Source organism: Typopeltis vanoorti, chromosome 25 (assembly GCF_054136105.1).
Source record: "Typopeltis vanoorti isolate ZY-2024b chromosome 25, IOZ_Tvanoo_1.0, whole genome shotgun sequence".
NCBI classification, from domain to species: domain Eukaryota; kingdom Metazoa; phylum Arthropoda; class Arachnida; order Uropygi; family Thelyphonidae; genus Typopeltis; species Typopeltis vanoorti.
This window is the reverse complement of record NC_143573.1, coordinates 48824363-49068155: the sequence shown is the minus strand read 5'-3', so window position 1 is coordinate 49068155 and position 243793 is coordinate 48824363. Positions and strand designations below refer to the sequence as shown.

The 243793-nt window shown below is 35.5% G+C and overlaps 2 protein-coding genes across 3 annotated transcripts; one reads left to right on the top strand and one right to left on the bottom strand.

Moving 5' to 3' along the window:
• Positions 1–18973: 18973 nt before the first annotated feature.
• Positions 18974–21329, bottom strand: LOC150092729 (FHF complex subunit HOOK interacting protein 2A-like). Its single transcript, XM_090414549.1, has one exon. The coding sequence runs from the start codon at positions 21264–21266 to the stop codon at positions 19110–19112; it is 2157 nt and encodes a 718-aa protein (XP_090270675.1). The 5' UTR covers positions 21267–21329; the 3' UTR covers positions 18974–19109.
• LOC150092728 (protein kinase C and casein kinase substrate in neurons protein 1-like) lies at positions 21234–235876 on the top strand. 2 transcript variants are annotated; one of them, XM_090414551.1, is made up of 9 exons: positions 21234–21346; positions 57732–57955; positions 86195–86394; positions 122222–122359; positions 134942–135168; positions 166690–166810; positions 191433–191605; positions 209331–209488; positions 234219–235876. In XM_090414551.1, exons 2-9 carry the CDS (start codon positions 57742–57744, stop codon positions 234329–234331), a joined length of 1344 nt encoding a protein of 447 aa, XP_090270677.1. In that variant the 5' UTR covers positions 21234–21346; positions 57732–57741; the 3' UTR covers positions 234332–235876. The 2 variants fall into 2 exon arrangements, with proteins under 2 accessions (XP_090270677.1, XP_090270676.1); XM_090414550.1 differs by lacking the exon at positions 21234–21346 and adding an exon at positions 21804–21966.
• The last annotated feature ends 7917 nt before the right edge of the window (positions 235877–243793 follow it).

The following is a 243793-nucleotide window of genomic DNA, read 5'->3' as shown; positions in this document are numbered from 1 at the left end:
TTTAGCACACTAGGGAGCACCTTTAGGACCGACTTCAGTTGCCTTTCTTCAGCCTCATTTGCTTGGTGTTAGTGCCTGCATGCGCATATCATTGTTTTGTGATCCCTGAAGATGGCAATGTAACATTGTCGAAATATAGGAAGGCATTGATTAAAGTTTTTAATTAATATTCTAGTAATGTTGTCATTTCCTGAAAATTTAAAAGCCAAAAAACTATGTGCAAAACTGTTCATTATGTTGAATTTTTTTTTTCTTGACAATTATTCATAAGACTATTACACTTTTTTTATATAATCTTTGTCAAGTAGCTTTAAAAAAAAATTCTACATATCTGAACCAAATTTTCAGTTTTGGAATGATCTGGGTTAAGATTTTTTTCTCTAGATCTTCCATGAACATGAATTAGAACCATCAGTTATAACCTAGTCTGTAACCTTCATTTTAGCTTACTAGTTTGTATTCCCTGAGGATGCCAATAAAAAAATTGGCGAAACATGTAGGAGGATAAAATAAGCTACCTGACAAAGATTATATAAAAAAAGTGTAATAGTCTTATGTGCAAAACTATTAGAACACTACTATATCTACATATGAACATACAATATTAATAAAAAATTGTCACCTAAATGGTTCAAGGAAAACACATTTGCATATATAATAACTAATTTTATTCCTATGGTATATATGAAACTTTACAGTACAGAGTTCTCTGGATAATCTGCTTATCAAATATACATGTATAATGATATTTATTAAGTTCCAGGATGCTGATCAAAACACTGAAACTAACAATATATGTTTAAAAAAATTCTCAACTAGACAAGGTACAATCCTCTCTTACACACATTACCTAAATAACTAACTCTCCATACGAATATCATAATTTTCTACAAGATTATATTTCTCTTAAATTGCATGCCAAAAATGGTACATATTCTTATAACTGAAAATCAATCATAATATTGAGCAGTTTACAAATTTCCTATTTAAGTTAGTACAAATCTGATGATAAATTTTTCTTTTACTTGGCACTGTTATTTTTTATAATATTTTATACCACATGAAATATTTTCAGCATAACACTATTATTTTATGGGAATAAGTATGATAACTGCTTATCATACTTATCCTCAAATACATTCACTGCCACTGCACTCATACTGTTAACTGTTACACTTACAAAAGGATAAAATAAAGTCATCAAAACCTATGGTAACCATAACCATACTCCTCAACTTCTAAGGATGAACCCTCCAGCATATTGTAAAAGACTTCATCCACCTATAAAAATTCCTTCGTCAACTTGTATTTCTCATATATCAGGTTCCTTTAATTTTTTATCTATTATTCCATAGACTACATATGACTGACCATGAAGTGGTTAACTGGGTGGTGGCCAGCTATAAGGGGGCTTCTGCAAGGAAAGAAAATATGTGGAACCACAAGGCTGGTGATTATGAAAAGTTTAACAGAGACATCTTTCAACTATAGAAAGGAATGAGTAGTTAGATGGAAAGGAGATCAGTGCTGCTTGAGTACTATTCAAGAACTATCAGGTGGTAGCAATGTCAAAATGCATTCCTAGGGTCAGAAGGTCAAATAAGGTAGGTGTGAAATGGTTGAATGAAGAGATTAAACATGCAAACTTGGTAAGAGTAGCAAAACTATACACACACACACACACATATACAGGGTGTTCGGGATAAATTTGACAGTTTCGTAAGGAAAAAGAAAATCTTCTTTGTATCTATTAAATTTAATGAATTGACAAAAAAACATTACAGGCAGAGTTAATTACAATACTATCAACAAGATTTACTCAAAATAACCACCATTAGCATCGATCACAGCTTCAATTCTGCTTCGGAACCTCGAACAAGCTGATGCTACAGTCTCCCTGGGAAGGGCCGCAAAAACTGTTTTAATTTTATCCATTAACTGGGCTTTTGTATTACTGGAAGTGCGATTGGTGTCTTTTTCAACTGCGCCCCATACAAAATAATCCATGGGGTTAAGGTCTGGGGAGTTTGGAGGCCAAACATTTGGACTGGTGAAGTCGTAGAAATTTTCAGACAACCATTTTTGACTTTTCCCAGAGGTGTGGCAAGGGGCCGAATCCTGCTGCCATACATACGGCCTACCATTGGCTACAGTTAGCAACTCCACGAACAAAGCCCGAATTCCAATGCCAGGGTTCTTCAACACCTGTTCCTGCAGATTTGCGAGGAATTCTGCTGTACGAACGCAATCAGATCGTCTGCTAGGGATCTTTCTTCTTGCTACATCCTCGTAGTCACCATTGCAAGTCTCTAGTTCATGCCTGATTGTTTTTACTGTATTCAGGGAGCATTGGGCAGCAGTCGTAATATCCTTATTTTGATGGCGGGCACGAATCATCATGATACAAGTTATTCTCTTCCATGATTCAGGTGGGTTCCAGCTATCCATCCTTTCTGACATCTTGTATATGAATGAAGAAGGGTCCAAACTTTTAAATGAAGAGAAGTGTGTGTTAATACATGTAACTTACGGAAAAATATAATTAATTATAAATATGTCAAATTTATCCCGAACACCCTGTATATATACAGCAGGTAACTAAAAAAAAAACAACTAGGGAGTTACTTTGACATGTAACCAGCAGAAGAGAATGATTATAGAAGGATCATATTGGTCAGTGAGAAATGGTAAGAGGATAACTGCTGTGGAGTATATAGTTAGGATATTAAATGAGTAGTTCATAAAGGTATTTCATCCTTGTGAATTCAGCAAGTGGAGTTTTAGGACAATGGAAGGGGAGGAGGAGTGAGTGACTGACTGTGAATGAACAAGAGGTATATGGGGAATTAAGCATGATGTCAATAAGACTGTTAGACTTGATGATATATCACTAAGTGTTTTAAGGAAATGTCCCAGGGAGATGACATCTGTCTTGGCATACTTGTTTAATGAGTCTTACACTGTGTCAAGTTCCAAAGGAGTAGAGGGAAGTCATGATTGTGTCACTTCATAAGGGAAGGGGGGGGGGAATAACAAGACACAAACTTCAATTTATAGGCCAATCTGTGTCTAGTGTTGTGGTAAAGTGTTGGAGAGGTTAGTGAGTACCAAGATTCAGAATTAGGTAGACAGCAGTGACATTCTTTTGATGGACAGCATGGGTTTGTTAAAGGAAGATCATGTTTTAGTAATTTGCTTACTTACTGCAATAAGGAGATAGTGCATTGGACATGGGTAATGAATGTACAGTTGCATACTTAAATTTTGGAAAGGCTTTTGATAGAATGCACATTATAAGTTGATAGTTAAAGTGGAACAGATGGAGAGGGGCTGGATAACAGATTAGTGAGTTGGACTGGAGAGTGGAAATCTGATATCAGATAGGTATCAGCAAGGTTCTGTATTGGAGAGCAATATCCGGAAGATAAAAGTCACAAGTGTCTTAAGGGTCCATTTCAGGGCCACTGTTATTTAACTTGCGTGCAGCGCCTAGTATTTTTCTTGTGTGTGCGATTAATGTTCAGCGCCTTTCCAAAAAAGTTTTTTTTTGAATAAAGTGTGAATAAAATGAACAGGAAATGAAAAACAAATGAAAACCGCTTTACAGTATAATGTTACCTATGGATTAGTCCTGCTTATACAAATTTTTTTTTTTACACGGAACTCAACAATTAATCATAAGTTGATTTATGATACATCAAAAAATAAAGAAGAACTATTTTAGGTATATTTTCATAAATTTTAATAAAAAATTACAGTGGTATAATAGGGTCCAGGATACAATTTCAGAATTTATTTGTTCGTTTCCGGGAAGATCTGAAGGGGCCCGAACAGAAGACGACGTACATTCATAATTATATGTACCATTCGTTGTTCGTTTAAACTCTTATCTCGTATTTTTTGGCATCTTTTAGATGCCTTTTCTTCTGCAGCACCTGTGTATATTGCACACGCCACCAGCCGGGCCTGCTTGTATGTTATTAATATTGGAGAATGTTTGACTGAAGATATTCAGTTGTTTGAAGATGATGGAAAGTTGGAAAGAACTATGAGACATAGAGCAGATGTCATGGCTTTGCAAGAGGACTTAAATAGACTGAGTGAATGGGCATGGAAGTATGACTGCAAGTTCAGTGTTGCAAAGTATCGGGTTTTAAAGTTTTGGAAACAAAGATGGGATGCAGAGCATACAATTGTGGGGATACATTAGAAAAGATGGAGGAAATTAAGAGATCTTGGAATGATGGGAAAAACGCCAACTTATGGTTCCACTGTCTAAGGCAAATGATTAAGCTACATATGGATTACTATGATTTTGTTGCCTGGTTTTCAAAAAGCAGAAGAGATATTGGAAAGGGTCCAAAGGTGGACTAAGGTGGATCCTGTAATGATGCGTATGAAGAAAGGTTGAGAAAATGCAATTTGCAGAGTTAGTGAATAAGAGGAGAAAGAATATGATAGAGACGTAAAGTTGGTAAGAGGTTTTTTTTTAATCAGATTAACATGGAAGAGGTTTTTATAGAATGATGCAGATAGGGGAAAGAACAAAAGGTCATCCCTGAAAGTTAAGGAAGGTGTGACCAAGGGAGCGAGATGCAGATTTTTTGCATCGAGAGTGGTGAATTGTTGGAATGATTACCTGAGAATGTGGTGACTGCAGAGAACATAAGTATATTTAAGGCACTGCACAATGAATCGTGCGAGTGATAGCAGGACCTTCCACAATGAGCTTTTGACTCTATGCAGGTCTGATGATTATATCTTGATTACTTGCTTCTGTACATTCCCTGCACTATCTTCATTTCCTCAGAAATCAGATCTGAGTGTTCTGGATATGATTGTATCAAGAACTTATTAGAGAGCCACAATGACCTCCTCATTTTTACAGGTTAGTATCCTTCATTCAGCAGTGGACAGAAAACGGCTGAAAAGAAGGAGTATCCTTCTCTGTATTGCTCTTATCCAGTGTATTCCCCACCTCCATCTATGCAATATAATCCTTGAATTTCAATTCCTTTACACCAGGGGTGAAAAACTGGTGGGCCGCGTGTGGCCCCTGATGCCGCAAGGAAAGATTTTAAAAAAAGGATCGCTTTTTATAATAAAACAGAAATACCGTATTTACTCGAATATAACTCGCCCTCGCATATGACTCACACCCCTGTACCCTGATTTTACTTTATGAAAAAGAAATTAAAAAGTTTTGCATGTACTGTACATCCACACGAAAATAAAGTTTAACCACTTTCACGTCGGAACAATAACTCGTTCCCCACAGTAAACAACATGCCTTCCTCAACTGCAATTAGAGACAACTGGTATAAAAACGGCATTAACTAATGAATCACATGTACCCTCCCACGTTAACCATGCTGTTTAGACTTAAGCAAAACCATATGTTTCACCAGCAAACACAGTATCTAACTAAAATCTATTGTTTTTAGTTAGATGTATGTGAGTGCCCCACTAACTCAAACACAAAGCTGCAATAAAATTCGTAAATGTGTTAAAACTAAGACATAGAGTGAATGTTGTTAAGACAGTTTCAGATATTATGGAATTTGGTTGAAGAGAATTAGTGTTTCAGCTCAAAAATGTCAGCTTGACTTTGTGTTTTGGTAACGCGATCTTTTGTTAATACCGCACCAATCATATCCACATCTTCATAGCTATTCCATCTCTATTGGCCTACTGCCTATTTCACGTTCTGCTTTCACTTCTCAGACATTCGTAAAGGATGTTCATTACGTATCTAAAATCATGAAAATTACTTAATTTTTACTTGGAATAATGGGAAAGAAGATGACGCTATTTGGATAGATGACTGACAATGCACACAAGGAAACCGCTCTCGAGGCAGAAGTAGCTATAATGAAGAGGAGATTCTTGGTAAGTCATCCCCATTTTCAGTTTTTTTTCTGAAAACTTTAGTTTCTAAAAATCCCCGAATATACCTCACACCATGATTTTTTAGCTTTAATTTTTTTTATGGGGGGGGGGAGTGCGAGTTATATTCGAGTAAATAAGGTATCAATTTATTCGTTTTCATACTACATTTATAGTTACAATATGGATGCACCAACCTGCTATAATATAATTGCAGTAATAAAAATTTATATCGCAATTTCAATGTTAGATCCGATCCTAATCAATCATAAACTATATAGTTACAATATGGATGCAACAATCTGCTATAATATAATTGCAATAATAAAAATTTATGTCGCAATTTCAATGTTAGATCCGATCCTAATCAATCGTAAACTATATTTATGCTTTCATTGTTAATTTACAGCACACTGCTGTTAGCATACTGAAAAAGTTGAATTCTATTGGCTACCAGCTGTTCATATGATGCGCAGCATACACACTCATGGGAATTCAGCTATGAGTTTATAATTGTCTGTTACAGTCAATCAATGATGTTTAAAGTCAATGCACCGAACACGATTCAACAACAACCTAGCAGTGAGAGAATCCCTTTTATTATTATTTATTATTTGCAATAGTATCGTGCACTGGTCTAGTTTTGTGCGTTTTTATTCAAACATTTTTAAAAATTGTTAATAATATTAATAATATATTTATTCACCGAGGCAATGCCGCTTTCCAAGTCAACAAGAAAAAGAAAAATTGCTGATGAGAGTAGAAAATTTCAAGAAAAAATAGGAATTAAATTATTTCTCTGCACTGAAACAAAGGAAAAAATTGGGTGCATTATTTGTAACGAAACAATTAGGTGTTGCCAAAGAATATAATATAAAAAGGCACTACAATAAAATTCACAAAGAACAATATTCACACTTTGAGGGTAAACTGAGAGAAGAAAAATTAAGAAATATGAAGAATTCGCTTCAAATTCAACAACAAGTATTTTCAAAAATATGAAAGATAATGAATCAGCAGTGAGAGGCAGTTATGAAATCAGCTATTTATTGGCGAAACATTCCAAACCTTTTAATGACAGTTCCTTGGTTAAGGAATGTATGATAAAAGCAGCCGAAAACGTATGTCCCAAATATGTGCAAGTATTTCGCGATATTTCTTTGTCCAAAAATACTGTGATCGAAAGAATAACCGAAATGGCAGATAATCTGCGTGACCAGTTGCAAGAAATATCTGCAAACGTACAGCTTTTCAATTGCACTTGATGAAAGTTTCAATATTCATGACGTGGCTCAAGTTGCTTTGTTTCTTCGGGCTTGCGACGACAATATGAATATTACTCAAGAGTTCTTGGAAATGATTCCAATCCATGGAACCACTACAGGGGAAGCCATTTTTTAAAAATACCAACTTCAACAGGCTCGTAGCAGTGACAACTGATGGTGCTCCAGCAATGACAGGCAAAAATAAAGGTTTTGTGTCAAGACTTGCAGCAAAGTTAAAGGAAATGCATCCAGACATTCCAAAACTTCAATCTTTCCACTGCATTATTCATCAGCAGGTCCTGTGCTTCAAAATGTTGGAAATGAGCAGCGTACTTAAGCCTGTGACAAATACCGTGAACTTCATCCGATCCAGAGGCCTCAATCACTGCCAGTTTGCACAATTTCTAAAAGACTTGGAGAGTGAATTTAAAGGGCTATCTTATTACACAGCGATTCGTTGGTTATCTTGTCATAAGGTTCTAAAAAGCTTTTTTTTTTACTTTTAGAGGAGATCAAATTGTTCCTAGAAATGAAAAATCATGATGTTGCATTTCTTAATGATCAGAATGGGTACAAGATCTGGCATTCTTAGTTGATATTACAGGACATTTGAATGTTAAAAATACCAAGCAATTTTAAACCTGGTTTTACTCCATTTCCCAAGTAAGCACACACCCAAACAAGTCAAGTTTGCGCCTGCAAATGATGCAAGTCTAGCTGATCCTACAGGTAGTGCAAGACCAAGGCAACTCGTGGTAAAGGTGGCATAAGCTCTGATCACTAATCTTAATATTTATCCTTAATGCCAAAACACATCTCCAAGAAGGGGATGTATAATGTTTTGTATTAAAGGCAAGGGGCCACTACCCAGACCGGTTTCGACCTTTATTGAGGTCTCATCAGTGGGAGCCAGGCTAGAAATACCAAGATTTAGTAATACAGAGCTTATAAGTATTTTACCAGAACAAGTTACCATAAGGTGTTTTAAGCTTATTAAATAAATATCTCTGGAGGAGATATAAATGTAGAAAGTATTTTACCTTGGGTATAATAAATGTTAAAAATACCAAGCAATTTTAAACCTGGGAAACCTACTTGGGAAATGGAGTAAAACCAGGTTTAAAATTGGTTGGTATTTTTAACATTTATTATACCCAAGGTAAAATACTTTCTACATTTATATCTCCTCCAGAGATTTTTATTTAATAAGGTTAAAACACCTTATGGTAACTTGTTCTGGTAAAATACTTATAAGCTCTGTATTACTAAATCTTGGTATTTCTAGCCTGGCTCCCACTGATGAGACCTCAACAACTAGGACCTAAAGGAGAGCTCCAGTTCCAGATCGAAGAGAAAGAGTGTTTTGGTGTTGCACTACCCAAAGGATCAGCTAGACAGCCTGTGCCTCCCAGTTGAAAAGAAGATCCAGTTCCAGCGGCCCGAATAGAGAGCTTCATGCTCAGGTTCTACCGTGGTACCCCAGCCTTGGTAAGACCTCTTTTTTCTTTATTTGTTGTTTTATCTATCCCTTCTGGTATCTTTTTCCTTGCCACGAGGAACGCCCAGTGTTCCTCGATTTTGCCCTCCTTTACATCCCCTTTCTACAGCCAGTAATTAGGAATTCCTTTAACAATGCCATTTTTTTTGCCCAGAACTAGGACGCTCGGTATCGAGGTCAAGCAGCCCGTAAATGAGCGGGCGTTAGTGAAAGCTCCGATAGAGACAGTAGGGGCGGTAAACATATACGGTTTCACACCGTACTCGACGGAGAGATTTCAAATTGTAGTCAAAAAACGACCAAACAAGAAGAAAATTATTAGAGGGTTTCCTTGTTTGGGACAAACAATCAAGCCTTTTTTAGTAGGAAGTCTACGCAGAACATTAAAAATAACCAGATTTCCCCTAGAATACCTGGAGAACGAAGCCGACATTAAGAAATTCTTTAGTCAATGGGGTGAAATTCATGATATCAAAGCGACCGAACACGCAGAATACAAAGGCTGGAAAACAGAAGTAGAAATCCAGATGGATATGAAAACAGATGTTCCCAACTTCATTAAGTTGGGCCAAACAAGGGTTATGGTCAACTACCCGAGTGTCAAAAGATTGTGCTTTCGATGTGACTCTGCTGAACACCTCGGGGCAGATTGCCCGAGAATACAATGTAGAAACTGCAAATCAACGAAGCATAAATTAGAAAGCTGCACAGAACCCTGTCTTAAATGTGGGGACTTGACCCACAAAGTTGACACATGCTCGCACAAGACGCATTCAGAAGTAATTGGAGAGACCATAACACCGGTCAGGGCTACACCCACGGGAAAACCTGAGGCATTACCAAGGAGCAATTTTCCGGAGCTCCGCCATCAGGCCGAAAAAGGGGCAACAGCGGAAAACATAACCTCCACAAAAACCTCAACGGGTAAGATACCCAAGGCAACCCGCCACATGCAGGACAAAACCGCCAACATCGAGATTGCAAACATCGAAACGCGCAGGAAAGAGGAAGAAGTTGTCACAACCAGCGCTCCAACAAAGCGCACAAGAGAAATTGAAACAGAGGAAAAGAAAAAAGCTAAACAAAGCAGCCTACTGTCATCGGAGGACGAATCAGATAACACCCAAATTACAGGCCAACGTGGAGCAACAGGCACAAAGCCCCTCGACGTAGATGCAACAAGGCCAGGAAACCCTCCCCGGTAACAAACGAACCTACAGAACCCCAAACACATAACCACAGAACGGACATTGCCAGCGACACAGATATGGAATATGAAGGCAACCTCGTTATTGATACGGATGCAAACAGCTCTGAAGAAGAACCAGATGTGGTTCACGTAGACCCACAAACAGATGAAAACCCCCCCTTCTTCTAAACACCAACATGGAATTTAAAATTGCCACTCTAAACACTAACGGTTTACGCAACCCTTTTGCGCAAAGCGCTGTTCTGGAAGCTAATTTTAACGCACAAAATTAATATCCTCCTGATCCAAGAAACCCATTTCTATAAGCATGAAAAAGCTCCTTCTTCTACGTTTTTTCTTTTGGTTTTGTTTCTGTGTATTCACACTTAGTCCACATAGGAGGGGGCAGAGAACCCGAGCAGCGAAGGCCTACAGCGAGGCGGTGCAGCTCCTTGTGGGCTGCATCACTCGGGCCGGGCTCTTCCCCCAACTCTTGGATCTCTGGTTGATAAAGTCCACCTCAATACGGATCCTGCTATCGCAGTTTTTTTTTTAATTATTTTTTATTTATTTTTTTCAGTTGTAAGGCATAGTTTAAGAATAATCTAAGTTCCAAATTTTAACAAACACTTTTCTTTATTTTTTAGGGGTTACGAGATGTCTCCAGACACCTAGATTAATGTAATCTAAAGTTATGTTTTTTTTTGTTTTTTTTTCAGGTAAAATGAAATGTAAATTTTAAGTCTTTTTTTTCGAACAGTTGTAAGGAGATTATGTTTTACAGACCTTTTAGCAACAACCTCTGGGTTATACTAAACAGGTTGACTGAGGCCTCTTTTTACCTCCTACTATCATACTCTACCTTTCTTTAACTTCCCCTATTACTACCTGCTGACCCTCAGCAATCTTTATACTCCAAAGGCCGATGATGAAAGACATGAACTCCCATTCTACCTCAATAAAGGTCGAAACCGGTCTGGGTAGTGGCCCCTTGCCTTTAATACAAAACATCATACATCCCCTTCTTGGAGATGTGTTTTGGCATTAAGGGTAAATATTAAGATTAGTGATCAGAGAAAAAAGACACAGACAATGAATATTTTCATTGTCTGTGTCTTTTTTATTAGAAACATTGAAAATATCAACTGCATTGTGAATGGAGAACCAATAGAACAACTAAAACATTTCAGCTACTTAGGCACAATTTTCAGCGAAGTTAGTGAATTAAATATGGAAATAGACAACAGAATCAACAAAGCTTAAATGGATCTGAGAGCTGGGTCAGAAGTAAAACACCTGACCAAAGACTAGAGACCATAGATATGAGAGTCCTGAGAAAGATTAAGGGCATGAAGAGATGGCATCAATGGCAATATCATATTAAAAATGAGGATATTAGGAAAGAACTTGACATTGTCAGCATCCAGGATTAACAGAGCTAATCTCAGGTGGTATGGTCACTTATACAGAATGGGAGAGGAAAGATTAGCAAAATAAGAGTTCTCTGCCAGGTTGGCAGGGAAAAGACCCAGAGGAAGACCAAGATATAGGTGGATTGATACAGAAAAAAGTGCCTTAGACGATAGAAATATAAGAACTGATAATGTTGGAGTCTTGACAGGTAACAAACTGATTTGGAGGAAAATTGTAGACAGGAAGTTAGTAATGAAGTAATTTTTCATGTAGTACTATTGTTGGATTCTGATTATGTAGATATTGGAGTAATTATTATTTGCTTCAGAATCCAACATGATCTTCCATCACAAAGGCTACATTTGTAAATAACATTTAATGTAAATAACTTAAATTATAATTTGATATCATGTAATTACCTTAATTATATCTAATATTAATTGTTTAATCAAAGATATATGTTAATAGTAATAAGATTCTGTATTAAATATTATTAAGCTATTTTATTTATTGTTATGTCAATATTATAAGAACTTATATTTGTAATTTAACTACGCATTTATTGAAATGCAAATATTCTATTTATTCTTGTTTGTGAAGGTTTAACGTTATGTAATAACTGAATGTAGTGGTATAACCTTATGTAACGTTAATGCAAATGTTTACGTTTATTGGTTGTCATGGAAACGCATGAAGTAAGCAAGCACGAGTGGAACAGAGCGTGAGCTTCGATAACTGGAGGAGAAAAAAAAAAAAAAACGATAAAAAAAGAAGTAGAGGAGTTTTGGATTTTGAAGCGGGAAGGAGGAAGGGTACAAGCAAGAGAGGTGAAGGTAAATAAAAGTTCTCAAGGGCAGAAATTCATGGAAACAGTAAGTGAGCAAAGATGAAGTGAATCTTATAGTTGGCTGAAAGCAAAATCAGCAGTGGTAATAAAAGGAAATTAATGCCGTAATCGGATAATTAGAGAACTGGACATTCAATGAAGAATTCTGAATAAATCCAGTCAGTCTAGAATTATGACTTATTTCTATACTACCATAAAAGGAATTGTACGGAGTTTAACTAGTTGATGAGTGATAAACAAGAATAATTAATGTACCCTATAGTTGTTGTCTGGAGTTATAAAGCGCGATTAATAATGTTTTAGTTATAACCTTGGAGAATTCTTGTGTGTTTTGCAAGTGTAATAAATATAATTTGAAAGTGTGCTCACAAAATATTGGAAGTACTGAAGATTATTTCTGGTAAGGACAGTCATATTAGTTTATTTCGGTGTATGAAGATTTAAGTATTAGTTCCGTTGCGCTGTTTCTAACATTAACTGTAGCATATCATCGAGGCTGAGAGTTGAAAATATAGTTACATTGAAATGATATCTACCGTGGTTAATGCCTGTTATGAGTTAATCATAGAGTGTAGCTGAGAGATACATGGAAACTGATTAAATAAGAAATTCTATTGTAATAAATTGAGTAAAGAAACTTTGTGATTCTGAAACTGTGAATTTGTATGTGAAAGTTTGGAAGATTGAATTAATATGAATGACTTGACCTGATGTACTAACTTGACTGAGTTGTCATATTTAGAAGTGGAATTCATGTATTTGTTATATAACCATATATTAAATGTTTTGTTTGTTAATTTAAATATTGTGTTTGCCTGAGTTCCTTTTTATTACACCGTTCATAAATATTCGAATCTTGCGGGAGCCCCGTGTGAAAATTAAATAATTCGGCCTATATAAATGAGGAGACTGCTAACTAATTAAGAATTGATCCCACTATTTTATATAGACTAATCTGAAAATAGGGTGGCGCAGTGTAAATATAAATTTCCCTACTTTTGGATCAGTGATCAATTTGCAATTAGTTGTTTTATTGATAAGAGTGATTTATAACAAGATGGCGGATTGGAAGAGAAGAAGAACGCCACAACACTATCATATCCTGCACACCCCCTAGAGGGTATATATATATATCAGGATTTTGATGATGATGACAACTCTGAAAAAATAATTCTGATTTGGGTTATGTGAGGCCGACGCATACATTATATAAGCTTGGATCTTGAATATTGCGACTGCATAATGCAGCTTAGCTGGGAATCCTGGCCTGAGATCGTGATGTGCAGCCAGAGTCAACCTTGTATTGAGCTATTGCATACATTGCAAAGACAGCAATTTTTTCATTGTGCCGGCCTCAGTTTGAGTGCGCTTCACCTCGTGCTTGAGTGTTTTATAAAAGGTATGTATTTTATTAATATTTTTTTAATATACTGTGGCCCTATGCCCTTTAATTTAAATATAATGCATTTTCTTTCACTGTATAAAAATACTAGATAGTAAATATATTTAAGCTGCAGTCTCAAATAATAATATATAAGCATAATGCAAGTTCAACAAATAATGATACTTTTTATTTACTCTATGTTAAAATTACTCTGATTGTTAAAATTGTTGTTAATAATAGATGCAGCTATAAAGCATATTTCCATTGATGTGTTCTTGCAGCGTAATTGTAATTAGATGTTCATTTTTCCCAACGTGGATTATTTTTAATTTCCAGAATATTACCCCACCAGCATGGAAAAGAAAAAGCATAAATCTGGATCACTGAAACGCAAAGAGCGACAAGAAGCAGAAAGGCAGGAATCATCCGAGTGATGCCGGTCTAATACAGATTTTATAATACCACAACCACCATCCACATCAATGTACAGTTCCGCAACAAATAATCAAGAAGCAAGAAACAGTACTCATGGTGTTGATGAAATGACTTGTGAGTTACAAGAACAAGAAAGAGCTACTTTGAATGTAGAGACAAATACCTTTACTCATCAATCCAGGCCCAGTACTACTTCTGGCTTCATTGTTCCGGTATCTTCACTACCTGTAGTTGCAACATCTGAATACATAGCTTCAACTAGTTACAGGGAATCAGATATACCTTCAGGCACAAATGACTTGGTTTCTGAAGCACATCCTATAAATGAACCTACACAAGAAAATGAAAGATCAACTGCTGGAATCTTCTAATATCCATCACAAGCAAATCTGAAACAGTTTTTTTGCTGAACATCCATTTCAGTCACTTGATGATCTGCCATTTGATGCTCGTTTGTATGAGAGGAAAAATATGAATGCCTCAATCCCTCAATCAATCAATTGAAAGATCAACTGCTGGAATCTTCTAATATCCATCACAAGCAAATCTGAAACAGTTTTTTTGCTGAACATCCATTTCAGTCACTTGATGATCTGCCATTTGATGCTCGTTTGTATGAGAGGAAAAATATGAATGCCTCAATCCCTCAATCAATCAATTGAAAGATCAACTGCTGGAATCTTCTAATACCCATCACAAGCAAATCTGAAACAGTTTTTTTGCTGAACATCCATTTCAGTCACTTGATGATCTGCCATTTGATGCTCGTTTGTATGAGAGGAAAAATATGAATGCCTCAATCCCAAGAAAATCCTAACATATAACAAAGAAAATAGGTGTTTATATTGTTCATACTGCTTGGCCTTTGAGTCTCCCAACACTTGTAATCCATCACCTTTTGTACGTGGCTTTAGTAACTACAGGCATATTAGCCAGAGCTTGGCTTTACACGAATTGACAACAACACATCAGAAATGTTCAGCAATTTATCAGTGTGGTTAATGCTGGCACCTAAGATGATTTTTTTGCATCTTCACTAATTAAAAAGAAAGAAGAAGTGTTGAAGCAGAGGAGTATTGTCATGAGGATTATAGATATCATAAAGATGTTAAGCAAGAAAGCAATTCCTTTTTGAGGTCAGAGAAATGAATTGGCCTACATTCTGGATAATGAGGTTCTGAATCATGGTAATTTTTTAGCTACAGTGCAGTTGATGCCAAAACATGACCCCATTATGGCAGTTCATGTTTCTGCAGTACAAAACAAGTCTATATGAAGAATCAAACGATTAGAATAACAAGGAAAGGCTCAAAGTAAAGGCCGTGGTGGACTTGTTACATACCTGAGTAAAACAACTATTAACATGTTAATCCAAATTATGGAGAATATGATAAAAGAAAGAATCAGTCGTGAAGTTGCTCAAGCAAAATTTTATTCTATTCAAGCTGATTCAACACAAGATAATTCATCCATCAATCAGTTTAGCATTATTATTCAGTATGTGCTTAAAGGTGTTATCTGTGAGCGACTCCTTTCAGTTGTGCCAAGTAATGATGGTACATGACAAGGACTTTTTGATCTATTGACTGAAACATTACAGCATTTTAAAATTAATCCCAAAAAATGTTTATCTGATAGTACAGATGGAGCTGCAAGCTACCATGGCCAGTATAATGGTTTACAAAGTAAAATTACTGATGTGGCTGATCAACATGTCATATATGGTGCTATGCCCATGTCTTGAATTTGGTGATAACTGAAACAACAAAATGTTGCGTGCCTGCAGTTTCTTTTTTCAATTTGCTCCAGAATTTAGCAAACTTTTGTAAAAACATCATACACGAGAATGGCTGTATAGATAGAAGTTGTTGGAAAACAGCTAGGACAAGAAAAAATGAAACGATTAAAGCTAATTGGTGAAACAAGATGGTCAGGAAAATCCAATGTAGCAACAACTATATTTGGATGTTTTGATGATGCTGCTGTCAGTATTTTTGTAAATCTATTCATGCTTATCAATGATACAAGATTCAGACAAGTGCAAAAACAAAACAAGAAGCAAATGTTTTACTTCGAAGTCTTCTAAAGTTTGAAACTATACTGACAGCATTTACTTACTTGTATATATTTGAAACTACAGCCGTTATTTACAGACAAGTGGTTTTGATATGTTTACTCCATGGAGTTTAACAGATTCAGCTACAACAAAGTTGAAGGAAACAGACAAAAACATTTGATAATGTTCACAGCAAGGCACTGGAATTTGTAAATAAATGTAATGACAAGATTTCACAGTAGAATATGGATGAAAATCAAACATAGGAAATTGACTTTTTGGAAACAGCATTGCCAGTTAAGAGGCAGAGAAAGAAGAAAAGAATGGCAGATGAGCTTATAGATAATGAAGGAAATTCCTCAGATTCTCTACCTGATTTTCGAGTAAACGTGTTTAACCTAATAATGGACCGCATTGTCCAGTCACTAGATTCATGCTTCGTACAACACAAAAAGTTGTATAAAGATTTATCCTGCTTGGACCCAGCAAAGTTTAAAACTATTGCAGAGAAGGGCCTTGAAGATGGAGCATTGGAAGGTATTATTAAGCTGTCACATAAATCAGCAAAGATCAAGTAATATTGGAATTGTTTTCTTTTGCTTCGAACTTTGATGTTAAAGCTATTGCTTAATGATGGTGAGAATATGGATTCCAGTTGCAACAAGTGTAAAATTTGTAGCACTTGCCCATTGGTACTAAAAATTCTGGCATCCAACAGACTTCATGACAAGGAATATAATCTTTATGAACTTTATAAAGTCATCTGCACACTATCAGTTACTCAAGTCCAATGTGAGAGGGCATTTTCAAAGCTAAAATCAGCTTTCATAAAGACAAGGCAAAGAAATTCACTGTCTGAGGAGAACTTGGAATCATACATGTTGCTATCCATTGAAAAGGAATTGTTAGATGAATTGGATGCAGAAGCAATTATTGACAGATTTGTAATCATCTTGTGAATTCAAACGATTGCTCTTAATATAGTAGTTTGCAGGAAATATGCTTTTGAACTACCTGCTAATGTGTAAAATGTTCAGTACAAGCAAACTATTTAAAAATATCCACCATTTATTTAAAAAAAATAAAATAAAATAAGAATTCAATTATAACAATCTGTAATACTGCCAGTAATATGTACAATATATGTACACTGTAATTACTAAAAAATATACATTTATTTTGCAAAAATTTCAATTATACCTTTTTTCCACTTATGTATTTTTTGAAAATTTTATTTATTTCTTATAAAAAGTAAATGATAGCCTTATAGTCGTGGGTGGGTCCCCTTTGTCTCCTGGCAACCAATATTTTTAGACCCAATCTGCCTCTGGTAGCCAGCATTCCTGATGAAGCACAGGATGAGTTCTAGATCTATGGAGCAATTCTTCAGCATGTAATTTGTTTTATGAAAAATTACTGAATCAGTGTGCTATGTATCAGTCATATCCAAATGTCATCATGCTTGTCTTTCAAGTTTTACTTCCATTTACCTCTACATATCTCTGCAAGAGTGGATTTTCAATGCTTCCTCATATCAAAGCAAAGGCAAGAAACAGACTGAATGTTGCGGATGACATGAGGTTGGCTTTAACAAACACTCATCCACAAATTTTGAAGCTGGTTGCCCAGATGCAAGTACAACAACTGCATTAAATGTTAAGTTGATTAAATATTAAGTTATAATTATATTCTGAAAAATCTATTTTTAATGTGTTTTCTTTACGCTATTAAAAATGCATTTTTATGCAAATATGGTGGGGGTTGCAGGTTACTTGGCTATTATAAAAGGGGATCACGATTCGAAAAAGATACAGTACAGTCACCTGAACTTGTGCAAATGGATTTTTGTAGCTATGTGGGTTATTTAAGTGAATTAATTTAGTGATCACAATTCTACAGGATATAGCTTAAAAAAAAAAAAGGGGGAGGGACATTAATATGAGAAATATTACATTAGCACGCATAATAAGTCTAAGACTGTAAACTTGCACACAACATTTTTTTTCATGTGCACATGGAGTGCCAAAAATTGCAGAGAACATTGATGTTACCACAATTCTTTTATTCTGGTATGCACACAACTTGAAGACTGCCACTAGTTAAATAAAATCCAGAATCATTACTCAAGTTTTACTATTAATATCAACTGTATTTCAAAAAAAAAAAAGTTTTAAGCACTAAACAAAATGACAATCTCTGCCTTCAATATGCAGCTATATAATAAAATAATTATACTAAAAAAAATCTTTCTGCTTATATATTATATATTCTTAAAATACATTTTTGAATATATATATACTGTATATATATTGGTAATATTTTTCTACTGATAAATTAACCAGACCTATTAAGAAAAGTGAGTATTAATGTAGGTGTTCAGAAGTGTAAGTGATCCCTTCAAAGGAAGCAAAATGGCATGTGCTAAAACTATGAGGATTTTTTTTTTTTTTTTTTTTTTTTAATTAATGTAATAATTATGGTAACTAAATATAGGTTTTAAAAGGTGGTCACTGGAAATGGGGAGGTCATGAATATATGAAGAATATAGCTGGAAACAAAGAAAAATTCACAAATCTTATTTGCAAACAATTATAGAAAAGTCTAATGTGCAAATAATGTAAAATCCTTTAAGAATTTTAAATATTAAAATGCTGAAAATGACAATCCTAAAGCTGTGCAAGCTAAGCACGGTCCTATGGATGCATTCAAGTTAAATAATTTGAATGTGGTATAGTATGAATTTATCTTTTAATAAAAAATAAACAAGTTTTCTTAACAACTACAGTGCATATCAGAAACAAAATTTGCTTATTTGAATTAAAGAATTTAAACAGCAGATGTTTTGGAGATGAAAATCTTGCAAACAAATATATTTCAGCTCAATAGGGAAAAATGCCAATTTATAATTCTTGGCTACATCCTGACAAAAATAAATGCTTCTGTCACACCACACGTTTTAAAAAATTATGACACAGTTTTCATAATAAATTGGTTTTAGACTAGGTTTATCTTCTTTTAATAGTTGACTATTAAGAGAGAATATGCATAAAAACATTCAACGAGATAATTACCTCAATCACAGATAGGTTTCATGAAAGTGACTTTTATAAATTGTTTATGATTATAACAGTAATTATTAAGAAGATGCATGATATTTAACAAATGCAATAGCAGCAAGTTCCTTGCAAAATTCCTCCACAACAATTAAAACTTCCAGAATACTGGCATTTTCACATGTGTCATAGTCTACACCCTCACTTAAAAGGGCTCTTCTAGTTAACTGGAGTTGTTTTTTGTGATTAGGAATACTTTGAATGGCTACTTGAATATCTTCCACAACTTTCAGCAGCACAGTAAACAGAGACCTTGTTTGTGGCATCAAAGGAAGTAGAGGATTCAGTAAATATTCATGAAGATAAGGATGGGGGAAAAGGGCTAGTCTGGATAATAGTGATGTTACCTGTAGATTTACTTCATATGGCTGTTGTAACATGTGTTCAACCTTATCAAATATCATATTAAGAAAATCACCTTCATAAAAATAATAACCTCTACTATCTGCTTCAGGCTGAGAATCAGAACTAGAATTATCATCTTGTATAGAATTTGGAAACAAGTTCAAAGCCTGCAGAGAATCATGTGCTCCATCCCACTGGTCACAAAGACTAATACATTCAAGAAATCTGGTATTTGCATCTTTCACATATACATCGTATCCTGATTCATCTTCTGCATTACATGACTTTATTTCATCAGGAAGTAAAAGAAGAAAACAATTAAGTATTCGATGAATGTGGGTAGGTGCAAAATATCTGCTTACTGGTGATGATCCTGGAGAAATATCTTCATCATCTAAATATTTTTCGGATTGCAAATAATCATTATTATAATCTTCCTCTTCTTCATCTGTATAGTTACAATAGCCATCTACAACTGTATTATCATAATAATTTCGACTAGCCAGACTGTTTAACACAAGATTCTGCAAAATATGCTCTGTAGGCTTTCTTAATAACTCTTCAAATAGTTGTAAGATAGCCATACTCAATTCTGAGCTGTGATTTCTGCATCGTTCTATTAATAAGTGTTTTAGGGTATGATGCACATGACCAGGAATTTCTAGTTCATCAGGCTTTCCCAAAAGAAATTCACCAAACACATTTATTATTTTGGATGAAGATACGTGACGTAGACAGCATGATACCAGGACCGTCATAAAGAGGGAATGTTCATCATTTTCATCATTTACAAGATCTTTATACATAACCTTGTCAAGGAATTCAACTTTCAAACAGGATGATAATTGTTCACTTATAGAAAGATGTGCACTAAGAGCAATGGTATTTATAAAATCAAGCCACCGAAGAAAACACAATAATTTCCTGTTTCCTGCTGATACGGGGCCATTACTTCCTATACTGACATCACTGTCCCATCTTGCAACAGCATCATCAATATCTGCTGGCTTCAAGGACTTTGGAAGTGAAATGTACAAATTGGCAAAACAGTTTATTATTGTATGACAAAAATCTGTATGCTGTAATATTGAGATGGCAGCTGAATCATTGGCTGTTGAGGTACACTCTATAAGGCAATTGCCTGCTCTTGTTGATATATTATTATCAGGACTTTTTAAAAGGGTAAGCAGTGATTTTATAAGGGGATATTCTACAACTACATTCTCTGCACTATGTATCTTTGGATACTCAGAAAGGCTCGAGTTTGATGTACTCAATGAATTTTTTCTTGATGTATCCCCACATGTAGTTAAAAAACAACTAACAAGTTGTGGATTTTCTTTCAATTTCAGACTTATGATTTCTAAAAAATTGACCTCTTCTTTCTCTGTTGGTGCTGCAAGTAATTCCCCACAAAGAGCAACAAATTTTTGAAGAGGATAATAAATACCAATATTTGGTAGTAAAGACTGTTGAGCCCTTTTTATTAGTCTAGTTACGAATATTAATAAATGGCGTTTAATACCTGGAGGAGTATCAGCTCTTGCAAGTATGCACATAGTACTCAAAATCTTCTGTTGAATAAAATATTCCATACAAGGTCCCATATAATTGGATTCTAATTCCTCCTCTTCTTCTTGTTCCAAAATAGAAGACATCTGCTGCAAATGACTTGGTATCGATGTCAATTCAACCGGAAGTTGACTAGACGAAGACTTTTCTGTATAAAAGTTGGTCACTGCTGTCCAGTGAAAGATAAAGTCATCTTGTAATGGTAATGGTGGAGCTAATGCATCCACCGCACTGTATAAAACAGAAGCAAGACGACTCAACATTTCATAAATTTTATTTATTTTCGAAAGTTTTTGACAGTTTTGCAGCCATAAGCATTTCGACACGCTGACAACTCATCTATGTAAGTATAATCATAACTTATACTTCAAAATGCTCTTCGTTCATTATATATTACCAACATTGAAGTATGGAAATGTTTTCATTGTTGGCATAAAAAAACTATATATAATATATATATTTTTTATGTTTCATCATGAATGACCACTTAGAATCACATTACCTTAATAATATACAATATGTGGTACCATATAATGAGTACTGCGTATGTTTGTGCATACTGACAACACTAAACTGCATTCTGAAATCGGATAAATCACTTACAACTGTTGATAATTTAAAGAATATTCTTTAAGATCACTTATCTGTAATTTGAAATAATAACATATCAACCACTAATTATTTCGTTCTTTAGATCTAAAAATACACAAAACCCTCAACATTATTCAACTTAAGATAAAAAGAGCCACACACGTATCCAACAAGAGGATGAGAACGGAACGAGAGTATTACACCAGCGCACCTATTTCATAATAACGAAGTCTAAAATGTGAGATATTTTTCTCCAAGTGGTGCTGGATTAGAATTTTATATTTTGTTGTGCCAATTAGTGTATGAGATAAGGACATGTGATTCAGCTAGCAGGCAGGAAAGGGCAAAGTATTATAGTAGGTGTTTTAACAAGTGAGTTTCAGAAAGTTATTCGCAGTTAGTCCATTTTCATAGTTAACAATTATGTTATAAATTCCCTCGAATATAGAAAGCAAACGTATTAAAAATGTCTGCACATGACTTAATATCCACTGTTGTGCAAATACTTGCAAGATGTTTGCTATCGGAACTTTGTGTATATATACATATATATTATTCAGAAGGCTGAAAAATAATTGATATAATTTTCGAAACCTGCATTATGTTATGGAAAATGAATATGTGCGATTTCCTTAGTGGGAATGTTTCGTATATTTCCAAAATAGTACCAGAAATCAGCTTTCAGCAATATCGATCGGTCTCCCGAATATCTAAAATTCCTAGGCATTAGTACAAATGATAGTCACTTGTTTTAATTCATTTTGGAAAAGTTGCAATGAAAACTATGTCAATGCAGTATGCTTTCTTGAAACTGTGCAGTTGCTTCGAGATTAAATTACATTTCTAGACTCATTGGTTTATTAACTGTTAATTCAGCTGATTTTTTTTTTTATCTGATGTAATGGAGAGAAAATGGGAAAGAGATCTAGGCAATTTTAAAAATGGCTTGCACACTCATTCTGCACAAATAACGATTATTTTTAAGTGAAGGGGGGAAAAAAAAAGAAAAGTTGTATGATATTTTCACAAGATTTTTTTTTCTTTTTGTCAAAAAAAACTGAACTAAATTGAAATGAACGTTTGCGAACTTAGTGACAATGCACTTAGGAGGAGGAAGAAAATAGTTCTAAATCCTATTACACGTAATATTGATGATAACACCCATTTATTATTGCCACTTCGGCGGATTTCTTTGTATTGAATTTTTATTGCTTATTGGTGGATATAGTATGCAGTGTCCCATCAATGTTTCCCAAACCTCAAATGTAAGGTCTTGAGGTTTGGAAAACATCGATGGGACACTGCATACTCTATTGGAGGAGTTATACTGGAAGAAGTAGGGGAGACGAGATGTGGGGTTGATGATTGATAGAAAACAGAAATTTAGGGGACATATTGCAAAGGTAACACAGAGGATTGCTGCTGCAATAATGAGGAGGACACTGACCTGCAGAGATAAAACAGTTATCTCTGCAGGTCAGTTGTATAAGACCCTGATCAGACCACACTTGGACTATTGTTCTCAGATTTGGTTCCCAGGATTTGAAGGGGATAAATTAACTAGGAAAAGGATACAAAGGCAGATAACAAAGATGGTTTCAGGACTGTACAATGATAGTTATGAGGATTGGCTGAGGGAATGTGAACTGCAGAGTTTGGTGGATAGAAGGAGAGGTGATATGATTGAGACTTTTAAACTGTTGAGAGGTGGTTACAGGGTTGACACTGGGGTGTTCTTTTGCTTGGTTGAACAGCGGGAAGGAGTGATGACAAGAGGCCATCCCTGGAAGTTACGAAAGGAAACTGTAAGCAAGAGGGTGAGGAGTGGTTTCTTTGCATGGAGGATGGTTGAACCATGGAATGCCTTGCCTGATGGAGTGGTGAGAGTGAGAACAGCCAATGAGTTCAAGGAGTGGTATGATAGACTTTGTGTTTCTTAGGAGGGGACCTCCCCTCGATGAGTCTTGATAGACTTTGTGTTTCTTAGGAAGGACCTCCCACAATGAGTCTTTTGACTCCATGGAGGCCTGAATAATAATAATAATAATAATAGTACAGAAATGTATTTTTGATAAAACAAAACTTTTTGAGAAAATTATGTAATTCAGTGTAAAAGTATGGAATTTCACTAGCAAGTTTATGAGATTAAATCTTTGACATGGGAATTGCCTTCAATTTCACAACTTAAAAGACAGTCAGCTTTTAATGCATTGGTTAGATTTCACTGTCCTGACAGCTGTTTTAAACGGTTGGTTCTCATCAGAGACCTGGCAGAAACCTAAGAGGACAAGAACCCTCATCAGTACCAGAGAACCTATCAAAAGTTCATTTATGAGGACTATAACTCTCTGACATTTTATTTATTATTTTGTGAAACCTCTAAGGAGTCCAAAGACTCATTGAGGGAGGTCACCCACTCCACAACTCTCCATGTCTACTACATAATTCACCAGCTACACTGAATCCCCAATACCATCATCATCTACTACCCACCACCACCACTACTATCTTTTGTCTGTAAATTGCATGTGTTCTCAAGGCTGATGTGTCTGTATGTGGGATGAAAAAATAGTTTCCAGGAGAAAAAATCTGCTACCTCCATATGAGATTGGCTAACTCACCTTCAATTGAAAAAAACCATATTCAGATTCCTCCAGTCACAATGGGAATCAGACTTAGGCCTTTTCCAATCAAAGGGTGCAACATACCACTGTTCTTCCATTTGCTATGGAGGTGCTCGATTGGACATTGGGTTGCTTGGATAATGATATGAAGGTTCGTGCCCTCTTAGGTTTTTGCTTGATTTCTGATGAGAACCAGTAGTTTGAAACAGCTGTCATGCCAGTGAAATCTGATCTAATAAAAAGTGACTGTATGAGCACTTGGGCAGAGTCCGTGTCCTTAGCAGCACAAACTAGGCAGTTCCTTTATTATTATTATGGGCGACTCCAAGGCATCCTTAGACTAATCGAGGGAGGCCCTAAACATCATGTCCATCACAACTATTCGACATTCACACAGTATCTATCATACTTTGCCTTGAACTCATTCACTGTCATAGCACCCACAACAGACTCTGGCAGCTTATTCCACTCATTCACCACTCTAAAAGTAAAAAACCCAGCTCTAACACCCTTACTAACCACACTCTTGCCCAGTTTCCATGGATGTCCCCTAGTCCTCCCACCACCAGTCCTGTTCTCAAAAATATCCTCTGAATTAATCCTATAGAAACCTTCAGCAATTTGAATGTCCCAATCATATCTCCCCCTTTCTGCCTATCAACCAATTTCTGCAACCCACAAATCTTCAACTTGTTCTCATAAGGTTCATTCCATAGACCTGCTATCATCTTTGTCACTCGTCTCTGGATCCTCTCAACCTCCTCCCCATCAAGAAGAAACCTAGGTGACCAAATCTGGGCACAGTAGTCGAGATGTGGTCTTATCAAGGCTCGATACAGAGGAACGATAACTTATCTCTGCTCGTCAAAGTATTCTTCAGCATCCAAGTGATTTGATGAGCTGATTTAGCCACTTTTGCAATGTGCCCCCTAAACTTCAATTCCCTATCCACCAACACTCCCAAGTCCCTGGCCTCATCAATCTCCTGGAGTACAGTTCCACCAATGTGATATACTGCTGCTAATCTTTTCACCCCAAAATGCATAACCTTACATTTTGCCACATTAAATTAACATCCATTCTCCTTAGCCCATACCTCCAATCTATCCAAATCATCCTGCAAAATTTTGACATCTTCTGCATTCACTATTGCCCTACCCAACTTTGCATCATCAACGAACAAATGAACCGTTCTTCTCATCGTTAATGAACAAATTGAACAATAGTGGTCCAAGAACAGAATCCTGCGGCACGCCACTAGTCACAGGCCGTCTTTTGGACTCTACCCCTGCGTAAACTACTCTCTAGTATCTTTCCATCAACCATCCTCCTATCCATCTCACCAACCCTATATTCCATTCCCATATGTTGCAGTTTATGGATTAGAATTCCATGTGGTATCCTGTCAAAGGCCTTAGACAGGTCCAGCAGTATCACTGTAAACCCATTACCCTTATCCAGTTTTGTCAGCCAACACTGTGTTATAAAACCTGAGCAAGTTACTGAGACATAGTCTGCCCTTCACAAAACCATGCTGTTCCCCCATACAGTATCTCAATCCATGCCTGTATTTTTCCCTTGACTACTTTCTCCAAGATGTTGACAACAACTCCTGATATGCTGATTGGTCAGTAATTTGCAACAGTAGACTTGGATCCTCCTTTATGCAGTGGAACTATTTTCCCCTCTTTCCGCCCCTTCGGGCTAAACCACACCCAAAACTTAGATTAAACAATATGGTCAAGTGCACTGACAATTCTTAAGCTGTGTCACGTAAGACCCGTGCTGGTATACCGTCCAATCCCACAGATGTATTCACATTAAGGTTCTGTAATAGACTATTCACCTCCACTTCATTCACCACAATTCCCCTATAAACTTTTTGTAATAGATTTCACGGTTTGATATGAACACAGATGGATAAGAAAATAACTATTTGTTAACTTAAAAGCTTATATCTCGCTGGTATTATATCCAGCATCTTCAGAGTACACAACACAAAGTTTGTTACAAATGCAAAACAACCACAATCCGGTGTAATAGTGGGGGGCTAGTAAAAGTAATTGCAGCGTGCAACACAAGACTAAAGTCCTAATATGGCGGCATCTAGGTTAAAAAAAAAAAAATTCAAAGTTTTGAAATAGTAGTCTAAATGATAGTCTTAGAAAGTTTGAAAAAATGAAATAAAATAAAGGTAATAAATATTAATTTGGTCTTAAGATGACTGTCTCCCAATTCTTTGGTAGACAGTCATCTTAAGACCAAATTAATATAATTAACCCAACTGTACATTTTGTTCCATTAGTCTCAATCTCACACCAAATAGCCTCAAACGAGCTCTTTTCACTATCCTATAATACAACTTCTATTCTTCTTGGCTACAGTTCATCAGCTGTCATCAATAACACTCCTCCTCCCATTTTATTCTCTCTGTCCCTCCTGAACACACTATACCCTACACATTCTATCCCACTAATTATATAATCTTCTGTCAGCCATGTTTCACTAATGCCAATAACCTGTGGCCAGGAAGAGCCAACCAAGGCCAAAAATTCTTCCTTCTTGTTCCTGATACTCCTGGTATTAGTATACATGAAATGCAGAGGTCCATTTGTCCCCCTCCCCATCTTGATGCGTTATACTAACTATCCCATTCTAATTTCTTGCCTTTCGTACTAGCTCGGGCACATTATACACATTCTTACACTCAACTGCCTCGCTGATGTCTGCATATCCACATCCTCCCCTCCTTAATAGTTCTAGTTTCCCTGATTTTGCACATCCACTCTCACTTCACTCAGCAACACTTTTTCCAGTGTTCGCACACCCAAATCCATTCAAATGTAAGCCATCCATCTTATACAAATCTTTTTGCCCATCAAACTCACTCCACACCACACCGTCTGCATAACCTGCGCCTAGTCATTTGCGATTATGGCCCTCCTCCTAAACTCTTCTCTGTCATACCACGGCAACAGACTGACTATCCTCACTCTGTCACTCTTTTCTTTCGCTACCTCTAATAATTCCTTCAAGTCCTCTCTCATAACAAATTTATCTCCTTTCAAATCATTTGTTCCCGCTACGACTATCATTTCTTTCACCCTCTGCTTTTGCGCTCTAATACTCTCACTTACAACCTTAATTTTTGCACCCGTAAGTACGATTTAGTCAAACTCTCATCTTTCACTTTCCTTCATTTCTGAAACACTCCCAATCATACACTTATTTTTCCTTTCATACACTTGCTTATTTCTGTTAGCCGCGGCGCTCGAGAAAGAGTTTTGCAGACGCTCGAACTGCTGCTTCACCCTATTTATTACTCCGCATAACCGTGCGATCTCACTCATTACAGTTAATTTCTCATTCATTTTTTTTATCATTCAAACCATTAATCTCTCTGTATAATTACTTTCGCTCTCTCTTTCATCACCGCTCTCATTGCTATCTTGTACAACATCACAATTTACAACATCATAATTTACAAACCACTATTTTCTCTCACATTCTGGCTTTCTTCTACAACAACAATCTCACGAACTGACACTTCAATTCCACACTTTCCTTACACTTTCGTCACAGTCTCCCACCACCATCATTATCTATTGAAACTCCAGCCTCTTTCGGGAAAGCATACAGCCTGCACACGTTACACTGGACGAATTCCCTTACATTAAAGTTTTTGAACAAAGACTGCGAAGTTTTGGATGGCATTGTTTTTCATCGCATTGGCGCCATGTGCCACACTATCAATCGTATCTTTAAACTACTAGTTCAAATAAAGCGGAAATCACACCAAAAACCACAGACACTCCAAGTTACCAAAAACAAACAATACTACATTAAGATTAAATCAATTGGCGATTTTTTCTCAAAATTATACTTATGTTTTCGGGAGCTCTCTGCAAACACTGAGCCAAAAGTATAATGAGCCAAATTTAGTGGTATAATGATAACAAATCAGAATCCTCATTATATATTATAGAATCCTGCCAAATTGAAGTCTTTTGGGCTTTACATTTTAGTACCTAAAGAAACATTATTAGGCCTTTTGCAAGAAGTCAGTCATTCTCCTCCTATTCTTTTAAACAAGAACAGCTGGTGAACTAACCTCTAATACAATCCATGCATTTAGAATAAATGATCTGGAGAAGTTGAACTGAGCTGATATGTATGTTACTGACATTGACCTGTAGTCATTATTAGATTAAGAATCATTTCCATTGGATTTTTTTGAGATTAATACCTATATGAGGAAATCATTTAAAACTAAATAGGCAAATGCATGTAACTGCATAAGAAAATGTTTAATGACGTTGATGGATTTACATTACATCAAATATTTCCTTCTGAAAATAAAAGATCACCGCCAATGAAACAGAGGGTGTTTGATTATTTTTAATCATGACCCAAGCATGCAAATAAGTCTTAATATTATGTCTGTTAACTATTAGTTCTTCTGATTTGACTGTTTTATGGAATGAAAAATCAACTGTTATCTACATATATAAGACCAGCAGGTATTTATTTCGTGTGAGGTTTCCGCTTTCCTCCCCTGTCCCTTAGGACAGGCTGAGCCCTCCTAATGAAGGATTGAGTATGTATTTTATGTGTGTAAATCCATGTGTGTTCATGAGGCTGGTTTGTCTGTTGTGAGGGGCGAAAAACCCGAATTTCCGGGTGAAGAAAAACCAATGAAACAAAGGTTGTTTGATTATTTTTAATCATCACCCAAGCAAGCAAATAAGTCTAATACTATGTCTGTTAACTACTAGTGTTCTTCTGATTTGACTGTTTTATGGAATGAAAAATCAGAGTTTCTGTGAAATAAAACACTGTTACCTACATATAATACTAGTAGTTATTTATTTCGTGTGAGGTTTCCACTTTCCTACCCTGTCCCTTAGGACAGGCTGAGCCCTCCTAATGAAGGATTGAGTATGTATTTTATGTGTGTAAATCCATGTGTGTTCATGAGGCTGGTTTGTCTGTTGTGAGGGGCGAAAAACCCGAATTTCCGGGTGAAGAAAAACCAATGAAACAAAGGTTGTTTGATTATTTTTAATCATCACCCAAGCAAGCAAATAAGTCTAATACTATGTCTGTTAACTACTAGTGTTCTTCTGATTTGACTGTTTTATGGAATGAAAAATCAGAGTTTCTGTGAAATAAAACACTGTTACCTACATATAATACTAGTAGTTATTTATTTCGTGTGAGGTTTCCACTTTCCTACCCTGTCCCTTAGGACAGGCTGAGCCCTCCTAATGAAGGATTGAGTATGTATTTTATGTGTGTAAATCCGTGTGTGTTCATGAGGCTGGTTTGCCTGTTGTGAGGGGCGAAAAACCCGAATTTCGGGGTGAAGAAAAACCCTCTACCTCCCCCCCCCCATATAACCATATGACCAGTTAACTCACCTTTGGTCAAAAGATATCGGATAAAGGTTCCTCACATCATGGATGGGAGCATCTTACCTGTCATTATGAGATAAGGCTCAGCTCCATCACTTTACTCAATACGAGTTGGACACGTGCTCAAATATAGACGTTTTCTTACCCTCAGTCGGAAAATGTTGATGTGCAAGAGTGAACATCAAGTTTTTTGTGAAACTGAAGAAATCTGTGACGGAAACTTTTCATTATTGACTGAGGCTTATGGTGAAGAGTGCATGTCTCGTGCATACGTTTTTGAATGGCAAAAATTATTTTTGGCAGGCAGAGAAAGCATGAAAGATTATGATCACCCAGGCCGCCCAAGCACAGAAATTACCAATGACAACATTAAAAAAGTTCAAATAGACAGAAGGTTGGGTATTTCAGCTGTAGCTGAAAAAGATTGTTTAAGAAATGTTTAATGCATTTTAACAGAAAAAATGAACATGAAAAGGTTTATGCAAAAATTGTTCCAAAAATGTTGTCAGATGAACAAAAAGAAAGTTGCAAGGAACTGTGTTTGGACCTTTTGCTATGCATTAAGAATGAACACAAGATTTGTTGAATTCTGTAATTACTTGTGATGAAACTTGGATATTTATGTATGATCTAGAAACCAAGCAACAATCAATGCACTGCATTGACTTCCACTGCATTGATTGTCGATGCAGTGGAAGTTAGCAATATCTCCAAGACCAAAAAAAAAAAGCACACATAAGTCATTTGAAGTTCAAGGCTGTGTTGATTGTTTTCTTAGATATCCAGGTACTGTAATTGCAGAGTGGGTTTCTAGTGGCGAGATGGTAAATCAGCAGTATTACTTTGAAGTCAAATTGTGCAAATGCATAAGAAGGAAATTACCAGAATTGTGGAGAAATGGTTGGATTTTGCACCAAGACAACGCGCCAGTCCACAACGCTTTGTCTGTGAAGCAGTTTTAGCTAATCACAACATCGCTGTGCTTGAGCACTTACCTTATTCGCCAGACCTAGCTCCCTGCAACTTCTACCTCTTCCTAAAGATCAAGTCTGTGTTCAAAGGAACCCATTGGTAGAAGATGTGAAAGCAAAAAATGATCTGCTGAATTGCTTTGAACATTGGCATCATAATCTGCTGTGTGTCAACTCAGAAGAGTGCTGTTTTGAAGTTGATCATAAGTGATTTTCTCAATTTGTTAAATAAAAAGAGATACAGGCAGTCTTGTTTTTTCTATGTCACATCTTGTATACCAACTGAGCTATGGAGACTCCAAGACCAGCAATTAACTTAATTGACAAACCGTTATAAAGATTAACTATATAATCACATATGTACTACAGTAAAAATTAATTTATTATGTAGATACAAGAAATCCTTTCAAAGATTCTTTGCATCAAAGATGGGATTCAGATTGAGCTTTTTGCAAGCAAAGAGCATGTCAATACCAACTGAGCTACAAAAAAATCACTGAATTAAGGCAGACTGAAAAGCAGAAATATATAATAGATTTTATCACCATGGTATATGTTGCAGTTAAAGAAAGAAACTAATATGTTCAGAATCTCCCAAACTTGTGGTATGGATATATAATCACTGAAGTTCAGTCAACATAGTAAGGCTTCATCTGTTTTTTTAAATAAGCATTCAAATTTAAAATAGCTTATATGGGTTAGACTATCTTTGACCAAATGAGTCTGTAAACAATGTCAACTCTATATGACATCAGCAAACTAACAATTTGTCAATGTGGAAAAAAGAAAAGCATTGGGAAGAGACTTCAGGGACATCTATATTACATAAGCTACTAGAAATCATACAAGTGTGGTCTTGCTCAGCATGGAGTCAATGCAGATCATAGAATTCTTTGGTCAAAGAGAGCTTAGAGCCTTTATTACATTAGCCTAGTTTCAGTTGAAACTGTTGTATCTACTTACCAAAAAAAAATTGGAAGATTATTATTCTCAGCAACTGTAAATAATGAATTTTTTTAAAAAATAGTATTACAGGTAACCCTCGTATAGCGCAGATGTTAGGTTCCATAGAAATGCTGCGTTATATAAATCGCATTATACGAGACTTAGATCACATAGAAAGAGTATGGTCAGGTTCCGAAATCGTTTTTTTTTTTTATTATTATATAAACAACAGTTGGAGAAGAGGTGCTTGGTATAACATCAGGAAAGGGACCGCCTGAGGATAAGGAGGCATGGTGGTGGAATGAGGAGGTGCAGTTGGAGATCAAGGAAACGAAAGAGGCAAAGAAAAAATGGGATATGACTGGAACTAGAGCCGACAAGGAGGCATATAGATTAGTGAAGAAAAATGCAAAGAGAGCTGTGGCAAGGGCGAAAGCGAGGGCAGTTGATGAGGTTTATGAAGAACTGGAGAGAAACGGTGGTGAAGCTCAGTTGTTGAGAATAGCGAAAGCCAGCGATTAGGCCTCGAAAGACATAACATCAGTCAAGCAGATTAAGGATGCCTCAGGAGTAGTATTACAAGAGGAGGACAAAATCAGAGAAAGATGGAAAGAATATTTCCGTAAACTACTAAATGAGGAGAATCCGAGAGAGAGGTGTGAGGATGGAGAGGCAAACGAGAGACCGGTGCAAGACATAAGTAGAGAGGAAGTGGATTGGATACTAAGAAAAATGAAGAATGGAAAGGCTGTGGGGGCAGACCAGATACCTGGGGAAGTGTGGAAAAGTTTGGGCAGTGAGGGCGTGGATATGTTATGGGATCTGATGAGGAAAATAGCCCAACAGGAAAAGATACCAGAGGAATGGAGGAAAAGTATTCTCGTCCCAATCTACAAAGGAAGAAGAGGATATGTTCAAGACTGTGGCAACTGTAGAGGGATCAAGCTGATGTCACACACATTGAAGATATGGGAAAGAGTAATTGAAGGAAGGATACAGCAGGAAATGAAAATTGGTGAGGAGCAGTTTGGATTTATGCCATTAAGAGGGACAATGGATGCGATATTTGCGCTAAGGCGATTGATGGAGAAATATAGAGAGATGCAAGTGGATCTGCACATGGTATTTATCGACCTCGAAAAGGCATACGACAGAGTGGCCAGGCAGGAGGTATGGAGGTGTATGAGGAAGAAGGGGGTGTCGGAGAAGTACGTGAGGTTGGTGAAGGAGATGTATGAGGGAACAGAAACTCAGGTCAGGTCTATTGTTGGCATGACAGAAGGGTTCCCCATTGTCGTAGGGCTACATCAAGGGTCAGCTCTGAGCCCCTACCTCTTTGACCTGGTCATGGATGTACTAGTGGAGGATGTCAAGAAGGAGGCACCATGGAGCATGCTTTTTGCCGACGACATTGTTCTATGCGAATCATCCCAAGAGAAGCTTGAAAATACCCTGGAAGAGTGGAGAAAGGTATTGGAGGAGAGAGGCATGAGAATTAACCGGGTGAAGACTAAATATATGTCAACGGGGAGTGACGAGGATATGGTCATACGACTCCAGGGTGAAAGGCTAATTTCAGGGAAGAAATTCAAGTACCTTGGGTCGGTTGTCGAGAGGAATGGTGACTTGGATGAGGACATACAGCACCGAATAACATGCAGTTGGATGAATTGAAGGAAGATGAGCGGGGTCCTGTGCAACAAGAGAGTGAGTTGTAAGAGGAAAGGAAAGCTGTATAAGATGGTGGTGAGGCTGGCGATGCTCCATGGTGCGGAGACGTGGCCTATAACCAAGGCACATCAGAGGAAGATGGAGGTAGCGGAGATGCGGTGGATGTTGAGATGGATGAGTGGTGTGACAAAGAAGGATGGGATAAGGAATGAATACATCAGAGGAACAGTTAAGGTGGGACCAATTGGCAAGAAGATACAAGAAAGTAGGCTGAGGTGGTTTGGACATGTAGAGAGGAAAGGTGAGGGAGTATGTTGGTAAACGAGTAGAGTATATGGAGGTGGAGGAAAAGAGGCAGGCCCAAGCTCAGGTGGAGGGATAAGGTGACTGAGGATCTTAGGGAGAAAGGATGGTGTTCGAAGGACACCCTGGACCAGAGAACTTGAAGAGGAAGGTTAAAGATCGGTGTGCCGACCCCATTTAACATGGGATAAGGTAGAGTGGAAGAAGAATAAACAACAATGACATATCCAACAAAAACAATATTTTTATTTAATTCAGGTAATTCATGTAAGTTAAGAAAACATAAACTGTGAGACAAATACGTGGTATAAAATTATAAAAATTACAAATTGTACATAAATTTCATTGCACATAATGCATAAATGTTTTAGACACAGTAAAATAAAGCGCATATTTTAATCGTCATCACTGTCTTCAGAAATAACATTTCGTAGATGTTCTTTAAGTGGCCGGAGGTTGTCACCACTTAAAATCTCTCGGACATCATTTGTATAATTCTCATTGCATACTTCGGCTGGTTTAGTCATCAAGAAGTCAGTAATAAGACGTTGCTTTCCACTATGCTGCAATTTTTTATTAAGTTCATAATATGGCGCTTAACAAATATCCAATTGTCTCGTGAATTTTCCCGAGGTTACCTGTATATTGTTAGTTGTATTTTAATTCGTCTGATGCTAACTCTGGCTGTGGCTTGTGCCATGAATAAAATCCGTTATTGTGTGCTCTGTCTTTTGAGCCTGCCTTATTTCACTCTCTCTTATTTTCAGACCAAAATGTGATATAATTTGAGTTAATTATTTATTATCATTAAACTTTTTTGCTGTTCATTTGTGTATACTGTTATTCACTGTCACACATACTTAAAAACTCATAAAACTAATTTGATTTTAAACAGAAGTTCCAACATCCAGTCAACATCCACTCTGGCACCTGAGGATTAAGAAGTATGTTAAACATAAGTTATTATTATTATTATTATTATTACGGGCAACTCCAGGGAGTCATTAGACTCATCGAGGGAGGCCCCAAATCATTTTCATCACAACTATTCGGCATTCATACAGTATCTATCATACCTCGCCTTAAACTCATTCACTGTCACAGCATCCACCACAGACTCAGGGAGCGCATTCCACTCATTCACTACTCTAAAAGTAAAGAACCCAGCTCTAACACCTTTACTAACCACACTTTTGCCCAGTTTCCATGGATGTCCCCTAGTCCTCCCACAACCAGCCCAGTTCTCAAAAATATCTTCTGAATTAATTTTATAGAAACCCTTCAGTAATTTGAATGTCTCAATCATATCTCCCCCTCCTCCGCCTATCAACCAATTTTTGCAACCCACAAATCCTCAACCTGTTCTCATACGGTTCATTCCACAGACCTGCTATCATCTTGGTCACTCGCCTCTGGATCCTCTCCACCTCCTCCCCATCAAGAAGAAACCTAGGTGACCAAATCTGAGCACAGTAGTCGAGATGAGGTCTTATCAAGGCTCGATACAGAGGAACAATAACCTGCTTGTCTCTGCTTGTCAACATATTCTTCAGCAACCAAGTGATTTGATGAGCTGATTTGGCCACTTTTGCAATGTGTCCCCTAAATTTCAATTCCTTATCCACCAACACTCCTAAATCTCGTGCCTCATCAATTTCCTGGAGCACGGTTCCACCAATGCAGTAAACTGCCTCCCATCTTTTCACCCCAAAATGCATAACCTTACATTTTGCCACATTAAATTGACATCCATTCTCCCTAGCCCAGACCTCCAATCTATCCAAATCATCCTGCAAAATTTTGACGTCATCTGCATTCACTATTGCCCTACCCAACTTCGCATCATCTGCAAACAAATGAACTCTTCCTCTCATATCCTTTCCTATATCATTTATGAACAAATTAAACAGCAGCGGTCCAAGAACAGATCCTTGTGGCACACCACTAGTCACAGGCCGTCTTGTGGACTCTACTCCTGAGTAAACCACTCTCTGATATCTCTCCGTCAACCACCCTCCTATCCATCTCACCAACCCTATGTCCATTCCCATATGCTGCAATTTACTGATTAGAATTCCATGTGGTATCCTGTCAAAGGCCTTAGCAAGGTCCAGCAGAATCACTGTAAACTCATTTCCCTTATCCAGTTCAGCCGTCACTGTGTTATAATACGTGAGCAAGTTACTGAGGCATGACCTACCCTTCACAAAACCATGCTGTCCCCGATACAGTATCCCATTTTCTTCTATCCAATCTTGTATTTTCCTCTTGACTATTTTCTCTAAGACCTTGATAATGATTCCTGTTATGCTGATTGGCCGGTAATTTTCAACAGCAGCCTTGGAACCACCTTTGTGCAGTGGAACTATTTTCCCCTCTTTCCACCCCCTTGGGACTGACCCAGTCCTGAGGCTCAAATTAAACATAATGGTCAAGGGCACTGACAATTCTTTGGCCGCTTCACGTACGACACGAGCTGGTATACCATCCAATCCCACAGATGTATTGACATTGAGGTTCTGTAATAGACTAGTTACCTCTACCTCATTCATCACAATTCCAGTATAAGCTGTTGGTTCCTCCATTTCCGCAAAGCCACCACCTGGATGATATACTCTTGCAAAGTGCTCGCTCAGTAATTCCACAACATCGACTGATTCAGTTACCTCCCTACCCTCAGCATTTTTTAAGATCATTCTACCATGAGCATTTTTCCTTTTACTTGCTACATATTGAAAAAACTGTTTGGGATTCTCTTTAGCCTGCATGGCCAATTTCCTTTCGTAATCTGCTTTTGCTTTTCTTACCACCCTTGTTACCATCCTGGCCTGAGCTTTATACTGTTCATGCACCTGATGGTCACCCTTCTCCTTAAATTCCCTCCACAATTGTTTCTTTTTTTGCAGTTCAAGCTTAATAGTGTTATTCATCCATTTAACCCCTACCCGATTTATTATTCGGACTCTTGGTATACAGTCAACCATTGCCTCCTGCAAACAGTTCTTAACCACCTCCCATGCACCATCAACATCCAGCCCTTGCAGTTTTACATGCCATGGCATTGAGCCAAGCACACACCTAAGCTTGTCATACTTACCAGCCCGGTAATTCCACATATACCCTGTCTTAATTGTAAATTCGACTCCTTTAGCCACCTCCCAAGTCATGACCTTATGGTCACTCTCACCAATTGGTGGCAACATGGTCATGTTCGTTACAGCTACATTCTCAGTTGCAATTACTAGGTCCAGCACTCTCTGCCCCCTGGTATTTTCCAATACATGTTGCCGTAGATAGTTGTCTCTTAATAACTGCATAAAATCCAATTCCTTCCTCCCATGTGCCCTCTCCTCTTTCCAGTCAATGTTACCATAATTGAAATCACCCATAATAATTACCCTCCTTCCATTCATTTCTTCTATTTGCTTATGCATACTATTCCCACCATCCACTCCATCACCCGGTCTATAGCAGCACCCAATTGTATATTTTGTTCTGCTAGATTGTATCTCACACCAAACAGCCTCAAATGTGCTTTTTTCCCCATCCTGCAGTTCAACTTCTATACTCCTTGGCTGAAGCTCATCAGCTATCATCAATAACACTCCTCCCCCCTTTTTATTCACCCTGTCACTCCTGAACACGCTATACCCATCGCATTCAATCCCACTAGCTTTATCATCTTCGTTCAGCCATGTTTCACTAATACCGACAACCTGTGGCCTGGAAGTGCCAACCATGGCCAAAAACTCTTCCTTCTTGTTCCTAATACTCCTGGCATTAGTGTACATGAATCGCAGAAGCCCATTTGTCCCATCCCTACTTTGATTCCTTATACTAATTATCCCATTCTGATTTGTTGTCCGTCGTACTCGCCCGGGCATAATATACTCATTCATACACTTAACTGCCCCCCCTAAAGTCTGCATATCTACTCCCCCCCCTCTTAATAAATCTAGTTTCCCTGAGTCTGTACATCCACTTCCACATCATTCATCAACACTCTTTCAAGTCTCCGTACACCAACTCCATTCAAATGTAACCCATCCATCTTATATAAGTCCTTTCGCCCATCGAACTCATTCCACACATCCACAAATTCCACACCACTCTCCATGCATAACCCACGCATAAAGTCATTGGCAATTATGGCCCTCCTTCTAAACACTTCGCTGTCATACCGCGGTAAGATACTCACCATCCTAACTCTCTCACTCTTCTCTTTTGCTACCTCAAACAACTCCCTCACATCCTCTATCATTTCCATTTTGTCCTCTTTCAAATCATTCGTTCCTGCCACTATTATCATCTCTTTCACCCTCTGTTTTTGCAGTCGAATAGATTCGCTGACGTCCTTTATGTTCGCACCCGGCTGGTACGACTTCGTTAAACTCTCAATTATTACGCCTCTTAATAGCGAATCCCCATACAGCACTCGCTTCTTCATTTTATTGACGTTTACGTACATTCTATTATTTGCCGTCACAGACTTCCGCCGGTTATTTGTCGGTACGTTCAACACACATTTTTGCATACGCTCCAGTTGTCGTTTGGCTCTGTGTATCGCGCCATTTAAACGGGCAATTTCGCTACTCGCATTTATCTCGCCATTTTCATTATCGATCAAATCATCCATTCCTTCGGTGTTTCTACCTTCATTTACACTTTCAGCGACGCTCTCACACATATCTGGCACTACCACGCAATTCTCTAGTACACCGCCATTTTCTACATTCTGACTACCGTTAACGATATCAGTCTCGATACACGAAACGCGCTTGAAGTCCTCATTCTCTTTACACTTTCTACACATATTACTCCACTATCACTTTCTAACCAGACTCCTACCGCTCTTCGCAAGGCATACATCTCACAGACAGCACATTGCATAAACCTCATCAAAACTCTTAAGCAAGCATGGCGACCTGGCCGCCATTTTTTTCTTTATCGGTGCCATGTGTACGCTATCTTTTCTTAAAAATAATAATTAAAATAACAGAAAACACGCAAAAATTGCACAGACACACCAAGAAACAAAAAGATATTCTTCTTTAATCCTTTATCCAAGTGTAAGAACAAAGCTTGCACGTGAAGTTTCTTCACAACTAGGCTACTTGTATATAGAAGCTGACTTTGCATTAATTGCTTTAGTATCCTATAATGCAAAACACATCCTTTCAAGTGTGTAATGCTATGCATTATGGGAAGGGCCAGTATTCAGACCAGTTTCTACCTTTATTCAGGTCTCATCAGTGGGAGTCAAACCGAGAAGAGATGCCAAAGTTGAAGTAATGCAGAAATGACTTCTGCATTGCACAATGATATGAAGTTAGATAAAGGGAGTCATTAATATAGCAGGTTGTGAATGGGATGTGGAGAAAGCACAGAGCCCCAGCATTGATACGGAAATCTGAAGAAAGGAGACTGATCTACTCGCAAAGAGTAGATGTTGTTTTTTTTAGAGTTGCAGTTAAAGCAACTAAGTGCAGTTTGGTCTCTGAGGAGAGTCAGCCAGTTCGAAACAGCTATCAGGCCAGTGAAACTGAAACAAATTATGTCTAATGCGTTATTGTATTATAGATGGGGGGGAGCTGAGACTAACATCACCAATCTTGATATCAGTTTTGATACTGCTTTCCTTCATATTGTGATCTATATAGATGATGAATAACAGTGGAGATAATATACATCCTTGTTGCACACTTGAGTTAATATCAAACTATCTCTCTGTACCTCCTTCAATACCACTCCTTTCCATCATATCTCCTCATGTCTTGGTTGTGCTCTTCTGTTTATGCTGTCATCTGTCCTGCCTGCAGATGTGTCTAAAGTTTGTTTCTTTGTAATTATCTGCATTAAATTCTTTACAATTTACTTTCTACAGCAATTTTCCAAAGACCAATGTTCTCAGAGTCATTGACCATTATGTATGTTTCAGATACTCTTTTGCATTATGGCTTACTACTTGACTTTTCCATATCTTAGCCATTACCTGTAGGCTTACTTTAACTTTACCTGAGATTTTTTTTTTTATAGTCTAAATCATGCATCATGTTGCTCTTAGTGATGCTCCTAATCTCTTTCAGCTCAAGTTTGGAAAGTGGATAATATAGTTCCATTACATAAAAGTGGTTATGAGACAGAAGGAGCAACTCACAGACCAACTAGCATCTGTAGAGTGGTTGTAACTTTGAAATGCATTTGACAGAATATTTGCATAGGAAAACAATTACATGAGATGAAGCAAGAAGGGTGCAATGTCCTGTTTTTTTTTTTTGTTGTTGTTGTTTTTGTTTTTTTTTTCCAATTGCAAAAGGGAGGCGCTAAGCACTTGATCAAAGACTACAGACCATACATATGAGTGCTGAGAAAAATCTGGCCAGTTTTTTTTTTTTTTTTTATGTTGGGCCCATACATGAGAGATTAGTTGGTTAACCTATAGTACATTAGTACCATATATAGGAAATGTGGAACTTGTTCACATGGGATTTGAAGGCCTATACATTGTATTCCTTGGAAATAAATGGGAGGGAAGACTGTTCCATAATACAGCAGCAGTAGGAATAAAGGAAGAGGAAAAACTTGTTCTATGAGTATGGAATTTGACTGAGAAAGGGTGTTTGGTGGTAGCTGGAGGGAGAGAGAGAGAGAGAGAGAGAGAGGTGGGGGGGGGATTATTGATGCTAGATCTGATGAACATTTACCATGGAAATATCTGTAGAAGATGCATGTAGTAAATACTAGATGCCTAGGCAAGAGTGGTTGGAGCAATGTGGTAAGAGATGAGTCGTTAATCAGTCTGACTGCTCTCTTCTGCACTGCATCAAGTATTTTTAGACAGCTCTTAGGGGCACCCTTCCAGATGTGTAGGCACTACTCGATGGATGGGCAGATTTGTGTGTGATCAATAGCTATTCAGGTGTAAAATGATGCCTTGAATGAAAGAGGAATCCTACTTTTTTGAATGTCGAGGAGGCAGTGGTTGCAATGTGTTTATTCCAAGAGAGTCTTGATGTCAAGGTAATCACAAGGAGAGAGATCTCATGTTGCTTAGAGATTTGGCTATTGTCAAAGGTTTGGCTGATATGGCGTTCTATTTTGTGGAAAATAAGGCAGAACTGTTTTTGTAGATGTTGAAATTCACAAGGTTATCCAAGTCCCATCAAGGACTGGTTTAGAAATCAGGATTTAGGCTTGTAGAGGTTGTTTCTCTTTGTTTTGTAGTGGTTTGTGTTGCAAGTTTGTCAAGTGAGGACGAGGAATGTAGTGTAGTGTTGTCAGCAAAACTGTGTATATTGGATCGTGGTCAGCTGAAGCAGATCAGGGTGGTACCCAGCATTAGTTGCATAGTTAGAAGATATGGAACCATTACTCTCACTCACTCACTCACTCACTCACTCACACACACACACACACACACACACACACACACACACACACACACACACACACGCACACACGCACACACACACAGTGTGCATTCAGTAAGAAAACTGGCAACCCAGTTACAGTAGTCACAGGACAGACCAAATGATGGAAGCTTACTTAATAAGCCTTAGAAATATCTAGTGGGATTCACCAAAATTTTCCATGGTGCTTATCCAGAGGTGTGTGTGACATAGGTGAGCATTCCCCCTGTTGAACAGCATTGACAGAATTCAAACCGGCAGTCATTTGTTAGTTGAGTACTTTCACAATAGCATAGGACTTGGCTATTGATGGCTCTCTCCATTTCCTTAGAGAGAAAACTGAGATGAGAGAGAGATTGGGCGATATTCCTAACTTATTCCCAAGAAAGATCTGTTTCCCTTCATGGTAATCACAAGGAGAGAGTTCTGGTTGGTCATGAGTTAATTTCCAGGGTGTAGGGTATTTGTGCTCCATAGTCAACTGAAGCATAAATATTCAGGACAATTGGAGGAATGTCATCACGGCCAGAGGACATTTTAGTATCTAATTTAGATATGATTTTTCTGATCACTTCCTGGTGAAAGGTCAGAGGAGGCAAGGCACCAGGTTTTGGGTGTTTGGAATGGTTAGGGGACATTTACCAAAATGTTTTATGCAAGCATTTGAGGAAAAGTATGATGCCAGGAGGTTGGCTTTCTATGTGGGGCAGTGATGTAACAGATCCATCTGGGTGCAGGAGTGATGGGAGCAGTGTTGGCAAAATTTTTTTTTGGCCACCTGCTTTTGCCAGAGACCAAAATGCATGGCTGCCATTTGGGCACGATGCAAATTTCCTGCTTTTGGCTGTTTGGAAATCAGTTTTTGATACATCGATGATTTTCTTGCAGCTTTTTTCAGACTTTGGTATAAGCAGTAGTGAGAGAAGGCAAAGTTCTTGATGACAGCCAGTTGCAGTATGCTTGGTTCTTCATTTGCACAGCCTTGGCACATCTTTTGGAGGACCAGGGCCTATTTAGGGGATGGGAATTTAGTATGGAGGGGATTGTGTGGTTCTATTCCAGAGAGGATTACTTCAGTTGTGTTCAGTGCCTATGCTTGCATTGGAAGATTGAAAGCAATAGTCCAGCCATGGGAATGGGGCATAGAAATATCAGATGTCATTCTACTTGGTGTTCTTATAATGCCAGACAACTCTTGGTTGAGAATGGTTGTTGCTTGGTGGGGGAAGAGATTAGCACAAGGTTGTGGTCTGAATTACCTAAGGAATTTACATTTAGTGCCATGTTTCACATCTATATGTGAAAGAGATGATTCCATTGAAATGAATTCTCTTGTTGCATTGATGTATGCTGATTTGATGGTACTGGCATATGGCTCCTGCACTTGCTGGTTTTGTAATCTTTAAGTATTGCACAAGTTTCTTCTGAATCAAAGGCTTTCTCATAATAAAACCAAGACATAATGGTAATTGATTGTCATGTATTCATTACACTGTTGGATAATCTGTTGTACAATTTGAATATGGTTCATTGTACTAAGGCTACTTCAAAAGCCAGCCTGTTCTTTAGGTTGTCCCCCCCCCCTCACACACACACACACACACACACATATATATATATATATATATATATATATATATATGTTCATCTTTTTTTTTGACTGACTAAAGTTAACTTCAGTTTACAAGTCTGTTATTATTTTTTAATTTGCTTTGAGTGCTACCACACCTGAAGAAGTCATTTTGATGAAACATGTTGTGTCCTCCGTTAAATTAACTTATCTGTTTTCTTGGTTTCAGTCAGTCAAAAAAGATTAGTGTATCTAATCACCGAGTCAATGTAACTAATGATCATATATATATATTTTACATTGAGTGTTATCAAAAGACTATTTTGAAGTACATTAGTGTCTATCTAAGTAAAGGTGAGCAATGTTTCTGCATCATTTATGGCTCCAAGAAATAGTCTTAATCTTCTCTTAAATATTGCTTGTGATTTTCATTTCCTCGAGCTCTTTGTGGAGTAAGAGAGTTGAAGATTCTTTGTACTAGGAAAGGTGAAATGGTGTTGCAGGATCATTTTTGTCTGAAGTATCTGGAAAAAGTAGACCATCTTATCTGAGGATATTGTGCTGGCCATTGAGAGACTAATCCAGTGTTTATTTCAATGTAAGATAAGTGTATTGTAAAGGTATATCTCCATGACATTGAGAGAGAGAGATTAGATTCTTTTTCTTAGGTGGCATCTTCATGTTGAAGGTTCTCAATTATGAAATTCCACATCATTATTTTCTGCCATTCTTTTGATGTTGGCATATAGTTTAGATTTCGTTCATTTTCCAGAACATTGTCTATCCATGTCCTCCTTCTCCTTGTTCTTTTTTTATTATTATTATTCATGTTAGAGGTTTAATGGAATACTAACAGCACTGAGAAAGGATTAAAACTAATTATAATACTTCCAATATTTCGTCTCCGTCACAGAGACATCTTCGGGGATTACAAAAACTTTTTGTAACAACACACACAAATACAATACAAAGTGAAACTAAAGTCCTATCTAGGTGGTGCGCCCTCTATATGGGCATTTGCAGGTGGCCTGGGATGAGGGATCTCTGATAATTAAAGTTTCCCAAAGCTTAATTAAAGCTACCCTTATCCGCTCCACTAAAGACCAGCTCCCTCCTCTTTCAGTGCCTGGTGTATATAGAGTACCTTGTTCCTGTAAACTTGTCTATTTCGGACAAACAGGCAGGTCAGCATCCATCCGGTTAGAAGAACACAGTTCTTACATCTGCAAACACGATTATGGTCAGTCTGGCCTTGCAGACCATGTTTTGGATACATCCCGCAGAATCTCCTGGAAAAAAAACTACCATGCTCCATCATAGTAAATTCAAAAAAGAAAGATTGTTCTTTTAATCTGCATCTGCACTCAGGAATCAACCTAATTTAAACAAATACGGTTGCATTAAACTTCCCAAAATTTGGGAAACTTTAATTATCAGAGATCCCTCTTTACATCCCAGGCGGCCACCTGCAAATGCCCATAGAGGGCGCACCACCTAGATAGGACTTTAGTTTCACTTTGTATTGTATTTGTGTGTGTGTTGTTACAAAAAGTTTTTGTAATCCCCGAAGATGTCTATGTGATAGAGACGAAATATTGGAAGTATTAAAATTAGTTTTAATCCTTTCTCAGTGCTGTTAATATTCCATTAAACCTCTAACATGAATTCTTCACAGCACTTAAGCCTCAACACACGTATTATTATTATTATTATTATTATTATTATTACATGACACCTCCAGGGAGTCCAAAGACTCATCGAGGGAGGGCATCTACTCTACAACTGTTTCCACCACTTATTCACTCCACCAACTGACCACAACTACCCCAATGGCATCTACTGCCGACTGCCACCACTTGTTTTCCCACAGACAATCACAAATTACCGTATTTGCTGGCATATAAGATGCACCCCTTTTTTTGTACACATTTTTTAGGAAAAAAACTTTGTCACTGAATATTATAATCAATTTATAGTATTTCAAATATAAAGTAATAAGTAGGTCTACCTTCAACAAATACCTAATCTAACTAGGAAAGAGTCCCATCTTTTAATGTTCTTCGTCAAAACCCAGAAATTCATCTCTGGAGCTGAATGAAGAGACACTTGAAACATCTTCTAAATCAGAATCTGAGTCCTCATACAACAAATTGTCCTCTGTACCATCCAGTGCATTACTAATTCCACACTTCTTAAATGATTTAACCACTGTCTCAGTTTTTGCAGCATCCCATGAAGCTTTGACCCACTCACAAACTTGCAAAATGCTAGGCCTCTTCCTTCGTCCTGATGGCGTGACCTCAAAATCTGAAGACTGCATCCAGCTGTTCTACTTCCCCTTCATAAATCTCTTAAATGGTTTATTAATACAGGCATCTAAAGGTTGAAGCTGACTAGTTAGACCTCCTGGAATTACAGCTAACTGAGTTTTTAACATCTTCTGTTCTGTGAGAATGAAACTGATCCCATACTAACAGGGCAGGCTTCTTCAACAGTCCTACAGGCCGTCTAGACCAAATTTTATCTATCCATAACTTTATTCCTCCTCCATTTATCAAGCCTTTTGCGTGAACATGTACAAACACTTCTTTAAGCAGTTTTTTTCTTTGGGTAGCGTCTTCCTTTTAAAAATCAATAGTGGCGGCAGTTTTATCACATCAGCACAGCTGGATAAAACAACCGTGTAGTGAGTTTTTTCATGCCCAGAAGTTTTAACAGTAACACTTTTTGTGCCCTTGGAATCTACAGTTTTGTTTGAGGGCACATCAAAAGTCAGCAGAACCTCATCCATGTATTCTATTTGTGCAAATTCAAAACTTTCTCGTTTACTTGCATCAATGACAAATCGATGAAATTCAATTTGTAGACACTGAAAGTCCCTCTTTTCTGTGGTCTAAAATCCAAGTATTCAGTTCTGTCTCAAATTCTGGCCATTTTGCAGTTCCACTTCATAGATTATGTTTATTGTGAGTTTCTTTTTTTTAGATCCTCTTCCTGATTCCATCAAGTTATCATTTTCTCAGTTGGGGGTAGCCGAAATGCCTCTCTGCAGTCCTGTTTCCATTTTTTTTTAGCATACGCAATCACACGTAGCTTGTATGCAATATTATAGCAATGCCGACATTTTTCAGCCATAATTTGCCAAGAAATTTAGAGAAAATTTAACGGCAGAAATTTATCACTGTTAACTCTTCTGTTCTGTGAGAATGAAACTGATCCCATACTAACAGGGCAGGCTTCTTCAACAGTCCTACAGGCCGTCTAGACCAAATTGCGACAATAATTGGAAAGTTTAAACAAACAGGAACACAGCTGTGATTGTCTATGACAGCGCATGGGCATCCACTGAACTCTACATAACTGGAATGCTCTCACACACTGCAAGGAAACAAGAAAGAAATCGCGTAACTCAGAACAGAGAAAATTTCCAGAAATGAAAGTAATAAAAAACTGAATATTGGCGTATAAGACACACCCTGTTTTTCAGACCTATTTTCGAAGAAAAAAAAGTGCATCTTATACGCCTGCAAATACGGTATATGTCTAGCCGTTCTCATCTTCCTGTTCATGATGTCTCTGACTAGTTGGTTCTTCACGTTCGTTGTTTGTAGCACCTCTACATTTGTTATTTTATCTCTCCATAGATCTTGAGGGCTCTTCTATATCACTACAACTTGAATACTTCTATTCTTCTGATTGTCCATTTATCCAATATCCAGTTTTCACATCCATAATTTAAGACTGACCACACATGTTTTGATTATTATTACTTTTGTTTTACTGTCAATATCATTTCTGAGGATGTATCCATTATTCTAGAAGGCTGCTTTTGCATTTTGGATTCTGGATTCATATTTCTTCTTTCCTTTTTTCAGTTTCTGTGAATACATCCGAGGTAATTGTATGTTATGATCTAACACTTCTAGTTTGCTTTTTATTATACTTCTTTTATTTATTATCATGTATTTGGTCTTTTTAAGGTTTAATTCTATTCCATACTCCTTTCCATTTTGGATTATCCTGGTTAGTATTTCTTCTAATCCTGTATTTGAATCAGCTGTGAACACAGTATCATTAGCATATCTTATATTATTTATGTATTTTCCATTGATCCTGATATAGATGTTAAATAGTATTGGGAAGATGACACATCACTGTCTTACTCCTCTTTTAATGTCCACAGTCTTATCTCCTTGCAAGCCAACTTTCTGTCCCCAGTGCAGTTGAGATTATTTTCGAGTCTTTTTTGTCAATATCATATTCTTTAAGGATTTCTAATAATTTATCATGTTTGACTCTGTCAAATGCCTTCTGCAAGTCTATAAATCATAGATGCTCCGATCTGCCTAATTCAATTATTCTTTCATGATGTTATTTATTGTGCCTTTTCCTTCCAAAACCGTTCTGTGTTTCACTAATTTAGTTCTTTTTTTCATGTATTAAATTTTTTATTATCTTCAGTATGATCTTAAATGTGTGCGAGATTAAAGTTCTATACACTTCACACCTACATGTGTTGTTGCTTTTTGGGATTGGGATGCAGACTGATTTCTTGAAATCCTCCAGTATCTTCCCTGTGTTGTATATATTCTTTATGTGTCTCAAACAATTATTTCCATCTTTTCCCAAGTTTTTAATTATTTCTGCTGGTATGTTATCATCTCTTGGTGTTGTTTTCCCATTTGGCAAAGCTATCTATTGCATTTTCTATTTCTTCAAGTAATTCTGGTCCTTCATTCCCTTCTTCAGTTTTAGGGATTTCTGATCTGCTTCTGCCATCGTATAGTTCTGCAATGTATTCTCCCCACCTATTATTAATATCTTCGGGCTTGACAATTTTTCCATCTTTTCCTTTGATTAATCAGCCTAGCTGGCCGAGTGGTTAGCATATCCGCTCTTCAGCCAAAAGGCTGCAGGTTTGAATCCTGCCGTGGGCATGGATGTTTGTGATTATCTTTGGAAATACTAGTGGTGGTCAGCGGCGGTGGTGTAGTTATGGTCAGTTGGTGTATTGAGTGGCAGAGGAAGAGTTGTAGAGCAAGTACCCTCCCTCAATGAGTCTTTGGACTCCCTGGAGGTGTTTAATAATAATAATAATCCTTTAATGTGATTTTTTTTTTACTGTTGAGTTCTTTCATTTTGTTATTTCTCTGTAATTTTATTTTCTTTGTCAAATTCTTCTATTTCTTTACATTTTTGATTGATCCATTTTTGTTTTACTCTTTTTCATCCATCTTTAATTTGCTTATCCAATTTCTTATATTCTTCTTTCTGTCCTTTTTTATTTTTTACCTTCCTTCTTTTCTCCATTAAGTCCAGTATTTCCTCTGTCATCCATGTTTTTTTCTGATTCTTTCTTTTTTTACTGATAACCTTTTTTGCTGTATTAACTATTAGTTCTTTAAATCTTTCCCAGTTAGGGTTTTCTTTGTTTTTCAGTTCTTTACTTATTTCATCTTGGAATGCTTCTTTATTTGCTTTTAAATTTTCTAGATTCCACTTCACTGTCTTCGTTTTCTTTATTTTCTTGAGTTTAATTTTAATTGTCATTAATAGTAATCTGTGGTCTGAGCCTCAGTCTGCTCCTGGCATTACTTTCACTTTCTTGACACCGTTTCTGTCCTGTTAATCAGAATGAATCTATTTGGTTTTTTGTGATTCCACCTGAAGCAGTCCAAGTGTGGCTTGTGCTTTCTTTTTGTTCAAAGAATGTGTTTCCAATTATTAGATTATTTTGGTTGCAAAAGTCTAGCAGTCTCTCCTCTGTTGTTGATTTGCCCTAGTCCATATGGTCCTATATGTTTGATTATCCTTGTCTTCCTGATCTTTGCACTCCAGTCGCTCATCACAATTCTAACCTTGTCTTTCCCTCCTAATTGCAGTATGGTTATTATCTCCCCATCCACAGATAAGAATTACATGCTGAATTCTTGAGTATACATTGTCCATAATACACTGCTTGGAAAGAAGTCAATGCACACCATAGTGTGAGGAACAAACAGCCATGGCACCCACCTTAATAAGATGTAGGACCTCCTTTCACTGCAGTGACTGCAGCATTCCTATAGGGCATACTTTCCACAAGTGTATGATAGTGATCAGTAGGAATTTTGGTCCATTCTTCCTGTAGGCATGTAATGAGGTCCTGGACTGTTGCAGCGTGGATATCCTTTGACCTCACCCAATGCTCCAGTGTTGAGATCAGGGCTCTGTGGTGGCATTCATATCCACAAACCATGCAGTTACAACAGCAGTCATATGACATGGTGCATTGTCTTGCTGAAAGAGACAATGGTCAATTCCGTAGAAACACCACAAAATAGGATGCATTTTTGTTGAGAATGTTCAGATACCTCTTGGAGTTCAATGTTCGTGACACACAAACAGAAATCAAAGACAAAACCAAGAAAAACAGGACCATACCATCACATTGCCACTTCAGAATTTCATAGTTGGGGTTACGCACACCTGTAAGAGATGTTTGCTGGGCATCCTCCACACCTGTCCATCTGCTCAGTAGAGCATGTAGACAATCTATACAGACTTAATAAATCAATTTCCAGATTATGCTTTAAGGTTAGCATGTCACCCGTCATCAGCATAGCCATTGTTCCATAACAGCTTTCCAAGCTTCCACATGCCACTGTACACAACACTCTTTGCACCACTGAAGATGGCGCTGCATGTTGGTTCAGGTAACGCGGGGCTTGCTTGTTTGGTCCTACCATTGAAACCCATGTTGTGAGTCTTGGTTCTGAATGTTTTTGCAGATTCATGTTCCAGTTGATTCCCGGAACTCTGCGTTCAGTGTGTGTGTGTGTGAGCCAATGATTGGCTTTTTTTACATATTATCCTTCTTAGCACCGTATGGTCACATTTGGTCATCCACTGCAGGTAGCACTTGCAGTTGACTCCCTGAACTTCCATTACAGCATGGTATCATTGACCTGGTATAGCCCAATTTGTCAACAATTTGCTGAACAGATAAGCTTGCAATATGCATTCTATCACAACACCAATTTTTAAACTTCATCAGTTCCTTGCTCACAACCATTTCACACAGACACAGTTGCACTTACTTGGGAGCATCATATTCCTACCTTCCAATTTATTCCATCTACAAACATGTGACTTGTTGCACGGCATGATGATACACCTTGCCCATAGGGAGTATCCATTGACTTCTTTCCAAGCATGTATTTATGAGATATTATGCATTCTATGCAGTGTGCACCTTAATTGCTTGGATATTGGTTTTCCATTTCAGATTATGATTTACATGTATGCCCAGATACTGGTAGGTGTAGACCTGAATAGTATTGCAACTACAATCACTTACGGGGATCCCAGGAAGTGAAATGTATTTAATTTCTGGTACCCTTCAATTCAGATAGGATAAATTTTGTTTTTCAAATGATCATTTTGATTTTGCTTTCACTAGACAATCTATGCAGACTTAATAAATCAATTTCCAGATTACACTTTAAGGTTAGCATGTCACCCATATCATCAGCATAGCCAATTAGGTTTCCTTTCAATTTCAGTGAACAGAGATTGTTTATATACTAATATAATAATAATGTACTAAAATACACTAATTAATCTAAGAAAACACAAAATAAATTTTAAAAGTCATGAATATTACAGGAACTTTGAATAAAATGCAACCACACTCAAAATAACCTCGAACCTGTATTGTCAGTAATACACAAATCACCAGGCTGGACCGAACATTTTTCTCCATCCCCTCCAAGCATAAATACATCTCTAACTATAAATTAAAGATGTCAAGAAATTATATTCTTGGTTTAATCTTTTATCCAAGTGTAAGTAAACAAAGTTTGCACCTGAAGTATTTTCAGGACAGGGCAACTCATGTATAGAGGCTGATGACTTCACATCACTTGCCTTAGTATCCCATAATGCAAAGCACATATCCCACTGATGAGACTTCATTAAAGGTCGAAACCGGTCTCAGTAGTGACTTCCCATAATGCATAGCATTATACATGTCTAAGGATATGTGCTTTGCATTATCGGATACTAAGGCAAGTCATGTTATGTCATTAGCCTCTATATATGAGTTGCCCTGTCCTGAAAATACTTTAGGTGCAAACTTTGCTTACACTTGGATAAAGGATTAAACCAAGAATATAATTTCTTGGCATCTTTAATTTATAATATAACCAAATGGGAAAACTTTCAACAGCTTCTCTAACTAGTTTTCTCAGCCTCAAAAATTAATTTTTATTTTGATCAAGAGAAATATATAAAAGCAATTTCAGCTGACGAACACTATAAATACCTAGGAATATTAGAAACCAATGATATTCTCCACTCAAAAGTTAAACAACAGAATACATCAAAATACATCAAAAGAGTTAGAAATATTCTGAAAACAAAACTAAATGGATTAAACAGAATTAGAGCAATGAATTCTTGGATTATCTGACACACAGCTGGCATAATAGATTGGACAAAAGACCTGGACAAACTGGACTGCAAAACTTGAAAAGTAATAACTATGCATCATGCATTACATCCACGAAGTGATGTTGATCAGTTGTACCTACCGAGGAGAATAGGTGAACAGGGTCTGCTGCAAGTGAGACAGACTGTGGAAGAAGAAGAAATTAGTTTAAGAAGTTACATAGACAATAGCTCTGAGCCAATGCTTCAAGCAATTACAAAAGAGGGCTTTCTAAAAGCAACAGGAAACAAATACGATCAATTACAAAAAGGAACAACAAAATAATCGATATGTGTGCTGGAAAAATAAACCCTTGCATGGACAATTTCTTCAAGATACTAAGGATAAAATTGACGTGCCGATGGCTACAATATGGATACATTAAAAAAGAAACAGAAGGATTTATTCTAGCAGCTCAAGAACAGGCATTACAAACTAATGTGATGAAAGCAAAAATTTTGAACATCAATAATAACAGCAAATGCAGATTATGTGATCAGAAAGATGAGACTGTAGAACATCTAATCAGTGCCTGCAGCAAAATACTCAAACTGACTATAAATACCGCCATGATCAAGTGGCCAAAATAATTCATTGGCATGTATGCAAAATATATGGCTTTCCTACTTCTGATAACTGGTGGCAGCATAAAATAGAGACAGTATTGGAAAATGAAATAGCAAAAATTCTCTGGGACTTTCGAATACAAACTGATTGGCATTTGGAACACAATAGACCTGACATCACAATTATCGAACATCAACAGGTTTGGATTAGTGATAACGCAGTACCCAGTGTTAACATTAACAACAAAGAACTGGAAAAAATTACTAAATATCGAGATCTGGCAATCGAAGTTGGCCGGCTGTGGCTTAAAACACAACAAAGTCATCCCAATTGTTATCAGTGCACTTGGTGCAACTTCAAAGAAGCTATCCAACTATTTACAGCAATTAAACATCAATGAAGTGACCCCATATGACCTACAAAAAACAGCATTACTTGGAACAGTCCATATTTTATGACGCTACCTGATGGACTATTCTTTGATTCTTGAGTAGAATCTGAATTGTTCTGTATCACCAGTAAAATTTTTGTTTATATGATATCTTGTTTTGACCGTGTATCAATTATGTGAATAAAATAATAATAATTATCATCATCAGCCATTGTCGATCCACTGCTGGATGAAGGCCTTTCCAAGATTACTCCAAAACTCTCTGTCCATGGCTCTCCTTTTCCATGTCACTCTTGCATATCTGATGATATCATCAATCCACCGTGATTTAGGTCGGCGTCATGGTCGTTTTTCCTCTCGTGGAATCCAATCCAGTACTTCTTTTGTCCATCGCTGATCTTGTCTTCGAGCAATATGCCCAGCCCATTGCCACTTCAGATGTTTCACTCTTCTTATGATGTCAGAGACTGTGGTTTGATTTCTTATCCGTGTATTCCTTTTGTGATCACAAAAGGAATACATGGATAAGTATGCTTGTGATACCAAGCATACTTCTTTCCGTACTAAATTGTGTTGTTCTTAATTTTTGAATTTCCTTTGCATTCAGTGTCCATGTTTCACAGCCATATGTCAGTATAGGAAGAATACACTGGTTAAAAACTTTTCTCTTCAGGCATAATGGTAGTTGGCTTTTGAATATTGAATGTAATTTTCCAAATGCTTTCCACCCAAGCATCATGTGCCTTTTAATTTCATCCAATATTTTGTTCCATTGATATCTGTTGTCCTAAGTATATGTAATGATCTACTTGTTTAATTTCCTCATTATTGATTTTTATTATTTCTGATTGGACATAGCTATTGAACATAACTTGAGCCTTCTTCAGGTTTATCTTTAGGCCTGCTGTTCTGCTAGCAATTTGGAACTCGTGAATACGCATCTGTAATCCATGTGCAGTTTAAGTAAAGATAACTATGTCATCTGCAAAGCATAAATGGCTTAAATATCTTCCATTTATCTTCAGACCCTCCCAATCAAGAAGTTTAAATATTTCTTCTGTTCATGACCACTTTTTGCCTATCCAGCTGCTAACTCTGTACAAATTCAAGATTCACCCATCCTTAGAATACTGCTCATATGTTTGAGGTTGTGCACTTAAAACCTACATAAAAATTCTTAATGCTGTATCAGTCAAACTTCTCTACAGAGGAGAGAAGTTTGACTGATACACGATTCCTTCCTCACTGACTCACTTTAGCCATTATCTCATAAGCTCATAAACTGTTTCAACTCTCTTTTCTGCAGATATTGCCAGGCAATCTTAATGCCCACAATTCCAGCTATTTCCTCTTTTCTGACACCACAGACAAGCTGGATAAACTGGAGATGCAGAAGTCCTATAAGCAGTGAACTAACAAATCATACATCTACCTATGTGATTTCTTCATAACTGTCTTAACTTTCCAAATGCTCTTGATCTCTTTTTAACCAGTTCTCCTTCCAAATACACTGTAAAGATACCTCTCCCTGTTGTTAACTTAGATCATAATTTTGTACAAGTCTCCTTTTGCACAGAACACCTTTCCTTTAACCACTCTTGACTTCATGTCCTTTGGCACTTCATAGGTAATAAGTGGGATTACCTCTGAAATTTTTACTCTTCCTTTCCCATGGTCTGACTATTGCTTCAACTTCTCTAACTGAAATCCTTGCTCCAAGTGAATCACAGAAATTATCCTCACTGAAATGAAGGCCTTAATTTCCCATTCTACCCAAAATTCTCCTTCACTTTCTAGTCATGGTTCAACAGAAAGTTTACCAAAACATTTAAAGAAAAAAAAAATTAGCTTCCTTCATATGACTTACATTAAGATCCTTAGCTTCACACTTTACCTATGCTAAAGCACAACACAGTAAATACACTCTTTCTTTTAAGGTCACACGGTGATAGCATTCATATTTACGAATTTAGGGACACAAAACACACGTTTCGAAATGATTATTTTACTAATTATTAATAAAATAACACTTGACGTTTCAACCCCTGTATTGAGGTCGTCATCATCATCAGGATACATGTGTATAGGGAACCAAGCTACATGTTCTTGCACTCTATAAAGGTAAATTAAATCTACGCTGTTAATTAATCTGTTTCTTAGCCTGACCTCTAGTAATAATTAAATAAGATAAAATGAAATAAAAAATAAAAATAAATAAATAAAAATTTTTAAAAAATTAAATAAATATATAGAATAAAATAAAAAAAATTAAATAATTAATAAATAAAAAACTACAATAAACTCTGCTAAACACCTCATGTACTAAGATTCTTCTGGATTTGTACAGTTCAGATTGTTATACTACGATTTTCTTCAGGACTTATACAGTTCAAGTTGCTATTGAATGTTAAAAAAAAAAAAATTCACTAAGTCTTCTTGTAGTGGGATTTTTCTTTGGCTTGTTCTGGTTGCTATAAAGGTTGCAAATGGGTCCTCCACATTCTTGGAATGTTAGGCCATCATTTTTGTTCAGATTTGGATTATGTTTGAGCATTTCACATGCTTCTTTAAATTTCCTCTTGAACCAGGTTTTGGTGTGGTGTAGGGACTTGGTATTTTTCCAATCAATTCTGTGGTATGTTTGGAGGGCGTGGTCAGAAAGGCCAATTTTTCCAAAATGGAGGTATTTAATGTGTCGTTTGTGTTCATCTTTCCTAATTGGAATGATTCGCCCTGTTTCCCCTATGTATGGTAAGTTATATGTGTATTGTATTTTGTATACCGCTGGGTGGGCTAGGCGTGGAAGAGGATCTTCGGAAGAACTGAGTAGGTGTCTTAATTTTGTCAAGGGTTTAAAGATGGTTTTGATGTATTTGTGTAGTGTTTGTTAGTGTTTAGAGCTCAAACTATTTGTTCAAATGAACAAGCTCTAAACCAGGAATATAAGATCATCAACCATACATTTATAAAAAATGGATACAATAAAAAAAAACTATTCACAAGATCCTCCACAAAGATACTAGTAAAAACAAAAAAGATTTCAAGAATGCTATTGCCACACCATATATTAGAGGCATTTTCAAAAAAATAGACAGAACACCACACAAATACAACATCAAAACCACCTTTAAACCCCTGACAAAATTAAGACACCTGCTCAGTTCTTCCAAAGATCCTCTTCCACACCTAGCCCACCCAGGGGTATACAAAATACAATGCACATGTAACCTACCATACATTGGGGGGAAACAGGGCGAACCATCCCAATTAGGAAGGACGAATACAAACGACACATTAAATACCTTCATTTTGGCAAAACCGGCCTTTCTGAACACGCACTCCAAACATACCACAGAATTGATTGAAAAAATACCAAGTCCTTACACCGCACCAAAACCTGGTTCGAGAGGAAATTTAAAGAAGCATGTGAAATGCTCACCCATAATCCAAATCTGAACAAAAATGATGGCATAACCATTACAAGTATGTGGAGGACCCATTTGCAACCTTTATAGCAACCAGATTTAATTTACCTTTATAGAGTGCAAGAGCATGTAGCTTGGTTCCCTATACACATGTATCCTTCTGATGATGACCTCAATACAGGGGTCGAAACTTCAAGTGTTATTTTATTAATAATTTGTAAAATAATAATTTCTACACATGTTTTGTGTCCCTAAATTCGTAAATATGAATATTAAATACACAATGGTCATCAGCATATCTTAATCTGACTTCATGAAGGGCAACAGCAGAAAACTTCCCTCCTGTCCAAATGGAAGTTGTACCTTCTGGTCTCTTGCTCAGGCAATTGGATGCAATGGCCTCACCAAGAGACCACTTCTATCTCTTTTTTCTCATCTGGATGGCACCACTATTATTGCATCCAAAGACAAAGCAGACCTCCTGGCATTACTTTTCCTCCAACTCCTGCATTGAGGACCAAGGAAAATCACCTTCCATCATACCAGAATCTGAGCACTGTATACCTCCTGTGAGTTTGTCAGCAAAAAAAGTGGAGATTAGCTAACGCCTGTTCTGTATAATCTCCATAATTTTTTGTACTTAGCTAGTACTTATTCCAGTGAATGGAAGCAATCATATATCTAGATTATTACAAAAAAAAAGGGGGGGGGGTGATAGAAGTGTATACTGTCAAATTACCAACCAGTCAACTTCACCTCCATCCTCTCCATAATAATGGAGTAAGTAATCACTAGTCAACTTCTCCACTACTTAGAGGCCCATCAATTAATCAACAACCACCAGTATAGATTCTGCTATTCAGGGCATGGCTGACCACTTAGCATACATCACCCACCACTTGATATGTACCATGGAAATGTTTGGAGAAATGTGTTGTTTACTCTTGATATTTCCAGTTTTTTCATCATATTTGGCATCAACACCTGCTAAACAAATTGCCACCTTTTGTAATTAGGTAGCTAGCTTTCTCTCTGGTCATTCACAGCATGTGGATGGCACACACACTCTCTCTCTCTCTCTCTAAGCTTCGCCACCAATGCAGGAGTTCCTCAACGCTCTGTTTTGGTATCCTACCCTCTTTCCCCTGTACACAAATGACCTTCTCTCAGTCGTTATTAGTATGCAGATCAATGTTTATGCAGATCATAAACATTGATCTGCATACTAATCCTTCAGTAGAGCAAGGACAATCTGACCCTCAATGCCACCAAAATGTAGTCTTGCCTTTTCTCTTGCAAAAGAGATCTCAGCTCACCTGTCCCTACCCTCATAATGCAGAAATCACCAGACAGGATCAGATAACCCTGCTTAGACTAACGTTTACTTCCAGCCTCTTGTGGCAATAAACACATCACATCGATAGGCCTCCTCGGCATCCAAAAAACAATGTAGGCATTCTCTTCCAGAAACTCGAGATGCAATTTACATCTACCCAGTTACTGATACTGTACAAATTTCAAATCCACACATCCTTATAGTACTGGTCACGTTTCGACTGGTTTACCCCCCCCCCCCTTCTAAAAATTCTCAGTCAGGTGAGTAATTCAACTCATGGTTGATCCATCCCTTATAAACTTGCTTCAGCCTGTATTGCTTCATAGGCTGAAGAATAGAGACACTTTTCAACATTGTGTCTATTCTACAGGTACTTCCACGTTCACTCTTCCACTGAACTAGCAGTACCCATCATTCCTCCACTTTGTTGAACCTGTTAAAACAAGAGCAACAACTGCTCAGCATCCCTTTTTATTGCAATTCAGACTCACTGAACCTGCTTCTCCTTTTTTATTCCATCTACCCCCCTGTTCTTATCTATGGAACAGTCTTCCTTGTGAAATATTCCCAAACAGCAGCAACCAAACTGTTCATGAAAAATGTCAGGGAACATCTTGAATTCTTGCCTGCACCCTATACATGATACTGTCTTCTATTTTATGTTTGTAATTTATATAAATTCATTCCTTCATATGTATTTTGATTCTTCATTATCATTATTATACTTTTTTGGTTCCATCATAAATTCAGTACTAAAAATCTTTGTAGTAACTACATTTCGAAGTTTCTACAAAATGGTGATTCTTTCTTAAGAATATTCAGGTATGTTTTTTTATTAGTATTCTTTCTAAAATAAATTTTAATCAGTAGTTTGACTTATTTGATTTATTAGCATTACAACTTTATTTCCACTAATCTTTGCTATTTCATATTAGTAGCAGCATTGTGTAATTTAAACAGAAAATTAAATACTGAGCTTTATTTAGGTTCATTAGCTATAAATCATTGAAAGAGCTTAACTTTGAAATATTTGGTTTTTAGAGTAGTCAGCATGTCACATCATAGTGATGATGCAATGCTCATAGCAACTAGTGATAGTTTTTGGGAACCTGGAAATTTTAAACGAACCACAAAACGTACCGAAGATGGCCATCGTTCATGTAATGATTTAATTCAGCTAATACAAGAAAGAAGTGACATAGAAAAGATCTATGCCAAAAGCCTAAGAAGTTGGTCTAGGAAGTGGAATGAATTTATAGAGAAAGGTATTCAAGGACTGAATTTATAATTTTTATCTTGAAATAAATCATTTTCAGTCAGTTGATATTGTGGAACATATTTCATATTATCAGAACCAAATTTAAACTTTTGTTTAAACTTATAGAGTTTTATTTAAATAGAATTAGAACCAAAGAAAGATGGCAAGTATTATAGTAGATTAGAATTGCTTATGAATATAAATGTGCTCATAATTCATCAAAATAATTAATGAAGTTTGTCACTTTTTATTACATTTACATGGATAAGCTTACATTCTTATTACCATACATTGCATGGCACATCTGCACAAAAATATTTCAATTCAAAGTTAATTTGATATTCTGCTTATGAAGTGGGAATTTCATTCTGCACCACTCTGCCCAGTAGTCACGTCAAGAAACATTACTGTTAAAGAAATATTTTTATATATGTATTCCTTTAATGTGTGCTAAAATAATTGTATTATAGATATTTATATTTCTGTAATTATTGATTTACAGGAAAAGAAATGAAAATACTTTATAAACATTTTAAGAATTGGATTTATCACTAAATTGCTTCTTTGTAAACATTCAAAATGTATGTTTAATATATCTTACATCTGTAATTCAATTAAGTAATTTATTTATTGCAAACATGTATTTAAATTTTAAATTCTTAAGATAATCCTGACTGCGTGCAGAAAAAAGAAATTTTGAATTCCAGTGTGCTTTTGTTGTCATCTGCTGAAACTGAAGCTGTGTCACTGAGCTTTCAAATCTTTATAGTACGAAAAGATATTGAAGTAACTATGACATAATTTGATTAAAAAACAAATGCATCAACATTTAGTTAACAATTTCAAGTCATATATTTTGATTTTGTCTGCTTGTAAATGCCTTTCACTGTCATGAGTTATTGAACCTCATATTGGAGGTTTAATGGAGTATTGTGACAGTGCTAGCAAAGGATTAAAAACTAATTTTCATGCTTACAATATTTCGTTTCAATCAATAATAAATCAGGATAAAAAAATCAGAACTCCCAGGTGGACACAGGAAGTTAAAGAGGCAGTGAGGGAAAAGAAGAAAGCATATCAAAAGTTCCTGTCAAATAAGTCAGCTTGTGCTCTTAGAGAATATAGAGACAAATGCAAGAATGCTAAACACTGTGTAAAACTAGCTAAACAAAAGTCATGGGAGGACTTTGGCAAGAACATAGAAAATAAATATCAAGAAAGTGGCAAAATATTCTGGAGTTTGTTGAAGCTTAGGAATGGAGGAAAGGGTGTTGTAAAAGGAGTTAGAGATGATAAAGGTGACATGAAAACTGGAGAAAAAGATATCCTTGAAGTATGGAGTAATTACTTTGAAAAACTGCTAAATGAAACAAGCAGTGATGACAGCACAGTGGTAAAAAACACTGACCAGGCATGCAGTCAGGAATACATATCCATACTTGAAGTAGAAAAAGCCATCAAAGGCTTGAAATGTGGAAAGGCAGCTGGAGTAGATGATATTCGACCAGAAATGCTGAAGTATAGTGGTATAAGAGTCTTACAGTGGCTGCACTGCATAGTTCAGAAAGCTTGGACAGAGGGATGAATTCCTGATGATTGGAGTAGAGCTCTCATAGTACCCATATATAAAAAGGGAAATAAAACTGAATGTGAGAATTACAGAGGCATTTCATTACTGAGTGTTCCTGGCAAGATCTATGCAAGTATACTTGAGAAACGGTTGAGAAGAATTGTGGAAGAAAAGTTTCGTGAAGAACAAGCTGGATTCAGGCCAAACAGAGGCTGTCAGGATCAGATCTTCACTTTACGACAAATAGTCGAGAAAGCATGGGTATATTTTTGTTGATTTGGAAAAGGCATATGACAAGGTGCCAAGAGAGAAGCTATTCAATACGCTACAGTTATATGGTGTCAATGGGGCATTATATCAAGCAATAACTTAGTCTTTATTTGAGTTGTAAGTCAGCAGTTAGAACTGAAGTAAGTACAGAAAGATGGTTTAATGTTAAATCTGGTGTGAGACAAGGATGTACATTATCCCATCTGTTATTCATTATCTATATGGATCACATTATGAAGGAAAGTGTTATTAAACATGGTATCAGAATTGGAGATGTTAATGTCAGCTCTTTGCTTTATGCAGATGATATTATACTTCTAAATAAATCCGCTACAAGTCCGCAAGATTCTCTGACTAAATTGAATAGCTGTTGTAACAGATATGGTATGAAGGTCAGCAATAAAAAGACAAAGACAATGAAAATAGGCAGAATCATTGAAAATGTCAACTGTGTTGTGAATGGACAACCTGTGGAACAAGTAAAACATTTCAGCTACTTAGGCACGATTTTTATTGAAGATGGTAAATTAAATATAGAAATAGACAACAGAATCAGCAAAGCTGGTATGGTGGGAAGTCAATTGAATAAATTCATATTGAATAAGAGAGAAATTAGTCAGAACACTAAATTAGCTGTATACAAGACAGTGTTCAAACCAGTTTTAACTTATGGATCTGAGAGCTGGGTCAGAAGTAAAACACTTGACCAAAGACTAGAGGCCGCAAATATCAGAGTCCTGAGAAAGATTATAGGCGTGAACAGATGGCATCAATGGCAGTATCATATTAAAAACGAGGATATTAGGCAAGAACTTGACATTGTCAGCATCCAGGAATGCTTTAGCAGAGCTAATCTCAGGTGGTATGGTCACCTAAACAGAATGGGCGAGGAAAGATTAGCAAAACAAGTGTTCTCTGCCAGGTTGGCAGCAAAACAACCCAGTGGAAGACCAAGATATAGGTGGATTGATATGGTACAAAGTGCCTTAGACGATAGAAATATAAGATCTGATAATGTTGGAGTCTTGGCAAGTAACAGACTGATTTGGAGGAAAATTGTAGATAGGAAGTTAGTAATGATATAATTTTTTCATGTAGTACTATCATATCCTGTACACCCCTTGTGGGTACATGGCAGGAATTTGATGATGATGATGAAATAGCACTTGTACCATGCACACAAAGACAACACGATACTTAATGAAACATGTGGGTGACTCTCAATTCCTATTTAGGTGGTGCACCCTCTATGGGCATTTGTAGGCCACTTAGGATGTAAACTAGGACCTCTAACAATTATTGTTTCACAAATTTTGTGTAGTTTTATGCATCTGTATTTGTTTAAATTAGGTTGGTTTCTGAGTGCCACTGCAGGTTTCAAAAACAATCTTTCCTTTTTAAATTTACAATGGTGGTGCATGGTGGTTTTCTTCCAGAAGATCCTGTGAGTTGTGTCAAATACATGGTCTTCAAAGCCTGATTTGCGTTCAACTGAACAGATAGTGGTTGATCTACCTGTCTGTCCAAAGTAAGCCAACTTGCAGGAACAGGGTACTTTATGTACTCCAGGTACTGAGAGAGGAGGAAGCTGATAAAAAGTTTAAAGTTTAGTACATATCTTACGTACCAAAATCTACATCATCGACGTATCGTAGCCAGATAGAAGGTTTGAGAGGAAGTTTAGTCTATGGCTTGTTTTTCAAAATTTTTCATGTAAAAATTGGTGAGAGGTGGGGAGGGGAACCGATAGCATTTCCCTGTAAAATTTAAATTTCCTTTTTTTACGTATTATCTACTCTCTTAATTATACTTATTGTACTTGTATCTAACACTTAATTTATTCTATAAGTATCAACATTCTCACTGGGCCGAACTTTAACTATAAGAACGATGCTAATGGTTTGGGGGACAAAAGGAATTCTAATGGCCAATACCAATTCCTTTGTCTCAACACTGGTTCTAATTCCTTTATCAGATTCAGGGAAAATTTATTTTTTCCGTTGCACCACCCTGAATCCTAGATTATCAAAGAGTGTAGAATCAAGGAACCAGAACTCAGTTTAGCATGCAATCGTACTTCACTATAAATTACTATTGCAGTCGTAGCCTATCTATAAATTAATCTCCTCGCTGCGGTCTGCATTTTATGAGAAAGTGCAATAGAGAAGAAAATCAAGCAAGTCATCAGTTAAACTTAAAAAGCAAAGCATTTAATTCAGTTGAAACATCTTACACATTATGGTTCTACACAGAATTAAGTAATCCGTTATTTCTAAGGAATAAGTATTAATTATTCAAATCTCTATCATAGTATGCACAACAAAGAGCCTCATACTTAGTTAACAAATTCTACTTGATAGATCCAACTCATTCTCCAATACTAAGGACATTTGTTAATTGAATTACTAAGATAATTCCACGTGCTCTCACACTATTTCATTTACAAAATTCTCAAGATTTCTTTATCATTAAAAGAAACAATCTCTAGGCTCCACGTGCACTCGCACTAATTCATTCACAAAGTTCTCATAATTACTCTATCATTAAAAGAAACAATCTCTAGAGTCCTTCCTAAAGTTATTCTTCTTATTACACATTTACTAAAAAAAAACAACATAGACTGTACGTTACCAACTGCTGGGGAATCGTTTGGCCACATCACATATCTCGTCTGGACAATCACTTTTGACTCCAAATTCATTCTGCTTTTTTTCTGAGTCATTCTTCAAGATTTTGAGCTGTACTTATCTCTGCTGCCTAAATTAGGTAGACATTGTTCTCTGGTGAACTGGTTTAACATCACAATGATATTTCTGTAAGCATCGGTGACTATCTTCTGCTGAGAGATTGCTGACCGGTAAACCTTCAGGAATTTCACAGCAGAAGATAGTCACCGATTACACAACAGCATAACCGCAGGAAGGCACGAGATCCTGAGCGAAAAGAGAGCGTTTCTAGGTGCTACACGACTTTTTAAGCACGCCACATGTTCACCTCTACGTCACCCATAACTCAGCGCCACACACAGAATTGTAGCGTAATCTACAGAGTGTGTGTGTGGGGGGGGAGACAGCGTGCCTACCAAAAGGGTGCACGTGTTTTAGATTCCAGCCACTTTTACTAAATCGGATTATCTGTTCTCCCAGCAATTTATAAGTACTTACACAAGAGCAGTAAGGGTAAAGCATTGAAGCACTTTACAATACTTTACATTATAACATAATTCGATGAAAAAGTCCTGTTTAGTAATATTTTAGTACATTACAACAATTTAGCATATCTGATATAGCAAAAAATGCAAGCCCATGTTAAGTCTATAGGAAACGTGAAATAATTTAATTTTAGTTTCATTCAGAACTTAACATCCCTCTGTCTGCTGTAAATTTCGTTTTTTCAAGAAAAATGACCTGAATTGAACCAGAAAAATAACAAGAATTGATGGCAAATTCTTTTTTTTTTTTTTTTTTTTTTTTTTTTTTTTTTTTTTTTTTTTTAAGAATAAAATTTACAGATAGAGAATTTTATACCCCGACCTCTCACCCCATATTGCAAATTTGTACGTGGAAAATTTTGAAAAACAAGCAATAGACTCAGCCACCCTCCCCCCCCCTCTCAAACTTTTTATCTGGTTAACATATGTAGATGATGTGTTCTCTGTTTGGCCTCATGGCCCAGACACATCAATCTCCTTCCTCAGTCACCTCAATAGTCTCATCCAAGATTCCAGTTTACGATGGAAAAGGAACATGACAATAGTTTACCCTTCTGAATGGTAACCTCTTCTTCACTGTATATAGAAAACCCACTCACACAAGTAGATATATTCACAAACTTTCTATAATCTTTGTTCCATTGGAACCTCTCTTTCAACTGAATTCAACTATATACACAACACCTTCCTAAATTTAGTTTAATCCTTTATCCAAGTGTGAGCAAACAAAGTTTGCACCTGAAAGTATCTTCAGGACTGGGGTAAGGTGGTACAACAAGATACTTTTAGGTGCAAACTTTGTTTGCTCACACTTGGATAAAGGATTAAACTAAATTTATTATACTCTAACCAAGTGAAAAATAAACTTTCAACAACACCTTCCTATCCAATGGCTACAGTGATTGCAGAATTGAAAAAAAGAATCAGTTTCTCACCCATTCCTCAGCCATTGCTTCAGGATTTCAGAAATGCCATCACAATCCCCTACGTCCATGGCACATTGTAAAAAATAGCCAGGTCTTTAAAACAATACAACCTGTACATATCTTTTAATCCCCACCAGAAACTTGCTACCCTTATCTGCTCTATCAAAGATCAGCTCCCTCCTCTCTCAGTACCTGGCGTATATAAAATACCATGTTCCTGCAAGTTGACTTGCTTCGGACCTATGAGTAGATCAGCCACTATCCGTTTAGATGAATGCAAACCTACAATCATGACTATGGTCAATCTGGCCTTGCAGACTATGTTTGGACAAAACTCACAGGATCTTCCGGAAGAAAACTATCGTGTCCACCATAGTAAATTTAAAAAGGAAAGAGTGTTTTTGGAACCTGCAGCAGCACTCAGAAACCAACCTAATTTAAACAAATACAGATGCATTAAAATTCACAAAATTTGGGAAATAATAATTGTCAGAGGTCCCGGTTTGCAGCCTACAAATGCCCATATAGGACACACTACCTAGATTTATTATTATTATTACGGGCAACTCAAAGGAGTCCATAGACTCATCGAGGTAGGCGCTAACATTGTGTCAAGAACAACTATTCGACATTCACACAGTATCTATCATACTTCGCCTTGAACTCATTTACAGTCATGGCACCCACAACAGACTCTGGCAGCTTATTCCACTCATTCACCACTCTCCAAGTAAAAAACCTAGCTTTAACACCCTTGCTAACCATACTCTTGCCCAGTTTCCATGTATGGCCCCCTAGTCCTCCCACCACCAGTCCTGTTCTCAAAAATATCTTCTGAATTAATCTTATAGTAATTTGAATGTCTCAATCATATCACCCCTTTTCCGCTTATCAACCAATTTCTGCAACCCACAAATCTTCAACCTGTTCTCATAAGGTTCATTCCATAGACCTGCTATCATCTTGGTCACTCGTCTCTCGATCCTCTCTACCTCCTCTCCATCCAGAAGAAACCCTGGTGCCCATATCTGGGCACAGTAGTCTAGATGGGGTCTTATCAAGGCTCAATACAGAGGAACAATAACCTGTTTGTCTCTGCTTGTTAAAGTATTTTTCAGCAATCAAGTGATTTGATGAGCTGATTTAGCCGCTTTTGCGATATGCCCCCTAAACTTCAACTCCCTATCCACCAACACTCCCAAATCCCTGGCTTCATCAATTTCCTGGAGTACAGTTCCACCAATGTGATATACTGCTGCTAATCTTTTCACCCCGAAATGCATAACCTTACATTTTGCCACATTAAATTAACATCCATTCTCCTTAGCCCAGTCCTCCAAACTATCCAAATCATCCTACAAAATTTTGACATCATGTGCACTCACTATTGCCCTACCCAACTTTGCATCATCAGCAAACAAATGAACCGTTCTTCTCAGATCCTTCCCTATATCGTTAATGAACAAATTGAACAGTAGTGGTCCAAGAACAGAACCCTGCGGCACACCACTAGTCACAGGTCGTCTTTTGGACTCTACTCCTGAATAAACCACTCTCTGATATCTCTCCATCAACCACCCTATATCCATCCCCATATGCTGCAGTTTACTGATTAGAATTCCATATGGTATCCTGTCAAAGGCCTTAGCAAAGTCCAGTAAAATCACTGTAAACCCATTACCCTTGTCCAGTTCAGCCGTCACTGTGTTATAAAACATGAGCAAGTTACTGAGTCATGATCTACCCTTCACAAAAACGATGCTGTCCTTCCCATACAGTATCCCATTTTCATCTATCCAATCCTGTATTTTCCTCTTGACTGTTTTCTCCAAGATCTTGACAACGACTCCTGATATGCTGATCGGTCGGTAATTTGCAACAGTAGTCTTGGATCCTCCTTTATGCAGTGGAACTTTTTTCCCCTCTTTCCACACCTTCGGGACTAAACTCAGACCCAAAACTCAGATTAAACAATATGGTCAAGGGCACTGACAATGCTTTAGCCGCTTCATGTATGACACAAGCTGGTATACCTTCCAATCCCACAGATGTATTGACATTGGGGTTTTGTAATAGACTATTCGCCTCCACTTCATTCACCACAATTCTCGCATAAGCTGTTGGTTCTTTCATTCCTGCAATGTCACCACCTGGATGATATGCGCTTGCAAAGTGCTCGGTCAGTAATTCCACTATATCAACTGATTCGGTTACCTCCCTACCATCGGCATTCTTTAAAATCATTTTGTCATACATTTTTTCTTTTACTTGCAACATATCGAAAAAACTGTTTGGATTCTCTTTAGCCTTTATGGCTAATGTTCTTTCATAATCCGCTTTTGCTTTTCTTACCACACTTTTACCCTTCTGGCCTGCGCTTTATACCGTTCATGTGCCTGCCGGTTACCTTTCTCCTTAAATTCCCTCCATAGTTGTTTCTTTTTTTGCAGCTCAAGCTTAATGGTGTTATTCATCCATTTAACCCCTACTTGATTTATTATTCGGACTCTAGGTATACAGTCAGCCATTGCCTCCTGCAAACAGTTCTTAACCGCCTCCCATGCACTATCAACATCCAGCTCTTGCAGTTTTACATGAAATGGCACTGAACCAATCAAACTCCTAAGCTTGTCATACTTACCAGCCCGATAATTCCACATGTATCCTGTCTTAATTGTAAATTCCACACCTTTAGCCATCTCCCAAGTCAAGACCTTATGTCACTCTCACCAATTGGTGGCAACGTGGTCATATTCGTTACAGCCAAATTCTCAGATGCAATTGCTAGGTCAAGTACTCCCTGACCCCTAGTATTTTCCATTATATGCTGTCACAGATAGTTATCCCTTAATAACCGCATAAAATCCAATTCCTTCCTCCCATGTGTCCTCTCCTCCTTCTAATCAGTGTTACCATAGTTGAAATCTCCCATAATAATTATCCTCCTTTCACTCATTTCTTCTATTTGCTTATGCATACTATCTCTTCCATCACCTGGTCTATAGCAGCACCCAATTGTATATTTTGTTCTGCTGGCCTCAATATCACACGAAATGGCCTCAGATGTGCTCTTTTCCCTATCCTGCAGTTCAGCTTCTATTCTCCTTGGCTGCAGCTCATCAGCTATCATCAATAACACTCCCCCCCCCCATTTTATTCTCCCTGCCACTTCTGAACACACTATACCCTTCACATTCAATCCCACTAGCTATATCATCTTCTGTCAACTATGTTTCACTAATGCCAATAACTTGTGGCCTGGAAGTGCCAACCAAGGCCAAAAATTCTTCCTTCTTGTTCTTAATACTTCTGGTATTAGTATACATGAATTGCAGAAGCCCATTTGTCTCTTCCCTATTTTGATGCATTATACTAACTATCCCATTCTGATTTATTGTCCTTCGTACTCATTTGGGCATATTACACCCATTCATACATTCAACTGTCTCCCTAAAGTCTGCATATCTACTTCCCTTCCCCCTTAATAACTCTAGTTTCCCTGATTCTGCACATCCACTTCATTCAACAACACCTTTTCAAGTCTCCGTACGCCAAATCCATTCAAATGCAAACCATCCATCTTATATAAATCCTTTTCCCCATCGAAAGGACCATAGTCATAGTATTGTGTTTTCTTTGTGTGCATGTTACAAGTGTTATTTGTACTCCCTGAAGATGTCTCAGTGATTGAAACGAAATATTGGAAGCATCATAGTTTTTAATCCTTTCCTAGTGCTGTCGATACTCCATTAGACCTCCAACATCGTGTCCTCCCAGCACTTAACTCACCACTCGTGAGGTGGGAAAATGTAATAAAAGTGGTAAGATGGGGTCCCACAGACCCACCCAAATAATGTAGTGTATTATAGAAATCCATATCAATATTAGATTATGTATTGTTTAAGTGTCCTTTAATTTTACAGAATAAAAATGCAGATCCACAAAATTAAATTTTTATTACCCAAAAATACTTAACTAAATGAACATTATTTTTCAACAAAAATATACTCTTCCTAGCTTATAATGAACAAACTAAATAAATCAGTATTTTTTAGGCACTTTGTGCTATTGGTTTACAAAAGGAACATATACATTATTAAGAAGGTAATACAATAATTAATATTTAGTCTTGAGATTCCAATGATATCACTAACTAAAAATTTTCATTTTCTGTAATTACACAGTTGGGGCAGCTTGGAATTATGTGATCGAGACACACATATTTTGAGCATTTTTGGCAACAATAACTTGTTTTTCTATCCCATTTTCGCAGACAAATTTGACATCTACCTTTTGCACTTCTTTTCTGTGGTGGTTTAGTCATGCTCGGTTTGAGAATGTCAGCCAGGTGCTTGATGCTATCACGCAGCGAAATCGGCACTCGAGGATTGCTGCTTCTTTTGTTTATGTAAGGTGTAATAAGTTGTTTATTTATTTATTTCAGAAAGGTCCTTTGTTTTATTGAAGAATTATTATTATTTTTATATATAATATGTGTTGATAGCTCCAACATTCAATAAGGAAAAAAACAAAGTCAAAGGCCAGCGACAACTTGGTCTACTTACATTGTATAATGCAAACATTCTGTCGACTACATCAACCCACCTTTGGTTTGGTTGTAAAACAGAATGATTTCCAGCTTAGATGTTCTCTCATCTACATTATCATCATAATGTAATGTGGAAATCATGACTTTTTTTTTTTTTTTTTTTTGGCACAAATCAAGCTATGGTGATATTGGGGTTGAAAACCAAAAATGGTAGTCATTAGGCTTCTTCGCTTGGTATTGATGAACTCAGGTGGAGTTTCTCTTTTATTTTTCTTGATAGTTAGCTTATGATCTTCTAACAGGGATTTCGCCAATGGGTAACTTGTGTACCAATTATCTAAATTTATATTGCGACCTGTTCCAGATATAGGTGCAGTCATCCTTGTTACAACTTCAGAAGGTGTGTTTGAAATCTTGTGTCTTCAGGTTGTGTGGCAACGTAAACTTCCAATTTAGAAGTATAAAAGGACTTGGCATCAACCAAAGTAAATACTTTCAGGCCATACTTTGCTGGTTTGCTTGGAATGTACTACCGGTAACTGCATCGTCCACGAAACGTTTAACTTTTCATTAATCGTTATGTTTAATCTTAAAGAATATACAGACTTGCATACTTCATTGAACTTATCAAAAATTTGTCATAACATCTTCGTTCGGTTCTAGTGCTTCGGTTGTCAAATCGTAGACATCTAAGAAGAAAACGGTAATGAACAAGTGATATGGTGCTTCTAAATAATTCAACACTGGTACCATCCGTTGCCCATAGATCATCAAGATTCTGGTGACTAGACTTATAAAAGTCCAAACACAGCCTTTATTTTACTCATATCAGTCATTTAAACACTATTTTTTGGTGTAATTTATTATATATATTTGTGTGTGTGTGTGTGTGTGTGTGTGTGTGTGTGTGTGTGTGTGTGTGTGTGTATTTTTTTTTTTTGGTGTAATTTATTGTGTGTGTGTGTGTGTGTGTGTGTGTGTGTGTGTGTGTGTGTGTGTGTGTATCCTGTACACCCCCTGATATATATCCTCAGGGGGTGTACAGGATATGATAGTACCACATGAAAAATTTACACCATTACTAACTTCCTATCTACAATTTTCCTCCAAACGTCTGTTAAATGTCAAGACTCCAATATTATCAGGACTTATATTTCTGTCTTCTAAGTCACTTTTTACTGTATCAGTCCACCTATATCTTGGTCTTCCTCTGGGTCTTTTTCCTGCCAACCTGCCAGAGAACTTGCTTTGCTAATCTTTCCTCTCCCATTCTGTTTAAATGACCATACCTCCTGAGATTAGCTCTGCTAATGCATTCCTGGATGCTGAAAATATCAAGTTCTGTCCTAATATCCTCGTTTTTAATATAATATTGCCATTGATGTCATCTGTTCATACCCCTAATCTTTCTCAGGACATTCATATCTATGGTCTTTGGTCAAGTGTTTTACTTCTAACCCAGCTCTCAGATCCATAAGTTAAAATTGGTTTAAGCACTATCTTCTATACAGCTAATTTAGTGTTTTGGCTAATTTCTCTCTTATTCCATATAAGTTTATTCAGTTGACTTCCTACCTTGCCAGCTTTGTTGATTCTGTTGTCTATTTCCATATTTAACTTACCATGTTCACTAAAAATCGTACTTAAGTAGATGAAATGTTTTACTTGTTCTATAAGTTGTCCATTCACAATGCAAATGATATTTTCAATGTTTCTGCCTATTTTCATTGTTTTTGTCTTTTTAATGCTGACCTTCATACCATATCTCTTACAACAGCTATTCAATTTAGTCAGAGAATCTTGCTGACTTGTAGCGGATTTATTTAGAAGTATAACATCATCCGCATAAAGCAAAGAGCTGACATTAACATCTCCAATTCTGATATCATGTTTAATACCACTTTCCTTCATAATGTGATCCATATAGATAATGAATAACAGCGGGGATAATGTACATCCTTGTCTCACACCAGATTTAACATTAAACCATCTTCCTGTACTTCCTTGAATTCTAACTGCTGACTTACAACTCAAATAAAGACTAAGTATTGCTTGATATAATGCCCCATTGACACCATATAACTGTAGCGTATTGAATAGCTTCTCTCTTGGCACCTTGTCATATGCCTTTTCCAAATCAACAAAACTTAAATACAGATCTTTGTTATATTCCCATGCTTTCTCGACTATTTGCCGTAAAGTGAAGATCTGATCCTGACAGCCTCTGTTTGGCCTGAATCCAGCTTGTTCTTCACCAAGCTTTTCTTCTACAATTCTTCTCAACCGTTTCTCAAGTATACTTGCATAGATCTTGCCTGGAACACTCAGTAATGAAATGCCTCTGTAATTCTCACATTCAGTTTTATTTCCATTTTTACATATGGGTACTGTGAGAGCTCTACTCCAATCATCGGAAATTCGTCCCTTTGTCCAGGCCTTCTGAACTATGCAGTGCGGCCATTGTGTGATTTTTATTCCTCCATACACGAGCATTTCTGTTCGAATATCATCTACTCCTGCTGCCTTTCCACTTTTCAGGCTTTTGATGTCTTTTTCTACTTGACATATGGATATGTATTCCTGACTGCATGCTTGGTCAGTGTTTTTTACAACTGTGTTGTCATCACTGCTTGTTTCATTTAGCAGTTTTACAAAGTAATACTCCATACTTCAAGGATATCTTTTTCTCCTGTTTTCATGTCACCTTTATCATCTCCAATTCCTTTTACAGCACTTTTTCCTCTATTTTTGAGCTTCTACAACAACCTCCAGAATATCTTGCCACTTTCTTGATATTTATTTTCTATGTTCTTGCCAATGTCCTCCCATGACTTTTGCTTAGCCAGTTTTACACAGTGTTTAGCTTACTTACATTTGTCTCTGTATTCTCTAAGAGCACAAGCTGACTTATTTGCCAGGAACTTTTCATATGCTTTCTTCTTTTCCTTCACAGCCTCTTGAGCTTCCTGTGTCCACCATTTTTCTATCCTTTCAAAAAACTGATTTTTTTTTATTCTATTTTATTTATTTATTTATTTTTATTTTTTTATTCACCAGAGGTCATGCCAGTAGAATAACTTGTGATCAAATCATTGTTTCTCTAGCTTACAGTTAATGATGTAACTCAGCTTGTTCTGTATACTTATGTACGCTCCAGATGATGATCTTGATGTGAAGATGTAAACGTCAGGATAATAAAAAAAGTTTTTTTAATACGGTCGTAAATTCCATAAAAATTTTTAAAATGAATGCTGATCACCGTGTAACCCTAAAAGACAGGTGTTTATCAGATTCACTGTTCTTGTGGCATCTGTTACGTAGGCTAGACAGGAAGGTCAGGAGAGATCCGCATGGCTGAACATATAAAAGATGTTGAAAAAAGAAGGGAACACAAATCATGCTTAGCATTCCACACAACTACTACTGGCCAAGTACTCCAGTAACAGACAAACATGTCATATGTTGATAAAAACTGTTTCACAAGAAAATTTAAAGAAGCTGCAAAAATGCTTAGAAAATCCCTATATACAAAATCAAGGCCTGATTTTACATAAAGTCTGGTCTGCCTTTATCAAAAATTTAACTACCTCGGATATAACACATTTGAGCCACAGAACGTGGCAACAACTAGCATTGTTCTAACAAGCATACAGTAACAAACGTATCATTTTGTATTCGGGTTCTCAATTAATGAACAGTTGTGAAGTCAAAAAAAAATCTAATTGACTATTTAATTTGGTTGTTGTGTTTAACTTTTATACACCATTACCCCTGATGATATAAGTCTTACGACAAACGAAACTTGTTGGGTTTTTTTACTCCTATTTTTTATCGTTTAATAAACATGTGGGCTCAATACCAAAAACTATCTCCAGATATTGTAGATATTTTTGCAGTGTCGCAGAGTTTATACCCCCTTCTGAGCTTCAAGATTTCATTACAAAGATCAGTGCTGTTGATCTTCGAATGTTATTTACTCTCGAAGTGAAAAAAAGACAATGACACTTCTTTTTTAGATCTCCTTATTCTTTGCCAACCAGATAGAAACCTTCAGTTTTGTGTATTTCAAAAGAAACTTACACCAGATTTTATATCCATGTTCAGCAACATCACCATTCTTGTTAAAAATCTGGAACCATTGTCTCTCATCCATTAGGCTCACTTTTTATGCTCTACTGAAGCACTGTTGATGTAAAAAATAAATTTTATCAAGACTATTTTCTTGTGTAATGGTTTCACTAAGCTCCTCCTTAACAAGGGCTTTCATGGTTGTGAAGTTTCTCAGTTGCTTGCCTTCCAAGAAGTTGACTGCATTGCCATTCTTTATATCAAGAATGGCTTTTTTGTGTGGTTAATAAACTTCCTTCTTTTTTTTTTAGGATCTGCAGAGGGTAAGCTTCCACCTCTAGCCTATCTCAGTGTTTATAAAATAGCTTTCACTTGTGGGTTAAACAAAATATAAACAAAGACAAAACAAAAATAATATATAATAAATGCATCGCCAAAATGCCAGCACAAATTGGACATTAGGATATTGATATAGTAATCTCCTATGTTTACACAGGACAAATGATCACAGTAATTAGAGAGGCTATGAAGAAGAAATTATTTGTAGAATTCAACTTGGTTGGATGCCCTTTGGAAAACACCATAAAGCACTTAAAAGGAAACATTCCAGTCTGCCTTAAAAGAAAAATATTGACAGCTGTATACTTCTTGTCATGACATATGAAAGTAATACTTGGACGTTGACTAAAAAAATTGATCAGCAAATTGAGGATTACCCAGAGGAAAATGGAAAGATCTTTACTTGATATTATCATTCTAGATAGAAAGGGCAATATTTGGGTCAGAGCTCAGACTAAGGCGAGGCACATTATATCAGCCATTGAGAGATCCAAATAGCAATGGGTAAGTCGTATTGCAAGGTGTAACACTCAAATGGACAAAGTTGATCTCTGAATGGTATCCCAGAGATCTTGAAAGAGAGAGCTACAGGAAGACCAAAGAGATTGGGAAGATGAGATTAAACAGGTGGGTGGAACTCAGTAACATAGAAATGTCACTGAATGGAGGACTTTGGGTGAGGTCTTCATCTAGCAATGGACAGAAGATGGTTGAAGAAGAAAAATCAACTGAAACATCTGTTATATCATTTTCTTCCATTCACTAAGCTATGTGACTTACACAACTTCAATAAAATTTGAATAAAGAGCAAATTTATCCATATTTTATTAATCTGTTTTCATATGAAACATTCCAGAATTGGAATAGTTGTTCCATGGCATTGTATTAATTTCATTTTTGTAAAATTTCATTTTTTAATAAGAATTACTTGTTTCTCTAGTCTGTCTTATTGGCATCTTCAGGATTCAAAACAAGTATATTGACAAGTCAGTACAATATAATAGCAAGTTTATTGTGTTAGGAGTAACTCCCATTCATAAATGAACAAATTTCAGAAGTAATATATTGTCCAAGTATACTGATATATTACAACAATATGAACCAATTTATGAAGCATTAACATGGGATGTAACTAGTAAGGAGATGATTGCATACATCTTATTGCATACAAGTTATAAAAAAAAAAAGTGCATTTCATAATAGCATTTATGTATAGTAACACCATTTATTAGCATAATAGTTGGACATAGAACAATTTATGACATACACTGCTCGTGAAAAGAGGGAGTAGCTATAGTATTCAACACTAAATATGAGGATAATCTCAAATGGCAGGCAATATCAAGTAGAGTGATATGGGCAAATATCAGAATGGGAAAATGGACCATGAGACTTATTTGTGCTTATGGTTGCCTAGAAAGTTCTACCAAGAAGGAAATGGAGGAATTTTTTGAGGCAGCTGTCTCAGTGGGAAAAAAAAAGCTGGTCCTTATTAGAGATCTAAACAGCAGAGTAGGAAATTATTACCAAACATATAGAAATGATTTTGGGAAATTTGGAGAAAAACGCAAAGCTAATAATAATGGTAAATGCCTGCAGGATGTCTTTTCAGGGCAGGGATTAGTTATTACTAACACCATATTTCAACATAAAAATGTGCATGAATTCATATGGAGAGAAGAGAAGATGCAAGAATAAGAGAAATCTCATTGACTATGTTATACTTGATAGTGATGCTTTCCCACTAGTTCAGGACACAAGAGTATACAGTGAATTTAAAATAGCAAATGATCACTAGTTTTGAGCAGAATAAAATTGAATTTCAAGGAGAGTGGCTAAGACAATTAAAATGATTCAAGGTTGAGCAGCCTTCAGAGATAAACTGTAGGCTGAAATAAACAAACAACATTGAAGAAAAAATGAAAGTTTGAAAACAAGAACCAAACCTTGGAGATTCAGTGGCAAATCCTGAAGAAAACATTGATTGATTCAGCCAGAGAGGCATGTTGTGAGGTTGTCTGTATGGAATAGAAAATCAGAACTCTATGGTAAATTTGGGAAGTTAAAGAGGCAGTAAGTCAACTTGTGCTCTTAGAGAATACACAGAAAAATGTAAGAAAGCAAAGCATTAGCTAAACAAGTCATGGAAAGACTTTGGTAAGAAGATAGAATATAATTATCAGAAAAGGTGGCAAATATTCTGGAGGCTATTGAAAAGCTTAGAAATGGAGAAAAGAGTACTGAAAGGAATCAGAGATGATAAAGGTGGCATGAAAACTGAAGATAAAGATACTCTAGATGTCTAGAGTAATTACTTTGAAGGACTGCTAAATGAAACAAGCAGCGTCAGCATGATGGTAGAAAACTATCAACAGGAATACATATCCATACTTGAAGTAGAAAAAGTAATCAAAAACCTGAAATGTGTAAAGGCAACTGGAGCATTTCTGTCTAAGAAATTAGACAGAAATGCTCAAATATAGAGGTATAAAAGTTTTAGTGGCTGCATTGCATAATTCAGAACGTATGATTAGAGGGTTGAATTCCAGATGATTGGAGCAGAGCTCTCATAGTATCCATCAATAAAAAAAAGGGAAATAAAACTGAATGTGATAATTATAGAGGTATTTTTCTATTGAGGGTTCCTGGTAAGATTTATGCAAGTATACTTGAGAAATGGCTAAGAATAATTGTGGATTTGACATAAAATCAGGTGTGTGACAAGGGGACACGTTATCTCCACTGTTATTCATTATTTATTTGTGTGGCTCGTTGGACTAGGTGCGAGAGGTCTCTGGTTCAAATCCCGGATGAGCTCCTGTTTCGAAAGTACTTTATTTTAACTAGCCTGGCTGGCCAAGTGGTTAGCGTATCCACTCTCCAGCCAAAAGGTTGTGGGTTCGAATCCCCCTGTGGGCATGGATGTTTGTCATTGTCTTTGGAAATACTAGTGGTGGTGGTGGTTAGCGGTAGATGGCGTTGATGGATTGAGTGGCGAAGACAGCTGTAGAGCAGGTGCCCTCTCTCGATGAGTCTTTGGAATCCCTGGAGGTGTCTAATAATAATAATATGAATCACATTATGAAGTGGTATTAAATCTGATATCAAAATTGGCAATATTAATCTGAACTCTTGCAGATGATGTTTTAAATAAATCCAGTACAAGTCTTCAAGATTCCCTGACTAAACTGAATAACTGTTGTAATAAATTTGATATGAAAATCAGCAATAAAAAGACACCAAACTATGAAAATAGACAGGGCCATAGAAAACTTTAGCTCTGTTCTCAATAGAGAATCTATAGAACAAGTAAAATATTTCAGCACAGTTTTTAGTGAAGATGGTAAATTAAATATGGAAATAGACAACAGAATTATTCAAGCTGGTATGGTAGGAAGTCAGCTGAATAAATTTATATGGAATTAAGAAAGAAATTAGTCAAAATACTAAATTAGCTGTATATAAGACTGTGTTCAAACTAATTTTAACTTATGGATCTGAGAACTGGGGAAAAGATGGCGTCAATGGCAGTATTACATTAAAAATGAGAATATTAGGAAAGAAGTATTAAATATAATCATGTTGTGCTATCATAGTATCCTGTACATTTTTCTTAAAGGTACATATTAGCAAAAGAAGTGTTCTTTGCCAGATTGCGAGAAATGACCAAGATGTAGATGAATAAATAAACACAGTAAAAGTGCCTTAAAAGATAGATATATATATAAGATCTGATAATATTGGAATCTTGACATATAACTAGATTAATTTGGAGGAAAATTGTTGATCAGAAGTTATTAATAGTGTAACTTTTTCATGTAATACTATCATAACTAACCTGTATACCCACTGAGGGTATATATCTGGAATTTATTGTTGTTGACTGCTTGGAAAGAAATCATTTGATATGACGGTGTGAAGAACAGCCAGCCATGGCTCCACCTTAATAAGATGTAGGACCTTTTTTTTTTTGTTACAGTGATTAAGGGAATGCTACAGGGCATGCTTTCCACAAGTGTATGATAATGATCAATGGGAATTTTAGACCATTCTTCCTTTAGGCATGTGATGAGGTCCTGGACTGTTCTGCAGCAGATGTCCTCACCCAATGTCAGTTCATTCCACAGATGTTCAGTAGGGTTGCCAGGACTCTGGATGCCAGTCAAGTTTGGTGACATTCTTGTCCAAAAACTGCACAGTTACATCAGCCTTATAACACTGTGCATTGTCTTGCTGAAAGAGACAATGATCAGTTCCACAGAAATGCTAGAAAGTAGGAAACATTGCATCGTACAGATACCTAATATTACAGATATTAGGTATCTGTATATCTGTACAATTAGATACATAATTGTTCAGATACCTCTCATAGTTCGGTGTTTGTGACACCCGAAACAGTGATCCAAGGCCAAACCAGGAAAAATAGAACTGCAAGATATTCTTGTAAGAGCCATTTACTGGCCATCTGACACAACTGTTCATCTGCTTGGTAGAGGGCATAACAGTATTCATTGCTCCATAACATAGCTTTCCAAGCTTCCACATCCCACTGTACACGATCTTTGCTGCTGTAACGAAGATGATGCTGCGTGTTAGTTTGGATAATGTGGGACATGCATATTGCGATCCTGTCATGGAAACCCATGTTGTGGACCTCAGTTCTGAATGTTTTTGTGCAGATTCATGTTCCAGTTTGATGTGGATCTCCACATTAAACATGTCGGCCAACAAATGGTGATTTTTACATGTTATCCTTCATAGCAGTCTATGGTCACATTTGTTGAGTGTGTGGTGGGTCTTCCAATGCAGGTAGCACTTGAAATTATTTAGGATAAATAACTACAAGTGCTAAATAACTCCCTGCACTTCAATCTTATTATGGTATCACTGATTGTTGACCTCAGATGGCCCAATTTGTCAACTATTTGCCGAACAGATTGGCCTACAACATGATATTCTATCACAATCTTTCCAGCTCCGTCATTACCCTTCTTGCAGCCATTTCACCTGGACACAGTTTCACTGACTTGAGAACATCATATTCCTGCAATATATACCAGATACAAACACAATTGGTTACATGGCATGATGCATCTTGCCCATGAGGCATCTGTTGACTTCTTTCCAAGCATTGTATGTAGAAATAGATAATTAGATAATTTTATTTTGCCATTAAAATGGTTCAGTTGAAACAACAAATTTTAAGCGATCCTAAATTCCCAAATGTTGGTAACTACCATCGAGCCATGGAGGAACTCTTAGTGTTGTTTTAAATAAAAACAGTCAAGTTATTATGTGACAGGGGAAAATATATATTTATTATTATTATTATTACAGATTTCTTTGCCAGTAAAAATAAAATTATAATGTAAAAATGTATCATCAGCTAGTCTTGAACCAAAACTGGTTTGACTACAAAAATTGCTTCACTGAAGCATATCCCTATGTCCAAACAAACATTAGTCTAAATACACTCTCTTATAATTTTTTTATATACACTAAAGTTCAAAATTGTTCAGCATTGAATTTTGTTTGTCAGGTTTTTCATTGTTTCTGTGAGAAATGTCTTTATCTGTGACAAATTTGTTATTCAAAGGATGTCATTGAGTTCTAGTGTTTGTGAAAAGTGCATCAAAAGTTATTCACACTTATACACATTAGCATTTAGGGATTATACTGTAGAACATATAATTGCTGCTAATATTGACCAAAATAACCAAAACCTTAACAACACAACAAATTTTAATAGTGATCCTTAAATACTAAATTTCATTCAATTCCATGTAGTTATTTTGTTAAATTTTTCCAATAAAACCATAATTGACCTACATGAATATTTTTCAGTGTGCTTCCTGTATTCTAAATTTTATTAAATGCTATGCATTTTAGCAGCATTTGGGGTACCTGAGAAACTTTTGCAAGGATTCCAAATTTCAATAAAAATGAAGAAGCCGAATTTTTGGAATAATTTGCATGTAGTTGGACAGACAAAAAAAAAATCTGATAGGTGTTTATGAATTTTATGAAATACACCTAAACCCAAAGTATGTTTCACTCAAGCCAAAAGCCCTTAGTCGCAACAATAAATCTTTTTTTTTTTTTTTTTTCGAACAAATTTTTTGAGTACTTTCTTCCCTCCCCCATCCCAATCAGTATAAAAATACTTTTACCTTTGAAAAGAATGATAAATATTATAATAGCATTTCTCAAGTTTTTATAAGCTAAAAGATTTACCAAGATTTTCAAAAGATAAAAGATGTGTTCATAATGTTAAAGATATAATCCACTCTCTTTGTATTTCAATTCAAGACATTAAAACCATATCCACATCTTTCTAAAACATCATAAATCTAAAAAGTAATAAGTCTTGACTTAGTCTTAAAGAATAAAGTGTAGATTCTTTGTTTTCAAATATTGAAATTATATATTTGAGAATACCAGTATGATATATAATCCACTCTCTTTGTATTTCAAGACATTAAAACCATATCCACATCTTTCTAAAACATCATAAATCTAAAAAAGTAATAAGTGTTGACTTATTCTTTAAGAATAAGACATTATTCAGCTAAAAACATTATTACATTTAATGATATCAGAAGCTTAAAGAAATTAATTTTATGTAACTCTTCATTTGTCTGAACAACACACTTATGCATTTAACTTAAATAGATTGTTTTGTATCAGAAATTGAAAAAAAAGGAAAAAAAAAGCATTCCACAAATAGATTATATGAAAGAATGGAATCCAGTGAAATGGAGTGGATGAGCCGATTTTCTTTCCTCTGAACATCATCAAGAATTTTTAGGGAGGTTCCAATCCCAAACATGAAGTTCTAAGGATGGATGATTATATTGTATAAGTAGCTGAGTAGGTAAAAAATAGCATCTGCAGCAGAAGAGAATGATGCCTAGTTTTTTAGAGGTGGAAAAAGCTAATGATGGGATGTGTTTATGCCAGTAGAGGTTGAAGGTAAATGACAGTCCAATGAGAGTGATGAACCTGTTTAGTGATTTGTGTATTATGGAGAGTGAGTGAATGTAATTCAGGGGAGGGTCCCTTTTGAAAGATGGCATGGAGTTCAGTGTTTAAGATATTGGTTGTAGATCTTGGCACTGATGTTTGAGCATTACATGGTTTGTTATTGGGAAAATTTGGAGAAAAGAGCAAAGCTAATAATAATGGCAAATACCTGTTGGATTTCTGCTCAGGACATGGACCGGTTATTACTAACACAATGTTCCAACATAAAAATGTGCACAAATTCACATAGAGAGAAGAGGCAAGGAATAAGAAGTCTCATTGACTATGTTATTGTTGATGATGATGTTTTCCCACTGGTGCAGGACACTAGATTGTACAGAGGATTTGAAATTGGAAGTGATCACCATTTAGTCTTCAGCAGAATAAAATTGAATGTCATATTGAAAAGAAGAACATGTAAGAAAGTTTTAAAGGGAATAAAAGTTGAACAGCTCTCAGATGTGTACTGCAGACTAAAATACACAAACATGATTGAAGAAAAAATGAAAGAGTTTGAGAACAGCAACCAAACCGTGGAGATGCAGTGGCAACCGTTGAAGAAAACATTGACTGATTCAGCCAGAGAGGCATGTGGTGAAGTTGTCTGCAAGGAGAGAAAAATCAGAACTCCATGATGGACACAGGAAGTTAAAGAGGCATTGAAGGAAAAGAAGAAAGCATATGAAAAGTTCCTGGCAAATAAGTCAGCTTGTGCTCTTAGAGAATACAGAGACAAATGTAAGAAAGCTAAACAGTGTGTAAAACTAGCTAAACAAAAGTCATGGGTAAGAACATAGGAGGACTTGGGTAAGAACATAGAAAATAAATATCAAGAAGGGCAAAATATTCTGGATGTTGTTGAAGAAGATCAGAAATGGAGGAAAAAGTGCTGTAAAATGAGTTAGAGATGATAAAGGTGACATGAAAACGGGAGGAAAGGATATCCTTGAAGTATGGAGTAATTACTTTGAAAAATTGCTAAATGAAACCAGCAGGGATAGCACAGTGGTAATAAAAAAAAATCACTTAACAGGCATACAGTCAGGAATGCATATCCACACTTGAAGTAGAAAAAGCCATCAAACACTTGAAATGTAGAAAGGCAGCAGGAGTAGATGATATTTGACCTGAAATGCTGAAGTATTGTGGTATTGTTGGATCCTACTTCGTCTTAATCTACACTCTGGATCCGACATGTTATTTACTACGATGTTCTTAACCTAAAAATAGTTGCTAGTTGGTTTCTAATTCAAATATAGAGAAAATTTATATTTAAAGACTGCGCCACTCTATATCTGAATTAGTTCAAGAATTGAAGAAAAATCAACCTTCAACTATCTCTCCTTAAAATATATACTGGCCGAGTATATTTGACTTACTTAATTTACCCACTTTAGTTCGAATATTTTATGAATGGTGCAGTAAAAGAGATTCAGGCAAAATACATCTTTTGATTAACAAAAACAAACATTTAATTTTAAAATCACAAATTTTACACCTAACTTCAAATCAGTAATTAAGATATTACAAACATTTTAACTCCTCAGGTAAATTCAATCATTCAACTCATACAATGTTAAAACTGTTATCTTTAGTACAGTCTTCTTGCAGTTCCTTAAGTTCCAAATACAATAAAATCGCACTAACACACCTCTTCACAAACAAATACTTTTAATTTTACACTTCAGCTAATTCTCACCAATAGTTACTGTTATTATAAGGAAATTCTAAGATGAAACTCGCACACTTCTCTGTATAGGACTATTAATGGTTGGAATATTCTTACCGACAATTTTCCTTCTTCATATACTTATGTGCGAACGCTCTTTGTAACTGTATACACTTTAATCAATTAACGGCACTCATTTAAAAAAAAATCTTCTTAGAAATAACTGGATTAATTAACGGCCACACTACGCACAATCAAACGTTCTTGCACAGATCAAACCGCTTGCACTACAATTGACATCACTTAACTAATTCAGTGTTCTACTAACAACTCTTGTACTAAGGTAACACACAATAATTCCTTAACTTGAAGTTTAATATGCACAGTTGCCTACTCCTTCGACATCAATTTAATCCTTTAGGTACCATAATTCTTAACACCGCTATCATTAAACTCAACTTTGTTGCCTCTAATTATTCTCTAGTTACTTCGTGCTATGCTTCAAGTTTCCGTGTGTCCTTGAAAGGTCGGCCCTGAAATTAAATCTCAACTCAAGTGTTGCTAGTCTATTTAATAGTCTCTCAGCCTTTTTTTCGTAGCTATAATTGTTGTTCTACAACTTATTAGCTAACCCTCTCGACTAGTAGACTTTATTTAGCTGCTTGAGTGACTTGCCGACTTGCTATTATCGCACTGTCATTTTCGAATGCCGAATGCTCCGATTCCAACCTAATGCCAATCTCTCTCTTATAAATCTCTAATGCTCTCCTTTTTCCAGCGTTCCTCGCTTTTTATATCCGTTTTTCCCACCTAAATTCTTCTCGTGATCTCTTTAACTAATTCCTTTTTAGTAAACTTTCAGCTTTCTCCCCACGTTCTGTTCCAAAAATGTGCTCGTTCACTTACATACGTTTCCATGACAACAAAACAAAATATAATAAAATTGAGCTATTACATAACGTTAAACTTTACAAACAGGAATAAATAGAGAATATTTACATTTCAAATAATGCGCAGTTAAATTATCAAATACAAGTTCTTATAATATTAACATAGTAATAAATAAAATAGCTTAATAATATTTAAAACAGTCTTTTCATTATTAATATATATATCTTTGAATAAATAATTAAATATTAGATAAAATTAAAGGTAGTTATATGAATATTAAATTATAAATAAATGATTTACATTAAATAATATTTACAAGTCTAGCCTATATGATGGAAGATCATGTTGGATTCTGAACCAAATAATAATTACTCTAATCTCTACATAATCAGAATCCAACAGTATAAAAGTTTTACAGTGGCTGCACTGCATGGTTCAGAATGCCTGGACAGTGGGACGAATTCCTGATGATTGGAGTAGAGCTCTCATAGTACCCATATATAAAAAGGAAAATAAAACTGAATGTGAGGATTACAGAGGTATATCCTTACTGTGAGTGTTTTTGGTGAGATTTATGCAAGTATACTAGAGAAACAGTTGAGAAGAATTGTGGAAGAAAAGCTTGTAGAAGAACAAGCTGGATTCAGGGCAAATAGAGGCTGTCAGGATCTGATCTTTACTTTACCACAAATAGTTGAGAAATCATGGGAACATAACAAAGATCTGTATTTAAGTTTTGTAGATCTGGAAAAGGAATATAACAAGGTGCCAAGAGAGAAGCTATTCAATATGCTACAGTTATGTGATGTCAATGGGGCATTATATCAAGCAATACTTAGTGTTTATTTGAGTTGTAAGTCAGCAGTTATAATTGAAGGTAGTACAGGAAAGTGGTTTAATGTTAAATCTGGTGTCAGACAAGGTTGTACATTATCCCCTCTGTTATTCATTATCTATATGGATCACATTATGAAGGAAAGTGGCATTAAATCTGAATTCAAAATTGGGGATGTTAATCTCAGCTCTTTGCTTTATGCGGAAGATGTTATACTTCTAAATAAATCCGCTTCTAGTCTGCAAGATTCCCTGACTAAAGTGAATAACTGTTATAACAGATATGGTATATGAAGGTCAGCATTAAAAAGACAATGAAAATAGCAGAAACATTGAAAATATCAACTGCATTGTGAATGGAGAACCTATAGAACAAGTAAAACATTTCAACCACTTAGGCACGATTTTTAGTGAAGATAGTAAATTAAATATGGAAATAGACAGCAGAATCAACAAAGCTCATATGGTAGGAAGTCAGTTGAATAAATTTATATGGAATAAGAGAGAAATTAGCTGTATATATGACAGTATTCAAGCCAATTTTAACTTATGGATCTGAGAGCTGGGTCAGAAGTAAAAGACTTGACCAAAGACTAGAGACTGCAGATATGAGAGTCCTAAGAAAGATTAAGAGCATGAACAGATGGCATTAATGGCAATATCATATTAAAAATGAAGATATTAGGAAAGAACTTGACATTGTCAACATCCAGGAATGCATTAGCAGAGCAAATCTCAGGTGGTATGGTCACTTAAGCAGAATGGGAGAGGAAAGATTAGTAAAACAAATGTTCTCTGCAAGGTTGGCAGGAAAAAGACCCATTGAAAGACCAAGATATAGGTGGATTGATACAGTTAAAAGTGCCTTAGAAGATAGAAATATAAGATCTGACAATGTTGCAGTCCTGACAGGTAACAGACTGATTTGGAGGAAAATTGTAGATAGGCAGTTAGTAATGATGTAATTTTTCATATAGTACTATCATATCCTGTACACCTCTTGAGGGTATATATCAGGAATTTGATGATTTGTTGAAAGAGCGGGATGAATGCATCGTGCTCTCATCAGCATAGCTATGGATAGGATTAGTAGTGACTGAGAGGAAATCGTTTATGTAAAGAAGATTGTAGCAAAAACTTCCACATCATGCCCAACTCTGTCAGTGGTTAGAAAAAGAGAGTTAGTTATGTATACTGGATTGCAATAGGTCATTGTTCATGGACAAGGAAAGGTGATGAGGTCAGATTGATTTTTGGAATTTGGATAGCAGTAAATATAGTACATGTATGTTTACATGTACATTATCCTAAACAAGTTATATTACATTAACACATACTGTCTGTCCAGTGTTTGGCTGTAATAATTCTTTTAATATTGAGAAGACTTTATATTAATTTCTGGTGCTTTTAAATTGGGCATTCTTTGGCAAGCAATATTGTATCTCAAAAATGCTGAGATGTCACCCTTGTGGTGAAACGAATCATGAAGTATGTAGTGTGGACAATGAATATCAGTATGTGATGGTAGGTACCATTTATGTTTGCATTTATGCATGTTGGTGAAGTGAATGTGAAAGCGAGTCGTTTTTTAACGATTCTGACATGTTTTGTGTGTTTGATCCTACTTGTCATTTCTCGAAGGAGCTTTAATTTGATCATAGTGACACTGTCATTGTTTGTCATATGTGTCATCATTGATTATGAGTTTGATGAAAGGATAAAATAGGGACAAGGAGTATTAGATGATTCACTTGGTCGTGACACCCATTTGGAGTGCAACCACTCTCCTTGCCATTGCATGGCCTCTATAGTGCCTTGCTCAAACCAGTAATTGAATTACTTCTCTAAGCATTACCTAGCAGAATGTAGTAGTGAGATTATTTGCCAACTGACCAGGAAACCTCCTGACTCTTTATGGACAGGTTTTGGGCTCATGTGTATCTGGCAGCTGTCCTATGACATCACCATTTTAATTCTGGACCTCTGCTCTGGAGGCCATGCATGGCATTTGCCAATTTGGCCTCCAGTAAACAGGTGATATTTCACTAGACGATTAAGGTTATCTTCCACTTTGTGTGTCTAGTTGGTATTTCTTCCAACTAGAAAAATATCTTTTTCAGCAGGAGTGCTTGCCCAGAGATGCTTTTGTAGAAACAGGCCACACACACACACCACAGGAAGGCAGGGGTTGGTTGACTTGAGAGGGAGAGTCTGTATATTGTACATCACCTGGCATTAGTGGCCATATCATCTCTAGTATTCTAAGCACTTGATGGTTAAAATATGGTGTTAAATGATTTTCATTGCCATGTTGCAAAATGCTTGGCTTATTAAGTCTTTATGAATAAGTTATTTGTGAACAAAATCATTTTGAAAAGTAAATTAAAACAAAGTTTTATTTACTAAAAATGTTATTAACAATGTGATTGCATTTTATTGATTATTTATAAAATTTGAAGTATAATTCTTTTGAGTCCCATACACGAAAGGGAAAGCCTGTCATATGTTTTAATGCTGCAGGTGGACCATGGTTTAGAGAATAGAATCCAATTCTCCTGCTTTAGAGACTAAACAGCAGGAGAATTTGATTCTCTAAACCGTGGATAAAGTAAAGGAAGAATTGCACAGTGGGATTTAATTCCACAGTCTTTTGGTCAGATTGTAGAGATGCTGTTAACTTGGCCAGCAGACTGTCTGGGATAATTCATACAAAGTTTTGCAACTCTGGATAGTCATGAATTAATGAAGGAAGTTATTTTTTTGCATTAATTTCCCTAGGATAAATGTGGAGAAATTATCCAGAAAATTTTTTTTTTGGTCAGGAATTGGATTGCCAAATTGTGATATGAATAAGAATTTAAGGCATTCTGAATATTTTATGAATTTTTTTTATTAGGTCCAGAATATGGAACTACAGAGGCTGCTTGGAAAGGGATATTGGTAGAAGCAGAACGTCAATGTGATATACATCTTAAAGTAAAGGAAGAATTGATAAATGACATTATTACAGATATAAAACAGTGGCAAAAAGAAAATTTTCATAAATCAGTAATGTATTTAAAGGAGAAAAAAGAAATGGATGATAGTTTTAAAAAAGTAAGTGTATTTGACGTGTTGTTTATGAAATTTAAGCACGAGATATACAATTATCATATTCCAAAGAAGCACAGTTATCTATATATAAGTATACTTTAATAATTGTTCCTTGTTATTAATTGCTTAATACTTGTGTATAATAGCAACTTACAAAATTGACTCATGTATTGTTTGTCATTGTGTTCTTTTTCAGAATTTCATTTGTTTCTGCATATTTCAGTTGGCCGAGTGGTTAGCATATCTGGTCTCCAGCCAAAAGGTTGCGGGTTCAAATCCCACTGTGGACATGAATGTGTGCGATTGTCTATGAAAATACTAGTGGTGGTGGACGGCAGATGGTGGTGTAGATGATGATGGTAGTTATAGTTGGTGGATCGAGTGGTGGAGACAGAGAGCTGTAGAGGAGGTGCTCTCCCTCGATGAGTCTTTCGGTTCCCTGGAGGTGTTACGTAATAATAATATTAAACTTTTTACTGTTTATATCTGCAATTGACAGAAATGCAATTGCAGTAGCTTGTTGAAAGAAACATACTAAAATCAAGTGGTTTAACTATTTGTTTCAGCAAGTAGTTAAACACTACTTGCTGAAACAAGTAGTGTTTAACTTGAAACTTGGTACCTACATTGTTTTTGTAAAACAGTAGGTGTCAGTACTCATTCTTTGCTAACAGGAAAAGTTGACAAGTAAAACGATATGCAAATAAATTTAAAAAATACTTACATTTTAATTTCATCATCATCATCAAATTCCTGCCATGTACTCCCAAAGGGTGTACAGGATATGATACACTGTCTTGTATACAGCTAATTTAGTGTTCCGACTAATTTCTCTCTTACTCCATGTGAATTTATTCAACTGACTTCCTACCATCTCAGCTTTGTTGATTCTGTTGTCTATTTCAATATTTAATTTACCATATTCACTAAAAATAGTACTTAAGTATCTGAAATGTTTGACTTGTTCTATAGGTCCTTCATTAACAATGCAGTTGATTTCAATGATTCTGCCTATTTTCATTGTCTTTGTCTTGTTATTGCTACCCTTCATACCATATCTATTACAACAGTTATTCAATTTAGTCAGGGAATCTTGCAGACTTTTAGTGGATTTATTTAGAAGTATAACATCTTCTGCATAAAGCAAAGAGCTGACATTAACATCTTTAATTTTGATATCAGGTTTAATATCACTTTCCGTCATAATGTGATCCATATAGATAATGAATAACAGAGGGGATAATGTACATCCTTGTCTCACACCAGATTTAACATTAAACCATCTTCCTGTACTTCTTTCAATTCTATCTGCTGACTTACAAATCAAATGAAGACTAAGTATTACTTGATATAATGCCCCATTGGCACCATATAACTGGAGCATATTGAATAGCTTCTCCCTTGGCACCTTGTCATATGCCTTTTCGAGATCTATAAAACTTAAACACAGATCTTTGTTTTACTTCCATGATTTCTTAGCTATCTGTCATAAAGTGAAAATCTGATCCTGAGAGCCTCTATTTTCCCTGAATCCAGCTTGTTCTTCACCAAGCTTTTCTTCCGCAATTCTTCTCAACATTTTCTCAAGTATACTTGCATAAATCTTACCAGGAACACTCAGTAGGGATATACCTCTGTAATTGTCACATTCAGTTTTATTTCGATTTTTATATATGGGTACTATGAGAGCTCTACTCCAATCATCAGTAATTCGTCCCTCTGTCCAGGCCTCCTGAACTATGCAGTGCAGCCACTGTACGACTTTTATACCTCCATACTTGAGCATTTCTGGTCGAATATAATCTATTCCTGCTTCCTTTCCACATTTCAAGCCTTTATTTGTTTAGCTAGTTTTACACAGTGTTTAGCTTTCTTACATTGGTCTCTGTATTCTCTAAGAGCACAAGCTGACTTATTTGCCAGGAACTTTTCATATGCTTTCTTCTTTTCCTTCTCTGCCTCTTTTACTTCCTGTGTCCACCATGGAGTTCTGATTTTTCTATCCTTGCAGACAACCTCACCACATGCCTCTTTGGCTGAATCAATCAAGGTTTTCTTCAAGGCTTGCCACTGAATGTCTAAAGTTTGGTTCCTGTTCTCAAACTCTTTCATTTTTTCTTGAATAATCTTTGTGTATTTTAGTCTACAGTTCACATCTGAGGGCTGCTCAACTTTTATTCGCTTTAAAATTTTCTTACATGTTATTCTTTTCAAAATGAAATTCAATTTTATCCTGTTCAAGACTAAATAGTGATCACTTCCAATTTCAAATCCTCTGTACACTCTGGTGTCCTGCATGAGGGAGAAAATATCATTATCACCAATAACATAGTCAATGAGACTTTTCTTATTCTCTTCTCTCCAGCTGAATTTGTGCACTTTTTTATGTTGGAACATGGTATTAGTAATAACCAGTCCATGTCCTGAGCAGAAATCCAACAGGTATTTGCCATTATTATTAGCTTTGCTCTTTTCTCTAAATTTTCTTAAAAAATATTTTTGTATGTCTGACAATCATTTCTGACTGCTATTTAGATCCCCAACAAGGACCAACGTTTCCTTTTTCATTGTGTCAGTTGCTTTCTCTAAGCCTCACAAAAATTCCTCTACTTCTACCTCAGTAGAATATTCTGTGGGACCATAGGCTCAAATAAGTCTCATTGTCCTGTTCCCCATTCTGATATTTGCCCACATCACTCTACTTGAGACTACCTGCCATTCAAGAAGATTAGTCTCATGTTTTGGGTTGTATACTATGGCTACTCCTTATTTTCCTTGATTGTCATTTCCTTAATATAACATTTTGTACTTATTGCTCAGAAAGATCTCACCAGTTTTTGTCTTTTTTGTTTCAGCCACCTCTATTATGTTGATCTGGTACTTATCTAATTCCTCAGCTAGTTCCATTTCTTTGCCATTCTGACTTCTTATGTTGATAGTACTGATCTTTAACTCTGGTGATGTTGAGTTGGGGTATGTTTTCAGATTTGTTCCAGTAGCTGACTTTTCGCTGTTTGCCCTGGTTCCCTGGTGAAAACAACAGGGGCCTTGTTTAACGGTCGACTCCCCAGCCGGCATGAAATTCTGTCATGTTGTACCATCATTTTGTATTTTGGTTTAGGCCAATAAGAATGCATTTTTGGTTGGCTAAATCCCAAATTGCCAACCTATCCTCGTTTGTTCAGAGTCTAGTTAGATACCTAACAGGGTGCACCACAAGAATTTGAGGATTGTACATTAGGTCAGAAGCCCTGTTCGGTTTTCCGCATTCCTTTAAAGGCTATGTGGAGATCTCTTCTCAGTTATACAGCTTTTAATTTCATAGTATGATAATGTTTTTGGAATAAAAAGAAAAAGTATATAATACAGAAAATTGATTAAGCATATAAAAAAATAAGTAAAATATATGTTATAATTTTAATAAAAATTTTATAAAGCAAATATAAAGTTTTATATAACAAATATCTATATCGTAGATGCAGTGAAAAACAGAAATTTCAAAATAACTAAGTTTATTTGAATAACAGGTCAGCATGTGAAAACATACTGAACATTACAAATTTCTAAATATACTGTATCCTTATGTCACACTTCACTGTTAATAAAGGTGCTGCTTTCCCATACTGTTGCTTATCATCCCAGAAAACACACTAATCTTAGAATTATCTTTTAACTGGAGTTGATATCATTTCTATCACCGCTGGTAAGAACAATTTTAATTGATTGAAACAACCTAAAACAACAACAATTTTAATTGATTGAAACTCTGATGAGAATCTAAGTACAGGAGAAACATTTAAGAGCTTCTCAGCTCAAGATGATTAGTTGATCTCTTATGAAAGCCAGTAAATGCACTTAATTAATACATAATGAACTTTACAAAGCATCTACAAGTATGACTTTAGTTTATTGTGAATCACATCCACAAAAAGGTTGTATAAAAGTTATTTGAGACATGTATAGCACAGAAAATGTTAATCAAAAAATTAACAAATATTTCATTTTACATCTTGTAACAGTTTTTTCATGGAACATGTACTACACATGTTTAAAACTTTCATGACTTTCAGTGTAAAAAATATATAGAATTTTATTCAAAAACTTCAGTATATTTCATCCATTGTTAGGTGAACATCATCATGGAGAAAGAGTTGTGAGTGTACTTTGTTTTGAACTACATTCAAAACTTGAAACAAGAATGAGTCATAAGGCAAGCTCATAGCAGCTTGTGTGTCAGCTACAGCTGAAGTATATGATTACACTATTAGAGTTCAAAGTAACAGTCATAAAAATTGTGTAGATAATAATTACTATTAATTGTTCATAATTTTTTAATAATTATTTAAAATTATTTTTTATCTACACATCTTTTACAGTTGTTCTTTTAAACTCTAATAGTGTGATCATATACTGGTGATCCAAAAGTCACAGAAAAAGTAAAAATTCAATAATTCGAAAAGTATAGACAGTAGTACGATGTGGTTTTCACAGAAATGCACAGAAAGACATGGGATTTTTTTTAATAACGAAACATTTTATTGCCAGAATAGTTACATTTGTCACCGACAGGTGGTGCTGTAGTTGTCCCGGAGCTGCTACCTGTCACTGTTTAAACCGTAAGGTATGTAAATTTCAAATGCAGTGAATACTGAAGTTAAACTTTCAGCATTTAACATTTATTACTTAAGTTAAATGTTCTATCAAGGTGAGGCATGTTATCGTTATGAGATAAAGCACGTTTAGTTAAGCTGTATTATACCTCAAGGGCAGAGACAGATCTGAAAGGCAATATTTATAGAACAGCAGTGAGGCCAGCTATGACATATGCTATAGAAACTGTGGGCCTGAGGAAAAATAACATCAGCAGGATGGAAGTAGCAGAGATGAGAATGCTTAGGTGGATGTGCGGTGTGACCAGAAAGGATCGTCTGAGAAATGACTATGTCATTTCTCAGACGATCAGTGACCCCACTTAAGTGGGAGAAGCTGCAGAAGAAGAAGTTAAGCTGTATTATCAGAACTCCGAATGTGCAATTGTGGCTTTGTGCACCTATCGTTCGATGTGGGGGTATTAGAAGTAGAAAGGGACCGATGTCTTGTTCCTCACTGATAGCTATGATGAAAAGGTTTGAGGACACTGGCAGTTTGGAAGCACATGCAAGAAGTGGGAGACCCAAAAAAACTATTGTAGTTGTGCACGAGGTTGAACACAAGACCGACACACAATCAGCAGCTTCTGCACATGGGGAATGCAGTGCGCATGAAATTTTGAAGACGAACTGGCATTTCGTACTGGACTGTGTGGCAATCACTCAGGATCATTCTCAAGAGGTATCCTTACAAAATCCAACATGTACAGGAACTGAAACTAACCGATTTTGAGAGACATCATGAATTTGCAAATTGGGCTTTTCAACATATGGAAAACAATGCGGACTGGCTGTCAAATGTCCTGTGGACTGACGAGGTGCACTTTTCGCTTAATGGAAGTGTAAATGCGCACAAGTGCCGCATCTGGGCAAGAGAGAACCCACACGTGATTGTGGAAACCCCTTTGCATCAGCCAAAGGTGACAGCATGGTGTGGGTTCACTGCGTCATTAATTATAGGCCCCTTTTTCTTTGAGGAAGTCCACAGCAGTACATTTCGAACTGTTTCTGTCACAGGCAAGCATTATGCAGCGCCTTTAAGAGACAGCATCATTCCCTCCTTGCAAGAGAGGCAAGCACTCCATAGTGTAACCTTCATGCAGGATAGAGCACCTCTGCACATCACAGGTCCTGTCCAGCACCTGCTGCGATCGACATTTGGCGATGACCATGTCCTCAGTCTTTCTTTCCCACACAAATGACCACCAAGATCTGCAGACCTTACACTTTGTGACTTTTGGTTATGGGGCTACTTGAAGTCGCAGGTGTACAGAGGTCAGCCGACATCATTGGCCATGTTGAAAGAAGCTGTTTGCCATCATGTGACAGGAATTACAGCTGAAACACTCTTCGATGCTGTGCAGGGTGTCGTGCCACGTCTGACGTCCATTCTCATGAACGACGGGCGTCACATTGAACATTTGTAATCCTAGCTGCGTTGCGAACAGTGCTGAACCACTGCACAAACTACTGATGCAAGTGAAGCGCCACCTGTCGGCAGCAAATGTAAGTATTCTGGTAATAAAATTTTTCATTATTAAAAAAATCCCTTATTTCTGTGCATTTCTGTGAAAAATGCATCGTTCTACAGTCTATACTTTTCGAATTATTGAATTTTTACTTTTTCTGTTACTTTTGGATCACCTGGTACTTCAGCTGTAACTGAGACATGAGCTTATATACGCATGCTTTGACTCATTCTTGCGATTTATGTTTTGAATGTAGTTACTGGTCTGTATCTTTGATGTCCGTGTAATGTTGGATGAAATATATATTAGAATTTTTAAATATATATGTGTAAGCCATATATATGTCTATATATATATGTGTAAGCCATGAGAGTTTTTAATATTTACATTTTGTGGGACATCTCCAATGTGCACTGATGACTTAGGTTTGGCTGATGTAATAGGAATTTGGCACTTTTTTTGAATAATAGTATTTATAAATATGAATATTTATGTAGCAGTTTGGTGTTATTTGAAAGGAATCCCATGTTTACGAATCAGTCTAGATTTATGAGGTGTTTAAAAAGTTGTTTGTGTGACTATGAATCTTCCTCTTTTGACCATAATAGGATATCCTACAGGAATGTGGAATTTAATGAATATGTAGCAGTGTGGGAGCATAGCTAATCTCAGATGGTATGATCATTTAAACAGAATGGGAGAAGAAAGGTTAGCAAACAGATGTTAAATGCCAAGATGATAAGAAGAAAAAAAAAGACCCAGAAGGAGGGACCAAGATCTAGGTGAATTGATACAATTAGAAGAGCATTAGAAGGCTGAAATATAAGAACTGACAATATTGAACACTGAAATATAACTGCCAATGCTGACAAAATTGTCAATATGAAGTTATTAATAATGTAAACTTTCATGTAGTGAATACTGAAATACCATGTTCCAACATAAAAATGTGCACAAATTCACATGGAGAGAAGAGGCAAGGAATAAGAATAATCTCATTGACTATGCTTTTGTTTGTAATAGAGTGTACAGAGGATTTGAAATTGGAAGTGATCATCATTTAGTCTTAAACAGGATAAAATTGAATTACATATTGAAAAGAATAACATGTAAGAAAGTTTTAAAACGAATAAAAGTTGACCAGCTCTCAGATGTAAACCGTAGACTAAAATATACAAACATGATTCAAGAAAAAATGATAGAGTTTGCAAACAGGAATTAAATGTTGAATATTCAGTGGCAAGCTCTGAAGAGAACATTGATTGATTCTGCCAGAGAGGTATGTGATGTTGTCTGCAAGGATAGAAAAATCAGAACTCCACGTGGATGCAGGAAGTTAAAGAGCCAGTGAAGGAAAAGAAGAAAGCATATCAAAGGTTCCTGGCAAATAAGTCAGCTTGTACTCTTAGAGAATACAGAGTCAAATCTAAGAAAGCTAAACATTGTGTAAAACTAGCTAAACAAAAGTCATGGGAAGATGTTGGTAAGATAGTGGTAAGACAGAATATCAAGAAGGTGGCAAGATATTCTGGAAGTTGTTGAAGAAGCTCAGAAATAGAGCAAAGAGTGTTGTAAAAGGAATTAGGGATGATAAAAGTGATATGAAAACTGGAGAAAAAGATATCCTTGAAGTATGGAGTAATTACTTCAAAAAGTTGCTAAATGAAACTAGCAGTGATGACAGCATGGTGATAAAAAAAACACTGACCAGGCATGCAATCAGGAATACATATCCATGCTTGAAGTAGAAAAAGCCATCAGAAGTCCAAAATGTGGAAAGGCAGCTGGAGTAGATGATATTAGACCAGAAATGCTCAAGTATGGAGGAATAAAAGTTTTACAGTGGCTATACTGCATAATTCAGAGGGCTTGGACAGAAGGACGAATTCCAGATGATTGGAGTAGAGCTCTCATGGTACCCATATATAAAAAGGAAAATAAAACTGATTGTGAGAATTACAGAGGTATTTCTCTACTGAGTGTTCCTGGTAAGATTTATGCCAGTATACTTGAGAAACGGTTGAGAAGGATTGTGTGGAAGAGAAGCTTGGTGAGGAACATGCTGGATTCAGGCCAAATAGAGACTGTCAGGATCAGATATTCACTTTACGACAAATAGTTGAAAAGTCATGGGAATATAACAAAGATCTGTATTTAAGTTTTGTAGATCTGGAAAAAGCATATGACAAGGTACCAAGAAAGAAGCTATTCAAAACATCGATCATTATATCAAGCAATACTTAGTCTTTATTTGATTTGTAAGTCAGCAGTTAGAATTGAAGGAAGTACAGGAAGATTGATTAATGTTAAATCTGGTGTCAGACAAGGCTATACAATATCACCTCTGTTATTCATTATCTATATGGATTAAATTATGAGGGAAAGTGCTATTAAACCTGATATCAAAATTGGAGATTTAATTTTGATATCAGGTTTAATTTAATTAAATTTGATTTAATTAAATAAAATTAAATAAAATTTAATTTTATTTAATTAAATTTTTATTTCATAAAAATTTAATTAAATTTTTAATTAAATTAAATTTTTTCATGTAGTACTATCATATCCTGTACACTCCTTGAGGGTACATGGCAGGAATTTGATGATGATGATGATATCTCCATCATCAAATTCCTGCCATGTACCCTCAAGGGGTGTACAGGATATGATAGTACTACATGAAAAAATTTACATCATTACTAACTTCCTATCTACAATTTTCCTCCAAATCAGTCTGTTACTTGTCAAGACTCCAACATTATCAGATCTTATATTTCTATTGTCTAAGGCACTTTGTACTGTATCAATCCCCTGTAAAATCATAACTATATCTTGGTCTTCCTCTGGGTCGTTTTGCTGCCAACCTGGCAGAGAACACTTCTTTTGCTAATCTTATCTTGCCCATTCTGTTTAAGTGACCATACCACCTGAGATTAGCTCTGCTAACTCATTCCTTGATGCTGACAATGTCAAGTTCTTTCCTAATATCCTCATTTTTAATATGATATTGCCATTGATGCCACCTGTTCATGCCTCTAATCTTTCTCAGGCCTCTCATATCTGCGGTCTCTAGTCTTTGGTCAAGTGTTTTACTTCTGACCCAGCTCTCAGATCCATAAGTTAAAACTGGTTTGAGCACTGTCTTGTATACATCTAATTTAGTGTTCCGACTAATTTTATCTCTTATTCCATATGAATTTATTCAATTGACTTCCTACCATACCAGCTTTGCTGATTCTGTTGTCTATTTCTATATTTAGTTTACCATCTTCAGTAAAAATTGTGCCTAAGTAGCTGAAATGTTTTACTTGTGCACAGGTTCTCCATTCACAACACAGTTGACATTTTCATCGATTCTACCTATTTTCATTGTCTGTCTTTTTATTGCTGACCTTCATACCATATCTATTACAACAGTTATTCAATTTGGTCAGAGAATCTTGCTGACATGTAGTGGATTTATTTAGAAGTATAACATCATCTGCATAAAGCAAAGAGCTGACATTAACAGCTCCAATTTTGATATCATGTTTAATACCACATTCCTTCATAATGTGATCCAAATAGATAGTGAATAACAGAGTGGATAATGTACACCCTTAACTGACACCAGATTTAACATTAAACCATCTTTCTGTACTTACTTCAGTTCTAACTGCTGACTTACAACTCAAATAAAGACTAAGTTATTGCTTGATATAATGCCCCATTGACACCATATAACTGTAGCATATTGAATAGCTTCTCTCTTGGCACCTTGTCATATGCCTTTTCCAAATCGACAAAACTTAAATATAGATCATTGTTATATTCCCATAATTTCTCCACTATTTGTCGTAAAGTGAAGATCTGATCTGGACAGCCTCTATTTGGCCTGAATCCAGCTTGTTCTTCACCAAGCTTTTCTTCCACAATTCTTCTCAACCGTTTCTCAAGTATACTTGCATATATCTTGCCAGGAACACTTTTTTCTTTTTTTTTTCTACTTCAAGTGTGGATATGTATTTCTGACTGCATGCCTGGTGAGTGTTTTTTACCACTGTGCTGTCATCACTGCTTGTTTCATTTAACAGTTTTTCAACGTAACTACTCCATACTTCAAGGATATCTTTTTCTCCCATTTTCATTTCATCTTCATTATCTCTAACACCTTTTACAGCACTCTTTCCTCCATTCCTAAGCTTATTCAACAACCTCCAGAATATTTTGCCACCTTCTTGATATTTATTTTCTATATTCTTGCCAAAGTACTCCCATGACTTTTCTTTAGCTAGTTTTACACAGTGTTTAGCATTCTTACATTTGTCTCTGTATTCTCTAAAAGCACAAGCTGACTTATTTGCCAGGAACTTTTGATGTGCTTTCTTCTTTTCTTTCACTGCCTCTTTAACTTCCTGTGTCAACTATGCAGTTCTAATTTTTCTATCCTTGCAGACAACTTCACCACATGCCTCTCTAGCTGAATCAATCATGGCTTTCTTCAAATCTTGCCACTGAATCTCCGAGGTTTGGTTCCTGTTCTCAAACTCTTTCATTTTTTCTTCAATAATCTTTGTGTATTGTAGTCTACATTTCACATCTGAGAGCTGCTCAACTTTTATTCGCGTTAAAACATTCTTACATGTTATTCTTTTCAATATGAAATTCAATTTTATCCCGCTCAAGATTAAATAGTGATCACTTTCAATTTCAAATCTTCAGTACACTCTGGTGTTCTGCACCAGGGAGAAAACATCACTATCAACAAAAGTCCCATAGTCAATGAGACTTTTCTTATTCCTTGCCTCTTCTCTCCATGTGAATTTGTGGACATTTTTGTGTTGGAACATGGTGTTAGTAATAACCAGTCCATGTCCTGAGCAGAAATTCAACAGGTATTTGCCATTATTATTAGCTTTGCTCTTTTCTCTAAATTTTCTTAAAAAATATTTTTGTATGTCTGACAATCACTTCCTACTCTGCTATTTAGATCCCCAACAAGAACCAACTTTTCCTTTTTCATTGTGTCAGTTGCTTTTTCTAAAACTTCCAAAAATTCCTCCACTTGTACCTTAGTAGAACCTTCTGTGTGACCATAGGCACAAATAAGTCTCATTGTCCAGTTTCCCCATTCTCATATTTGCCCACATTACTCTACTTGAGACTTCCTGCCATTCAAGAAGATTAGCCTCATATTTTGTGGTGAATGCTATGGCTACTCCTTCTTTTCCTTGATTGTCATTGGCTGAATATAGCATTTTGTATTTATTGCTCAGAAAGATCTCACCAGTTTTTGTCTTTTTTGTTTCAGTCACCCCTATTATGTTGATCTGATACTTATCTAATTCCTCAGCTAGCTCCATTTCTTTGCCATTCGGGCTTCTTATGTTGATAGTACCGATCTTTCAATCTGGTGATGTTAAGTTGGGGTGTGTTTTCAGATTTGTTCCAGTAGCTGACTTTTCGCTGTTTGCCCTGGTTCCCTGGCGAAAACAACGGGGGCCTTGTTTAACCAGGCAACGGCCCAGCCGCATGAAATTTTGTCATATTGTACCATCATTTTTTATTTTGGTTTAAACAATAAGAATACAATTTGGTCGGCTAATTCCCATATTGCCAGCCCATCCTCGTTCGTTCAGTATCCAGGTAGATACCCAATAGGGTGCACCACGAGAAGATGAGGATTGGGCATTAGGTCAGAAGCCCTGGACGGTTCTCCGCATTTCTTTAAAGGCTATGTGGGAGTCTCCTCTCAGTTATACAGCTTTGACCCTTAAGCGATACTATCATATCCTTTACACCCCTTGAGGGTAAATGTCAGGAATTTGATGATGATGACTTTCATGTAGTACTATCAATATCTTGCACCACTTGAGAGAACCTATCAGAAATAATTTGATAAAATAGCTAGTTTGCCTTTAGGAAATGGAGTAGTTGGTGGCTTTGGTTCATTTTTTTGAAGATGGCAATGAGTTAGCATTTCCTTAAAATTTTTGCTATACATTCAGTAATTCTTTTTATATAATGAATAGCAATTCTGTGGATTGCCTTTTCATCATTGGTATGCATGTTTCTTGTATGAGGATTTCTTTAGAGGACCAAATTTTATGTCCTGTAGTTACCAAAGATTTAATAATTCTGTATTTTTGAGAAGGGTGGTGTGTGCTGAAGAGTGATGTATATAGTGACCTGTAGACATTGGTTTGCTGTATACAGAAGTGGATGGCAAGACATCATTTTGATGTTTAATGAATAAATCCAAAAATTTTATGGCTCCTGATGATTCATTTTCTGAAGTAAATTTTATTCCATAGTGTAATGTATTAATTTTATGTAGGAAGGATAGAAATTTGTGAGAGAAATTCTGGAATTTTTCTCAAAAATTTTTGTTCTTTCATGTACTGCAGAGTTGGAAGAATTGGTAGGAATTCTTATGAAGTATTTTAAATGTTTAATAGCTAAGGTTTAAACTAGATACTTTTATCACCTTGTACAGTCATTTCTTATTTAGTATTGAATTATTTAAAAAAAAAAATTGTGCAGTGTGAAAAAATTTTACAAATCAGGATATTATTGAGGTAAAACCTACCTTTAGCAGCTAGAAGAACATTTTGTACTAATATACACAGTAAAAAATTCAACTACAGGCATGGGATTAGTAATCCTTATTTTTTTATAAGGATTACTATTTATAGGAATAAATAGATATTCTTATAATTTTTTATTTAATGAAACCTCTGGTGAATTCATCACTAAAAAACACACGCACTAACCACAGTGATTACTTTTAATATGTAAATATTTCATCCCAAGTAATTACAATACTAGGATGTTGAAAGTTTATTTTTCACTTGGTTAGACTATAATAAATTTAGTTTAATCCTTTATCCAAGTGTGAGCAAACAAAGTTTGCACCTGAAAGTATCTTCGGGACTGGGTTAAGGTGGTACAACACCAGGGCAACTCGTTGCAAAGGTGGAGCAAGCTACCAACACTCCTATCTCAGTATCTCCTATAATGCAAAACACATCTCCTTGTGGATATGTTTGAGGAGATGTATTTTGCATTATAGGACACATTCAGCACACAAGGAGATATGTCTAATATTAGACATATCCGCAAGGAGATGTGTTTTGCATTATAGGAGATACTGAGATAGGAGTGTTGGTAGCTTGCTCCACCTTTGCAACGAGTTGGCCTGGTGTTGTACCACCTTAACCCAGTCCCGAAGATACTTTCAGGCGCAAACTTTGTTTGCTCACACTTGGATAAAGGATTAAACTAAATTTATTATACAATACTAGGAATAACATACAGTTAGGCCGCATGATTACAATGGAATCTCAATATGCACACAGTAACGTGTTATAGAAGTAAATTAAAAATATAACTGAACAAAAAAAAAAAAATTAACATATATAAAGATTATTTTGCACAACTTTGTATGACCATTTCCCATACTTTAGGAATAGTAAGAATGTCGTTGCGGTTTAAATTTGGTCTGTGTAGTAGGGCTTCAGCACTTTCTTTATATAAATGTTCATGTTTATATAAAGATCTATGTAAGAGTTTCGACTTTTCCCAATGGATCCTATAGTTTGGATTTTCAACTCCGTGTTGAAGAGACCAGATTTCTGTGGTTTGAAAAGACGAATGTGGTCTTGATGTTCCGAGGTGCGTTTCTGAACAGATCTACCTGTCTGTCCAAAGTAAGACAATTTGCAGAAACATGGGATCTCATAAACTCCAGGTAACATCAGAGGTGAGAGTTTGTCCTTAGGTGAAGGTAACAAGTTATAGATATGGTTGATAGGTGTGTAAGTAGTGGCAAAATTGTATTTCTTCGTAATTTTTGAAAGACGTTCAGAGATGCCTTTGACGTAAGGTATGGGAATCCTATGGACTTCTTCTTATCTAGGTTAATGTGTGGGGAAGTGACTGATTGAGTTGTTTTAAGATTATATCCATTTAGTATGGCTGTATTTTTGATTATTTCTTGTTCTTGGCTTAGAGATTATTCAGAGCAACAGAATTTGTGTGCTCTGGAAATTACTGATTTAATGATGCCAAATTTCCGAGATGGATGATGAGCAGAAGAATTGTGAATGTAGTGACCTGAAAATGTAGGCTTGCAATAGACAGACGTGGTGATGGAACCATCTTCTTTTCTTTGAATGTGTAAATCCAGAAAGGAGATACCCTGTGGAGATTCTTTTTCTAGCATAAAGTTGATGCAAGGGTGAAGAAGGTTTAGTTTATCTAGAAACAGTTGTAATTCTGGTTCTTGATGATCCTAGACTGCAAAGAAGTCGTCGACATATTGTAGCCAAATTTTTGGTTTGAGTTCAAACCAAATATATCTTTATATATGTTAATTTTTTATTAATTTTTTTTTTTTTTTAGTTATATTTTTAATTTACTTCTATAACACATTACTGCACGCATATTGAGATTCCATTGTAATCATGCGCCCTAACTGTATGTTATTCCTAGTATTGTTTGAATTACTGTACTGATGATGTCCCAAGATACTTGGGATGAAATATTTACGTATTAAAAATTATCACTGTGGTTAGTACGTGTGTTTTTTAGTGATTCTTATAATTAGCCATAATGCAGCAGTATTGTGTATAATGACATCAGTTAAATGTACAATCTTTCCTTCCTCCAAAGGAAGGAAATATAAAATATATGTGGGAAAAACCCTTCAATAGGCTTCCATAACAATTTTGTTATGGAAGCCTATGTTAGGTTCCATAGAAATGCCGCGTTATATAAATCACGTTATACGAGACATAGATCACATAGAAAAAGTAGGGTTAGGTTCTAAAATCGTTTTTTTTTTAAATTATATAAACAACAATGACATATCCAACAAAAACAATATTTTTATTTAATTCAAGTAATTCATGTTAGTTAAGAAAACATAAACTATGACAAATATGTAGTATAAAATTCAAAAAATTACAAATTGTACATAAATTTTATTGCACGTAATGCATAAATGTTTTAGACACAATAAAATAAAGCATATATTTTAATCATCATTGCAGTCTTCAGACATAACATTTCGTAGATGTTCTTTAAGTGGCCGGAGGTCGTCACTACTTGAAATCTCTTGGACATCATTTGTATAATTCTCATTGCATACTTCGACTGATTTAGTCATCAAGAAGTCAGTAATAAAATTTTGCTTTCCACTATGTTGTAATTTTTTATTAACTTCATAATATGGCGCTAAACAAATATCCAATTATCTCGTGAATTTTCCTGAGCGCTCCATTGAGGGATCGTTATCCATAAAATAACTTCCTAACTTTCTTGCCAAGTCCAATCCTTCTGCTAATTTCTTTAACGGATTCATCACAATCAGAATCTTATGCAGAACTTTCCCTGTCATTTGGTTCAACGCCATCTATTAATTGTACCAGTTCCTCCTTTTTTAAATCTGTTTCTCCATCAGTTAATTCACTAATTTTGTTTTCAACCATATCGCAAAAGCCCTCTCCATCAAAAATGTGTGTGACATTTATTATATGACTTGGCTCGGCATCCACTGGAGGTACAAAATTTTGTTCCAGAATGGCTTCAGGCCATATTTTTTTCCAGTAAGCATTCATTATAGAGGGTTGTAATTCCTTAATAGACAGAGAAATAATTTTTACACAATTCAATATTGAAAACTCTTTCCACGCTTGAGGCAGTGTCATGTTTGGATTAGATTCCATTTTTTCCAAAATTAATTGAAATACTCGCTGAATATAATATGACTTAAATGTTGATATTATTCCTTGGTCGAGTGGTTGAATAAGTGAAGTAGTATTAGGTGGCAAAAAAGTTATTTTAATATTCGGATGGCTTAAATTTGTTGGGTGGCCTGCATTATCTAAAATTAGTAGAATTTTGAATTCCATATTCTTTTTCTTTGTGTAACTTTCTACATCGGGTACAAAACACTACTTGAAAAACCAATTTTCAAACATGCTAGCTGTAACCCATGCTTTTTTGTTGGCCCGCCAGTAAACAGGTAGGATGGACTTGTCGAGCCCTTTCATCGCACGAGGATTTGCAAATCGGTTAATAAACATTGGTTTTGTCATGTAATCACTTGATGCATTACTACAAAACAGTAGAGTAATTCTATCTTTGGAAACTCTGAATCCAGGAGCTGATCTTTCGTTTTTCAAAATATAGGTGCGTTTTGGCATTTTTTTCCAATATAACCCAGATTCATCCGCATTGAACACCTGGTCTGCACTGTAACCACCTTCTTTAATAATTTTTAAAAGTTCTGCTGGCTATTTCTGGGCAGCTTCAACCTCTGCTGATACTGATTCTCCCTGGATTTTAAGATTATACAAAGAAAATCGCTTTTTAAAGTTTCCTAACCAACTCTTACTTTCAGAAAATCCATGCTGAGAGATTTCTTCTGAAGAATCTTGATCAAGTTCTTTTAAATGTTTATAAACTTTGAGAGCTTTTTGCTTAATAAAGTGTCCATCCAAAGAAATTTTCTTTTGAGTGCAATCTTCTATCCAAACCATAAAGATTTCTCCATTTTTTCAATTAGAATATCGTGAACACGAGCAACGCGCTTTGCACTTACCGTTGACCCAGCAATAACACTTTCTCGGATTTTATGTTCATTTTGTTTGATTGTTCGAATTGTTGATTCATTTAAATTCAAAGTCCTTGCAACAACTCCTGGTTTTTCTCCAATTTTCAACCGATCCAAGATTTTAATTTTTTCTTCGAGAGAAATGAATTTCCTCTTCAATGTTGGTTTTTTCCCTTTTGTTGCAGTTTTAGTGACCATTACAATAAAAATAAACTTTTACATTTAAAAAAAAGCATTACATAAGTATGTAACTCACCAGAAAATAAACTGCTCTGCTTGAGAATAACAAACTTATGATTTTAAATGCGCTTTCCTGACAGAAAACGAAGACAATTTTCAACAATAGACATTTTATACAGTAAACCCTAGATGGCGAAACTATGGCAATCGTGCCAGAGGTGGCACGTCAACGATTTACAGGTGATATCCTTTTATACCCTTATAAATTATTTTTTTTTTTTTAATCGTTACAATACGTACAAACTGAATTTTGTTTTACACAAGACAGCAGCTATAAAGACATTTTGGTGCAGTATTAACGAATGATCGTGCGACCCAAAGACAAAAGCAACCGACAAGTGTTGAGTTGAAATGGTAATTCCCTTCAATCGAATTACATAACATCTGAAACTGTCATAACAACATTCACTATTAGTTTTAACACATTCACAACAGGGTGTCATTTATCGTTCCGATGGAACTTCTCATTACTGACTGACTCAACTCACACAAATGTTTCAACCCTTGGTTGAATTTTATGGCTTCTTGTTTGCGTTTGAGATGGCAGGCATACTCACACATTCATTATATGGCATGTTTCAATTCTTGGTAGTCTTTTATTTTAAGTTAGCCTTTGTGATCTGTCATAATGACATCGAGAATTTCAAATGCAATAAAAAAAAAACACTTATTTCATAATTGAAAAATTAGACAATAGTTTTTAGTTACAGCGTAGTTTCTGTGAGAAGGAGAGACATTATTTATTAGTTAGCGACTGCAAAAGCCATCTGTACAGTACCTTATTCAGCGATACGGACAGATACAAATTTAACGAAGATAAAATTTGATTTTTAAGTTCCGCGGTGAAAAATATGAAAAAAATAATAATAATAAATAAAAAAAAAAAAAAGGGTTATTAGAAATTGTAGACCGCGTTATATTGAAACCGCGTTGAACAAGGGATACCACAATTTGTAGACCGCGTTTTATAAGTACTGCGTTATACGAGGGTTACCTGTATATCGCAATGAAATAGTTCTACCTTCTCCCTTTGAGGATTAAGACATAAGATTTATTAATTTCATATAATGATTCCATTTATTACACAAATACTAACATTTATTTAATTTTGTCATTCATACTAAATTTTTTCCCCACAGGTCTTCCTTTAGTACAGTAATTTGATTTTTCAACCCCACCCCCTGTAAAAAAAAAAAAAGCTAAAGAGTAGAATGATTTTTAGGCTACTGTTACCAATTCCCCTTCTCCCATTTTCCTCTGAAATCATTATCTATGAATAATGCCATTTGCATTAAATGCAAATGGAATTATTCATATCGAACCGTTTATACCTCTTTACACATTCATTTGCACATCAGATATAGTTTTGCATCTCAGAAGTACAGAAAAGGATTAGAATGTCAGGCTTATTAATAAGATATGACAATGTTCAAGCCAGTTTTAACTTATGGATTTGATTAACTGAGTTAGAAGTAAAATGGTTGATTAAAGACTGGAGACTACGGATAATTCTGAGAAAAATTAGGAGAGTGAACTGGTAGAATCATATTAAAAATAAAAATATTAGGAAAAAATTTGTCATTCAGGAATGTGTGAGCTGAGCTAATCTGAGGTGATGTGGTCATTTAAACAGAAATGAAGAGGAATTATTAGCCAGGCAGGAAAAATACTCAGAGGAAGACCAAGATGTTGGTTGGTAGATGTAGTTAGAAGTGCCAGTATTGAAGTCCTGATAGATAAGACTAATCTGAAAGAAAATGGTTGGTAGGAAGTTAGCGATAACATAATTTTTTTTTTATATAGTATTGTCATAGGATCCTGTACACAAATTTCTGACAGATACTTGAGGGTACATGTCAGGAATTTGATGAGTGGGGAGAAGATTCATTTTTTGTATATCTTCATTTGGTTAGGGATAAAAATCAAAAGAACATTACATAATTTCTGGAATTTGGTTCAGCTGAACTAGTTTCTCAGAACTTCATCTGGATAGGCAATAGTTTTATATTTGACAGACAAAAAAATGTAAGCGAAGTTTCTAATGTTGAGTTCCATTACATTGTTTAGAATTGCAGCAGAGCAGCTAAGGTTAGAGCAGTGAGGCAAGTGCATTGTGTCTGTTAATTGCATGTATTCTTCTGATTTTTGGAACATTACTAAAACTTGGTTTCATTGGTATAAATCTAGTATTTACTGTATTATGGATCTTTTTATGTGGTGAATAGTACATTTCCAATTAGTCTTTGAATAAAAGTTTCTTTTCAGTATTCTTTCTTCTGTTATATTTTAACTAGAACTTTTGCTACTTGCATTTCATGAAAATCTCAAATGAAATATCTCATTTTGTTTAGTTACTGAAAAGAATACTGAAAAGTTTCTTTTCAGTATTCTTTCTTCTGTTATATTTTAACTAGAACTTTTGCTACTTGCATTTCATGAAAATCTCAAATGAAATATCTCATTTTGTTTAGTTAAACAGCTTATCTACTGTAAGTGCTTCAAAATCCCATCTTCAATATAATGTGTGTTCCTTTTTCATGCCTAGTTAACCAATTGGAAGATTTGAAAACATTGATGGTATTGTGAACTTCCTTCCTTATCTGAGAATGCAGATGGAGGAGAATGCATTGACTCTTGAATGTTTTAATTTTCCTGAAATTAAAAGTAATATTTTTCTGTTCATATTTGACATAGCCTTTCTTTCGGGGAACCTGTAACTTCTAGAGAGCACGTCCCCTGGGTGGCGGATAGGGGAGCCCACACTATATATATATATATGTGTGTGTGTGTGGTGGGGTGGTCTGAATATACTGAATAAGGATCATGGACCAACAGGACCATAAGGGGCAATCATCTTGATTGTAAGGGAAGTGGCACTCCCATGGTCCCCTAGCTGGATCTATCCTCTACTTTGAGGAAGATCCACTCACTTTAATCTTTCTTATAAGGCCTTATCAGCCAACTCTTCTTATTTTATGACCCTTATGCTATTAGAGTACTTAAGGGCCATGGGGTCTTTCCATTTCTGGCCTTATATCTATGTCCCCCTCTATAAACCTCTACTATAATTCTACTCGATTCTGTTATAATCTACTCTTTCCCCTTCAATATATCCTATTCCTCCTATGGGTTTAAATTTGGAAGAAGGCTAGTTCAGAAGCCTTAAGTAGCAGCCCTACCACTGGACTATCCATCGCCAGGCTAGTCATCTGGCATAGAGAACATTATTCTATTTTTAAGCCGAAAGAAAAATGTAATCGAAATGAATCTATGGAAAACAACCCTGGAATGGAAAAGGTAAAACGAAAATGGAAACAACAAAATATAATACATATAGCAAATTGGAACGTAAGGGGAACAACATATAAAGAAATAGAATTAGACTATATATTAAATGACAGAATTTTCAAATAGCAGTAATCACTGAAACAAAAAAGAAATTATAAGGAACTATGAGAACTGAAAATTTTCATGTGATATATAGTGGAATTGACAGAGACCAAAGAGCACAAGCAGCAGTTGTGATTTAGATTCATAACTCCGTTTCAAAACAGTTAAAACATTAAAAATTATGGAATGAAAGAATAATAGAAGCTAGAATAAAAATAGATAGAGGTTATTTAACAATAATTGGTTTATATACCCCTGAAGAAGGAAGAGAACAGGATAATATTGAATTTTATAATCAATTACAAAATATATATAATAAAATAAATAAAAATTATTATGTAATATTAGTAGGAGACTTAAATGCAAGAATAGGAAACAGGAAAATTAATAAGAATATAGGAATATATGGAGAACATACTCTAAACAGGAATGGTAAAAAATTGATGGACTTTGTAGTTTATAATAACCTGAAAATAATGAATTCTTTCTATAAACATAAAGACATACATAAATATACTTGGGCAGCAAGAGGATGGAAATCAATATTAGATTATTTTATCTTAAATGAAAAGACATCAAAGTTCTCTTTAGATGTTAGAGTTCACAGAGGATATGAAATAAGTAGTGACCACTTCCTTGTTAAACTAAAATTAAGATTACCACCTGAATGGCTACAAATAACAAAACAGAAAATTTAAAACATTTATTTATAAAACTAGATTATTAAATGACACAAATATACAATGGCTATATGAACAAAGAACTAACCAATGTTTAGATAAAATAAAACAAAATGTAGAAATAGAATGGTTTAATATAAAAATGATATTAAATTGCAAATGAAAGCTTAGGAAAGACCAAAAAAATCAATAATACAAGGAAAAACCTGAAGATTTGGGATGATACAATCAAAGAAATTATCAAAATGAAAAAAGAAGCTTATCATAAATGGTTAAGCAGTAAAAGATTAGAAGATGAAATAGAATATAAAAGAATAAGAGCCATAGCTAAAAGAGAAGTCAGAAAAAGACAGAGAATCATGGAACAAATTTGTTTCTAATTTAGAACATGATTTATATAAAATAAGACCCATTGTATAAGATTTTGAAACACTTAAATACAGATACTAAAGAAAACATAAAATTAAACACCAAATTGAAATTAGGAGAATTTCTATACAGAATTGTGGACAAATTAATCTTTTAAAAAGATAATTGGCAAACATTTAATGAAAAGGAAATAACTAAAGAAGAATTAGAAATCAGCTTGAAAGAAACAGAAAATCATCTGGAAAAGATAAGCTAGGTTCAGAACTATATAAATATGCAGGAACAAAGTTCAAAGAAAGACCCCTATTATTTTTAAATAATATCTATTCAACTGGTAACCCCCCAATAGAATGGAAAAAAAGCAATTTTGATTCCTATCTTTGAAAAAGGTAGTAGAGATGACCCTGAAAACTATAGAGGTATAAGTATACTAAATTCCTGTTACAAAATATATAGCAGAATTTTAAATAACAAACTAATAAAATATTCTGAAAACTTTTAGAAGTACAGAATGGATTTAGAAAAGGACGATCATGTATAGACTTGGCCCTGCCTAAAATTAATAATAGAGAAAAAAAGAGAATAAAATTTAGAAACACATATTGCATTTATTGACTTTGAAAAAGCATTTGACAAAGTTAAAAGAAGCATTTTATTTAACATATTAAAAGAAAGATAAATACCAAATAATATCCTATAAGCTATCATAAGTATATGAAAATAATCAAATACAAATGAGATTAAATCATGAGCTATCATATTCGAGAGAGATAAACCAAGGAGTCCGACAAGGATGTCCCCTCTCAGCAACTCTTTAATATTTACCTAAATGAAATAATAATAAAATGGAATAAAAATTTCCATCCAGGTATTAAACTTTCTCCTACTGTGAACTTGAACACTCTCCTTTTTGCCAGTGACCAAATAATAATTACATATTCCGAAGATAACTTACAGAAAGCTATTTTAAATCTAAATGAGATAGCCAAAGATTATGGAATGATAATATCAACAGAAAAATCAAAAACTATGGCCTTTAAAGGACAAGATCCAGTAAAAACTAAAATAGTAATAGATAACAAGATTTTAGAACAGGTGAATTCATTTAACTACCTAGGTTGTATGATTACATATGAAAAAAGATATAAACCTAAAAATTGCAAAATATTTAAAAATAACAATTGTAATTAACTCTATATTTAAACCAAACCTAGTTCATAAACAAACCAGACTAAAAGTATACAATACATTAACCTTACCAGTCCTGTTGTATGGAAGTGAAATCTGGAGAATAAAACAAGAAGACAAGCAAAGATTAATCACAGCCGAAATATAGTTTATGAGAAAAACTGCAACGTATACCCTATTTGTTCATAAAAGAAATGAAGAAATTATGAAAGAATTAAACCAGGAATCAGTAATAGAAAAAATTTTAAAAATATATATAAACATAAATGGATGGAACATGTTCAAAGAACGAAAACAAAAAGATTACCAAAACAAGCCTTAAAATACAAGCCATTAGGAAAAAGAAAACCAGGACATCCTCTTAAAAGATCCAACGATGATTTCTAAGGCCGGAACAGGCCATTGTAGACCTAAATCCTTGATAGGCCATAAATCCATGATGGTGATGATGATGATGACCCTTTTGGGGGGTGGTATAAGTATTTTGAACCAAAAGGCTTTTTCATGGTGTTACCCATATTTGCTATATTTACATAGATATCTATAAATAATACGTATAGATGTGTACATATTCTTATACATAGAATGTATAATTATATGTACTATAAAATTTTACAAAATTTGTATACAGTAAAACAGAACTTAAAAATTCAGTTGTGTGTTTCATGCACATCTTTAGTCACTTTAGTAAACTAGGAGTTTTAGTGCTAGTGCTTTAAATAATCAAAATTTGTAGACTGAAATCTAACAGTTTTAATTCAATAAAAAATAAAGCTTAAAGCTGTATGGAATTTTTATTTTGCAGAGTAATACATAGAAAGAAAGAAACTTCCCAAGAGTTTCATAGACAGTTATTTGAAGTAACTGAGTCATTATTTATGACGTCACTTCATCTTTTATATTTGTCATAAATGAAATTGCCAACTTTTGGTCAGTTTAATACATAAACAATGAATTGACCTTTGGTTACAAAAATAGTTGCCAAATACTAGTTATTATTTATCCTAAATTCTAACTCCAAGTTAAATTGATCACTTTGAAATACATTTAGTACTAAATGCTTTCCACACTAATTTTTATTAATGTTGATCAGGACAAAGTTTTCAAAGTTGCACTTGTCACTTTGGTGTTTCCAGAGCAAACAAAAGCAGTTACACATATATTCTGTATACAGTATATATACAGAAGATACAGTATGTATCTTCTTCTCTCCTTAACCTTAGTTTGGTATACTATAATAAATTTAGTTTAATCCTTTATCCAAGTGTAAGCAAACAAAGTTTTGGCCTGAAGTATCTTCAGAACTGAGGCAACTCGTGGTAAAGGGGACCAAGCTCTCATCGTTCCTTGTCTCAGTATCTCCCATAATGCAAAGCACATCTCCTTGCAGACATGTATAATGCTTTGCATTAAGGGAAGGGCTTCTACCCAGACCGGTTTCGACCTTTATTGAGGTCTCGTCAGTGGGAGCCAGCCCCAGAGGTGGTGATACTATGACAGAAGCAATGGAGAAGTCATATTTACCTGTACGAGTTGCCAAAAGGTGTACCACCTTATTATTGAATTACTCTGGATTTAGAGAAAGATGTTGGAAATTTTTTTTCCACTTGGTTAGACTATAATAAATTTAGTTTAATCCTTTATCCAAATGTAAGCAAACAAAGTTTGTGCCTGAAGTATCTTCAGGACTGAGGCCACTCGTGGTAAAGGTGGACCAAGCTCTCATCACTCCTTGTCTTGGTATCTCCCATAATGCAAAGCACATCTCCTTGCAGACATGTATAATGCTATGCATTAAGGGAAGGGCCACTACCCAGACTGGTTTTCCTGTTTAAGTGTGGAGTAACCTCTCCAAAAACTCGTGAGATCCCCTGGATCACCCAATAATGAGGGATCCACAGGATCAAAAATTCAGAAACTCAGCATCGTTCCCCTCAATAACAGGCTCCCTCACCACTGAGCAGAGCTGCTCATTTGAGTGGTAACAGTAACAGCCGTGCCTCAGTTAACTTCACAGGCTACAGCATTGCCATTCATTACCCCCCACCCCCCCACACACACACTCAGGCCTTGGGTGACAGCAACAGTCGAGCCTCAGTTAAAACTTCATGGGCCACAGCATTGCCATTCATCACCCAAGCTTCCAACCGGTTTCGACCTTTATTGAGGTCTCGTCAGTGGGAGTCAGACCCAGAAGTGGTGATACTAAGGCAGAAGCAATGGAGAAGTCATATATACGTATACAAGTTGCACCACCTTATTATTAAATTACTCTCGATTTAGAGACGGAAAAAACGAGTTGCCTCAGTCCTCAAGATGCTTCAGGTGCAAAGTTTGTTTGCTTACACTTGGATAAAGAATTAAACTAAATTTATTATAGTCTAACCAAGTGGGAAAAAAACTCCCAACATCTTTCTCTAAATCCAGAGAAATTTAATAATAAGGTGGTACACCTTTTGGAAACTCGTATAGGTAAATATGACTTCTCCATTGTTTTTGCCTTAGTATCACCACTTCTGGGTCTGGCTCTCACTGATGAGACCTCAATAAAGGTCGAAACCGGTCTGGGTAGTGGCCCTTCCCTTAATGCACAGCATTCATACATGTCTGCGAGGAGATGTGCTTTGCATTATGGGAGATACTGAGACAAGGAGTGATGAGAATTTGGTCCACCTTTACAACAAGTTGCCTCAGTCCTGAAAGATACTTCAGACGCAAACTTTTGTTTGCTTACACTTGGATAAAGGATTAAATTAAATTTATTATAATCTAACCAGGTGGGGAAAAAAAACTTCTAACATCTTTCTCTAAAGCTGGAGTAATTTAACAATAATGGTACACCTTTTGGCAACTCGTATAGGTAAATATGACTTCTCCATTGCTTCTGCCTTAGTATCAACAGTTCTGGGTCTGGCTCCCACTGACGAGACCTCAAAAGTCAAAACCGGTCTGGTTAGTGGCCCTTCCCTTAATGCATAGCATTATACTGCAAGGAGATGTGCTTTGCATTATGGTAGATACTGAGACAAGGAGCAATGAGAGCTTGGTCCACCTTTACCACGAGTTGCCTCAATTCTAAAGATACTTCAGGTGCAAATTTTGTTTGTTTACACTTGGATAAAGGTTAAACTAAATTTATTATAGTCTGGCCAGGTAGAGAAAAAAAAACTTCCAACAGTTTGGTATACTGATGCCATTTAACTAGGAAATAATAATAGATCAAGGTGGTTACCTTCCTGAAGTGGCTTGAAAAAGAAAGTTCCATGTTTGGTCTCTAGAGCAGGGTTTGTGGACTATGTAAAAATAAATAATAAAAATTACAAAAAAAAAAAAAAAACATGAAAGTGATAAGAAAAAAATATATCCCTAGAATGGCGATGGTATTAAAATATACTATAGGTTTACAAATAACCTTTCGTGGGTGGGCGCATATATATATATATATAAACTTCTGTAACCTGTGTTCTGGTGCAATATGACCTTTGATGGCTTTGCACCATAAAAATCAAAAATAACTAACCAACCAACCATCAAAAACCTGAAAAAATCTGAAAGGGAGTTAATATTTGAGGTAAGAGCGACAATGTTATATAATTATGCTAATGATGGGAATGGGCATTATAATGGAAATGATTATGAGGAGAGAAGATTTTGACTTTGTGTTCATCCAGTTTGTACCCATCAAACATTGCAAAGATGTTTGCATGTATAAAGCACTAGAGAAGAATACAGAACTGCAAGTTTTCCAACTATGTCATGCAGACAAGGATACAAAAGAGCATGGGTAGATTATTATGTCTGTACATGAATGCTAGGAATATCAGAAACAAAGGGGTAGAGTTTGTTGCCATGGTCATTATGTTAGGACCTAGATTGTAGTCATTAGTGAGACTTGGCTATCAGAATAGTAACTGGTATTGAGTGTAAAGGGTGCAGTATTTTTAGGAAGGATAGACAGGAAAGGAAGGGGTATGCTGCTAATAATATCAGATGACTTGAATACAGTTAGTGTTCAGCCCTATGATTGTAGTAACAGTATTTCATGTGACAGTGAGTTTCAAGCCATTTGATGTGAGGTGGAATCTAACAAGATCAGTTACATAGTGGGGTGTTGTTACAGACCTGGTAGATCTATAACAACACCCCCATATTGATTGGGTTGCAGTAAAATCAGTAAATTCCTTTTCATGAGAAGAATGAAAAGGAATTTATTGAGCTGTTGCAAGACAACTTCCTCAAGTAGCATGTGACAGAAGGTACTCGAAGTCAAAGAGTGTTAGATTTGATTATACAAGGGTGGTTCTTTAAAGTTCTCGGCCTTGACCATAGATGGCAACACTATCAGCAAGATTTTTTTTTTTTTCAAGTTGGTACATCTGTCATAAGCATCAATGTGAAATTGCAAGTCACTCTATCAAGTAGTTCTTTTTATACAGCTGTCTGAAGCAAAAGTGTTGTCTGTATCCCTTGAAATGGATAAAATTGAGTATTGTACGGTTATAAAATTCTTTGTAAAAGAAGGTTTAACGCCAAAAGAAATTCATTCGAAGTTCATAAAAGTTTATTCGCACTCTTCTTCTTTGTTTTAGACAATTAAGAAATGGGCTGCTGAGTTTAAGCGTGGCCATACCAGCCTTGAAGATGACCCACGTGAAGGACGTCCAAAAAGTGTAACAACACCAGAAATCATTAATCAAGTGCACGATATGGTATTGGATGACCAGTGAGTCAAAGCATGTGAAATTGCTGAGACTATAGGCATTTCAAAAGAACATGTAGGATATATTTTTCATGAAGAATTGCAAATAAAAAAGTTTTGTGCAAGATGGGTGCCGTGCTTGCTCACAGCAGATCAAAAACGCACTCGCATGAAAATGTCTGAACAGTGCTTGGAGCGTTTTAACAAGGATAAAACTGATTTTGTGCATTGATTTATTACTATGGATGAGACTTGGATTCCATTACACAACAGAATCCAAACATCAGTCAAACCAGTGGACAGAAGCTGGTTGTTCAGCGCCAAAGAAGACAAAGTCGGTTCCATCAGCAGGAAAGATCATGGCATTGGTGTTTTGGGATGCTGAAGGCATTTTGTTTATTAATTGTCTTGAAAAGAGTAAAAAAATGACCCAGAAATATTATTCCGATCTTTTAACCAGATTAGATAAAAAAATTCGTCAGAAATGAACCAGTTTGCAGAAGGAAAAAAAAAATCATCTTTTATCAGGACCATGCACTTGCCCACAAAGGTGTTTTGGCAATGGGAAAATTAAGGGATCTGCACTATGAATTGTTGGAGCATCCACCCTATTCCCCAGATTTTTCTCCCTCTGACTTCTATCTCTTCTCAAAACTAAAACTCTTCCTTGCTCGTCATCATTTTTCTTCGAATCAAGAGGTGATTGCAGCTGTAGAGAGGTATTTTGCAGATCTTACTGAGAATTACTACAGGTATGTGATAATGCTGCTGGATCATCGCTAGAATAAATGTATTAGTCTTAAGGGAGATTATGTTGAAAAATAAAAATAATTTTGAAATTATAAATTAGTGTTTTCATTGTTGGGCCGAGAAATTCTCAGCCACCCTTGTAGTGTCAAAGAGTTTTTCAGTTAAAGACATAACTATTCTGCCTCTGGTTGGTGACAGTGATCATGTGGTACTCACTTGGGAAGTGGCTAAGTTTACGAACGAATGTTCCATTCAGAAAAGATTACATTGCTGAACTACAAAGCAGGAAATTATGACCAACTGAGGAGTATACTAAGTTCAGCAATGGTATCGGGTTGCTGGATGGGAAGCATTTAAAAAATATTTAAATAATGAAATATCAGAATGTGTCCCAAGAGTTTGAAGAATAAATAGGGTAGGAGTCAAATGGATGCTTAATCTTATTAAGCAATAAGATTTGTAAGAAAAGGATGATGTGGAAGGAATACCATGTGCATAAGGATGCTGTCTGTTATGAAAATTATAACCAGCAGGCCTGTAGAGTCAGAACTGTTGTACGGAAAGCTAAGTCTGAGTATGAAAAGAAACTTGCTCTGCAAGCTAAAGATAACCCGTAAGAATTTTATCGATATTCTGCAAGTAAAAGAAAGAATGAACATGAAAGAATAACTCTTCTAAAGGCAGATGACGTGGGTTACAAGTGCAGAAGAGGTTGTTCAACTAATGAGTGCCCGTTTTGTTAAAAGTTACCAACCTGGTGTATGCAACATTGAGCTCACTGCTGCCTCTTTACTTCATACACTAGAAACTCTAGTATATGAAGACAATGTATTTGAGCTGTTGCACAAACTAAATTAGAGAAGAATTCAGCAATAGTGACTGATGAGATATCAGCATGGTTGCTAAAAGAGTATTCAGCTAAACTGGCTATTCCTTTGACCTGGCTATATAATTTGAGTCTCAGAACAGAGAATATTCTGCAGGAGTGGAAAGAATGTATGGTAATCCCATTGCACAAAGGTGGTGCAAAGACCAATGTATCCAACTATTGACCAATCTGCATTTCAGGAGTGGTGGTGAAGATTTTGGAAAAATTGGTTAGGGCTCACATTCAGAAATGGGTTGACAGTGAATCTCTACTTTGCAATGAGCAACATGGGTTTACTAAGGGAAGGTCATGTTTAGCAACTTGCTCACATTCTATAACAATGTTACCATTGAATTAGACAAGGGGAATGGATACACAATGATACTTTTGGATTTTGCTAAGGCTTTTGACAGAATATGGCATGGTAGACTGTTGCATAAATTGGAGAATATGGCTTTGGATTATAGAATATTAGCATGAATAGGAGGATGGCTGAATGACATATCAAAAAGTGGTATGTGAGGGATGTGGGTCTGCAAGATTTAAGGTAACCAGTGGTGTACCATAAGGATCAGTGCTTGTTTGACTGTTATACATCTGTACTTTTAATGACATTGGGAAGGATTTGACAGGTGACATACAACTATTTGCTGATGATGATGCAAAGATAGGTAGGGTAATCAGGAATGCTGCTGATATATAGCACTTGCAAAATGATTTGAATAGGCTGGAATTGTGGGCATTGGAAAATGGATATCAGTTCAACATCAGTAAACGTAAATTCGTGCACTTTGGCGTGATTAGATATCCAATGTTATATTATATTGGTAGGATTATACTAGAAGAAACTGACCAGGCTAGAAATCTTGGAGTGTTAGTAGATAGGAAGTTGAAGTTCTGGGGCCATGTAGCAAAAATTACAAATACAACTCAAAAGATAATTGCAATGCTGAAACAAAGTTTCACGTGTAAAAATAAGGATGTCATTTTGCCTCTTTACAAGGCCTTGATAAGACCCCATTTGAACTATTGTGTGCAGGTCTGGTTTCCTGGTTTTTTTTTTTTTGTGATTTTGATACAGTGGAGAGAGAGTGCAAAGGTGAGTGTTAGAAATGATATCAGATTTTGGAATACTAATTATGGAGACAGATTGAGAATTTGTAGACTGTAGACACTAGCAAAGAGGAGAAAGAGAGGTGATGTGATTGAGACTTAAAAACTTCTGAAAGGGTCATACAGGATTTCAGTTGATAGAATTTTTCATTTTATTGAAGGTGGGGAAAGGACAGGAGGGCATTCTTTGAAGCTGAGAATGAATGCTGCTAAGAAGTGGGGGGGGGGAGACTAGATTTTTCTCTCATAGAGTGGCGAGTTATTGGATTGGATTGTTATTGGATGTTGTGTATGCAAGCATTGTAAATTAATTCAAGAATAAGTATAATAGCTGGTGCATGTAATATGCGGCTTCCCTCAATGAGTCCCTGACTCCCTCTTAATAATAATTGACCTGAAATATTAAAATTGTGTAAGTCTTGCACTGCATTATGTTAAGCTTAGTCACAAGAACAATTCCTAGATGACCGGAGGAGCAAATTCTTCATACCAGTTTATAAAAATAAAAAAACCAGTAAACCAAATGTGAGAATTAGAGGAATTCACCACTACTTAGTGTTTCTAGAAAGATACACATGCAAGCATAGTGAAAAGGCTAAGAAATATTGAAGGTGAAAATTGGTGAAGAACAAGCTAGTTTTACACCAGATAGGGGTTGCCATGCCAGAACATTACCTTGCAAGAAATAGGAATTATATTCATGGGAACATAAATATTTCTATTTAACTTCTGTTGACTTCAAAAAGATATATTGTTTTATGTATCAGCCTGGCATGTAGTGGTTGCAGAATACATAATACTGCTTGGCTTGTGTCTGTGCAATGGCTATTATATGTTCATGCTAGGCATGGTGTTATATCCTGAATGAAGAACTTTATTAAAGAAATAATTCATTCAGGATTTAACAAGTCAGAAAAAAATCAGCTAAGAGAAAAAACTTGTACTGGAGCAGAAGAACTCAAGTACTAACTGTAAATGGAAATAGAATTACCTCCTTTTAGTAGAATTGTAATACCATGTAAAGAACTTAGTGTATAAATTAGTATTATATGAAACATCATGTATACAATGAATGGGTAAATCAGATGTAAACAATAGTCCAAAGGTCATGGGCAGGCCTGAGGCACTGGCAATCTAGGAAAGTGACACACATTTGTTTCCCGGAAGACCCTGCAAGAAATCTCGCGATGTACCAAAGTTGCCGTGGACAAAGAAAGTAGCGGGCGGGAAAAGATCGCAGAAAAAAAAAGTAAGAGGGCGCTATCATGGTAAGAACAGGGTGCAAAAAAAGGGGGGGGGGATGAAGGGAGAATAAAAAGAGAGTGCGCCCCTTTCTCAAGGCTTTTTTTGCCTGTTTTCCTGGATGATGATTTGACTTCTCTCGTGGACCGGTGGTTCCTGATGGTGTTTCTTGGCGATAGTTCGATGTCGGAGGGTGTGCCTTTCCCTTCGATGTCGGAATTTCGGCCGGTACACGAAAGCGTGAGAGGTCGCAATATCTGTCTTCGCTGAAAGTACCGACGGAATACTATCGCATACGTACATTATTAACTGGCAGCTAGAATTGAGGATGGCCTGAAACAGATCGAGAATAGACGAGGGAAACTGAGGACCATAAGGACCCACCACGTGGACGCAAGCTTATGGCAGATTCAAAAGGTAATTCAAACAAAGGACAGTTCCGACGGACCTGGAGACCCTACCCGAAGAAATGGTAATGTACAGATTTTGTTGTATAACTATCCAGTCGGAAAAAAGAAAAGATCGTTGCAGTGTATTAAATGAGTGTGGACAGTATTTAAGAACTTTAAGTGATTGTTTAGCAGTGGCTAATGTCCATAAGACAAATTGCTAGGAATGATTATAGATGATTGTGTCTAGTTTAATATGCAAGACTAACAAAGTGGGTAGAATATTGATTAGAAGAGTATAATATGTATATTATGTGTGTTTGTAGTGTATTGATCGAGTGTGGACAGTATGTAAGAATTTTAAGTGATTATTTGGCAGTGGCTAATATCCATAAGACAAATTGTTAGGATTGATTATAGATGATTGTGACTAGTTTAATATTCAAGACAAACATAGTAGGTAGAATATAGATTAGAAGTGTATAATGTATATATTATGTGTTTTTAGTCTTTAACTTAAGAGAAGGATTTATTGTTCATGCATTAGAGTATTAATCAGTTTGAAAAGGTCTGATTTAGCATGTCATTGAACTAATTGAAAGTGAGATTGGTCTAAGTGTATATTATGTCTTTAGATTCCAATAAATATGTTTTTCCCTTTTATACCTGAGATTTGCCTGTGATATGAACCAAAACTACCACTCACTACCACGCTAAGTTTAAACCTATAGTCTGGCTATGCTATTTAGATGGGTGTACTATTTTGCTTCATGGTCCAAACACTTTATATTCAGTTTTAGTGCATTTAAACATGTCTTAAAATACACTTCACATAGGTAGGAAAAAATAATAAGTAAAATAATTGTCTGTCCTTCTTAAACATTGATCATGCATCTTTCAAATGGTTCACCAAAACATACCAGAAAAAGAGAACCTACATAAACAGTTACACCTTTTTATATCCTCAGAACAATTGCATAGAGCCAAGGCCATCTATTCCAAATCTCAGTTATATTCTGCAAAACTGTTGTCTATGTCACACTTTAGTCATATATATAATATGACTAAAGTAAATATAATAAGTAAAATAATTGTCTGTCCTTCTTAAACATTGATCATGCATCTTTCAAATGGTTCACCAAAACATACTAGAAAAAGAGAACCTACATAACCAGTTACACTTTTTTATATCCTCAGAACAATTACATAGATTCAAGGCCATCTATTTCAAATCTGAATTATATTCTGCAAATCTATTTATGTCACACTTTAGTCAGTAGATATAACCTTTTAAGATACATACATGTGGTCTAGTAGTTAGGATACCTGGCTCTCACCCAGGCGGCATGGGAAATTATCACTTTTCTTATGTACCCAGATGGCTCAGTCGGTAGAGCATTAGGCTTTTAACCAACGAGTCCAGGGTTCAAGTCCCTGTTCGGGCGTTAGTTTTGCCAGCAAAGGTTGGTCGATTGGTAGAGCCTCTGCTACTAATGGCTCATGAAAAAGTTAAGTAAGTTTGAGCACAGTCAGTAGTTGGAAGGAGATCAATCGTTCAATGCTGTTGGCACATGCTCTCCCTCGATGAGTCTTCGGACTCTCTGGAGGGAGAGATAATAATACTAATATTATATATTATTATGTATAATACTAATACATAATAATAATACTTTCTATTCTGTCACATGCAAGTCATAACTGTCCTGTTCCCTATATCTGGAAACATAGCCAAAGAATTAAATAAATGTAATATCTGCATTGTATTCAAAAACCAAACCTCTCATTTTTTAAGGACAAACTCCATTTGTGTTATTTTAATGAAATAATTACAACACAATGCTAGATAATTAAACAACAGCTTTTATCATTTTAATATTTCATCTCAGTCGCAGAGACATCTTCAGGAATACAGTGTTAAAATTGTAATAACACATAAGAAACAATAAGTGGAAGAATATTGCAGTAAACCTGTACACACAGATAATAAGATTTAAGAACATAAATGCATTCACTGCTATCACTGTGGCAAGTTAGAACTAGCAAAGCATCCTGCAGAGAGGTTGTTACAAATCTTGAGACTATTGTTGGAGTCAGTGAAACACTCTCCAAACCTCAACAAGTATAACTGCATTTATGTACCAAAACTTTGTGAGATAGGCCAAAATTTTAAGACCCTTCCAAAATTGCACTTGTAAACTTCTTACTACCATAACAGAGGGTGCCAAAATAGAATTCTAATACAATTTTGAATTGTTTCTACTACCACTTGATTGTTAGTGCTTGTGTACTAATAATTTTTTTCGTGCTCTGAAAATGCTGGTTTGGCATCCATTATAATATTAGCAGCCTAATCTTTTTTTTAATGTTCTTATGGCATTGTGTTTTTCTTTCTAAACAGCAAGGTGAATATCTGATTATGTTCCGAAGATATTATTTAATTCTTGAATGTTAATGATAACCATTTCAGAATTATTAGTGAGGGGTTGCATTGAAAAGTTAAAGTTCTGAATTTGTTATTTTAATTTCAAGTAATGTTTAAAAACAGTTATTTTTATTTTTTTTTTTCACACAGAGTTTTTCCCTGTGTTTGCTTATACTGTAGTATAAGATAATTTTGTCTACCTCTTTTATGGACATATGGCATATAATTTCTTTTTAAAGAATAAGTTTACATCTAAAGATACTTTGTTTTCCTGATGGAATGTTTAAAATTTTCCCAGTCTACAATCTCTCTTGAATAATAAGGTTGTGTATGCAGAATATTAAAGGATGCAACTGTTCAGAATTGCTACTGAATTTTTTTTTAGGTATAGCTTCTTGAAATTCATTTATTATCTTGTTTCAAGCACATGTTAATTATTATTATATGTGTATGTGAAATTTTTTAACATTTAGTACATAAATTTGCACCTTGTATTCTGCTCATGTTGAATAATCTCACTATGCCATGTGATGCTTTTGTATATCCATATTGTTTTTTTGTCAGCCATGTAGGATATAGTAATAATGTGTTTACTAACTTTCAGTAGCATCAAAAAGTAAAAGTTCTGGATTCATTATATTAATTTTAAGCAATTTTTAAAACTGGGATCTTTATTATTTTATTTTATTTATTACAATATTGATAAATTAATAAATACTGATAAAGCACTAATAAATAGATACTTAAAACATATGATGATTGTAAATATTCATAAATTTTATTATGTGGTTTTTTTTTTTAAGATGCTAATGCCACTCTTGTAAGCCATGGGGTGTGTGGGAGGGGGGGGGAGTGACTGTTGCCCACAATACCTTCCTATCATGTGAAGGTGTTAAAAAGTTCAGCTAACAAATTTTGATACAAGTATTGAAAAATGTCACATTACTGGTGGTATAATTTTTATGAAGTTGTATGTTATGATTAAGTATTTTTGTTCGTTTAATTCTCTTGTCTAGACCAAATTTTGATTATTTTTATAAGTGTTAGTTGTTGCCATTATAAATGATTTCCATTATATTATATAGTATCTGCTCATTTTTACTAGGAAACTTACATATATAAGTAAAATTATATTGCTTTAAATGCAAGCAGATTCAGCTGTAAAATAAAAGGGGAAAATTTAATTTTATGAAGCATTTTCCACAAATGTATATTGTCAAATAAAAAGTATGTGTATGCATGAATACAGTATAAGAACAGGATGGATTAAGTCAGCTGGGGACCCCCTGGCAGTAAAATTTATGGGGAGGGCTCTCAAAAAAGTGTTTATGTATGTATATGCTACAAAGAGAACTAGGGCTTTGCTATAACAAAAAAAAATTAAACACACACATAATATATGATTTAATATTTTTTATTTCAAAACATTGCAATAAATTTTTCTTTGTAATAATATCAGGCATAAAATATATAAAAGTTAAAATTAAAACAAAATAAAATATTTTAAGAAAAAAGAAATATATTTAAGTTAGAGTAAAAAGTTAAATTTTTTCTCTAGCAAATTCCTCAATTATTTTCGAAGTATCGACGTTATTTAATACTTCTTGTTCCATATACAATAGAGCTCAGGACCCTGGCAGCCACCAGGTCCGTTATCCACTTGATCCATTTCTGTATAAGAATAAGTTTTTAAAAAATATAATTCAGTATTTTTTATGTTTTGTTTTATTATAGAAAACAAAAGTTTAGTAAATTTTGATTTCAGGCACAAAAACCATGGACCAAGCTCTTAGCAAAAGTGAACAAGTCAAAAAGTGATTATCATTTAGCTTGCAAAAGTGAAAAATCTGCAGTGAATCAAGAAAGGATTGCTTCGGGTGATACTTCTCTCTCTCCAGATCAGGTATTTATTATTGCTATTACTAGGCAGGCTCCTCTAGAGAGTTTAAGGATTCATTAAAGAAGTATGTGGGTATTACCATATGAAAATACCTTCATACCTACCACATGTAGGTATTATCATACATTAATACCTATAGTATCTCTTCTTGAATGCATTCACTAAAGATACACTCACAATATCCAATGGTAGCCCATTCCATACACTCATCCCAACCATGAAAAGAATCTGGAACTTGCACCCTTCCTCAGCCTCCACAGGATGACTGCAAGTTTTCTTTCATTCAATAGGATGCTACAAAATGGCACGTTATCTATATTGTATGATGCCTTACCCAACTTGCATATTTGTCATAATTTATTGCATTTTTCTGTTTCTCAGACTTTGAAGTTAACATATCTTCAGTCTATCCTGACATGCATAATTCCGTAGGCCCGAGCCGTCTCCTAAGATTTTCATAAATGTTGGCCCCATAGTTCAACATATATGCTTTCCACACAGAATTCTTCATATGGCTGGCCATCACCCAGATGATCACGCTGACCACCTGAAGGGAAATGCAACACCCCATTCACATCCTGTGAAATGATCAAATCTGTGACTCAGTCCCATTGTACCCTACCTCAAATACAGCCTAACATAGTTGTCTCTCTCAAGAACTCAAATTCATTTTTCTTATTTCCAGACATCATCTGAAAATAAGGAAAATCATCAATAAATATCATCTCCAAGTTGCCTATACATTTCTTCATCACCACTTGCACATTCCATGGCCTATAGCATTGGGCGACTAAGTATCTATTTCTATCAACCTCTGCCTAACACCATATTGCCTTAGAGCCTCTGCTACTTCCCCACTTCATTCCACACAAGGTGGAGATTAAAAGGATCAGAGGAATAGTGCTGTCATCAAAAGCATGCCTGCTCCCTTCTTGTCCTTTCCATCCTTATGAAAAACATTATACCTTTCCATTTCTATTCCAAACAGGATATCAGCTTCAACCAACCCTGTTTCTCTTCTCCAATAATTTTTTGGTGAATAAACTCAGTTAATGAAACAATTTCAACTACCTTATTTGTGATGATCCTGGCATTTGTAAATAAATACAGCAATTCAATTTGAGTTCTATAATCAATCCCACACGCTACCTTTGAGTTGTGCTTTTTCCCACAACTGCATCTGCCCAATCACATTTATCACCAGTTATCTCATATCTCTGGACCCCCCCTCTCCCCCATTTACTTTCATCTTACATTCCTGTTCTCTCACCCTCATCACTCACACTTCCATCCTCATACAGCTCTGCCAACATACCATTTGTGATTTTTTTCATTGTCTTAACTTGTCATTGTCATATATTGGCAGTACACTTGAACCTTTCTTACTATGCTTTTATCTTTCTTTAATAACCTCCTAATATCCATCCTCACACTCTCCTTCTGTCCAACTAAATCATTTGTTCCTGTAACCATCACCACCACCACCATTAGCTATTTTGCTTATTTACTTCTCATACCCAAAGCATTCATCCTGTTCATCTTTCCTCTTGGAAAATAGTGGGATCTCTATATATTGCTAGTCTCAACTCATTCATCACCTCTTTTTCTCTGCTTTCCTTCATTCCATCCTTTTCACTTTTCATTCCTACCCACCAAACATCTACTAATCTCATTGTGCATATTTTTCATCTCATTTCTCACCCTGATCAACTTTCTTCAAAATTTTGCATCCCAGCAATTGCATTCTCTTTTACTCCTGCAGTCTTGCTCACATCTGTTCTGTCATTCGTACTCCCTTGTTCTCACAATCTTGCTTGCTTTAGTTCCATCATTCATATTGTCTCTCACATCCAAATTATATTTGCTTTCATTTTGTCAGTCACTCTTGCATTTATTTATACCTCTCGGTTTATGAAGATATTGCATTTTCTATAGACCCCACATTTTCTCTTGTTCAGTCTCTACAAATACGTTCTCTACATTCCCCCATATATACATGCTGCACTTATGACAGCAAACCATTTCAAAGAATATGTGCCATTAATCACATTTGATTTTCACATGGTGCAACCATGATAATCTCATTCATTCTGTCATTTTGATGTTGTTTAATGCAAGCTACAAATTTTAGGGAAAACTATAACAACCCACATTGCTCCATAGCCACTACACAGTTTCGATAGGCTAAGCTATCGAAAATAAATGAAATTTTGCCAAAATACAAACTGTATTGCCTGGCACTCGTAAATTCTCTTTCTCTTGTCTTGCATACTTTCTCCTACCTCCATTCTGTATACCCATCATCAAAATCACACATTATGATAGATAGCCTTCCTTATATTCGCGAGGTTATCTGTATATGCAGTTCAATTCTCTTCATATGACCACCAAGATCTGTTCCTGGCTGTGCCTTTTGTTCTGTTAACCTCTGTCCACACCAAACAACTTTGAATCTGTTGTCTGTATTACTTATGCTACCACGACTGATTGGATTTAATTTTCTCGCAGTCATCAGAATTAATCCCCCACCCTTTCTGGCTTTCCTGAATACACTGTACCCATCATTCTAGTTCTGTATGGTTATTTTTTTCTGTCCACAGGGTCTACTGATTCCAATAACTTTTGTCCTTTTGCATTTTTGAATGGTATGAATGCATTTCTTTTAGCCCTGATGCTTCGAACCTTAATCAGACATGCATGTTAATCATCCACTAGGTTGATTAGGTATTCAAGTGCACCTTAAAATCTGACAGATTCAAATAAGCAGTCTCAGTTAATTTTTTTTAAACTAAATATCTAGTTTCTAATATTTAATATCTAAGACATTCCCTATCATAATGCTGTAGTGCTTTGTGTGTAAGTTACTAAACTAATCTTGCCATGAAGTCATCCTTGCTATACTATCATTTTCTCTCTTTCTCTGTTATCATCAAATTCCTAATAAATACGACATCAAAAGTTACGTCACTATTAACTTCCTATTGTTAATTTTCCTCCAATTTAATCTGTTATCTGTCAAGACTTCAATATTATCGGATCTTATATTTCTGTCTTCTAAGACAATTCTTACTGTATCACTAGATCTTAGTCTATCTCCGGATCATTTCCTTGCCATGCTGGCAAAAAAGACTTATTTTGCTAACCTTTTGTCTCCTATTCTGCTTAAGTGACCCTACCACCTGAGTTTAGATCTGCTCACATATTCCTGAATGCTAACTATGTCAACATCTTTCCCAATTCCTTGTTCTTCATTTCCCAATAACCTCATTTTGAATGATACTTCCATTGATACTATCTGTTCACTTCACTAATCTTTCTCACAATTTTCATATCCACAATCTCCAGTCTTTGATCAAGTGTTTTATTTCTAATCTAGCTCTCATATCCATATGTTAAAATTGGTTTGAACACTGTCTTCTATACAGCAAGTTTAGTGTTTTGACTAATTTCTGTTTATATAAATTTATTAATTTGATATTCTACCATACCATACATTTAATTTGCTATCTTCACTAAAATTGTGCCTAAATAGCTGAAATGTTTTACTGTTCTGTAGGTTCACCATTCAGGATACAGTTGATATTATCAATGTTTCTGCCTATTTTCATTGTCTTTGTATTTTTATTGCTGATTTTATTACAAGAGTTATTCAGTTCAGTCAGGGAATCATGCAGACTTGTACTACTAGATTATTCAGAAGTATAACATCATCTGGATAAAGTAAATAGATAAGATTAACATCACAAATTTTGATATCAGATTTAATACCACTTTCCTTTATAATGTGATCCATGTAGATAATGAATAGCAGTGGAGATAGTGCGCTTGTTTCATGTCTAATTTAACATAAAACTATCTTCCTAGATGAGTCTTTGACTCCATTAGGTCTTGGGATAATAATAATAATAATGTCCTTAAATTCTAATGACTGAATTACAACTCAAATAGAGACTATGTATTGCTGGATATAGCGTTCCACCTGGGCAGCTACATTCAGCATCTTGTGGTGATGCTGAATTCAACTTCTCCCACTTAGTAACTGCTGGGTTACCAGGATCCACATTCACCTGCATTTCCTCTAAATGTTCTAGTTTTCCTGACTCTGCACTTCTGAACTTTCACTGAACAATTTGTCAAGACTCCTGACCCCAAATCCACTCAAATGTAAGCGATCCACATTACGTAAATTCTTCTTTCCATCAAACTTATTCTATTCCATCCTACACAATGTGTGCACTTGCTGATTCTAGATCATAGCTCTCTTCCTTGGCTTGTCTCTGTAATACTTTGGAAATAGACTTATAACTTTTACTTTCTCACACTCATTCCTTATGGTAATTTCTTTTTTTTTTCTTTGCATTACTAGAAACTTCCATTTCTTATCACATGTAACACTTGTTGCTTGCAAATCATTTGTACTAGTCTAAATAAACATCTGTTTCATCTCTGTATGCTTGCAACATCATCAACACTCTCCTCAAGCAATCCCTATTTTCATACTTTCCCTCTTTCATACTCTACTTTCTCTCCTATTGTATCTCTCCCTCCTTTAGTTTCTGTTTCTTACCATTTGCAAGGCATTTTTCCAACCACTCAATGTTGCATATTTTTTCTGTGAGAACATGTAAGTGCGCTATATTTTCCATTACCATCTGATCATTCTCTTCATTTTCTGCCATTTCATTTTTGCAGTCACGCATGCCACATCAATCTTGCCATCATAATTACATTTTCATCCATTTCATCTGTGATCTCATCATTATCATTCTTCTTACTCTCCTCACACATCTGGTTGAGTGAGTTTGTCATAAGTGTTTCACTCTTGAAATACGACAAACCTACTCACCAATTTCTCATTCTATGAAGTGCATATATTTCACATACGCTGCCGCGAACATAATCATGCATGTTGCCATTGTTTTACGCATTGGTGCTATGTATAATATAGCTTCCAATAAAACAAAAATAAAAGTTTAAAAACTTCATAAAGAAACAACCACTCAAATATAATAATACAGAAAGAATGAGTCAGTTATTTCTACGTACTTTCAAAAAGAACTTATCATTCGCTCCAAAAATCACATTCTTTAATAGCTTTCACCTTCTAACAGACATGGAAAAAATGTTTCCTAGCATAATGAATACCTTAAAAAAAAAAAAAAAAAAAGGATTGCAGGTAGTTATTGGGCCAGTTAAGATGCAAAGGTTTTATGTGATCATCTGTTATTTACCTCATCATCATCATCCAATTCCTGCTATGTACCCTCAAGGGGTATACAGGATATGATAGTACTACATGAAAAAAATTACATCATTACTAACTTCCTATCTACAATTTTCCTCCAAATCAGTCTGTTACTTCTAAAGCCTCCAACATTATCAGAGCTTATATTTCTATCGTCTAAGGCACTTTGTACCGTATCAATCCATCTATATCTTGGTCTTCCTCTGGGTCGTTTTCCTGCCAACCTGGCTGAGAACACTTCTTTTGCTAATCTTTCCTCACCCATTCTGTTTAAGTGACCATAGCACCTAAGATTAGCTCTGCTAACACATTCCTGGATGCTGACAATGTCAAGTTCTTTACTAATATCCTCGTTTTTAATATGATATTGCCATTCATGTCATCTGTTCACGCCTCTAATCTTTCTCAGGACTCTCATATCTGCGGTCTCTAGTCTTTGATCAAGTGTTTTTCTTCTGACCCAGCTCTCAGATCCATAAGTTAAAACTGGTTTGAACACTGTCTTGTATACAGCTAATTTAGTGTTCTGACTAATTTCTCTCTTATTCCATATGAATTTATTCAGTTGACTTCCTACCATACCAGCTTTGTTGATTCTGTTGTCTATGTCCATATTTAATTTACGATCTTCACTAAAAATCGTGCCCAAGTAGCTGAAATGTTTTACTTGTTCCACAGGTTCTTCGTTCACAACGCAGTTGACATTTTCAGTGATTCTGCCTATTTTCATTGTCTTTGTCTTTTTATTGCTGACCTTCATACCATATCTATTACAACAGTTATTCATTTTAGTCAGGGAATCTTGCAGACTTGTAGCGGATTAATTTAGAAGTATAACATCGTCAGCATAAAGCAAAGAGCTGACATTAACATCCCCAATTCTGATATCATGTTTAATACCACTTTCCTTCATAATGTGATCCATATAGATAATGAATAAAAGAGGGGATCATGTACATCCTTGTCTCACACCAGATTTAACATTAAACCATCTTCCTGTAATTCCTTCAATTCTAACTGTTGACTTACAACTCAAATAAAGACTAAGTTATTGTTTGATATAATGTCCCATTGACACCATATAACTGTAGCATATTGAATAGCTTCTCTCTTGGCACCTTGTCATATGGCTTTTCCAGATCGACAAAACTTAAATACAGATCCTTGTTATATTCCCATGATTTCTCCACTATTTGTTGTAAAGTGAAGATCTGATCCGGACAGCCTCTATTTGGCCTGAATCCAGCTTGTTCTTCACCAAGCTTTTTCTTCCACAATTCTTCTCAACCGTTTCACAAATATGCTTGCATATATCTTACCAGGAACACTCAATACGAAAATACCTCTGTAATTCTGACATTCAGTTTTATTTCCCTTTTATATATGGGTACTATTAGAGCTCTACTTTAATCATTGGGAATTCGTCCCTTTGTCCAGGCTTTCTCAACTATGCAGTGCAGCCACTGTAAGACTTATACCACCATACTTCAGCATTTCTGGTCGAATATCATCTACTCCTGTATTTCAAGCCTTTGATGGTTATTTCTACTTCAAGTATGGATATGTATTCCTGACTGCATGCCTGGTCAGTGTTTTTTGCCACTGTGCTGTCATCACTGCTTGTTTCATTTAGCAGTTTTTTAAAGTAATTACTCCATACTTCAAGGATATCTTTTTCTCCTGTTTTCATGTCATCTTTATAATCTCTAACTCCTTTTACAGCACTCTTTTCTCCATTTCTAAGCTTCTTCAACAACCTCCAGAATATTTTGCCACCTTCTTAATATTTAATTTCTATATTCTTGCCAAAGTCCTCCCATGACTTTTGTTTAGCTAGTTTTACACAGTGTTCAGCATTCTTGCATTTGTCTCTGTATTCTCTAAGAGCACAAGCTGACTTATTTGCCAGGAACTTTTGATCTGCTTTCTTCTTTTCCTTCATTGCCTCTTTAACTTCCTGTGTTCACCATGGAGTTTTGATTTTTCTATCCTTTCAGACAACCTCAACATGCCTCTCTGGCTGAATCAATTGGTGTTTTCTTGAAGGCTTGCCACTGCATCTCCAAGGTTTGGTTGCTGTTCTCAAACTCTTTCATTTTTTCTTCAATAATCTTTGTGTATTTTAGTCTACAGTTCACATCTGAGAGCTGCTCAACTTTTATTCGCTTTAAAATTTTCTTTCATGTTATTCTTTTCAATACGAAATTCAATTTTATCCTGCTGAAGACTAAATAGTGATCACTTCCAATTTCAAATCCTCTCTACACTCTGGTGTCCTGCACCAGGGCGAAAACATCACTATCAACAATAACATAGTCAATGAGACTTTTCTTGTTCCTTGCCTCTTCTCTCCATGTAAATTTGTGCACATTTTTATGTTGGAACATGGTGTTAGTAATAACCAGTCCATGTCCTGAGTAGAAATCCAACAGGCATTTGCCATTATTATTAGCTTTGCTCTTTTCTCCAAATTTCCCCAAAATATTTTTGTATTATTATTATTATTATTATTGTTCTAGGCAACTCCAAGGAGTCGACAGACTCATCGAGGGAGGCCCTAACATGTCAAGAACAACTATTCGACATTGACACAGTATCTATCTTACCTTGTCTTGAACTCATTCACGGCACCCACAACAGACTCTGGAAGCTTATTCCACTCATTCACCACTCTCCAAGTAAAAAACCTAGCTCTAACACCCTTGTCAACCACGCTCTTGCCCAGCTTCCATGCATGGCCCCTAGTCCTCCCACCACCAGTCATATTTTCAAAAATATATTCTGGATCAATCTTATAGAAACCCTTCAGTAATTTGAATGTCTCAATCAGATCACCCCTCATTCATATGTTTCAGTCTCTTCAACCCACAAATCTTTAACCTATTCTCATAAGGTTCATTCCACAGACCTGCTATTATCTTGGTCACTCGTCTCTGGATCCTCTCCACTTCCTCCCCATCACGAAAAAACCCTGATGCCCATAACTGGGCACAGTAGTCCAGATGGGGGTCTTATCAAGGCTTGATACAGAGGATGAATAACTTGTTTGTCTCTGCATGTTAAAGTATTTTTCAGAAGTCAAGTGATTTGATGAGCTGATTTAGTCACTTTTGCAATGTGTCCCCCTAAACTTCAATTCCCTATCCACCAACACTCCCAAATCCCTGGCCTCATCAATCTCCTGGAGCGGTTCCACCAATGCGATATACTGCTGTTTTGCTGTTATTTTTTTCACCCCAAAGTGCATAACCTTACACTTTGCCACATTAAATTGACATCCATTTTTCCTAGCCCAGTCCTCCAAACTATCCAAATCATCCTCTAAAATTTTGACATCCTGTGCACTCACAATTGCTCTACCCAACTTTGCATCATCAGCAAATAAATGAACACTTCCTCTCAAATCCTTTCCTATATCATTGATGAACAAATTGAAAAGCAGTGGTTTAAGAACAGAGCCCTGTGGCACACCACTAATCACAAGCCGTCTTTTAGACTCCACTCCTGCATAAACCACTCTCTGGTATCTCTCCTTCAACCACCCTCCTATCCATCTCACCAACCCTATATCTATCCCCATCTGCTCCGGTTTACTGATTAGGGTTCCATGTGGTATCCTGTCAAAGGCCTTGGCAAGGTCCAGTAGTATCACTGTAAACCCATTACCCCTATCCAGTTCTGACATCACTGTGTTATAAAACGTGAGCATGTTACTGAGGCATGATCTACCCTTCACAAAACCATGTTGTCCCCCATACAATATCCCATTTTCATCTATCCAATCCTGTATTCTTTTCTTGACTAATTTCTCTAAGACCTTGACAATGATTCCTGATATGCTTATCTGTCGGTAATTTACAACAGCAGTCTTGGAACCACCTTTATGCAGTGGAACTATTTTCCCCTCTTTCCACCCCCTCGGGACTAACCCAGAGCCGAGACTCAAATTAAACAAAATGGTCAAGGGTACTGACAATTCTTTAGCTGCTTCTCGTACGACACGAGCTGGTATACCATCCAATCCCACGGATGTATTGACATTGAGGTTATGCAATAGACTACTCACCTCCACTTCATTCACCACAATTCCCATATAATCTACTGGTTTATTCGTTTCTGCGATGTCACCACCTGGGTGATATATACTTGCTCAAAGTGCTCACTCAGTAACTCAACTATATCAACTGATTCAGTTACCTCCCTACCATCGGCATTCTTTAAAATCATTCTGCCATGTACATTTTTCCTTTTACTTGCTACATATCTAAAGAACTGTTTAGGATTCTCTTTAGCCTACATGGCCAATGTTCTTTCGTAATTCTTTTTTGCTTTTCTTACCACACTTGTTACCCTTCTAGCCTGCGCTTTATATCTTTTTCCTTTTACTTGCTACATATTTAAAAAACTGTTTAGGATTCTCTTTAGCCTGCATGGCCAATGTTCTTTCATAATCCTTTTTTGCTTTTCTTACCACACTTGTTACCCTTCTAGTCTGCGCTTTATACCATTCATGTGCCTGCCGGTCACCTTTCTCCTTAAATTCCCTCCATAGTTGTTTCTTTTTTTGCAGCTCAAGCTTAATGGTGTTATTCATCCATTTAACCCCTACTTGATTTATTATTCGGACTCTAGGTATACAGTCAGCTATTGCTTCATGCAAACACTTCTTAACTGCCTCCCATGCACTATCAACTTCTAGTCCTTGTAGTTGTACATGCCATGGCACTGAACCAATCAAACTCCTAAGCTTGTCATACTTTCCAGCCCGATAATTCCACATGTACCCTGTCTTAATTGAAAATTCCACACCTTTAGCCACCTCCCAAGTCAAGACCCTATGATCACTCTCACCAATTGGTGGCAATGTGGTCATATTTATTACAGCCAAATCCTCAGATGTAATTACTAGGTCAAGCACTCTCTGACCCCTAGTATTTTCCATTACATGCTGTCGCAGATAGTTATCCCTTAATAACCACATAAATTCCAATTCCTTCCTCCCGTGTGTCCTCTCCTCACTCCAATCAATGCAACCATAGTTGAAATCTCCCATAATAATTATCCTCCTTCCACTCATTTCTTCTATTTGCTTGTGCATACTGTCACCACCATCTTTTCCATTACCTGGTCTATAGCAGCACCCAATTGTATATTTAGTTCTGCTAGCCACAATCTCACACCAAATGGCCTCAAATGTGCTCTTTTCTCTATCCTGCAATTCAACTTCTGTTCTCCTTGGCTGTAGCTCATCAGCTATCATCAACAATACTCCTCCCTCCATTTTATTCTCCCTGTCATTCCTGAACACACTATACCTATCACATTCAATCCCACTAGCTATATCATCTACAGTCAGCCATGATTCACTAATACCAATAACCTGTGGTCTGGAAGTGCCAACCATGGCCGAAAACTCTTCCTTCTTGTTCCTAATACTCCTAGCATTAGTGTACATGAATTTAACACCCCCATTAGCCCCAACTCTACATAACTATCCCACTCTGATTTGTTGTCCTTATTTGCTCGAGCATATTATATTCATTCATACATTCAACTGCCTCCCTAAGGACTGTATATCTACTCCCCCCCCTTAATAAATCTAGTTTCCCTGAATTTGCACATCCACTACATTCAGCAACACTTTCTCAAGTCTCCTTACACCGTAACCATTCAAATGCAAGCCATCCATCTTATACAGATCCTTTTGCCCATCAAACTCACTCCACACATCCACAAATTCCACACCACTCGTCATACATAACCCACGCATAAAGTCATTCGCAATTATGGCCCTCCTTTTAAACATTTCACTGTCATACCGTGACAAAAAACTAATCATTCTAACTCTCTCACTCTTTTCTTTTGCTACCTCAAACAATTCATTCAGGTCTTCTATCATTTCCATTTTATATCCTTTTAAATCATTTGTACCTGCCACAACAATCATTTCCTTCACCCTTTCCTTTTGCTCTCTAATAGACTCAGTTACATCCTTTATGGTCGCACCAGGTTGGTACGATTTTTTCAAATCCTCTACTAACACACCTCGTACTAACGAGTCTCCATACAGCACTCTATCCTTCATTTTGTTCATGTTCACACTCATACGCCTATTTTTCCTGTCATACTTTTTATTATTGGCTGGTTCATTCAGTCTACTTTTGCTCATACGCTCTAGCTGCTGTTTTGCTCTTTGTATTGCACCATTCAACAACGCGATCTCACTCATTGCATCTATCTCATCTTTTTTATTTTCTGTAAAACCATTAATACTATCATTCACACTCTCACAATTCTCTGGTACAACCTCGCCATTTCTTGTCATATCCCTATTTTCTTCATTCTGAAGTTTGACAAAAATATCATACTCACAATCCGAAATACACTTCAATTCCTCATTCTCCCTACATTTTCTACACACATTCACTCCTTTATTATCATCTAACCACACTCTGAACTCACTCCGCAAAGCGTACAGTTCACAGATAGTACACTGAATCATCTCCTTTACATTACCGTTCTTGAAAGAAGATGGCAAACCATCATTACTGGCTGCCATTTTCCTTCGTACTGGAGCCATACTTACTAGTAACGTATTTTATCAAATTATAAATTATAAACACCAAAAACACACAGACGTACTAAGATACGCAAAGCAAACAAAACTACGCAATATTAAAGTAAATTTATCAACGATAACTGAAAATAACGCTTATCTTATCAGGAGCTTTCACGAACGCTACACACTACGAATCCCTCTAGCGGTGACTTCCCGACATAGATTATGTTATAAAACACTTTAGTACACTAATTACACTAATAAAACTACAATAATATACTAAAATTGCACAATTAAATCTAACAAAATATTAATAAATCAACAAAAATCACAAATCTTTCAGGAGCTCTCCGACAGTACGTCCTTTCACCAACTAGCCTCGACACCAGCCTCAAAAGAGTATATGTGACAATCATTTCCGACTCTGCTATTTAGATCCCCAACAAGGACCAACTTTTCCTTTTTCATTGTGTCAGTTGCTTTCTCTAGAGCCTCAAAAAATTCCTCCACTTCTACCTTAGTAGAACCTTCTGTGGGACCATAGGCACAAATAAGTCTCATTGTCCAGTTCCCCATTCTCATATTTGCCCACATCACTCTACTTGAGACTGCCTGCTATTCAAGGAGATTAGCCTCGTATTTAGTGTTGAACTATGGCTACTCCTTCTTTTCCGTGATTGTTATTGTCTGAATATAACATTTTGTATTTATTTACCTTCCATACTTTATTATATTAGCTTTACTAATTAAAAAAGTTGTTAATATTTATTAATTTCTTTAGGTAAAAAAGATTCAGGATCGAGTTACCAAATGTAAAGAAGATGTACAAAGAACAAAAGAGCGTTATGAACAATCATTGCAAGAGATCAATGAGTATAATGCCAAATATATTGAAGATATGACTGTTGTTTTTGATAAGTGTCAAGAATTTGAGGAGAAGAGACTAGCCTTTATTAAGAAGATACTTTTTGATATACATGGAAGTCTGAACATATCATCTAATCCTGAGTAAGTTTTCTGTTCATTTTAGTAAATTTACAGATCATTAGCAATATCTTTCATGTATGGTAAAGGACGAGATTAGAATTCATTAAAATTTGTTGAGTTGATATTAATTAGTTAACTCTAATTGAGATGATTTTGTTTTTAATCCTTTTCTTGGTATTTTAAACCTAATCATATGATAAATAAACATGTTTTTCATTTGCTACTATATAGGGATGTTGAAGAATATGTTCTTACAATGACTACTTCATGAAGTATTTCCAGATTTTGAGAATAAGATCAGTATATATATATAATCATAAAATGTGTTGCTTTGTTGTAGTCAATGTATTCTGCCTTTGTCATTAGTGTTTCCCATATCACATAGTCTGTTCGTTAAAACTTGTCCTCAGTCGTACAGCAATATTGCCCTGCAATGAATGCCTGTACCATGTATGTATGTATGATGCCCAGAACAGTTACCAGCATGATGTAACAAAGTAGCAAGTCTATGAATAGGTGCTTATTACAGTATCTATGCTAATCAACTTACTGTTTTTTTTTTTTTAATTATGAAATATATCTTGTGTATGTATATGTCACTTCTTTGTTTTAAAGTTTTTCATTGTTGCTGTTATTGTGCTTTTAGACTTATGTTACTTCAATATTATTCTGTTTTTCCACATGCAGTATGTTCAACTCAAGGTAACAAAAAATTATAGTATTCCTTTATTTACTGCGTCTTCCTTCCTACTTTTGTTTGAGTATTTCTCTTTTCTCCTTCAGATTCATTTTTATCCTTTTGATTTGCAAATGTTGGTTGGGTGTTTTGTGTAAGGCTGGTTACCTTACCAAGTAAAAAATTTCTATTTCTATGCTGGAACTGGAAAATTCACCAGACAGAAACAACAGAAAACGACCAAGAAAGAATAATGGTAAACAGTTGGGAATCGTGAACATTTTAAAAGTAGCCACATGGAATTGAAGCATAAGAACAAAGGAATTAGAATTGGTAAAACAATTAAAAATATTAATATTGTCATGATAACAGAAACAAAAAAAGAAATTAAAGGGAACAAAATACATGGATGGTTTTACTATGCTATATAGTGGAGTGGACCAGCATATCAGAGCTTCTAGTGGGGTGGCATTTTAATATCGATAATAAATGGAAAAATAGAATACGAAAATTTGTAAATGATCAAATTATAACAGTTAAATTAAAAACAAATAGAAGCTACCTAAATATCGTAGGAGTATTAGCCCTTGAAGAAGGTCGGAAAGAGAATTCTGAAAAAAGGAGGAAAAAAACAGTTTTATGAGGAACTACAAAAACAGTTAAATAAATGTAATGAAAATGACTATATATTAATAGCAGGAGATCTTAATGCTAGAGTTGGAAATAATCCAATCCCAAATGTCTAATGTCTGAGGAAAATATGGAGACATTTGCATGAATAGCAATGCTCAAGAACTATTAGACTTCTGTTCTTCCAATAATTTTAAAATAACAAGTACTTTTTTTCAAAAAAAAAAAATAATATAAATAAATATACTTGGAATGGCAGAGGAACAAGATCTATAATTGATTATATCATTACTAATCCTAAACTAGCTCCATGTGTGAGAGATGTACATGTTTACAGAGGAAGTGAAATTTTTTCAGATCATTATTTAGTAGACTCTGAAATAGAAATACTAGATAAATGGAGAAAGGAAGTAAATAAGGAAAAACAAGAAATAGAACAAGTATACAAAGTATATCTATTACAAGAAGAAATTATTATAATGGTATATCAATTACGATTAACAGATTACCTAAAAGAAGCCCAAATCAGTGAAGATATAGAAGAAGAATGGAAAACTTTAATAAAGATAATCCATAAAGCAGCCTCTGAAGTACTTGGAAAGAAAAATGAATTATTAAAAAGAAAAACATTAAAAATCTGGAACACAGATATAGAAAATGCAATTAAAGAAAAACAAATGGCATACAATTCACTCCTTCAAAAGCATGCAAAAGAAATATGAAAAAACAAAAGAAATTTAAATAAAACCATAGTACAGAAAGTTCACCGAGATTCTTGGGACAGATTTATTAATAAAATAGAAGAAGACATACATGGAAGACAAGACATAGCCTACAAAATATTAAGGAAATTAAACAATGAAGAAAGATACAGCATAAATCAACATAATATAAGGGAAACAATAGATAGAACATTATAAGAATTTATGGTATGACCAAAATTTAATAAGAAAATAATAATGAAGAAATCAAAACTGATATAGAACCAATAACATTGGAAAAACTAAAAGATGCAATAAAGGTATCAAAAAATAGAAAATCCAATTGGATTAGATGGCATAAATACAGAGCTTTGAAAATGTGGCAGAGAATATTTACATTACAGATTCTCATCATCATCATCATCATCAAATTCCTGCCATGTACCCTCAAGCAGTGTACAGGATATGACAGTACTACATGAAAAAATTACATCATTACTAACTTCCTATCTACAATTTTCCTCCAAATCAGTCTGTTACTTGTCAAGACTCCAACATTATCAGATCTTATATTTCTATCGTCTAAGGCACTTTGTACCGTATCAATCCACCTATATCTTGGTCTTCCTCTGGGTCGTTTTCCTGCCAACCTGGCAGAGAACACTTGTTTTGCTAATCTTTCCTCTCCCATTCTATTTAAGTGACCATACCATCTGAGATTAGCTCTGCTAACGCATTCCTGGATGCTGACAATGTCAAGTTCTTTCCTAATATCCTCATTTTTAATATGATATTGCCATTGATGCCATCTGTTCACGCCTCTAATCTTTCTCAGGACTCTCATATCTGCGGTCTCTAGTCTTTGGTCAAGTGTTTTACTTCTGACCCAGCTCTCAGATCCATAAGTTAAAATTGGTTTGAACACAGTCTTGTATACAGCTAATTTAGTGTTCCGACTAATTTCTTTCTTATTCCATATGAATTTATTCAATTGACTTCCCACGATACCAGCTTTGCTGATTCTGTTGTCTATTTCTATATTTAGTTTACCATCTTCAGTAAAAATTGTGCCTAAGTAGCTGAAATGTTTTTCTTGTTCCACAGGTTCTCCATTCACAACACAGTTGACATTTTCAATGATTCTGCCTATTTTCATTGTCTTTGTCTTTTTATTGCTGACCTTCATACCATATCTATTACAACAGCTATTCAATTTAGTCAGAGAATCTTGCAGACTTGTAGCGGATTTATTTAGAAGTATAATATCATCCGCATAAAGCAAAGAGCTGACATTAACATCTCCAATTTTGATATCAGGTTTAATACCACATTCCTTCATAATGTGATCCATATAGATAATGAATAACAGAGGGAATAATGTACATCCTTGTCTCACACCAGATTTAACATTAAACCATCTTCCTGTACCTCCTTCAATTCTAACTGCTGACTCACAACTCAAATAAAGACTAAGTATTGCTTGATATAATGCCCCATTGACACCATATAACTGCAGCGTATTGAATAGCTTCTCTCTTGGCACCTTGTCATATGCCTTTTCCAAATCGACAAAACTTAAATACAGATCTTTGTTATATTCCCATGCTTTCTCGACTATTTGTCGTAAAGTGAAGATCTGATCCTGACAGCCTCTATTTGGCCTGAATCCAGCTTGTTCTTCACCAAGCTTTTCTTCCACAATTCTTCTCAACCGTATCTCAAGTATACTTGCATAGATCTTGCCAGGAACACTCAGTAGGGAAATACCTCTGTAATTCTCACATTCAGTTTTATTTCCCTTTTTATATATGGGTACTATGAGAGCTCTACTCCAATCATCGGGAATTCGTCCCTCTGTCCAGGCTTTCTGAACTATGCAGTGCAGCCACTGTAAGACTCTTATACCACCATACTTCAGCATTTCTGGTCGAATATCATCTACTCCTGCTGCCTTTCCACATTTCAAGCCTTTGATGGCTTTTTCTACTTCAAGTATGGATATGTATTCCTGACTGCATGCCTGGTCAGTGTTTTTTATCACTGTGCTGTCATCACTGCTTGTTTCATTTAGCAGTTTTTCAAAGTAATTACTCCATACTTCAAAGATATCTTTTTCTCCTGTTTTCATTTCACCTTTATCATCTCTAATTCCTTTTACAGCACTCTTTCCTCCATTCCTAAGCTTCTTCAACAACCTCCAGAATATTTTGCCACCTTCTTGATATTTATTTTCTATATTCTTGCCAAAGTCCTCCCATGACTTTTGTTTAGCTAGTTTTACACACTGTTTAGCTTTCTTACATTTGTCTCTGTATTCTGTAAGAGTAAAAGCTGACTTATTTGCCAGGAACTTTTGATATGCTTTCTTCTTTTCCTTCACTGCCTCTTTAACTTCCTGTGTCCACCAGGGAGTTCTGATTTTTTTATCTTTGCACACAACCTCACCACATGCCTCTCTGGCAGAATCAATCAATGTTTCCTTCAGAGTTTGCCACTGAATCTCCAAGGTTTGATTCCTGTTCTCAAACTCTTTCATTTTCTTTTCAATAATATTTCTGTATTTTAGTCTACAGTTTACATCTGAGAGCTGCTCAACTTTTATTCGCTTTAAAACTTTCTTACATGTTATTCTTTTCAATATGAAATTCAATTTTATCCTGCTCAAGACTAAATAGTGATCACTTCCAATTTCAAATCCTCTGTACACTCTGGTGTCCTGCACCAGGGAGAAAACATCACTATCAACAATAACATAGTCAATGAGACTTTTCTTATTCCTAGCCTCTTCTCTCCATGTGAATTTGTGCACATTTTTATGTTGGAACATGGTGTTAGTAATAACCAGTCCATGTCCTGAGCAGAAATCCAACAGATATTTGCCATTATTATTAGCTTTGCTCTTTTCTCCAAATTTTCCCAAAATATTTTTGTATGTCTCACAATCATTTCCTACTCTACTATTTAGATCCCCAACAAGGACCAACTTTTCCTTTTTCATTGTGTCAGTTGCTTTTTCTAAAGCCTCAAAAAATTCCTCCACTTCTACCTTAGTAGAACCTTCTGTGGGACCATAGGCACAAATAAGTCTCATTGTCCAGTTCCCCATTCTCATATTTGCCCACATTACTCTACTTGAGACTGACTGCCATTCAAGAAGATTAGCCTCGTATTTTGTGTTGAATACTATGGCTACTCCTTCTTTTCCTTGATTGTTATTGCCTGAATATAACATTTTGTATTTATTGCTCAGAAAGATCTCACCAGTTTTGGTCTTTTTTGTTTCAGTCACCCCTATTATGTCGATCTGGTACTTATCTAATTCCTCAGCTAGCTCCATTTCTTTGCCATTCAGGCTTCTTACGTTGATAGTACCGATCTTTAACTCTGGTGATGTTGAGTTGGGGTTTGTTTTCAGATTTGTTCCAGTAGCTGACTTTTCGCTGTTCGCCCTGGTTCCCTGGCAAAAACAACGGGGGCCTTGTTTAACCGGGCGACGCCCCAGCCGGCATGAAATTTTGTCATGTTGTACCATCATTTTTTATTTTGGTTTAACCAATAAGAATACAATTTGGTCAGCTAAATCCCAAATTGCCAGCTATCCTCGTTCGTTCAGTATCAAAGTAGATACCCAACAGGGTGCACCACGAGAAGGTGAGGATTGGACATTAGGTCAGAAGCCCTGGTCGGTTCTCCGCATTCCTTTAAAGGCTATGTGGAGGTCTCCTCTCAGTTATACAGCTTTGACCCTTAAGCACCCCATTATTACAGATTCTTAAAATGAATAAAGTACTGTTGGAGGAAATGTCAGGTTCCATCAGATTGGTTAAAAGCTAAGGTTATATTTATATTTAAGAAAGGAAACAGAGATGATTGTTGAAATTATAGAGGAATAAGTTTATTAAATACAGGTTACAAAATTTACAGTAAAATCCTGAATATATTGCAAACAATCTACTCTCAGAAGAACAAAATAGTTTCAGACATGGAAGATCATGTATACACAATATTTCTATACTAAAACAAATTATTGAAAAAAGACGAAAATTTAATTTTGAGGCTCATATGGTCTTTATAGATTACGAGAAAGGTTTTGATAAAATATACAAAGAAAAACTATGGAATATAATGAAAAAACAAGGATATCCATTACATTTAGTACAAGCCATACAAAGTTTATATAAAGATACAAAAATATTACAGTTGGGTAATAAATTAACAGTAGAGACTGAAGTTAATCAAGGATCATCCTTAGACAGGGATGTAGCTTATTTCCAATATATATATACAGGGTGTTCGGGATAAATTTGACAGTTTCGTAAGGAAAAAGAAAATCTTCTTTGTATCTATTAAATTTAATGAATTGACAAAAAAACATTACAGGCAGAGTTAATTACAATACTATCAACAAGATTTACTCAAAATAACCACCATTAGCATCGATCACAGCTTCAATTCTGCTTCGGAACCTCGAACAAGCTGATGCTACAGTCTCCCTGGGAAGGGCCGCAAAAACTGTTTTAATTTTATCCATTAACTGGGCTTTTGTATTACTGGAAGTGCGATTGGTGTCTTTTTCAACTGCGCCCCATACAAAATAATCCATGGGGTTAAGGTCTGGGGAGTTTGGAGGCCAAACATTTGGACTGGTGAAGTCGTAGAAATTTTCAGACAACCATTTTTGACTTTTCCCAGAGGTGTGGCAAGGGGCCGAATCCTGCTGCCATACATACGGCCTACCATTGGCTACCCTTGTTATCCAGGGCTTGACTACAGTTAGCAACTCCACGAACAAAGCCCGAATTCCAATGCCAGGGTTCTTCAACACCTGTTCCTGCAGATTTGCGAGGAATTCTGCTGTACGAACGCAATCAGATCGTCTGCTAGGGATCTTTCTTCTTGCTACATCCTCGTAGTCACCATTGCAAGTCTCTAGTTCATGCCTGATTGTTTTTACTGTATTCAGGGAGCATTGGGCAGCAGTCGTAATATCCTTATTTTGATGGCGGGCACGAATCATCATGATACAAGTTATTCTCTTCCATGATTCAGGTGGGTTCCAGCTATCCATCCTTTCTGACATCTTGTATATGAATGAAGAAGGGTCCAAACTTTTAAATGAAGAGAAGTGTGTGTTAATACATGTAACTTACGGAAAAATATAATTAATTATAAATATGTCAAATTTATCCTGAACACCCTGTATATATATATATATATCTACCCTATATATATAAAAGGATAAGCCGAAATTTAAAACGTTTTTTTGTCTCCTGCCCCCCCCCCCCCCCAGTATGTGTATGTATGTATATATATATATGTATATATATATATATATATATATATATATATTGTTAAATATTTAATGACTGAATGCTGCAGATTTTAAAATCAAAACTTTAATAGATCACATGACTAGTTTTGTTGGAAAGCCGACTTTGTGAGATGTAACACATAAAAATTTATAAAACAGAAAGACCATAAAAGCATTGCATTTCTAATACAACGGAACATGACAATTAATTGTAATTAAAGTTTAAATGGGAAATTGAGTTCTAGTTGAAGCGTCATGCACATGCGTGCATGTGAAATCGCATGTGCGCCAATATTGATTGGCAGGACTGTGAGATTCTGGCAAACTGTAACTTAGGTTGTTATTCATGTGGGATGCATCAAGAACTATTTCTTTCAATTCTAGAATTCGTCTCTCTAGTTCGTCTTAACGTCTCTGAATTGGTTGTTAAATCCCAGTGTATTTGATGCTGGAGACCTTCATCATTGGTGTTTGTAGAAAACAATATATGGCTGGACAGGGCACTGGCCCGAATTCTGCTGTAAGATAAGTCTCTTGTGTTCTTCTAAGCGTAGAAGGATTGATTTTTCAGTCTGACCATAATACGGTTTACTGCAATCACAAATAATTCTGTAGACACCAGGAAACCAAAGATTGTGATGTTTTTCTTTTGGGTGGCTTAAAATTGCCCAGAGTTTGGGTAAGGTTGTGGAAAAAGTCTTGATGTTGTATTTCTTTAAGATTTTTGCCAGTTTTGGGGAGAGAGAACTAATATAAGGTAAGGAGATGCAGACTTTAAAATTAGCCTTATCTTCATTTGTTGGTTGATGGTGACAGTGAAAAAGAAGTCTGTTTATACTTTTCTCAGAGTATCCATTTCGTTTGAAGGTTCTTTGGAGGTGTTTTAGTTCATTTTTAAGCTTTTGTTCGTCTGTTAACAAGGATCTGGTCTGTTGAGCAAGAGTAGAGATGATGCCAAATTTCTGTGGGGGATAGTGGTGAGAGTCCGCCTGTAAGTACCTATCGGTATGCATAGGTTTTCTAAAGATGGCGAATTCAACGTTTTTCAGTTGTCCTCGTTAATTTAATATCTAAAAAAGAAAGAGAACTGTCCACTTCTGTGTTCACTTCAAACTCGGCCATATTCCCAAATCAGGAAAACATCATCTATATATCATAGCCAAATCTTTGGTTTCAACGAAGCAGAAGAAATAGCCTTTTCTTCGAAATCTTCAAGAAAGATGTTCGCAAGCACCGTAGATAATGGACTACCCATGGCTAATCTGGTATTTTATTTGTAAATCATGCTTCCAAATTTAAAATAGCCCGAATTGACACAGCAATATACTAATGCGAAGATCTTTTTTGAAACCTTGTTTTTTAAAAGAGTAAGAACATCTTGGATATGTACATTAGTAAAGAGAGATACAACGTCAAAACTGACCATAATATCAGAGTTGTTGAGTTTGACATCTTTCATCTTGGATACAAAGTCTGCTGAGTTTTTAAGAAAGAAGAAGATTTACCTGTGAGGCATTTCAATGAAGAAGCGAGATACTTCAACAAGTTGTATGTAGGTGAGTCTATACCTTCGACTATAGGTCTTAAAGGAGTATCTTCCTTATGTATCTTCAGAAGACCATAGTCAGGGAATAAGTGGATGAAGTGAATGGAGAGAAAGGCGGATATTTCTTGATAATTCTGTAGTAGTTCTCGGAAGATTATTAGTGCGGTTGTGAAGCTCCCTAGTGGAGTCTCTATCAAGCTGAGAGTAAGTGTCTGAGTCTAATAACTCAAAGATTTTGTTGCGGTAGTCCATTTTATTAAGAATTACTGTAGCATTTCCTTTGTCAGCTTGGAGGATTATGATGTCTTGATTGTTTTAGGGCTTGTCGTTCACAGGGAAGAATGTTGTCTGCAGGAGGTTTGGGACTGTTAATTGCAAAAATGGATTCCATGCGAAGTGAATTCGCATCGTGGGTTGGGAGTAGAGAGGCAGCCTTTTCGATTTTTGTAAGGAAGAATTCTTTTGGAATGGATCTTGGAGAAAGAACAAAATTGAGGCCTCTAGAAAGGACATTTTCTTCTTGGCTCTGAGGTCATGGGAAGATTTATTAACAACCACTTTGTTATGAGTGAGAGAACGATTGGTAAAGGAGGATTGTTCCTGTAGACGTTTAAGAGAATTGAACTTGTTAATAAGTTTTAATTTGTTGATGTTTTGTGCTTCACTTGCCAAAAGGTTGCTAATCTTTTTAGTGTTGTTCCAGGAGACATTGGCAAAGGAGACTTCTAATCGACTTTCTAGCGAAGATTTTTTGGAAAACAAGGATGCCAAAGTACGTTTAGTATTACAGATCCTTTCAGAAAGGAGTTCTAATTTAGCTTTGCGGTAAATTCTTTGGGCCTGTTCTGTTTTAATGTTCTCTTTGAATTGAATAAATCTAGGAATAATGGAGTGGAACTTACAACGTTTTAAGAAAATCAGTCGGTTGATGAAAAGTCCAATACTCTTCACGGTCTTCTGGTATACTTTGATAAAATGTTGGGTATCCTCTTCATCAGGAATATAATTATTATTAGAATGCTGGTTTACTCGATTTGTTATCATATTGTTAAATATTTAATGATGAATGTTGACGATTTTAAAATCAAAACTTTAATAGCATAAATAATAACAAATATAATAAATAATAAATATATATACAACAGAAAGACCATAAAAGCATTGCATTTCTAATACAGCGGAACATGACAGTTAACTGTAATTAAAGTTTAAATTGGAAACTGAGTTTTAGTTGAAGCGTCACGCACATGTGTGCATGTGAAATCGCATGCGCCCCAATATTGAATGGCAGAACTGTGAGAGTCTGGGAAACTGTAACTTAGGTTGTAAAATTAAAAGTTGTTAGGCTTCAACTAGAACTTAGTCTCTCATTTAAACTTTAATTACAGGTAATTGTCATTTTCCATTGTATTAGAAATGCAATGCTTTTATGATCTTTCTGTTTTATATATTTTTATGTTGTTTTACACCTGACGAAGTCAGCTTTTCGACGAAACTACTTGTGTGATCTATTAAAGTTTAGATTTTAAAATCTTCGCCGTTCAGTCATTAAATATTTAACAATATGATAACAAACAGAGTAAATCAGCATTCTAATAATATATATATATTGATCAGATTATTAAAATATGGAAAACACAATAAAACAAGGTATCCAGTTAACCAGAAGAACTGTTATCAATACAATGCTGTATGCAGATGATCAGATTATATTATAAGACTATGAAGATGACCTTCAAAAGTCAATTTACAAATTAAAAAAAATAAGCGAACAATACAATCTAAAAATTTGACAAAAGAAAACAAAAGTCATGGCATTTAAAGGTCGGATCATGTTAGATCAAAAATAGTTTTAGAAAATAAAATGTTCTTTTCTATTCTTATTTCTAATATTTTCTTTAATTATTTAGACTGTATAATAATCTATCTGAATGATAAAGATATAGATGAAAAAATAAAGAAATTTCAGAAAAGAAATTTTCAAAAATTCTGAAAATTTTCTGAAAGAGGACACTGAATAATAATATAAAAAAAAAGATGAGAAACTCAACTGAAATTTTATGATGTAATGGCCACTCTTATATGGTTCAGAAACATGGATGGTTAAAAAGAAAGATGAAAGTAAAATACAAGCTGCAGAGATGAGATTTTTAAGAACAGTTAAAGGATGCACAAAAGTGGACCATATAAGAAACGAAGACATCAGGAAAGAATTAGATATATATAACATAAATGAAAAGATCAAAAAATATAGAGAGAAACGGAAAGAACATCTATCTAGGATGAAAAGATATTGGCTACCAAAAGAGATAGATAGATATAGACTAAAGGGAAAGAGAGAGAGGAAGACCAGTGAAGCCAGAACAGGAAAATGCTTAATCCTTGAAGAAAATAAGATTTGAAAATATAAACTTGTTTGTTCTGTTTGATTACTAATTTATTTTCCAAGGCATTCTTGACTGCATCAGCTGACTCTTCTGATGTTGAGTAGTTTTATTATGCTTTACACTTGCCTTCAAAAGAGTGGTCCATCTTTTTTCTAATGAGAGGACTCGTCTATGGTTTTTTAATTACTGCTAAGTTTCCTCCCTGAGCAACTCTTTTCATCCTACAAACAAACAAACGCAGTATGAAAACACATGCACTTGACAGAAAAAATTAATAATAATATATACACACACACACACACACTGTTGCCTTAATACTTTATACTTTCCTCATCCTTTCCCTTGTCATTTTTTTTAAAATACCTTTGATAATCACTGGGATCTTGTTCTGTTTAAATGATTATACTACCTTATAAGAAAGTTGCTAGCCAATAATGAAAAAAAGAAAATAAACTATTTTTTAAAGGTGTTATGTTCTGTCACTATTCCTAATCTTATTTTTAAGCATATAGTATATAGCAAGTTATACTCACCAAACTGAAAACAAATAGTTGTCAGATTTACTAGTTATCTATAGATTGTAGAAATCTAGACATGTTGAAAGAAAATAGATAAAAAACTAGTCTCAGGTCAATTTATATGTGGTTCCCACCCATGAACGGCTATTAATAAACCTATAGTACATTTATACCATGGGTGGGTAAGGACCCCCATTTTTATTAGTTTTATATATACAGAATGTGTGTGTGTATATATATATATATTTTTTTTTTTTTTTCTGTAATTATTTATTTTTACCTAGTTTCTTTAGTTTCACTTAATTTTTAGCTTTTAATCTTTTCAGATAAAATTGTTGAGTATTGTAAAAATAATCATAATTTTCAATTATGGATCTTAAAATTTTATTTTATGATATATATATTTTTTCCTGTTGAAACTCTTACAAGTTCATAATACCATACTATTAACATTTGCCATATTATACTTGACTTGAAATTATTGTTTTTATCAATTACCCAAATGCAAACAAACAAAATTTGCACATGAAGCATTTTCATGACAAGTCTTCTTATATAGGCTCAGTATTGACTCAGTTTCCAATAATGTAAAGCACACTTCCTTTTGAATGTGCATTTTACTATCCATTATGGAAAGGGTCACTCCGGAATGAAAATCTCATCAATGGAAGAACTAAACCCAGGGAGATACCAAGGAGATTAAATCAATGCAAAATCATATTTTCCATATACAAGTAGTAAAATTTTGTATCAACAATTATTAAAACTCTTAATCAGAGATAGTTGGAGAAGTTTTTTTTTTCACTTGGCTGCAAAGCATATCATATTTCATAAGCAAACAAAGTTTGTACATGAAGTATCTTTATGACAAGTCTGCTTGTGTATAGAGGTCACTCCCCAGACCAGTTTCAACCATTATTGAGATCTCATCAGTAAAGGTTAAAACTTGTGGCATAAATGTATGAAGTCAGTAGTCTCTATATACAAGTAAACTTGTCATGTAGATCTTGTTTGCTTATACTTGGGTAATGGATTAAAACAATATAATTTGTTGTGAAGTATGATATATACTTTGCAACCAAGTACAAAGGAAAGGCACTTGCCATGTGTCTTTTTAAAGATTGATATTTATATGTTTAAAAAATGAAAAAATGTTTAACATTAAATTGTACTTACTAGAGACCTGATATTTGTAGCATATGCTTCGCAAAGAGATTTGGAAGATTGACAGCTGGAATTTAGGAAAGTATCAGCATCCAAGTAACACATGGACTGGGAGAAAAATTAAGAATTGGCCCAGAGGATTTGTTTTTTAGGAAGTTCCAATAAGACTTTCTTATACATGTGTCCAGAAATGAATTGCTAATTAAAATGAAATGTAGCCAACAGATTAATTGTGTAATTAAATGGAATAGGCATTCTATTTCATCAATTCAGTAGACATTCTATTTTTTAAAATTCAAACAAAGTTTTTTTAATCTGCTGAATTTTGAACTTGTCAGTCAGCCACCTTCCTATCACTGTCACAAGTTTATTTTTTATGCATCTATTTGAGTGTGTATAAGAACCTCACATGTGGAATCCTATCAGATGTCTTCAAAAGACCCAGAGGTATATCATGGTCTGCTGTCATTCTAGATGTAGTTACTAATCAGCCTCTCCAAAACGTTGATGATTCTGTCAGAGATCCTGATTGGTCTATAATTTGCTACTTCAGTCCTAGCTCTACCCTCATATATTGGAATCATCTTACTTTTCTTCCACTCATCAGAAACCATGTGTTGAGACTCAAACAACAAGGTGTTCAGGCTACTATGACGTGATTAAGGTTACATTATTACTAATCTCCTGCCATCAGTTTTCCTGTAAATTAGTCTGTTACTTGTCGGCATTCCAGTATTTTTGTATCTAACATTTTGGTCCCAACTCAATATCAAAAGAGTTCAAAATCGGTTCTATTAACATAAGAAGCCTGATTAAAGATACCAAGAAATTATATACTTGGTTTAATTCTTTTCCAAGTGTAAGCAAATAACATTTGTGCCTGAAATATAATCAGGACTAAGGCAACTTGTATATAGAAGCTAATGACTTCAAATCACTGGCTTTAATATCCCATAATGCAAAGCATATATCCTTACAGGTATGTATAATGCTATGCATTATGGGAAGGGTCACTACCCAGACCAGTTTCGCCCTTTATTGAGGGTGGGAGCCATACCCATAGGTGATACTAAGACAATTGACATTTATGTCTTTAGGGGTGAAGCAAGATGCTTTTCATATTCCCCGCTATCTGTTGTGGTTACAGTGAGGGTAAAATTTATGAGCAGTTTGCTCGCCCTGAATGGGCATGGAGATTATGCATCGCTATAGGAGACTAATATAGCTTTTGGTCTTCTATATTTGAATATGTCTGTTGCCTCGTATGCTGCAGCTTGCTGAACCAAATCATTGGGGTGTGTGGACGTCTTTAGGAAAAACTTGGATGCTAAGGATTGTAGAAAAGAGAAAAATATAGGGAATATTTGTATCTCTATGAAGTTGATTGTTTCTAACATACCAAGGGGCGTTCAGAATCATTCTCAGGCACTTGTTCTGCACTTGTTGTATCTTGATAATGTTAGTATTAGAGGTGTGGCTCCAGGCTGGAGAGGCATAGGTGATTATAGGACGAATCGTCATCTGGTATAGTTACAATTTGATTCTGTTGCTGAGCTTACTATTTCTATTAATTAGCAGATAGATCTGAGCTATGCCTTTGTGCATGCAGACTTGATGTGTTGGTTGAAAGATAGCTTTTTGTCGAGAATTACACCCAGGTAATTTGTTTCTGTCTGCCAAGGAATTTTAGTATTGAATAGTAACACATCTCCTACAGGAGACATTGGCCTTTTTGAGAAAAGAACGGCTGAGCTTTTCAGGGGTTGACTTCCAATCTCCACTTGGAGAACAAACCCTCCAGCTTTAGAAGGTTTTCTTGAAGCTTTCTGGTAATGAAATGGGGTCTGAGAGATCAGGTTAGTATTGCCGTATCGTCTGCATACAGGGCCAAAATGGAAGTCATCGGATTGTGCGGGATGTCTGACATGTATACAGAAAATAACAATGGAGCCAGTAGAGATCCCTGCGGCACTCCGGCAAAGATATGGTGCTGGGACGATGTAGAACTGTTGATTTTAACTTGCATTGATCTATTCTGAAGATATGAATGGATTAGATGAACCATTTTTAGGAAGGTACCGGCTGAGGTAAGTTTGTGCAGGAGTCCAAAATGCCAGATTTTGTCAAATGCTTTGGATAGGTCTAGGAAAACAGCTCCTGTACACTGGCGCCAGTTGTAGCTGGTGGTGATGTATTCGACAATTCTCTGGATTTGCTGGATAGTACTATGGTGTTGCCGAAAACCAAATTGTTCTTTAGGGAGGATGTTTAGGTCATTTACTGAGGTTTGGAGTCGTGAGAGGATGACCTTCTCCGCAGCCTTACCCAGATTGGAGATGAGACTGATTGGACGATAATTTTGCTGATTTTTGTGGGTCTTTGCCTGGCTTATGTATAGGAATTACATCAGCCAGTTTCCAGGTGGAAGGAAAATAGTGAAATCTTAAAATTGCATTTATTATACTGGTCAAGTGCACTACAGCTTTTCGAGGCAGTAGCTTGATCACTCTATTTGAGATACCGTCTGGTCCAGGAGCTTTATTGTTCTTTAGTTTTTTAATAATATCATATATTTCAGCAGGTGATGTGGGTGCAATATGGTCTGCATTGGTATCTGGGAGTTTTAATACGTGTCTGACTTGTCTGTGGATTTTATATAAGTGATTGAAATCTAAGTTGTCCCGTGAAGGTTTGCACTGCTCCTCTAGATTTTTTACTATGGCTTCTGCCTTGTCTGCATCTGTGTGAACTAGACTCTGGTTAGAGATTATGGGGGGGATCTGTTTTTATTTCTGATGCTTCTCAGTAATCCCCAGATAGAGTGATCAATAGGTGAGATAGGGGCTAACTTTTCATCCCATACCTGGTTTCTATGAGTTTTAAGTGCATCTCTCACTGCCCTGTTCAATCTATTAAGGACTTTTGTCCTGAGGTGCGCGAGTGTTACGAAATCTCTTCCTAGCTCTGTTCGTCTCTCTGATCAGGTCCATTGTATCCTCAGGCAAACGACCAGGCTTGGGAATAGGTTTGTGGACAGTTGCAACCGTTATAGCAGACTTAATCTGTTGGGTGAGACTAGTCACTGTAGATTCCACATCTTCTGGTGTGCATATGTGAGGGACAGGTCCAATTTGATCCCTAAGTGCTTTAGACAATCTCTCCCACGATATGCCTGAATGAGAGGGAGGAGACAGGCATTCTTGTTCTCCCAATTGCAGTAGAATTGGATTGTGATCCTACGATAGCTCGTTTGGTGATTTAAGGCTGTACTGTAGTTGAATGTCTTACAGGATAGCTATATCCAGGATGTCAGCAGTGGCAGACGTACTGAGATGAGTTGGTTTGGTAGGTCCAGCCACAACAGCATAGTTTGATCCTGTGTAGCTGGAAAGGATGCGACCATTTTTATTGGTAGATTTACTGTTCCAAGCAGGATGTTTTGCATTGAAGTCTTCAGCGATGACGACCGGTCCTTTTACTCCAAGGATGGCATCCAGATCTGAGGTCAATAATGTCTTTAATGGAGGGTTGTAAGCAGAAAAAATTTTAAGGTTTCCAATTGAGTTTGTGAGGACATTAATTCCTGTGATTTCGAGGTTGGTGGTTGTGGGGTTGGTTATTGAATAGTGGTTAATATAGTTTTTGATAAGGGTGGCTGTACCTCCACCTCTATACCCAAGTCTGTCGTTTCTGTAAATCTGATACCCTCTGATTTTTAGCGTGTCAGCAGGCCTCAGGCGAGTTTCATTAATTAGAAATATATCTGGGTTGTATCTATTATTGAATTCCTGGATTTCTAACAGTTTATTTTTGATACCGTTGGCATTCCAAGCAATAATCCTAAGCGAATCTGGGTGATTTTTTTCCTCTCCATCAAAGAGTGCAGATAATATGGATTGGGTTTGCTATAAGAATCTTATTGTAACACTTAGTGATGGATTTGAGTTGCTGAAATCCTGCTGCATGTTTGCAAGAGAAGAGGTGATAATAGCTGATAGATTTGAATGTGGATTAGTCAGGTTCTGGGTTTGTACTATCTGTTTGGAGCGGGCCACATCAGCATTTGTTCTTGCTTGATGTTGAAGATTCATTTTCTTAAGGGGCTCAATTAATGATGGGCAAGCACCTGTTGTCATGTTCTCACTCTTGGAGGACTGAGGAGCCTGAGCTTCAGGAACTCTCGCACTAGATGATGAGGTAGATTGATTATTTGGATCATTCCATCTGTTTTTGGGGTGATGTATACACCCTCTATAATTAGCAGGATGAGGACCCCCACAATTAGTGCACTTAGCCGGGGTGGATTTTGGCTTGGCGCAGGTGTTTGTGGGGAGATTCTCGCTGCATTTTAGGCATCTAAACTGAGCTTTGTGTAGCTTCTGGGCATGGCCAAATTTTTGGCATCTGCAGCCACTGCCCAGAAGATGCTTTCTTTCTCAATGGTTCTGGGGTGATTTTGAGTCCACAGATTGATTTTAGATTGTATATGTCTTTGTAAATATTATGAATTTCTACTAAGACTAAAAGCATTGGCATCTTATTTGATCTAAACATTCTAGTGACCTTTATAGGAGGTAGATCCTGTAAGTTAAGGTCAGTAACTATTTCATCTGTGTCAATATCCTCGGAGACTCCTCGTAGGACCACTTTCAGATTTTTTCCGGAGGCAAGTGAGAATGTGTGATATTGTGTTGTGTTCCTCTTGTGTCCAGCTCCTTTGTAAGATTTCTATAATCAGCCACTGTGGCGGGCTGAATTTTTATGCCTTCGTCTACATTTTTAGCAGATCTATAACTTATTTGTAAGTTAGCCATGATGGTTCTTAGTGTTGTCCATCTCTGCTTTTCTCTTAGGATAATCGGTGGCACCTTTTCATTGGGGGAGGCAGAAGGATCTGAAATGGGAACATCCTCGTCCATACCAACATCATTTGTTGGCTCAGCAGCATTTTTCTCTTCTTACGAGCGTGGATTTCTCCTTGATCAGAAGGATTAGAGGTAGAGACAACTAGATTGAGTTTTTCCTCCATTTGAGGAGAGAGTCTTCATTTTCTTCAATGTTGACTTCGGGTGAAGAATATAAGTTTAAGTAGCTGGGCCAATCCCATTCAAACTTTTTGAGAAACTTTTTAATAAAAGTGAGTGCTAGCCTTTTATCAAGTGACTCGATAATGATGTCAGGGTCGATCATGCTAGCAGGCCATGTCAGCTTGAACTTCTTTTGGAGTTTATCAAAAAGTACAAGAGCCGGCTCTTTATCGAGCAAATCAGTGAATACGTCTAGGTCAGGTACGCTCATATCGTTTTAACTGTGTATGAGCGCTAATAAAAATCCTGCAGGTCTCAAGACCTGCCAGCAGAAATTTTGTAGACTATCCTGCAGCCGCAAAGGACTGCCAGCAATACCAAGCGTAGGCTAAATGAAGCAATAGCAATTAAATTGCATCTAAATCAAAGTCTTACCTTGATATTTCACAAAATGAAGAACGCTTTAATCGGCACGATCAGGCTGTATCAGCCATCATCACGCAAACTTACGGTATATCACTACTGTATATGGATCGACTCGATTCTGATCCATGATACTAAGGTTGAAGTAATGCAGAAGTCATATTTTCATATACGAATTGCCAAAAGGTGTTGCACATTATTATTAAAATTCTCTGGATTATAGATAGTTGATGGAAGTTTTTCCACTTAGTTACACTATAAATTAAAGATACCAAGAAATTATATACAAACATTTATTTCCAACAACTATCTCTAATCCAGAAAATTTTAATAATAAGGTGTGACATCTTTTGGCAACTCGTATATGAAAATATGACTTCTGCATTACTTCAACCTTAGTATCACCTCTGGATCTGGCTCCCACTGATGACACCTCAATAAAGGAAGAAACCGGTCTCTGGGTAGTGACCCTTCCCATAATGCATAGCATTATACATACCTGTAAGGATATGTGCTTTGCATTATGGGATACTAAGGTAAGTGAAGTGAAGTCGTTAGATTCATTATACGAGTTGCCCTAGTCCTGGTTATATTTCAGGTACAAATTTGCTTATGCTTGGAAAAGGATTAAACCAAGTATATAATTTCTTTGTATCTTTAAATTATAGTATAACCAAGTGGGAAAACTTCCAATAAGAAGCCTGAATGGCAAAGAAATTGAATTAGTTGAGGAATTGGATAAATACCAGATCGACATAATAGGGGTGGGGGAGTGACTGAAACAAAAAAGACAAAAACTGGTGAGATCTTTCTGAGCAATAAATACAAAATGTTATACTCAGGCAATGACAATCAAGGAAAAGAAGGAGTAACCATAGTTTTCAACACTATATATGGAGCTAACCTTCTTGAATGGCAGGCGATATCAAGTAGAGTGATGTGGGCAAATATCACATTGGGGAACTGGACAATGAGACTTATATATGCCTATTGTTCCACAGAAGTTTCTGCTAAGGTAGAAGTGGAGGAATTTTTTGAGGCTTTAGAGAAAGCAACTGACATAATGAAAAATGAAAAGTTGGTCCTTGTTGGGGATCTAAATAGCAGAGTAGGAAATGATTGTGAGACATACAAAAATGTTTTGGGAAAATTTGGAGAAAAGCAAAGCTATTAATAATAATGGCAAATACCTTTTGGATTTCTGCTCAGGACATGGACTGTTTATTACTAACACCATGTTCCAACATAAAAATGTGCACAAATTCACATGAAGAGTAGAGGCAAGGAATAAGAAAAGTCTCATTGACTATGTTGTTGTTGATAGTGATGTATTAACCCTCGTGCAGGACACCAGAGTGTGCAGAGGATTTGAAATTGGAAGTGATCACCATTTAGTCTTGAGCAGAATAAAATTGAATTTCACACTGAAAACAAAAACATGTAAGAAAGTTTTAAAGCAAATAAAAGTTCAGCAGATTTCAGATATGAACTGTAGACTAAAATACACAAACATTATTCAAGAAAAAATGAAAGAGTTTCAGAACAGGAACCAAACCTACGAAATTCATTGCCAAACCCTAAAGAAATCATTGATTGATTCAGCTAGAGAGGCATGTGGTGAGGTTGTCTGCAAGGATAGAAAAATCAGAACTTTGTGGTGGACACAGGAAGTTAAAGAGGCATTGAAGCAAAAAAAAAAAAGAAAGATTATCAAAAGTTCGTGACAAATTAGTCAGCTTGTTCTCTTAGAGAATACAGAGACAAATGTAAGAAAGCTAAACACAGTGTAAAGCTAGCTAAATAAAAGTCATGGGAAGACTTTGGTAAGAACATAGAAAATAAATATCAAGAAGGTGGCAATGTATTCTGGAGGTTGTTGAAGAGGCTCAGAAATGGAGGAAAGAGTGTTTAAAAGGAATTTAAGATGATAAAAGTGACATGGAAAACTGGAGAAAAAGATATCCTTGAAGTATGGAGTAATTCAAAAAATTGCTAAATGAAACAATCAGTGACAGCACAGTGGTAAAAAACACTGACCAGGCATGTAATCAGGAGTAGTATATATCCATACTTGAAGTAGAAGAAGCCATCAAAAGCCAGAAATGTGAAAAGGCAGCAGGAGTAGATGATATTCAACCAGAAATGCTCAAGTATGGAGGTGTAAAAGTCTTACAGTGACTGCACTGTATACTTCAGAAGGCCTGGACAGAGAGATGAATTCCAGAAGATTGGAGTAGAGCTCTCATACTACTCATATATATAAAAAAGGAAATAAAACTAAATGAGAGAATTACAGAGGTATTTCTCTACTGAGTGTTCCTGGTAAGATTTATGCAAGTATACTCGAGAAACAGTTGAGATGGATTGTGGAATGGAAGCTTGGTGAAGAACAAGCTGGATTCAGGCCAAATAGAGGCTGTCAGGATCAGATTTTAACTTTTTGACAAATAGTTGAGATGTCATGAGAATATATCAAAGATCTGTATTTAAGTTTTGTAGATCTGGAAAAACCATATGACAAATTGCCATGAGAGAGAGAGAGAGAAGCTATTCAAAATGCTGCAATTGTATGGTGTCAGTGGGGCATTATATCAAGCAATACTTAGCCGTTATTTGAGTTGTTAGTCAGCAGTTAGAATTGAAGGAAGTACAGGAAGATAGTTAAATCTGGTATCAGACAAGGATGTACATTATCCCCTCTTTTATTCATTATCTGTATGGATCACATTATGAAGGAAAGCAGTATTAAACCTGATATCAAAATTGGAGATGTTAATCTCAGCTCTTTGCTTTATGCAGATGTGTTATACTTCTAAATAAATCCGCTACACGTCTGCAAGATTCCTTGAATAAGTTGAATAACTGTTGTTATAGATATGGTGTGAAGGTCATAATAACAAGACAATGAAAATAGGCAGAAGCATTCAAAATATCAACTGTATTGTGAATGGACAACCCATAATAAAATATTTCAGCTTCTTAGGCATGGTTTTTAGGGAAGATGGTAAATTAAATATGGAAATAGACAACAGAATCAATAAATCTGGTATGGTAGGAAGTCAACTGAATAAATTTTTCTCTTATATGGAATAAGAGAAAAATTAGTCAAAACACTAAATTAGCTGAATACAACATAGTGTTTAAACCAATTTTAACTTATGAATCTGAGAGCTGGGTTAGAAATAAAACACTTGACCAAAGACTAGAGTCCACAGATATGAGAGTCCTGAGAAAGATGAGGGGCGTGAACAGATGTCATCAATGGCAATATCATATTAAAAACGAGGAAATTAGGAAAGAACTTGACATTGTTAGCATTCAGGAATGTGTTAGCATTGCTAATCTAAGGTGGTATGGTCATTTAAACAAAATGGGAGAGGAAAGATTAGCAGAACAGTTGTTTTCTTCCAGGTTGGTGGGATAAAGACCCAGTGGAAGACAAAGATATATGTGGATTGATTCGGTACAAAGTGCCTTAGACGATAGAAATATAAGATCTGATAATATTGAAGTCTTGACAGGTAACAGATTGATTTGGAGGAAAATTGTAGATAGAAAGTTAGTGATGATGTAAGTTTTCATGTAGTACTATCATATCCTGTACACCTCTTGAGGGTACATGTCAGAAATTTGATTATGACATTTTGGTCTTCCTGTAGGACTCTTTCCTGTCATCTTGGCATCAAATACCTCTTTTGCTAACCTTTTCTCTCCCATTCCGTTTAGGTAGCCATTCCATCTTAGATTAGCTTTGCTGATATATTCTTGAATGCTAATAATGTCAAGTTCATTCCTAATGTGTCTTCATTTTTAATATGATTCTGCCACTAATGTCATCTGTTCACTCTCCTAATTTTTCTCAAACCCTGATATCTGTGGTCTCTAGTCTTTGATCAAGAGCTTTATTTCTAACACAACTCTCAGATCCATAACTTAAAATTGGTTCGAACACTGTCTTGTATACTGCTAGTTTGGTGTTTTGGCTAATATTTCTTTTATTCCATATAAATTTATACCCACCATACCAGCTTTGCTTATTCTGTTGTCTATTTCCAGATTTAACCTGTCATCTTCACTAAAAATGGTGCTTAAATAGCTGAAATTTTCTATGCTACTGCCTGTTGTCATAGTTTTGGTATTTTTATTGCTGATTTTCATACCAAATTTGTTACAGCTATTATTCAATTTAGTTAGAGAATCCTGAGGGTGTATAAGAGACCATCATCTGCATAAAGCGAAGAGCTAAGTTTAATATTTTCGATTCTATATCAGGTTTAATGCCACTTGCTTTCATAATGCAATCCATATTAATGGTGAATGAGAGTGGAAATAGTATGCATCCTTACACCTGATTTTACAACAAACCATCTTCCTGCATTCCCTTCAATTCTGACTGCTGACTTACAATTCATATATAAACTATATATTATCTGTATAATGCTTCATTTATCCCATATAATTGTAGTTTCCTGAGAAGCTTTTCTGTGAGCATCTTGTCATCTGCCTTTTCTGGATCTACAAAACATAAATACAGATTCTTCTTTATATTCCCATGATTTCTCAACTATTTTTCCTGAACCCATCTTGCTCTTCCAGTTTTTCTCAGCTTTTTCTCAAATATGCTTGCATAAATCTTACCTGGGATGCTTAGTAAGGAATTTCTTTGTAATTCGCACTTTCAACTTTATTCTCTTTTTTTTTTTATAGTTGGGAACTATGAGAGAGCTACTCCATCTGTAATTTGACCTTCTGACCAGGCACTCTGAATTATGCATGTAGTTACTGCAAAACTTTTATGATGATGATAAAACTCAAGTGTATGAAGAGGAGGTATTAGAGCTTTTGAACACGCTGAATAAGAATTCAGCAATAGAGGCTGTTGGGATATCAGCATGGGTGCTAAAAGACTGTTCAGCTGTCTTTATTCTTGTTGAGAGGCTTATACGCTGGTTAAACATGATTTAACCAGCGTATAAGCTGGTTAAATCATGAATAATGTCTTAATATAAGCATATTAAGACATTATTCAACAGGGCAAAAATAATCTGTTCAAATGATCAAGCCCTAACCACTGAACTAAATCACATCCGTAACACTTTCTCAGCCAATGGCTACCCCCTCCAAAAATCCCAAAAAATACTTAACCCAGTTATCCACAACCCACCACCCCTCCCCTTCACAAAAAAGATTACTCTAAATCCATCACCATTCCCTACATCCAAGGCACCTCGGAAAAAATCAATAAAATCTTAAAAAAACATTACTTGACCACTTGTTACAGACCACATAGAAAACTGGCATCCCTTATCCGCTCCACTAAAGACCAACCACTTCCCCTAGACCTACCTGGTGTATACCAGGTCCCTTGCAGCTGTAAATTGTCCTACTTTGGCCAAACAGGCGGGACAGCAAATATCAGAATCTCAGAACACAAGGATTACATCCGATTTCACCAGTACAGCCACTCTAGGCTTGCAGACCACGCTCTGGATACTCGCCACAGAATAAGATGGAAGAAAGCCACAGTAATACACCGCAGCAAGTTCAAGTATGAAAGACTATTCATGGAATCAGCCTCGGCCCTTAGGAACATGCCAAACCTCAACAAATTTGGATGCATGAGACTGCCCCAAATTTGGGAAACTTTTATCAGAAGAACTTCAGCCCAAAGGCCAAGAACTACCAATATAGCCCGCCAGGGGGCACCATCAGGACTTTAGGAAAGCGTTAGCTTCCTAGCTTCAGTCTCATTTGCTGTTATTAGTACTTGTGTGCACGTGTCTTTGTAGTAAGTTCCCAAGAAGATGGCAACGTGACGTTTGCCGAAATATCGGAAAGTATATATTAAAGTTTAATTCATTTATATTTCTAGTATACGCTGTCAATTCCTTAAATATTAGTTATCATGTTCAGCTGTCTATTCCTTTGACCATGCTATATAATTTAAGTCTCAGAACAGGGAAAATTCCAGAAGAATTGTAGTGAAGATTTTGAAAAAAATGGCTAGGGCTCACATTCAGAAATTGGTTGACAGTTAATCTCTACTTTGCAATTAACAGCATGGGTTTACTAAAGGAAGGTCGTGTTTTAGCAACTTGCTCACATTCTATAATAATGTTACCGTTGAATGAGACAAGGGGAATGGATACACCATGATACTTAAGGCTTTTGACAGAATACAGCATGGAAGACTGTTGCATAAATTGGAGAATATGGATTTGGATTATAAAATATTAGCATGGATAATAGAATGGCTGACTGACAGATATCAAAAAAGTGGTATACAGGGGATGTGAGTATTCAAGATTTAAGTTTACCAGTGGTGTACCACAAGGATCAGTCCTTGGTCCACTGTTATTCAATCTGAACATTAATGATATTGGGAAGGATACAGCTATTTGATGATGATGCAAAGATAGGGAGGATAATCAAAAATGCTGCTGATATGCAGTACTTGCATAATGATTTGAATAGGCTGGAATTGTGGGCATATGAAAATCAATGTCAGTTTCAACATTAATAAATGTAAGGTCATGCACTTTACCGTGATTAGATATCCAATGTTATATCATATTGGTAGGATTATACTAGAAGAAACTGATCAGGCTAGAAATCCTGGAGTGTTAGCAGATAGAAAGTTGAAGTTCAGGGGCCATGCAGCAAAGATTACAAATACAACTCAAAAGATAATTGCAATGTTGAAATAAACATTCAACATTGCAATAGATAAGGTGTAAAGATAAGGATGTCATTTTGCCTCTTTACAAGACCTTGATAAGACCTCACTTGGACTATAGTGTGCAATTTTGAGACGTCCAGGCAGTTAGGGACTCATCGAGAGAGGACACATACTATACACACCAGCTATCATACTTGTTCTTGAATTCATTCACACTGCTTGCACACACAACATCCATTGGCAATCCATTCCAATCATGTGTACCACTCTATGAGAGAAAAATCAAGCCCTCACCCCTTCTTAGCAGCATTCATTCTCAGCTTTCAAGGATGCCCTCTTGTCCTTTCCCCACCCTCCATTAAATGAAAAATTCCATCAACTGAAATCCTGTATGACCCCCTTTCAGAAGTTTGTAAGTCTCAATCATATCACTCCTCTTTCTCCTGTTTGCAGGAGAAAGAGGGGTCATATGATTTGAGGGGTTTTCTAGTGTCTGAAGTCCACAAATTCTGAATCTATCTTCATAATAAATATTCCAGAATTCTGATATCATTTTTAACACTCTTCCTTGCGTGCACACATGCACACACTCTCTCTCTCTCTCTTTCCACTGTATCAGAATCACAGCAGAAACCAAGCTGTGGCTAATATTTGTGTGTGGGAAACAAGAGTTTGGATCAGTTAGTTATTTATTATTGCATGTATCTCCATGGAATCTGAATACTCATTGAGGGAGACCTAAACTATCCACACAGTGTTCTCTCTCTCTTTCTCTTGTCATTGACAAAGTACTGAACAGATTTTGGCAAACCATTTTACTTATTCACCACTCTCCAAGCAAAACTAGTTCTCACATTCTTGCTATACACACTTACTCAGTTTCTAGGGATGATCCCTTTTTCTGTCCCCTTTAGCTAAGTGCCAAAATAATTCCATACCATCATTCTTATAAAACTCTTTTAGTAAATTAAATTTTTCTATCATATCCCCTCTTTTCTGCCTATCAGCCAGCTTTTGCAATCCACAAACCTTTAATCTGTCATCATAGGGAGCATTCCATAGACCATTCACCATCTTTATTTGCCTCTGGATCTTTCCCACCACTTCCTCATCTTGTTTTGGAGCTATATTAGTTTTTAAGGGGACAATTTGCATGAGAAAAAAAAAATTAAGTACAGTGGTATCTCGCTAATCCAAACTAATAAAAACCGTGCTCATTCAGATTAGCGAATTTTTCCCCAAGAGACAACCTTATGACATTTAGTGTACTCAGCATTTGGAATATATCCTCTTCATTCACTTCTAACCACTTCATCACTCCTCATCCTTCTAGGATGAAAGCCTGGTGTACCAGGATGGAACACTCTAATAAATTGATCATTAAATAGCTCAACCATGTCATCTGCATTGGTCATTTGAGTCCCATCTAGTGTTTAAGAAAAAATAATCAGATTCTAATGGTACATCTATTTAATTTCTGTAAATAAATGAAGTAACCGATAGAAAAAAAAAGCTACTGTAATGTAAAACTTAAAAAATAATACAGTACACAAGTTTATTTTAGTAAAGAATTTAGTTGTATGTACTTGTATTGTTGAAGATTCTGATTTAATAAAATTGCATAGTTCAGTACATAACTTAATTTGCATAAAAATATCACTTTCTTGTACACAGCACAAAAAAAAGTTTCACCAAATAACACAAAAAAAGTTTTTTTTTATTTCTTTGTAAAAAAGTCACTGATTTTCTTTTGCTTCTTGGAAGCTAAACTTTTTTCGAATGCTTCTTCTCGGAGCTGCATTAGCAATAAGATTTTGTGGACTGGCATATCATTCTTCTTAGCCCATTCTATACACATATTAAAACTGTCAACTGCCTCTTCATGTTTTACTTTTTTTTCTTTGAGTTCCTTATTGTCTTCTAATTCATTCTGTAGCGCCATATTTATAATTTCAGCTTTTGATTTTGAATTCACTTTTTGTTCTACCTGTAATCCATTCCATATTTATATTTTTAACCAAATTATGCACGATCTGAATTTCCTCTTTTTGTGTATCACCATAATTATCTTGGTAAATTCTAGAAGGCCACAGATTTTTCCATTGTAATTTTGATGGCCACTCAAATTGCTTTAGGTTCGACGACTTCCCAAGCAGCAGCAACTGAGAATGCTACATCTTTCAAATTTATATTTTTTATTGATGTGGTAATGTCATGATTTTGGGAAATTACATTTAAAAGCAGGTCTTTACGATATTTTAATTTAATGGATTGTATTATGTTCTGATCCATTTGTTGCAACATTGGAGGCAAAAACATAGCCATAAAATTTCCGTCCTCACTAATCAATTCTTCTGCCGGAGGATGTTCAGGACAGTTATCCAATAATAAAAGTGCTTTCTGTTCTAAATTCTGGGATTTTTAATAAGTTTTAAAAACTTATTAAAAACTGGTTTCATAACGATTTCATACAAAATCATTATGAAACCAGTTTGAAAAAAGTTCGACATTCCTCCGTCCTTTACGTTGACTTTGGTACAAAACCGGAAGGCAACAGTTCTTAAATGGGCTTGGGCTTTTTGATTTTCCAATCATAAGTAACTTTAATTTATGTTTTTTTTCCTGAGGCATTTGCACAAGGCATTATCGTGACACATTCTTTGGACATTTTTTGACTGGGCGCTGAGGCTTCATTTCTGTGAACTAGAGTTTTCTCTGATAATGACCTCGAACAAAGACCACTTTCGTCCGCATTATAAATTTAATCATCAGTTAAATTTAATTCAAGAATTTTTTTCTAAAAAAAGCTTTTTGGAATGGTTCTATGGCAGAAATGTCGCTAGACAGTTTTCCCCCTGATATTGATAGATGCTGAATACCCTGGCATTTCTTAAATTTTTTTAGTCTGTATAACAACTATCACTTGCTTTGAATTTCTGATCCAGGTAAATTTGTGAATGGAAATGTTTAGCTTTCTGCTTTAAAATGTCTCCAGAGATGGGAGTATGACGACTTCTTTCTTGAAGAAACCACGTGTAAACAGCAGAATCAAGTAAAGAAAAATCGCTTGTTTTCAGAGTTTGTCTCTTTCTTGGTCCTTCTTCTTCTGTGGTTGAAATATAAGTTAAAATCTTGTTTTTTTTTTTGTTTTTTTTTATGTCACTGATTGTAGATTTGCTGACATTGTATTCAGTAGCAAATTGTACGGTCACTTCACCCTTTTCTAGACACTGAATTATTTTACACTTATCTGACAATGATAATGTTACATGTTTTCTTTTGGTAGGCTTTGACCCCGTAGCCATTTTAATGAAATAAATTTTAGTGTTAAAAACAGTAACTTAAAAAATTAAGTTAATAAACAAAATTGTCACTTTTAAAATTTATCAGAGAAATAAAATCACACTAAAACAATCAATAATCATTCACTGAAAACTTACAAAAACACAAAACAATAAACAACAACTCAAACAATGTTTCATTTCAATTACCAAAGAAAAGCAGTGTTATATACAACCAGGCTTTAGGCTAGGGCGTCGTTGTTGTTGTTGAAGGAACGTAAAGATATACAAACATTGTGCAATAGTCATGACTAATCAGTTCATTAATGACAGCGGCGATTCATGCCGACAATACAGTATAAAAAAGCAAACATGAACACAATAAAACAAAATAGGCCTACAGCATAACCGTACAATCGACAGTATGAAAAAATACTATACTGTAATAATAATAAAATAAATAATAGTACACAAAATAATACTACGTAATAAATAAAACTTTTTTTCTTTCAAACCGCAGTTTGGATTAGCGATATACCACTGTATTTTGAAATTATACAAAGAAATGATTCTTTTTTGACTGGCTTGGATTAAATTAACATATGCCCTAAATACCAAATTCTGAATTTGTATTAGGGCATGTGTCAAAATGTGTCCACCCATATTTGGTGGGAAAATTAGATAGAACAGGATTATATATTCATAAGATAAGCCAAAAACAGTTCAATGTAATAATTTATGATGGCACTTGACAAGACTGTTGTTATGAAATACACCATTTTATTTAAAATAAAGAGCCAATAGGCTTCATTTCGGCGATGTAAAACATTATTTAAATTAAGGGGATATTAAATCCCACATTGTTTTAAAACCGAATAAGAAACTCAAAGATCGGAATAAAAGAGTTTCATGCCGAATTTAGTAACTATAAACGTATCGGCGACTACTAGCATAAGCTAAAGCACGTAGTTCAAGTATGTAGTACAAACTAGGGCAACTCGTTGCAAAGGTGGAGAAAGTTCTGATCGCTATTCTTAGTATTTTCCATAATGTAAAACCCATCTCCTAGGACAGTGCTTCCCAAACTTCTGGATGTGAGGGCCCTCTTCAGAAAAATTAAAATATTTCACGGCCCCCTCGGGAAAAAAAATCGTAATATAGACATATATTATTATAATATTTATTGTATTTATATTCAATACGAAACATACACAGCAAATATTGCAAAAATCAAATGCAAATATTACATTTTTAGCATCTTACATACCCATTTGACATGGCACGTATCTCATATTTTAATATAGATAGATATATTGTTATTGTACATTTTCAGTACAAGCACCTGAAATGTAAAACGATTAGTAATAAAGAAAGAATTAAAAACACAAAAGAAGTTTAATAACAATTTAATGTGATGGATGTGTTTCAATACTGCTACACCAATATCAGGTGAAATATTTGAAACTGCAATTCTTAGATTTCTGCTTTGAAATGTATGAACAAGCATATATTTACTAATATTCATTAAGCGCCGAAATACGCAAGAAGCAAAACTTGTGAACCAATGTGTGATTTTTTCCATTAAAATATAAAAAATAACATAAAAGAAATAATAAATAATAAAAATTAAACACATTTCTTTTAAAATAAAAATAGTTTGCTTAAGTCTTAAAACATTTTAAATTTGTTTTCATTATTTCACAGCTCCCCCTCAACAAAACCTACGGCCCACAGTTTGGGAAGTGCTGCCCTAGGAGATGTATGATGTTATACATTATGGTGGGAGATCACTACCCAGACCGGTTTCGATCTTTATTGAGATCTCATCAGTGAGTAGCTAGACCAAAGTATAATACTAAGGGTATAGCGAAAAGAACTTGTATACTCTGCTATACAAGTTGTCAAAAAGGTGCACCCATAAATTATTTAAAATAAAGAGCCAATAGGCTTCATTTCGGCAATGTAAAACATTATTTAAATTAAGGGGATATTAAATCCCACATTCTTTTAAAACCGAATAAGAAACTCAAAGATTGGAATCAAAGAGTTTCATGCCAAATATAGTAACTATAAACGTATTGGCAACTACTAGTGTAAGCTAAAGCACATAGTTCAAGTACGTAGTACAAACTAGGGCAACTCGTTGCAAAAGTGGAGAAAGTTCTGATCACTATTCTTAGTATTTTCCATAATGTAAAACCCATCTCCTAGGAGATGTATGATGTTATACATTATGGTGGGAGATCACTACCCAGACCGGTTTCGATCTTTATTGAGATCTCATCAGTCCAGTAGTGGAGACAGTAGCCAGGCCCAGTAGTGGAGACACGGCAGAACTAAACTTATTATAGTCTAACCAAGTGAAAAATGAACTCTCAACATCTTTCTCTGAATCTGGAGTAATTTAATAATAAGGCTGTACACCCTTTGGCAACTCCTATAGGTTGGGATGACCTCTCACTGCTTGTGCCTTGGTGTCTCCACTACTGGGCCTGGCTCTCACCGACGAGACCTCAATAAAGGTCGAAACCGGTATGGGTAGTGGCCATTGCCTTAATGCATAGCATTACGCATATCTGCAAGGAGATGTGCTTTGCATTATGGGAGATACTGAGATAGGAGTGATGAGAGCTTTCTCCACCTTTGCAATGAGTTGCCCGGTGTTGTACCACCTTACCCCAGTCCTGAAGATACTTTCAGGCACAAACTTTGTTTGCTCACACTTGGATAAAGGATTAAACTAAACTTATTATGGGCATAGATGTTTGTTAATATCTTACTAATTCTGTGTGTAAAAGGCATCTGTGATCCTGTCACTTCTTCCAGCAGAAACTAGCTCCCAAAACCCTCTTAGGTACAGGAGTTACCATACAGTGTCCAGTGATGTCAAATGTGGATAACTTACTTACAAAAACTGCTATATTTTTTTTAAGCACAGCATGCTATCTATCACTTTCAAGTAGTTAGCATGTTGTGCTAAAAAATATGCACTATGACACTATTGCTGTAGTACCTGTTAGTTCATCGGGTGAAGTTCATCACTATTTCCTTCTATAGAGGCTGGTTGACTGTTATGATTATTTATCGCAAAATTAGTTCATGAATATTTTGCACACTGTGGTTTCTTTCATTTTTATATTTATTTAAGATCAGTTTCATAAATGCATATAATGAAATTCATTTTATCTTTCACTGTTAGGTTATCACAAATTTATGAAGAATACAAGCACACCATACAGAATGCTGATGCAGCAAAAGACTTGAAATGGTGGTCCAATAATCATGGGGTATCAATGGCAATGAACTGGCCACAGTTCGAGGTAAAAATTAAAATGTTTAGTATTGATAGCTCTGCTGATAAAAATTCATTGCATAATCTCTAACATTTAGGGTATTATGTGAATTGCTGTGCATACATACTGATATATCATGATGATCACCCTAATTCAAAATACATTATTTTGACTTTGTGGATTATACCATATCTTAATCAGTATGGAAGCTGTGATGATGAACATGCTAAGTAACATCTTATGCTGCTTGTACTGTACAACATAGTATACGGTAATTTCTCACTTATCTGTTTGCTCTACCTTTGGATAGGCAAGCTGAAAAAGCCAGATCTTTAAAAAATAAAAAAACATGGTGACTTTCAGTTTCCTGCTTATCTTATTATACTATAATAGCAAAATGTATCTCCTAAGATGGCATATATAAGTTTATTCTAAATGCATTGAATATATTATATTCCCGTTACAGAAAAATATGTTTAATAAATTACTATTTTATTAATTTTTATGCTATCATTATCATCCTAACGCTAATTATCGATGTAGACCATTTTGGTCTGTTCCGGTCTCATTATCTGTCTAATATCCTTTTTTGAGATCTACCCGGCCTTCTCTTTCCAATTGGCTTATATTTTATTATTTGTTTAGAATATTGGGTGTTGGCCATTTTTGTTTATAATTGTTTAGTTTTCTTCTATTGATTTTGTTTTTGGTTCTTCCATTTTTGGTCTAATAATGTGTATTTTAGAGTTCCCATAAATCTCATTTCACTTGTTTTTATTTTATTGTATTTTCAAGTGTGTTTCTTTTTGTACTATATTTGGATTGATTGTTCTATTTATCAAGCCTATAATCTGTAAAAATTTTGAAGTTTTTAATTTTTTCTCCTTCAGGTGATATTTCACATCCAAGATAACTGAAAGTATTTATCTGTTCTATTATTTTATTATTAATAATTATTTTAAGGGGTGCTTAAGGGTCAAAGCTGTATAACTGAGAGGAGACCTCCACATAGCCTTTAAAGGAATGCAGAGAACCGACCAGGGCTTCTGACCTAATGTCCAATCCTCACCTTCTCGTGGTGCACCCTGTTGGGTATCTACTTGGATACTGAACGAACAATGATGGGTTGGCAATTTGGGATTTAGCCGACCAAATTGTATTCCTATTGGTTAAACCAAAATAAAAAATGATGGTACAATATGACAAAATTTCATGCTGGCTTAGGCGTCGCCCGGTTAAACAAGGCCCCCGTTGTTTTCACCATGGAACCAGGGCAAACAACGAAAAGTCAGCTACTGGAAAAAATCTGAAAACACACCCCAACTCAACATCACCAGAGTTAAAGATTGGTACTATCAACATAAGAAGCCTGAATGGCAAAGAAATGGAGATAGCTGAGGAATTAGTTAAGTACCAGATCGACATAATAGGGGTGACTGAAACAAAAAAAGACCAAAACTGGTGAGATCTTCCTGAGCAATAAATACAAAATGTTATATTCAGGCAATGACAATCAAGAAAAAGAAGGAGTAGTCATAGTATTCAACACAAAATACGAGGCTAATCTTCTTGAATGCAGGCGATATCAAGTAGAGTGATGTGGGCGAATATCACAATGGGTAACTGGACAATGAGACTTATTTGTGCCTATTGTCCCACAGAAGTTTCTACTAAGGTAGAAGTGGAGGAATTTTTTGAAGCTTTAGAGAAAGCAACTGACATAATGAAAAAGGAAAAGTTGGTCCTTGTTGGGGATCTAAATAGCAGAGTAGGAAATGATTGTGAGACATACAAAAATGTTTTGGGAAAATTTGAAGAAAAGAGCAAAGCTAATAATAATGGCAAATATCTGTTAGATTTCTGCTCAGGACATGGACTGGTTATTACTAACACCATGTTTCAACATTCACATGGAGAGAAGAGGCAAGGAATAAGAAAAGTCTCATTGACTGTGTTATTGTTGATAGTGATGTTTTCTCCCTGGTGCAGGACACCAGAGTGTACAGAGGATTTGAAATTGGAAGTGATCACTATTTAGTCTTGAGTAGGATAAAATTGAATTTCATATTGAAAAGAATGACATGTAAGAATGTTTTAACGCGAATAAAAGTTGAGCAGCTCTCAGATGTGAACTGTAGACTAAAATACACAAAGATTATTGAAGAAAAAATGAAAGAGTTTGAGAACCGGAATCAAACCTTGGAGATTCAGTGGCAAGTCTTGAAGAAAGCCCTGATTGATTCGGCTAGAGAGGCATGTGGCAAAGTTGTCTGCAAGGATAGAAAAATTATTACTACATGGTGGACACAGGAAGTTAAAGAGGCAGTGAAGGAAAAGAAGAAAGTATATCAAAAGTTCCTGGCAAATAAGTCAGCTTGTGCTCTTTGAGAATACCGAGACAAATGCAAAAATGCTAAACACTGTGTAAAACTAGCTAAACAAAAGTCATGGGAGGACTTTGGCAAGAATATAGAAAATAAATATCAAGAAGGTGGCAAAATATTCTGGAGGTTGTTAAAGAAGCTTAGGAATGGAGGAAAGAGTGCTGTAAAAGGAGTTAGAGATGATAAAGGTGACATGAAAACGGGAGAAAAAGATATCCTTGAAGTATGGAGTAATTACTTTGAAAAACTGCTAAATGAAACAAGCAATGATGACAGCACAGTGGTAAAAAACACTGACCAGGCATGCAGTTAGGAATACATATCCATACTTGAAGTAGAAAAAGCCATCGAAGACTTGAAATGTGGTAAGGCAGCAGGAGTAGATGATATTCGACCAGAAATGCTGAAGTATGTTGGTATAAGAGTCTTACGGTGGCTGCATTGCATAGTTCAGAAAGCCTGGACAGAGGGATGAATTCCAGATGATTGGTGTAGAGCTCTCATAGTACCCATATATAAAAAGGGCAATAAAACTGAATGTGAGAATTACAGAGGTATTTCCCTACTGAGTGTTCCTGGCAAGATCTATGCAAGTATACTTGAGAAACGGTTGAGAAGAATTGTGGAAGAAAACCTTGGTGAAGAACAAGCTGGATTCAGGTCATATAGAGGCTATCAGGATCAGATCTTCACTTTATGACAAATAGTCAAGAAAGAATGAGAATATAACAAAAATCTGTATTTAAGTTTTGTCGATTTGGAAAAGGCATATGACAAAGTGCCAAGAGAGAAGCTATTCAATATGCTACAGTTATATGGTGTTAATTGGGCATTATATCAAGCAATACTTAGTCTTTATTTGAGTTGTGAGTCGGCAGTTAGAATTGAAGGAAGTACAGGAAGATGGTTTAATGTTAAATCTGGTGTGAGACAATGATGTACATTATCCCCTCTGTTATTCATTATCTATATGGATCACATTATGAAGGAATGTAGTATTAAACATGATATCAAAATTGGAGATGTTAATGTCAGCTCTTTGCTTTATGCGGATGATGTTATACTTCTAAATAAATTCACTACAAGTCTGCAAGATTCTCTGACTAAATTGAATAACTGTTGTAATAGATATGGTATGAAGGTCAGCAATAAAAAGACAAAGACAATGAAAATAGGTAGAATCATTGAAAATGTCAAATGTGTTGTGAATGGAGAACCTGTGGAACAAGTAAAACATTTCAGCTACTTAGGCATGATTTTTAGTGAAGATGGTAAATTAAATATAGAAATAGACAACAGAATCAGCAAAGCTGTTATGATGGGAAGTCAATTGAATAAATTCATATGGAATAAGAGAGAAATTAGTCGGAACACTAAATTAGCTGTATAGAAGACACTGTTCAAACCAGTTTTAACTTATGGATCTGAGAGTTGCGTCAGAAGTAAAACACTTGACCAAAGACTAGAGACCACAGATATGAGAGTCCTGAGAAAGATTATAGACATGACCAGATGGCATCAGTGGCAATATCATATTAAAAACGAGGATATTAGGAAAGAACTTGACATTGTCAGCATCCAGGAATGTGTTAGCATTGCTAATCTAAGGTGGTATGGTCATTTAAACAAAATGGGAGAGGAAAGATTAGCAGAACAGTTGTTTTCTTCCAGGTTGGCAGCAAAATGACCCAGAGGAAGTCCAAGATATAAGTGGATTGATATGGTACAAAGTGCCTTAGACGATAGAAATATAAGATCTGATAATGTTGGAGTCTTGACAAGTAACAGACTGATTTGGAGGAAAATTGTAGATAGGAAGTTAGTAATGATGTAATTTTTTTCATGTAGTGCTATCATATCCTGTACACCTCTTGAGGATACATGGCAGGAATTTGATGATGATGATAATTATTTTACTTCTAACTGGAGTTTGTCCGCAAAATGCCATTGTTTTAGTTTTATCTATGGATATTTTCCTTCCAAACTGTTTACTATAGCGTTTAAATTATATATTGCTCTTTGTAAATTGTCTTCCTTATCTGATATTGTTACCTGATCATCTGCAAATAATAGCATATTTATTTTGTTATTCTGGGAAATTTTTATACCTGGATTGTTTAAGGTGTTCCACTGTATTAATATTTCATTAATATAAATATTGAAAAGTTTTGGAGACAGAGGACATCCCTGTCTTACTCCTTGGTTTATAGTATGGGTGGCCAGCTACGCGTTCTTTTGGATCCAAAATGATTCCCGTAAGACTTAGAAGAGCCATAACCTTTGACCAATGCTTTTGTATGTGAAACATCTACAATGGTACAAGTGCTTAGAAATGTCGCATAAAAACATAAATGTGAAGAGGAACACAGTAGTTTTAGGCCATGGTGGAAAGAGGAGTTTCTTTTTGTGAAACGACAAACTAAACCAATGTATGCCATATGCCAAATAACACTTGTGTGATTCAAAGCCAGCAAGCTCAAGCGTCATTATGACACGCATCACAGTAATTTTAGTAAAGAACTTCCTCTTGGCTCTGATCTGAAGCAAACTAAACTTTCAACTTTGAAAGAATAACTCCTTGGTCAGAGTAAATTGATGTCCATGTTTACTAAAGGGTCTGATGTAACTACCGAGGCTGGTTTTATTTTAGTATTTAATATTGGACAGGCAAAATGTCCGTACATGGGATGAGAATTTGTCAAGAAGAATATATTGCACAAATAATTTCAGTTTTAGAGCTGTGTAATAAAATACTACTCAAACTGATTGAACAGATACCAGTCTCCAGGCATACAATTGAAAGGAGAATTTCCGTTATCAGTGCTGACATTGTAAATAACTTATACCATAACTTGAAAAATTGTGCTGCATTTAGTCTGGCTTTGGATGAATCTACAGATATTCAGGACAAACCACAACTAGCTACGTTTGTCCATTTTGTATCTCATGACCTGGACATCAAGGAAGAGCTGTTGGACTTGATAGCATTGAAAGATACATGTGGCTCTGACATCAAAGAAGCTCTCGATGTTGCACTTACAAAAGCTTTGATATTGCATGAAAAAATCATCAGCATTGCAACCGATGGTGCTCCAGCTATGAAGGGTAAAACTAAAGGGCTCATGGGGGCTCCTTGAGAACGATTAATCATATCTTGCTTTCCTACCTGTACATTGCATTATTCAAAAGGAACATCTAGTTGCCAAGTGTTTTAAATTTGAACATGTAATGGATGTAGTTCTAAGAATTGTCGATTTTATTTGTTCAAGTGCTTTCTTGATGAGTTGAATTGTGACAAGATTCCTAATGACGTATCATGGTTTTGCTTAGTAAGATGACTCTAAGTTAGCAGTGTATTAAACAAGTTTTTTTGTTGTTAGACCCAATCAAATCAAACAGTTTTATAGAAAAAAGGAGAAATTTTTCCTTCATCTTGAAGACACTCAGTGGTTGTTAGACAGCATTTTTCACCGATATTTTCCAGCATCTACAGGTATTAAACGTTTCACTTCAAGAGAAAGAAAAAACTAATAACTTATCTCGCACAGATCGTGCTAAGATTCCATAGCAAACTATAACTTTTCTGGAGAGACTTGAGAAAATAAAACTTTCAATCACTTAATTTGTCTGAAGAAAATACTGGAAAAATTCGCCAGGAGTGGAATTAGAAACGGGATCTTATGTTAGCAAATTAAATGATCTGGCCGAAGAACACAACAATTGATTTTGCAACCTTGGAGAACTTAAGCCAACATTCGCTTTTTTGGAAAATCCTTTTCTCATGAAAATGCTTGAGTGCAGTTGTCCTATTTCAAAACCAATTGTGACTGATGTTGCAGCTGCAGAACTGGAGTTTTTGGAACTTCAAGAGGACGAAGGACTGAAGCTAGTGAAGCAAAGTGGATGTTCCATAATTGAGTTTTGGAAGCAAGTTCTGGACCAACGGTATCCAACACCAGAAAACTGATCTCTGTTTTTGGGACCACGTACTCCTGTGAAGTGATATATTCAACGCTTAAATTTATTAAATCTAAATATAGTTCTGTTTTAAATGATGAATATTTGAACGAGCTTGTAAGAACTGCTTTGACTAATTACACACCTAATTTTAAGGAGCTTACTGAGAAAATGGATACAAGGAAGGCCCTCTACTAGTAAATAGGTAACTAAATCCATTTTGACATTCTAATCATATTTTTTTCATTGTATATTTTCAATTTCTCATTAAGTATTCTACTATATATTTTGTAGCATGTGTTAAATAGACTAATACTTCTGTAATCAGCAGGTTTTGTTTTATCCCCTTTTTTAAATATAGGTATTACTATACTTGTATTCCATTCATTGGTATTTGTCCATTTGTATATATTTTATTTAAAAATTTAATAATCTCTATATCAGCTAACGCCTTTTTATTCCCGTATACGGGAGTAGGCGAGGCCATTTAGCCCTGTCTAACTTTTGGAGACTGAGTGGGCAGTTCAATCTCCACTGGTACCAATCAGAGATAGATGGCCCAAAGCTATCACTAATAACTGGTACACAGTGAAGAGAGACGGCTCAAATGTGCCGCCATCTCGTGGTCCCTAACCCTAACACAATATATTTAATGTCTGAAACAATGTGGATTCTACAGTCGATTTTCTTGAGTTTACGGGACGAAAAACCTGAGTTTCCGGGAGGAAAAACCCGCTTGCCCGTGCCAGAGATCGACTAACTCGGGAACCGGTCGAAAAAAAGCTTAGAAAAATTTCCTCTAGTCGCCGACTAGACTCGAAACCAAGTCTTCCTTCGTGCAGCCAAGCGCCATGGTGTGCAAACGCCACATCCACTGAGCTACACAGGCTCACTTTAATAATCTCTAATGAAATTTTTTTTCCAACAAATTTATACAGCTCAGAGTTTATCCCATCTTCTGCTGATTTGTCATTTTTTATTTTACTTAGGTTGTTCTTTAATTCTTGCATTGTTATTATAACATTTAAAGCATTTTGTAAGTTATTGGTGTAATTTTTTTTGTTGTTAGTTTTATCTGTCCAAGGATCTGTGGTAGTCTGAAATTGTAAACCAGCTGTTAGAATTGAAGGAAATAATTTACAAGAAAATGGTTTGATATAAAAGAGAAAGCAGACTATCTCCACTGTTACTAATCAGCTATATGGATCACCTTATGAAAGAAAGTGGCATTAAACCAATATCAAAAATTAGAAATATTCATCTCGGCTCCTTACTTTTTAAACATATTTGCATGCATGTTATATTCCTAAATAAATCCAATACAAAGTGTCTTAAGGACTTTTTAACTATATTAAATAACTGCTGTAACAAGTTTGGTATGAAAATAAGCAATAAAAAGACAAATTATGGAATAAGCCCAAATATGACTAACATCAACTGCATTCTCAGTGGAAAAGCTGTTAGAATAAGTAAAATATTGCAGCTATTTGGTCACAATTTTTAGTGAAGATAACAAATTTAAATTTGTTATCTTCACTAAAATGGATATAGGTAATAGAATAAACAATTATAGTGGGGGGAGTCAGTTAAATAAATTTATATAGAATAAGAGAGAAGTAATCCAAAGCACTAAACTATCAGTACACATGACAATATTTAAACCGATTTAGAAATAACAATTGATCAAAAATTAGATCATATTAAAAATCAAGATATAGTTGATCCTCACTATAGTAAACTTGTAGGAGACCACAGGAAAGTGGCTGTTTTTCTAGTGAATTCCTTTTAACATCACATTATATTGCAGGGCTTTGGTTGAGATTTTTCAGTTATTTGAAACAACTGAAATGTGAGCGGAGCTAATCTAACGTAGTATTGTCACTTGAACAGAATGAGAGAGGAAAAGCTAACAAAGCAAATATTTGGTGCTAGGGAAAAGACCCAGAAAACAACCAATATCTTGAGTGCTTTAGAAGATGAAATTTCTTCTTGTTATAGAAGATGGTAAAGATAAAGAGAGGAAACAGAAATTAATTTTCTGAGATTTGTATGTTTGTATTTTCTGCTGTGAAATTTGTTGGTCTTATCAGATAAGTTTTATATATATATATAGGTAAATTGTATATAACAATCGAGACACAAAAACATTTAGCATTCTAATGCTTTCTTCTTGTAATAGATATACTTTATATACTTGTTATATTCAGATCATTACTTAGTAGTTTCTATTTTAGAAACTACTAAGTAATGATCTGAAAATATTTTGTTTCCTCTGTAAACATGCACATTTCTTACACATGGAACTAGTTTCTGATTAGTAATGATATAATCAATTATATATCTTATTCCTCTGTCATTCCAAGTATATTTATTTGTGTTCTTTTTTATGAAAAAAAAATTAGTTATTTTAAAATTATTAAAAGTGCAGAAAATCCACCTGAATTTAAGTCTGTTTGCTGTGAACAAATGCAGAAACAGAACATGATGTTCAATATTTAAACAACTTATGGACTTCTGTGAAATTCCAGTTGAACCTTGAAACTTTAAAAGTTATAATTACAAAATGTAATTTTGCAAATTCATATGAAGAGGGCATTTGAGATCAAATGAAGAATTTTTTTAAAAAAATCCACCTGACCAATAAATATTGTTTTTAAATATGTACAAGTATCTTAAATATTAATTATTTGTTCAATGTTTTTTTTTTCCAAGATGGGCGTCAGTAAACAGTCATCTAGTCTTGAGCCACTTGGAGTATGCTGAATTATTTTTTTGACTGGACCACTTCAAGCTTCAATGAGCAGAGTGGTGATGTTTCATTAGGCAATAAATATGAGCAAAAAATATTAATATTAACATTAGCTGATTCCTCCTTTTCTTGATTCCTATTCATAGTGCCTGAATAATTCATCTTAGAAGAATCTTACCTATTTTGGCCTATGGAATCTCAGTAACGCCAGTCATGTTAATGTGGTACTTTACTAATTCTGGTAGCTCTACTTCTTTCTTTGACCAAAACAATGGGCCTTCTATAACTGGATGATGTGTGATCACCCAGTTGTACAAAACATTATGAGTAGGAAATGTGATTGTGATGTACTTCTATAATATCTAAGTAGTTTCATCCACTGGTCAATATAGAATACAGTTTGGTTGGCTTAATTCCAAACTGCTAGCTGATCATCTTCATTTATTTATTCCTGCTACTAGTAACGGGATATTTGGAATTGTTGGAAAGATAAGAATTACATTAGACTTTCTACATAAAGAACATGGAGAATTCCAATCGCTTCTCTACATTCCATGTAAACTATATGAATGTCTTCTCATAGTTAGCTAACTCCAGAAACCCTGCTCCTGAAAGATTCCAAACATAGTCTTTTTCATACCAGTAGTAAACAGAACATTGATCTCATATTAGTCAATGAAAATCATGCTATCTCAAGACATTTACAAACATCTTTGGCACAATGGGAAATAGTACACAGCTTTTAGATTGGAGAGAAGAAACACACTCTCCCTACTCAGCCAACCAATCCAGAACTGGCACATACTGTAATCCCATTAGGCATGCAAACGATCAGTGCATTTTCTAAAATGTTATTATTCAGAAATAAAGATTGTTCGTGTGCATTGGAAATCAAATTGTAAAATACATTGTTGCAGATTTAAGTGAGGATAACTTGACATTTGAAATATCCTAGTTAAAATAAATTATATGACAATCAACAAGAGAATTGGAAAAAAGTCAAGCAAGAATTAAAGAAACTCCAACAGAATAGGAAAAATGAACAGGACAAGAAGAAGCAGGAAAACGTTAAAGTAGATAATATAACAATGAATCATAACGATAACAACAAGGTAAGTCAATTAGAATATAAGAAAGACATAATATGGTGTGGTGATTTGATCATGAAATATGTGCTTGCCAACAGAATCGTTGCTTCGAGCTTCCTGGGAGCAAAAATGAAAGATTTGGCAAATGTAATAGGGAAACAGAAAAGAAAAGTAAATGAGATTGTTGAAACTAATGATTTAAGTAGTAATAACTATATTATGAGAGATGATCTGAAAGGATTTTGGCAGAAGCGAGAAAGAAAAGTGAGAGTGAAAATTGAAATGTGCAGCACTGAATTAAGGAGGAGGGCTATGCTGGCAAATGATTCAATGCACAGAGTTTACAAAAGAATGGATGTGTGGAATGAGTTTGATTGTAGAAAAGATTCGTTACGAGGGATGACCTGACTTTAATGGATTGGGCATCAGGAACCTGGAGAAATTAATTGGGTTCACGTCTAATGCAAAGAGTCAAGAAACATAGGACCATCTTAGGAGGAATTAGCAGCGATATGCAAATGTGACAGTGATACGAATGTCATTGAGCATGGTTATGAATCTGGTGAATAGGTGGAAGTGAAATGTGGCTATCAGAGTAAGATGTAACTGGAATCTGAAACTGAAAAGGTATACAGGAAGGATGGAAGGTGGGAGGGAGATAATATTAATGACATCGGATGAATTCAGCCCACTTAAGATAGAAACACACAAAAGCAATAATAGTAAATAATGTAGCACTGAGTTTGAGGGTATCTGGTGTAAATTTACGTTAATATGATGGTATATTGCTACAGACCTGGTGATTCATCTACTTTGGACAGTGAAATGCATTGACCTGATTGGTACTAAGCAAGTAATCATTATGTGTGACTTAAATTATCCAAACCTTGATTGGATAGACGAAAGATCTCATGATAAGAATAAAGAATTTATTGAGCTGTTGCAAAACAACTTTCTCAAGCAGTATGTGAAAGAAGAAAGTCTAGATCAAAGAATTTTAGTTCAACATAGCATCAAAAGGAGATCTCAATTAAGAATGTGACTGTTTTGCAACCGATTGGTAACAGTGGTCATGGCATATTGTCCTGAGAAGTAGCTAACTATATGGATGTTCCAATTAGGACAGGTTACCTGCTGAACTATCAAGGCTGGGTTCATGACAAATGCAAGAGAATACTATCTTTGGTCCTGTTGTATCAGTTATTAAATGGGAAAGATACCATTGTAGCTACCACTACAAAGTAGTGCATGGGAATGTTTGAAAAGTGCTTAAATGAGGCAGTTTCTGAATATGTCCCTAGAGTTCTAAAAATAAAAACACAGTGGGGGAGGGGGTAAATGGATGTGTAATCTTATTACACAAGAAATCCATAAGAAGATGATGATGTGGAAGGAATATTGTGAGAATAAGAGTGAGAGGAGTTATGAAATATATAAAGCACAGGTCAGAAAAGCTGTGAGTATTGTATGGAAAGCTAAATCAAAGTATGAAAAGAAATCGGCTGTGCAGGCAACCTAAAAGAATGTTATCACTATGCTGCAAGTAAAAGAAAAATTAATGTGGAAGAATAACTTTAGAGAATGCATGTGGTACCCTTGTATCAGAAACAGATGACTTGTTCAAATAATGAGTGAATCAGCTCACTATGATCTATCATCCAGATGTATGTAACATAATGCAGAGTGTTATCACTGCATTGGATGTAGATAGAAGTGGATGAGTATCAGGTTCAAAGCCTGTTGCATAGACTGGATATCATTTCAGCAATAGGGCCAGATGGGATAGCATGTATGCTCAAGGAATGTTCAGATGAATTGGCTTGGCCCTTGATATGTTTGTATAACTGGAGTCTCAACTCAGGGAAGATCCCACAGGAATAGAAAGAATGTAGGTATGATAGTTCCATTGTACAAGGGTAGTGCATAAACTGATGCATCGAACTGCCAACCTATCAGTATCTTTGAAGTGGTGGTAGAGAAGTTATCAAGAACTTGTATATAGAAATATGTTGATAGACAAGATATACTTTGCAAAGAACAGCATGGGTTTACTATAAAGGTAGGTAATTATATATTCGGTTTAATCTTTTATCCAAGTGGTGAGCAAGCATATACTTGCTCACCACTTGCCTTAATATCCCATAATGCAAAGCACATCTAGCAGACATGTATAATGCTATGCATTAAGGGAAGGGTCACTACCCAGACCGGTTTTGACCTTTATTGAGGTCTAATCAGTGGGAGCCAGACTCAGAGGTGGTGATACTAAGTACTAAGGTGGAAGTAATAGAGAAGTCATATTTCCATATACCAGTTTCCAAAAGGTGTCACACCTTGTTATTAAAATTCTCTGGATTACAGATAAGTTGATGGAAATTTTTTCACTTGGATATGCTACCAATTATATATTTGGTTTAATCCTTTATCCAAGTGTAAGCAAACAAAGTTTGCACCTGAAGTATTTGCAGGACTGGGGCAACTTTTGGCAAAGGTGGTATAACTTCTCATCGCTTGCCTTAGTATCCCATAATGCAAAGCACATCTCCTTGCAGACATGAGTAATGCTTCTCTATCTTCCACCTTAGTATCACCACCTCTGGATCTGGCTCCCACTGATGAGACCTTAGTAAAGCTCGAAAGTAGTCTGGATAGTGACCCTTCCCTTAATGCATAGCATTATACATGTCCGCAAGGAGATGTGCCTTAAAATAATAAACTATTTTATTATTTTACTTTCCTATTTTCAAAAGAACTTTGTTTTAAAGTTGAAATAATGTATAAATGTATTTTAAAGTACTATTTTTGCAAAGAGAATCCTTTGTAAATGTTTTAAAAAATAAGCTGGATTTTTTCAAATTTATTTTGTTTTTTTATCAATCCCCTACACACAAGAAGTCTTATGGTGTGACAGTGCAGTGTATGTAGGCATTAAATGTGCCATATTTAAAATGTTTAAAATCCCTTCGATAATCATAATATATTATTTTTCTATCTTTGAAATGTTTGTCTGTTCCCTGGCAGTTTGAATGAACGAAAGCTGGTCACTGAATATATGTACTGTTGCTACTCTCTATTTGGTAGTTTGTATAGATTAAAATAAAGATGAGAACATTCTTTCATTAAACATGTGAAAATTTTAAATCCTTTTCTATTCTGAAGCACATGCAGAGTAATGAAATTCTATAGTTGTGGTTTGCAGTATGTGTAATTATGAAAAAAAAAAAAATTCATTCCAGAAAATTTCAGTGAAATAAGAAAATAAATACAAAATGTTATTCAAGCAATAACAATCACAGAAAAGGAGTAGCTATAGTATTCAACACTAAATACGAGCCTAATCTTCTTGAATGGCAGGCAATATATCAAGTAGTGGTGTGGGCAAATGTCACGATGGAGAAATGGACAATGAGACTTATTTGTGCCTATGGTCCCACAGGAGGTTCTGCTAAGGTAGAAGTGGAAGAATTTTTTGAGGCTTTAGAGAAAGCAACTGACTGACACAGTGAAACAGGAAAAGTTGGTCCTTGTTGGGGATCTAAATAGCAGAGTAAGAAATGTTCATCAGACATACAAAAATATTTTGAGAAAATTTGGAATAAAGAGCAAATTTAATAGTAATGGCAAATACCTGTTGGATTTCTGCTCAGGACATGGACTGGTTATTACTAACAATGCTCCAACATAAAAATATGCACAAATTCATACAGCGAGAAGAGGCAAGGAATAAGAAGTCTCATTCACTGTGTTATTGTTGATAGTGATGTTTTCTCACTGATGCAGAACACTAGAGTATACAGAGGATTTGAGGAATACACAAACATTATTAAGAAAAAATGAAAGAATTTGAGAACAGGAACCAAATCTTGGAGATTCAGTGGCAAGCCTTGAAGAAAACATTGATTGATTCAGCCAGAGAGGCATGTAGTGAAGCCTGCAAGGATAGAAATTCAAAACTCCATGGTGGACACCGGAAGTTAAAGAGGCAGTAAAGGAAAAGAAGAATGCATATTGAAAGCTACTGGCAAATAAGTCAGCTTGTGCTCTTAGAGAATATACAGAGACAAATGTTAGAAAGCTAAACAAAAGTCATGGGAAGACCTTCGCAAGAACATAGAAAATAAATATCAGGAAGGTGGCAAAATATTCTGGAGGCTGCTGAAAAAGCTCAGAAATAGAAAAAAGAGTACTGTAAAAGGAATAAGAGTGATAAAGGTGACATAAAAACTGCAGAAAAAAATATCCTTGATGTATGGAGCAATTACTTTGAAAAACTGCTGAATGATACAAGCAGTGACAGCACACTGGTAAAAAAACATTCAACAGGCATGCATTCAGGAATGCATATCCATACTTGAAGTAGAAAAAGCCATCAAAAGCTTGAAATCTGGATAGGCAGCAGGAGAGGATGGCATTCGAGAAATGATGAAGTATGGAGGTGTAAAAGTCTTGCATTGGCTGCACTGTATAGTTCCAAGGGATGAACTCTAAATGATTGGAGTAGAGCATTCATACTACCCATATACAAAAAGGGAAGTAAAACTAAATGTAAGAATTAGAGGTATTTCTCTACTCTGAGTGTTCCTGGTAAGATTTATGCATGTATACATGAAAAACGGTTGAGAAGGATTATAGAAGGGAAGTTTGGTGAAGAACGAGCTGGATTCACGCCAAATAGAGATTGTTAGGATCAGATTTTCACTTTACGACAGATCTGTATTTAAGTTTTGTAGACCTGCAAAAGGCATATGACAAGGTGCCAAGAGGAAAGCTATTTAAGATGCTACAGTTGTATGGTGTCAATGGGGCATTATATCAAGCAATATAGTGATTTATTTTGGTATAAGTCTTTATTTGAATTGAAGGAAGTACAGGAAGATGGTTTGATATTAAATCTGGTGTCAGACAAGAATGAACATTATACATTATCCCCTCTTTTATTCATTATCTATATGGATCACATTATGAAGGAAAGCAGTATTAAACATGATATCAAGATTGGAAATGTTAATATCAGCTCTTTGCTTTATGCAGATGATGTTATACTTTTAAATAAATCCAGTACAATTCTGCAAGATTCCCTGACTAAATTGAATAACTGTTGTAATAAATTTGGTATGAATATCATCAATTACAAGACAAAGACAATGAAAATAGGCAGTAATTGAAAATATGAACTGGTTTCTGAATAGAGAACCTATGGAACAAGTAAAACATTTCAGCTTCTTATGCACAATTTTTAGCAAAGACGATAAATTAAATATCAAAATAGGCAACAGAATCAACAAAGCTGGTATGGTAGGAAGTCAACTGAATAAATTTAAAATAAGCTGTATTCAAGACAGTGTTCAAACCAATTTTAACTTATGGATCTGAGAGCTGAGTTAGAAATAAAACATTTGACCAAAGACTGGAGACCACAGATATGAGAATCCTGAGAAAGATTAGAGGTGTGAACAGATGTCATCAGTGGCAGTATCATATTAAAAACGAGGATGTTAGCAAAGAACTTGACATTGCTATCATCCCAGAATGTGTTAGCAGGGCTAACCTCAGTGGCATGGTCACTTAATCAGAGTAGGAGAGGAAAGATTAGCAAAGCAATTGTTCTCTGACAGGTTGGCAGAAAAAGACCATGATATAGGTGGATTGATACAGTAAAAATTACCTTAGAAGACAGAAATATAAGATCTGATAATGTTGAAGTCTTGACAGATAACAGATTTATTTGGACTAAAATTGTTGATAGGAAGTTGGTAATGATGTAAGTTCATTTAGTACTATCAGATTATCGTGTACAACCCTTGAGGGTGCATGCCAGGAATTTGATGATGAGAATGATCAGTAACATAGCATATATAAAAAAATTTGTTCAGAGAATGTTAATATGCAAGTTATATTGAAATGCTTGTGTAACTATTAATAAGCATGACTTTGTTCACATCAGAAGAATTAAATTTTATGGCATTATTTTATACACATCATTATGAGTATAATACAGTTTTCGTGGCTGACTTGTATGAAGGATGTTGTTACTTATTTTGGGGTTCAAATTGGGATTGTTTGCTTAGTTGTTCTTCTTCCTCCCTTTCTGCTAAGCATTAGCCCAATCATTGCTCTCTGTCGGGCTCTGTTCTTTGCTTCTTTCGTAATCTCATCCAGGATTTCCCATCTGTTTCATCTGTGCTTCAATTTCACTCTTCCAGTTCATCTTCAGGCATCTCCTTCTTCTTCTGCTTCCCTGTGGGTTCTATTGTATGTCTGTCTGTTATACACTTATCTGAGTTTCTGATTGTGGTCTATTCACATCCATTTTCTTTTTGTTGTTTCTATTTTGATGTTGGTTTGATTTGCTTTATCCTGTAATGTCTTGAAATTCTATTCAGCCAGTATATTCCCATTATCTTCCTTAGACATCTGTTTATGTTAATTCTGCAGTTTAAATTCCTTTTGGTTAGTCTCCAGGTTTCAAGTGATCCATATAGTAGGAGTCTTCAACATTTGTATTGAAGTCTTATTTTTGTTTTGAGATTTATTTTTTTTGCTTATCCATATGTTTCTCATTGTGTTAAAGACAATTTTTTTTTGTGTGTGTGTGTGTATGTGTGTGTGTCCTACTTTTGTCCTCCTTCAGTGGTCATCACTTATCCCTGATAAATAAAGGTGTCTACCTGTTCTAGTGGTTCTAACATAATTTTGAATGTTAGGATTTGTTAATATATTATAATTTTAAGGATTTTTTGGTTTAGCTTTAGGCCACACTTTTGGATGCTTTCAGGTTTAAATTATCTATTTTCTTTTCATACATTAATTCTCTTGAACAAGCAAATGTCTCATTTGCAAAATCCAGATTGTTTAATTTATTTATCCATCTCCATTGTATATTGATGCTTTCATTTATTGTATTTCCCATCACCTGGTCTATTACAATTAAGAAGATTCTCGTAGACAGGCTTATACGTTGGTTATGCATTTCTAAATCACTTAGGGAATTGAAACAACGTAGATCCGAATATAAATTAAATAATACTTTAATAGATATTTCCGATATTTCGGCAATGTCACATTGCCATTTTCTAAAGGAACTTACAAAAAGGCAGGTGCACACAGGCACTAACAATACAGTAACTGAGAATGAAGATATGAAGCTATCGTTCTCCTAGAAGTCCTGATGGTGCCCTCTGGTGGGCTAAGTAGGCGTTCTTGGCCATTGGGCTGAAGGTCTGCTGATGTATGCCTCCCAAATTTGGGGCAGTCGCATACAACCAAATTTGTTGAGGTTTGGAGAGTTTCTTAGGGCAGAGGCTGATTCCATAAATAATCTTTCGAATTTATATTTGCTCCGGTGTATTATCGTTGCTTTCTTCCACCGTATTCTGTGGCGAGTATCCAGAGCATGGTCTGCAAGACCAGAATGGCTATACTTGTAAAACCGGATGTAGTCCTTGTGTTCAGAAATTCTGATATTCGCTATCCTGCCTGTTTGGCCAAAATACGACAGTTTTCAACTGCAAGGGACCTGGTATACACCAGGTAGGTCTAGGGGAAGTGGTTGGTCTTTGGTAGAGCGGATAAGGGATGCCAATTTTCTGTAAGGCCTGTAACAGGAGGTGAGGTCATGTTTTTTTAGAATTTTGGTAATTTTTTCTGAGGTGCCTCGGATGTAGGGAATGGTGATGGATTTAGAGTAATCTTTTTTGTGGAGGGGGGGGCTGTGGTTTGTAGGTTTTAATATTTTTTGCGGGGGGGGGGGGGGTAGCCATTGGCTGAGAAAGTGTTGAGGATGTGATTTAGTTCAGTGTTAAGGGCTATGTCGTTAGAACAGATTAGTTTAGCCCTGTTGTATAGTGTTTTTACCACTCCATATTGTTGTGGGGGGGGGGGGGATTGTTGATGGGTGTATCTTCCTGTATGGGTGGGTTTTCTGTAAACTGAGAAAACCAAAGTTCCATCAGGTTGGTGGGTGACTAGTGTGTCTAGGAAAGGGAGGCAGTTGTTTTCCACTTTTTCCAGGGTGAACTTGATTCTGGCGTGTTGGTGTTTAAGTGTGTAAGGAAGGAGAGGAGTGTTTCAGAGCCATGTGGCCAAATAGCGAACACATCATCAACGTAGCGAAGCCATATGGTTGGTTTTTGTGGGGCAGAGGCTAAGGCTTTTTCCTCAAAGTTCTCCATAAAGAAATTGGGCAAGGGTGGGGAGAGTGGTGAGCCCATGGCTGTCCCCTCTATTTGTTTGTAGAATTTTCCCTGCCAAACGAAATAGCCTGAGTTCATTGTGAACTGAAATAGGGCTGAGATATCGGGGAAAAATTTAGCTTGGATTAGCTCTAAAGTTTCCTCGAGTGGGACATTTGTGAATAAGGAGGAGACGTCGAAACTGACCATTATGTCAGTATGTTGGAGTGTAAGGTTTTCTATGCTGGCTTTGAAGTGGGCTGAGTTTTTTGTGTGATGGTGTGTTGCCAGTATAGTGTGTGAGCTCTTTGGCCAAATGTTTAGCTAATTTGTATGTGGGGGAATCAATGCCATCCACTATGGGACGTAATGGCACATTTTCTTTATGTATTTTTGGGAGTCCGTAAATACGGGGGGGTATAGAGTTAAACGGTTTTAATCTGTTGGTAACTTCTACAGGCCAAGAAGTGACTTTCTTAAGGAGGCTGTGAAGTTTTCTAATTTGTGAGTTGGTGGGATTGTAATTGATAGGGAGGTAAGTAGCCCGATCTAATAGAAGAGCATTCAGCTTACCTTTGTAGTCCTTTTGGTTAAGTACTACAGTTGCATTTCCTTTATCTGCTTTGGTGATAACTAATTCTTTATTATTTCTCAATTCCTGTAGGGCTTCAAATTCCTTGTTGGATATATTGGTTTTGGGTGGTTTTGCTATGGAAAGGACACAGGCTACATCCAGTCTTACACTGTTGGCGATTTGATGTGGAAGGTGGCGGATTCTTCTATTCAATCTGGATCATAATATCCTCACTTGGTATTTTTTTGGGAGCAATGGCGAAGTTGTGGCCACGTGAAAGCACGTTGAGAGCTTCAGGCATCAGGGTGACTGAAGAAAGGTTGATTACGGTGTTGGTAGCAAGTTTTGGATTGACGGTAGAATTCTTTTTTAATTTATCGAATTTCTTCATCTGTCGGCCTCGTATCTTTTCAAACTCTTTGTCTGCGGCAGTACACAAGATGTCATGTAAAATTGACCACAGTTCGTGATTCAAAGTGCAAAGCCTTAGCCTCTGCCCCACAAAAACCAACCATATGGCTTCGCTACGTTGATGATGTGTTCGCTATTTGGCCACATGGCTCTGAAACACTCCTCTCCTTCCTTACACACTTAAACAACCAACACGCCAGAATCAAGTTCACCCTGGAAAAAGAGGAAAACAACTGCCTCCCTTTCCTAGACACACTAGTCACCCGCCAACCTGATGGAACTTTGGTTTTCTCAGTTTACAGAAAACCCACCCATACAGGCAGATACATCCACCAATAATCCCCCCCCCCCCCTCACAACAATATGGAGTGGTAAAAACACTATACAACAGGGCTAAACTAATCTGTTCTAACGACATAGCCCTTAACACTGAACTAAATCACATCCTCAACACTTTCTCAGCCAATGGCTACCCCCCCCCCCCCCAAAAAAAAAATCCAAAAAATATTAAAACCTACAAACCACAGCCCCCCTCCTCCCCCCTCCACAAAAAAGATTACTCTAAATCCATCACCATTCCCTACATCCGAGGCACCTCAGAAAAAATTACCAAAATTCTAAAAAAACATGACCTAACCTCCTGTTACGGGCCTTACAGAAAATTGGCATCCCTTATCCACTCTACCAAAGACCAACCACTTCCCCTAGACCTACCTGGTGTATACCAGGTCCCTTGCAGTTGTAAACTGTCGTATTTTGGCCAAACAGGCAGGACAGCGAATATCAGAATTTCTGAACACCAGGACTACATCCGGTTTTACAAGTATAGCCATTCTGGTCTTGCAGACCATGCTCTGGATACTCGCCACAGAATACGGTGGAAGAAAGCAACAATAATACACCGGACAAATATAAATTCGAAAGATTATTTATGGAATCAGCCTCTGCCCTAAGAAACTCTCCAAACCTCAACAAATTTGGTTGTATGCGACTGCCCCAAATTTGGGAGGCATACATCAGCAGACCTTCAGCCCAACGGCCAAGAACGCCTACTTAGCCCGCCAGAGGGCACCATCAGGACTTCTAGGAGAACGATAGCTTCATATCTTCATTCTCAGTTACTGTATTGTTAGTGCCTGTGTGCACCTGCCTTTTTGTAAGTTCCTTTAGAAAATGGCAATGTGAGATTGCCGAAATATCGGAAATATCTATTAAAGTATTATTTAATTTATATTCGGATCTACGTTGTTTCAATTCCCTAAGTGATTTAGAAAAAAAAAAAATTAAGAAGATTGTAGGGGAGCATATGCACCCATGTTTTTTATCTTTTATTTCTCTAGTTAAATTCTCATTACATATTATCCTGATCTTATAATTTCCGCACATTGCTTTACTATATTAGTTATTTTCTCTGATATGTCACAATATTCCATTAATTTCCAAATTACCTCTCTGTTTATTCTCTTGATCACTTTTTCAAAATTAGTGAATCCCTAATACAAGGCTGCTCTGCTATTCTGTTAATTGTTAATAATTATTCTCAGAGTTATTTGGTCTATGCATAATCTATTAGGTCTGAAAGCTGCTTGTTCTTTCCTCAATTTATCTTTAATTTCATGTTTCATTCTTTCTAATGTTATTCTAGTAAAGTTTTTACAAACTGTGCTCTGAGGAAATATTCCTTTCCAGTTTTTGCATTCTGTTGTATACCCTTTTCATCAATAGTACTATATTCCAGGTCAGCTGGCCATTGTTCCTTTTTCCATATTTCATTTGGTGGGGGGGGGATACAATATCTCTATAGTTGTATGGATGTCTACTTTAAATAGTTTTACGTGTTTTATTATTAAATATACTATGCCACAAGTACCTCTAAAAATTTAAATAGTTTCTGCTTATATATTGTCGTCTATTCCTGCAACTTTGCCATTTCCAAGTTAATTGCTTCAATTAGCTCTTCGTTTATTTTCTCTCCTATATTTATATTTCATGTTTCCGTTTCAGTATTTTCTGAGAATATGGTTTCCTGTATTGGGGTTTCACCATTTAGTATAATCCTGAAAGTGTTCTATCCATATATTTTTCCCTTGTCAGTATATTTATTTCTTTGTTCCTTATTGGCCTGTATTTTCTCATGTTTTTTCTATAATCTTTCTTGTTATTTTGAATAGTTTCTTGGAATTAAAATTTACTGCAGCCTGTTCAGTTCTTGAGTGAATTTTCTTTTATCATCTGTTAAACTTTTTTTTACTTGTCTATTTTTCTCCTTGTACATTTTATTATCTCCTCTTTCTTTATTTTGGCTTTGGGGTAATTTTCTGCTAATTGCTCTTATTTCCTCACTTGCTTTGTCTGTTATTCATTGTGTTCTGAACCCTCTCCTGTTTGCTTAGTATTTCTTTAGCTGTTTCATTGTATAATTAGGAGAGTGTGTTCCAGATACTGAGTACTCTGGATGCCAGTAAAGCTGTGGGACTGGATGATATTTCACCACAGATTTTGAGAGAATGTGCTAAAGAACTGACAGCTCCTTTGACCTGGCTTTTCAATGAAAGCCTGGCTACAGGAAAGGTACCCAAGGAATGGAAGGAAGGTAAGATAGTGCCATTGCATAAGGGTGGTAGCAGACTGGAAGTGTCTAATTATAAGCCAGTTTATGTCATCAATAGTTGTTAAGATCTTGGAGAAATTAGTGAGGGACTATATGCAGTGTTGGGCAGATGATAGTAATGTTGTCTGTGAGAATCAACATGAATTTGTTAAGGGGTGCTCTTGCTTAAGTAATGTGATTAGCTTTTATAATAAAGTGACAAGAGCAGTTGATGAAGGAAAGTCATACACTGCCATTTTTTTTTTTTTTTTTTTTTGGATTTTGCAAATTTTGCATTTGACAGGGTGGCACATGATAAGCTGATATTTAAGTTACAGTGCATGGGTTTAGATGTCAGGTTAGTCAACTGGATTCAGGATTGGCTGTCTGATAGGTATCAGAGAGTTGTGTATGGTGGGACAATATCAAGGAAGCAGAAGGTTACAAGTGGGGTTCCACAGGGCTCAGTACTGGGACCTGTATTGTTTAACCTTTATATCAATCACATTGTCAATGGATTGCAAGGGGATATTCCGTTGTTTGCAGATGATGTGAAGCTGGGAAGGGTTATTAGTAATAGTGCAGATGTGGCAGCCTGCAAGAGGATTTTAATAAACTAGACAGATGGGCAAATGAGAGTGTCGATTTAATGCAGCAAAATGTGCAATCTTGAAGTTTGGGATGTATCGATTGGAGGCGGCATACTCGATTGGGGCAGCTGTACTGGAGGAAGTAGGGGAGACAAGATCTGGGGGTGATATTGATAGAAAACTGAAATTTAGGGTGCATATTGCAAAGGTGGTGAAGGTAACCCAGAGGATTGCTTCAATACTGAAAAGGACGCTGACCTGCAGTGATAGAAGAGTTATCATTCCATTGTATAAGACCCTGATCAGACCACACTTGGACTATTGTTCTCAAATTTGGTCCCCAGGATTTGAAGGGGATAAATTAACTGTGGAAAGGGTGCAGAGGTGGATAACAAAGATGGTTTCAGTACTGTACAATGTTAGTTATGAGGATCGGCTGAGGGAATGTGGACTACAGAGTTTGGTGGATAGGAGAAGTGATATGATTGTGACTTTTAAGCTGTTGAGAGGCAGTTACAGGGTGGACACTAGGGAGTTCTTTCACTTGGTGGAGCAGCAGGAAGGAGCAATGACAAGGGGCCATCCCTGGAAGTTACGAAAAGAAGCTGTAAGCAAGAGCGTGAGGAGTGGTTTCTTTGCATGGAGGGTGGTGGAACCGTGGAATGCATTGCGTGATAGAGTGGTGAGAGTAAGAACAGTCAATGAGTTCAAGGAGTGTATGATAGACTTTGTGTTTCCTAGGAAGGACCTCCCACAATGAGTCTCTTTACTCATTGGAGGCCTGAATAATAATAATCATTATTTTATATTTTGCCATGTTTCTTTTTATATATCCAGTTTTTTCTTCATTTTGTATTATTGTATTATATTTGCTTTTGATTGTACAAGCAAATTTGTAATATCCTTATTTTTCATATTATTTATATTGTACTTGTACAAGTTTCCTTTGGTCCTTGATTTAAATATCTTTGCTAATTTCATTTTTATCTTTGCCACAACCTGTATGTGGTCTGTGTATGTATCTGCTCCTCTCCATCTCTCACGTCCTACAAGGAGGATCACCATGATTTCTTTATTGTGTGATCTATTTGTTTTTTACTTTTCCATTTAGTGAGATCCAGGTTTATTTATGTATATTTTTATGTTCAAATGCCAAATCTCTTAAGATTAAATTAAATAGACAGAAGTCCTTCATTAATATTCAATTTTTGTTTTCGTCTCCTGGTCCTTCTTTTCTCATTACAATTTCATGTCTACCTTTGCATTTGCATCTTCCACATGTGTAATCATATCTCTTGTTAATTTTATCTAGCTCTCTCTGTGGTAGGTCATAAAAATCTTTTTCTTGCCAGTCAGTACTCTTTGTATGGATATAAATGCTTATTATAGTAACATTTTCATACTTAATTTTGAATCTAGCTTTTATTATTCTTTCTGATAATGGATTCCATTCAAGTAGTGCTTTCTTTCCTCCATTGTCATCATCAGAGTGACACCCCCTGCTATGTTCATCCTGTAGGTTTCCAGAGTATATGACATTTGTTTAATGCTTATCTGTTTCTATTCCATCTATCCATCTCTTTTGCTGTTTGTGGACTTTTCCAAATTCATACATTAACCTGAGTTTCCAACATCCAATTTTTATTGCAGAATTGAATACAAAGATATCCTTTCCAAGAAACTTCTGCCTCTTAGCTTCTCTAAGAGAGAGCTTCCATTTCCTATGGTAATTCATCAGCAGAACTAGTCTGATTTTCTTCAATCCTTGAAATTTCTGTTGCTGGGAAATTTTTTATGTATTATGGTTGCTAGCTACAGTTACAGCCTTCTTCCTTTCTTGTCCATGCTTAGGACCAGTAGTGGTAAAGTTTAAATTGGAGTTAACTATTTTGCAAAAAGTATTTTGGTTTTAGCTTTAACTGTTAGCATAACTAACCACTTTATCAAAGCTTTCCTGCAACTGTTTATTTTTCATAAATTGGAAATAAAGATCACATTAAATTTGAATAATGCAGTCTAATTACATTAATGATTTCTGTTATGTTTCTTTTCTTTTTTTTTTTTGTTGAATTATTTTGGAATATGAATTTTAAATTAATTGATAATTAGAACCTAATCAGAACTTAAATTGATAGGAATATACACCAGATATTCAGAATATTTCAAAGAAAGAAAAGAAAGCTCACATCACTACAGAATCAGGGATAACCTTAACCAGTATTAATCATAAAACAGATGCTTCATCAGGTGGTAGTGGAAATCAAGACAAAAGTAAAGATTCTTTGAATAAAAACTTGCCTATTAATCTGTAAGTTTTCTTTTAATATATGTATCATTGCATTTACATTTTGTTGTAATGTATAATTTTAACTCATCTGTTTTAGCACTTAAAGCATCCTGTGCAGTACACATATGTCATTGCTAGTATTGCAGAAGAGTGGTTTCTTTGCTTCATTAGTTTTCATTAGTTTTCTCATCTTACTCCCTGACCTTCACAAAATAAATTGACATAAGTGACAGGGAAGTCTTGGTATGGATTTTTCTCAAAGAATATAGTTGCTCAGATTTATATTTCTATGAAATGAATATGTTTGTTTGATCTTGAATCCAGATACATTTCTAAAATGTTATGATTTCATATGGATAACTATTCCATGTCTAATAGCTTTATTTAATAGCTCAGTCACTATAATGAATTAATGAGTAGTAGGATTCTAATCTAACAGGATTATTTCTTCTTGACTCACTCAGAGTTACTGTGCATAATAAACATATGCAGAGATTCAAGTTCTGTGTTCTGCATTTATTTCATTTTACTTTTTCACTCATACGAACTTTTCATGAAAGCTCAATTAATATAATAATGCAGTTTTAAAATATGTACTGCAAATGAAAAATGTTTTCAGAGCTAAATATGGCACCTGAAACATCTGTATCATGAAATTATTAATTTAAAATATTTTATATACAGTTGATTGAAGTGATAAAAAAGTTCTCAATAGGAATGTAGTCAGGAATACCTATCAGTAGTTGAGGTAGAAAAGATCATCAAAAACCTGAAATTATAGTAACAATTGTGGTAACAGTATAATAAAAAATGTGGAGTGGAGTAGATGATAAGAAGTAGAGCATTGACCAGAAATGCTCAAATATGGAACTACAATAGCTTCATGTAGCTATACAGCATAATTCAGAAATCCGAGCAGTTTTTTCTTTTCGCCGTGGGAAAGCAACCTTTTGCCAGAGCTGTACGAGTTTACAGCCCGCTATTTTTCTGATGAGATACTACTGAAGCCAAATTTCCTGAAGGAAGCTCGAGATCTGAGATGAAAGAATTGCCATAGAACTTTTAGTGAAAGACTTTTGACTGAATGTGTAATACAGAGCCTTTGTAAGTTACATACTTTTATATAATTCCTCTTATAGTGTGTATTAGAAGGACCTTTAAGATATTTGTTTAATAGTGATAAGAAGTGTCTTTAAGAGAATCAATTGGCATGTTGGAAGTTGATATAAAGTTTGTAAAAGATAACTCTAACCTCTTTGCGAGTAAACTAGGAGTTTAATAAGTTGAAATTGTAAGCGGAGAGTAAATACGTTTTTGAGTTAAAGAGATCAATTAATGTTGAAGCGCCTTTTCTCCTCTGCTTGGGCTTGCCCAAAATGCCTGGACGACTGCCGCTTTCGTCTGCCGTCTCGAAATAGCTCGAATTGCCACTTCCACTAACTCAAACTGCCACCAACTGTCTCACCAGGATCTCTCTCTCTGGACTGGAAACTTTTCTCCGGCAATTGGAACTTCTCCTTTCGGCAATTTGAAGCTCTGTCTGCAGCCAGAGAGTTTCCCACTTCCAGCAGTTGCAGAGACAGAGGGAAACTCTCTGGCGACGTCTGGAACTGGGCAGCTCTTTTCTCTAGCGAGTTTTGGATCCGGGAAGCCCTCTCTCTCTCTGGCAACGTCTAGAACCGGGAAGCCTCTCTATGCTTGGCTCTATCCTTTTTTATTATGCCTTCTCTGAGACCTTGCATGACGTTTGTAACCCCCAAAGAATTCGCCATGATTCTTTCATCTTAAGTTTCAAGTTTGGTCAGCTCTTTGTTCTCTTCTGAGCTTTCTGTTGATTGTAATTTGCTGGCCATCTGAAAGTAGTTTGAACCTTTCTGACTGACTTTGGAGGTGTTTACGTGCAGAGCTTAAGCCTTTCTCATACACACACAAAGTTTATAAACAACCTTTCTTATGCCGCCATGTAGATCTATTACATACAGCTCCGGCAGCAAAAACATTGCCTTTGTTTTTAACACTCTAACATATTCTTATTAAAGGAGTATATACAGTTAATTTCCAAAGGGCTATTTACAAAAACATCTAGTACAAAATATACAGAGACAAACAAGGTCTAATTTTACATCATTCTTATGGGACTTGACCTAAGTAAAAAATCGATGTAATGTGCTTTGGAATATTTAAGCTACAATCAAATTTTTATAGTATCATGTTAAAAATGAGGATATTAATGAAGAACTTGACATTGTTAGCATTCAGGAATGTGTTAGCAGAGGTGATATGGTCACACAGAATATGAGAGAAAAAGGTTAGCAAAAGAAGTGTTCTTTGCCAGGATAACAGGGAAAAGATCCAGAGGAAACTAAGATCTAGGTGAATTGATACAGTAAAAATGCCTTAGAGGAGCAAAATATAGAATCTCATAATATTGGAGCTTGACAGGTAATAGAAGCTAGTAATGAAGTATCCCATACATCATAGTGCATATCAGAAATTTCGTGATGATCATAAAGTATATTTTAAAAAATTGCTTTTTGATGCCAATTCATTATGAATGACCTAATTATTTATTTATTGTCCTTTTCTAATGACACCAGCATGATCAACATGATATTCTACATATAAATATTTGTACATTTATTTAAATGTATAAATATTTATGTACATTTCATCATTATAATTTTCTGTTATATAAATTTCATAATTTACTTTTTTTTTTTTAAATTTCTTGTTGACACTAGTCCATTAAGAAAATACTCATTATTTATTTTCTTGAGTAAGTGTTTTTTGCACGACATTAACGTGAATGATTCAAGATTGTTTCAGAATCCAATGTGATGTGCACCTCGTTGTCAAATTTATTGGATTTTTACATTTTCATAATGTTTGTAGCATATCACAAAGTATAACATACTGTTAAAATGACCAAAAATTGCAGTTAAAGCTCTTTCTCCCATCAGCTAGTTCTCTAAGAATTGAAATGTACTTCAGTATACTAAATTCATGCCACGCATTCATATGTAAATATGATTATCAAAGAAAAATAGTTTCCATGTTGTCTATTATACCATCATCAATTTCCTGATATGTACCCACAAGGGGTGGTGTTCAGACTGCTATGGCAGCACTACACGATTACTGCACTACACTGCTTCATCTAGGATATCCTTATCTTCAGTTTTCATGTCACCTTTATCATCTTTGATTCCTTTTACAGCACTCTTTCCTCCATTTCTAAGCTTTGTCAATAGCCTCCAAAACATTTTGCCACCTTCCTGATATTTATTTTCTATGTTCTGACCAAAGTCTTTTCATGACTTTTGTTTAGGTAATTTTACACAGTGCTTCTCTTTCTTACATTTTTCTCTGTATTCCTTTAGGGCATCTGCTGGGAATTTGCTAAACCATTTTTGGTATGCTTTCTTTTTTTCCAAAACTGCTTCTTTAACTTCTGTCCACGGTGTTCTTATTTGTCTTTACAGACAAATTTACCATATACTTCAGAGTTTGCAACTGAGACTCCAAGGTTTGGTTCTTCTTTTTAAACTACTTCAAATTTTCTTCAATAATGTTTGTATAGTCAAGTCTATAGCTTACCTGTGAAAGCCACTCAATGTTAATTCTTTTTAAAAAACTTTCTTAGATACTGTCATTTTCAATATAATATCCATTTTTATTCTTAGTACTACATAATGGTTACTTCCAATTTCAAATCCTCTGTGCACTCCTGTATCTTGAACCAGCATGAAGATATCAATATCAACGAGGATGTAATCAATGGAGCTTTTCTTATTTCTTGTCTTCTATCTACTTGAACTTGTGCACATCTTTGTGTTGGAACATAGTGTTAGTAATGATTAGGCCATGTCCTGAGCAGAAATCCAGCAAATATTTACCATTATTGTTAGCATTTCCCTTTTCTCCAAATTTTCCCTAAATGTTCCTAGATGTCCAACAAAGACCACTTTTTCTATTTTCTTTGTCATCTGCCTGTTCCAGTGACTCAAAAAATTCTTCCACTTCTTCCTTAAAAGAATTGCTGTAGAACCATAGGCACAAATAAGTTTCACTCCATTTCTCCATTTTGAAGTGTGCTCACATCACTCTACTTGAAACTGCCTTCCAATCGAGAAGTTTATCTTCATGTTTGGTGTTGAATGCTATTGCTATTCCTTCCTTTCCTTCATCATTATTTCCTGAATATAACATCCTATACTTATAATTTAGTAAGATCTCACCTGTTTTTGTCTTTTTTGTCTCAGTAAATTCTTCTGTAGATTCGATTTCCTTTCTATTAACACTCCTTATATTGATGGTTTCTGTCTTCAGTTCATCTGACTTTGTATTTTTCTTCTTCTGCTAAATGTTGAGTTGGAGCTTGTTCCAATAGCTGACTTTTCACTGTTCACCCTAGTTCCCTTATGGAAACAGTGAATCCTTGTTTAACTGAGTTGATGTCCCCACAGCTGCCATGAAATATTATCATGTTGTACCATCATATGCATTTGGTTTAAGCCAATAGTGAGTATAATTTCATCAGCTAAGTCCCAAATTGCCAGCCTATCCTCATTTTTTCAGTACCTAGTAGATACCTACTAATAGGGTGAACCACTTGATGATGAGGATTGGACGTTAGTGTGGAGGTCTCTTCTCAGTTATTTGGCTTTGACGCTTAAGTGAATATACTAAATTCATATCACACATTCATACATAAGGATGATTTTTAAAATCCACAAACCACGCATTCACACATAAGTATGATTTTTACCTTGCTCCATCAGAGAAATTGTTCTGGAATTACCAATGCATTTTTTTTTTTTTTAAACATTCCAAACTTAAGTCCATAGTGCATTTCCAGTTGTTGATGTACTGCCACTAAACATTTATGGATAGTATTGTTCAGTGTTTAGTTGACCATGAATATTTACCTGTGTTGCATCTATTTGTATTGTGAACATTTCCTACTTCTCTTATTTTATCACCTAGCATCTGCTTTAAGATGACTGTGATAGAATCAGTAAATGAATTTGCATAGTTTTTGACAACAGTGTCTGCAGATTATCTCGTTCCTTTATAATTCATATTTCTGTCATGGTGTTTTTTTGCTTTCTCTTGCTCCGTCATCAGTATGCACGATTTTCTTGCACCATTTCAGTGGAAATAAACGCATCAGATCTCTCTCTCTTTCTGATTAGGTTTTAAACTATACTCTTCTGTAGAATTTGTGAGCTACACACATTTCATGTAATTTGTTGGTATATGTGTTTCATGTGATTTACATCAAATTTAGTAATAAATATGGAATTATCCAAATTGTTGCAAAATGTGAGATGAAGTGAACATTTTTTTTTAATTATACTAACCAGTGCTGACTGACTTCGATTTTGTCAAAAGTAAATTCTTTCGTAATTTAATTGCTCATTAAAAGGGAATTGCTTTGGAGGAAAATCAAAAATAATTTAGATTGTTTTGAGCATAAGAAACAGTTTTGCATTCATTATTTTCCTGTTCATCTGAGGATGAGAACAACAGTGAAACAAACAAAATCATTGGGATTACCAGCAGTAATTTAACAGCTCTTTGGATTTGTACATGGAAATATCAGAAGAAGAAGAAGAACATTGTGAAGTTGATGGAATGGCCTGATTAATGTTGTGAGTGTACTTTGTATTCCTATTTATTATTCATGATAAAGAGAAATGCAGGTGATTGACACAGTGCTTTATGGTGTAGATATATTTATAGAATCAAATGATTGCATTTATTCAAACTACGAGTAATCAATGACTATATTAGCATTTACATTCAGTGGCAATGACTGGAAAGAATGGTGTTTATCACATTCACAATTGAAGCATCATATGATTGTGAAGTGGTTTGGGAAAATATATCTGTTAATTTCTTAAATTCTTGTGACATGACTTGTTATGCAGTTGCACAAATAGAGCACAGTGCAATATTGAATAGTGAGGGATAAGACATTGCTCTCATTACCATAGGCAATGAGTGATGTCTCTCATTGCCTGTAATGAGAGAGACAACAGGGTAATGGATGTACCTAAGTACATCCATTACATTGTTGTATATCATATTTCACAGAATTGCCATACAATTTTGAGAAGCATTTTTATTTATGATCATTTTTGAATAAAAATTACACTTGAATGAGTTTTAAAAAATCTCATGGTAGATATTTTGGCCCATTAAGAAATTCCCATTGGATCAGTCTACCCCCTGTTGACATCTGTAATGACTCAGAAAATTTCTCTACTTTTTATTAGAACTTTCACTGGGATTATAAGGACAAATAAGTTTTCTTGTTTGATTTTCCATTTTGGAATTAATTCCATCACTATTTGAAATTGCCCACCACTCAGAAAGTTTATATCTTAATCTATCATTTGGATACTATAGCTACTCCTTCCTTTTCTTAATCACTGTAGTCCAAGGATTACATCTTATGGTTATTATTTCAAAGTATCTTGCCTATTTTTGTTTTCTTCATCTTAGTTACACCACTTGTTTTGACATGGTATCTTTAGAATTTGTCTATTAGCTCCATCTCTTTTCCATCAATGCTTTAACACAGTGTTTCTCAACTTTCTTCATGTGTACCCCATTTTTTAATATTAGTTTTTGTGGTGCCCCACACACCTTCCCCACTTGCAATTCTTGTGTTGAGACATTGACAAAACCCATTAGTTAACAAAACAAGAACTAGGCATTAATTAAAATTTTTAAATATTCATACAAATTTAAATACATCATTAAATCTTTCAAAAATTGTATAGATCTGGCATTGCTGAACAGACTGTTGAATCATCTCGGCCTTTCGGAAACATTAGTGAATTAGTGATTTCATTACAGGAAATCTCGAATGTTCTGGAAATATTTCTGCTAGTCTAAATAAGGCTTGAAATGGCAAGATGGGAGTAACAGTGACCAACAATGAGAAGTCGATAGTCAGCATTATTTTACTCCTGTTTGCAGCGACTGTGATACACAGTATAAAAACAATCTTTTCTAGTGCAGAAAAATGTATAAATTTTTAATTGGACATAAGCGGGCATCTGATGACTGTGGACCATCGACATCAACAAATACAGGTTCACAGAATATCATTCTGAAAGTCAAGTCAAGAAAGTATGTAGCAGAATATTTAGATTTCGGTTTTACAAAGACTTAAGTAAATGATGAAGAAAGACCACTGTGTGTTATTTATTCGAAAATTTTGGTGGATGATAGCACGAAACAGAATAAACTTAAATTTTTTCGATTTTAGATTTCATGGCAGCTGACTTTTTGCTATTTGTCCTGGTTCCCTGATAAAAATCATGGAGATTTTTGTTTAATGTGGTAATACTCCAGCTTGCAAGATATTTCACAGCTGTACTATCATTTTTGTTCGTGGTTTATTATTAATGGACCCACCTTATAATGTGATTCATTATTAATAATAATAATAATTATTATTATTGTTATTATTATTGTCATTGTTATTAATGTGCTTTCAGCAGAATTCTTTGTGAATGGCCTAAATTTTTGTAGCAAATATTGCAAAGAAAATTCCATTAGAAGTCACAGAATAATTTTTGAAAAAAAAAAAAAAAAAAGAAAAGAAAAAAAATTGCTCAAACATATCAATGAAATATGTTATAACTCTAAAAGTTTTTTACGAGATATGTTTATCCTTTTTTTTATATATAAATATATAGTTACACAGTAAGCTATATTCATTATAATAAATTATAGAGATAACTACCATGTCAGTGTAATAACTTTAATTTAATATAAACTAAAATAATTACCTATGTTTCGAAATTCATATGAAGGTATATATATATATACATCTGGGGTATATATATATCTGGGGTATATATATATATACAAAAAGACAAGCTACATAATAATACACATAGTATGCTAAAGAAATACTAATTTGGTCAATTAATTAATGGCCTGACCTCTGGTGTGTGTGTGTGGGGGGGGGGGAACTGCAACATCAAAGCTTGAGTTCTGTTATCTGTTTGGATAGAGATTACTAACAGATAAATTAATGCAAAAGTTAAGCTAGGGTAATTATTTTGGTTTATATTAAATTGAAGTTATTACTTTAACAGTAATAACTTCAATAATTGCCTTTATAATTTATTATAATGAACATGAAATATGTTATTTACTGAAACCCAAAAATTAATGTTAAAAAATAACATTTTGTTTAATCAGTAAATATTTAGAGATATTTATATTCATTCCATATTGATAAACAGAAGCACTTGACTATAAGTGGGACTTATCTCTACTAGGTAGGTACAGATAAGTGTCCTAACCTTCATATCTGATTAAATACTATGAACATTCTAAAATATCAGCCTTTTTGGATACATAGTTAAGAAAAGTACAAATCAGTAATTCTCACACAGAAAAGCTAGCAAACTACACAGCTATAAGAAATCTTTATCAAGATGATTAATAAAATAACCAGCTATTCCTAAACAGCTAATTGCACCTTCATTTGGTCCTGCCAAATATACATCACAGTTATTGTCAGCCAAAAAAAGAAAGAAAAGAAAATAATCTTCACAGAATTTTTGTGATATGTTGTTTATTCTTTATTCTTGGAGAAATAAGATCAGTCATTTATACTGAAAGATACTTGGAAGTGTTCTATTTGACACTCAGCAGAAGAGAAATAGTAGCTATAACTGCCATCTACTTTTAGAATCCATAATCACACCTGGCTAAAGATAATATTGTTCAGTCAGTTTTGTTTGAGTGATATAGGAAGCAGTTTTGGGATCACTTTTTAACAGACCAGTTAGCAAAAGGAATGAAACATCTTTTAGTTTTCAAGAACACACACACACACCCTCTTACCAGGATTCATACCTCCTCCTTCCATCCTGATTATAAGATGGGGGATGGATGCATTTTTATTAGTGCGCAATAGCACACTAATTAAGCATTCCCAATTCATCAAGTTGCATGAGCAGTATACTAAAGAACGTATGTCCACAGTCAACACTAATCCCAAGATACAACCATGTAAGCTGGGGAAATACTGATTAATAAGAACTGACTTCTACTTACCTTCAGCCACCTGACTGGATTTCTTCTGCAGTATCTGAATAAGTAGATTCACTCATTTGAAGAAGTGAGCAAGATGAACTCTTAATGACAGAACCTTTAGAAAATCAGTGTTACAGAACTATACTAAAATATCAAGTTCCTTTTTCCTGAAGAAAAAAGCTCACTTAAAATACTTTATTTTTTTTAATGTTGGGTAGAAAATCACCTGATTAGTTTATTCTTTTTTGTTATTACTCATTTCTCACAAAACAAGAAAAGTGTTCTGTTACAGTAAAAGTAACAATTTATTTCTGTTCTTCTTCATGTAGCTTCTTCAGTGAGAGGGTGCAGCACCATGTCCTTCCAGTTCTGTCTGTTAGTGGCTTTCTTTTTGTTTCTGCATAGCTGATCCTGTCCATGATCTTATATCTTCAAGCCATGTCCTTCGTTGTTTGCCTCTTGATCCTTTTCCCATAATTTTTCCTTCTAAAACTGTTAGCGTCCTCTGTCCTGCTGAACCTCTCAGTACATGTCCTGCTAATCTCATCTTTCTCTGGATCATTTCCTGTAATAAAGATCTCTGTGTTCTCATTCTCTGTAGGACATCTGTGTTATCACATGTTCTGTCCATGAGATTTTCAGAGCTCTCCTATAGCACCACATTTCAAATGCCATTATCTGTTGCCTTACTCTCTTCTTGCATATCCAGGTCTCACTTCCATATGTGAAAATTGGCCACACTAATGTTCTTATCATTCTTTTCTTTGTCTCGATACTCACAGAACTTCTGAGCAGATCTTTATTTTTCCAGAATGCATCTTTAGCTATGGCTGTTCTTATTTTTATTTCTTTATCTTGCTTTCCATCTGCAGTAAAGTAGGTGCCTAAATATTTGTATTCTGTTGTATGTTCAATTTTCATATTGTTTATGAATATTTCTGGCTTGGATCTGTTTTCTTTTGAGATTTTCATAAATTTGGTCTTTTTTGCATTTATATCTAATCCAAATTCTTTACCTTCTTCAATTAGTAGCTGCAGTAATTTGATTAATTTGTTTCTGTTTTCTGCTATTAGAATGGTATCATCGGCATATCTAAGATTGTTGTATTTTATACCATTGATACTAATTCCTATTTTTTGTTTTTCAGTCTTTTTTATCACTGTCTCACTATAAATATTAAATAGATTTGGTGAAAGGATACAACCTTGTATAACTCCTCTTTTTATTTTCACTACAGAAGTCTCAGAGTTAAACAGCTGCATTTTCTGTTTGGTGTAAATCATTTTTATAATCTTAAGTACATGATCTTCTACATCTAAGTTATCTAATATATTGAACATTTTATTATGTTTTAACCAGTCCAAAGTCTTCTAAAAGTCTATTCAGCATATGTAAATGTTCCTATTTCTTTCGAGTAATCTTTCTATTAGTATTTTTAGTTCCAGGGTAGCATTAATGGTTCCTGTTCCACTTCTGAAGCCTTTCTGTTGTTCACTCAATTCACTGCTTAAGGCTCTTTCAATTTGTTTGCTAACAATGGTTAAAATAATTTTAGATGCATGGGATATTAGACTCACAGTTCTGTAATCCTTGCAATTTTGTGCATTATTTTTCTTTGGAATTGGTATGCAGATAGATGTTGTAAAAACTTCAAGTAATTCTATTGTTTTATAGATGTCTTGAATGGATTCCACTAAATAGTTGTTATTATTGCCAGTCAAAGCTTTCAGCAGCTCAGCCGGGATATTATCACACCCAGGGGATTTATTATTAGGAAGATTCTTAATTACGTGTGTAGAGTGGTACCTGTTGTTACGTTTAACTTAAGGTGTCATGAATCATCTAACATGTTACCATTATCATCATCATCATAAAGATCTGATAAGTACTCCACCCATTTTCCATTTATATTTTCCTTATTAATGATTATGTTTCCATCTTTGCCCTTGATGTTATTAGACTGTACGTTTTGCTTTTCCATTAAGTTCTTTCACTTTCAGGAATGCTACTCAGGTTTTGTTCCTATTTTGTAATTCTTCTATCTCAGTGCACTGCCTATTTATCCAGTTTTCTTTTGCATAACTTCTTCTGCATAACTGTTTGATTTTTTTATCCAAAGTTTTATATCTTAATCTTTCTTCTTCATTTGCTCCTCTTTTCCATGTTCTTCAATAAGGTTGGTTACTTCTTGTGTTATCCATGGTTTTTTCTTTCTTTCTTCTTGTTTTTCTTGTTTATTGCTGTGATTTTTAGCAGATGTTATGATAGCTGCTTGTAGTCTATTCCACTAAGAGGGTTCATTTTTGTTTTGCAACTGTCAAACAGTAGTTCTGAAACATTTTCATTAAATTTTGATTTTACTATTGGATTTTGTACCATTTGCAGATCTTATTTTAAGGGTTGGCTTCTTTTAATTTTTATTGTTTTCAGGCGATTATTCATCTTCATTAAGACCAGTCTATGATCAGATCCCCAGTCAGCACTTGGCATCACCTTTGAGTTGCCTATTCCATTGAAGTAACGTTTACTGACCACAATATAGTCTAATTGATTTTTGTATCTTCCATCCGGACTTTCCCATGTATCATGCTGTTGGTTTTTGCTCAAAATAAGTTAGTTATGATGAGTCTCATCATTACTAACTGTGCTTGTTACAGAAATCAATCAGCTTTTGTCCTTTCTCATTCCAAATCCAAATGGACCCACATGTGTAGATGTTCTCTCTGATCCAACTTTTGCGTTCCAGTCACCCATAGCACAAATAACTCGATCTTTCTTGCCTCCAACTTCCTTTATACACCATTCTATTTCATCATACATGTTATCTATTTCTGCTTCCTCATTCTGTTCTGTAGGAGCATATATTTGAATGATCAGCATATCTCTAGGTTTAGATTTCACTAGAATTGCCATTAATCTATCTGATTTTTTGATGACATGGATAATGTTTTTATTAGTTTTCTTCTCTACAATAAACGCTACACCACCTGGTGTATATATTTTGATATTTCACCCTGATTTATATATTTTATATATCTTACCATTTGGAGGTTTCGACTCAAAATCTGATGATCCTTTCTAAAAGGTTTCACTTATTCCTAGTATACAAATATTTAATTTCTCCATCTCTCTCATCACATTAGCCAATTTCCAATTTCATTTATTCAATCCTCTTACATTCCAAGTAGCAATATTCAAGCAATTTCTGCGTTGAGTTTCTTTATAGCAGTCACAGACTGACGATACCGCTGGGCCTGCTACATCACCATTCTGGGCATATTGAGACTACCCGGGCTTTATTTCTATTCTGTTTAGACATGATGCTTTACATAGCAGCATTTTTTATGGAATTAGCTGCCAGAACCATCAAACCCCCAATATGAATAGAGGACTGCAGCATTCATTGGTTAGTAGGTTCCATTTACCTAGCCGGGAGGCCTGCAAAGTAGTGCCACCAACCATCCCCCTCTCCCACCACCGAGGGGATGCAACGTGACAGCCCATTTATTTCTGTTAGCATTTTTAATTTGTTCATATATAGTAATACTTAAATGACTGAGAATAGTCTTCTGTTTAGGATATTCTAGTTAACAGCAATATACTAAGGATGTATTCACAGCTCTCAAAAATCAAAAACGGTTTAACTTTTTGTTCTTATAACAAATTTATTTATCTCTATGATATATAAAACTTTGTTTCCTTCCTTGAAACAAATCTCTTTGGGCTCTACCTATGCACAGCAGAGATCTAATCTCTTTTTTGTTGCACCCTTAGAAATAGTGCTTTTGAATATAGTGTTTTGATTTCGGTTGTTTCCAGCATCTCCATTGCCTTGTTCAGAGTGGCCAGCTGTGAAACAGCATCTCAACATAGAATAATTGCTAGCTTCCATTACAGTTCTGTGTTATGATAACAGTTTGGTATTTTCAGACAACTTTTGCCAAGGCAAATTATACCTGTCTAAATGCTTGACCAATTCACATTCTTTCTCTCAGTTATTAGAATAATTATTCTTTCATACAGAGATATACAGGGAAAGTCAGTTTTAGTTCATTTGCATTTTCATACAAAACGATTTTAACATATCATTATAATGGTATTAATAATTTCTCTACAACCTCTTATCAGGTCATTTTTCTAAATAACAGAGCATGATTTTATATATAAGAAATATGAAATTAATTGTTTTAAGAAATTCATAGAGAAATAAATAACATATGACATTAAATTTAAACACAAACTTAAGCATTGCAGTTTGCTATGAAAAGTAGGTGTGATTTGTCATATTGTAGATGGAAATGACATGGTTCGAGAATGGAACTAATGTCTTTATTTTTGTGGAGCATATCTGGATGGTCTTGGTGACTTGTCTTTTTTTTTTTTTTATAATAAAATCTTCTTTTCTTTGCCAGATTATTTTTTACTAGCTAATGTATATATATATATTACCATTAATTTTGTTTCATGTATTGCAGCTGTTCTGCAGAATGATCATTTTTAAAGCTGTATCCTCAAGAATAAGAAATGTTGAGTCTTCCATTGCATTCACTGTTACTCTGAAAACATCACTCATGTTGTATGCTTGAAAAAATGGCCAAAATTCAAGCCAAAACATGAATTTTAGCTACTTCAAGCTTCCATCCTTTTTTAAATAACAGGTGGTACTACACTGGGCAATGAAATTCATCTTTAAATAAGTGGTATCTGATACCACAGAGATTTGTCCTTCCCCTCTGGGACATGTTGACATCACATCTCTGCTTACAATCTATCTAGGCCTATCTCCTCCATTGGTTCACTATAGAGTTTACTAACTGGTCATTGAACATCAGATACATGGTGGCCTGACCATGAGTTCTATGAACATTCTAGACTCAAGATTTTGCCTTAGATGCTACAAATCATTCATTCATTCTACTTATGCTGTCTAAAGAGTAGAATATTTGCAGTCCTTTTTTTTTAGGCTTAAAGTATCTCAGAAATAATGAAATGCTAAGTGATCATTTTAAAATGTATGTTAATCAGAGTCATTTTCTGTTAAAAGTAATCTAAATACTCATTATTGCAGGATGCATATCAATATGTCAGATATCTGGGAACTTGAAAATTGCTACAAGTCAGACATCCATCCATTCAAATGACCCTGCTATGATAAATGCTCTTTATTTATTTACTTTTTTTTCTTCTTTCTTCCCTGCCATTCTTTCTTTCTTGCTCTTTTCTGGTTTCTCAGTTTTATGGAAATTTAAAATTTCCTAATTCTCACAGTTTGAGCAAACATTTCTGAGCTCGCTTAAAATAAGTTCACATAGCTTGCATCATATTGGTCACACTAAGAATTGACATTAGGAATGTTTTCAGTTGAGAGATTAATCGACACTCTTTCAGGTTTGTTTGAGTATTTATTCTGTTCCGTTTTCCTAGTGAACTCAAACCAATTAAGAATAGCTGCTGAAACATAGCCAAAATATTGTGGATTTTAATTTTTTTGATTGAAACATCCCCGATCCATTTTCTTGTAATTATTATCATATATTTGTAGAAGCTCAAAAAGTAGCCCTTGACATTTTTAGGACCTTTGACCAGCCTAATATAAATGCTTTCTTCACATACTACCACCACATTGTGGACTTTCTTTACCCTTTGTAGTACTTCTGTAGCACAGGTAGTAGGAAAGACCTGCAGTTGATTTCCATTGCAGAACAAAGATGAATAGATAGCAGAACTTTTCCTTCCAGACTCTTGAGTGTGAAAGATATCATACATAGATATCATACAATCTCACTTCATCTCCCTTTACCAGCTATAATCCCAGGTCCTTAAACATATGGGATTTCTCTCTTTGGAGTGACATTTACTTTCAGCCTTTTCTTGACATGGTTATATCACATCTGTAGTATTCTGGCCTTCATATACAGTTGCTCTCACTCTACCAACCTCATATTAATGGTTTGTTAAAATGAATAGTTTCCTATAGTGAATTTCTTTTAGCAGAAAAGCTTTAGTTAAGACTTTTAAGTTGTTGTAGTGAGTGTCAACTGTATCATTTTCTGATCCAAAAATTAGTTTTCCTTGTACATTTTTTTTTATGAATATGCTCCCATCTCCCACTGTTCTGACATTTTGGATGGCACACCAGTTGCCTCAAACTTAATTTGATATGCTGTCCAGAAACAGATAGTTCAGTTAACTGCTGACCTCTCCTTGCATGCATGCACACACACACACACACTTTCTCTTTCTTTCTTACCACATTTAATTTACTTTATTACACAGATGTCTGTTTCTGCTTTAATTGTTCTACTTTTCTGTTTGTGTTTTTCAATGGAGACTCTTTAACTAACCTGTCATCATGGAGGGTATATAAAGAGAAAGGTGATTAGCATGTCAAGGAAGGCAAAATCAGACTATGAGAAGAATTTAGCCAAGCAGGCCAAAGGAAATCCCAAAGAGTTCTTTCATTATGTGGTAAGTAACAGGAAGCATGACTATGGAAGATGATGAAAACCCTTAATGAGAGGGTTTTGTGAGAATGTGCAAGGGAATTAAAGAGCCTTTGACTAGGCTCTTAAATTTAAGTCTCAGCTCTGGTAGAGTTCCAAGGGAGTGGAAAGAGGGCAAAATAATTCCTTTGCATAAGGGAGGTTCTAAGACTGCAGTAGCAAATTATAGACCAATCGGTATCTCAGGCATGGTGGTAAAAGTATTAGAAAAATTGGTCAAAACAAGAATTCAAGATTGGGTAGATAAAAATATGATACTGCATGAAGGTCAACATGACTTTGTGAAGGGTCAGTCATGCCTTAATAATTTACTAACTTGTTATAATAGAGTAACTGCTAAGTTGGATAAAGGAAATGGTTACGTGATTTTGCAAAGGCATTTGACAGAATACCACATGGAACTCAGTTACCAAATTAGAACAGATGGGGATGGATATGGCACTAATTAAGTAGATAAGAGGGTGGCTGCTGGAAAGATATCAAAAAGTGGAATATGGAGGAGCAGAATCAAGGTGCAAACAGGTGAGGTGGTGTGCTGCAAGGTTCAGTGCTGGGACCATTGCTGTTTAATTTGTACATAAATGATATAGGAAATAACCTGGAAGGAAATCTTCAGTTGTTTGCTGGTGATGCGAAATTACATACAGTAATAGTTAATCAAGGCGATGTGAAGAGCTTGCAGGATGATTTAAATAGGCAGTCAGTATGGGCAAAAGTTAATGGTTGTCATCAGTTTAATGTCAAGAAATGTAGTTATGCATTTTGAGATATATAGATTACAAGCCATGTATCACATTGATGGCACTGCACTCCAGGAAATAAATGAAGCTAGAGATTTAGGGGGGGGGGGGGCAGGGTAGACAGAGAGTTAAAGTTTAGAGGACATATTGCTAAGATAGCCCATAAGATTACTTGGCTCTTGAAGAACATATTAACAAGTAGAAATAAGAAAGTTGTTATTCCTCTTTATAAAGCCTTGATACACCCACATCTGAATTACTGTGCTCAAGGCTGGTCCTCTGGGTTTCTTGTGAATGAGGAAGTGGTGGAGAGAATTCAGAGGCAAGTGACCAAGATGGTTACTGGCTGTGGAATGCTTCGTATGAGGACAGATTGAAGATGTGTGGATTGCTGAAGTTGGTTGATAGGAGAAAAAGAGGAAATATGATAGAAACATTTAAGTTGATTAAAGGGTGTATAGAATAGATGCAGGAGAAATGTTTCAGCACTTGGCTAGAGAGACCATAACAAGAGGAAGTTGAATAAAGGTGTGGTTAGTAGGGATGTGAGGACTAGATTTTTTGCTTGGAGAGTTGTGGATGAGTGGAATGGGTTTGCCAGAGTGAGTGCTTTGTCTATTAATAGGTTCAAGAAGAGGTATGATAGATTGTGTGGATAGATTGGGTCTCTCTCGATGAGTCTTTGGACTCCATGGAAGTGCCCTTATAATAATAATAATCTATATTCTTTGCTTCCTTTAAACCAATAAAAATGGTTGAGCACAGTTTTTATCCACTCTGCTGAAACACTATTCATTCTCTTGTGCTCCCCAAGGATTACAACCTGCAGCTGTTCAAGAAGAATATTATAAATTCTTTATTATTATTAAAAGAATTTGCTTCCATCCTATAACTAATACATGACATTATGTATGTCATGTATTATGTCATGTCACACATGTAGCTATCTTTAAAATCAAAAGTATATTTCCTTTATTTAACTACTATGATGCCTTGAACCCCTTAATGCACCGATTAAAAATCAGAACGCGGTCGTTTTTCCGCCAATTTTTTGGGCGAGGGTGATTTGCTGGTGTATATAATAATGGATTTTTTGACCAATAATGACGGTATTCTGGTTTTCAGCAGACAATAGTGGACAAAAAATACGCAAATGAAATAGCCGATATACGCCGTTGGCAACTTTTCTCGGCTTAAAGGAAACAGGCACAAAATTGTCTAGCGTGTATATTCAGTTGTATTTATATGTGAAACCAAAATTCACGGTCACACGTGTTAACTCAGGTATGCGGAAAAAATTCAGTTTCTCAGACCCGAGTTAAGTCGGTCGAATGCGTTAAGGGGTTAAATGGACTTTTTGCATATTTATAACTTATGACTTTCCTTTGTAATATGGCCATAATGCTATTTTTTTCTAATTTACTCCTATTCAGTAATGGAAAACAAGATACAAACCCTTTTGATGAAGAACATGAGGATTGGGATGAATATATTAATGAAGCTCTAGTAGACACAGGAGAACCAGGAGTTCCAGTTAGAGCCCTGTATGATTATGTAGGAATAGAAGCAGATGAGCTTTCCTTTAAACAAGGTAAATATTATAAATGTATGTTCTTTTTCAACAGAAAATAATGAGTTACACATTTGTCATAAATGACTAAGCAAGTAAAATGAATTATATGATTGTAATATATATGGAGATTTTGTGTAAATTTATTTTTAGATGAAATTGTTTGGAAATTAAAAGATTATAATAATAATAAAAATTTGAGAAGTGTATGAATTCCATGAAAAGAAAATTAATTTAAAAAAAAATCATCTTTGTTTTCTTTTAATAATTGTTTATAATTGATAAATATATTCTTTGACATTTTTTGCTTCATTTTTGCAATATCATTATGCTAAACTTAATATTTAACTTGGCTCCAAGCAGTCCAGAGCACTTGCTTTAGTTACCATAGAAAAGTTACCTAATGTGCATCCTAAAGATGATTTCAGGAATGCAAGATTCCTGAAGAAGGAATATATAAAATACTCAAAACAAACATGGAATAAATTAGATATTTTGAGTCTATGAAGGTTGTACTCTATAGGTGTTGTTGGGTGGGGGACCTCAGAATTACAGTTTCCCAAATCAAAGTTTCTACCATATTTATTTACGATGATGGTCTGAAAAGTTCTCGGCCTCGTTCACATCCATGTTATCATTCACAGTCAAAGTTATCGTGGATTTGCATCCATGATAACTTGTACATCGTCTTGGCCGGTACGTGGTTAACAGATGCAATAAAAAGAAATACTTAACACTATTTTATATAAAAATGACTGTTAGCAAACATCCAAATTTATTTATTAAGCAACATCATAGTTAATATCTTTAACTATCCACCAACTGTTTCCGTGTTTAAATGTTTTTCATAACATGTTGGAGGCTTAATGGATTTTTTACAACACTCAAAAAGAATTAAAATAGAATTTAATACTTCCTATATTTCGTCCTAGTCACTAGGACATCTACGGGGATTACAAAAACAATTAATGTAACACATACACAAATAACAAACAATACTAAGCCCAACCACGTGGGTGACACTAAAGTCCTATCTAGGTAGAGCGCCCTCTAAGGGCAGTAGTAGGTGGCCTGGAATGTAAGGTGGGAACTCTGGTAATGAGTGTTTCCCAAATCTTCGGAAGCTTAATGCAACCGTATTTATTGAGATTTGGTTGGTTTTTGAGAGCTGCTGCTGCTTCTAAGAAAAGTCTCTCTTTCTTGAATTTGCTGTGGTGGAGCATGGTGGTTTTCTTCCATGATACCCTGTGGGTGGTGTCCAAAACATGGTCAGCCAAGCCTGAATTGGCCATAGTTGTGTTTGAAGATGTAAGACTTGTGTTCCTCTAGACAGATGGATGCTGATCTGCCTGTCTGTCCAAAGTACGCCAGCTTACAGGAACAGGGTACTTTGTAAACTCCAGGCAGAGAGAGAGGAGGGAGCAGATCTTTCGTAGAACGGATAAGGGTAGCAAGTTTGCGGTGGGGCTTATATGCTGTGTGTAGGTTGTACTGTTTTAGTATCTTGGCTATTTTTTCGGATGTGCCACGGATGTAGGGTATGGTGATGGCATTTTTAAAATCTTGTTGACAAGAAGGACAGGGAATGGGGGAGGAGTTGATTATTTTTTTGATACTGTGATCGCTGTAGCCTCCTCTCTCTCTGCCTGGAGTTTACAAAGTACCCTGTTCCTGTAAGCTGGCGTACTTTGGACAGACAGGCAGATCAGCATCCATCTGTCTAGAGGAACACAAGTCTTACATCTTCAAACACAACTATGGCCAATTCAGGCTTGGCTGACCATGTTTTGGACACCACCCACAGGGTATCATGGAAGAAAACCACCATGCTCCACCACAGCAAATTCAAGAAAGAGAGACTTTTCTTAGAAGCAGCAGCAGCTCTCAAAAACCAACCAAATCTCAATAAATACGGTTGCATTAAGCTTCCGAAGATTTGGGAAACACTCATCACCAGAGTTCCCACCTTACATTCCAGGCCACCTACTACTGCCCTTAGAGGGCGCTCTACCTAGATAGGACTTTAGTGTCACCCACGTGGTTGGGCTTAGTATTGTTTGTTATTTGTGTATGTGTTACATTAATTGTTTTTGTAATCCCCGTAGATGTCCTAGTGACTAGGACGAAATATAGGAAGTATTAAATTCTATTTTAATCCTTTTTTGAGTGTTGTAAAAAATCCATTAAGCCTCCAATATGATGTCCTCACAGCACTTGAGCCTCTACACATGTGTTTTTCATAACATTCAATACAAAGCATAAGATGGTTTATATATTTCGTCCATCAGGACCTGTTGGGTTGTGTGGTGGTTAAAAATTTGATTTAAACAATCCATAAATTTAACTTTTGTTTCTAGAACTTGCTATATGAAATATTTATTATATTCACTAGCTTCACTGACTATACACCGATAAATATCTTGACTTCAGATGTTTATTGGTGTATAGTTGGTGCTAAAATAAATATAAATGTTGCTCTTGTAATGTAATGGGAATTGAATCCAGGCCATAGCACAGCCAGTTGTAACCCATCATCAGTGCTTTGTGTGTGTGTAGTATAAGTAGGGTCACTGCCTTTCTTAGAATTCCAGGATTCTCACAGAATTAAGTATTTTAGGTCTCTGTCTAATTGTCTCAGTACCAGTGTTGGTCTAGGACAGGGGTGTTCAACCCGTCGATCCCAGAGCGATTTTTGGTCGATCTCTTGTGTATTCCTCCTTACTTACAAATTTAATTAAAACTGAAAACATAATATTTTATTTATCATTACTTTTAATTCGCTTTAAGTGTATTGCTATTGTTTATTTATTTTTTGTTAAAATTGTCAAATCAGTAATTTTCTTTATAAGTCCGGGTAAATGATGAATTAATTTGGATCAGTGGAAGTCAAACAGCGAGCTGAGTTAATACGATTATAAGCAGAGTGTAAAAACTCAATTGTAGCTTAAATATTAAATATTCCAAAGCACATTACATCGAATTTTTACTTAGGTTAGGTCCCATGTGAATATTGTAAAAAAATAAACTTTGTTTGTTTCGGTATAGTTTGTATTAGATGTTTTTGTAAATAACTTTTTTGAAGCTAACTGTATATATACTGCTTTAATAAGAATATGTTAGAGTGTTAAAAACAAAGGCAATGTTTTTGTCGCCGAAGCTGTAATGGCAGCATTAGAAAGATTGTTATTGAAACTTGTATGTATGAGAAAGGCTTGCAGGCTTTAAGTGTAAACATCTCCAAAGTCAGTCAGAAAGAGTTCAAACAACTTTCCGATGGCCGGCAACTTACAATCAAAAGAAAGCGGAGAACCAAAGGCATGCCGAACTTGAAACTTAAGATGAAAGACTCATAGAGGTCTCAGGGGAGGCCTAATAAAAAGGGACTGAAACAAGTAGAAGGGGTCCTTGTTCCAGAATTGCTGTCAGAGAGGAGGCTTCCCAGATCCACGTTGCTTGAGAGAGGAGTTTCCCGCTTCCAGAAAGGAGCTTCTCAGTTCGAGATGTCGCTAGAGAGAGAGACTACTTCTAGGCCGCAGACAAAGTTTCAAATTGCCGAAAGGAAGAGTTCCAATTGCTGGAGAAAAGTTTCCAGGCCAGAGAGGGATCCAGTTAACAGTTAGCGGCAGTTCTAGCTGTTGAAACGGCAGAAAAAGAAGGCAGTCATCCAGGCATTTTTGGAAAGCCCAAGCAGAGGAGAAAAGGCAAGGCAAATTTTCCGAAGCACCTTCGCACGTAAGTATTTCTTTTTGCCGAGGGAGAGTAACCTATTGCCAGAGCTGAATGAGCCCACAGCCCGCTATGTTCCCGATGAGATGCAGCCGAGCCAAAATTTCCTGAAGAAGATCTGAGACTAAAGAATTGCCATAGAACTTTTAGTGAAAGACTTTTGACTGAATGTGAGGTACAGAGCCTTCGTAAGTTCAAAACTTTTATATAATTCCTGTTATAGTTAATAAAAGAAAGACTTTTAAGATATATGTTTAATAGTGTTAAGAAATGTCTATAAGACGATCAATTGGCATGTTAGAGGTTGATATCAAATGTGTAAAGATAACGTAACACAGATTTAGGTAACCTCTTTACAAGTAAGTTTAGAGATTAATAAGTAAAAATTTGTAAACTGAGAGTAGGTAACCTTATGTGTTGAAGAAGGAAGGTTCTAATTTTTGCTTAAGAGTTTTTATAGATGGATAGAGAAAGCAATCTCCCTAACGTTAAAATTGTGTATATTTAGTAATGTAAATAATTTAATTATCATTTGACTTTCTTGTTAAAAACGTGCTGCCTGTTTGTTTATTTATGACTATACTGTTTCTAAAATAAATCGGACTTGTTGAGCGAGAATCTAAGTGAGTTGGCCAAAGCGTGAAATTAAGAAAAATAATAGACCACGACTGTTTGTGAAAGTTTTAATGTAGGAATTTGTGTTAGAGAAAGAGAGAGAGAGAAATCTACCAGCCGTATGTTTGAGTTCTTTTTGCTAATCAAAGATATTAGTGGCGCAGTCTCATTTTAAATAAATTTTCTAAAATCTTAGGCATAAGACTTGTAATGCGAAAGGTAGATTAACATAGCATGTAATAAGATAAACAAGAGAGAGATTCTGAGAGAGAGAAAGCTCGCACAGCAAATTAGAATAATGGAGAATAAAGTATAGAGTAAAAGACATCACAAGTAATTAATAGAAATTACAAGCATACAAAGTTAAATAATAATAAAAGTTTACAATGTTGCAGTAAACGACTGGATGGCAAAAGTAGACATATAACAAAAGCACATCATATGCATTTTGTTTAATTTGAGGATAATCATGAGTGTATCAAAGAAATTGAAGACGTATCATTTTCACAAGGCATGGGAAACGGATTTTTTCTTTACAATTGTAAATGGAAAGTGTTGTTTGATTTCTAATTCATCTATAGCAATTCCAAAAAAAGGTAATATTGAGAGACATTTTCGATCGCTACGTGCAAAATATGATTAAGATTTTCCCAAAAATTCCGAAATACGTAAATCAAAAATTATAAATTTAAAGGCAGGACTTTCTGGAGAACAAAATATGATTTCGAAAGTAATAAATAAACCAATATCAGTCACTATTGCATCTTTGAAAGTGTGTCATTTATTAGCAAAAGCGAAAAAAACTTTTATTGATGGAGAGTTAATAAAAGAATCGTTTCTTGCAGCAGCAGAATCTTTATTTTCTGATTTTAAAAATAAAAATGAAATCATTTCAAATATTAAAGATTTACAACTTTCCAGAACAACAGTTATGAGAAGAGTTGAAATTTTAAGTGCCGATCTGAATACTCAGTTAATGTCAGACATTCACTAGTGTTGTGTTTTCATTACAATTTGATGAATCAAACGACTTCACTGATATTGCTCAGTTAATAGTATTTATTTGCATGATATTTCAAGATTATTCAAGTAAAGAAGAACTTTTGAAAATTATACCATTATTGGGAAGGACTAGGGAGAAGACATTTTTTTTCGGCATTTGATAAATTTGTGAAACGATGCAAACTTCTGCTTTTTAAACTTGTGTCTATTACTACTGATGGTGCTCCTGCAATGATAGGTAATAAATCTTCATTTCATTATATAAAAACAATGACAAATATCCAGATTTTTTAATGTACGACTGTATTACACCAACAAGTACTGTGTAGTAAAAGATTAAACACAAAAGATGTTTTGGATATTACATTTAAAATTGTAAATTCTGTTCGAGGAAAAGCCCTGCGACAGCAGTTATTTAAATTACAGGCAGATATGATAGGGAACTTCTGTTGTACAATAATGTTCGCTGGCTCAGCAGAAGTCAATTTTTAGAAAGATTTCTTGTATTAATTAACGATATAAAAATTTTCTTGATGAAAAAGGAGATATTTATCCACAATTGAGTGATAAAAGATGGTTGTTACACTTATCATTTTTAGTAGATTTCTGTACGAAATTAAGCAATTTAAATTTAGAGTTACAAGGTAGAGATAAAAATTTAATTGGCATGTTAAGTTCAATAAAAACTTTCCAACAATACTTACTTTTATTAAAGAAAAATATAAATGACCTTAAATTTAGACCTCTTCCAAATTTATTAAAATTTTTTGAACAAAATCAAGAAATGCTTCGCTATGATTTAAAAGAATTTATTCGTGAAATAGAATTAGTCGAGGAAGAAATAAATTCAAGATTTAAAGATTTTAATAAAACTGAAATGATTGTATCTTTTATCAATAATCCATTTCAAGAAAACTTGAACATCACAGAAATTTCAAATGAAATTAGTGAGCTGGTTGATATAAACCAAGCTGAAGTAGAACTTGAGATAATAAACATTCAGAATAGTTTACATTTAAAATCAATAAACAATGAAGTCATTTGGAAGTATGCACATGAAAAATTCCCAATATTAACTGATATTGCGTGAAAAATTCTGTCGTGTTTCGGATCGACATACTTGTCAGAATCTGCTTTTTCAAATATGAACGTCACAAAAAATCAATTAAGAAACCAAATTACAAATGATCATTTCGATGATTGTCTGCGATTGGCCACTTCTTCATATCAACTTGACTATGAAAATATTGCGAGGTCCAAACATTGCCAAATTTCACATTAAGTTTTTTTGTTTTTTTTTAATCAACCAGCATTTCCTGTAACTTGTGAGTTTGTAATCAATCTGTTGTTTTTTCTAACTTTGGTTTTCCAAAAATTGAAAAGAATAACATGTAACAAAGTTTTAAAGCGAATAAAAGTTGAGCAGCTCTCAGATGTGAACTATAGAACTAAAATACACAAAGATTATTGAAGAAAAAATGAAAGAGCTTGAGAACAGGAATCAAACCTTGGAGATTCAGTGGCAAATTCTGAAGAAAACATTGATTGATTCTGCCAGAGAGGCATGTGGTGAGGTTGTCTGCAAGGATAGAAAAATCAGAACTCCCTGGTGGACACAGGAAGTTAAAGAGGCAGTGAAGGAAAAGAAGAAAGCATATCAAAAGTTCCTGTCAAATAAGTCAGCTTCTGCTCTTAGAGAATACAGAGACAAATGCAAGAATGCTAAACACTGTGTAAAACTAGCTAAACAAAAGTCATGGGAGGACTTTGGCAAGAATATAGAAAATAAATATCAAGAAGGTGGGAAAATATTCTGGAGGGTGTTGAAGAAGCATAGGAATGGAGAAAAGAGTGCTGTAAAAGGAGTTAGAGATGATAAAGGTGACATGAAAATGGGAGAAAAAGATATCCTTGAAGTATGGAGTAATTACTTTGAAAAACTTATAAATGAAACAAGCAGTGATGACAGCACAGTGATAAAAAACACTGACCAGGCATGCAGTCAGGAATACATATCTATACTTGAAGTAGAAAAAAGCCATCAAAGGCTTGAAATGTGGAAAGGCAGCAGGAGTAGATGGTATTCGACCAGAAATGCTGAAGTATGGTGGTATAAGAGTCTTATGGTGGCTGCACTTCATAGTTCAGAAAGCCTGGACAGAGGGACGAATTCCCGATGATTGGAGAAGAGCTCTCATAGTACCCATATATAAAAAGGGAAATAAAACTGAATGTGAGAATAACAGAGGTATTTCCCTACTGAGTGTTCCTGGTAAGATATATGCAAGTATACTTGAGAAACGGTTGAGAAGAATTGTGGAAGAAAAGCTTGGTGAAGAACAAGCTGGATTCAGGCCAAATAGAGGCTGTCAGGATCAGATCTTCACTTTACGACAAATAGTCGAGAAAGCATGGGAATAATACAGAGATCTGTATTTAAGTTTTGTCGATTTGGAAAAGCATATGACAAGGTGCCAAGAGAGAAGCTATTCAATACACTACAGTTATATGGTGTCAATGGGGCATTATATCAAGCAATAATTAGTCTTTATTTGAGTTGTAAGTCAGCAGTTAGAATTGAAGGAAGTACAGGAAGATGGTTTAATGTTAAATCTGGTGTGAGAACAAGGATGTACATTTTCCCTTCTGTTATTCATTATCTATATGGATCACATTATGAAGGAAAGTGGTATTAAACCTGATATCAAAATTGGAGATGTTAATCTCAGCTCTTTGCTTTATGCAGATGATGTTATACTTCTAAATAAATCCGCTGCAAGTCTGCAAGATTCTCTGACTAAATTGAATAGCTGTTGTAATAGATATGATATGAAGGTCAGCAAAAAAAAGACGACGACAATGAAAATAGGCAGAATCATTGAAAATGTCAACTGCGTTGTGAATGGAGAACCTGTGGAACAAGTAAAACATTTCAGCTACTTAGGCATGATTTTTACAGATGATGGTAAATTAAATATAGAAATAGACAACAGAATCAGCAAAGCTGGTATGGTGGGAAATCAATTGAATAAATTCATATGGAATAAGAGAGAAATTAGTCGGAACACTAAATTAGCTGTATATATACAAGACACTGTTCAAACCAGTTTTAACTTATAGATCTGAGAGCTGGGTCAGAAGTAAAACACTTGACCAAAGACTAGAGACCGCAGATATGAGAGTCCTGAGAAAGATTATAGGTGTGAACAGATGGCATCGATAGCAATATCATATTAAAAACGAGGATATTAGTAAAGAACTTGACATTGTCAGCATCCAGGAATGCGTTAGCAGAGCTAATCTCAGGTAGTATGGTCACTTAAACAGAATGGGCAAAGAAAGATTAGCAAAACAAGTGTTCTCTGCCAGGGTGGCAGCAAAACGACCCAGAGGAAGACCAAGATATAGGTGGATTGATACGGTACAAAGTGCCTTAGACGATAGAAATATAAGGTCTGATAATGTTGGAGTCTTGACAAGTAACAGTCTGATTTGGAGGAAAATTGTAGATAGGAAGTTAGTAATGATGTAATTTTTTTCATGTAGTACTATCATATCCTGCACACCTCTTGAGGGTACATGGCAGGAATTTGATGATGATGGTGGTTTTCCAAAATAGAGAAATAAATATTTTATTCAAATATATATATATATATTTTTTTTTTTGTTGTATTAAAATAATTAAAAGTGATAAATAAATTTTTAAAAGTTTATTTTTCACTTGGTTTGACTGTAATAAATTTAGTTTAATCCTTTATTTTGTTTGCTCACACTTGGATAAAGGATTAAACTAAATTTATTATAGTCTAACCAAGCGAAAAATAAACTATCAACATCTTTCTCTAAATCCAGAGTAATTTAATAAAAAGGTGGCACAGCTTTTGGCAACTCCTATGGGTAAAGATGACCTCGCTAATATTTCTGCCTGGTATCTCCACTTCTTGGCCTGGCTCCCACTGAAGCGACCTTAATAAAGGTCGAAACTAGTCTGGGTAGTGGCCCTTCCCTTAATGCATAACATTATAGATATCCGCAAGGAGATGTGTTTTGCATTATGGGAGATACTGAGGTATGAGTGATGTTAGCTTGATCCACCTTTGCTAGGAGTTGCCTGTTGTTGTACTACCTTACCCCAGTCCTGAAGATATTTTCAGGCGCAAACTTCGTTTGCTCACACTTGGATAAAGGATTAAACTAAATTTATTATAAATTTTTAAATACACAAATAAAGTTTTTAGTTGTTTATTTGTGCGTAGTCAGATATCAGGTTGGGGGAATATGATCTATATAAGAGAGTAGATCACCGAATAACTTTTTATAGAAAAGTAGCTCGCGTAGTGAAACAGGTTGAACACCACTGGTCTAGGAGAATGAAATTTCTTGAGATTTTGTAATAGATACATTTATTATTAATAGTTTTAAACCTAATAAGGTGCATAAGAGGAGAACTTCACACAACTTTGTAAGGAATGTGGAAATCCACCACAGTGCTTTTGATCTGATATTCATTCTTTACTTTCTTGTAGTTCACTCTTTGTAGGCAGCTACCTGGATACTGAATGAATGAGGAATGGATTTGAGTTTATCTAAGTAGTGTATTCTGTATTGGTTTAAACCAAAAGACATTGAATACAAGAAGAAGAAATGTCATACCAACTGGGGCATCGTCCAATTAAACAAAGCCCCATCATTTTTGTCAATTGAACCAGAACAACCTGTGAAAAGTTCAGCCCTTGGAACAAACTCCAATTTGTTCCTGTAGCTAATGTTATATTGAATAATTGGTGTTAATGGAACAAAGAACACAAAAACTAGAGATTCTGCTAAATAACAGCCAAAGTAAGTTATATCCAGGCAGTAATGATAATGGGAAAGAAAGGAATAGTTATAGTATTCAATACAAAACCGTTACATCAATGCTGACTAGTAAATCTTTGTTGTTGAGTGTGGTGTTTTTGATTTTGTTTATAAAGTGTGCATTTATGTAGGGGGAATGACCCCCCCCTTACACAAATTTGCAATGAATGCTGATCACTGCGTAACCCTAAAAGAAATAATTTATTGTTGTAGATTGATGATCCAGCAGGTTCCTTTAAGCTAAGCTATTCAAAATAACTTACATTTGCGAAAATTATTATTATTAATTTATTTTATTTTAATTTTTGTGTAACTGAAGTATACACAGATGCTTTATTTATGTCATTTTTTTTTTCATTTTTTTATGTTGAGCCCGTACACGAGAAGTTGGTAGATCAACCTATAGTACATTAATACTGTGTATGGGTTGGGAAAGAAGGTACTTGTTCACATTGAATTTGAATAACTGTATATTGTATTCCTTAGGGAACACATCAAGGGGAAGACTGTTCCATAGTATAGCAGTTGCAGGAATGGAGGAAAAGAAACTTGTTCTGTGGGTTTCAAGATGAACTGTGTAGGGATGTTGAGCAGCAGTTGCACATGCTCCAACGAGTTTAGTACTAAGTGGGGAAATTATTGATGCTATTTCGGATGAACATTTTCCATGGAAATATTTGTAGAAAACACATAGTGCAGAGACCGAGATGGTTATTAATAAGTCTGATTGCTCTCCTCTGTATTGAGTCGAGCATTTTGAGGGAGCTTTTGGGCCCCCCCCACCCCATGTGTGGGAGCAGTATTCGATGGTTGGCCGGATTTGTGATTTGTATAAGGTTAACAGCCGTTCGGGGATGTAGTAACGTCTTGAGTGAAAGAGAAATCCTAGATTTTAGAAACTGAGGATGCAATGGTTGTTATGTGTTTATGCCAGGAGAGGCTTGATGCCATGGTAATTCCAAGAAGAAAAATCTCAGATTGTCTGGAAATTTGGATGTTGTGAAAAATAATAATGGGAAAAAATGGTTTTTTTTTAATGAGAAATGAGACAGTACTGGGTTTTATTTGCATTGAAATTGACTAGGTTATCTGAACTCCATTGGAGGATGGCTTGGAGGTCTGAATTGAGGGCAATGGTGGTTGCTGTTCTGTAGTTTGAGGTGAGTTGTGTGGAGTATGGTTTATCAAAAGAAATGGAGAAGTACAATGTGCTGTCATCTGCAAAACTGTGTATTGGGTTGGAGGTAAGCTGAAGTAGGTCATTGATATATATGGTAGAAAGAGGGTTGGTGAGAGGACAGAACCTTGAGGAACTCCGGCATTAGTTGAATGGTGAGAGGCTAAGGAGCCATCTACCACCACACATAGTGTGTGTGTCCAGACAGAAAGCTGGCATTTCAACTACAGAGGTCTTGAGATAAACCAAATGATTTGTGCCAGACCCGGTCAAACACCTTGGAGATATCAAGTCCAACTGCTTAAGATTCGCCAAACTTCTCCATGGCATTTGTCCAGTATAGATTCCGTCGATTCAGCATCGATGGAATCTATACTGGCGGTTGTTTATTAGATGGGTAGCTTCAAGATAGTGGAGTAGTTGGGAATTGATGATTTTTTCCATTACTTGGTAATGGAAATGGAGGTGAGTGAGATGGGGTGGTAGTAGGATGGCAGTGACTTGTCGCCCTTCTTGGGAATGGGTTGAATATAGGCCAATTTCTAGGCTGTGGGATAGATATCAGTGGAGTAACACAGTGTATATATATATAAGTGACATAGGACACTAGACAATTCTGGTGCACAAACCTTCAGGACAATTGGAGGAATGCCATCAGGGCCAGGAGACTTTTTTGTGTCTAATTTGGACAGTATTTTACTGATCTCTTTCTGGCAAAAGGATATAGTGGGCATTATATGTTGGGCATCTGGAATGGTTGAGGGACATTTGCCATTGTCAATTATGCATGCAATGGAGCCATTTGGGTATGATAGAGGTGGGAATAGTGTTGGGCAGAAGTTACAACCGATTGCTTTGGCAAGGGACCAAAAGGCTCAGCTGCCATTTGGACAGGCTGCTAATTTCCTGCTTTTTGCTCTTTCAAACTCTGTTTTGGAAGCACTGATTGTTTTTGCATTTATTTCGGGCTTGGGTATAAGCTCTAAAGGAGGATGGGGTTCTTGATTTGAGCCGGTAATTGTATGTTTGGTTTTTCATTTGTACAGCCTTGGCACATCTTTTGGAAAACCAGGGTTTAGTTAGGGAACAGCAGGTTAGAGACTGTGGGGAATGTATGATTCCATGCCAGTGCGGATTACTTTGGTTATGAATTCGGTGCATGTGTTTGGGGAAGGTCGGAAGCAATAGTTTAACCATGGGAATGAGGCATAGAAGTTGCAGAGCTTGTCCCACTTGGCACTGTTATAATGTTAAACTACTCTTGTATGGGAATATCTCTGTAAGCATTGTTGCATGGAGGAGGAGGTTAGCACTAGGTTGTGGTCAGAATTGTCTATCGGACTCTCTACATTTACTGTGTGTTTGGAAGAGTCATTGGTTAGGAAGAGGTCTAGGGTATTTGGAGAGTGGTTTGGATTATCGGGTATTCTGGTTGGCATCTGAACTAGTTGTGTAAGGTCATTAGTGATGGCAAATGTTTCAGCATCTCTGCCCTCAAGATCTATACAGCTGGAGGAGGAAAGCCAGTTGGTTTTGTGGACATCAAAATCTCCTAGGAGAATGATTTTGCTGTTGGGAAAGTGGGACTGGAGAAAGTCAATTTTTAGTGAGAGGAAATTGAAGAGCCCAGTGGTTGGTTGCATTAGGGGAGTGATAGAGACAGCATATGAATTTGAAGTTGGGTAGGGATATTTTCATCCAAAGAAGGTCACAAGTTGAGCGATTCTAGGTTGGGTGCTCTCTGGCAAGGTATGTCGGAGCGGATGTATGCACAGACCATCACCCTTTGGTTGAAAGGAGTTAGAGTGTGTAGTTTGGAAGGTTGAGGTGAATAGTACTGGAGGGAGGTGAGATTTGAGTTTCTGCCAGAAAGTGTAGGTGGGGTTTGGTGGTCTGCAGGTGGTAGTGGACTATTAAGGTTGGAGTTTAAGCCACTGATGTTGGTGAAGTGGATTTATAGGGTTTTGTGAGTCATATGTTTGACCACAGGGGCCTTGCACATTTCCTATGCAGTGCCTACATACTGGTCACCATAATGACTGCTAGTGGCATCACTTAGTTTTTGCACCAATTTAGCTCGTCTGTAGTCGATGGTCCAGCTGTAGTCACCATTTCGATGTTTTTCTACAAGTTTTCTTCGAAGCTGACATCCTTGTTCTCTTTGTGCAAATGATAAATCTGGTTGAGCACGTATCGCAATTACAGACAAGTGTCTTTGATCTTGTTGTTGATTGCTGTTATTAGTTTTGATGCGCTTGTCGGCGTGTCGCAAGTCACTTTTACCAGGCGTGGAAAGTTCGTTCTGTACTTTCTTTTGTTTATGGGTCCGAAACGATGGCATCTGATGATATTTTTTAGGATCTGTGTTGCATTCTTCTGCTAATTTGATGATGTGTAGATCGTCTTCTTGTCCATTTCCTTTTGGAAAGTTCAAAATGATGGCATTGAATTTTTTGTTTTTGGCCTCCATTGAGTCATGTACCATTGATACCATTATTTCACAAAGTTCATTTGCGGGGAAGGATGAACTTGCGTTGCAACGTTGATCGTCAGTTGATTTGAGCTTGGTTTCTAGTGTTTGTATTTTGGAGGAAAGAGTTTCATTCATAACCCTGATGTGCTGTTCAAGGTTTTCAGTTCATCTGTCTTTTCAATGGACAACCTATAGAACAAGTAAAACATTTCAGATATTTAGGCACAGTTTTTAGTGAAGATAGCAAATTAAATATGAAATAGACAACAGAATTAGCAAAGCTAGTATAGGAGGCATTTATTCAAATGAATAAATTTATATGGAATAAGAGAGAAGTTATTCAAAACTCAATTCTCCAATATTGTCAGATCTAGCTATATAAAAGACACTAGCTGTATAAAAGACACTCTTCAAACCTTTAACTTATGGATCTGAGAGCCGAATTAAAAAAAATAAAGCACCTGATCAAAGACTGAAGACCATAGATATGAAAGTTTTGTGAAAGATTCTGGGCATAAACAGATGGCATCCATAGTGGAATTATATTAAAAGAAGGATGTTAGGAAGATACTTGACATTATTAGCATTCAGAAAAGTGTCAACAGAGCTGATTTCAGGTCACCTATTTGGAGAGGAAAGGTTAGCAGAAGTGTTTTTTTCATGATTGTAGGAAAAAGATCCAGAGGAAGACCTGGATTGATACAGTAAGGAAGTACCTTTGAAGCCCAGCATATAAGATCTGACAATATTGGAGAATTGATAGATAATAGTTAATTTGGAGGAAAATTGTTGAGTTGATAGGAAGTTAGTAATGATGTAAACATTTCATGTCATACCATCATAATGTCCAGTATATCCCTTGAGGATACACATCAGGAAATTGATGATGATAACAGTGTAGATAAGGTCTATACCCTTGTCTCATACCAGAATGAACATCAGATCATCTTCCTGTACCTCCTTTATTTCTAACCACTGATTTACAACTCAATACAGTGTCCCATTTTTCCATATATATTTGTGACAAATTGAATATCTTTTCTGTTGGCACATTGTCATATGCATTTTCCAGATGTACAAGACTTAAAATATAGGTCCTTGTTATATTCCTACTCACAACTTTTTATCTTAAAGTGAAAATCTGATACCAACAACCTATGTTTATCAAACCCAGCTTGTTCTTATCCAAGATTCTCATCCACATTTTTTCTTAGCCTTTTCTCAAGTATGCTTGTATAAATCTTATCTCTTAAGACTCAGTAAGGAAATTCTATAATTCTCCTATTCAGTTTGATTTTACTTTTTATAGATAGGAAATAGGAACTGTGAAAATTGTTCACACATTTATTCAACTTTCTAACCTTGGATTATGCATTTCAGCAACTGAAAAATTGTTGTACTTCCATATTTGAGCACTCATTTCTGTTCAGATGTCATCTAATTCCTTTCCACTTTTGAGGTTTTTCATAACTTTTTTCTGTCTGGTGTTGATATGTTCTCCTGATTGTGTTCCTCTTGAGTATTTTCTTCCACTGTTTTATCACTTCTTTTATTTAGTAGTTTTTCAAAGTAATTACTCCAGACAGAATATCTTTTTATTTAAGTTTTCATCTCACCTTTTTTATCTCTAAATTCCTTTTCTAGTAGTATTGTCATCATTTTTAAGCCTTTTTCAAAGCTCCAAAACATTTTGCCATCTTTCTGATATTTATCTTCTTTTCTTCGTACTGATCTTCCTGTGACTTTTGATTAGCTACTTTGCACATTGCTTCACTTTCTTACATTTTTCTTTATACTATTTTGTATCACGTTAACTTATTTGCTAGAAACTTTTAATAAGCTTTCTTCTTTCCCATGACTATCTGCAATGACAGAAAAATCCAAACACGCAAGCAACTTCATTACATGGCTCCTCTCTAGCTAAATCAAACACTAATTTCTTCAGAGCTTTTCCACCGAGTCTCCAAGGTTTTGGTTCTTGTCTTTAACTCTTTCATTTTTTTTTTTTTCCCTTGAATAATATTTGTATGTTTGAGTACAGTTTAGCTCTGAAAACTGCCCAACTTTGATTTCTTTCATCCTGCTCAAAGCTAGTTTTTTTTTTTTTTTTTCATATCTAATCCACACATGAAAGGCCACAAGACAAGACCTATAGCACATTAGTACTATGTGTGGGCAAGAGGAATTAGGAATAGAAGAAAGGAGGAATGTGTTCACATTTTGCTTGAACAGCTGTGGATTGTAATCTGTGGGCAAGACAGAGTGGGGGAGACTTTTCCAAAGGACAGAAATAGAGAATAAAAGAGGAGGCAGTGAAGTTGGTTCATTAAGTTTTAAGATGGACTGTAAAAGGGTGTTGGTTAGCAGTGGGTCTTGTTTTGATGATTTTGGAGCAGAGTGGAGGAATAATAGTGACCATCAGCAGGGCACTGTACATGAAAGTATCTGTAGAAGAGGCACAAGGCAGAAACTGAATGTCTATGAGAAAAGGATCATTGATTACCTGGCTTGTTCTCTTTATTATTGTTATTATTATTATTATTATGTGACACCTCTAGGGGGGGTCCAAAGACTCATCGAGGAAGGGCACCTACTCTACAACTCTCAGTCTCCACTATATCAGGATCAGCATCAAACAAAATTTCCTTAGCATACTCAATGCAATTGAAAACTAGCTCAAATTCTTTTGCAGTTAGCTTCTCTCATAACATTCTCTTCTTGTTCGCACTCCTTATCATCTTCTTCATATGCACACTGTTCTTCTAGTTGGAGATCATTCTCACTTAACTGTTCTGAATGGGAATCGAGCAAGTTCCTCGCATCTTTATTATCCAGTTCATTAAATCCAAGTTCTTTTCCAATTGTGCTGATTTCTTCAGTTGTGTTAGATCTTGGATTTTGCGCATGATAAACTAACATGGACTTGAGTTTAAAGTCACTTTCTGCATTGCTTCCTAATTAAAGCATAAGACAATCTTTAGCTACTTTGTATCCTGGTTGAAATGCTTCAGTTTTAGCCAGGAAAGATTTTGTTGGCAAATGCGTCCAAAAGAGACCAATTTTGTCAATGTTGAATATTTGCCGATTGTCATAATCACTGTCCTGAATTATCCTTTGCAATTCTTCAGGAAACCTAGCTGCAGAATCTTTATCAGCACTGGCAGATTCCTCAGTTATTCTTACGTTATGCAGTCCAGTTCAATTTTTAAAATGGTCAAACCAACCTAAACTCGCAGTAAAACTTTCACATTCCTCTTGAAATTTGGTCTCTTTCAATGAGGTAAAAATATTCCCTGTGCTAATAGGTATTCTTTTTTGGTTATAATCAGTGGTAAGCTATGGAAATTTTAACAAAGGAAATTTTTGCAAAAAAAAAAAAAAAAAGGCCTAACTTAGCCCTTATAATATTGATACTTATTGCGACTTTGTAGAGCTTCTGACAGATAGGATAATTCCTGTAGGATATCAATCATTAATGCTAGATCTTTTAAAAATTCCAAATTGAGAAGTCGGTTTAAAAAACCCTTATATTTATCTTTAGATGCAAAATGCTTGCATAAAGCTGAGTAATTTCTCCACAAAGCAAGAACCATTCGTAAACTGCAAGCTGCCCATCGTGGTCCAAACACACAGCCGATTTTTTTGTGATTGATGATAAAAAGTATATAATTTATCCATAAATATTTCAAAATGATTTATTTCTTTAATGTTTTTTATTGAATCATCTAATGCTAAGTGTAAATGATGAGCACAGTGCCAAATCACAACGTTGGGAAATTTTTGTAGAAGTTTGATTGCAACACCTGATTTGTTTCCTAACATTACACTAGCTTCATCAGAACAAAATGCAATGAGATGATTTTTTATATAGTTATCAGAAAATCCAAATGAATTTAAAGTAGCAATTATAGTAGCATGTATACATTCCATGGTGGTATTTTCTAGTTCTACAAGATTATTAAACAAGAAGAACAGGGGGCTCACAAATTTGAGAAAATTTTAACAGAGGACTCGTGCAAGCCCCTTATAGCTCACCACTGGTTATAATCCTCAACCCAGAGTGATAGAAGGCGCTCCATCTCGATCATTAAATGACTTCTATTTTGGGTGATCTGCATGCTTAAAGAAGCAGTAGCAGCTTTTCCTTATTCTTTGTATTCTTTGCTTTTATATAATATAGTCCAAACTGTAGCCTCGCTGTATTCCAGGTCATATCCGATTGTCATAATCACTCTCCTGAATTATCCTTTGCAATTTTTCAGGAAATCTGGCCGCAGAATCTTTATCAGCATTGCAGATTCCCCCTTACGTTATGCAGTCCAGTTCGTGCACAATCATTGTATTACTGGTGCCACTTTCATGTCTCTTAATGACTTCCAACTTTTCCGCTCGCTGCAGATTGGCGATAAAAATTTTGCATAACGTAAAAAAATCACTTTAACTGATTAATACTCACTTAAAGCAGGAAATAGTATCATTTCACTCAATCGTACTAACTGATTATCACGCATATCGAATTCACGTTAAGCGAAGTTTTCCTGTACTGTAGTTTGAACAGTTTCTCATGTGTAGGATTATATTAAAAAAAAAAAAAAAAAAGAGAGAGAGAGAAAAGAAACTGCACCTTGTAACTATATGATTGTGGTCTTTTATGTAACATTGTATGAATTGGAATGTGGAAGGTATAAGTTTGAATAAATTTTCCTGGATGGTATCCTGACATCCACAAGTATTCAACCTACATCTGAAGTCTGTGGTTGTATAGATTGCCCTTACCCAGTATTTCTTGTGTCATTCGTGAAATGTTCTGAAATTTCACTGGATTTACAAGTGTGATTTGACTTTTATGAATCAGGGTATACACATACTTCTTTTTGTTTCTTTGTGATAATTTTCACTTAATATTTGTGAAGATGTTAAATGGATATCTGTCAAGAGAGTTGAAATTGTTGCTAATTCATGATACACAAATTTGACACACAAAACAAATTTTTCTTCCTCATTGTTTATTTTCCTTGTTACGGTCCTTTGTTATATCATCTGTTCTTATGTATTTTCTAAAGAGTACAATTTGCAGGTCTTCAAATCCAATTTTAACAAGTTGCTTCTAATATGCCTTGAATTATTTTTTTTATTCAGTTTTAAACTGGTCTGGTCTTATACTTCTTATAGATTTGTACAAATGTAGGTAATCCAGAAACACTTCTGTAGAGATAAACATAGAACTCTTTCGTGGCATTTCATGTCTTCAGTAAGCAGGCTGCTGTTCTCATTGAGCAATAAAACATCAACTACCGAAAGGCATTTGCAAATATTCATACTTTCATATTAGGATTTGAATCCATGATGTTGGTTGGAGAGTTGAAGCACTATGCATCCAGTGTTATATATATATATATCAGCTATCCAAATTGCCCCCCTTTTTTTTTTACCCTTTTAATGATTTTACAGCTATAAGATGATTAAGAATGAAACTGGATTTTAATAGTCATTAAGATACACTATAAGTTAATCGAATACCAAAAGGGACCATATTAATGACTTCCCAACATCAGTTTAGATAAATCCCTGTTTTCTGTTTGAGATAACCATTTGAGTGAATCATAGCAATGGATTGTTTAATACAACATGAGAAGAGGTTGTCTTCCAAAAAAGCCATGGTGGCTGTATCTATCCCAATCTGTTTTGCAGTCTGTGTTGAATGAATAATATGAAAGACCAAATGTTTCTTTCCTTTGTGTGCTACATTGCCAAATTGTTCATTATCTCTAATTTCAAAACTTTTGCTAGTCAACCTTTTGGATGGTAGAACACATGAACAAGGAGTTCTGTAGATAGACATTTGAATATTTACAGAAAAGATTACTGTCTTATGGTTAGAGGTTGTGGATAGTCTGGATGGATATGCTGATAGGTGATGCCAAAAGAAATTTTCTCTGAGAATGTGTACTGTGGAATAAGTTTATTCCAGAGCATACTTGACTTTTTTTTTTTTCTTTTTTTTTTTTTTAAACAGTTGATTATTCAATGAAATTATTCCAGCCATAGTGTAATGCAAAGATTTTGCCTGCACGTTTGTCATCTTCACCTTATTTTTTTAGATTATTCATAAACATCAAATAATGTTTGCTGTTTTGCTGGATTTATGAGGTAAGTTCCAAAAGTTTCTGACCTGACATAAAATTTGCACCAATTTTAATGCCATGCGTGACAGATAGCACCATCTATGGGGAGCCTTAGTGTACCAGTTTCAACTCTCTACCTACATCATTCAGTTGGGGGTACTCCTTTGACTAACACATGGCATGCTAAGTGACTATAATGTTAAAAATTTAGTACTGCGCACTACATAAAGAAAGATTTTATGATCTGATAATGATTGAAGGTGTGTTGGGGAGGGTATGCAGTAGGGTGAGAATAACATAGAGATCAGCATTTGTGGCATTAGTTGTGTCAGCTCAGTTGGATTTTAGGTTAGTGAGAGATTATTTATGCACAGAAGGAATGTAAGTCAGAATAGTCTTCTCCAGAAAGTCCTCAGTTGGTAGGGAATTCTGAAGAGAGAAAACTATTTACCATAACATATAGTGAATTGTTAGAGAAGAAACTGCCCACCCAGTTACTTAAGACAGAAGACTGACCATAGCATAGCAGTTTGTTGAATAAGTTTACACCAGACAATCAAATCCCTTGGAAATGGTCAGAGCATCTGCATAAATTTCTCCAAATCTTTCCATGGTATGTGTATACAGGCAGATGAGTGATGTAGGCTAGGACCACTGTGGATCTATATTCCAGAAACCATGTTACTGATGGTCACTGATTATATGATAAACCTGTTACATTAGGTACTAAAGTTAGATAATTATTAAATTTTGTGGTAATGGTGTATCAAATACTAAGAGAAGCCACAGGCTAAACTTGTATCACACTACTGTTGTTACATTTGTTTAAAATAAAGTTCTCAGTGTAGTGAAAAGTGCTACACTATTTAATACTACAGTTATCTGTAAACGTGACAATCTCACTGCCAAAATGGAAATACTGTTTAATGGTACAGATTGATGACCAAACTGGTTGGCATGGTCCCTTAAGCCAATCTGTTCTGAATAACTGTTGTGTTTGCAAAAATTATTCTAAATTTTTCATTTGTGTACTTGATGTAAATAAATACTTTATGTCCTTTACACACTTGCTGAAAAACATTATTAAAGCATTATATGCATCTACAAGTGTGTTGGAGGAGGCAGTGATTCACTATACAAAGGTGATCTGTAACCTAACATGATTGGGATATGCCTGTACTAGAGTGCACCTTCTAGTGTTGTTGGGAATATCCTCAGGATAAGATGATTTTTTTTTTAGTACCTAGGGGTATTCAGCATTTTTCTGATGTCTTTCTGGCAGAAAGACATCAAAATATAAAGGTATGCAGTATGTATTTTCTGGTATGATGGGGAGGGAGGGGAGACAGCGATATTTGTGAAGGTCACACAAATATTGCTATCATGCTGGGGTAGGGGGATAAATCAGGATGAGAATAAGACTATGCCATTATCTAAAGCATTGATCAAGCTGCATCAACACTTCCATGCATGAATCTTGTCTCTAGCATATCTGGAAGTTTTTTTTTTTTAATGTGAATCCTAACCACAAAAAGTTGTAAATGTACAGTGCATTTAGTACTATGGGCTAAGCATTAAAAAAATCCAGTTTCCCACATAATACTTTCATCTACTTGACCACCAATAATCAGTGATGAAATTCATCTGTCACCTACAGACATTCTCAAACATCCTTACTGCAGTGGGATTCAAATTTGCATCCTGATAGTTGGAGAGATGAGTAACTAAGATGGTATCAGAACTGTGACATGTTGAATGAGGATAGATTGAGGAAATATGGCTTAGTGTGTGTCATAATACTGAAGGAGAAGTGAATAAGCTTATTAGATAGATGGGTGACAAGGCTCCTTCTGATCTCTTCACCTATTGTACAGAGGAGTGATGGGAGATAAGGTCATTGCTGGAAACTGTATAAGGATGTGGGCAGTAAGTGAGAGGTGACATGTTGCATAGGAAGGCAGGTGCATGGAATGTTGCTGGAGTCGATAGTGATGTGCCAATGTTGAAGTTCAAGATGTGGTATGATGTAATGCTATTGTGGTGTATAGAATAGGACTGCCTGATGAATCTAGTGACTCTATTAAGGCCTAGCAATTATACAAATATATACAATTGTTACAAGTACTGGACTCAACTGTTTTTGTACTTTTTTTTTGTAAGTATATTTGCCCTTGGCAGCTTATGATATGATAGAATGTGTTCATCAACTAGTACAGCGTTTCCCCAAACTTTTCCTTTGACGGAACACTTCACAAATCCTGAAATTTTCACAGAACACCTTGGTTATTTTGTAATGTATTAATTAATAATTAATTGTTAATTTACCTGATTTTTATTATTAATTAATAACTGATTAAACATAAACATCATTAAATTAATTTGTGCTGATTTTCATTGACATATCCCATTCTGATCACCAAAAATTTATAATATAAGTACTTATGGGTGAATGCAGACTTTTTCTCCTGTGTGCTGGTAGTTTTCCCCTCCTTTTGTACATCCTGGAGATCGCTTTGTAGGCTGGTGGTGGATGACTCACTATCTGTCGCGTCACAAAACACCTTCAATAAGAGATTTCTTAATACCAAAATTAAACAGTCTCTTATTCATATTAAAATTTAAATCTGCAGGCCTATTACTTTTAAAAAATCACAGCACTACAGTTTCGAAACTTTCACCCTACAATACGAACTTGCGAAGAAAGTATTCAGTATTACTAGATTTAAGAACCGGATACAGACTGCCTTGATCTTCAATTTTAGTGGAAAAATTTTCTTTATACTTCCTTGCTGATTGGTCACTAACATTTGCAACAGATGTTATTTCTTTCAGTTTTGTGAACAGAGTATACACCGCCCATTGTTGTAATCGACTTGCTGGCAATTTTTATGATCGGTCATAAACAGTGGTATTCTCTTTCCCAATTATTGAAAGATTTCGATGTGTGAAATTAACAATAATTCATGGAATATTTCCATGTATAAAAATATGCTGCCTGGTCACTGACATTTGCTACACAGATGTCATTTCCTTCAATTTTGAGAACAGAGGCTACGCCGCCCATTGTTATAATCTGCTTGCATGCAATTTTTATGACCGGTCATAAACAGCGGTATACCCTTTCCCAAATGTTGAAAGGTTTCGATATGTGAAAATTAACAATAATTCATGAATACTTCCACGTTGAAAAATACACGGCTTGGTCACTAACATTTGCTACGCAGATGTTATTAGGTGTTCTGGGTCTGAACTTTTCGACATATTCACGAATATTATTCTCCTCAGAATATTTACACTATAAAATATTTATTCATGAAAAATGCTTAGAAAACTAAATGACAAATTTCAGGAGAACTTCTTGTGGAACACAGTGGGAAACCCTGAACTAGTATATGGTTTAGTGGAAAACGTATAAGAATTTCTTCAGAGAGGGACTTCTCTGAGGGGAAGGAAATTGTATTTTTGTGTAGCAGAGCTAAAATGACAAGACTAATTAGGATGGGAATTAAGCCAAAACAGTTAAATTTAGGTAGTTCAGTGATTAGAATGGGGGGGGGGGGAATACACACAAAATTTCAAACTGAATGATGAAAATTCCTGCCTACTACACATTTTTACTTGAATATGGCAAGAAAAAGGCTACATTTAGTCTTTAATGCAGCACTCCAAAATATATATCATTGTTTCTAGAAAGTAATACACCCACAGGAATTATTTATTTAGGAAAGGATCATTCATAGTCCTCTACAAATTATCTTGTACTTGGTAGAGTGTTAAATTCCATTCATCCAGAATGAAATTATTTTAGTTTCATTCTGGCTGGACAGAAATATAAAAACTTTCATGTGACATATTTTGTTCTGGTAAATGGTCTAAATTAAACAAATATTGAGATAGTGCAACTGAAAGGAGAGTATAAATAATGAGTTTTAGTAAAATCTGTCCAGCTAGTCCGAGAATGCAAGGTACATAGTCAGAGAGGCAAAAATGAGTCTGTGGTTATTCATTTTTGCAAAGTATACATGTTAATAATAAAATTATGGTGCTGAAGGTAAATTACTTGCTGTGGTTAGAATACTTACATTCAACTTAAGTTTAAACAGTAAATAGTACTTTATTGTCAGTTTCATACATTATTAGTGGTCTCCAGTTATGATTTGAATTATTATATTTATTCCTCTTGTTAAGTCAAAAACAAAGATTGTAATGCTTACTATAAAGGTCACACAGACTAATATTTTTAATGACATTTTCTACTTAGTTAATATTCAAATTCACTTATTATTTTTAATGAAATAATATCAAAAGAAAAGATGAGAAAGGGTTAAAATAAAACTCTTTCCCATCATATTCAGAAGTTGAAATAACACATGCCTAAATGACATGATTACCACTCCATGATATCCCACAATTGTATTAGGCTCCTATAGTTTAATCCTAATTAAAGTGTGTTGTATGAGTATATCCAACTCGTAGGATGCCCACTGGAAATTTATTATTGTGTGTGTGGTGGGGTAACAATCGCTACATTTCTAATGCATGTAATTTTAGGGTGTTATTTTCTGAAATCATTGTGTAAGAGGCCCTTTGAATTCAGTGTAGTGTAAAATGACTAACTACAGTTATTAATTTACTTCTGTTTGAAATGCTGATACTATAATTATTAAAAACGAAACTTTTGAGTGTGAACCTTTTACTTATGCAATTGTATTATATGAAGTAATATTTTGTTATTAGTAGTAGAAATTACATTGTAGTTACCTTGTGTATTTTTAGGTGAGCGTTTTGAAAAACTTGAGGATGAAGATGAGCAAGGGTGGTGTAAAGGTAGAAAAGATGGTTGTGTTGGCCTTTATCCAGCAAATTATGTGGAGGTCATTCAGAACTGAACTCTGAATATTATAAAGAACAGTAATCTTGTGGGTAAGAGGGATTTTTAATGAGGGAACAAAAAAAAAAAGAATTTTTTTAAATTATTCTGAATGGGTAGCTAAATTGGAATTTAAATATACAAATAATACCATCAGCTTGTCTTTAGATTCAGAGCGGTAGATCTTTGCAATCTGCTGGAAAAACTGATGTGTGTGTGTGAAAAGATTATACTAATTTCGAGTTTAAAATTAGGGAGTGTTGGCATGTGATTATGTGTGTTCAATGCATTTTAACTTTGGCAATGTCATAATACGGTATTTCCTTTAACTTTTTTTCACATCCCAACATCTTAGTTGAAACCTCAAAGATACTCAAAATAAACCTCATCTTAAACACAGAAAATGCTAAATTAGTCAATAATTCTAATCCATATCAGTTGATTTTTATTTTGTGTCAAACATTATACATAAACTAATTTTGGCATTGTTTTAAATATAATTATGCTTTAAAACCATGAGTTTCTAGTGTGTGTGTGTGTGTGTATATACACACACACACACAATATTTTTGCTTTTTGCATTCACCTCTAAATATTATATATCTATCTCAGAAAATGCTCTCTAGCATGTGTGTGTGTGTGAATGAAAACAAGGTGATATGTAATAAAGTGTGTGTTTTTTAAGTAAAGTAATCCATGAAATAGTGTACCTTAGAACTGTTAACATATCAATTAATTTGTCTTATATTAGCAGTACAATTTTTTTTTTTCATTTATTTCCATTTGCATTGAATAGAAAAAAGTTTGACAGTTGATTTAATATTTAAAGTTAAATAGGCAGGATAATGCATCCATAAGTGTTTCTGTAATATATAATAAAAAATGCAGTTGTTTGCTGGCCTGCTGATTATTGATGAAAAAAGTTTTTTTGTGGGGGATTCTATTTAGACATGATTTAGATTACATTAAATCACAGCTGATTAAAATCCACTGTATATTATTTATTGTAAATTATTTCAGTGTTCATATCTGTAAGAACAAATTTTATTCTTTATTTGATAGTGCTGCGAATGATTTGCCTGCATTCTTATTCATGATTAAATTATATATTGTATCCAAAATTTGGAATCTTTTGATTTCTTAAAATCTTGTGTGTGGTGCTCCGTTTATAATCTTGTCTTCCATGCAGTATCTGCATTTGTCAATTTATATTTGTATATAAAAATGTGTTTGTTTCTTATATTTAATGTAATTTTGTATATACATTTTCAATTTCCACTTAATGAGAAATGTTAAGAATTTTTTTTACAAGAAATACACAAGTTTTATACATGCAGAATTAAGGAAGTGTACTTCTATTACCTTTTATAATTAAATTGTCTGTAAGTAAATTTAATGTTGCCTTGCAATATCTGATCTAATACAAGATGCACCTTTTCTTACAACAACGTCTTTTTTTAAATTGTATTTTGCCCTAGTCCATTAACTGTATAAAAGTGAAAACTAAAACTCTTTTGAATTGAACATTCCTTTAATAAAAACAAAATAAAAAAATAGCATGTGATCACTGGCTCCTGTTTCATTTATAATGTGATGCTTAAAGAAGGTATCATTTTATGGAATGAATTATTTTGATAGTTAAAAATAGTTCAAATTCAACACTAATAAATATGTGTGTTGAATTTGACTAAGTTTTAACTAAAATTCTATTTAATTTTTTATGATGGGTCATCGCACAATAGAAAATATAATGTGACTTACATATAGTATATTTCCCATTGCCAATGTCTTGTTTGGATGTTTAATGTTAAAAGTGCCTCCATGGCACAATTGGAAGAACTGTGGAACATCGCACCCTTCAATTAGAATAGACGGGTTCAATTCTTGTCATAAGGAGAGGAATCTTTATATGGGCTTTTTCAAATGAAGGTGAGTTAGCTGATCTCATATGGAGAGCAGGGTTTTCCCCCTCTTGGAAATTAGGGTTTCTCATCCAGCAAATTGGCCATGAGAATACATGCAGTTCACAAAGTAGTGTTGGTAGTGGTGATGATGCGTGATAGATGGTGTTAATAGTAGTATCATTATGTCTAGGTAGAGAATTTAAGTAGTAGGAAAGATATGAACAAATGCAAGCCTGTGCATTTAGTAAGAAGGTTGCAGGTCAGATTAGATGGATATAAGTTGAATGGTCATGCATCAAGAAGAATTAATGAATACAAGAATTTTGGCATTTTAATTGATATTTTCAGGAATCATATTGGTGATACAATTAGTAAAGATCAACACATAGCTTTCATTAAATGGAGCTTCAGCTATTGGGAGAAAGGAAGTTATATTATTTTACAAATCTCTGGGCAGGCCAATATGTCATTGTTATATAGCATCTTACTCAGATTTTTAATGGATATCTAGAGAATAAAGATTTATTGTTACAAAGACCATATATTTACAACGTACTTAAGCTCTTACAAATTGCCTACCGGTTTCGCTAGTAACTGACCAGCTTTCTCAAGGCTTGCATAGTACAAAAAAGAGGTAAATGCAAAAAAAGGTTTCAAAATACAAAGAACCGTTAGTACCTGTTAGGTAGCAAGGGTGACACGTTCTCGTGACATAACTACTCAGCATCATGAACACGCGTTACATGCAAACGCGTAATATGATTATTTGCGTACTGTAGCTCTGTTGAACTGAGGGAGTTAATTAGATTTTTCCAGGTATCGTTCAGAATGGCCCCTTGATTTCTGTTTAGGTTATTTCCCGTACGTAGTACAACTGCCGCTTCTTTAAATACTCGATTTCTGTAATCCTCGTCTACGTAGGGCATGGAGCTGTTATTCCAGTCTATAGTGTGGTTCGAAGTTGAAAAGTGATGTGCCAATCCTGAGGTGATCGTTCTGTTGTGATTAACATTGCCTATATGTTCTTTCTGTCTTATTTCCAGGCTTCTCGAAGTCTGTCCGATGTAGGAAAGACCGTACGTGCATGGAATATTATACACACCTAGATATTTATAAAATGGCACACTGTCTTTAGGGGGTCTTAGGACCTGTCTTATGCTATTTGTTGGTTTAAATACAACCCTGATGTTATGTGTCTTTAACAATCTTGCAATTTTTGTTGAAGTTGAACCTATAAAGGGGATGACTGCTGTTGAGATATGCTGGGCGACTGTTCTTTCTTGTTGGTTATCTATGTATAGAAATTTGTTGATGATGTGTCTAGGATAACCATTTTGTGATAGAGTTGTAGCTATTTGAGACAGTTCTGTTTGAACTTCTTCCTCGTCAGAGATAAATTTTCTAGCTCGATTTCTTAGCATGTGGATGATGCTGTGTTTCTGTGACCTCTGATGGTTAGAAGAGTAATGTAGGTATCTTCCCGTGTCGGTTGGTTTTTTGTAAATCGACAGTTTGATGCTGTTTCCTTGTCTTTTTACTAGTAAGTCCAAGAAGTGTAGCTGTTCGTTATTTTCTACTTCTAGAGTAAATTTTATTTTATTGTGGAGTGCATTGATTCTGTTAACAAACAGATGTAGGCTTTCTAAGTTGTCTTTCCATATGATGAAGATGTCATCCACATATCTCCACCATATAGAAGGTTTAGGAGTAATGCTGGTGAATATTTCATCTTCAAATTTCGCCATGAAAAGGTCTGCACATGGTGGCGACAGAGGGCTGCCCATGGCTAGGCCTTCTAACTGTTTGTATATCTTGTTGTTAACTTTGAAAAAATTTGATTGTAGGCAATGCTCGAACATCTTTGTGATATCTGCAGGAAAGATATCTTTGATAATGTTCATTACTTCTTCTACTGGTACATTCGTGAACAAGGACACTACATCTAGGCTGGCCATTATGTCTGTTTGTGTAATTTTTATGATTTTTAGTTTGTCCACAAAGTGTTGAGAATTTTTTAAGTAGGACTCTGTTTGTCTAATTTTTCCTTTAAGTAAATTCGCTAGGTGCTTAGCCAATAGGTACGTTGGGGATGACCTGCCATCCACAATCGGACGAAGTGGCACTTCTTCTGTATGCACTTTAGGCGCCCCGTACAGTCTAGGAGTGATGGGATGTGAGGATTTAAGTTTTCGTTTTAATTCTTCAGGCCAAGTATTCATGTTACGGATCAGGATGTTTGTCTCATTGTGGTTCTTCATTGTGGGATCTCTGGTGAGGATTTTGTACGTGGAACTGTCAGATAGTAAGTCGTTTAACTTCTTCATGTAGTCTTTGGAGTTAAGGATAACGGTGGCATTCCCCTTGTCTGCTTTCATAATTATTATTTCTTTGTTCTTCCTTAAGTCCCCAATAGCTTTCCTATCATATGGAGTGGTATTCAGTTGTGTTTGTTTTGCTGTTGCTGGGATGATAGTGCTTTTGAATCTAATTGGCTACACCTTGTGGTAGTGGGCAGAGACTTTTTTCAATTCCACACATAAAGTTCATTTTTGGGATGTAATTAGGAGTGATAGAAAAGTTAAAACTTTTTTTAGAATCTCCGATTCATGTTTCGAAAGGCAGTGATTCGACAGGTTGAAGATCACTTTGTTAACTGGGAGGCCATTGTGTGTCTGGTATTTTTTCTTGTACAGTTCGTTAAATTTTCTAATTTGTTTGGCTTTATTGAACTGGAAAATTTTCTCGTAGCTCTGTTCTAACATGTGGTCTATATAATTCCAGGTTGTATATTCAAGACTGTTTGAAATGTCATCAAAATATTCGCGGCAATTAATATCACTAATATTCAATTGGTACCTGATGTGTTGGATTCTTTCTCTGAGTAGTGCCAATGACGCCTTGTGGTAAATTCTTCTGGCTTGTATGGATTTAATATGCCCGTTGATTATAAGAAATTTAGGGATGATGGAGAAATCCCTACACCTTTTTAGGAAAGTTAAGTGGTTCAATAGCTTGGCCTTTCTGCATTTTTCCTTTTCTAAGCACCGAACTTTGTGTTTCATTAGACTATTTAAATTGTACAAGTTTTGGTCATAGAGTATTACAAAATAAAGATTTATTGTTACAAAGACCATATATTTACAACGTACTTAAGCTCTTACAAATTGTCTACCAGTTTCGCTAGTAATTGACCAGCTTTCTCAAGGCTTGCATAGTACAAAAAAGAGGTAAATGCAAAAAAAGGTTTCAAAATACAAAGAACCGTTAGTACCTGTTAGGTAGCTAGGGTGACACGTTCGCGTGACATAACTGCTCAGCATCATGAACACGCGTTACATGCAAACGTGTAATATGATTATTTGCGTACTGTAGCTCTGTTGAACTGAGGGAGTTAATTAGATTTTTCCAGGTATCGTTCAGAATGGCCCCTTGATTTCTGTTTAGGTTATTTCTCATACGTAGTACAACTGCCGCTTCTTTAAATACTCGATGTCTGTAATCCTCGTCTACGTAGGGCATGGAGCTGTTATTCCAGTCTATAGTGTGTTTCGAAGTTGAAAAGTGATGTGCCAATTCTGAGGTGATCGTTCTGTTGTGATTAACATCGCCTATATGTTCTTTCTGTCTTATTTCCAGGCTTCTCGAAGTCTGTCCGATGTAGGAAAGACCGCACGTGCATGGAATATTATACACACCTGGATATTTATAAAATGGCACACTGTCTTTAGGGGATCTTAGGACCTGTCTTATGCTATTTGTTGGTTTAAATACAACCCTGATGTTATGTGTCTTTAACAATCTTGCAATTTTTGTTGAAGTTGAACTTATAAAGGGGATGACTGCTTTTGAGATATGCTGGGCGACTGTTCTTTCTTGTTGGTTATCTATGTATAGAAATTTGTTGATGATGTGTCTAGGATAACCATTTTGTGATAGAGTTGTAGCTATTTGAGACAGTTCTGTTTGAACTTCTTCCTCGTCAGAGATAAATTTTCTAGCTCGATTTCTTAGCATGTGGATGATGCTGTATTTCTGTGACCTATGATGGTTAGAAGAGTAATGTAGGTATCTTCCCGTGTCGGTTGGTTTTTTGTAAATGAACAGTTTGATGCTGTTTCCTTGTTTTTTTACTAGTAAGTCCAAGAAGTGTTGCTGTTCGTTATTTTCTACTTCTAGAGTAAATTTTATTTTATTGTGGAGTGCATTGATTCTGTTAACAAACAGATGTAGGCTTTCTAAGTTGTCTTTCCATATGATGAAGATGTCATCCACATATCTCCACCATATAGAAGGTTTAGGAGTAATGCTGGTGAATATTTCATCTTCAAATTTCGCCATGAAAAGGTCTGCCCATGGCTAGGCCTTCTAACTCTGACGAGGAAGAAGTTCAAACAGAACTGTCTCAAATAGCTACAACTCTATCACAAAATGGTTATCCTAGACACATCATCAACAAATTTCTATACATAGATAACCAACAAGAAAGAACAGTCGCCCAGCATATCTCAACAGCAGTCATCCCATTTATAGGTTCAACTTCAACAAAAATTGCAAGATTGTTAAAGACACATAACATCAGGGTTGTATTTAAACCAACAAATAGCATAAAACAGGTCCTAAGATCCCCTAAAGACAGTGTGCCATTTTATAAATATCCAGGTGTGTATAATATTCCATGCACGTGCGGTCTTTCCTACAGCGGATAGACTTCGAGAAGCCTAGAAATAAGACAGAAAGAACATATAGGCGATGTTAATGACAACAGAACGATCACCTCAGGATTGGCACATCACTTTTCAACTTTGAACCACACTATAGACTGGAATAACAGCTCCATGCCCTACGTAGGCAAGGATTACAGACATCGAGTATTTAAAGGAGTGGCAGTTGTACTACGTACGGGAAGTAACCTAAACAGAAATCAAGGGGCCATTCTGAACGATACCTGGAAAAATCTAATTAACTCCCTCAGTTCAACAGAGCTACAGTACGCAAATAATCATATTACGCGTTTGCATGTAACACGTGTTCATGATGCTGAGTAGTTATGTCACGCGAACGTGTCACCCTAGCTACCTAAAAGATACTAACGGTTCTTTGTATTTTGAAACCTTTTTTTGCATTTACCTCTTTTTTGTACTATGCAAGCCTTGAGAAAGCTGGTCAGTTACTAGCGAAACCGGTAGGCAATTTGTAAGAGCTTAAGTACGTTGTAAATATATGGTCTTTGTAACAATAAATCTTTATTTTGTAATACTTTATGACCAAAACATGTACAATTTGGATATCTAGAGATTTGAAGATATTCAGAGAAGATACACTAAGTTTGTGAAGAGAACCTTGTGAGAAACAGTTACATATAATCAGATGAATTTATCCAAAAGCAGACAGATTTAAGTTGATTAGTTAATTCGAGGCGTGTATAAGACACAATGGGAGTTTGGCTGAAGCCAAACTCCCACTGTGTCTTATACATTCTTCTTATACATGTATTATCACTAGAAAACATGATGTATAAGATAATCAGTTCAGTAAGTGAAATCTGATTTTGTTTGCAGATCTGAGTATTATCAAAATTCTTTCAAGAGAAAATGAAAACAAATGGACAAAGTTCCAGTTTATATGGATGAAAATATGTGACATGGCACTCAGCAGCAGGCCATAGATGAATTTATGCAACTTTAAGAATTAGTTATGGCTGGAGGTTAGGTTAATTCAAATTTACATTTTTTTTTTTTAGCAGTCTAGTTTATTTTAGTTTTTTTAGCACTAGTAGAACATGCCAGCATGATGTGTTTGTGTAGTATGTGGATAAACAAATAATTTTAAAAAATATTAAAGGAGAATGTGAGAATTAAAGAGAAGAAGAATATAAGCTATGACTGGGTGTACACAAGCTAACTTAAATGTATGTGGTGAATAGCATGTTAGATATATCAGTTTAGCCACAGTGCTGACTGCTTAGAATGTGGTTCACCAACTGTTGTTTTTCCCCACCACATTGCAACTGTTCTTTGTAATTCAGTTTTTACTCCTACAAATATAAAAAAAACCAGCCTTAAACACATTTGGTCACAGTTTCATTTACCATCCAGCTATTAAGGATTTTGGAAAAATTCTTGGGCTTAATGCCATTGCTGTCCTAGGTGGAATTAATCTCCTGGTGGAAGGCTGTTAATTATCAATTATTTGCCCTCCCCCCTTCCTTATGACTTAAGCTTCATAGACCTAGATAGAAGATTAGTGTAAACTGTAGTCAGCAAGAATAAACATGACATGGTTTGGCAGACAACTGTCACCACCTAATAGAGAACTAAAAGAAAGGAAATATCTGTTGGAGTTCCTTGAACATCCAGAGGTTATGCTGAACAGGAGTGAGAGAGCAGAGATAAAGATGTTAATATCCCTCTTTATAAGACCTTGATGCATCTACATCTGGACTTGAACACTGATTAAATTACCTGAATTTCTGGCACTGTTCAAGTGGATTCCAAAGGTGGTGACCAAAATGTCGACTTGTTTGTGGACACATCAACATGAGTACTTTGTACATCAATATTATAAAGATATGATAGGGGCTATATCAATAATGGTTAGTATAAGCTTGCCACAATGAATCTGGATTTCATGGAGATGTCTGTGTAATGGTTGGGGGACAGTGAAAGGAAAAAAGTTATTCATCTACTCGTTCTTTGCAACGGTTGATGGAATGAAAGAGAAGTTGGTTTGGTGGGCATCAGCTATGTGTATCCATATTGGAAGAATGATGAAGGTGAGTTAATGGGAACATTACTTTTGAAGATATCTATAGAAGAGGCAGAAGAACCTGTCTATGAGAAAGTGAATCTCTGAGAGTAAGTAGTTATCAGTTAATCAGATTATCCTCTTCTAGATAGTGTTCAACATTTTAAGACCTTTCTGGGGCACCACACCAAATTTGAAAATACTGTTCCAAGGTTGGACAGATTTAGAATTTATGGTATTAACAATTGTATTGGTGAGAAGTATGGTTTTGAGCAGATAAGGATGGGCTGAAGAGATTAAGGATGCGGTATTATCTTTGTGGATGATTGTGCACTATAACTTTTGCCAAATGAAGAATGCATCATAATGTCATCAGCAAAATGATGGAAAGGATTTGAAGTCAGCTGTCATTTATGTACAGGAGGAAGAAAATAGATGCCTGAGCCTCTCTGACAATGAATCTGAGTAGCTGCAGTCACTACCATGTGAACAGTCAGCAGAAGTTGGCAATCCACTTGCAAAGGGTTAGTGTTATAACTAAGATGAAAAGCCAAACGGCTATTTTTCTGGCGAGGTTGATAAGTTAAGGGGATGTTATGTCTTAATTATAGTACTTTTACATTGCTTAGGAGTAATACAGGAGACTAATTACAGTTCGGAGCCTTTCAACATAGAGCTTTGTTCACTAATATCCTGAATATCTGCTCTTATCAATTAAATTTATAATTTAATTTTTGTAAAGCTTGAGAACTTGCTGGGGGGAATTTATTGTGGAAAACTGGAGGCAGATTTATGCATTATACAAGGTGCTTCCCAAACATTCTGAGAACTTG

What these genes read in the sequence shown, in the direction of transcription:
- LOC150092729 (XM_090414549.1), bottom strand. Translation starts at nt 21,266, where the DNA reads ATGTTGAGTCGTCTTGCTTCTGTTTTATACAGTGCGGTGGATGCATTA.
- LOC150092728 (XM_090414551.1), top strand. Translation starts at nt 57,742, where the DNA reads ATGTCACATCATAGTGATGATGCAATGCTCATAGCAACTAGTGATAGT. An exon ending in CTTCTCTCTCTCCAGATCAG is followed by an intron (nt 122,360 to 134,941) that starts GTATTTATTATT and finishes TAATTTCTTTAG; the next exon opens with GTAAAAAAGATTCAGGATCG. An exon ending in TGAGCTTTCCTTTAAACAAG is followed by an intron (nt 209,489 to 234,218) that starts GTAAATATTATA and finishes GTGTATTTTTAG; the next exon opens with GTGAGCGTTTTGAAAAACTT.